At 41.5% G+C, this 288,358-nt stretch overlaps 2 protein-coding genes, 1 long non-coding RNA gene and 1 pseudogene across 4 annotated transcripts; all 4 read left to right on the top strand.

Annotated features, from left to right (window-relative positions):
* The first annotated feature begins 41,924 nt into the window (after positions 1-41,924).
* On the top strand, positions 41,925-45,249 carry LOC307103616. The gene is made up of 3 exons (XR_013813825.1): positions 41,925-43,156; positions 43,398-43,839; positions 44,068-45,249. It is a non-coding gene; the product is annotated as an uncharacterized lncRNA (long non-coding RNA).
* Positions 45,250-46,379: 1,130 nt separating this feature from the next.
* LOC307102750 (neurofilament light polypeptide-like) lies at positions 46,380-47,718 on the top strand (annotated as a pseudogene). Its single transcript has 2 exons — positions 46,380-46,507; positions 46,599-47,718. The product of its transcript is annotated as a neurofilament light polypeptide-like (transcript).
* A 117,614-nt stretch (positions 47,719-165,332) lies between these two features.
* Positions 165,333-195,209, top strand: EEF1E1 (eukaryotic translation elongation factor 1 epsilon 1). Its single transcript, XM_079778428.1, has 4 exons — positions 165,333-165,458; positions 176,067-176,267; positions 182,865-182,960; positions 192,475-195,209. The coding sequence occupies exons 1-4, from the start codon at positions 165,372-165,374 to the stop codon at positions 192,613-192,615; spliced, it is 525 nt and encodes a 174-aa protein (XP_079634554.1). The 5' UTR covers positions 165,333-165,371; the 3' UTR covers positions 192,616-195,209.
* An 11,154-nt stretch (positions 195,210-206,363) lies between these two features.
* BLOC1S5 (biogenesis of lysosomal organelles complex 1 subunit 5) lies at positions 206,364-266,438 on the top strand. The gene is made up of 5 exons (XM_079776847.1): positions 206,364-206,492; positions 214,695-214,777; positions 231,088-231,217; positions 245,828-245,886; positions 261,188-266,438. Exons 1-5 carry the CDS (start codon positions 206,378-206,380, stop codon positions 261,365-261,367), a joined length of 567 nt encoding a protein of 188 aa, XP_079632973.1. The 5' UTR covers positions 206,364-206,377; the 3' UTR covers positions 261,368-266,438.
* Positions 266,439-288,358: the final 21,920 nt, after the last annotated feature.

The raw sequence follows: 288,358 nt of genomic DNA, 5'->3' as shown, positions 1-288,358 counted from the left end.
AGGGATAACCTGATGAAGCAAAAGTTTCAAGAAGAAAGAAATGGCTATTTATTTTTAACTATGAGTTAGATCTGAGCTAATGATGTGGGCAATATATTCTTCTGTGGTTGAAATGAAATAATATCTCTTAATGAAATAAAATAAGTATCTTAGTTTTGGCCAAAATAGTGTTCTGCTACATATTTGACCTCTCTAAATGTCTAGATTCTGTTATATTGTTCAGATTATTTAATTTTAAAAACAGTATGCCTTATAAATTGAAGAAAAGTTAAATAAATATTAAAAACTTAGCTATACCTTTTGAAAAAAGGTAGCACAGATCTTGTCTTATCATGGTAGGAATAATCCTATCTAATAAAAGGGTAATATGCAAATTGACCACCACTCCAACACACAAGATGGCCGCCCCCATGTGGTCAAAGATGGTCGCCCCCATGCGGACAAAAGATGGCAGCCACAAGATGACCAGCAGGGGAGGGCGGTTGGGAGGGACCAGGCCTGCAGGGGAGGGCAGTTGGGAGGGACCAGGCCTGCAGGGGAGGGGAGTTGGGAAGGACCCAGGCCTGCAGGGGAGGAAAGTTGGGAGGGACCAGGCCTGCAGGGGAGGGGAGTTGGGAGAGACCCAGGCCTGCAGGGGAGGACAGTTGGGAGGGACCAGGTCTGCAGGGGAGGGCAGTTGGGAGGGACCAGGCCTGCAGGTGAGGGCAGTTGGGGGGGACCAGGCTGGCAGGGGAGGGCAGTTAGGGGTTACCAGGCCAGCAGGGGAGGGCAGTTAGGGGCAATCGGGCCAGCAGGGGAGCAGTTAGGCGTCAATCACGCTGGCAGGGGAGTGGTTAGGGGGTGACCAGGCTGGCAGGCAGAAGTGGTTAGGGGCAATCAGGCAGGCAGGCAGGCATGCGGTTGAGAGCCAGCAGTCCTGGATTGTGAGAGGGAACCCAGATTGGAGAGGGTGCAGTCTGGGCTGAGGGACACCCTCCCCCCTCCCCCATGCACGAATTTTGTGCACCAGGCCTCTAATATGCCAATAAAATGCACTATCAACTGGTTCCTAGTCAAATGAGAAGGAAAAAAAAGAAAGAGAAAATAGAGGGGCAAGGGAAGGGGTGCATAGGTGCAGGGAGAGATTGATTGATTCATCAATGTAAATAAATTTTACTGAAACTAATAAAATCTGTGAAGCTATTTCAGCATGAGAACAGAAGTTGAGAATATAGCCCTGACCGGTTTGGCTCGGTGGATAGAGCGCCGGCCTGTGGACTGAAGGGTCCCAGGTTCGATTCTGGTCAAGGGCATGTACCTTGGTTGTGGGCACATCCCCAGTAGGGAGTGTGCAGGAGCAGCTGACCGATGTTTCTAACTCTCTAGCCCTCTCCCTTCCTCTTTGTAAAAAATCAGTAAAATATATATATTTTTTAAATTGAGAGTACATCCATTTAGATACAAAATCATGAATCACACTTTTCTGTCCTTTCTAAAGATGACAAGAAAGCCAAAATGTTTTCAAAATTACATTTTCCACATCACCTGAGCTGATATACCAGAGTAATATGAAATATTATAAATTTGACTTTCAAAGGTGGTATTTCAACTTGCATTTTCCAGTGTGGAAAATTAAGGCAATCCTACTGAATTGATTAACTGCAGAAAACAAACCTGTAGGGGAATAGGATATATTTTCTGATCCCCAGGCTACTCTTCAGGGGAATATATTTTTGATGTTCTCTTGGGGAGCAATGATATAGGGTTGTCATTAAAAAAATCAAGCATCCCATTTAGTTACATAGGATATCCCATTTAGTTACATAGGACAGTTGCCAGACTGTATACCTCATTTTAACTGCAGCATCAGTGCAGCTTCTTTGTGGCTCTTCTAAAGGTGGGTGTGTGTTCCTTTTTTGTTTATTCGTTTTATATTCGTTAGCTGCAGTAATGATGCCATGAGCTGGAGTGCCCTGCACAAGGCATGGCATAAAGGGGACATGGAATAAATACATGTTAAAGAAAAGGAAGGAGAAGAAGGTTTAGAGTAAGGTTAAGTCAAGAATCACCACTTTAGTGTTTTTAAAATATCTTTTTATTGATTGTGGAGAGGAAGGGAGAGAGAAAGATAGAAATATCAATGATGAGAGAGAATCATTGATCGGCTGCCTCCTACATGCCTCACATTGGGGACTGAGCCCGCAACCCAGGCATGTGCCCTAACTGGGAATCAAACTGTGACCTTCTAGTTCATTAGGTAAACCCTCAACCACTGAGCAACACTGGCCGGGCTTTGTTTATATTTTCATTGAGCTCCTCCAGAGCTTCATCCCATGGCTATCCTCTGGATGTCTGGCCATCAGGAATCCTGTTTTTATCCATCAGCATTTTAAACAAATGCCTGCAAACAGTGTTTTAAGCGGGGCAGGGGGAAGGAACAATAAGTGAATGCCCTTATGAGAGATGATAATACGGATGATTTTATGAGAAGCAAGACTGTTTAATGTGCTTTTTAACAGGAACAGAGAGTAAATGGCCCCAGTGCCCATTGCCTCACCCTTTCGCAGATTCCAGCCTGTCTTCCTACAGACCTGATGCCTCAAATGGGAAATGGGCGGACTGGCCATTTGGCCCTTCCTCCCATCCCCCATTCATTACCCTTCCCATTGCTCCCACCAGCCATGGACCATCCTTTTAATCACCTTCAAAGAGGTTGTTGGCAAGAGGAGTGAGAGGGAGCGGAGGGGACAATGCACCAATTGTCCTTAGACAAAGACAGAGAAGGAAGGGTAACAGAGAAGGCAGAACACAGAGCCTCATCTGTAACGCAGGGCCCACCGTCCCCAGATGGTACCAAGCATCAGCATCTCTCCCTGCAAGAAAAATTGGATTAGTCTCCGCCTTGTCTCCTAATGGACACACTCTATGATCTTTAGAGCTTCATTTACTGGGTTAATAGTGCTTTGCTTGAGTTCCTTTGCTATGGGGGAAAAAAAAGGGAAGAAAAAAAAACCTGTAAGAAGAAATATTCTGGGTGCCGTCCGCAACCACTGACACGAGTAATATCGTATTCATCACAGACAGCCCTCGTATCTCATTACCGCTGAAGAGTTGCCCTGGAGGCATCTGAGCTTGGCCAGGCCAGGCCTCTCATGTGGAACCGTTCAGGTATATTGTGAAATGATTTAATGCGATAATAATGTCCACTTTGTGAGATAGATTATGTTTTTCATAGTGGCTGATGGTTAATGAATGATACATTAGCAAACATCACTAAAACATTATTGGGAAATTCAGATGAAGAGATGGAGTTCTTTTTCCTGCTTCTTCTTGGCTTTCTCCCCAAGCGGTCCTACCCTCGCCCTTCCCCCATTTCGATGCATAAAGATGGAAAGCAGAAGAACTTCCAAGAATCAGAAAACTTAATTTATTTAAAGGGGGAAAAAAAATCCCAGCTGTGTGCTCCTGCCTCTCAGCCTCTCCCTACCGGAAGGGGGTATGAATACTAAAAACGTTCAAACATGAGCTGAAATATCTCTTCTTAAATCAAATGAGAATCAATGAAAGCGCGAACCTGAACAAATACATTATATGTTGGCCCAGTTTATTAGATGAAGCCGTTTACCCTGATTTGATTTATCTGGCAATACACAGTCAGCTGTGAAATGAGATAAGCCGAGCCCATTCACCTTATTTACTACATTATCGCAGCTCTCGCTAGCACTGCCATGGTTAAGGGTCTGTCAGCAGTTCCATTACAAATCCCTATTTTCGACAGCTGCAAAGATGCACTCCCAGCTGCTCCGTGGCACGGTCAACCCAGTCCAGCAGCACAGCCTCTGAAAAGGTGGATGTAGCTCCGTCTTGTTACTCAACATCTCTGTGCTGAGTAACCAGGAGGAATGTGACTGTCCCGGGTCCACGAGGCTTGTTCTCACTGGCTGGAGAGGTCAGGCATGCTCCCACTTATATCTTACTTTGATTCTTCTTTCATTGACCTTTCCTATATAGATATTTCCAACATGTTCTTTTTTCATTTCCATCCATTTTGGAATGCAAAAGCCTCCACATTTCCCAGGGCCCATCTCCACCATCAGTAGGTCTTCCTCCAGACAGCAATGAGGGGCTGAGATAACAGAAGACAGACGTGCAGTACCATTAATGGGTGGGCCTGCCCAGGAGGCAGGAGGCAGACCTTGTTATTTTGAGTTTTTCCATAAACATCCACAATCCAGATGCCCAGATTCAATTAAGTTGTACATAGGGAGAAAGAGAGGCGGGGGAGGGATATTTCTGTCACTAAAGTTTTGTTTAAGAGGTAATTTAAAAAAAAAAAAAAGGATTCTTATAATCTTTCAGCCTCACTTTGTTCCAGCTCCACAGAGCATGCAACCCCATGACACCATGTACAGGTAAGAACCTTCTACTTGCTCCTTCTTGACACATCTCCAGGCTCTGGCATGGGGCACATTCATGCCCAGCAGAAAGCAGGGGAACTGGTGTCTAGCACGTGCCAGGTCCCTGCTGGTCTCAGGTCTGAATCGGGGCATGGCCGCTGGGCTGAGAGAAAAACCAAAACAAAAGCACAGGGGACGTCTGGGTAGCATGGCAGGCCAGCCCCGTGCGCTGTCCCTGCTCTCTCCTGAAATGCAGGAGGCAGGGACCTAGTCTCTGAATTAATTCACCTGGAGAGGCCCCAGCCGCCAGGCACGATGGAGTGGATGAGGCCATCCTAAAACAGGGAGATAATGGAAAGTCTATGCAGTGAGTACCGGCCCCTGCCCCCTCCCCTCACTCTGCTCCCCAGATGCTGGTGGCCACACATGTGCTCTCAGTGCTGGAGTATTGTTGTTGTTGTTGTTGTTGTTGTTGGGGGCTTTTTTTTTCAGATTTGATGGGGAAATATTAGGGATAGAGTAAGCAAAGCCAATGGCCAAATGAGGCAAAGTATTAATTCAGGGAAAGCCAAAAACTGTGTGTGTGTGTGTGGGGGGGGGGGGGGGGGGGGGCGGGGGGTTAAGAGACCAGAGTCACCGTGTACAGTAGGCTCAACAGTGAACAATATCTATAAAGTTCATGATAATAAACAATGTAAAAATAGTGATTATGACCATGTTATGGAGATAGGTAGAGTAGGTGTGAAAGACAGTGTAAGGAAGCTAAAATCGTCATCTACATAAACCGGGCTTAATGAATGAGTAAAATTGGCAGATGAATAAATAAAAAGTAAGCATATTTAGAAATGTGAAAATAAAAAACAAAGACACCGGGGAAAGAATTAAATGCAGGTAATGGCTCAGAAATGAAATCCCACTCGATGGGTAGACTCTGCTTTCTACTTTACATCTGGATTTATCTATGAACCTAAAAATGGCTTGACTGTAGGGAACATGAAGGGTAGGGACTTGGAGATGCTACTCCTCTCTCCAAGGTCTCCCTCCTTCTCTGCTCTCTGCCCATCTGGCCTTCTTTCATTCCTTCAACACTTGAGCCCTCTTTCCATCATATGCCTCCTATCATGGAGGGTTTGCACAAACTGTTTTGTCTCCTCAATATATTCTCTCATCTCCCTTTCTTCTCTTTGCTTCCCACTCTTCTTCAGCTCTCAGCTCATAATATCTTCCTCATGGAACCCTGTGCTGCCCACCCTCAGTTAAAAGCCATGCTCCCAACTCCCATGTTACCCTAGTAAATACCAGTTCCCTTGAATTTCTTGCCCACCTGTTTTCTGTTGTGCATTACTGTGCCACACACTGAAGTTTGGAAATGTCTTCAAGAAGGATCACATAGAAGGTTCTTACCCTTGAACTTCTCTTCTGAAGCCAACTCCACAGTAGCTTTGATCCTTTGAATCCTGTCTCTCTCCTCCACTTAGGCCCGTGGTCGGCAAACTGCGGCTCGCGAGCCATATGCGGCTCTTTGTCCCCTTGAGTGTGGCTCTTCCACAAAATACCACGGCCTGGGTGAGTCTATTTGGAAGAAGTGGCGTTAGAAGAAGTTTAAGTTTAAAAAATTTGGCTCTCAAAAGAAATTTCAATCGTTGTACTGTTGATATTTGGCTCTGTTGACTAATGAGTTTACTGACCACTGACTTAGGCTATAAGCTACAGGGTGTCTATATATTTTCTCTCTCCTCATGATCCTAATGACTAGTATAGTAATTGCCCAAATAAAGCACTCAAAAAGGTGCTAAGTGAATGAATAAATGAATAAGTGAACAAAAAGAAAACACAAAACAAGGAATGAATGAAGCTGACCCTCCTTTGATGAAAAAGCTTGATACCCAAACTTGTGTAAATCCAGAAAGAACTCTCCTGTGAAAGATTATGCTTATCTAGCCTTGAAGCTCACATGCAAAAATGTTTAGAGGGAAAAGAGAAACTATTTCCTTGACTCTGTGATTAAAAAATTCCCCCTATGAGCGCTTTTACACTACTGGTGGGAATGTGAACTGGTGCAACCACTATGCAGAACATACACCTCAAAATATTAAAAAATAGAACTGCCATATGATCCAGCAATTTCATTTCCGGGTATACCCAAAGGAAGCAAAACCACTATCCTGAAGAGACATTTGCAGTGTCATGTTTATTGCCGTGTCATTCAATGTAGCTGAGATATGAGAACACCCTAAGTGTCGGCTGACAGATGAATGGAAAAAGTAAATGGGGAATACCTTTAAAAAGGAAATCCTTCCATTTGAGACAACATGGATAAACCTGGAGGATATTATGCTAAGTGAAATAAGCAAGACACAGAGAGACAAATACTGTATAATCTCATCTATATGTGGAATCTAAAAAAAATGGAACTCAAAGAAGCAGAGAGTACAATAATGCTTACCAGGGGAAGGGTGAGGGGGAGTAATGAAGAGATGGTGGTCAAAGGGACAAACTTTTGTTATAAGGTGAAGAAATTCTGGAAACTTAATTACAGCATGCTTACTGTGATGGTTAATTTCATGTATCAACTTGACAGTCCTGAGGGATGCCCAGATAATGGTAAAACATTATTTCTGAGTGTGCCTGTTTGGGCATTTCTGAAATAGATTAGCATTTGATTCAATAGACTGAGTGAAGAGATCCGCCCTCACCCATGTGGGTGGATATTATCCAATCCATTGGGGACCCAAATGGAACAAAAAGGCAAATCACGGGAGAATTTACGCTTTCTCTTCTTGAAGTAAGACACCCATCATCTCCAGTCCTTGGACATTGGAGCACCTGGTTCTTAAACCTTTAGACTCCCTGGTTCTCGGGCCTTTGACCTGGGGCTGGGAGTTACACCACTAGCTCCCCTGAGTCTGAAGGTTCTCAGGCCTTCATACTTGGACTAAATTATATCCCCTCATTTCCTAGTTTTCCAGCTTGCAGATGGCATATTGTGGGAGTTCTTAGCCTCCATAACTACATGAGCCAATTCCTATAATAAATCTCCTTTTTATCTATATAAATATCCTATTGGTTCTGTTTCTCTGGAGAACCCTGAGTTATAGTTACTATAGTTAATAATAATGTATTGAATACTTGACATTTGCTAAGAAAGTACCATACAAAAAAAGACACACACACAAAACAAGATAACTATGTGAGGTTCTGGATTTGTTATTTAGCATGATTGTGGTAATCATTTCACAAGGTGTATCGTTTTATATGTTAAATATATATAATTTTTACTTGTCGATCAAATCATACATCAATAAAGCTGAGGGGATAGGGGGAGAAATGCCCCTTATATACTCAGTATCCATCCTCAATGGCAAATCATCAACAGCATTCCATAATAGCTCAAGAAACAGAAAATAAGCAGCAATAAATACTTAATGATTCCTTGACTGATAGTAGTTTGGGAACCGGTATTCAAATGGCATTTTAAATTCTCAAATATACCTCCAGGGGAAAAAATCATCTTGCCTGTTTTAAAGGTAAATGTCATCATATGCAGGGCATATATTTTATATCTCCTGTGATTGAACCCCAGATAAATCCCAAAGTGCTAATGAGAACAAGTCACTGATTTGGGGACAGATGATTTCTTTAGGACCTTATGAGATTCAGAGGCCCATTTTGCTCAGTGTCCCAGTTTCAATGGTTTACCAGTTTCCAAAAATACACCTGCATCCAAGCGACTTCCTTCTCCCCTGGGGACTGACTCTTCTGCTCAAAGCATGAAGTTCAGGATCTTGATCTTTGAAATCACACCACTGTTTTCACCTCAGACTGGACCCTTTTTGAAGCCTCAACTATGTGAACAGAGCTGCTGTAGGCCAGAGAGGGAGTCAGACAACCTAGCTGCCTGGGAGCAGAGGGTCCACCAAATTGCATTAAAGCCATATAGCTTCCTGCAAATTTTCTTCCATATTGCTAGGTCATACATGGAAGTAACTGTGGGGAAACCTCTGGCCTTATAACAGTAAATGTGTATATTTCTGTCATGACAATATGCTCAAATCTACTCAAGATGAAATCTGGAAGCAAAATGCTGATAGGCATCCCCTGAATTGAAGGCTTAACCCTTTGCATACCTGATCAAATTAGAATGCTAACAGAGGCTAGCACTTGTTTTCTAGGAGTCATTTTGATTCCAACACTGAACGTAAGCATCTTCATCCAATAACATTTTGTTATTCAATTTTTTCAAGTATAATTAAAAAAAAAAAATACATTCTCCTAACACCAAACCAGGCTGTTTTTCAGTTTGGGGATTTTCCCCCTTCCATTTGCGACAGATATAAATGGGCCCAGTTTATTTTTCACATCTGTTCTGCATTCAAGAATATGCCACAATATTGGGACGCACGAAAAACCTGTCTGGATTGTTTACATCAGCTGCCTGCCAGCTGTAACACAAATACAGGTGGGACCTACTGTGTAGCTGTTGTGAAAGCAACGAAATGCTGCAGGACAGGGCCCAGGAGGCCTGGGGACTACCCCTTTAAGGCTACACAGAATTTCCTGACCAGGACAGACTGGGCCCCTATTAAATTGCAATTTCCCTCAGCCTTAAATGACCTCTGCCTCCCACCAATCAATGTCCTGGTATAGGGGAAACTGGGAAACTGGGAAGAGTCCCTGTCATCAAGGTTATTTCTTGCCTGAAGTCCAAAGGTTTTGGTGCATTGTGAGGAAGTCTAAAATATTTTGCAGTGGTGATACATTTGGAATTCAAACATGGCTCTGGGCTCGAACAAGCTACCTAACTCTTATGAGCCAAGAGGATACTATCTACTTCATGGGTTTGAGATATTTACCATCTTCACTTGAATATATAATACTTCCCAATTTTACCAGAAAAAGATTTTAGGGAAAAGTAGACATGCATTAAAAACACACACACACAAACAAAGAGGATATCTAATACTCTCAACAATAAAGATACATTTAAAAGTATCTAGACTAATAAAAGGGTAATATGCTAATTAGACCAGATAGACCGGATGTCTTCCGGATGTCCTTCCGGACAAAGCTGCAGCAGCTGCGAGGGCTGAGGAGGGCCAGCAGCCGCGGTGGGCTGGCAGTGGCAGCAGCAGCAGCAGCAGCAGGGTGATGGGGGAGGTGCCTTCCCCTGATTGGGCCGGTCGCCTCCCGCAGAGGGAGGCCAGACTGCGGCTTAGGCCCGCTCCCTGCAGACATCATCTGGGGGGTCCCAGACTGTGAGAGGAGGCAGGCTGGGCTGAGAGACACCCCCCTCCCAGTGCACAAATTTTCATGCACCAGGCCTCTAGTATATATATATAATAAATTTGATTTTAATGTGGTTTTTGAAAGATGGGCATGACTTGTTAATGTTAATGTGTTTTTATCAGATACTTAAATCCAGATAGACATCAGCTCATTCTTTTTTCTGATCCCTGGGTTTTTATATCTTCTTATAGATGTGCCTCAATGGCCAATGTCTTATCCACTGCTGGTTTTCCCTGTCTTCATTAGTAACAGAAACTCTGATTTGTAGCTAGGCACATGTTCACCTTTAGTGCTTTTTCCAGACATAAAACTAGCAGTATGTGTAACAGCTTCCAAGAAGCCCCTCAAAAGAGAGCTGGTTCGTGTCCTTACCTGCTTTTGTCATTTTTCCTTATCCTTCCAGCTAGACAAAATGCAGCTGCATTGGCTGGAGGTCAGGAAGCCTTCCTAGACCAGGGACATCAGACCAAGGACAGTGGACCAATGAGAGCATTTGAGCTGGATCCCTGACAATTATGGAGGTACCATACAAGGCTCTACCACAGGCCTCCTTCTGAGGAGAGAAAAACTAAACAACTACCTTGAATAAGATTTAAAATGCTACAAATATTTTCGGTTTTCTGTCACATGCATCTGAAGCAAATCCTACTTGATGCATGGCCTTTTCCTATTCCATTCTGGGGGTAGTGTTTACTATACCTAGTAGCTTTCAATATTTCTTCTTTTCCATTTTCTTGGTTTGTGGCAAGACCAGAATACCACTCTTCAGCCTATTTACCATGTTTTGTTTTGTTTTATTAAAGTCTATAACACTGAAGTTGCTTTTGAATCTTAAGCTATAGTTATAAATTGATTCTAAAATGTTACGAGAATAACTCAAGCTCCACCTCATTTTTATAGAATGTCTCTCATTATTTTGTCATCAGTGCTCAGGAGCCTTCTGTAAGTGGGCCACTAGACACAGGAGAATTTTGAGATACTTTCCTTGAAATGGGTATTGAAAGAAACATCTCTCTTAAACCAAAAGAAAAACTATTTTAAAAGAAGGACCGAGTACAGAGCCAGCTCTTAGTGAAAAGTACACGTGGATGGTGATGGTACCAACGAACCAGGACCCTTGGGAACACTTCCCACCACAAAGTGATCTCGAACTCAGCTGAGAGTCCTGGATGTCTAGTCATCGTTTTCATGTGAGAAAAGTAGTCTCACGAATTTATGACCACAAAATAATCCCTTACCTCAGAGATCTCCAGTTGTTGCGTGAGGAGTTTCACCTTTCCTATTGCTCATATTGCTATTATGATTTCTTAAAAGGCTCAAGGTCTCACAGAGAGGCACTAATTGTAGCACTTTTCATGGGCTGCTGTGTACACTCAGACATACCTTAGAGCAGTGGGAAGGCAACTGAGTTCTACCAATGTAGGGAGTCCAGCCAAAGTACAGACCCTTATTGTCCTGACTGAATGATTTTTCACTGCAGCAGAAAATGCAAAAGTTTCATCTAAAGAGCCTCAAGACTTCAGCCGGGGTGCACTGCACAGAGCTGATGACAAAAAGCCCATCTCAGTTCTGTCTCTATTCCAGATGTTCAAACACTTGAACATCTGTCAAGTCAGCCAGTTGTGTGAAATCAGCATGCTTTTGCAGTGACAAGGAAATGCCATAAGAAATGTGTGGGGAACCCACCTCCCTGGGCACTTTCATCCTGTGTCCATCCCCAGGAACCTTCTCTCAGCTGCAAGAAAGAGGAAGGCCAGTCTTGGCTCAATCATTTACTTAGCTAGGTAATTTTTCTCAGACTCAGTTTCCTGTTATTAGAAATAATAATCTAAGAGATAGGATCTTATAAGGATCAAAAGAAATAATGTATGGGAAAGCGCCTGAAGCACCCTGAACATCCATCCGTGTAATGGCTGGGGTCAGAAGTGGAGGTGACAGTAGGACTTGCTGAGAAGTTGCAGTATATTCTGCATATACTCCTTCGCAGTCGTTATGCTCAGACCAAACAGGAGAGACATCTAAGCTCCCCACTTTGAAATTAGTTTTTCAATGATGATTTGTCAGTTTTGCCACAGAGCTTTCTGCATTACTAGGTCACACTTGTTGATTCAATGTTTGTCTTCTAGAAAATTACGCAGAAATATTATGAATGAATGAATGAATGAATGAATGTGAACAGTTCACTAATTTTTTTTATCTCTTTCAGAATGACAAGCCAATGTGACTTTGAATTCTACAAGGAATACAAAAGACTCTCTAGTACTCTCTTTTTTTCAATTTTTTCTATGTTTTTACTGATTTCAGAGAGAGGAAGGAAGAGGGAAAGTGAGACAGAAACATCAATGATGAGAGAATCATTGATTGGCTGCCTCCTGCACCCCTCTCCCCTACTGGAGAACAAGCCTGCAACCTGGCATGTGCCCTGATTGGGAATCCAACTTCAATCTCCTAATTTATGGGCCAACACTCAACCACTGAGCAACACTGGCTGGCTCTATTGCTCTCTTTTATTTACGTCAAACTGATCAAAGATTTTATCCACCACAGAACTAGGTTTTTGATGGTCAGCAGATTGAATAAGCTTACAAACAGGATGTTGTTGATCCACAATCATTAGGACATGAGTCTTAAAAAAATCATTCTTTCCTGAATCCGGGCAGGCTCTGTGATAGTTCTGCCCAAGCCTTTAAAAACTGGGAGCTTCCACTGCTGTCTTGGGATAGTTTCGTCTGAGATCCCTGAGCTGCCAGGTAAGTTCCGTGGCAGCTCCCCCACTGCAGAGGCCACCGCGCTGCTCTGTTCAATAGTCTCAGTTTAGTCCAGTCCTCCACCCACCCCAGCTGCATCAGTTTCCTATGGCTGCTGTACCAGACTTGAAAGTTTAAAGCAACACACATTTATTTTCTTATCATTCTGGAGGTCAGAAGTCCAAAATCAGTCTCACGGGGCCAAAATCAAGGTGTCATGATGAAACCGGACACAATGGGTCTGAGGCTGCCTGACACTACTTGAGCCAAATTAAGCAGAGACAGGGTTGAATCATACATGAGCATTTATCCCAATAATGCCAGCAGTATGGGAGAGCAGTCGGTCACCCTAAAAATTTCTGCTCTGACCCCCCTCGCCAGTTGGCTGACTATGTATGGATGAGGCTATGGGCAGCTGTGAGCTTCAAGTGTAACATGGAAAGGGGATATAGGGTCTGAGTCCAGCCTTCAGGACCTCAAAGTTCGATCACAAGGTGGCTAATCTTCTATGATGTTACACACAGCTCAGCGCATTCCTGGGATTGGAGAATGCTCAGCGTTCCTGAGAAAATTCCCAGCGGGGGTCAGGGTCCCAGCACAGCAACCAAATCAACGCGCGTGTTGTCCTTGGTCTGTTCTCAAAATGTATTTCTTTTCTGAATAATGGACCCATGGAGGCATCTTATCTTTTTACGGCCTTGTTCCATCCTCCAGTTTCCCATGGTCTGTAAGAAAACTGCTTATCTTTAGTTAGTGAGGTGAATACTTATCAGACAGCTGTGGCTCTACTCTGATGACATGCCCTTCCCCACTATCAATCAGAACCTCACTCCCTCCAGAGGCTCTAGAGGAGAATCCATTTCCTTGCCTTACCCAGCTTCTAGAGCCACAGATATAATAAAATGGTCATTGTTTGAAGTAACTGACATCTTAGGGTAATTTGTCACACAGCAGCAGGTAAACTAGAACAAGTACTGATAGACTTGGGTTGATTGATTCCACTTTCCACCGAGAGAGTCATTGTGTGCAGAAGCACATATCTTTGAGATAGCTTTTATGGTCAAGAACACTTCAAAAATTACTTCAGTTTCCTCCATCCTCACTGTTTGATGAGGGAAGTAAAGGGAATGGTAATATTGTTTTATTAAAGGAACTAGAGGCCCGGTGCACAAAATTTGTGCATGGCAGGGGGAGGGGTGTCCCTCAGCCCGGCCTGCACCCTCTCGCAATCCAGGACCGCTGGCTCCTAACTGCTTGCCTGCCTGCCTGCCTGATTGCCCCTAACCACTCTGATTCTGATCGCCTGCCTGATCGCCCCCTAACCACTCACCTACCTGCCTGATTGCCCCTAACCACTCTGCCTGCCGGTCTGATCATCCCTAACTGTTTGCCTGCCTGCCTGATCACCCCTAACTGCCTCTGCCTCAGCCCCCGCCACAACAGCTTCATCCGGAATGACATCTGGAAGGTTGTTTGGCTGTCCCGTCTAATTAGCATATTGCACTTTTATTATTATAGATTGGTGCTGAGCAGGTACAGCAAGCACTCCTGAGCATCTTCCCCCGTTTTTTCTCCAGACTCTCTTCACTTTCTTCTTTTCTCCACCTTTCCCCTCAAAGCCTAAAGTAGAGATATGCCTTGAGAGTAAAGTAGAAATCAAGGGTCTGAGAAGAAGCATTTTCATTTCCTTTGTCCTTCCTTTTATGAGCAGTAACAAGTTCACCACATACCTGTCTGAGGGCTGCTGCTCCATATCTGTTCTTCACTCCAGACTCCAGTGGGTCCCCCTTCTTCTGAGCTGGAAAAGCTTGTCGGGGTGTTTTTAATGTTCTAGAAGATGAGTTGTCCAATAGCCTTTGCCCTTACTCTGTCTCAGTGGGAACAAGACATGCTTTCTAATGTTCTTTTTTGGAAGACTGAAATCCTTGGTACTGGCTCTTAAACGCACTATGTTAATAAATACTCCTTAACAGTTCAAAGCATTGGAGAGTCTGTTTAAATTGCAAAAGACTTTAGGGTGAATTACTGAGTTTGTTTACTCAAGTGTGACTCAGTATATTTTGTTCCTTGTAATCCACTTCATTTCTTCCAGGGCACAGATCATACATTTATTTAGAGAGACATTCGTGTCCCCAGGGATGCAGGTACGTGTGCCCATCACAGTGCTAGATCTGGGGGTATGGCTAGGATGATCAACCATGCTGGTTTGCCTGAGGCTGAGATTGTGGGGCTTAGAGCTGTAAAACCTGGTAAGTTCCAGAACAACCTGGATTAGTGGTCACCCCCTCTGCCCTTCTAGAAAATATAAAACTGATAGGAAACAAAAGTACAATTGTGAGACAAGTTGTTAAAGGGGAGGACAAATGTACTCTAGTTTGATGATTAGAAAAGCTTTCCCCAAAAGAGCCCCTTAAGTTGATATTAGAATAATCAATAGGACTTAGCTTATAAAGCAAGAGAAAAACATTCTAAGCAAGCCCAAGGGCATGTGTGAAGGCCTCAATGCTATAGAAAGCATGGTGCATGCAAGGAAATAGGACACATCCTTTGTGGCAAAAGTCTACAGAAGGAGGGAAAGATTGCTTATAGAAAAGATGTTCCAAGGACAGATTGTGAAAAGCCTTGTAAAAATCCCTATATGATTCTAGAAAAAGGTTTTAAGAAAAACTATAAATAAATTTTTCATACTATCAGGTTTTGCTAAAGACCTCTGCTGCCAAACTATTAATTCTTTTTGAGGGGCCCCCCTTCCTTCCTTCCTTCCTTCCTTCCTTCCTTCCTTCCTTCCTTCCTTCCTTCTTTCTTTCCATCTTCCTTCCCTTCCCTTTCCTTTCCTTTCCTTCCTCCCCTTCCCTCCCCTTCCCTTCCCTTCCCTTCCCTTCCCTTCCCTTCCCTTCCCTTCCCTTTCCTTTCCTTCCCTTCCCTTTCCTTTCCTTCCCTTTCCTTTCCTTTCCTTCCCTTCCCTTCCCTTCCCTTCCCTTCCCTTTCCTTTCCTTTCCTTTCCTTTCCTTCCTTCCTTCCACCCTCCCTCCATCTGTTTCTTCTTTTTACATCTCAGTTGGCTCCCTTTTGAAGTAGTCCTACAGCTCCTTCAACTTCAAGCACCCAAAACATTTTATGAGAGTCTGGATGAATCCTTCCAATACCCAGGAGTGCTCCAGCAGTTCACTTCTCACAGTGAGGTCTACAGACTATCTGCTCAGAATCACCTAAAAAGTTAGCTAAAGATGCAACTTCCTACTCCAACCCAGTGTAAGTCTAATTCCTCTTCAAAATACTCCTGTAAATATTTGAGATAATCATCACATTCTCTCCAAGACTCTGCTTCACCAAGTCCATTATTTCAGTCACTTTTCTATGCATATTAGATATCTCAGGCCTTATGTAACCCTTGTCATTCTCCTTAATAGTTCCTGGCTTTTCATTCCCCCTTTTACAATGTGCTGACCAAAATCATCGCAAGGTTAATATTTAAATTTCCTTTTGGCTTTCCTTGCGTAAAGTGTTAACCTAGGTCAGTGGTTGGCAAACTCATTAGTCAACAGAGCCAAATATCAACAGTACAATGATTGAAATTTCTTTTGAGAGCCACATTTTTTTAAACTTAAACTTCTTCTAACGCCACTTCTTCAAAATAGACTCACCCAAGCCATGGTATTTTGTGGAAGAGCCACACTCAAGGGGCCAAAGAGCCGCATGTGGCTCGCGAGCCGCAGTTTGCCAACCACGGACCTAGGTAAAGGGCCTTATTTTTCTAGATTCTATCACATTTTGGAAATGTATCAATTTCTTGATTAGATATAGTTACCAAATACAACCAATCACCCATAGTTGAATATTTCTTGCCAATCCCCTCTAACCTACAGAGTTTCTATTGAGAAATTAGCTGACACTCTTATGGGAGCTCCCTTGTAGGTAATTAACTTCTTTTTTCTTGCTGCTATTAAGATTCCCTCTTTGTCTTTAACTTTTTGCATTTTCATTATAATGTGTCTTCATGTGGGCCTCTTTGGGTTCATCTTGTTTGGAACTCTCTGTCCTTCTTAGACTTGTATGCCTATTTCCTTCACCAGGTTAGGGAAGTTTTCTGTCATTATGTTTTCAAATGGATTTTCAATTTCGTGCTCTCTCTCTTCTCCTTCTGGTATCATTGAAATTGTTCCAAAGGCTCCTTAAACTATCCTCATTTTATAAAAAATATTTTTTATTGATTTCAGAAATGAAGGGAGAGGGAGAGAAAGATAGAAACATCAATGATGACAAAGAATCATTGATTGGCTGCCTCCTGTAAGCCCCACACTGGGAATTGAGCTCACAACCTGGGCATGTGCCTCAACTGGGAATCAAACTGTGACCTCCTAGTTCATAGGTCAATGCTCAACCATTGAACCACACTGACTGGGCTATTCTCTTTTTTTTATTATTCTTTTATCTTTTTGCTGTTCTGATTAGTGGTTTTTGCTTCCTTATATTCCAAATCACTGATTTGATTCTTGGCTTCATTTACTCTACTGTTGATTTCCTGTAAATTATTCTTCATGAAAGTTAGTTTATACTTCATTTCTGACTTTTTTTTTAATATATTTTCAATGTCCTTTTTTATGCTATTGATTTTTTCACTAAGTTCATTTACTCTTCCCCTAAGTTCATTGAGCATCCTTATAACCAGTGTTTTCAACTCTGTATATAGTATAGTGTTGTCTCTATTTTGTTTAGGTGTTTTTATTTTTCGGGAGTTTTGGTCTGTTCTTTCATTTGGGACATGTTTCTTTGTCTCCTCATTTTGTCAGCCTCCCTGTGTTTGTGTCTATGTATTAGATAGAGCTGCTCTATCTCCCGGACTTGGACTTGGTAGAGTGGCCTCATGTAGTAGTAGATATCCCATAGGGTCCAATGGTAGAGCCCCCCCCCATTCACCCAAGCTGGGCACTCCAGGTGCACCCCTGTGTGGGTTGTGTACACCCTCCTGTTGTCATTGAGCCTTGATTGCTGTTGGCATGTCACTAGGAAGAATTTAGCCCAGGACAATCCGCTGCAAGGACCGGCTGCAACCACCATGGAGGATCAGCTGTGCAGGGGCCCACCTCACAGAGCAGGACTTACCTCAATGGGGTTCTGTTGTCTGCTGAATCTGCTCCTTGAGTGTAACTTGTGGAGGTGGTTTGTGGTGCTTCAGACATGGTCAGATGTGGTCTGGGGCTGTCCACCACACCAAGTGCTCTTTCTCCGGGGGCTTCCTGGGAGTTACAGGCCAAGACCAGCTGCCACCTGTGTTCTGCTTGGAGCCACCAGCATGAACTAAAAAGTGATCTACACCAGTTTTAACACATTCTGACTGATATTCCTACATGGGCTAAGCCATACCCCAACTGTGTGCATTTGTTTACTCGTGGTCACTGGTGAATGCATACATTTACTAGACCTACTCAGTATAAATTAAAAATTACTGTAATACATGTAGAAAAATTTTCTGCGAAATTATACTTTTCATATATACTTAATTTTAATTACACAATCTCAAAAATTCTATATACTTTTTTTTGTTGTTTTACTAAGAGTCATCATCATTCATTCCCCTACCACCTCAACAAGACACATTAGAACTAACTGTGTTAGAGGATAGTTTCTTGTTATATGGACTTTTCTAAATCATTTCTCCAAAAAATACCTGCTGCCCTGGCCCAGTGGCTCAGTTGGTTGAAGCATCATCCTATACACCAAAAGGTTGCTGGTTCAATTCCCAGTCAGGGCAAGTACAGGAGGCAACTGGTCTGCTTCTCTCACACATCAATGTTTCTCTCTCTCTCTCTCTCTGTCTCTCTCTCTGTCTCTCTCTCTTTGTCTCTCTCTCTCTCTCTGTCTCTCTCTCTCTTTCTCTCTCCCTTCCTTCCTCTATCCCTCCCCTACTCCCTCTCTCTCACAAATCAATAAAAACATATCCCTGAGTGAGGATTTAAAAAAATAGGTGCTGCTGAAACCGGTTTGGCTCAGTGGATAGAGCGTCGGCCTGCGGACTCAAGGGTCCCAGGTTCGATTCCGGTCAAGGGCATGTACCTTGGTTGCGGGCACATCCCCAGGAGGGGGTGTGCAAGAGGCAGCTGATCGATGTTTCTCTCTCATCGATGTTTCTAACTCTCTATCCCTCTCTCTTCCTCTCTGTAAAAAATCAATAAAATATATATTTTTTAAAAAAATAGGTGCTAATATAGCAGAAACCTAATAACATGGTCACATGGTTGTATTATATTGCAGTATTACCAGGTGATTGAAAATCATATTTCACAACACATAAAAGAAATTATTTGCTATAGCTCTCCAGTGAAATCCCTCTCCAAATTTAATCATAAGCCCCACATTTTAAAAACTTAAAGAATTTATGACTAATTGTGGAAGATGTTGACAAAATATTAGACAAGAATAGTTATTCATGCAAGTTGCTTGGGGGATAATGTAGTTCTTGGGCTGGGCCTAGATCTTGTCCTAAACGATGTTTGACTTTCTGGAAGACCTTACCTCACATCCTCAACACCACAAACTCAAAGAGTTCTCCATTAATATAACTCATTCTCATTTTCATTCATGAGTTTTAGTAACATAGGTAAGTACAGAAGTGCTACAGAACCATATTATGGACCCAAAATAGAATCTATCAAATCCTTCTAATTTTTTCGCTTTACAAATTGCCCTTTCCTTTCAAAAAAGGAAGTGGGGGAGGGGGGGCTGCAGGTGAAAAGCTCTTTTCCTGCATTGCAGTGTCTGATAGAAGGACGATCGGAAATAGCATGTTCCCGAACTTGATCAGGCTTGTTTTGTCTGGCAAATGAATTATGTAAACCTTATCCACCAGAAACTGTTTCAAGTCAATTAATTGTTGTAATTACTTAAGATTTCTTTTTAATGACTATGGCTCTCCAGGGATTTGATGATATCCTGTCATCTGTAGGGCCTGATAAATGAAATGTGATTTGTGGCTCACTGCAAACTGAACCCTTGTACTTGAGCAATGTCTGCTTCCCCCGTGCTTGTGAAATGGAAGAAATGCCCTTGATGGAGGCAGGGACATTCATCAGAAACTGAAAGTGAGGGCTGAATGGCTGCACCACCCTTCTCACTCTCCTTCTTCCTTCCATCCCTTTGAAAGGGAATTAACCAAGCGCATGACCTGTACATCTAAATCATTATCAGTCAAGATTCTGTCTCTCATCTCCATCAGGTTCAGTAAATTGAGGTCTCAAATTGCTATTTGGAGATAATATTAGAAGTGAATATAGAAGGTACGAGATTATTTTCCCAGCCCCTTCTCTCTCTCTCTCTCTCTCTCTCTCTCTCTCTCTCTCTCTCTCTCTCCTCCCCTCTCCCCCCCTCTTTCCCCCACTCCCACCCCCACTATTATTCTTTTCATTTTTAAGTATTAAGCTCTCTAAGATTTGGTGAAGTAAGGTGCTTCTCTCTTATGTGGATAGCCCATTTCCAAGTGATTTGTATTCAATGAGATTTGCTACAGATGAGAAAATCTAAAATTGCACAATGGAGTACTGACAACCAGTTCCAATTTTCTGAAATATGGATATCATCTATACTAGTAAACAAAACTCTGTAAGAAAACACAATTTTTGAACACGTCTGTTGTCTTCAGCAGTTTTATTTTTCCCCAGCAAATAATTTAGTCTACCCCAATAAAATAATGTCTTTCCGAGATATTTATATTTGATAAACATTGAATCATAAAGCAGTTTTTAGCCAAATTTTTCAAAGAAGATTAAAACAATTGAACAGTAACGAACCACAAAACTTTTATAAAGTAGCATTGCTATATTTATTGTCCTAATTCAAACATTTGATTCCCAATTGAAAACAGTCATATTAAAAGTACTACAAGTAAAATATATGTTTGCTTTGAAATCCATCATTTTTGTTGAAATTTACAATTTCACTGGATTGTGTGAAACTGGTTACAATGAATATTTTGTAATGAAACACATGAACCAGAACTTTGGAAAATAAGCAGTTACTATTCCTTAACAGTCAAGCAATGTTTGTTGATTCAAAGTTTCAGGCTGTTCGCCTTCCCTTATAAACGCATTAGTTCTAAACCAAATTTAAATAGGAAAGATGGTATCATAGACAAACCCTGATTTATGACTACAAGCCTTTTCACTGTGGTGTATCTTTCACTATCTTAAAATCATAACTCTAGGAAAACCCAGTAATATCAAAAACATGTGAAAATAAAGGATTTTATTAAAGCATTCATTCAATCAACAAACATTTACCAAGCAGCTGATAAAAAGTTAGGCAATCTGCTGGACCTATTACTACACAGATCACCTCATCATTGCATGTGTACCATATACCAGACACTGTCTTAAGTGCTTTGCAAACACACTAACCTCAAGGATGCAATGAGCCTTTAAAATACCCTTTGTTTAAATAAAGCTCATACAACCAAACAGATCAGCTAGAACGTAATGTCCAACTTCTATTTCCTGCCTCTGTAATGTGACCGCCCATATTTCTCTATCCTAATCCAGATGTGACAGTTGCTTATTTCGTACCTATTTTTACACAAATAGTGGTACCCTGAGGATGAAGAGCTGCCTAAGTGCTGATCCATTAAATGGCTGTGTGACTTTTGGCAAGTTATAAAAATATTTTTATCTCTGTTTCCTCATCTGCAAAATACAAATAGCCATGATGATGATAATGATGATATGTGCCTCTTAAGAATCCAATGATTTAATATATCATAAATATCTCGTGCCTAGGACAGATTAAATAATCAATAATTTATTATTGTCATGCTGTCATCATCATCATCTGAATATTATTGATAAGAAAATAAAGGCACAGTGAAATTAAGTAACATACCCAATATTGCCTCATTAGAAATAGAATTAAAACTTAGGACAGCTATCTTGCCCCAAACTGACAACCATTTCTTAGCCAAACTGCCGTGTGGCATTCTGCAGCACATCAAGATAAAGTCGTGTCAGGTTGTCAATTCTCCTGTTCCTCAGCAGCAGCAGCAGTAACCAGAGGCACCACGTGTTGCAATCCTAGGTGCCTCTACTAGGGTCATTGGATTTAACTAACATCGTTTTAGTTACATGAAATCTTTTACTCCAAGAGTTTATGGAAAAATAAAGAAATAGTACAAAACAAATTCTGATTCTTTGAAAATTTTATAATGTAGTCTTGATGGCTTTTACATTTTAATTTTTTGCTCTATAGTATTACTGTTTTAGGTTCATTACATAGTGCACAATTTTATCATGAGATGAAGTACCAATAAAAATTTTAGTTAACACTTTAGGAACACTTTTTGTCCAGTACAATTAATTTTTCTAGAATATTCGCTTGTTTCAACTAGCCAATTTAAATTTGCCTGAAAACTTGACTACTATTTTACTGTCAGATTTGTTGCTCTAACAACGATCTTATTTTACCCTGTATATATTAGTTGAAGGGATTAATTTTTACTCTTGATTATGGCAATTAACTAACACAGATGGCCACCAAAAAGGTGACTTACCAAAGGGTGTTTAGCAAACGGTGCTGTTAAGTCCTCTTCTGTGAAAACGTGCATGTTGTGCATTGTATCTGCCTGGGTACATGAAAGAGTGAAGTTTCCATCTGTCTTTGCAATTATATGAGCGAATTGTCTGAGACCCGGCCCAGTCTGGTTTGGTGCTCACAGAATAATAGAGCTCTTTTGTTTTTTCTTTGCTCCATTGGTGGAGATTTCCTAGAAGTTGCAGGATATCTTCTTTTTAATTTTTTCTCTAAACTCTGACTTTACTTATGTCTCTCACCTTTGCTTTCCCTCCATCCCCCACCCGCAACAGTAACTTGCTCCAGGCTCACTTTGCTCCAGTGTCTAGGAGATCACACAACGCATTTGCCACCAGAACTACAATTCCCAGCATTCTTGGTGCTCCCCGCGCTCTGGACTTCAGCTTCAGGTCCAGGGGCTGCCACCAGAACTATGATTCCCAGAATTCGTGGTGCTCCCCACACTCTTGGTTTACGCTTCTGGTCCAGGGGCTGCAGAAACCAAAAGGACTGGGAACTCCAGCCTGCTCTCCTGCTCTGCTCTCCGGCCAGGCTTGGCATCCTGGGTCACCCCAGCAACCCAGGACACCAAACCTTCCCGCCCACTCTCTGGCCGGCTCCATGGCTCCAGCTGGCGGCATGGCCATCTTTTTTGCATCAATTTGCATATTCCCTCCTTATTGGCTGTGGGCACCACCATCTTTATTGCAAAGTGACAGTTAATTTGCATATTACTCTTTTATTAGATAGGATATTTTTCTGGGTATTCTCTCAGAAATTTTTATGTATATTTGTGTGTCATCCTACATTTCAGAAACATCTTGTCAAACACACAATGAATCTTGTTAGAATCTTTATTAGTATTGCATTAAACCTATCAATTAATTTCAGAAAATTGGCACGCATATTTTTAAAATTCAGTCTTTTCACCTAGCACTTTTTTGTGTTTCTTTAAATTGTCAAAATTTACTTTCTTTAATATAATATATATATTTATATATGTAACATATATATCCTATATAATAAAGAGGTAATATGTAAATTAAACCTCACACCATCACAAGATGGCTGCACCTACAGCGGAGGCCGGGTTCCCATAACACAAGATTGCTGCACCCACAGCAGAGGCAGGGTTCCCGTAATGAGCAATCAGCAGGGACTTGAGACTGCGTGGTGCTGGGCCAGGGCGGGGGACCTGACGCTGCGCCCCCTGCCCAGCGGGGCTTGACTGGGGACCTCAGGCTGAACACCCCACCTGGTCCCAAGCCTGGCAGGGCTTGACAGGGGACCTCAAGGTGCACCACCTGCCCCGGTGCCCATACAGGGAACCTCAGGCCGCACCCCCTGCCCAGCAGGTCTTGATGGGGGACCTCAGTCTGTGTCCCCTGCCCTGGCACTGGGCCAGGGGACCTGAGGGTGCACCAGGGACCTGAGGCTGTGCCCCCCACCCAGCGGGGCTTGACAGGGGACCTGAGGCTGCGCCGCCCGCCTGGCAGGGCTTCACAGGGGTGGGGCTGGCCGGGTCTGGGTCTTGCCCAATGGGGGCAGAGGCTGGACGGGTCTGGGTCTCACATGATTTCGAGGTGTGCACGGATGGGCAGGACTTGACTCTGGGTCCCACGGCGCACCCGAGACTCTGACAGGAGGGAGATTTTCATATACATTTTACTAATTTTCTTTCATCTCTGACACTTCTATTATAGAGAAAGGGCAAATAGCAATATTAAAATATTTCCTCTAGCCGAAACCGGTTTGGCTCAGTGGATAGAGCGTCGGCCTGAGGACTGAAAGGTCCCAGGTTCGATTCCAGTCAAGGGCATGTACCTTGATTGCGGGCACATCCCCGGTAGGGGGTGTGCAGGAGGCAGCTTGTTGATGTTTCTCTCTCATCGATGTTTCTAGCTCTCTATCCCTCTCCCTTCCTCTCTGTAAGAAATCAATTTAAAAAAATATTATATATATATATATATATATATATATATATATATATATATATATATATTTCCTCTAATTAATTCCCTTTTAATGTGCATGAATTTTGTGCACCAGGCCACTAATATATATATATATATTTCTCTTTGGGTAGATTCTGAACATTTCTGGTTCAAAATTTTCTAGGTGTCTATTAAAAACATTTTGTTATTGAAAAAAAATTTTCCATTATATTTTCTAATTGGCAATTGCTGATATTCAGGAAACTTGTGGGTTTTTTTAAATTCTTATTTTAACCAGTAAATTTATACGTGTCCCATCCAAGTATAGTCCTCCCTTTCTCTTGGTTACATGGCTACATAGATTTCCCAACCTCCCTTGTAGTTGCTGTAGGTAGATAACTATGTTTGGCCAGTGAAATGTGAATGGAAGTGGTATGTGCAATTTCAAGGTCATCTCCAAAATCTTTGTATTTTTATTCTGGAGAACCCACTTGAGAAGAATCATCTTTAACCATGAAAAAGGCAATAAGTTATAAAGCAGGAGTTAGAAAACTATGGCCTGTGGACCAACTCTGACCTGTGGCCTGATTTTTGTATGGCCCATGAGCTAAAAATGGTTTAATATTAATATTTCTTTTTTTATTTAATTTTATTTTTAAAAATATTACAAATAGTAGTACATATGTCTCCTTTCCCCCCCCCATTGAACTTCCCCCTGCCTCCCCTACCCCCCAGCACATGCCCTCACCACACATCCCCCCCAGTGTCTTGCATCCATTGGTTATGCTTATATGCATGCATACAAGTCCTTTGGTTGATCTCTTACCTCTCCGCACCAACCCTCCCAGCATTCCTGTGATTGTTTGAAAAAAGGAAGGAAGGAAGGAAGGAAGGAAGGAAGGAAGGAAGGAAGGAAGGAAGGAAGGAAGGAAGGAAGGAAGGGAGAAAGAAAAATGTGACAGAGATTGTATGTTCCTTCAAAACCTAAAATTTTTACTTTCTGGCCCATTACAGAAAGATTTGCTAATCCCTGTTCCAGAGGACTATTGGACAACAAGAGAGAAGGAACTTGGGTCTCTTAATCACCACATGGAGCAAAGTAGATCTATTCTTGACCACTGGGATGAAAAGAAATTTCTATCTTATTTAATCTATTGTCTTTGAGTTCTCTTTGTTAAAATATCCACTAACCTAATTAATCAACTAACTAACCTTATTGTTGTTAACAGTTTTTAAATTCATCTCTTATAATTTCTAAAAAGACAATGTCATCTATAAACAATAGTTGTCCTGGTTGGTTTTTCTGTTTTGTTTTGTTTGTTTTATTTTGTTTTGTTTTGTTTTGCTTTGCTTTGTTTTTGGCCCTGGCCAGTTAGCTCAGTTGGTTAGAGCATCATCCCCACATGCCAAGGTTGCAGATTTGATCCCCGGTCAGGGCACACACAAGAAGCAACCAATGAATGCATAAACAAGTGAAATAACAAATCTCTCTCTCTCTCTCTCTCTCTCTCTCTCTTTAAGAAAAATCAATCAATAAAGAAGTTTGTTTTTTTCTCAATAGCAAACACATTACTTCTTGTATAATTTTTTTTCTCTTCTATTTTAATAGCTGGAACTTTCAGGACACCATAACTTGATAGTGACAATATCATATAGCCATGTTTTGTTCTTAATTTTTTAAATTTTTGTTATTGATTTCAGAGAGTAAGAGAAAGAGGGAAACATCAATGATGAGAGAGAATCATCAGCTGCCTCCTGCACACCCCCCACTGGAGATCCAGCCTGCAACCCTGGGCATGTGCCCTGACCGAGAATCAAACCATGACCTCCTGATTCCTAAGTCAATGCTCAACCACTGAGCCACACCAGCCGAGCTGTTCTTAATTTTAATGGCAATGCCTTTAGCTCTTTACTGCCTAGTAAACTATTGCTTTTTGATTGTAGATATTTTTAATTATCTTAAGCATATTCAGAAGAAAATTTGTTCAGTAATTTTTCTCCTTTTTTATTTTTTTTTAAGTTTTGGCATCAATTTACACTATTTTATGAAATAAATTGGGATGCTTCCCATCTATGCTGAGAAGTGTCTTGTGTACCATAAAAATGGGCTATGCCTTAAAAGTCTGGAAAACGTTATTTCAAAATAATCCAGCCCTAGAACATTTTAAAAGAAATTCTTCAAAAACATTTTTAATTTCTTTCTTGATTATATTCAGCTACCAATCTATTGGATTAATTATGATCATTCATATTTTCCTTAAAATCATTCATTTTGCCAAGGTTTTCAAATTATTAACATAAACATGCCTAACATTTTCTTTAACTTATTTTATCTCTCAATATCTAATATTACAATCACTTTCTTACTAGTACTTTGTTTCTTTGTGTTTTCTCATTTTTGTTTTGTTGATACAGTCATATGCCACATAACATTTTGGTCAACAACATTCTGCATATACGATAGTGGTCCCATAAGATTATAATGGTGCTGATAATTTTCTATCTCCTAGTGATGATGTAGCCATCCTACAGTCATAGTGCAACATGTTACTCATGTGTGTGGGATGCTGATGTAAACATGCCTCCTGCACTGCCAGTTGTATAAAAGTATAACAAATATAATTATATACAGTACATGATACTGAATAATGATAATAAATGACTATGTTACTAATTTATGTATTTATTATATTATACTATTTATTTTTAAAATTGTACTGTTTCCACTTATTAAAAAAAAGTTTGCTGTAAAACAATATACCATATCACCCCAGCAGTAGCCTCATACATCTCCCATTTACCCATCTCTTGACTATATTATTTTTTCTTGTGCTTGATTTAATCTTGTGTTGTCTTGTAACCCAGGTTTGTGAAGTACACTCTATGATGTTTGCACATTGACAAAATTATCTAAGGCCACATTTCTAAGATTTTATCCTGTCCTTATGTGACACATGACTGTATGATTTACCAGAATTTTCAGACATTTGCTAGTTTTTATTTTTTCCAAAGAACACACTCTTGAACTTATTAACTATTTTAATTTTTTATTTGCTTTCTAACATACTGATTTTGCATGTGTGTTTATCTGTATAATTTTCTAATTTCCACTATTCTTAGGTATATGTATTAGTTTTATAACTTTTTAAATGCATTACTTCTTATATTATTCTTTCATTTTTAATAATTAAATTTTATAGTGCTACAAATTTTATTCAGAGTGTATTAGTCACACCTATAAGTTTTGAGACATAGTGGTCTTCTTTATAGTAAGAATAGTGGCCCGGTGCACAAAATTCGTGCACATTAAAAGGAAATTAACTAGAGGAAATATTTTAATATTTCTATTTGCCCTTTCTCTATAATAGAAGTGTCAGAGATTAAAGAAAATTAGTAAAATGTATATGAAAATCTCCCTCCTGTCAGAGTCTCGGGCATGCCGTGGGACCCAGAGTCAAGTCCCCGCCTACCCACACGTGCCTCAAAATCGCATGAGACCCAGACCCGGCTGGTCCACCCCCACTGGAAGAGACCCAGACCTGGCTGTCCCCACCCCTGTCAAGCCCTGCCGGGCGGGGGACAAGGCCTCCTGCTGATCGCACGTAATAACCATTTGCATATTAGCCTTTTAATATTAAGATATACATTACCTATGGACACAGGCAATAGGGTGGTGAAGGCCTGGGGCAGGACAGGAACAGGGTGGAGGGGGCAAGGGAGGGAAAAAAGGAGACATTGTAATATTCTCAACAATAAAGATTTTTTAAAAAACCCAAATGGGTATAGCTGTGTTCTAATAAAACTTTATTTTAAAAAGCAGGTGGAGCTGGATTTGGCCTGTAGGCTGTAGTTTGCTGACCCATTTTATTTTATTTTATTTTATTTTATTATTTTAAAGAATAGTTTATTAATTTTTAGAGAGAGAGAGAGAGAAAGGGAATGGGAGAGATAGAGAGAGAAACATCAATAGGCCCACAACTGGGGCATGTGCCCTGACAGGGAATCCGGCAACCTCCTGGTGCAGGGTACGATGCCTAACCAACTGAGCCACACCAGTCAGGGCTGCTGACCCCTTTTAAGTAAGTTTGCATTTCTGCTAGGATATTATCTAAGTCTAAGAACTTTTTTGTTTTGTTTTGTTCATTCTCAGAGTGTTTTTCAAAAAAAAAAAAAAAAAAACAACAGCATCTAATTTTTATTTCACATGTGTCATATATTTTCCTAAGTCAATATAATAATAATAGTTTTGTTTTTAAGTTTTTCCCCCCTGCATATTGTTTCCCCAAAATTCTGTTTGTTTTTGTTATATTAGCGATTTTTCTCAAATATTGATGACTGCTGGTTATCTGCTCCTGTCTAAGAGATTGAATAGCATAGTGGTTGCCTCTGTGGTGGGAGAGGTGTTAACTGGGGCATGACAAAACTTTCTGGGGAGATGGAAATGTGCTCTATCTTGAGTGAGTTATGGGTTGCGCAGTGTATACAACTGTCAAGAGCCATTATACTGACCACTTAAGACCTTTGCAATTTTCACAGAACTAGAACAAATTATCCTAAAATTTATATGGAATCACAAGAGACCTCAAATAGCCAATGCAATTCAAGAAATAAGAACAAAGTTGGCGGTATCATGCTCCTGGATTTCAAAATATACTATGAAGCTATTCTAATCAAAACACTATGGTACCATTCACATCTATCAATGAAACGTACAGAGAGCCCAGAAATAAACTTACACTTATATGGTCAATTAATCAATGACAAAAGAGGCAAGAATATACAAGAGAAAAAGAAGTATCTTCAGTAAATGGTGTTGGGAAAACTGGACAGATAAATACAGGCAAAAAAAAATTGAAACTGGGCCGCTTTTTTATACCATATATAAAAATAAACTCAAAATGGGTTAAAAACTTAAGTGGAAGACCTGGAACCATAATCCTAAAAGAAAATATAAGCCATAAACTCTTTGACATCAGTCTCAGCAATGTCATTTTGGATATGTCTCCCCAGGCAATAGCAACAAAAGCAAAAATAAACAAATGGAATTATGTCAAACTAAAAAGCTTTTGTATAGCAAAGAAATTCACCAACAAACAAAAAGACAACCTACTGAATGGGAGAAGATATTTGCAAATGATATATTTAATATGTAGTTAATATCTAAAATATATAAAGAACTCATATAATTTAACATAAAAAAATAAACAATCTAATTTAAAAATGGGCAAGGGCCTCAATAAATATTTATCCAAAGAAGACATACAGATGGCCAACAGAGAGATGAAAATATGCTCAACATCACTAATCATCAGGGAAATGCAAATCAAAACCACAATGAAATATCATCTCACATCAGTCAGAATAGCTGTGATCAACAAAGTCAACTTTCCCTGGCTGGTATGGTTCAGTTGATTGGGCGTTGTCCCATGCACTGAAAGGTTGCTGATTTGATTACCCATCAGGGTCAGGGCACAGGCCCAGGTTGTAGGCAAGAGGCAACTGAATGGATGTTCCACTCTCACATTGAGATGTTTCTCTCTCTTTCCCCCTCCCTTACTCTCTCACTGTAAAAAAATCAATAAAAATATATTTTTTTAAAAAGTCAACAAACAAGTGTTGGCAAGGATTTAGAGAAAATGAAATTTTCACAGAATGTTGGTGGGATTGTAAATTGGTGTAACCATTACAGAAAACAGTAAGGAGGTTTCTCAAAAAATGAAAATAAAACTACTATATGGCCCAGCAATTCCACTTATGAATATTTAAAAAAAAAAAACACAAAAAAACAACACACTGATTTGAAAAAATATATGCACCCTTATGGCCATTGCAGCATTATTTACAACTAGAGGCCTGGTGCATGAAATTCATGCATGGGGGTAGGGTGGAGGTACCCTCAGCCCAGCCTGCACCCTATCCAATCTGGGAACCCTAGGGGGATGTTTGACTGCCAGGGATCGGGCCTAAACCAGCAGTCGGACATCACTCTCAAAATCCTGGACCACTGGCTCCTACTTGCTCACCTGCCTGCCTGCCTGGTCGCCCCTCACTGCGCCCCCTGCCAGCCTAATCACCCCCAACTGCCCCCTCTGCTGGCCTGGTCACCCCCAACTGCATCCCCCACTGGCCTGGTTGCCCCTAACTGCACCCCCCGCTGGCCTGGTCATCTCTTACTGCCCCCCCCCACACCTGCCTGGTCACCCCACGCAGCCTGCTGTTCAGTCATTTGGTTGTCCCTCACTAACCCCCCTACTGGCCTGGTTGTAGCAGCCATCTTATGAGGGCATGAGGGTCAATTTGCATATTACCTCTTTATTATATAGGATTGTCAAGATACGGAAGCAACCTAGGTGTCTATCAACAGATGAATGGATAAAGAAGATGTAGTACATATATGCAATGAAATATTAGCAATAAAGAAACGAAATCTTGCCATTTGCAACAACACAGATGGGACTAAAGAGTATTATGCTAAGAGAAATAAGTCAGAGAAAGACAAATACGTATAATTTTATTTATATATGGAATCTAAAAAATAAACAAGCAAACAATACAAAACAGAAACAGTCATAAGTACAGAGAAGGAACTGATGGCTGCCAGGGGAGGGGATGGGTAAAAAAAGGTGAAAGGGAATAGAGGTACAAACTTCCAGTTATAAAATAAATAAGTCAAGGGAACATGATGTACAGTACAAGTAATGCAGTAAATAATATCATAATAAACCTGTGCGGTGACAGATGGTTGCTAGATGGCCCATTATGATCATATTGTAAGTGTGGGAACCCTGACCTAAGTACACCGGATGATAAAGGCCCAATTGCCATAGGCAATGACACAGCAGTTTTACTGTACGCACTGCGCAGGCGTACCTTTCTATAACCCAAATACTGATGTCACTATTTGGCAAGAACCCTCTTTTGTCTGAGTTGGTATAAAACTCTGTTGCTGACCAGCCAGTATGAGGCTGCTTTTTGGGGGCTATTTTGAAGAACTGCTTTGTCTGATGGCTCCTATGTTAACAATGGCTACTTGTTCTGCAATAAAGTCTCTCCTGTATGCCCACGGCTACTCATGTTTTCTTCCAACTCCAGGCATCCATGGAGGTCCAGTTCCTGGCAGGAGAACTATGACCCGATAGTAAGATATAAATGTTGAATCACTATGTTGTACACCTGAAACTAATATAATATTTTATGTCAACTATACTTTACTTAAAAATAAATAAGTAATAAACATGCAAAGTAGACTGAGAAAAAAAGACCATACTGACATATAGTATACCCTCGATGAATACTCAAGTGAATGAACCAATCTTTACCATCATTATGTTTCCATAAATTTTATTTTTTTCAGCCATCACTTCAGCCATAAAATTCCTTTGCTAAGAGATAAAATTGCTTCTTTAAATATTCTGCATTGCCTTGAGTCTAAATCTCAAAACCCAAATTAAGTTTCTTCAGCTTTCCTCTTAGCAAATATTTAAATCCTAAGTATGTTTGATAACAAACTAAAAACAAAGAGGTGCAGAGCTTCTGCAGCGGGGATTTATTGTCCCTCCCTCTATTATCCCACAGTTTTTGGCTCACTTAGTGTCAGTCCAGGAAGGCTCACAAATGGGTGACAGAAGGTCTAACCAGCTTCCCAGGCAAGTGGGCAGATGAGCAGATAGTGGACATGCTCCTCAAGAAAATCAGAGGTGAAAGATGTCTGAGATCTGCTCCAACTTGGGCTGTGTTTTGAACCCCTCATAGAGAAAGTCCATTCCATTATATACAACTAGGGGCCCAGTGCACGGATTCGTGTACCTTGAAAGGAACTGTGGGCCACAAGGCTGTGGTGGGCACAGGGGCGGGGCTCGGCCCATCCTCCACTCCCCCACCCAGACCCTCCCGCCATGGCCCCCGGTCCCCTCTCTGCCTGCAGCCCTGCTCCTGCTTCCACTGCTTCCATGTGCTGATGGTGCTAGCCCCACTCTCACCCACTGATGGTGTGGAGTGATTGGGGCTGGTGCCAGCAACGGGTGCAAGTGGGGCTGGCACCATCAGCAGGTGCGAGCGGTGACTGCTGGCCCCAATCGCCCCTCAGGAGCAGGGGGAGATGGAGAAGCCCTGAGGGGTGATCAGGGCCAGCAGCTGCCACTCACACCCGCTGATGGCACTGAGTGATCAGGGCCAGCGCTGGACGCCGGCAGCGGGTGCAAGCAGGGCCAGTGCCAGCAGCAGCAACAAGCGCCAGGTGGGACCGCAGTGCATGGGAGCAAAGAATTTTCAGTAACGACCAGAGGCTGACCCCAATGACACCGCCTTGGTCTGGTACCCCGCTCACCTGGTCCACCATCCCTCCGCAGCCAATGCCCACCATATTCCATGCTCTCCCACCTGCTGCCGATGTCCACCATGTTCTGTGCCCCCTGGTAGTCAGTGCACATCATAGCGACCAGTTGTTCGGTTGTTCAGTTGTTCTGCCGTTCGGTCTATTTGCATATTAGGGTTTTATATAGAGAGCTGATAGAACAGGAAGTGATCATTTTCTAATAATCTGTTCTTTGGTATCAGTTGCTGAATTATTTGCAGCAAGTGGAGGTTCCTTTCTTCTCATCTGCCTGTGAGGCACCCCACCTAGACAGATGTCCTCCAATAGCCAGAGCCAATAACCAAGGCTTCTGCCTCTTATTTATTTGCACCCTGCTTTGATGCGTACATTTACATTTTTATATGATTCATTTTTCTGTAGTTACTATCTCATTTCCCATTTACTAATTAATGGTTTTTGGTAACCATCCTATATGCCATATTTAGGTCATTTACAGTGTTAAATTATAGGTATACTAGATAGATAGATGATAGAGATAGAAGATAGATAGATAGATAGATAGATAGATAGATAGATAGATAGATAGATAGATACACATCTATATACTTCAGGAAATATTTTTATTGTTTACCTCATAATCACCTTACAATATTTCTATAACACTCTGAACAGGAAATGAAATTGATACCAAGAATTATGAGATGTAAAGCTTGCTTATAGAAAGGGGGCTCCTGCCTCCAAAGGCCATCTTATACGCCATCTCTCCAACATTCATTAAATTCAAGTTTCTCTGCTCAGCCTCTGCTCCAAGGCTTTCTGAGGCCAGACAGCTCTCCAAACCACATTTCCTCCAATTGCTCCTAATGCCACACAACTTCTCACCGCTCTTGCTCTCCAAAGGTTTGAATTCATGAATCCTTACACCACACATTTTTCTTTTTCAAATTTTTTTAGAATCCATTGCCTCCTCTTTCAAAACTGTTCCTGCAGTCTCCCTTTTTCATTTGTGTGCTTTGTCCATATTGTTTCACAAAATCCTCTTAATTTTTGGGCCTTTTTTGTCTGTCCGTCATATGTATTGAAACAATCACAAAATAACCAGCCGATTCAGGAAATCCTAAGATAAAGCACACAGCAATGTATGACAATGACAGATAAAAGAGGCAAATTGGATTTTTCCCTTTACGCTTATTACTTGTAGATGTAAATCCTAATTCTCTATTCACATATGAAGTCTTTGTTTATTTCGTTGAGGTTTCACAGCCAAGTCTGTTAAAATGTGTATAGTGCCATATTTTATTATGATGATCATTGTAAAATAGATTGCTAATACTTTCCCCAAAAAAAAAACAAATCTGTCACAGATATATTAGGTATCACTGCAACACTAACTCAAGCTGTTATATGGAATAAGAATAATCAGAGTTGAGAGGAAAACTAGAAAAGAATGTAAGAACCATTTTCCAAAAGTGCAGAAGCACATGAACACTTGTCTAAGCTAATCATCAGGAGTGTAAAACTTTTATTTCTCAGTTAATAAGCACCACCTGTGTTTATAAGAAGTCCCTAATGACTTGTTTTGTCTCTTGCAAAGAATATAAAGTGTTCTTAGAATAGATTCCATAGAGTACATACATATTATTAATATACTCTAAAATCCTTCCATATGACTGATGTTACCTTCATTATCCTCTTCCCACTCCCTACTACACACTTTCTTCTTTAATTTTTTTATTGAAATGATATAATATAAAAAAACATTGACTACATATAAATCAATTGTCTCTGACATCTTACAGGGAAAAAGAAAACATCAAGATTGCCAATAACAGGCACTCAGTCTCATAAAACTTGTAATCAATTTCCAAGCCAAGGCGTAAACTGTAATATATTGCTAAAACGTGTAACAATAATAAACTATTTGAATTGCACCTTCACATTCTCTGTCGTTAATAACAAATAAGCATGAAAAAAATTTGACAGTCATTCATTTTCATGGGTGTCTGCTGGTTTATCAGATGTCATCTGGCATTATAGTCTGCAACCTTATTCTTAGAAGGGTATGAGGAGAGAGTGCCTCAGCTTTGGATTCTCACTACAGACAATGAGAATTCCACCCACAGGAAAACTCTAAGACTAACTTATTTTTTACCTTAGCTCCAACAAAGTTTCCTTGGCCCTAAGTTAATATTTAAAAAAAAAAAAGCAAGTCCCTCATCTGATTAATTTTTATTATTCAGACTCTTCTAGACATCTATTGCTGCATAAAAAGCACTCCAAAACAGTACCTTGAAACAATAACAATCATTTATTTTGCTTATAAATCAGGGAACTAACTGGGCTCAGCTAGGCAGTTCTCATTTGAGGTTTTTCATACAGTTACTTGAGCAGAGGTCTGACTGAGGTCATCTTGGAAGCTTCTGACTCAGGTTCAGTGCCTGTGCTGGGGAGATTCAAACAGTTGGGTGCTGGACTAGCTGGGGATTCCTTCAGCATCTCTCTTTCCTTCCTCCCCCGCTCCCTGTCCCTGTCCCTCTCCCTCTCATCTCTCCATGTGGTCTCTGGGCAGGGTAACCGGACTTGCCACATGGTGACTAAAGTCTCAAAGCAAGTATCCTGAGAGAGAGCAGGTGGAAACCGCATTGCCTTCCAGGACCTCACAATCACACTCTTCTGTGCTCTGCCCATGGAGACTTCACCAGGCACAGGTTTGAAGCAAGGAAACAGACTCCATCTTGTGATGACTCATCGACATAGTTCTGTGAGGTTCCTGTACAGGACGTGGTAGCTATCTGTGCAAACAGCAGCCTGCCATACAGACTTATGTGACACACTTACGCGCTCCAGTGCACACGGGCATGCAAAATAAATCGAATTCCTGATTGACAATGCAGCGAACTACCGGGAGGCTAACAGTGCCATGTTTCCTCAGCTACATCCCAAAAGCTCTCATTGCTGTCCTGCAGCTAGACGGTGCTGCAAATGTTCGTGTTAGACAAGCCTGGGTGGATTAGTGGAGGATATCTTAGTGCCTTTAGAGACTAAGATGCAGAAAGAAACCCCTAAGATTTGTTAATCAAAATAGTGTTGGTGGACCAGCAGCATCGCATCACCTGGGCACTGGTTAGTACTGAATCCGCATCTGCATTTTAATGGGATCCCCAGTGGATTTGTGCGTAAAGAAACTTTGAGAAGCATTGCGTTAATGGGTTTTGTAGTGCGCAGTGTTTTACAAGCAAATTTGCTCAGGGAGCCCTATTTTTACCCTGAGCACTTCTTGGGATTACTGGGGAATCACTTGGAGTTTGCCATAATATGAGTGTCCTTGGGGAAATGCAGCCACACACACACACACACACACACGCACACGCACCACCTAAAGGAGGCGGTCACTTGGCCCAACTTCCTCAAACTCCCCCAAGAGAACTGGATGGTCCTGTGGGGCCCCAATCTCAGGCCAGAGAGCAGTGAGAAGGGCCCTGGCCTCCACCTCGTACACTGTCCTTCAGGCGCTCTCTTCTCCACTCCCCACAGCCTTGGAAAGGTGGGCTTTTCTCCAAGCTCCCGTCCCAGCTGGTAAGACTTTCCCTACGTCATCATCTAATCCATGCCTTTGCTTCATTCTCAGCTACAGCCCAGTGCCCACAACAGTGCCATTCACATAGAGGGGAGTCCACCAAAACCCTCGGAGTGAGAGCACAAATGAGTGAACGTTAGCAGAAAGGGAGCAGAGAAGGAAATCGCTTGTGAGTTCTGGGCACACAGTCAGGAGGAGGAGCCACTGCTCTGCTCTTTTTTCATGTGTGTCTGTGCTGTCCACCGGAGAGACTGAGGCTTCCTGACCACAAGCCCTTGTCTTACTCCAATGGCAGTTCCTTCCCCTTGGTGGCCAGACCAGTAGGCGATCAGTAGTCCCTTGTTCATCAGCATAGTCAAGGTTCTGTAAACTTAGGCAGTTTTTTAAAATCTCTATACCCTTCCTCCTCCTCTTCTTAGCCCACAGCAATCAAGGTTTCTTGTTTATTGTGAAGAAGCAAGAGAGGGAGGGAGAAAAGGAGGAGGAGGAGGAGGAAGGTGGGAAGGAGGAGGAAGAGGTCAAGGGTTGAGGAATTTGGAGTTGATAGAGGAGATGGATATGACCACACACTTTATGTAGTGGCACTTGCTGGGAGGGTTGCAGGTGGGGGAAGTCCTCATAGCATGGGGGTCGCTATTCAGACGGAAAGGAAAACAAGGGAATTCCTGGGAGAAGAGGGGCTCGCAGGACCAGGGGTGGCGCTCAGCAGCACAGTGGGGACTCTGTGGACAGGCAGCTCAGAAGGGCACAGCAGCTTGAGATCTTACCATTGCAGAGCTCTATTCCAGCAATAGGTGACAGCTGTTGGGTGAGATTTCCCTGGATAGGCAAAGCAGGAAGTCTATAAATGGCTAAGTATGTCCTTGTTTGGGCTATTTTTTAAATAATTGGTCTGTAAAAATTTGAGTTTGGCCTGGGTGGACTTTTGAGCTAAAGATAAAGAAATAAACAGCCTAGGGGCCACACACAGAGGCCATCTAGGGGTCATTCACGTACCGGGGAAGAGGATGTCTCACTGCAGAGGACTCCACCGCAACATGGAGAAAACATAGAAGAGGCCGAGGCTTTTTCTTAGAAGCCAGGATTAGCTAATTAGGCATCAAGTAACCCAGTTTGGCCCAATCCATATTATCCTGCAGTGGCGATTCAAGAGTCATTAAAATTGATCAAACCATCAAGAAACACAAATTGCTCTCATTTTTAAATTCTTTGAAAATGGTTATAACATGCCAAATTCTATCAAAATACCTATGCTGGTTGAGAAGATCTGATTATTCTGCTTTTGTGTTATCCTTGACTATAAAATCTGAAATGTCAACCAGAATCTTTCGTGCTTATGAAAATAGTGTATGCATGGAAATGTGTGTGGTTATGATGACACTATTGACTGGATTTCGGTTATGCATTTTTTCAATAAAGAAATCATTTTAGTGGAGTTTGTGTTTTCTTTTTTTAAGAAGGCAGTATCATTAGTCAAGCACTCAGACTGCATAACCCTTCTCACAACAGGCTCAGTCACCAGGAACCATATAGATTGGAAAAAAGAAACACATTACTGCACACCCATGAAAGGTGCCTTTGTAAAGGCAAGGGGGGTGGGGGGCAGTGAATCCAGATCAATCAGCTTCAAACACAGGATTAGATACTATCAAAACAGATTTCACTCAAGCTCACAGTGACCAGCTCTCAAGTTCAACGGTTTTCTAAATACGTTGACCTTTTCATTAAAAGGTAATGTTTGGCAGCATGGGGGGCGGGGTGCAGATTATGTAAATTAATAATTTTAGAAAGTTCATGTCTCCCTTCATGGAGCAGAAGGAATGGTTTTTCATACCCTAGTAATGCATGCACTTTGAGAAAAATGAAGCCTTTCGTGTTGGAAGAAAATAAACCAATTTTTATGCTTGAAAATGCAATAGCTGCTTCCGTTTTCAACCTGGTGGTTTGTTTAAACTGTAGGGATCATTAGAGATCTCCTGCAAGGCAGATGAAGTGGATTTTAGTTTTGCTTTTATGATCCATAATAGCTGTACAAGAAATAGCAATTCCCCTCCTACATCAAGGTCTGCTAAGCGAGGAGATAACATGAGGAATTTACATGAATATGGAATGAGTATATAAATGAATTGTTTAGGCAAAAACCACTCCTAAATTAAGCTACCTATTTTTCAATTCACAAGGGTTGAGTGACAAACTCGCTTACAGATGCCAGGCAATTTATCCAAGGTGACCTCTTACCGTCTCTGCTCAGAAATATGTATTTGTTGCAAAGACATTCTCCTGACTTTGAGAACAATTAATCCTACCTACTAACTCACAAAATCTACCAGTGGGGGTGGACAATGTAGATTTCTTTTCTTTTGGGGAAAATAAGTCATAAATTGGAAAGAAAAATGAGGAATGTTAAGGCTAGTGGTTAAGAAATGACAGTACCATCAGTCCAGTCCTGACAGGTCCCTCATGTTACCAAGCTCTCCAAGAAGCCACTTAGCTGCTCTCATCCCAGGATGCCGCCAATGCCCATAGATACACAAACCAGGATCATTTCTTCAAGGTGAAAATTTTTATCTCTGGAGCCAAGTGACTTTGCAAACGCTTATATCAAAGGTCAGAAATCTCTTCTTCCTTATGTCCCCATAAGCTATATAATTACACCACTAAAGACTCGGGAACTTCTCGTTTTACATAAATATGTGCAATGATACAAAAAAAAATGCTTGACGGTTTAAAAACACCATCATTTAATATCCTCGTGAAACGTTCTCTGAAGAGCAAGAAGAAAGTGGAAGAGGGAAGTCGGATGTCCCACCGCTGCAGCCCCTGCTGACTCTGCAGCCCTGAGTTCCTACTCATCACTCTGAGCCCCGCCTCTCGCCTCTCGGTGCAAATCTCTGAGCGTGTGAAAGTTTGTCATGCAGGTGTGTGTCCCATACCTGCCACAGTGTGAAGCCACCCCAGTTCTGGCCTCGAGGAGAAGTTCTCTTTCCTTGCAGCAAGATAATGTTTTAAAAAGCTGACTTTTAAACCTCTTACTGAATTTTTTAATGGATTAAATTCATCATGTCACCAGCTGCTGTGCAGCTAATAGAGCCATAAAACACTGTATTAAAGGATTACCCATGCAAAATTTCCTCTTGTGCTAATGTGAATTTTAATACTTTTAACATTTAGTTGAGATGGGAATGTCCAAGAACAGCTTGTTCAATAGGTTGTTCTATAAAATTAAGTTCCTCGTCTCATCAGAAATGCCAGGACTCCATTAAGCTAAAATTTTACAGAGAGGCTAAGATGATTCACTGTGCAGCATTTGTGAGGAGGAGACAACATCTGCTTCTACGTTAATGCTTTTTAGAAAAAAAAGAAAAAGAAGAGAAAAGCAAAACAGTCATGAATCCCATAGGTTCACGCAGACTGGGCTGAGCAGAGGAAAGTGCTAGCTTTAGGTTTGTGGGAGGTCAGTTTATACAGCCACAAAATGCTCCTAATAGTCAGGAACCTAAATTTATGTCCTTCTGAAGGTCATTTGTCAGAAGGTCAAAAAGTCTTAAAATGCACAAAGTGGCTATTATGCAAAATCACAAATAAGTCATACTTTGCATAAAAATGTCATTATGTGTATCTAGATGGCAGAATAGAGAACAGAGAAAAATGTAGCTGATAGAGGATAAAAGAATCACAGGAAAGGACACTAGCAATTATGTAGTTCAGCTTCTTCGTCTCATAGGTTGGGAATCAATGCTGAGACCCTAAGAGTTGCCGCTTGCCCGAGGTCACATGCTAATCAGTGCAGAGTGAAGAGCGAAACCCAGGTCTCCTGACATGCAGACCAAGAGACCACATGCGTAGCTCAGATATCTATAAATACGTACATGACAATTTTATATTTATGGAATGACTTATGTGTTAAACAACAATAAAAAGCAATAAGTAGCCCGGCCAGTGTTGCTCAGTGGTTGAGCATTGACCCAGGAACCAAGAGGTCACCTGTTCAATTCCCGGTCAGGGTACATGCCTGGGTTGTGGGCTTGATCCCCAGTAGGGGCCATACAGGAGGCAGCGAATCAATTATGTTTCTTATCAATTCTTCTATCTCTTTATCCCTCTCTCTCTCTTAAAAAAATTTAATAAAAACATATTTTTAAAGTAATAAGTAAACAGTGGTAAGATCACCTTTCCTCCCTTTATAAATAAGGGAACAAAGCTATATGTATTGCATATCATTTCCAAAATATTTCCAAATCAGACCACCCTCTGAATAGTTAACTTGAAATGTTTTAGTTCTGTTGCCTTAGCCTGTATTCATGAATAACCCTTCCAAAGTCTGATTGTAACTATTACCTATATATCATAAATGTTACAGCATTTCATCATTTACTAAAGAAATTGTATCTTCAATGAGGTTACTAAAAAACAACACAGACTTTCTTTAATGTTGTTCAATAATTGATCTAAATTTAATCATCGACAGAGGCTCCAAATTCACATCACGATTAAAGTGACATTAGAATGCGACTTGCCTGATTTGAAAATACGACCCAGGGATGACCGGTTTTAATGGAAATTCTCCAGAGTCAGTGCTCGCTATCCCAGCTGAATTTTGTCCACAGCTCCATATTTTGTACTCTGTATGTATTACTGTTCTGAGAGCCTGTCATTTCTTATCAGAATGAGAAAGGCTAAAGAGATAATATTTCAATAACATACTGGCCTGATCATAAAATAACTCAATGGAAATGTGTAACTGCCTCAGGCAGCCCGGCAGGGTACTCAGCACTCAGATGATTTCTATTCTGGGTGTTTTTTTATGGTTACATTTTCTGTTATATCAGACATCCCCTCAAGTCTTAGTTATGCTTTTATTCAAAAGGGAGAACCATAGTATAAAGACCTACAAAACTTATTATGATATATTGCTATAAAGAAATAAAAGTAGCTGCCACGGTAGCATATTGATAAGGACAGGCCTGCCACATTAATTGACCTTCTTTCGTCTCCCCCACTAGGGCTGAGGCCTGAGTTTCCCCGTTGCTAGGCAACGGGGGTCACAGTTTGCAGGTCTTAAATGCACAACCTCATCTAAAAGAAGATGATGTGATCTTCAGAGGAAAGCAGATGTTGGGCAGTAGTAAGAATTTCAATAGGTACAGAGGTTTGGGTTGTTTTTGGTTTTGTTTTGTTTTGTTTTATCATGCTAAAGGCTGAAAAGGAGAAACTTTAACTTGTCAGAAGATTGAGGGAACAGGTTTTTAAGTTGTGGTGATTAGAGTCTGATGCTGAAACAATATGAAGAGAACAGAGCCAAGCTTCTCTTTGATAAACACACTGACATATAGCTTAGGATTTTAGCTGCTGGTAGAACAATGATCAAGCTCTCACTGGAAACACACGTGCACATGTAGACACGTCAAAAACACAGAGTGATTGTGGGGGATGAATTTGGGGCTGGTTGGGAGGTGAGGGGTTTTCTGTTTCTGATTTTTTTTAACTTTTATTTATTTATTTTATTTTTTTGCAAACATTACTATATCCGGTCATGCTTAATGACAGTGCTGCAGGCAGCACACCAGTCCTTAAAGATCAGCTGCAAGAAAGCTCATTCCCTGCCCCTCTCTCTCCTGTCAAGTCAACACTTTCTTTAAACTTTAATAAAGGGCATTAGAGAGAACCTATTTCTCAACAGGAAGGAAGCACTCCATCCCTATGTAATTGCACTTGTGAATATATCCCATTTATATGTATTTAATTTGTGTTATATTACCCTAATAACATGTCAATAATGGCAACTTTTTAAACAAGAAATTTGGTAGATTTAAATAAGTTTCAAGATTATGTAAGAGAAGCACTTTGAACTTCCCATTTCAAAATTTATTTGAATATCTTACCCTAAGCAAAGAGCAGCTATTTTTACTTTATTTCTGTACCCACTCTGTATGTATAGTAATATCTTGTAGAAGTGACATGATAATTAATTCTTAAATGTTTACTTTGCTCAAAGTAATGTTTTGGGGGAAAGAGGAATAAAAATATTAAAGTGTGTGTGTCTGTAAGAGTGTGTGTGTGTGTGTGTGTGTGTGTGTGTGTGTGTGTGTTTGGGGAAAAGAGTAACTAATTATAAACAATGGGTGGATAATTTGAAACCCAGAATTTTAAAAGACAGATGTAAGAGTTGCTGGTTTCTTTCTCCTGGGCCATGTGGAAGTTCCTGTAGATGCCCCCAGTTTCCACCCTGGCTGCTGGACAGCTGTCCTGGCTCATATAAATAGCAATGAGACAGCCGGGAGGCAGGTCCGGTGCCTGGAGACTGAGGCTGTCAGGTAGCTCTAATGATTTCTTTAGCCCTTCAGGGTGAAAAATTTACTTCATACTTTTTTGTCTAATATTTGCCATTTTCCTTTCCCTGAAGATAGCTGTCATTTGTAGATATGTCCGCCGCCTTCTCCAAGTTGTCAGCATTGAGAGGACATAAAACGACGCAGCGGGAAAGGACAGAGACCCCCTTCCACAAGTCAGATGCACACACACGTCCTGAAAGCAGAATGGGTGAGTCTTCCCAGCTACTGCTCAGAGCTCGGTGGCACATTGTTCTTCTGATTCACAGATCCTGCTTTTTGTTAAATCTTGGTCAAGACTTCCAGGCAGGCGTGGGAAAAACAAGCTTCCTGTAGAGCAGCCTCCTGAGATCAGAAGGACAGCCTCAGCGAAGGTTCTGAGTAAGTGTGGGCCCTGAGTAAGTGTAGAAACGGTGTGGTCTACAAAGAGTGCCGAGCAGCGAGGAGGCACGCAGTCATGTCAGGCCGATTGAAACCAATGCAAAGTATTTGAACTGGGGCTTTGTATGTCTTTTTCTATTAAGCTTTTAAAAATCTATTATACTTTACAAAAATGCAGGTCCGCCATGCATTGGCAGGGGGAAACACTGGTTCTTGAGAAGTACTGTCCTCAGCTGAGGTCATTGTACCCAACCTGACATGGTCCTGGTAAAAGTGGGGCAAATCAAACCTCTAGGCAGAGCTCCTGACAGAGGGGAGGCCGGAGCCCAGAGGATCCTGTAGAAACTTTTCACCAAAACCCTGCTTGTTTTTGCCACAATGCTTGCAATTTATTACTTTGAGCTAAGCATTTCTTCTCTGAGAGGCCCGTTGATGTGGACACATTGATCATCTGTCTGGATTCACGTTTGGCTGATTTCCTCTGAGAGCAGAAGGCAGATATTGAGCTCTACAGCAAGACAAAAAAAGTTTTAAAATTTTGAAGTGACACTGGGGCTTAGTAGAGAGTCCAAGAACCCTGGTTCTGGTTCCGAAAGAGGTCTGGATGGAACGGTGCCTCTGCCCTGCGTGGACCCCCATATCTCAGCTGCTCTCCAGGAGGTGCATCGCTTCATGGTCCGCACACGTGCGCACGTACACACAAATACACACACACGCAGGGAGCGATCCTGGCCTTCTCGGCAACTTCCTTACTCTGAACCAACAGATGGTTCATTCCTTTGGGGGGCAGCTGAGTTTGCCCCTTTGGGCTGTTTGGTTTCATTCTCCCCTTTTCCCTGCTCTACTCGCATCACAGCAACGGTGGTTTCCAGACTCCCTTCTCCCCTTGGCTTCTCCTTAGGGTTGTTCAGTGGGAGGCGCTGGCAGAAGACTGAGTGGACTGCGAGGTGCTACTCCCGGTTTGCAGACCATCCCTCTGCACAGCTCTCGGCAGGACCGCAGTCATCACCTCCCCAGTCAGTTCGTCGTCACCCCAAGTGGCCTGGAGAAGCGCCGTGGTCAGCGTTCCTCAACCAGACTCCACGCACCAGAAAAAGAGGCAAGTGTGCAGCTGGAAAAAAGCCCATGACATATCTGAAGAGCTACATCGTATCACGAACATGCACATCTGCTGCAGGCACGGCAGGGAGAGGCAGGGGCCGCCTGACGAGGGTGGGGCCCATGAGGGAACCACTGAAGAGACTGAAAGGACCCCCTGGCCTCTGGAGAGCCACCCACAGAGCCTGTCAGCAAAAAAAAAAAAAAAGAGCAAATATTGGAAAAGACATTTCTAAAAGGATTAGGCAAGTAGTTATGTTCTAATAAATGACTTTCTGTTGCATTATCCTAAAAAAAGGGCACTTCTTCCAACCTTTATTCAAAGCCACAGCTAATATTTGGATATTACATCTCCCTACATTATCTCTTGTGTGCTTGTCCCCAGCCCCTTCCAGTCAGAGGAGCTAACATGAACTTTTCAGCATGTAACCCAAGGGAAACTAAAGATGCTCCTTCTTGCTCTACTTTGACAGGCATCTCTAGCAGCAGCTGCATCTGTCCAGGATTCCAGGTCCCACTGGGAGAGCCCACTGTGGTCCTAACCCCCCACCCAAAGGAACCAGCTTCTGAGTCTGTTTTCTCTGACTCCCTCCAGCCGTTCCCTGTGTTGCTCAGCTCCAAGTGCCTCGCTGTCCTGTCTCCTTAGCTATTCTATCGCCTATGCAAACAATCTCCTATCTTCAGTCCCTCTTTTAACATGTCTCCAAAGATCGTTATTCTCTTGAGATATATGCTTGATATGCTTATGGGTAAGTCTGTATGGGCAACTATGTAACTAATATCCAGGCATACATTGGGCAGAAAAATCTCTAATGGAGAATATAGTCCATACACATAGTACATACATGTTAATTATGACTAGAAGTTCCTTGGGCATCAAAATCCTGTCTTATTCGTCACTGTATCCCCAAGACCTAATACACATGAGTGGTATACAAAGTGAGTGGTATACAAAGAATACTACTTGAATATTTTTAAGTGAAGAGTAAGGAATATTGTACTTAAATATTTTAAATGTAGGAAACATTAGCATGTTCATTTTATTCTGTGCAAAAGTAAGATTAGAGGCCTTCATTTAGTGGAATCTCTGGTCACATTGTTTTGTTGACCAATAATTGGCCCATTCTTTTAGTGATGTAATGAGCCCAATGGAACTTAGTTTTCCAATTATAAAATTAAAAGTCAATTAGATTTGCCTTTAAAAAAAAAGCAAGAGAGACTGTTTCCCCCTCCCCACGTGGGAGTCTGTACTTGTTCTTCAATAAATTTCCACCTTTGCTATACCATCTTCTGTCCGTGGATTTATTCTTTGACTCTAGCAGACAAAGAATCTGGGATCCAGTCCAAAAACTTCCATAGCATGTTGGTGCTTCGGCCGAGAAAATTTGTCAACTCTCTTCACGTCAAACTATCCCAATAGGAGGACAAAATGGTGGTGGAATAGACGGACGTGTCCAGAGCTGTGTCCCGGAGCAGATAGAATGAGCAGCTGGAACGAATAACATCCACCCCGAATTGGTGAAGGAGACTCAGCTGGTGAGATAATTTGCAGCCAGAAAGGGCAGAGGACCCCTGGAGAAAGGTAAAATCAAGGATCTGGGCAGGAGAGTGTGCCAGACCTCTGAGCCCAGAGGGTCAGAGGGAAACCGCATGGCACCGAGCCATGTTCCTTGGGACATGCACAGTGTCTGACTGTGGAAAGGAGGTCCACAGGACTGCTGGTGGCAGGGGATTCTAGACCTGGGTCCACAGTCACGAAAGACTGAGCCCAGAGGGGGCAGCCTGAAGGGATGACCAGACCACACAGCACCGGCAGGAGAGGAGCTCGCAGAGGCTCAGTCTTTCCCCTCTCTGTGGCCTGTGCTTTTCTTCACTGAACCTAGTTCATAGGACCTTTCGGATACAGACACTCACCCGTGGCTGAGGTGCGGGAGAAGGTGCAGACTTGTGGAGGCTGGGGAGAGCCTGGGGAGAGGAGAGGGTCCAGGAGAAGTGGCAGCAAGTCTGGGCAGCCATTTTCTCCTGAAGAGATAGCCCCTCCCACCAGTCTCCAGGCAAATGATACAGTCACACCCAGAATACACCCTCAATGATACAAAGGATTTTAAAAAAAAAAATCTGAATACTCCCTGAGAGTCCACAGGGACTGGCCTAAAGAGAGGCCTTCAGTCCCAGCAACAGGAAACTGGGGAACCGCAGACAGTACAGAAGACTGGGATCTTAAGCCAGCCAAAGGAACGACACTTCACTTTTTCATTTTTATTTTTATTTTATTTTATTATTATTTTGTTATCCCTTTTTTCTTCTTTTTTCTTTATTTTCCTTCTTTTGTTTGTTGCTTTATTTTCTATTTCTTTTCGAATTATTTTTCCATCATTCTATTTTATTTTATTTACTATTTTTTTATTTTTTATACCATTTTTTAAATCAATTTTTTGTAAATTTATTATTATTATTTTCTTCTCATTCTCTTTTTTCTTATCCACTCATCCCCTTTCTACTTCCTCTATACTGAACTGAGGTCCTTCCCATATCATCCAATTCTTAACCTTATTTTCTGTATATAAGCTCAGCTTCTACAGATTCTTCCCCCAACCTCTTTGCTGGGTGTTTGGTGTTTACATTATTTTGGTTTATCTGTTTGTTCTGTGGTGTTTTCTCCCCATATTTACACTAATAAAAGAGAAAGATGCTAACTGACCATATCTCCGCTACACCCACCAGCCAATCAGGCGTGATATGCAAATTAACCCAACAAAGATGGTGGGTAAATTTGCATACACAGATGGGGTGGGCAGTGCCAGACACCGTCTGTGGGGTCCAGGCTGAGATCGGGGACCACGCAGACCAGGCGGGCAGCATCTCCGGGATCACTGTCTGCCCCCAGGCAACCTGCGGACACCGGTGGAACAGGCCCGGGTTGAACATTTTAATGAAAATGGGATGCCTGTGCCCCGCCCCACCGCACCCTATCCCTGGCGAGGAGAGGGCAGTGGGCATTTAGGAGGCACTGGGGCTTGGAAGGGACTGGGAGCAGACTGCAGGCGCGCTACCAGGAAGAGGTGCTGAACCATGAGGACGCCAAGGGCTGGCTGATGGAGGCACGCAAAGGTCCTGACAAGGCGGCTTTTGCCGGCGCTGAGCTCGAAAAGCACATCGACAGCCTAATGGACGAAATCGCCTTTCTGAAGAAGGTGCACGAAGAGATCGCCGAGCTGCAGGCGCAGATCCAGTACGCTCAGATCTCTATGGAGATGGACGTGTTCTCCAAGTCTGACCTCTCCACCACGCTCAAGGACATCCGTGCACAGTACAAGAAGCTGGCTGCCAAGAACATGCAGAATGCCGAAGAATGGTACAAGAGCCGCTTCACTGTGCTGACCGAGAGCACTGCCAAGAACACCTTCTGGGAAAGCAACTGCAAGACCTGGAGGATAAGAAGAATGCTGACATTAGTGCTATGCAGGACACAATCAACAAATTAGAAAATGAGTTAGGAACTACAAAGAGTGAAATGGCATGATATTTAAAAGAATACCAGGACCTCCTCAATTTGAAGATGGCTTTGGACATTGACATTGCAGCTTACAGGAAACTCTTAGAAGGTGAGGAGACCTGGCTCAGTTTCACCAGCGTGGGAAGCATAGCCAGCGGCTACTCCCAGAGTTCCCAGGTCTTTGGTCGATCTGCCTACAGTGGTTTACAGACTAGCTCCTACTTGATGTCCGCTCACTCCTTTCCTTCTTAATACGCCAGCCACGTCCAGGAGGAGCAGATCGAGGTGAAGGAGACCATTGAGGCTGCAAAAGCCAAGGAAGCTAAGGATGAACCCCCCTCTGAAGGAGAAGCTGAAGAGGAGGGGGAGAAGGAAGTGGCTGAGGAAGAGGAAGAAGAGGAAGAGGAAGAAGGTGCCAAGGAAGAATTTGAGGATGCAAAGGAGGAAGAAGGAGGTGAAGGTGAAGGAGAAGATGCCCAAGAAGCTGAGGACGAGAAGAAAGATGAAGGTGCTGGGGAGGAGCAAGCAACCAAGAAGAAAGGTTGAGCCCCCCTTTCCTTCATTATTTCAGGAATAATCCTCCTGAAACCAGGTCAACCCAGTCACCAGCCAAGCAGTTGAGTTCCTGATACTATATGAATTAACCTTTTGCACTCGGATGTCGAGTGTGACTCGACACAGTTAGCATCGGTAGCAGCTCTTTTTATACTCTTTGAATGTATCAATAATTTGAAATATAAAAAAATCCAAATAAATAAGTTTGTATGAAAAGAAACTCCAGTTTTTTATTCTACTGCCGTGCTTTGTAAAATCTGGGGTATTTAAAAAATTAAATCCCGTGTATAATAAAGGAATCGAGAAAAAAGCAAGCGAGTGAAAAAGGGTTAAGAAGTCAATATATATAACATTCTGAGGTGACTAGGTTGGACATTAAATATTGTACTATGACTTTTCTCCTTATGCAGAGTATCTGTTAGCTTGCAGAGTGGCTTTCTGGCTTGCTGCAAGCCTGTGCATGGTCCACGCTTATGAGTTCAGGATCTATGACAATGTGAATAATTCAGATGTTTACAATAAAAACACATGAATACATGAATTCACTAATGTTAATGTTAAACTTCATGGAAAAAATAGTCCTTTGAATCTTTGGTGGTTAGAAATTAAAGACCTCAAATCATGTGCAATAAACAGTAAATAAAGTTACACTGAATGACAAAAAAAAAAAAAAATTACATTAGGGGCCAGGAAATGTTCAAAGAACTGGGGAATCATTCCCAAATCAGGAAGGGAAGTCACAGGGTGTATATTATTGCTGTGAATACAGTATTTCCTACTACTTACAACATATACAATGTAATGTATTAGATGCCTTCCTATCTCATGAAGTACATATTCTCATAGAGTAATACTGGTAGACATATTATAGTTATGGCAGTATGTCATATCCTATCTATATTAATAAAAGGGTAATATGCTAATTAGACCATGAGACCTTTGAGACGTCCTTCCAGACAAAGCCATGGTGGCGGGGCCAAGGCAGAGGCAGTTAGGGGTGAGCAGGCCAGGAGGGGAGGGCAGTTGGGGGTAATCAGGCTGGCAAGGGGGGGGCAGTTGGGGGCGAGCAGGCTTGGAAGGGGGGTGCAGTTGGGCGTAAGCGGGCCAGCAGGCAGAGTGGTTAGGGGAGATCAAGCAGGCAGGCAGGTGAGCAGTTAAGAGCCAGCAGTACTGGATTAAAAGGGGGTTGTCCGACTGCTGGTTTAGGCCAGATCCCACAGGGGTCCCAGATTGGAGAGGATGCAGGCCGGGCTGAGAAACAACCCCCCCCTGTGCACGAATTTTGTGCACCAGGCCACTAGCATGTATATATACCGTATTTTCCGGCATATAAGACGACTGGGCGTATAAGATTTTCCTGGGTTAAAAAGTCGTCTTATATGCCAAAAAATAAGGTAATAGTAAATAGACTTTTCGCCCAAGACTCTCTCATGAATAGAGTGTCAGGTACCATATTTTCTGGCATATAAGATGACTTTTTAACCCAGGAAAATCTTATACGCCCAGTTGTCTTATACTCCGGAAAATACAGCATATATATATATATATATATATATATATATATATATATATATATCCTATCTAATAAAAGAGTAATATGCAAATTGACCCTAACTCTGCTATACCCACAAGCCATGCCCACCAGCCAATCAGGAGCAAATATGCAAATAAACCCAACCAAGATGGCTACAGCCACAGAGAGCAGGAGGGAGGCTTGGGTTTCCCTGGTAACAAAGGAAGCCAAGCTTTCCGTCTGCCATTGCTGGCCTAAGCCTACACTCAAGGCTACAAAGTTTCAATTGTAGAAGGTAAACAAATCCAAACAGAAATGGCGACAGCCACTGAGCTGGAAAGAGCAGGAGGCAAGGGTTGCCCCTGGCAATGAAGGAAGCAAAGCTTCTGCAGCCCTGGCTGGCCTAGGCCTCCACTCCAGGCTACAAAGTTTTAATTATAGAAGATACATCAATCCCAAGAGAAATGGCTGCTGGCCACGGAGCGAGCAGGAGGCTTGGCTCCGCTCCAGGCTACAAAGTTTCAATTGTAGAAGGTAAATAAATCCCAGATACCAGGACCTCTGCTTGGGTCTCCAGGGGGCGTGGCCAGCCTGAAAACCACCACAGGCCCTTCACCCAAGCCACCCCACACCCCAAGGGAACCCCCACCCTGATCTGGGATACACTTCAGGGCAAACCAGCTGGCCCCCACCCATGCACCAGGCCTCTATCCTATCTAATAAAAGAGTAATATGCAGATTGACCATCACTCCAACACACAAGATGGCTGCCCCCATGTGGTCAAAGATCCTGCCCCCATATGGACACAAGATGGCCGGCACAAGATTGCCAGCAGAGGAGGGAAGTTGGGGGTGACCGGGCCTGCAGGGAAGGGCAGTTGGGTGGGACCCAGGCCTGCAGGGAAGAGCAGTTAGGGGGGACCAGGCCTGCAGGGGAGGGCAGTTAGGGGCAAACACGCTGGCAAGGGAGCAGTTAGGCATCAATCAGGCTGGCAGGGGAGTGGTTAGGGGGTGATCAGGCTGGCAGGCAGAAGCAGTTAGGGGCAATCAGGAAGGCAGGCAGGCGAGCAGTTGGGAGCCAGCAGTCCTGGATTGTGAGAGGGATGTCCACCGGGATCAGGCCTAAACGGGCAGTTGGACATCCCTCTAGGGGTCCCAGATTGGAGAGGGTGCAGGCTGGCCTGAGGGACACCCCCTCCCCCATGCACAAATTTCGTGCACTGGGCCTCTAGTGTGTGTGTGTGTGTGTGTGTGTGTGTGTGTGTGTGTGTGTATTATCCTTTTCCTTCCTTTTTCTTTTCTCTCTTATCTTTTTTCTCTCTTTGATATCATTTGTGTTCTCTTTTCTCTCCCCTAATTCTCTTTTCTCAGGTGGTCACTTATATTGGGGTTATCGGTGTCATGAGTACATTCATGTTTTGTTCCCTTTGTATCGTGTCTTGTCGAGGTGAATTTTATCCTATCCAGCCAATGTGCTAGAGAGCGAGCCAATAACCGGACACATGGAGAGGAAACTCCATCCAAGAATGGGTCAATAATACCCCAGACCTAACTACAGAGGCAGGAAGAAGGCAGCAGTGAGGGAGAGAGCATAAGTGAGTGAGGAAGCAAAAGAGGAATGTGTGGTCATGTGTGGGGTCTGTGTGTGTGCGTGTGTGTGTGTGTGTGTGTGTGTGTGTGTGAGTGTGTGTGAGTGTGAGGCACAGTTAGATTCCACAAGACCTTTAGGGGCAGGCTAACTGGGCTCGCCTAACAAGGCAGCCTCTGCTACCATTGCAAACAGTACCGGGAGGCCAGCTCTTCCTCAGAGGCCTCACCTTTTTGAAGGGGAGAGCTGCTGTAACTAGGAGCCCAGCCTCACCTCCACCCAGGATGCCCTCAGATAACACCCGGGACTCTACAGCCACCCCTTCCAGGGACCTGCTACCTTGGCTGTGGTCCAATAGTCACTGAGTCTCCAGCCACCCCGGGCACAGGCTCCTGTGAGTTCCGAAGTATGCTCCCCTCTGACCGGCCCAATGCTTTAGCCCAGGGCACTGTGATCATGCAAGCAGCAGACACATGAGCAGCCCACTCCTATCCAAGGAGCAGTAGCCCCATGAGCAGCCCGCCCCAAGCAGAAGAGCAGCAGCCTCACGTGGCCTGACCCTGTAAAAGGAGCAGCAGCTGTGTGAGTGGCCCACCCCACCCAAGGAGCAGCAGCCTCGTGATCAGCCCACCCCTATCTGAGGAGCAGCAGCTGTGCGAGCAGCATCACCCCACCATCCAGAGGAGCCACCGCTGCTGTGAACAGCACCCACCAGAGGAGCCTCTGCCACCCAAGGAGCAGGCCCTGCACAACTTGACATCTAGATCCATTGGTGAGATCAAAAATAGGTAGACAGAGAGGAACCAAGATGGCGGCATAGGTGAACACCTGAACTTGCTGCCTCGCACAACCACTTCAAAACTACAACTAAAAGACAAAACGGATATCATCCAGAACCACAGGAAGGCTGGCTGAGTGGAATTTATACAACTAGAAGGAAAGAGAAAAGCACACTGAGACTGGGAGGAGGTGTAGAGGTGCAGAAGTGAAGTGCAGAGGTATGGAGGCACATGCGGAAAGGGATGGCAACTGAGTACGCTGTTGTCTTTTTTAATCGGGAGGGAGATACAAGCTCCCGACTGCTCTGAACTCCAGTTCCGGGAGAGACTCTGGGGACCCAGACTCATATGGGGAGAAACTGGACTGTCTGGCATTGGGCCAGAACACAAGGGCGGCTTTCTCTCAGAAGTGCTTGCAGTGATCATTGTTCCTGCATGGTGCCACAGGACACAGAGACCTGGGGACCTCTTCGGGGCAGGGCTGACAGTCAGCCATTGCTGTTTTCTCTGCCCTGGTGATTCCCTGAGGCCCCACCCCACCCAATTTACAACCCCACCCAAGCTGTGCACAGAGGCTTTTGCATCTGAATGGCCTGGCCTTTTCCAATCTAAAACCTAATATACTGCAACTGAGAAAGAGAGCCCCAGAGCCTCCAAAAGAAGGCCCAAAGCTGGGTAGCAGCTTGCATTTACAGCGGGGCCTCATCTGGGCACCTCCAAACCCCAAACAAAGAGGAGGAATCTATAGATCTCTCTGTAGCTCCTGCTGGGTGGCTTCAGGCAGTAGCTGACTTTGCACCTCCTTGGAGATCCAAGAGCCAGTGTACCCAGTGGTCAGAGTGAGCCCATCCAGATTACAACTCTTCACATGCATAAGAGACACACTCTGGGGGGCAGACTTAGTGAGCGCCAAAGCCCCACTGAAGCAAGTCTTGCCCCATAAGGGTGTCTCCAGCACAGAAGTTCTCCCATTGTAGACACAACTGATCCTCACAGCCAGTTGGCCTGGAGGTCAATTTCTCCCAGTGATACCAACAGCAATCAAGGCTTAACTACAACAAGACTTTGCACACAGCCCACAAAGGGATGCACCAAGAGTGTCCATCTCAGGTAACTGGGGAGGCTGAGCCACTGGGCCCTATAGGACACCTAGCACACAAAGCCACTCTGTCAACTCAGGGAAGCAGTCAAAATGCAGAGACAAAGAAACAGGTCACAAATGAAAGAAATGGAGGAAAGCAAACGACTGAATAGAGTTCAAAACCACGGTTATAAGGTTTTTCAAGAATTTTCTAGAAAAGTCCGATAAATTTAGTGAGAACCTCAAGGATATGAAAAAGGACCAACTAGAAATTAAGCATACACTGACTGAAATTAAAAATAATATACAGAGATCCACTAGGAGACAAGAGGATCGCAAGAAACAAGTCAAAGATTTGGAATACCAAGAAGCAAAAAACACCCAACCGGAAAAGCAAAAAGAAAAAAAAATCCAAAAATATGAAGATAGTGTAAGGAGCCTCTGGGACAACTTCAAGCATACCAACATCTGAATTATGGGGATGCTAGAAGAAGAGAGAGAGCAAGATACTGAAAACCTATTTGAAGAAATAATGACCGAAAACTTCCCCACCTGGTGAAAGAAATAGACTAACAAGTCCAGGAAGTGCAGAGAACCCCAAACAAAAGGAATCCAAAGAGGACCACACCAAGACACATCATAATTAAAAAGCCAACAGCAAAAAAAAAGAGATAATATTAAAAGCAGCAAGAGAAAAATAGTTAGTTACCTACAAGAGAGCACCCATACGATTTCCAGCTGATTTCTCAACAGAAACTATGCAGGCCAGACAGGAATGGCAAGAAATATTCAAAGTGAGGAACAGCAAGAACCTACAACCAAGATTACTCTACCCAGCAAAGCTATCATTTAGAATTGAAGGTCAGATAAAGAGCTTCACAGATAAGAAAAAGCTAAAGGAGTTCATCACCGCCAAACCAGTATTATATGAAATGCTGAAAGGTATTCTTTAAGAAGAGGAAGAAGAAGAAAAAGGTAAAGATAAAAATTATGAACAAAAAAGTGACAACAAATACATATCTATTAACAAGTGAATCTAAAAATCAAGTGAATAAAAAATCTGATGAACAGAATAAACTGGTGAATATAATAGAATCAGGGGCATAGAAAGGGAGTGGACTGACAATTCTTGGGGAGAAGGGGGTGTGGAGGATGTGGGAAGAGACTGGACACAAATCGTACACCTATGGATGAGGAAAGTGGGAGGGGGGAGGTAAGGGCAGAGGGTGGGATGGGAATCGGGTGGAAGGGAGCTATGGCGGGGGGAAAAAGAGGAACAATTGTAATAATCTGAACAATAAAAATTTATTTTAAAAAATGGATAGACAAAGAAACCCCACAAGGAAAAAAAATGAGGAGTCGCCAGAAAAGCAGCTATGTGATACAGAGGCATGCAATATGTCAGAAAAAGAATTAAGAATAAGGGTCCTACAGTTCATAAACCAGATGGAGGAAAAAATCAATAACTTATATAAGAATCAAGAAGAAATGAAAAGTGATATAGCTGCAGTAAAAAACACCATGGAAAGTTTCATCAGTAGGCTAGAAGAAGCGGAGGATCAAATTAGTGAATTAGAAGACAGGGAAGCAAAACACACCCAAACTGAACTGCAATTGGAGGATAAAATTAAAAGACAGGAGGAGAGCCTAAGGGAGCTATGGGACAACATGAAACGAAGTTACATACAAATAACAGGGGTGCCAGAACAACAGGAAGAGGAACAAGGGTTAGAAAATCTATTTGAAGAAATAATGTCAGAAAACTTCCCTGATGTGGGGAAGAAAAAAGTCACACAAGCACAGAGAGTCCCAAACAAGATGAACCTGAAAAGACCCACACCAAGACACATCATAAGTATGATGGCAAATGTTCAGGACAAAGAGAATCTTAAAGGCTGCAAGAGAAAGACAGAAAGTTACATACAAGGAATCTCCCATTAGATTATCAAATGATTTCTCAGAAACACATCAGGCCAGAAAAGAATGGAAGGAAATTTACAAAGTGATGCAAAGCAAGGGACTGAATCCAAGAATACTCTATCCAGCAAGGCTATAATTCAAGATTGAAGGGGAAATAAGGAGCTTCACAGACAAAAAAAAAAAAAAGGCTAAGGGAGTTTATCACTACCAAGCCAGCAATGCAAGAAATGCTAAAGGGACTGGTGTAAAAGAAGAAATAAAAAGATAAGAAAGAACAAAATATAAAAATGGCTACAAACAAGTACATATCAATAATAACTTTAAACGTAAACTGACTAAATGCTCCAATCAAGACATCAAGTCGCTGAATGGATAAAAAAAAACATGACCCATATATATGCTGTCTACAAGAGACCCACCTCAGAACATGGGACTCACACAGACTGAAAGTAAAGGGATGGAAAAATATCTTTCAGGCAAATGGAAATGAAAAGAAAAAGCTGGGGTAGCGATACTTATATCTGACAAAATAGACCTCAAAGTGAAGGCCATAATAAGAGATAAGGAAGGCCACTTCATAATACTAAAGGGATTGATACAACAAGAGGATATAACCCTGATAAACATATATGCACCCAATGCAGAAACACCCAAATACATTAAAAAAAAAACCTCCTGGAAGATATCAAGGGAGAGATCGACAACAATACAATCATAGTAGGGAACTTTAATACACCATTGACATCACTGGATAAATCCTCTAGACAAAAAATCAACAAGGAAACAGCAATCCTAAATGACTCACTAGCTCAGATGGACTTAATTGACATCTTCAGAACATTTCACCCCAAAGCCACAGAATACACATTCTTCTCAAGTGCATAAGGGAGGACATTTTCAAAAATAGACCACATATTGGGTCATAAGCAAAGTCTCCCAAAATTCGAGAAGACTGAAATAATATCAAGCATCTTCTCAGACCACAATGGCATAATATTATAAATAAATTACAATAAAAACAATCCAAAAATTCAAACACTTGGAAGCTGAATAGCATGCTGTTAAACAATAACTGGGTTACCAAAGAGATCAAAGAAAAAATTAAAAACATCCTGGAAACTAATGACAATAAAAACACAACAATCCAAAATCTATGGGACACAATAAAAGCAGTCCTGAGAGGGAAGTTTACAGCTCTACAAGCCTACCTCAAAAAACAAGAAAAAATGGCAGTAAATCATTTAACTCTACAACTTAAAGAATTAGAAAGAGAGCAACAAGAAAAGCCCAGAGTGAGCAGAAGGAAGGAGATAATAAAGATCAGAGCAGAAATAAATGACATAGAGACAAAAATAATAAAAATAATAATAATAATACAAAAGATCAAGGAAACCAAGAGCTGGTTCTTTGAAAGGATAAACAAGATTGATGAACCTCTAGCCAGGCTCACCAAGAAGCAAAGAGAGAGGATCCAAATAAACAAAATCAGAAATGAAAGAGGTGAAATAACAACAGACCCCACAGAAATACAAAGGATTGTTTAAAAATACTATGAACAACTCTATTCCAACAAACTAGACAACATGGAGGAAATGGACATATTCCTAGAAAAATACAATCTCCCAAAACTCAATCAGGAAGAATCTAAACATCTCAATAGGCCAATAACTATGAAAGAAACTGAAGCAATCATCAAAAAGCTTCCAGCAAACAAAGCTCTGGGCCAGATGGCTTCACAGAGGACTTTTACCAAACATTCAAGGAAGAACTAAAACCTATCCTCCTGCCGAAACCGGTTTGGCTCAGTGGATAGAGCGTCGGCCTGCGGACTCAAGGGTCCCAGGTTCGATTCCGGTCAAGGGCATGTACCTTGGTTCCGGGCACATCCCCAGTAGGGGGTGTGCAAGAGGCAGCTGATTGATGTTTCTCTCTCATCGATGTTTCTAACTCTCTATCCCTCTCTCTTCCTCTCTGTAAAAAATCAATAAAATATATTTAAAAAAATAAAAATAAAACCTATCCTCCTCAGACTATTCCAAAAAATTCAAGAGGAAGGAACACTTCCAAGCTCATTCTATGAAGCCAGCATCACCCTAATACCAAAAACAGATAAAGACAACACAATGAAAGAGAATTACAGGCAATATCCCTCATGAACATAGATGCCAAAATCCTCAACAAAATTCTAGCAAATCGGATCCAGCAGTACATCAGAAAGATCATACACCATGACCAAGTAGGATTTATCCTGGGGATGCAAGGATGGTACAATATCCGCAAATCAATAAATGTGATACATCACATAAACAAATTGAGAGATAAAAACCACATAGTCAATCAATTGATGCAGAAAAAGCATTTGACAAAACCCAACACCCTTTCTTGATTAAAAACTCTCAGCAAGGTGGGAATAGAAGGATCATACCTCAACATAATAAAAGCCATATATGACAAACCCACAGCCAACATCATACTCAATGGGCAAAAACAAAAACCATTTCCCCTAAGAACAGGAACAAGACAGGGATGCCCACTCTCACCACTCCTATTCAACATAGTACTGGAAGTACTAGTCATTGCAATCAGACAAGAAGAAGAAATAAAAGGCATCCAAATTGGAAAAGAAGAAGTAAAACTGTCCTTGTTCGCAGATGACATGATACTGTACATAGAAAACCCTAAAGACTCCATCAAAAATGAATTTGGAAATGTAGCAAGATACAAAATTATCGCCAAGAAATCTATGGCATTTCTATACACCAATAGTGAACTTACAGAAAGATAGACTAAAAAAGCAATCCCATTTACCATTGCACCAAAAAAAATTAAGATACATAGAAATAAACTTAACTAAGGAGGTAAAAGACCTCTACTCAGAAAACTACAGGACACTGAAAAAAGAGATAGAGGAAGACAAAAACAGATGGAAGTTTATACTGTGTTCATGGATTGGTAGAATCAACATCATTAAAATGTCCATACTACCCAAAGCAATCTATAGATTCAATGCACTCCCCATTAAAATACCAATGGCATATTTTACAGACCTAGGACGAACTTTCCAAAAATTCATGTGAAATAAAAAAAAGACCCTGAATAGATGCAGCAATCCTGAGAAAGAAGAACAAAGTAGGTGGGATCTCAATACCAGATATCAAGCTGTATTACAAAGCCACTGTTCTCAAAACAGCCTGGTACTGGCACAAGAACAGACATATAGATCAATGGAATAGAATAGAGAACCCAGAAATTGACCCAAACCACTATGCTCAATTAATATTTGACAAAGGAGGCATGAACATACAATGGAGTCAAGACAGTCTCTTCAATAAATGGTGTTGGGAAAATTGGACAGATACATGCAAAAAAATGAAACTACACCACCAACTTACACCATACACAAAAATAAACTCAAAATGGATCAAGGACTTAAACGTAAGACAGGAAACCATAAAAATACTAGAGGAATCCACAGGCAGAGAAATCTCAGACATATACCGAAGCAATTTCTTCACCGATACCACTCCTAGGGCAATGGAAGCTAAAGAGAAAATAAACAAATGGGACTACATCAAAATAAAAAGCTTTTGCACAGCAAAAGAAACCATCAACAAAACAAGAAAGCCCACTGCATGGGAGAACGTATTTGCCAATGTTATCGCTGATAAGGGTTTAATCTCCAACATTTACAGGGAACTCATACAACTTAACAAAAGGAAGATAAACAACCCAATCAAAAAATGGACAACAGACCTAAATAGATACTTTTCTAAAGAAGACAGAAGGAAGGCCAAGAGACATATGAAAACATGCTCAAAGTCACTAATTATCCGAGAGATGCAAATCAAAACGACAATGAGGTATCATCTCACACCTGTCAGAATGGCTATCATCAACACATCAACAAATGACAAGTGCTGGTGAGGATGCAGAGAAAAAGGAACCCTCGTGCACTGCTGGTGGGAATGCAGACTGGTGCAGCCACTGTGGAGAACAGTATGGAGTTTCCTCAAAAAACTGAAAATGTAACTCCCATTTGACCCAGTGATCCCACTTCTAGGAATATATCCCAAGAAACTAGAAACACAAATCAGAAAGGATATATGCACCCCTATGTTCATAGCAGCACAATTCACCATAGCTAAGATTTGGAAACAGCCTAAGTGCCCATCAGCAGATGAGTGGATTAAAAAACTTTTACATCTACACAATGGAAGACTACGCTGCTATAAAAAAGAAAGAACTTTTACCATTTGCAACAGCATGGATGGAGCTGGAGAGCATTATGCTAAGTGAAATAAGTCAGTCAGAGAAAGATAAATATCACATGATCTCACTCATTTGTGGAATATAATGAACAACATAAACTGATGAACAAAAACAGATCCAGAGACAGAGAAGCATCGATAAGACGGTCAAACCTCAGAGGGAAGGTAGGGGAGGGTGGGGGTAAGGGAGATAGATCAACCAAAGGACTTGTATGCATCCATATAAGCCTAACCAATGGACACAGACAACAGGGGGGTGAGTGCATGAGTGGGGGGATTGAGGGGGGGCAATGGGGGGATAAGGACACATATGTAATACCTTAATCAATAAAGAAAATTTTTTTTAAAGCAAGAGATGTCCTAGCTGGTTTGACTCAGTGGATAGAGTATCAGCCTTCAGACTGAAGGGCCCGGGTTAAATTCGATTCCGGTCAAGGACACATGCCCAGGTTGCAGACTCAATCTCCCAGTAGGGGATGTGCAGGGAGGCAGCCGATCAATGATTTTCTCTCATCCTTGATGTTTCTATCTCTCTTTCCCTCTCCTTTCCTCTCTGAAATCAATGAAAATGTATTTTTAGAAAAGCAAGAGAAATTGTTTCAGTAGAATTCCTTTCTGAAATTCAAATTCAGCTAGTTATATTCTACCTGGTCAAAGTGTACTTACTTATAAGAGGTAAATTATCACATCATAAAACTGTCTGTTGGGATTCTCCTGTTTGAGGTGTTAAGTACTTATGTCACCTTCAAAGAAAACTCCTTTTGACATTTACTTCAAAAGGAAGGCAAGAGCTAACACAGGCAGGGCTGGCCTGAGGCAAGATTGGGAAGTCACAGAGATTGTTCTTGGTGCACCTGCCGCCCTTCCTAACGCCAAGGACCCTTGCCCCTCCCTCCAGCACTTTTAAGCTACTGCTGACTGATAACATCTTAGAAACTCTCCCTATATATATAATCTCTGGAATATGTACATTTTTATAGTAATCAATGTGATCACTCAAATTTTAGCAAACTAGTTAAAGACACACACAGTAGCAAAAAACATGTTTTAAAAATACAAATTCCCCTTGATTTACTTCCAAAATTCTAATTTATTAGGGCTACGGTGTAACTGAAATCTGTATTTTTCCAAGTTCTTCATTTGATCCTGAGGTGCAGGCCTTGGGGAACCCCTCTCGTGGGCAGTCAGTGTTCCAGGGAAAAGAACTCAAGCAGACCTGAGTTCAATCCCAGTCCCACTTCTTACCACCAATAGAACGTTGGATAAATCACATAAGCTCTATAATTCTCAGTGTATTATTCATCAAATGTAATTTTCAGCAGCCGTGACTTGCCTCATGTTGTCTATCTCCTGCCCTGCCTTCTTGGGAAGCAGCTTCCAACTCTGGATTTTGTGTGAGAGAAGAAATAATAATGTACCTGTCAAAACTTTAAATTTGGGCTCTCCCACCAAAATGTCAGGAGTGAGAGAGGAGGGGATATACCTCTTGCTCATTTTAGTTGAAAAAAACAAAACAAAACAAAGCACTTTGCCAATGAATGAAGAGTTGGTTCCTTGAAGAGTGGTGGCCACTTGGACAATCAGCACTGGTGTTCCTGTAGACTCATCGCATGGAGTAAGAGTGATGCTTCCTCGTTACTTTTACTTATATAATTGCCCCCAACTGCTCGATAGTTTTTAATTGAGGGAAATTTATTATTAAAAACACTTTGAAAAAGGAATTAGATACATTATTTAAACTTGTCAGATTCATGACTAGATTTTGCCTCATACCATAAAAAAAACAGGTGACTTAGCAGTTCATTTAATTTGTTCAACAAATAGTTTTCAGGATACTAGGTGCAAGGACTATGAGGATGAATAAAACCAAACTCTCAAAACACTCATGGTCAATGACAGTAATGGTCACTGAAGCAAAAACCTTGAATAGAATGTGGTAGGTACCTGAATAGAAGCAGGTAGAGGGTTTGGTACCTGGATAAACAATGTGCACCGTTATAGCCCATGGAACATGATGCTAAGTGTGTTTCAAAAATCACTGGCTCATGGCAGCGTTATTTACAATAGCCAGGCTATAAAAACAGCCCAAGTGCCCATCAATAGATGAGTGGATAAAAAAAGCCGTGGTACATACTAGTATATACAATGGAATATTACTCAGCCATAAAAAAGTATGACATCCTACCATTTGCGACAGCGTGAATGGACCTGGAGGGCATTATGCTCAGTGAAATAAGCCAGTGAGAGACAAATACTGTATGATTTCACTTATATGTGGAATCTAAATAGCACCATAAATGAACAAGCAAAATTGAAACAGACTCATAGTTACAGAGAAAAAAACTGGTGGTTGCCAAAGGGGATGGGGGTGGGGGGGCAGGAGGGGTGTTTGGGGCACTGGGCGAAAGAGGTAAAGGACTAAGAAGCACAAATTGATAGTTACAGAATAGTCATGGGGAAGTAAGTAAAGCATAGGAAATGTCAATAATAATGCAATAACTATGTATGGTTCAAGTGGGTACTCAAAATATCGAGGGGAATACTATGTAAAGTATATGATCATCTAACCACTAAGCTGTACACCTGAAACCGATCATGGGAATGTACTTGAAATGCCATAGAACTGTACATTTAAAAATGGTTAAAAGGGTAAATTTTATATTATGCGTATTTTACCAAACAAAAATGTATGCCTGAATAATGCTCATTTTACAAAAATGAAACGGGGTGTCCAAAATAGAAGTTTGCAAGAGAATGAATTACACTGTCTAGAAATAGATAATAATATTTGGGGGCAATCCCTGCCGCTCTCTAAAGCGCAGATTGAATGGTTCATTCTTGACGGAAAGACCCCTGAAGCCGTCTTTCTGAGTTAGCGTGCATCAGAATCACCTAGAAAGTTCTATTAAAATCGCTTCCCGGTTCCTGAAATTTAGAACATCTAGGCGAGGCCCTAAGGACCTGCTTCTCCCTGAAGTGTCCAGGTGGTGCGGATGCTGCCGGGCCTGGACCCACACTTCGCATGATGAGCAGTTAGGAGGGTGTTGAGTGAGTGCGGACAAAAGGTGTTGAGGGAGGGTTGCAATCAGGTGATCAGAGCCTGGAAGGCAGAGTTACCTGTTGGAAAACAGATCACTCACAATGCAGGGCGCACTCAGCCGAACAAACACCGAAGCTCTGGCTTCTAAGCGGACACGAAGAATAGGGGCAGCAGAGCACAACGGAGAAGTGTGGAGTGTACACTCACTGGCCTGGGTTCAAGTTTCAGCTTTGCCACTTCCCGGCTGTGTGATTTTAAAAGCCGGTTACCCAATCTTTTGGACAATTTCTTTATCTATACGATGAGCAAAACCAAACCAAACCCCCAGAGTTTTTATAAGGTTAAAGGAGAGGATGTGTCTTGGACTGTGGCCGTGAATGACAGCAGTGAGCGGCACAGCCACTGCTCTCTAACTGCACACAGTCCCAGGGTAAAGGCTGACATTGACAAGTGAAACTGAATACGAGGATAATTGCAATAAATGCTATATTGATGGTTACAAAATAAATCTCAGTGGAAGAACGGAGTATTAACAACAGCCACCTCACAAAGATACTCTGAGGAGTCAATGAAATAATGCATCGAAAGTCCTCACATGCACCTGTTATCTACTAGGCACTTCGCAAGGGTTCCTTTCTTGCTCCCTTCCTCCCTCGGTTCTAACTGAAAAGATTTCTGAGAGTCTCATGAAGTGGGTGAGGTTTGAGCAAAGCTTAAATTCTCCTAAGCTGGCTATGGCTTTTGTGCTTTCCCCTCAACACTGTGAAGAGATAGTACCCTATCAAATGGCCACGTTCCCAAACGCTCACAGACCCTGGTAAGGTCAGCATCACAGATTGCCAAGCACTGTTATTCCCCCGCTGATAAACCCACCCTACCACCAAGGGTCATGTCGGTGTGATGAAAGGTCGAGGGGAAACCTGCTGAAGTGCAACATTCAGGATCAGAAACTTAAAAACGCTTTTTAAAATTCTATCGGAAAGATCATGAAAGCTGCTTTGGTCAGATTCACTGTGCATGTAAAGGCCTCTTTGAACTTTTTACCTTTTGGTGATGCTTTTGATCTGCAATGCACACGAACTCATTAAAAGCATACTCTTTAGCTTAAACTTCAAACACCTACCATTTTCCCCAGTAGCCTGGGGCTCTGGGCAGTGTAACACAGTTCATGGGAGCTTTATGTCATGGCAACATGTCATAAAGTATCTGCCAGGAAACTGCTGCAAAGGTATGCTGGGGAGGGGAGAGAGCTTTGCAAAGTGAGGTCAGTCTGTGTGCCAATGAAGTGACTCCTGATTACTCGGGAATGCTGGGTCTGGACCGCTGACAAACCGGGCAATGAATCTTAGTGGAAATACCAGATGCCTGGTTCTCAGATCATGACTTTCCTATGTCGGGTACAATCCATTGTCTTGTGTCTCAATCTTACACAGTCTTTAGAGTAAAAGTATAACCTAAATCATGGGACCAGCCATTGACTTGTGGCTTGGCTTCCCTTCATTGACTGAAGGTGAATGGGGTCTTACAGAGCAAAGTAGGTTGTGTTAATGTGACCACAGTGTAAATACATAATCACTCCCATTATTTATACCTAGAGGCCTGGTGCACGAAATTCGTGCACTCTGGAAGGGAGGGTCCCTCAGCCTAGGTTGTGAGAAGGTGCAGGCCAGGCCGAGGGACCCCACAGGTGCACAATTGGGGCCAGGGAGGGATGCAGGAGGTTGGCCAGCCAGGGAGGGACTGCGGGAGGGCTCCAGGGCATGTCCAGCCCATCTCGCTCAGTCCTGATCGGCCAGACCCCAGCAACTGGTCAGAGCGTCTGCCCCCTGGTGGTCAGTGTACGTCATAGCGAGTGGTTGAGCAGCCTTAGCATATCATTAGCATATTATGCTTTGATTGGTTGAATGGCCAGCTGGATGACCGGACACTTAGCATATTAAGCTTTTATTATATAGGATTATACTTGGTAGAGCTTACTGCATGTGATTCTTTATATACCCTCATGTGGTGGGTAGAAAATAAGAAAATATATAAATTCTTTATATACCCTCATGTGGTGGGAGCAGGACTGGAGCCATCAGCATGTGGGAATGGTGGTGGAAGGAGCAGGGCAGATGGGATGGGGGAGGGCCTCAGCAGGAGGGGCCAGGTGCGAAACCTGCAGGGCACAGACCTGCTCTACTCTGATCAAGAAACTTTAAGAAAAGGAAACAGAACACCAGGTAATGGTTTGTTTCCAGGGGTCATATTTTTTCCCCAGTTTACGTCACTTTCTCTCTGAATGTAAGACAGTCCCTTTCTGCTTCAATAATGGACTTCACTGGGGAAGAATAAATAGTTCCTCGCTTGATGCAGCCCAAAGTCAACAACTGAGCAGGACCTGATACAACAAATGTCCAGAGGGCGGAGGTTCAGAGTAACTCATGGGGCAATGAAGTGAAAGAAATGGTCTCCTTCCATCTTCCTTCCTGTCATCCTGCTGACTTCTCACCTCATGTAGCTTCAGACATTATACTCTGGATAGAAGCAGGAAGACTCAGGGAAGAGCAAAACAAGAAGGGGTGGTATCTGTTACTGACGTCTGCTTTTTCCAGGCGTCCCTACCATAGACTTCCTCTTGTCTTACTGGCCAGAATTAGGACACCTGGACACTTCTAGCTGCAAAGGAAGCTTGGAAAATGGAGAACAAGATCATTATAATTGCTTGGACCAATCACAAACCATCCCCACGAACTGGACACACTGTAGCCAGGATTGGAAATTGATATTAGGTAAGTAACTGAGTGTTCCCACACTCATTTTCAGATGGTGATTAAAACTTCTTTATAAAACCATATCTGAGACCGGACAAATTGCCTCACAGAGGGTTAACAGAACCTTCCAGATGTCTTTAGAAGGATTTGGGTTGGTTAGTAATTTGAGGTGTAATTCTTCAAGATGTGGTTCTTGGAAGAAGAGCTTTATCTCAGCCATGCCAACAGCCTCCCTGGCGCCCTCACAAAAGAGACTCAAGGCTGAGTGTCTTCCTTGAGCCCAAGTGCCAGGTCCTGGAGTGAACCCAGTGCTCTGTCAAGCTCTTTGTAAGAGCTAAGGGCTCCTCGAAGCTTTTTCATCAGGATTATTATCTTTCCTCCCCTTTATTCTTAATCTCAAATCCCTACCCAACCAACTTCCCAATGGCTCCCAGTATGAAATGCTCATTGGCACTTCAAAAACTATACCCACTGGATTTTTAGAACCATATTTGAGAAATAACCATCTGTTCTCTTTATAAAGAACCATTGGCAACACTGGCAGCTCCTAGGATTTTATAAGCTGATGGGTAAACTTTCCTACATGTCTTAAGAAGCAGTGTGGAGGGAAGATTCAGAACTGCTAGGCTAACTTCAGTGCACTCCCTCTAACAAATCACCTAAAAATAAATTCAGGATGCCTTCACTATTAAGGCGTATGCAATAGTCAACGAATAAAGGCTCCAAGTTCAATGTCTCGCCCACTAGCACTATTCCTCAGAGCAACAAGAGATGCTAAAACAAAACAAACAAAACAAAAAACTGCACAGTAAATGAAGTACAATTAGCAGGGCAAACATGATTCAACACCACCAGCCCAGTAAAAAAGTAATCATTCAGCTTTCATTCTCAGCCTCCATTAAGACTTGCACCATTTTTCAAATCAGTGATCTTTGTAAGTGATCATTATCATGAACACCCTCCTAAATTAGGGACTCCTCATTAAGGGGTACCATCATGATTAAACTTCAGCCTTTGCTAAGAAGTGGAGGTAATAAAGCTTTCCAAGAAGTGACAGCTTATATTTTTGATCCAACCCATAAAAATAGCTAAGTACTTTCTAACACTTTAATAAGCTTGGCTTTTTAAATTTTTCCTTAAGGAGCATTTTCTTGAATGGTAGACATTTAGGGACCTCTGAAAGCTTATAGTTCTGCTCCCTCATTAAACAAATGAGAAGATCAAGACTCAACTACGTCAAATGATTTACACAGTGTCTTACAGCTAGTTAGTTGCAGCACTGGCTTAGCATATATAAATATAATCAGAAATGAGCCTCATTGAGACAGAAACCTAAAAGCATTTGTACTTCTGTGCTTTTGCCCAAGTAGGCACCAGAGAATCTGCTCAGTCCGTGCAAATGAACACTACAGTGACAAAAGTACCCCAGAAAAACTGATCAGATTTAGCAAATAAAAATACAGAACAGCCAGTCAAATTTGAATTTCAAAGGAGAATGAGTAACGTTCTAGAATCAGTATGTCCCAAACAGGACATTTTGTTTTGTTTACCGAAATACTTGTTGTTATCTGAAATTGAATTTAACTGCGCATCCTGTCTCTTATCAGACAATCCTAACCCAAGCCCTCATGAAGATGATAAAAAGAAGACGTGAGGACTGGCAAGCTGAGGATGTTGTATTAGCGGTGTGTGAGGGCTGTCGTAACTCAGGACCTCAGACTGGGGGCTGGAACGACAAAAATGCGCTGTCTCGCAGCCCTGGAGGCTGGAAGGCTGAGATCAAGGTGTCCGCAGGCTGGTTCCTTCTGAAGGTTGAGAGGAAGCCTCTGTTCCTGGCCTCTTCTTTCAGCAGGAAGTGGAATTCTGGTGTTTACTTTCAATTCTGGTGTTTACTGGCAATCTGGCATCCCTTGGCTGGCAGACTCCCTCAGCCCAGTGGTCGGCAAACTGCGGCTCGCAAGCCACATGTGGCTCTTTGGCCCCTTGAATGTGGCTCTTCCACAAAATACCACGGCCTGGGCGAGTCTATTTTGAAGAAGTGGCGTTAGAAGAAGTTTAAGTTTAAAAAATCTGGCTCTCAAAATAAATTTCAATCATTGTACTGTTGATATTTGGCTCTGATGACTAATGAGTTTGCCGACCACTGCCTCAGCCCAGTCTCTGCCCCAGGTCTACAGGGTGTTTTCCCTCTGTGCATGACCCTGTCCAAATGTTCCCTTTAAAAAAGGACACCAGCCATATTGAATGAGGGCCCACCCCAATGACCTCAGTTTTACTTAACTGCAGTTAACCCTTGAACAACATGAGTTTGAACTGCACGGATCATGTATGTGGAATTTTTTTTTTTAAATAAAGACAGTAAATGTACTTTTTCTTCCTTTGATTTCCTTAATAATATTTTCTTTTCTCTGGCTTACTTTATTGTAAGAATACAATACATATAACATGAAAAATAGATGTTAATTAACTGTTTGTGTTGTTGGTAAGGCTCCTGGTCAACAATAGGCTATTAGTAGTTAAGTTTTGAGGAAGTCAAGAGTTACACATGGATTTTTAATTATGCGAAGGTCTAACTCCTGTGTTGTTCCAGGGTCTGTAATTATGTCTGTAATGACCCTATCTCCAAATAAGGTCTCATTCTGAAGTACTGGAGTTAAGGAATTCAACATATTTGGGAATACTATGTGATCCATAACAAATATTACTGAGAATTACATATGGCTTGTAACAAACCTTTCAGTACTGTTAACCTTGAACAACACAGGTCTGAACTGCATGGTTCCACTCATACACGGATTTTTTTCAATAAATATACAGTCAGCCCTCTGTATCTCCACGTTTTGCATCCACAAATGCAACCAACCATGGGTAGAAAACAGTTTTTGATCTGCAGGTGGAAATCTGTGGATGTGGGGGGCCAACTGTATGCATTATTCTGTACCTTTTTATATAAGGGAATTGAGCATTTGCGGATTTGAGTATCCATGGGGATCCTGGAGCCAATTCCCTGAGAATACCGAGGGACTACTGTAGTTAAGTTTTGGGGGAGTCAAAAGTTATATGTAAATCTTTTACTGCGTCGGGGGGGGGGGGGGAGGTCTGTGCCCATAGCTTCCCGTTATTCAAGGGTCAACAGCACCTCGTCTATAAGGTACACAAGAGGCTCTGATAGCAATCGCTGTTTCCTCCTCGCGCATCACACGTGATCATTCCATCTATTTTGGTGAAATATATATTTTCTCTGAAGGCGGCCTTCTTGCTACTTACTGCCAAGTGCAGAATTGTTCTTCAACTTTGCTCTTAGGCACTGTCCTTAGGGTCAGAATGTGGTTTCTGAAGAGGAGTTTGAGTCCCTCCGAAGGCTGGCTGCTGGCTTTGCTTCTGGGAGAGAAGGCTGCTGCCTTCCACTCCTCCGGCCTGAGCCTCCTGCTGGTCTGTGTGGCCTTGTTCCCTCCAGCCCACCAGCTGCGGAGGAGCATGGTGATGCGAGGGGTGTGTGAACGCCTTTTTGTCAAGAAGACTCACTTCCTGCTTAACATTTGAACTGAAAGTGAACCACAGGATCTGGTAGTTGTAATTACTGTTTAATTGTTTTATGCCCCAATTTACCTTATGCTCCATACGAGGCCCAGGTATGTCAAATGATTTGCTCAGTGTCTTACAGAAGTAACTTAATATTTACAAAATCTAGTCAGAAATAAACCTCTTTGAAACCAAGTGTAACAGCATGTCTACCAACCGAACAAGACTGCAGGCTAAATGTTCTTTTCTCTGCACCATGTGACCTCCTACTGTTTCCTGGAAAGTCAACAAAAGATGCCAAACTTATTTGACTGTGCCTAATAAAGATGGTTCCTCTGATTAGTAATGACTTTGGACAGTGACTTCCATGCCCTTGCTTGAGTTTTAATATTTGCTTCAAAGATTGCACCAAAAACTGTGGGTGTCACTCACTAGCAATGTTTAATCATCTGGCTTTGTACCAAAAAAAGATGGAAGGACTTATGTTGGGGACAGAGGGCGGTGGAGGGATTGAGAAAAAAATAGAGAAAGAGAGAACTCATGGACAACAGTGTGGTGATTGTGGGGGGAGTTGGGGATGAGGGGAGGTAGAAGAGGGCATAGAAGGGATACATGGTGATGGGAAAAATCAAATAAAAATACTAAAAAGAATGAAATTATGCTCTTAATATGACATTTCACTAATACCATTATGTTAGAAATGGAGATAGATTAACAAGATATTGTCTCTTTGAGATGATAAAGTGACCTCAGAATAAAGAACATCAAAGTTTCAAAACCAGAAGTGAATCCTATTTTCTATTTTACATTACTACCCAAAAGTGAATCATTGCCCACAATTAGTATGTTTAAGCAATCAGATAAATTATTTTACTTTTTATCTCACAGTGGATTTGCTTCTGCTGAAATAGAATATAAATGTAGGCTGTAACTTCTGTGGTTACAGCCTATTGAAAAGCCTTCATAACCTCAAGGATCCTAAAGGGTAAGACAGGTTAAATAAGAGTGTTATTGTTTTTAGCCAAAAGCCTGTGTAAAGCTAGAGGAGGGGAAAAGGTGCAATTTGACCTTTAAAGAAAAGTCTAAAAGTTTCCAACAGAACAAAATTAGAATTTGATCAGGAGTAGGAGAATATGTGATTTCAAGTTCAATTTCATAAAGTGAATCTCAGAACACTAACTACATCATGAGGCTGGTTTAGCTGCACTGTCTAAAATCTTTCAGCTCTGATTTTAAAGGCAGTCTTTGAATAAAAGACAAAAGACCTAAGGATACACCCAGGTCTGTGACAGTAAATAAATAACCATTTCTGAAATTATTTTTCAGCGATGCTGATTAGGATAACCCCTCATTCACACTCAATGAAATTGCAACCAAGGTTTCAGATGTATGTGCCACAGCACAAAGTGGAATGAAAATCTTAAAATCTTATACTGAGCTCAAGGACAATATAACAGTATAGACCTTGGGCTAGAGTTCTATAACAAATCTACCATACACATATGATGGCCGTAATCAAGGTCTAGAATATAAAAACTTACCCATACTTGAGAAGGCTAATCTATATATATAAAAGGCTAAGCAACTGGCCGACTAGTAGGAATGACATTCACTGACCACTAGGGAGCAGACGCTCAACACAGGAGTGACAGCAAGTTTGCAGAGGGCCCTCTCGCACTCTGGGACCCCTCAGGGGATGTCAGACTGCTGGTTTCGGCCGATCCCCGCAAGCCAGACCAAGGGACCCCCACCTGCCAGAAGGACCCCACTCACTCTGCAGATACCCATTGAGCCCCGGCGACACCCCAGGTGTGGCCTGCAGGGGAGGGACTGCAGGAGGTTGGCTCCAGGGCATGTCCGGCCTGTCTTGCCCAGTCCCGCCCCGCCAGCCACCTTCTTTTTTTTTTTTTTTTCAAAAGCAGCTTTATTAACAAGGCAATAGAACACTCTACAGCAGGGGTGGGGAACTTCCAGCTTGTGGGCTGTATAAGGCCCAAGAAATCATTTGGTCTGGTCCTGCCAAGGAAACCACAGGTGGGACTTAAAATTCAATAAATCTAGGAGCTTTTTTTATAGCAACATAAATTTATATTAAGTAAATTATATTAAGTGAATGATGTTATAAATATCCAAATGGCCATTGGCAGAAAAAAAAGTCCTCCCCGCCCCCTGCTCTACACTATGTCTCTCCATTATCCATCAATACACTGGTAGCAACTTTGAAATAAAATAAAATAAAATAAAATAAAATAAAATAAAATAAAAAGGAAAAGAAAAAAAGGAGCTGTAACGCCTTCTATTTTCTATTTAAAATCAAACAGAAAACAGACATCAATTCTGTTATACACTAACATTTTCAAAGTACATCATGTGTACAAGAGAAAGACTAAGAACAGAAATATGTTACAGAGATCCAAAGGTAAGTGTAGCTAAGTGCCTCACACAGCTTTCCGGTGGTACTCAGGAGGAGCCACTTCATAGTCCCTGGCACTAAACAAAGTTGCAGAGTTCTTTGCCAGGTATTTTAGGAAATCATGAAGATAATTCAGAAATAAAGCAAGGCTCTTCTCATTCAGAGGTGTATAGGCCAGCATCACTCCAATGTGTAAAAATAATCTCAGTAGATACAGTGCTCCATACACCTGGGACATGGGTGCCTCAGGGTGATCTGCAATGAATTCAGCATACTGCAGTCTCTCAAATTTGTAAAGTATCTGAGTACCCAAAATTACATTGAAGTATTCCTTTATCCCTGTCACAACTTCATTAACAGCATACTCCTTATTATCTGTTTCCTTGAGATTTCTTTTTTTTAATAAATCTTTATTGTTCACATTATTACAATTATTCCACTTTTTTCCCCCCCATAGATCCCCTCCACCTGGTTTCCACCCCACCCTCTGCCCTTACCTCCCCCTCCACTGTCCTCATCCATAGGTGTACGATTTTTGTCCAGTCTCTTCCCGCAACCCCACACCCATTTCCCCCAGAGAATTGTCAGTCCACTCCCTTTCTATGCCCCTGATTCTATTATATTCACCAGTTTATTCTGTTCATCAGATTTTTTATTCACTTGATTTTTAGATTCACTTGTTGATAGATATGTATTTGTTGTTCATAATTTTTATCTTTACCTTTTTCTTCTTAAAGAATACCTTTCAGCATTTCATAAAATGCTGGTTTGGCAGTGATGAACTCCTTTAGCTTTTTCTTATCTGTGAAGCTCTTTATCTGACCTTCAATTCTAAATGATAGCTTTGCTGGATAGAGTAATCTTGGTTGTAAGTTCTTGCTATTCATCACTTTGAATATTTCTTGCCACTCCCATCTGGCCTGCATAGTTTCTGTTGAGAAATCAGCTGACAATCGTATGGGTGCTCCCTTGTAGGTAACTAACTGTTTTTCTCTTGCTGCTTTTAATATTCTTTCTTTGTCTTTTGCCCTTGGCATTTTAATTATGATGTGTCTTGGTGTGGTCCTCTTTGGATTCCTTTTGTTTGGGGTTCTCTGTGCTTCCTGGACTTGTAAGTCTATTTCTTTCACCAGGTGGGGAAGTTTTCGGTCATTATTTCTTCAAATAGGTTTTCAGTATCTTACTCTCTCTCTTCTCCTGGCACCCCCATAATTCAGATGGTGGTATGCTTGAAGTTGTCCCAGAGGCTCCTTACACTATCTTCATATTTTTGAATTATTTTTTCTTTTTGCTTTTCCGGTTGGGTGTTTTTGCTTCTTTGTATTTCAAATCTTTGACTTGATTCTTGTGATCCTCTAGTCTGCTGTTGGATCTCTGTATATTATTTTTTATTTCAGTCAGTGTATGCTTAATTTCTAGTTGGTCCTTTTTCATATCCTCGAGGGACTCACTAAATTTATCGGCCTTTTCTAGAAAATTCTTGAAAAACCTTATAACCGTGGTTTTGAACTCTATATCCAGTCGTTTGCTTTCCTCCATTTCTTTCATTTGTGACCTGTTTCTTTGTCTCCACATTTTGGCTGCTTCCCTGAGTTGATAGAGTGGCTTTGTGTGCTAGGTGTCCTATAGGGCCCAGTGGCTCAGCTTCCCCAGTTACCTGAGATGGGCACTCTTGGTGCACCTCTTTGTGGGCTGTGTGCATAGTCTTCTTTTAGTTAAGCCTTGATTGTTGTTGGTATCACTGGGAGGAATTGACCTGCAGGCCAATTGGCTGTGAGGATCAGCTGTGTCTAGGCTGGGAGAACTTCTGTGCTGGAGACACCCTTATGAGACAAGACTTGCAAATGCCTCTGTGCTCAGCTTGGATGGGGTGGAGTCTCAGGGTGGAGCAAACAGCAATGGCTTCCCATCAGCCCTGCCCTAAGAGGCCCCTAGGTCTCAGTGTCCTGCGGTAATTGCTGCAAGCATCTCTGAGAGAAAGCCGCCCTTTAGTTTTGCCCGCTGCCAGACAGTCCAGTTTCTCCCCGAATGAGTCTGGGTCCCCAGAGTCTCGCCCAGAACTGGAGTTCAGAACAGTCAGGAGCTTTTGTCTCCCTCCCGATTGAGAAAGCCAGCCGCATACTCAGTTGCCAGCCCTATTCGCACGCGCGCCTCTGTACCTCTGCCTTCCACAGCTCCTGTGAGTCTCAGTGTGCTTTTCTCTTTCCTTCTAGTTGTAGAATTTCCACTCAGCCTATCTTCCTGTGGTTCTGGATGATGTCCGTTTTGTCTTTTAGTTGTAGTTTTGAAATTGTTGTGTGAGGCAGCAATTTAGGTGTTTACCTATGCCACCATCTTGGTTTCTCCCAGCCACCTTCTAATTAATTTCCTTTCAATGTGCACGAATCTGGGCACTGGGCCTCTAGTGTTAAATATAAAAAGTAATAGTTTGTGGTCACTGTTGATTGTACTCTACCAAAAAGATAGAATACATACTGAAGAGGCTGAGCATTTGATTAAATGTCAAGTTATAGAAATCAATGTTTGCTTGAAAAATGAACTGTTAGTCCACAGAGATGAAATAACTGCTAGTATCATAATATACAGCCCCCTCACAATTAAGTAGCTTAGGATGGCACTACTTTTAATATATAGTTCTTAGACGTAACTGAATTTAATTAAGTACCATTTATTGAATATAACTCAATGGCAAACGTCCATGCACATTAGAGGTAATTACTTATTTAAAATCAGTTTAAAATAATTTATGATCTTCACACAGAATAATAGTACCTGATGATGACTCTCTAGACTAAGAAAAATAAGTCTGTCTGAGAAGGAAAGATTAGTGTATAAGGACATGTTGATACATGTTAAGTTCTATAAAATAGGATTTGGGGAGTCTACCATGCCAATCCATGTTCAACCACTAGGTGGCACACTATTGCCTTCTTTCTACCATTCCACAACAGAAAAAGAAAATACCATTGGAATATTTTGGGTTTAGTTTATTGTTTGTTTTTTATGCCAAGTACTCACCAAAATGAATTTAGCATCATAAAAATATGGATCTACAAGTGGTTATTCTCAGCTTTAAGAGTAATTACCATTGGAAATTATTTTGTTTTGCTTTTTCATTAAGTATAGAGTCAACAAGATATAAACACAACAATGAGCAGAAATACTAATAAGATAAGCCCACTGATTAGTCTACATAGAAACAGAAACAACTGGAAAAATAATTTTACCTTTCAGGACACTCAAGCAAAGATTACTGGCATTTAATATACTTCTGTACTTGCTTTTTATATTTGCAAGTATATAACTATAAATTTATAATCACAAAAAATAAATATGATAAAATAAGAGAAATATCATATAAAGTCTAGTTAGAATTCTGAAAATTGTAAAGATTTGGGTAGATTTTCCCAAATTTATTAAGTAACTATATTGCCAAAATCACTCATCAATATAACCCTAATTTTTTAAAGTTTTAAACAGATTCTCCACTTATACTTATTCAGATTCAGGGATAGAGATTGTCATAATGCTTTCAAAATAGTCCTTTCTGCCTAAAAGTAAATATGTCTTTAACTTCAACTTACTGAAAAAGATGCCCTTTTGTTTACTGGGGTATGTCAAACACATTTTGAGTTTACCCCAATTGACTAAGAACTAGCAAGCATAAGTTAAGTAGCATTTTACACAGCACGTTTAATGCCATTGATCAAATGGACTGCACAAATCAGTATTGTGCCTCCTTCCATTCTAGAATGGTCACAGGACAGAATTTGGTGAATTCCAGTCCCAGTTTTGCTAGCTGTGCTGCATTGAGCAAATCTTTCTACTTTTTCTCAAATGAAAAAACTAAGTAGAATATTTCTAAGCCTCTATTTCACTTATAAATGTATGATGTTAATATCTAAGACCAACCCTAATGAAGATGATAGTGTACAGATTGCCTCCCATCTTCTCCATCTTCTCTGAGGAGTAGAACCAAGAGCTCAAAATACCCAAAAGCAGGAGAAACCTTTGGTTGAGAATTTGTTTATTACTCTGGTCTAATAGATATTTAGCCACCCGGAATGAATTCATGTGCCCTTTCTCTGGCTGCCTTGCACAGAATCATCAATAATGTAGAGCATCTTCACAGATTCCACTTCCTGGTACACACAATTTGGGTGTCCAGTGAGAATGATGGCTTTAGAACTATGTATTATGCTCATTTAAGATTATCCTATAAAGACTAAGCTCCTTTTCTTATAATGTGTTCCTGAATTACTCAAACTTAGAGCTCCATTATGTCTTTATATTGAGTTTAAAAAAGTAAAAATCTCTGAATTCCTCAAATTTGAGAATGATTCTATTGTGTGCATGTGCTAGATTCAAAATCTATGCTGAACAAACAGCTGATCCATATTTTTACTCTCAGACTTACATTTCTCTCTCTTCCATAATAAGCTAATTACTGTGTGAATTTACAAATTTGTCCAAGAAATACATTTCATGGGCTAACCATGAGAGAACATGTTTCTTTCTTTAGCATAGAAGGGCTTCTTTCCCTCTTTATTGTGCATCTCTGATGGTATTTTTTTAAAAAGAATTTCATGAAGGACGGGTCCTTAATTAAGTCTTTAAAATGAGGGCAATAAATATATTTTATTGGTTATAGTACCTTTTTCTTTATTAGAAGGATAACAGACTGCTGGTTAACTGGTCATGAAATATTAATTAAAAGAAAAATATATGATGGAAGCAATCTCAGTTGGTGCTAATTCATTTCTTTCACTGGGAATTTTTCTGCATCAAGTTAAAGGCATATGGATCTAGTCGTATCATCCATAGAGAAATACCAACTGGTCTTGCAGTTCTTACACCTGCAGCTCACCCAGCGAGCGAGCTTCTCTGCACCAACAGCCAGGGCCCACAGAGAGCGTCTCCTTTGGACCTTAGCAGTCAGGAGTCATGCTCAGGACAACGCATGTGTAACAGACTTCCCACAACAGTGCGTATGAACACAGCATAGAACAAGGCTGTCCCCACCGAGCAATGGGAGACGACAGGGAATTCTGTCTGCCCCCTCCCCCGCCCCCCTGCTCGCCCTCCCCCGTGCTTACCTGCGCTAACTAGCAACTTCCAGTTAAATGCCACATTTCTCAGATTCTACCCACTCCCATCAGCCTCCTCCCTCAACCTGGCTCAGGAGGTGATATAAAACTTAAATTTAAGAGAAAAAGCCGATGTTTGAGACAGCAAGGAAAAGAAATCCTCAAATACTGCCTGTGATATTAAAAATGTAATTAAGATAAGCCTCTTTGGGCAATTCCAATATAGTGATTTCATTTTGCTGGAAGAAATGCTGGGACTACGCCCTCACTCTCCACTGCAGGGCCTGGGGAGGTGTGTGTGCTGGAGTCAGCCTCCTCCGCTGAAGGATTTACTTGAGGCCTCAGTAGCCATCTCCAAGGCAACCAGCTACCTCCAACCAGTGATTCTCAAACTTTAATGTGAATCTAAAAGGCAACTTTGACTCAGCAGCTTCTGGGGCAGCAGGAAGGACCCTGCCCTGCCCTCCATGAAACTTGGGGCCAGGTAGCCACTGTCCAGTAAAGGGAAGGAAGAACAGAGCCTGACTGAAGCCTAGAGGGTTTTTTTAAATACAAATAGGTGTCATAGCATAGTTAGAAGGTTCTTGGCAACTTTTAAAAATCTCCGTCTTTACAATACCATTTCTATAATAAGCATCTTTTAAAACTTTTGAAAAACAACTTTCAAAATAATTGATGATTTCCAAGTGCTCTTTCCCTTTCGCTTCCAGAATTTTTCATATTCATTCATTGGCTTCTTTACTCTCAACCTTCAACAGGACTGTTAGATTTTTCTCCTGATTAACAATTTATTTTATTTTTTAAATTATAACACAGTAAAATTGACTTTTTTTCTTTTGGTGTATAGGTCTATGAATTTTAATACATGCATAGATTCATTTAAACACCACCACAACCAGTCCATTCTCCCTCCACCCCCCCCCCAAAAAAAAAAAGACAGGATTTTTTCTACAGCTTTCTTTTTCTTCCCCCTTCCTCTAGTTCCTCTCTTTGTTCCCAGACTTTCAGACAACATTATGTGTTTGGTTTTTTAATAAAAGTAAAGTGAATTAAGTATCATTTTGATAAAATGTCCAGAAAATTTACATTCTCCTTGAACTAACAGGAGGCACCAGCGATTTGAAACTCTGGGGTTCGGAACCACTGTGATAAAATTATGAAGGTCTGGGAATCCCGTTTGGAAGCAAATAGATCCTCCTGGCTTGAGCTCCCAGACAGGGACCAGTTGGTCTCCAATGTGGACTTCCCTGAGGATGGGTGATTCTCAACAACGTTGTCTTTATTTTACTGCCAGATCCAGCCCAGAAGAGAGTCCAGGTTGTCTCAGAGCCCACAGTCCTCAAGGCTGGAGAGTGAAGCACCTTGCTACATGGGAACTGCATCTGAGAGCCCCAAAACAGGTCACTGGCGGAAGGAGGAAACCAGTTGGGTAATTAATTCTGTTTCAGCTTGCAGGGTACTGGAAACTGTTGAATCTGTACCCAAAAAAGTTTTAAATTACAGAAAAGATCTGGTTCTTCAATGATTCATATTAATAACTACAGGTAAAAGAATAAACCTTCAGAAGATGACAAATGCTTTAATTTGGGGGCTATTTCCAGCCCCTGTATACTTATAGCTCCAGTCATACCACAAAACTAAAGGTCTTGTAATTCTGCCTTTGATTTACGGAAGGGAAAAAAGACGACATTACTGAAAAGACCCATTACTCCTGTGCCTTCTCATGTAGTTCAGTGTTAAGTACTCTACAAATCTGAATCCTTGGTGGAATGCAATTCTGTAATTCAATCGAGAGATCTTGCTAATGTCCCAGTCTGCAAGAACATAGCTTAAGGGTTTAGGTTTAGCAGGAAACCTTGCAAACCAGGGATGGAATTACAACCTGCCTCTTCAATCAGGGATGAGTAAGGCTTTTTGGCAATGCAATATTAGACAATTATTAAGATTTTCAAAGAAAAAGCAAAAATTATAAGGTTAAGTTTGTCTCAGTTAGAGACTAGGAATTGGAAGGTAAAGGATGAAGACAAGACACCAGATGAACAAAATGTTGATAATTGTTGAAGTCGGAGCATTAGTAAATGGGAACCAAGTAGACTATTTTATCTATTTTTTCATATCAAAATGTCCTTAATAAAAACACATGGAACCTATATGTTCATGTTGACCAATGTAACCCAATAAAACTTAATTTAAAAAAATAATTTTTAAAAAAAGAAAAAAATGCCATCAAAAGTATGATGGGAGAATAAGGTTTCTTGAAACTCATGGAATTTGTAGCTATTTTTCGTTTTACATGTTAAAGGTAAATATGAATCAATACTATGTGATAACTTCTGTAAGATTATGGGTCAATTAATCGGTGTAAATGGAAACTTCCTGTACATGCAGGAATAAAGCACCTTCTTGGTGCACTAAGGGAGCTCTCTTATGTAATGTAGTCTGTGGAGTTGTGTTATTCATATGTTATTCATATACACACGCGCACACACACATACACATACATACAATATTACCTAGTAGTCAGACTTCTAAATGGAAAATCAGGATGTGGGAACACTGAATATCTGTGTCACAAATGGGTCATTACAGTACTTCTTTGAACAGTGCATATCAATAATATGGCACAAGGATTTCTGTCTATATAACAAACTGTTTGTAAACTCTAATTATAATCATTTAGGGAGTATTTGAAAAATACTACCTGGCCCTAATTCAGATCAATTCATCAAGTTATCCAGATTTTTAAATGCATCTAGATTTGAGGGCTTACTAGCCTACTGCTCTCAGGAGCACGGGTAAGACAAAGTGAGAAAATGTCTTCAAAATTTGTCAGGATGACCATATTGCTTGGATAACCTCAAACATCCATGCTAAGTAAGGAAGTGTCTGCTGTGGAGAAATTAAATTACGATGGAAGTCATGTTATGCTTAAAGTCAAAGAGAATAAAATGAAGTAAACAGGGAAAAAAAATGTCCCCAACCATGGAGGTTGGCCAATGTTGGGTCAATGATGGATTGGGGACCCACCAGTAAAACATGCAACATGAGGGAAATTAAGACACAGTAAAAAGGTCTAGGACCAGACTACCCTAATAAACATTGGAAAATTCACCCAGAGCTCAGCAAACTACATTTCCAACCACACTCTCGCCATCATACTTTGTTACCAACAACTCCAAGAAACTCCTTACCCAGAGTTTTTCTAACTTTCTTCCAAGGAATCACATGCCCTATAGACCTGAGTTTGCTGGGGTTTGCATAGCTTGTTAGTTTTATACGTTTAATCTCAGGATAGTCTTTCTGATTCTCTGTCTTCTGCATAAACTATTTGAATTAAGGAGCTTCTTAAACTCAAGGCTGTCTGTTCTTGAACGAGTAGTCTCACATTTCACATAACATCTAAAGGGAAGACAAGGCATCCTGGCTTTGGACAAGCCTGATTCCAGTTGCAACCAAACTTAAAAAAAAAAAAAAAAAAAAAACACAATAGTATCAGCTCATGTTTATTCCATTAAGACTTTCAAGGATCAGTTCTTTCCTTAGAATGGAATGCCTCAATTTCAGAAATGACCATGTAGGTATACTACCATCACAGCTAAATTCAAGTAATTGCTAGAACACCTTAAATTAAATACAAACAGTAATTTACTTGATCCTCACAAACCCAATTTATTTTATCTTGTTATACAAGTAAGACATTAATTAATATCCATATTTTACATATGATCAAACAGAAGCTCAAAAAGATTATGGCTTTCCCACAACTCTCACCCTACCTGTCAGAGCACGGACAAACCTGACTTTCTGATTCCTAATCTAGTGCCCATTCTACCAGCTCACAGGTGCCCTCAACTATCACACATTAACATGTAAATGGATTGAGCAAAGCATTATGCTGGATGCAGTAGGAGAGACAAGAGAAAGGTCCCTGTCCTGCAACAGCTTGAAATCTAATTGGGAGAATAACACATTTCATTTTATGAACAAAACTAGAGGCCTGGCACACGAAATTCGTACACAGGTAAGGTCCCTAGGCCTGGCCTGCGATCAGGGCTGATCTTCCCTGGCTGCCGGCAGCTGGCCCCGCCCTTCGCCCCCTGCCGCCACTGGTTGCCCTCTGTGTGGGGGGCCATCGGCAGGGCGATCGGGCCCCGGCACCACCTTTGTCCACTGCCACCCACCCCTGGTTCTCGATTCCCCATTGGGCAATCGGGGCCTGCGGGCTGGGGGCAGCTCCTGCACTGAGCGTCTGCCCCCTGGTGGTCAGTTCACATCATAGCCGACCGGTCAATTTGCATATCATGCTTTTATTTATTTATTTATATATATATATGTGTGTATATATATATATATATATATATATATATATATATGAAAAAAGAAAAAACCCTAATACCTGTATTAAATGTTGGAAAATAGATAATGAAAGACAGTACAGGCAATAAAGCAACAGGACCTGATAATTCAAACTGAACAAAAGGGAAGATTCAACAAATATTTCTTCATAAATATTTACTGAGCACTCATATGTGTCGGCACTTTTCTCAAAGGGCAAAAAGACCTTGTACGTTTCCTACCCAGGCTCTCACCGAATCTGGAGAAACCCAGGTGGGAGAGATACTGAAGGGCAGCCCAGGTGACTTTTCAGGGCCCTGGAGTGCAGAGCTGGCATGGCCCCCACACACACTGAACAGTGCGGGGCTGGGAACCAGGACGTCTTGCTAAGTTACACATGGCCAGGTGGCTCTCTCCTGCCCTTACCCCGTCCCTGACTGGTTGAGCAGTTCGTACCTTGATAAAACCATTGACAAAACACTCCTGGAACCAGGTAAGGTTTTAAAATCTACTCACCGTGCCGTGAAATGTGTGGTGTTGTCTCCAGCAATCAAAGAGGCCATGTAAACCCATTCTGCTTTAGCCATGCGACCCGTCAGTCTCTGGAACCATATCCTTCTGGCTTTTATCACTTCATGTCACTGGGAGGAAAGAAATCTCTGTGCAGCTCCTTCTAGCTCAGCTGTCATACCGGTTCACCTGCACAGACCCCCTGTGTTTTCTGTTTTGCTGTGGCAGTTTCTTCTACATCCATTCGAAGCCTACTCCCAACCATGAAAGCTACGGGGGCAATTCCAGGGGGGGAAAAAATGGGCGATATTATTTTAAGAGGAATTGTGTTTACTTCAATAAAATATGTTTATTTCATTACGTAGTGATAATACTTGCTAAGGAGAAAGTCGCATGCTTATCACTGTGCTCTGAGCTGACCTTAGTGGGTTTCAATTTAATTTAATTTAAGTGAATTAAATTAGCTAATTCATTTACAAAGCAAATGCTGTCTGCCCAGCTAGGTGTCAGGAATGGCATCGAGAAAAAAGAACTGATTTCTTTTTCCACAATAACTTTTCAAGGCAGTACTTAGATGCATTTATCGATGACAAAGATTGAAAGAGGTGATATTTGCCTTGGGCGTCATTACCCCATTTTTCTTCTACCTCCCACCACCCGTTAGAGACCCTCCTCACACGTGCCCCTCGACCCCATCGCCCTGGCTTGAAATGTCCTCACCAATGTTATTCACACCCCACATATCCTGTTTGGCCACGTCAGTTCCAGAATCCTATTAAAGTTTCCTTGGCCACTCAGTCCTCAGGGCTCTCTCCCCTCTGAGCAGCTGTAGGTTTCAAATGAACAATGTGCTCTGGAGCCACAGGCTGTCTGTCGGGTCCTACCCTCTATGGCGCCTGCGAGGACCGCAGCGAATACTTGACCAGCGACTGAGCGACGTTTGTAAACCGACAGGTCTCCTGTGCTCTGACAGCCTAGGAAGAAAAAGTGACTCCTAGAGATCTTTATTTCTCAACAAATCTATTGTAACATTTTATGTTAGAAGACAGTAATTTAAACTATCTTTTTTTTTTTTTTTTTTTGCATTCTATCTTTTGTCACGCTTTCCAAAAAAAAAAAGTCTTAATTATCGATTATAGTCTTCTCGGTCATTCTTTTTACCCTGTGAGTAAAAAATGTAACTATTTGCATTTCTTGGACCAAATGCAAAACTTAAACTTGGTAATTCCCATTAGTTATAAGATGTTCGTATTAACCAAACCGGGGTTTCTCTATCAGGGAACAAAAAGCTGGTAAAAGTCTTAAAATCAACCAAATGGATCTGCAGCTTCTTGCTGCCCAATTCCCAGTCCTATCTCAGCTGTAATCAGAACGGAGTTGTCTTTGTTCCCTCGGGAACTGCCGGCCGACACCCACCAGCTCCGTCAGCCTGTGCGCTGGGTTGGGGAGGCCCGGGCCTGGAGGATTTGTGCGCGCCGCTCTTTGTGTAGCATAACCATACATGATTTTAAAGATCTTAGCACACCTCGCCTTCTCCCTGCCCCCAGAACTAATCTATATGCTAATTTGCACTTGATAATGCCGCCCCACAATATGGTAATTCCTGTAATGTTACCCAGGGAGGGGGAAAAAAAAGCAGAAATTGAGCCCTGGCTCCATCTCGGAATGCTGCGCCTTCCTGAGAACCGCGCGAAGAGCAGGTTACAAGCCTGAGCCCACGTCGCTGTTTGCCACATTGAGGTCAAAGTGAAATCATTCTGGAAAACCTGCAAATATTCTCTTGGCTACACTGATCCCAGAAGCACGAGTTGTATAGGGAGGCAGTGAGCCGTAGCCTATTGCGGGGGGGAGTTAAAAAACAACTGCTTCCCCCACCTGAGAAGGCTCCTAGATTTACAAGAAATCTGAAACCCCTGACTTAACAGCTCATCCTCGTAAGAATGGCCAAGACTTCTGGCTCCTGCACAGAACCCTGTCTGCACAAGGGCCTTCACTTCTTGCCCCGCTTCCCTACATTGCCCTGCAATGATATTAAGATATCAAATGCAGGAATGACAACAAGAAAGCCCTAATTAAACAGCAGCAGCGAAGGTCCTCTCGAAGGAACAGCTTGAACCCAAATAAGAGGAGCTGGGGACTAGAAAGGGGGAAAAGACAATGGGGGCTTTGAAATCAGCAGGGTTTGAAGCAATGAGTTTGTTGTGTGTATTTAAAGGGCCAGATGACACAAAGCGCTCCCAATGCTGTCAGGCCAGAGACCAAGCTCTGGATTCACCAAGACAGAAGGGGTAATACTCCCTGAGTCCTGTGACCAGAATCGAATTGTAATTGGCCTCAGAGATCACTTATGGCAATCAGGGAAGTAATATGCTTCTGAATAATTATGAATAATTAGGCACATTTATGAATAATTACACTGATAATAACTATCTAACTCATTCCATTTTAAAATTGTAATTCAGTCATTATGCATTGAGTAGTCATTCCCTTCCTCCTGCTTTCTGCATATTCATAGCCTGGTCCACCTGCGTCTCACAGCCTCTCTCCAGGTCAGGACTGTCCCAGCAGCAGCCAGGTGTGTATGCAGGTGAACTGAACTCCCCCTAGGGACAAGGGAGCAGACTGGTGCGCAGGGTGGTAACTTCATATCCTCCTCAATTGACTTGGGAGGACTGGACAGAACAAAGCAACACAAAGGACATGAGGAAATATTTTCCTAAAACACTGGAGCTTTGCCCTCTGTGACTCATTTATCAATTCTCAGATGGCTTCAAAGTAATGTCCAGGAGCTCATTGCTGTTCTTAATACTGGTGGCAAATAGAAGCTGTTGTTTCTATGTATCATTGTAAAGAATACCAGTGAATTGTGAAGAAGAAGAAGAAGAAGAAGAAGAAGAAGAAGAAGAAGAAGAAGAAGAAGAAGAAGAAAAAGAAGAAGAAGAAGAAGAAGACTGTCTTTTTATAGTGTTTTCTGATCAGAGTACTAGGCTGTTTAGAGCATCAGAAGTTCCCATTTGAAGATGGAGTCTTAAAATAAAGTATTCTTCCTCAAGGCTTTAAAACAAAACATGCCCTTGTCTATTGGCCATGCTCCCTCACATCTTACCTCTCTTTCTCCTTCTTCCTCTCTCTCTCTCTCTCTCTCTCTCTCTCTCTCTCTCTCTCTCTCTTTCTCTCCCTCTCTCTCTTTCTTACTTTCTCTCTCTCCCACTTTTGCCAACTTCTCTCTCACCTTCATGTCTCTTACTGCTCCAGTCCCAACGATGACAATCATAACAGTAAGCTTATCTTTTCCTGATTCCAAAAATAATATCTGTTAACTCAGAAATTTGAAAGTATCAGGGGGGAGGGGAAGAAAAGTAGTTTTAAAAAATCAATAATATCAGCACCTGAGAGATCCAATATTAACTTCATATTATAAAGTTTCTTTTTCTATACAGATTTCACACCACAGAGATAATATTACAAAAGCAATTTTGCATCCTAACATTTTCCTTAACATTTTCCATATGGTTGCATTTTCTGTATTATTAAATAATTAGTATTTGCCATATCATTAAAAGCTTCATGTTTGATATGTCCAAATGATATATGAACATGGACGTGATAATTAATTTCTGAAGATTTGGATACCCGTGTTTCACATTTTTTCTATTTTGCCATATTATTGTGTGAGCTAGTCTTCTTTTGTTCTTATTTCTCACCCTATTATTTCCATGTTCCCCTCTCTTCCTGTTAAATGAAGACTTGACATGGGCATCAGGAGGGGTGTGCTGCTCCAGAAACAAGACAGGAAAATAATAACTTAACTGGCTTAATGCCCAGGCAGGTTTACAACATACAAATATTTTAGGTATGAGCAACATTAATACCCTTCAGTTTAACTCTAAGCAAAACCTTCTATGCAGAATCTATAATAATAAAAGTGTAATATGCTAATTAGACCGGACAGCCAAATGACCTTCCGGATGTCACTCCGATGTCCTTCCAGACGATGCCACGGCAGTGGGGGCTAAGGCAGAGGTGGTTAGGAGTGATCAGGCAGGCAGGCGAGCAGTTAGGGGCGATCAGGCAGGCAGGCAGGCAAGCGATTAGGAGCCAGCAGTCCCAGATTGCAAGAGGGTGCAGGTCAGGCTGAGGGACCCCTCTTCCTTTCACAGGGAAGCCAACAATGAGGGGAGTCTCATAATGCAGATATTTGCAGCACCTGCTTACTCTGTGATCTGGAGAGCAGAATTCAAATAATCATGTGACTTGTCTCCCCAGGTGACCTGGGGACAGAAAATGCCACACATCTAATTCAATTGTACCCCCATCGCAGGTCTTTGCAAGTTCTCTCCCCTGCATGGTAGGACATCTATAGATTTTGCATTAGGCAGCTTACAGAGATCCGATGTCCTCGTCTTTGTGTCCCAGCAGGATTTCCTGTAGGCATTGAGCAGAGGTGACATCCAAAAAAAGAATTTACTGGCAATCCTGGGAACAATCCAGCTCAAGGACTGCTCGTTGGACTATATTAATCTAAAAGTTGGAAGAATCAAATGTTTTACTTCAAGTATGTGGCCACACAAACTTTTTAAAAGAATCAACCAGTTTTTTGGGTTTTGTTTGTTTGTTGTTGTTTATTTGGGCATTTTAGTTCCAAGTCACTGGGTTCGTTTCCTATTCTAAAAAAAAAAATATTTCAAAAGGCAATTATTAACAGAAGGAAGTCCAGGGAGAAATTTTCAGTAGAAACACTGTATCTCAACTCCAGTGTATTTTCTAGGTGGAATAAATGGGAGGGATTGAGAAATATATCTTGAATATCTTGATAATATAAAGCTGTTAAAATATGTCTTAATATTGTTGAGCCATTAAAAATCATGGTTATAAAGGTATTTTAGCAACACAGGAAAATGCAAAAAATCAAGCTACAATATTGAATTTTCACTATGATTGCAACTATATTTTTAAAGTGTAAAAGACAAAAATGGGAAGAAATGCAGCAAAATACCAACAAGGATTCTGCTACATTCATGATAATACACCTTTTTCTTTAGTCTATTGTACAATTTTTAAATAATATAGTCATGTCAATTAACAAAACAACAGCAACAACTTAATAGTTTTTTTAAAAAAATTGTGCTCTGGCCAGATGAGGATAAAGCAGAAGAAGCGGGGGGGGGGGGGGGGGGGAAGAGGGGGTCACCAGATGGGTTAAGGGTCATTCTACAAATCAGTTGACAGAGCTGAAAATAGAGCATATACTTAATGATGAGAATTACACCATTCCTTTATACAGCAATGAGAAAAACGCAGCCTAATGGGCCAGAATCAACTCAGCTACCACCTTGGATGGAGGCCCTGCTTGGAAAAGCTGCAGAGACAGGCCCTCAGTGTGTGGAGGTCCAGCCCAGAGAACAGAGGCCGCTCCTCAGCTAAGGAGCCAGCACCCCGTGGGCTGTCAGTAAACACCATCAACATCTTGAAAGCAGCTTGAGTCTGATGTCTCAACCAGCCCCCATCCTCCCTTCTCCCTCAGCACAAAAAGGCCATTATCTTTTGGTTTTTTGAAGGAGGTATTCGGATAATAATTCTCCTCCCCCCACTTCCCTGCTGCCAGCTAAATTCCAATGATTAATGGTGGCAATACTTTGAAATTTTGAGATGTGGGGGACTCGAGGGGAGAGGGCAGAGGAACACAGTGGACAACAAAGAGGCAGGAGGGGGTGCTGCCGAAGCGCTAGGGACATTAGAACGTGTCAGGGCTGGTAAATGATTCATTGAGGTAATGATGATAAACATTTGTCTCTGAGCATATATGTGCGTTTTACCTAACGATCTCAAGCGTCCATAGTGAAGAAAGGCTGGGAATCAATCATACAAACAGGCCCTAAATGGAAATCCCTTAGGAATGGGATCTGAATTGTAAATGCCAGCCAGAATTTTGCACATCAAATTACAATAAACGGAATGATATTTTAAGCAGCTCGGTACTTAAAGGCTACTGTGTGGAGTCCTGGAGATTCTCTCCAACTTTAAGATTCCTCTCTGCTGCTGGTTGGAGCTTTGCATATCCCTCACTCACCCCTGCACTTCCCTTGTGGATTCTGAAGCTGAACTTAAAGAAAAGTCTGTCACCACAAACTCACTTATATGTGGCTCAGTCCTCCTGTTGCCCTGGCTCATTTTCCCTTATGTCAAGTACCTTTGCTACCCAAGGATAAAGTCCAATACATTACCCCCGGAAATGAGAAACAGTCAATCAAAACAGTCTTTGAGGAACTGGAGGGCATACTGTGGGCTTCAATGTTTAACTCTAAAGGCTTATTGGAATCAGAACATGGCCTATGATGACCACTTTTGTGTTTTACTTCTGCATTTTTCACCTTGTGCATTATCTGAACCTTGGGAAAATGTACACATAGAGAGAGACAAACTCAGGGCAGTGGCTTCATAATGTTACCTGAATTATTAATTGAAATGAGCCCGGGCTGGCTCAACCAACACCATAAAATAATTGGATTCTTAGCTATAGTTCAGCTCAAATCTATTGTTCAGTATCTAATTTCCTTCATCAGCATAAGCACATTAAAGAGAATGCTGGTATAGAGAATAATTATACTGACCTTACACACTGATTTTTAAGGAACTAGCATAGTTACTTTGAGCCCCAAATTACCTAATTAGAGATACATTTCTTTGGGTAAAGCACTCTTTGGGGTCTATACAGTCAGTAGAATGGCAGCACACCACAACATCTTGGAAAGCGTTCATAAATGATTGCTTTTCAATCCTACCCTAGACCTATTTTCTCTCCCAGGATGTGGTCTGAGAAACTGTACTTTATGAATTCCCAAAGTTCCAATGTATTAGTAGGTTTGGTAACTAGACTTGACGCACCTCCAAGGCATGGGTATATATATTTTTATGTTAGGATTCCCTATGGCTAGCTAAAGTGCCTAGCACATAGTGGGTTTTCAATAAATGTTTTTAATTTATCCCAGAGAGAAAATATCAGTCAATAATATTTTCCTGTTAAATAACATCATACAATTTCTTCCCTATGCAACAGAGGGAGCAGGGAGCAGTGTGAGTATCCTGGGAGACAAGGAGAAACTGGAAAGAGCAGGGAGAGTCAGAGTAGAGAGAATCAAAAACCAACACCGCTTCACATGAAAATTTTGTCCAGAGTCTCAGGAGGTTTTATGGTGACTATCACTTGTAATCTAAAATTTAAGATTGAAAATAGAGGATTAACCATTTTTATGTCCACAAAGACAATGAATAAGCATCCTGTTATTCATAAACATTTTCAAACATAATGGTCATAGCAAGGTGGCCCCAGGCACAATTAGATTATAAGCAAATGTATTTCATTGGGTTCCCCAACAGTTGACTTTAAGAGTGAGTGGTTTATTTGGAAGATTATTCTAGGAAATAATAGGAGAGGAGGGAGGAGAAGAAAGAGCTAGAAAGAAAAAAATCAATAAAAAGTATGCTATGGAACAGGTTACCCATGGGGCATCTGAGGTTCAATCCCACTGGGAAAATCGGGAAGACAGAAGAGAGCCAGTGGTACTCAAAGTGCCATCCCTGACCAGCTGCATCAGCACCAACTGGTGTGGTGCTTTATTCATGTGCCAACTTGACTGGGCCACACAGTGCCCAGATATGTTGTCAAACATCATTCCAGATGTGTCTATGAGGGTGTTTCTGGATGAGATTTGAGTCAGTAGACTGAGTAAAGTAGATTGCCCTCCCTAACAAGATAGACTCATCCCATCAGATGAAAGCTGAACAGAATACAAAGGCTGAGTAAAAGGCAATTCTCTCTCTGCCTGACTGTCTTTGAGCTTGGGACATTGGTCTTGTCCTGCCTTCAGAAATGCACCTGTTACTGCCAAATCAGATTATATATGTAGCATGAGCAAGATATAAACTTTTGTGTATTAAGCCACTGAAATTTAGACTCATAGTGGCCTAACCTCACTGGTATAATAAACACTTTCCGTCTAACCCCAAAATAGCCTGTTCATAAGGAAACAATTTTGTCAGATTAATAATATAGTACTTCATAAAGCCAGCTCTCTCTTAAAGATCAAAAATTATTATAGACAAAAGAAAATTTAGGAATAGCCAGTCTGACCTTATCATAACTATTACCAATATTTATTAAAGATCATTTATGTTATTACTAGAGACCCAGTGCACAAAATTCATGCATGGGTAGGGTCCCTAGAGGCTGCCGGCTGCCAGCTAGAGGGGCCTCTCTTCCCCCAGCCACCTGCCACCACCGCTACCAGCCCCATCCCCTGATTGAACTCCTGGTCGAACTCCTGGTCGAGGGGACAATTTGCATATTAGGCTTTTATTATATAGGATTGGTAGGTTTTACTTACTACTCATAATTGAATCACAACTTCTCTCCATTGTCTATTTGACTGATGATACACAGAGTATAAGAAACAAAATTATTCAGCCTAGTCAGCTGTTTCATTAAATATTCCAGTAGACCAAGGGTTATTATATATAGCATATAAGTAAATATTTATTAAGAATTAGAATATACTATAATATACATATTACTCAAGCTATACTGCCCAAAATGTAACTTTCTTTATAATTCAAGATACATAAGTCAGAATTTTCCAGTGCCTTGTGATCATTATTTTGAACATCATTTATTTCAGGGATATTCATCATCTTTCTGAGATAAAGATTTACAGGTGAGAAATGTTAAATAACAGAGAGCTTCTATGCAGAGGTAATAATGATAATGTACATGGCAACATTACATAGTAGTATGAGCACTGACTACATACCAAGCATATGTCTTGTTCTCCTCACAATCATCCTAAGAGACTTCCATGATTTCCTTTTACACCTGGAGATTTCAAGAGACAAGGAAGCCTGCCCAGGTCATGCAGCCAGTAAAAGGCAGAGATAGGAATTTGAACCCTGACCTATCTACCCCAAAGCTCTTTTTCTAAAAGCTCATGAGTTTCCACAACAACTTTCAACATGCAAAGAACTCAAAAAAGAAACAAAAAAACATTGTATTGATAAGCAAGCAAAAAAAGAGCCCATTTTACAAAAGGAAAATCACAATGCTAAAATTTTATAAAAACATTTTTTCAAAGAAAAAATAGCTAATAGAAAACCAGGTTATAAATAAAATGATGTGTGTGTTCTTTTTAAAAAGGGTGTTTTGTTATCTCATATAAGACCTTAATAAACATAACTTATTATACAGTCTATTTAAACTGACATGGAATTTATAACCTTACTTTTGTTATAAAATTGGAGCTGAAATAGTGGTGAGAACTCTTTAAGTCTTTATTTCTAATAGCTAAATTTTATTTTACTATGGCTTTAATCTTCCTAAATCGAGAGGCTGGTGGAAAAAGATGAATTAAATGTGATAGGATCAGTAGAACTTCGAGTGATGGCAAATAAAATGCCTTATGTGTTGTTTCTGTTTTAATTGTATAGCATCTTATAGACTTCAGTCTCTACCAGAATGATCAATCTGTCACTTGAGTTATTTAACTATTGATTAATTTCAGAAATGTGTTGACATAAGTCTTACTGTAAAAAGAAAATCAGTTCCCCTGTTTCCTACCACCAGGATTCTGAGTCTCATGTCTTTGCCTTTTTGCATGATTAATGTTGTTCTGAAAAACCTAAAGAATCAATAAACATTTTCTAAAGCAGAGATATCTACATCCCTAAAGAGGGTTGCCTATTTAGTTTCCCACTCAATCTACAAAATGCATTACCCTTTGGAATGGAAGGGTCAGGCTTGGCTGGTTGACGAGAATCAGAAATTCTGTTCAGATTTGTTTATCCTTTCAATGTGAAAGTCCTATGGCTAGGAGTACACCAGAGTCTCCCTGGTGGCTTAAAGGAATAATTACACTCACCCAGGTTTACACACATCTCTGAATGACCCAAGTTAATGCTGCTGACATTGTCTTCTTAAGAAAACAAAACAGAGAAATTTCTCTCTCTCTCTTTCTCTCTCTCTCTCTCTCTCTCTCTCTCTCTCTCTCTCTCTCTTTCAGACAGGATCATCTCTGAGTGCTTAGAGACCCACATTGTTCCAGCAAACATCATTCACTTAGATTGAGAAAAACCCTCTTTTCTACTGAGCCCATAGCGTTTGACTCTTCTGCCTATTCAGTGGGGGAAGATGTGGCCTCGCTGTACATAAACAACTATGTCCAATAGGCAAGGACCCAGGAAAGAACAGAGCTAATAAAGCAGTAGATGTAGAAGTGAGAGAAGAGGTGATTAGGAATCCTCTCTTCTCCATTCCATTACATGGAATTGTCATCAAGGATAAAGCCATGACTTGAATTCTTTTCAAGGTTAGGGCTCCTTTCTAAGTAAAATGAATGAAATAATTTGGGGGCAAGGTTCAAAGGTATAAAAGAAGAAAAGAGAATTCACCACAAGTGCCAAGTACTCTTGGCTCCCCTGCCCCTTAGCCCTACACCTGCTCAATCATATTCCCTGTGCCAGGGAGCATGACTAGAAGGTCCAGCCTTCAGTAATATTGAACACAAAACCCCTGTCTTGCTCCGTGTTATTCCAGACCCAGGAAAGAATAAAGAAAAATGGGTGACTGAATGCATGGCTGAGCCCTTTGTCTAGTGGAAATGAGATCAATGTTGTGACTCTGGTCTCCTGAGTTGGAACTGATTTGAAAAAATAAAGCAAGACAAGGAAACCATGATCTGATAAGGCGTGAAATGACTCTGCCAATTCACTGAGCCTGAATGAAGTCCCTACCAGGACCTTGTCAACACATTAGATCTAAGCACAAACCTTGCAAGAATAGGCTTTTCCTGTGCGCTTCTCCTGAGTCACCAGCTCAGAGAGGAAGAATGGTAAGGCTCAGTTTTCTTAATGATGCATGGCTCTGCCCTTTGCAGTGATTCCAAACTCAGCCAGCTTCTGAGGCTGTTTGTGGCACAGATCTTCAGAGAGAATTCTCTCTGGGCCTGGAAAATATAAAAATTAGCAGTCCAACCATGTCATGGAATCAACCTGGGACGTTATTTAATACTAGTGTCCTGGTGCATGGATTCATGCACATTGAGAGGAAATTAATTAGAAGAAATATTTTAATATCGCTACTTGCCCTTTCTCTATAATAGAAGTATCAACCAAATTCATGATCAACAATGACAGATCGAAACACACGCATGCAATTGGCACCAGCAAGAGCTTTATATGTATCACGCATGCACGAGTCAACTTAGCCTTTTATATATATATAGATAAACTTGCTTAATTAGACCTGCTTTCTGATTTAGCTAAACTTTTTCCAGCCCAGTGAAGCACCCCAACTTCTCTTTCAGGTAATTGTCAGCAACACAGCAATAAATATCAACACAAAGCAGATTATTATTGTAGATCACACAGGGAGAACAAAGGGTAAAATATTTAACTTCGTCAGTGTTTGATTATATTCTGCACAGTGAGAAAACCTAAAGTCATTTTCAAGGTCCACCATTTCTTACTTCTTTTCAGTAGGGTCAAGTTTCTAAACTTTCTAAATCTCAATTTTCTGGCTAACAAAAAGAAAATGGGATTCTACCGAGTCTCCTATCTACCTACTCCAGGAATTCTGTGAGAATCAAATGAGATGAGGCACGGGAAAACGCTTCACAAACATTTGGTTAAAGTGTAAATGTTTCCACCTGGCTCTAAAGCAAGTCGTGTTCCTGGGCTGAAGAAACTCCAAAGAGGCTAGTCCCTAGGGAGAGGAAGCCAGGTTTGCTACATGATGTCATTACCCAGTGCCCACAGCGACTGTTTCCAAGCTGCACTGGGCTGTGGGCTGCATTTTGCGCCATGGAGTCTTGGCAGCATTGGCTGCAATTTGGTGGGGTGTCACTCCAGGGTGGTGGCAGGGCCTGTGTCCCACTTGGGGGAAGCCAAGTGTTGGTTTGTCCCCACCAGGTCCATAGTGCCGTTTATTTTTAAATTGCCAGTGCACGTCACGGCAGCTCCTGCATTGAGCATCTGCCCCCTGGTGGTCAGTGTGCACCATAGCTACCAGTTGGACAGTCAGATAGACACTTAGCCTTTTATATATATAGGTACCTACTTACTTGAGAATAATTTCATTAGCCCCAGCTTTCATTTGAATATGCTACAAATAGTCAAAAAGTTTCTATTTCCTTACTGGAACATATCCATAATAAGATTTTGTGGCTGAATATTTATTCCATATGATAATTACAAGGCACCAAACTTGAGCTAAATAAACACATTAAATAACAGGCAGTATTTCTTGGGTTCCTTTAATTATCATTATTTACAAAGTATTCTTGTAGCCACCAGACAAATGTCATTGAAGTCACATGTGCAATGTGAGAGAGAGGATCTAAGTGACAGACCAGGGATCACTGGGTTTCTGGTTTCGTATTAAACACCCATCTCTCCCGAGGTGGAAATGAGGATGAGGATGCAGGAGCGCTGCATGTGTCCCCTTGGCCACCTCACAGGGCCGAGGAGACACCTCACAGGGCCGAGGAGACACCTCACAGGGCCGAGGAGACACCTCACAGGGCCGAGGAGACACCTCACAGGGCTGAGGAGCCACTTACTCTCTCTTATCAGGAGCAGTGACCTGGGGTGCCTGCTCTGGAAACGTCACAGATGAAATGTGAACAAAGGTGGAAATGAGGCTTTCCTTCTTTCCTTCCTTCCCTCCCCTCTCTCTCCCTCCTTCCTTCCTGTCTCCTTTCTTTTCTCCCCCTCTTCCTCCCTCAGAGATTTCTCTCTCTTACTTTCCCTCCCTCCCCCACTCCCTCTCCCTCTCCTTTCTTCATTCCTGTCCTTCCTTCTTTTCTTCCTCTGTCTCTCTCTTCCTTTTCCCCTCACTTATGCCATCCCTATTATGTTCTCCACTCTCAGCATACCAAAAAGTAAACATTCAATAATGAATCTTCCTACCTAATAATGAAAGCACTCCGATGTTTATTTTAGCCCAGCCCAGAGGCTCAGGATATTTAGCTAAGTGTTCATTATAGAGAATTAGATCATTTCATGACACCTTAAAGACTAACCAACAAATATGTAAAAATTCAGTTTATAAAGTACCAGATTGCTAGCCTGGAAGTTGTCATTAACATCATTTTTCATTAACTTTCTGTGACTCAACCAAACTGCCATCTGCCTCTTCAGACCCCTTCAATTAGCAGTGTCCCTCTGCATTTTACTTTCCTCTGCACCAACTTGAGGCACGCATCTCTGTAAATTGCCACCAATTCCCTAATTACTTAGCCGTGTCCGGTATGCAGTAGCACTGAAATGCCATTCCCTTGGAATCAGCGGGAGGGGGACCGCTGTTACAGATGAAAGCAGCCACCAATAAAACCTCATTAATACCTGCAGCTTTAGAGAAAGAATGTGAGCAATGGCCACGTTTCTGAGACGTGAAGAACACAAGACGACAAAGGAAGCCTCCCCCATAAACAGATGTTTTATTGAGATTGAGTGAGAGAGAAAAGGCATCCCCCCACCCCACCCCCCACCCCACCAAAAAAAAACATGTCTTCTGCCATTATAAGCTTTTTGTTCCGAGAGAATCTCTAGTAGGGCAAAAGAAAGACAGCTTCAGGTGAAAGGTTACCTACAACAACAACGCCAGGCACTGGGCCTGCCCAGGTAAAAGGTAGATGGTAATTTTGTCATTAGCATGCCTGACCCCTTGGCCGCACCATATCTCACAGGATGCGTTAAGACCAGCTCAATTGTCAAGACACAGGCGCTTAAAGGTCAATGTGCACAGAAACCTCCCGGAGCCTACAACTGAATTGCTGACTTCTTTTATTATTGCCACTTAAATAAATGATTCCAGGGGCAAGACAAGGAAAGACTGGCTTAATGTCAGGATTTACATGAAGGATTTTGGGGGGTTTTGTTTCAAAACTATAAAAAAATACCTTTGCTGTGTTTGGGTATCAAAGAGCAAGCAAGGCTTTGAAAATCCATAAATATTCCTGGACTTGGAGGACTTCCAGTATTCCTTGAAAGGACATTATCAGTTTTAATGTCATTTCGCAAGGAATTTCCCTTTATGTTTTGCTTTTTATTCTACGAAAAGAGAATTTCAACATTCCTTCTCCTTTTTATTGGGAGCAGAAGGGCAGATAATAAGAAAGCTTTTTATAGCATTGCGTGGACATTACTCACTTTGAAAAGCAAGAAGAATGAAAGCTTTAAAAGATTATTCCACTGTCTATTGTTTTTCACAATTAAAATTATAGATAAAAGCTTGTTGCTTAAAAGTAAGCAGGGCAGTTCCTCAAATGGTTGGACAAGGAGTTACCAGGTGACCCCACTACGGGTGCTGCTTCTGGGTATTCACCCAAGAAAACTGAAGGAAGAGGCTCAAACAGATACTTGCACACCCATGTTTATAGCAGCTTCATGCACAAACAAAATGTGGTATGCACGTACAATGGAGTATTATTCAGCCTTAAAAAGGAAGGAAATTCTGACACAGGCTACAACATGGATGACCCTTGAAAACATTATGCTCAGTGGAAGAAGTCAGACACAAAAAGGGCAAATAGTATATGATCCCACTTATATGAAATGTCCAGAATAGAAAGATCTATATAGACAAGAAGTAGATTAGTGGCTACCGAAAACCAGGGGTGGAAAATTTGGGAAGTCATAGCTCAAGAGTGTTGAGTACCTTCTTGGGTTCGTGAAAATGTTCTAAAAATGATTGTGGCAACAGATGCACAACCCTTTCAATGTAATAAAGGCCATTAAATTGTGCACTTAAAATGGGCAAATTGTAAGATATGGAAATCATATGGAATAAAGGTAGAATTGCCAGATAAAATACTGGTCTTTAAAAAAAAATCTTGAAATTATTATTCATGCTATGCTTGTTTGATTCATTCTCAGATTTTTTTTTCTCTGAACTTTAGAATTGCTCTATTTGTTGTCTTTAGAATCCCTCTGAATTTGTGTCTGTATAACAATCGTCAGGCAAATGGACCTTGGCGATCAAAGGCCACAGAAGCAAGGTCAGAACAACCGACATTCCCAGCTCTCCATCAGCGAGTTGCAGGCTGAACTTCCAAGAAAACTTTTCCTTGCACATAGAGTAAGGAGTCAGGTTGTCCCCTTCAATGAACCATTCATTCAGGGCTAATGCACTAACTCAATATAAATAAGAAAAGTAATCCTCGTAACCATACTTCACAGTTGTTTTCAAAACAACTTCTGTCAAATTGTAATCATCTCTCAATATTGGTTGTGGGAGTCTATTTAATGAGAACTATTTGTAATTTTCTAGCACATTGTTAATTCATAAGAATTTATATCACTAAGGTCATTAAACTATGTTATTTGCTCTGGGGTGTTAAAGAGAATGCTAATAATTTAAACTTACTTCCTGATCCTGCAAAAAAAGTTGATGTGTTCCATTTCATTATATCTTCATGTGGCCTTTTAAAAACTAGACATTCTTATATTTAATTAACTCTTTTTCAATTTTTTAGTTGTTAAATTGTTCTGTGTAAAAAGATACCATTTGATTAGAAGAAAAAAACCTTCAATTTAGATTTTAAAAAAGCTTCTCCAAACATTAGTGATATTGTTTTATTTCACTCCACTAATCATTCAGAAGGTGATATTCACACTCAATATCTTCCCTCTGTCAGGAAGTGAACACGGCCTCATGGACATAGTTCACAGAAGCAAATAGGTTTAGCTGTCAAATTCCATTGGTTTCCAGAGAACTTCAGACAAGGAACATAAAAAAGGCCAAGTCAGAGAAGCCCTAAAATTTTATACTTGGCTTTGTGACTTAGGCTTAACGCATTTTAGCAAAACTGTAAGACATGCTGGCAGTCCAGCTGCGCACCTGTCACAGCCTCACAACTCCCAACGTGCTGGCCTTCCTCATAAACAGTAAGTATGTTGTAAAACCGTTTATAGCTGCTATAAAAATATTTTGACTATTTTACCCAACTACCAGAGTAGGACACGTGATACTAGTTAAGGGAAAAGAACACAGATTCCCCTTTGCAGACAGCCTTCCCGAATTCGGGGGGCGGGAGGAGAAGAGGAAAACCCCCTTTCTGTTGCAGGGAGCCTTAAAAAGGTGTCGCTCCCTCGAGTGGACGCAGCCCCGGGAGCAGCAGCCTGAGTTCAGCCCCACTCCAGCCCCTACAGCCCCGCACCCTGTGAGCACCTGACACTCCCTGGCCTTGCCCACTTCCACTGTGTATGCGCTCCTCCCACACCTTTCTATCCCACGTGCTTGTGTGTCTACCAAACAGACTCTACCATTAGTGCCAACCCGAAATCCAGAAGCCAGTCCGCATTCATGGATAAGGACTGAGCCTGTGTATACTAATGGACAATGGCCTGACCACATATAAAATAGAACTCGTACCCACAGCCTGCAGCAACCAGCCCAGGAAACTACAGCATTATCTAGAGTAAGCAACCCAGGACACCAGCCTGCTAATTTTCAGGCCACTATCTCTAGGAAGCTAAAAAACAGCCCCTGTAGCAATCATCTCCAATTGATCCAGACTTAATTAATAATTGACAGCTTCCTTAATTTTCTACCCCACTTCCAACTTAGAACCAATCAGGAAAGTTAAAATACCAGGGGTGTGGAAAGGTAGGTTAAATGACCAGTCATCGTTACCAAAAAGAGTAAGGATATAAATGAAGAAGGAGGAGGAGAAGGAGAGGAAGAAGATGAAGAAGAGGAAGAAGAAGAAGAAGAAGAAGAAGAAGAAGAAGAAGAAGAAGAAGAAGAAGAAGAAGAAGAAGAAGAAGAAGAAGAAGAAGAGTAACACAAATAAGTAATACAATAATTAATAAATAATAATACAAGAATAAACTATGGGTTTTGCATACTCACAACTGTAAAACTACGTTTGCTCACCCCTGTATGTTGCCCTAATCAATCGCATAGGACACCTCATTTCTATTTAGCCTGCCTACAGCTTCTTCAGGCTAACAGCTTTCAATCAGGGCACACCTGAAGCTTTCACATGCCTCCTCCCCGCCCCCCTCCCCCCCCCCCCCCACACACACATATACAAAGCTTCCCCACTCCTCTGCATGGCTTTCAGTCTCTGTCAGACACAGAGATGGTAGCTGACTCCTTTGCTGCTACAGCAAGGTCAGAATAATAAATAGCCTTTGCTTATTCTCCTTTGTCTTCATTTATTTCTGCAGAACAAAAGACATTCTTTCCCAATGACTTTAGGCATTTCTTCAAGAGCAATTCTCTTAAGTGGGTGGACTCAGCTTTATGGAATCCACTGCAAGTAGAAACCGATTACTCACAAGTTTCATCACCATTTTCCCAGGAGTCTATGTGAGGTGAGTGACTTGCTCCTATGGGCCAAGATAGGAGAATGAAAGTGTAGATTTTACACCCCTGACAACCAGGTGTGACTGTTGGCCTGGTGTGACCATTCAAACTTCTACCCAGACTCCAGAACTCATGACAAGCTCTATTTTTTTCCAAAAAATATCCCCAAGCTCTTCTAGAAGAGAAATTTGAATGCCAAGACTACCCTCTCAGCCTCAGCTCTCAAATCACTCTTTAAATCTGGCCATCCTGGGCCTACTATTCCCCAAATATAAAGGGCCCATTCATCTCTCCCAACTGGGAGTAAATGTTCACCCACCATTCAGAGCCAGATGAAATGTCGCTTCCTCTTTTTATCTACTCCTACTTTCCCTAAGCAAGTTTACTTGCTCCCCCATCTGTGTTTGCAGACTGCAGGTAAACCCCTTTAACAGAACCTGACAAGAGGGCATCATAGCCATTTGCTTACATGGCCACCTCCTCGGACTGAAACTGCTCAAGGGCGGGAAGTGTATCACTGTCCATCATCTCTAAATGGAATGAAATACCTAAAGGAAGGAGGGAGGGAGGAAAAAAAGATAAAAAGAAAGGAATAGAAGAGAAAAAAAGAAGGAAGAGATGGAGGGAGAGAGAGGGGAGGGAGGAAGGAGAGAGGAAGATAAACTTTAAGAACTTCTTAGCACATCCCAATTTTTTCATGTGCTTCAGTTTTCTATATAAAGCCTTCTCTCTTTGCAGGTGCCATTTCTGTTCATGCATACCAGTAACAATGCAGTCCGATTACAGTGTTATAAATTGCTCATATTAGAATAAAATGCACACCTCCCCAATGTCAGTAAGACACCAACCCTTCTCTCAGCACAGTAGCCAGTCAGGTGGATTTGGTCTGAATCAGGACTCTGCCCTTCACTGAACCCTCGCATCGGTATCTGTAACATGAGAAAAATAATACTGACTCACAAGGCCATTATTGTACAATTAAATACAAGTAGGTAAAATTTGGGGCACATAAAAGGTAGTCAATCTATGTTAATTTCCTCCTCTATTTTGATTTTTCTCATTTTTATTCGAGCATCCAAGATCAGTAGCCCTGGTTGCTTAAGTCTTGGAGTGCTTCAGGCACCCAGTCAGACAAGTTAATAATAATTTTTCCTCTAGAGGAGCCAAAATTTTTAAAGTTTTGATAATTTTTTGATCAACACCTTCAAAACAGGAAGGTACATTTTCAAGCAAATCCATCTCCAGGGATGAAATGGGGTCACCGATGACACAGATGAAAGCAAGCTCAGTGCTATTGTCTTAGAAAACCACTTCTTCCTTTGCACTCACTTGATCCGCCCTTCTTCCCACCCCTGCTCCTCTCTGCATGTCAGGAGAGAAGCTATCCAGATAGGGGTGGACAGATGCGAGCCCCTGAAAGAGCTTCGCATTCCAAGGAGCTGCACAACAGTAAAAACAAAAATATTGCCCGAGGTGAGGATAACAGCAAAGGGATGTCAGGGCATGAAATAGGCTGTTTGACTTCAAGAGAGCCCAGCGGTGCTCTCAGAGGGCAGCACTGTGACCTCAGCCCTCCCCTGGAATCCCGGCTGCCGCTCTGGTTTTATTTATAGTGCTTGCCTTCAAAGAAAGGGTGAAAAATGGTTCAGGCAGTTTGAGGGGAAGAGGGGTGGGGAGAGTGGGAGGAAGAGTAGCAGTCCAGAGAAAAGGAGTTAAATTTGCATTAAATAAGGGAGGGGGCAATTCTACTAGGAAACAATTTAAGTGAGGGCAACGAAGGGCCCCCAAGAGTAGCTTGAAGTGAGTCTGAGCAGGTTCATCCTGGTGCCCTTTCCAAGCTCTCTGTTTGGGGTTATTGTCCATGGAATTTAGCTCGGCAAGGCAAAGAGATGAAGGGCACTAAGGATGGGGTAATCACAGGTCACTGATGCTGGCATCAGTTTCTCCGGCATTTGCACACCTGTGAGCAGAACTGTAGGCCTCTTTAAACCCTGAGAAATTGCAGTGTGAAATCTATTGGCTCCCATCCTAACAATTGCCTTTCTGCCCCAAACTAGAAATGGGGAGCAGACTCAAGCTCAGAGCCCATATGGTTCATGTGAAGTGACTTCATTTTATGTGGGAAGCCCAGCAGGCAGGGAAGCAATGAGCCATTTGACTTTAGTTCTGAGAGGTGCTTGTCTCTTGAGTAGACCCTGCAGGTAAAGGGTGGAGTGGCCCTGATGTTGTCAGTACAACAGAGGAAAGTCTGGAGACTCACTGACATCCAGAAAAAAACTGAGGCAGGACCCTGTGGCACCTTCTGAAATCTGTCTTGACCTCGGGAGAGCTGAATTTCCTCTTCTGTGTTCCCACACAGTGTAATGGATTACATACCCAGATTGTATCACAGATCACATTTATTAGGATCTATAGACCTGCCTATCTGTCTGTCCAATAGACTGTGAGACTCTCAAAGGCAAGGAATATGCCTCACCCAACTTTTTACTTCTAGCGCTTAGCACAAGGCCTGGCATATTACAGATACTCAGTTAATGTTTGTTGCATGAATGGATTCAATCAAACAAATTCTAAAATAGAGAGCCTAATCCTCAATCAGTCCCCACTGACATCGAAAGCAGTAGTGCAGTGGAGTCAATAATTAATGCACTTTTTTATTTCTACCTTACAAGTTTTGTTACACTTATTAAGGACTGCCAACAAAATTTTTACAAGTAAACTATAAATATCAACAAATATCAGCAAAAGATGTAGTAAATATTTTCACTTAAATTTATTTGAGCTGCTCCCTAAAGCAACTAAGATTCCTAGACTTTAATGAAGAATTCTTGGTAATTTTCAAATACAGTAGTCTCTGCTAATTCTCTAAGGCCAATCTTCAAAGTACAGACTCCTGGGCCCTCCCCCAGCTTCACTGTGTTAGAATTAAAAAGAGAAAGATTTAGTACCCATAGGTTTTTAACAACTTCTCTGAGTATTAAAATCCTACAAGTTTAGGCAGTGCTGTCTCAGAGAGAAGCACTCAGTCATACACTGCATAAGGACCTGTCAGTCATCAGACCGCATATATGACAGTGATCCCACAGGATTATGAAGGAGCTGAAATATTCCTATTGCTTAGTGACATCGTAGTTTCCTACATTGAAGTGCAACACGTTATTCATGTTTGTGGTGATGCTGGTGTAAACAAACCTACACACTGCCAATCATATAAAAGTATAGCACCTACAATTATGTATGGCACCTAATATTTGATAATGATAATAAATGACTATGTTACTAGTTTATATGTTTACTATACTACACCTTTTCATTATTTTAGAGTATACTGTTTCTACTTATTTTAAGAAAGTTTGCTGTAAAACAGTATGCTGTGTTACTTCAGCAGCATCCTCATACATCTCGTGTTTACTGTGTCTCTTTATTGCATCATTTTCTCTTGTGCTTGACTTAATCTCATGTTGTTTTGTGCAGTAACATGCTGTACAGGCTTGTAGACCAGGAGCAATAGGCTATACCACATAACCTAGTTGTGTAGTAGGTTGTACTATCTCTGCCTGTGTAAGTCCCCACTATAATGTTCACACAACAATGAAATGGCCTAATGATGCATTTCTTAGAAGGCCACCCATCGTTAAGTGAAGCATGACTGTACTAGAAGCAACACTAAACCAAGAATCAAGATCAGAGTACTGATACTTGCCATTTATTAGATGTATAACTTTATGCAGTCATTCAACCTTACTGAGTTTATTATCTTAGCTTCAAAGTAAGGAAAATAATGCCTGCCCTACCTACATGGAAGGGTGTTGTTGGGTTCAAATGTGATGCTATAAGAAAATGACAATGAGCTGGAAAATTGCCATTAGTATAATGGACTCTGCCTCATACTTATCCAACCTATTCATAAGTGCACCTTCCTCTGCCTCCAAAGTAGCCACCATCTCATAGTTGAGAATCAATGGACATTCAGTGCTTAGGAATGCAGTCAGGAATCCCACAAAACTTGCAAATGGAATCGCTTCCCAGTAGTGTGAGTGACACCTCAAAAGAAAACTATTAATGTACAGAGTTCTAAATCTCACTAACACAGAACAAGGACAGCATAAGCAGGCAAATGAGAGGTCCTACCCTTTCAGAACCTTCCAAGGGAGTCAAGAGCAACACCTGCTAAGCTGAAAGGTAAAGGACCAGCTATGCAGTGTTGGTGGAAAATGAAGCATCTCTACACCTACAGACATGAGAGGAAAGGGAATGATTGTCATCTATTTTAACAAACTGGTCATCTTTGACAGTTCTAACCATGAATCACCCAAATTAATTAAGTCGTTTCACTTAGTCTGGTTAGATTTAATTGCAGCCTGTATAAATAGTTGACATTGTAAAATTAATTTCTCAATCATTACTTTTCCCATGCAATTCTCCAAAGAATGTTTTAGTTGTTCCTAGATTAGCCTGTTTCAATCTGACACCTATTAAAGCTGAGTGGGCTTTTTGTAAAGGCACCAGTTCGGAGGATGCTGTTTTATGGAGCCATCGTTGCCACACAAGCAGCTAGCAGGACAAAGAGAAATCAGCACCAGAAGCATTACACAGGACCAGGGTATCATGGAGAAAGATATATATCATCTGAAGATAGCGATTCTAACAAGGTTAGCTTGTGAGGAATAATTTATAGTAACTAGAGTTGCCAAATTCCACAAATAAAAATATAGGGCACCCAGGTAAATTTGAATTTCAGATAATATATAATTATTAGCATAAGTATGCTCCATGCAATATTTTAGATGGGCTTATACTAGAAAATTATTTGTTGGCTACATGAAATGTCTATTTAACTGGGAATCCTCTATTTTATCAGGCAACCATGACAGTAACACTGTACTCTCACTATTTCTTTTCTGGTGGTTCTCAGCCTTGGCTGTTCATTAGAATCTTCTGGAGAGGTTTGAAAAATCTTAATGCCAGACTTCATCCCAGACCAATTAAATAGAATCCTTGGGGGTAACATCCAGGCTTCTGCAATTTTAAAACTTCTCTTGCAATCCCAAACCTCAGCTAAAGTTTAGCTAAAGAAACTGTATGAGGTATAGACAGATCATTGAAAGTTGTTTTTCCCAAGTTACCTTTAATTAGGATAAAAATTGAGCCTCTCATTTAACTCTGTCTTACCAGGAAAATGTGAGCTATGAACTCTTCAGTAACTAAACATTGATTGAGCATCGTGCTGGGCACTGGAGAAACAGAAATGGACAAGCCGCATTCCTACTCTCAGAGCCCATGTTCTAGTGCACTTTCATCAAAAAGTCTTTCAGGCAAAGCTCATTTTTTCCAATGAAGAACCCAGTGAGCAAGTTTAGAATAGAATCTGGAGAATGATGTCTCATATTTGATTTATGATAGAGATGAAGAGCAGGGAGGAAGGGGAAAGAAAGGGAAGGAGGGAGAGAGGGAGGGAGGAAGGGAGGGGAAATGAAAAGGAACTGTCTCTGCCTCATAAAATACATAATCCAGGAGTATTGTAGATTAAATATGAAAGGCAAAATATAAGATAATATAGAAGGTATGGAAAAAAATTTTAAGGACCAAAAGCACAAACCATAAAGCAAATCTTTGATAAATATGACCACACTAAAATTAAGAACATCCAATCTTCAAAATACATCAATAAGAGAATGAAATGATAAGCTAGAGAGTGAGACAAAATTTGAAATTTATATCATGTGCATATCTTATATATTTTTTTCAAAACTCCTACAAATCAATGAGAAAAAGATAGACCATCTAACAAGAAAATGATCTGGAGACTTGAACAAAGACTTCACAAAAGGATCTACATACAAATGGTGAATAAACATAAGAAAAGGTGTTCAACTCATTTGTAACAAAGGAAATACAAAGTAAACCCTTTTGAGATATCACTATGTACCCACCAGAATAGCTAAAATTAAAAAGATCAACATGGAGAAAGGGAAGATGGCAGCATAGGTAAATGCTGGTACTTACTGCCTCCCATAGTCACATCAAAATTACTCAACTTAAATAAAGAACAACCATCATTCAGAACCACCTGAAATCTGGATGAATGGAAGTCCTACAATTAGAGATGTAAAGAGGAAATCACAATGAGACTGGGGGTAAGGGGAGGAGAGCAGAGGCATAGAAGGGGCTGATCTGACATCCACATGTGGCGTTTTTTTAATCAGGAGGGATATCTAGGCTGTAGAGGCCTGCCATGAGGAACAAAGGGTCCCAGATTCATACCAGACCCCTAGCCAGAGCTAGGAAGAGAAGTTCCTCATAACTTTGGGCTGTAAAAAAACAGCAGGGATTGTGCCTGAGTGACACATAGGCTATTGGAGACCCAGGCAGTTACTCTTAAAAGGCCTACACATGAACTTACAAAGACTTGCTCCCTCTGAACTCCAGCACTGGGACAACAGCTTAGGGGGATCCAGGGACATACAAGGAGGAACTGTATTGTCTGGCATCAGGAGTGCTTCCAGGGGTCATTGTTCCTATGCTGAGACCTCCCCTGTTGCAGAGCTGACTGGCAGCCATATCTGAGTTTCCATCAGCCTGGCTCACACTGTTCAGTCCACCCTGAGACCCTGCCCCCACCCAATTTGCAGCCCCAGCCAAATTGTTGGCAGTGGCTTTTCCACATAATTGGCCTGCTCTGGCTCAGGCTTCAGACTTTTCTAAAATTTCTTAAACAAACAGCAGCTGGCATCAGCATACCCCATACCTATCAATAAGAGGCCTAAGACAGCTTGGCCTAGCCTGAGCACTTCCAAGCCCAATACAAGTAGCAGCCATCTGCAGATCGCTCTGTAGCTCCTCCTGGGTGGCCCAGTAATGGCTGACTTTGTACCACCTGGAAAGCCTCAGAGCCAGTGCACCCAGCGGACAGCTTCAGAAAAAGAATACCTGGATTAATCATACCAGATTACAACTTTACACATCCAGGAGTGACACATTCAAGGGGAAGACTCAGTAAACACCAAAGCAAATCCTACTCCATAGGGGTGTCTCCTGCACAGCAGCTCTTCCACTGTAGTCGCAGCTGGTCCTCACAGCCAATTGGCCTGGAGGTCAATTCCTCCCAGTGATGCCAACAGCAATCAAGGCTCAACTACAACCAAACTGTGCACATAGCCACACAGGGGTGCACCTAGTGTGTCCAGGTGACCTCCCAAGTCACCTGAGCTACTGGGCCATACAGGACACCACTACACAAAGCCACTCTACCAATTTCAGGAAACATAGTAGCTCTACCTAATACATAGAAACATACACATGGAAGCAGCCAAAATGCAGAGACAAAGAAACATGTCACTAATGGAAAAACAGGAGAAATCATCAAGAAAAAAAAACACAACTAAGTGAAATGAAAGCAAGCAAACTACTGGATACAGAGTACAAAACAATGGTTATAAGTTGCTCATGGATCTTAATGAAAACTTCAAGGTACTAAGTCAGAATTTCAGGATCTTAATGAGAGCACCAAAGGCATGAAAAACACCAGTCAGAAATTAAGCATACACTAACTGTAATAAAGAATAATTTATAGGGATTCAACAGTAGAGGATTCTCAAAATCAAACCAATGATTTGGAATATGAGGAAGCAAAAAACACCCAATCAGAAGAGAAAGAAAAAAAAAGAATCCACAAATATGATGATAGAGTAAGGAGCCTCTTGGACAACTTCAAGCATACCAACATTCACATTATGGGGGTGCCAGAAGGAAAAGAGAAAGAGAAAGATATTGAAATTTTATTTGAAGAAATAATGACCAAAACTTCCCCTACCTGGTGAAAAAAAACAAAAAATAGACTTACAAATCCAAGAAGCACCGAGAGTCCCAAACAAGAGAAACCCAAAAAGGCCCACACCAAGATACATCATACTTAAAATGCCATTAGTTAAAAATAAAGAGAGAATTTAAAAGCAGCAAGAGAAAAGCAGTTAGGAAGAAGAAGAAGAAGAAGAAGAAGAAGAAGAAGAAGAAGAAGAAGAAGAAGAAGAAGAAGAAGAAGAAGAAGAAGAAGAAGGAGAAGAAGAAGAAGAAGGAGACGGAGGAGGAGGAGGAGGAGGAGGAGGAGGAGGAGGAGGAGGAGGAGGAAGAGGGGGAAAAGAAGAAGAAATCAAAAATATGAACAATAAAATGGCAATAAATACATATCTACCAACAATTGAACCTAAAAATCAAAATAAATGAACAAGGAATCTAATGAACAAAATAAATTGATGAATAAAATAGAACCAGAGGCATGGAAACATGGAACTGACTGACAAATATCAGAGGGGAGGGAGGAGGTGAGGCAGGAAGAGATTAACCCAGTGATGGGCAATCTTTTGAGCTTGGTGTGTCAAACTTCGCCAAAAAACTGGGCATAACTCGGGTAGTGTGTCACTTTGAGGAAAAAACATTATTTCTCAAATGTTTCATCCTTGGCATGTGGCTGCCTCAGCAGCAATGTGTCATCAAAATGGCTACGCGTGTCAGTGCTGACACGCGTGTCATAGGTTAGCCATCACTGGATTAACCAAAGAATGTATATGCATACTAGAGGCCCAATGCATGAATTCGTGCACGGGTGGGGTCCCTAGGCCTGGCCGGCAATCAGGGCTGATCAGGGCCATCTCACCTAGTCCCATTCAGGGCTGGACTGATCAGGGCTGGGCCGATCGGGGCCTGCTGACCAGGAGGAGGAACCACAGAAGGTTGGCTAGCGGGGGGGGGGGGGGGGGGGAGGGGGAGGGACCACAGGAGGTTGGCCAGCTGGCCTGGGGGAGGGACCGGCCACGGGGAGGGACCGTGGGAGGCTGGCCAGCCACAGGGAGGGAGTGAGGGAGGTTGGCCAGCCCTGGGAGGTTGGCTGTGGGAGCACACTGACCACCAGGGAACAGCTCCTGCATTGAGCATCTGCCCCCTGGTGGTCAGTGTGCATCATAGCGACTAGTTGACAGGTCGTTCTGGTTTTTCTGGTCATTTGGTCATAACAGTCACTTAGGCTTTTATATATATATATAGAGAGAGAGAGAGAATATGCACTGAGGAGGCAGAGAGAGGTCTGAACTCACACTCACAGCTCTCCAGGTCCTTCTCACCACATTAAGTACTCCCTGGTTTATGTTTGTGTGATGGCTCTAAGCAACGTGCACAGTTCATATCACTTAGAAAAGAGTTCCATCTCCTACACAACACATCCAGCTTTTACTCGGATGGTTTACGTAGTATTTTCCAGAGAGCTATACTCCATAAGTGCATATATGGTATTTCATGTCAGTTTATGACAGGCAATCCTAAGCAACCAGTTACATCCTGCTTAGAATGTTCCATAGATAAGGATTCTCCTGCTAGCAAATACCATTAGGTTGTTTGCTAGAAAGTCTGGCATTACCAGGTATACAAGAAAATTAGAATGAGTTATCTTTCTTTTCTTTTTTCTGGGGACATTCCTTTATACATTCCTCATAACAACCATAGTAAAAGGAAAGAATGGATTGGAGACTGCTGCTTAATTATTTTCTTCCAAGATATAAAGGGAATACAGAATCAGAATTGCTATGAAGCCATTTCCAGATTGTTTGAAGTGAGAAAAAATGGTAGGAAAAAAAGGATACCTAGAACAACCTAATTATGTCACATGGGCTTTGGTCTATTCTGGATTAAGCTAAATGTCCTATTTCCCATCCCTCGTTCCTGCTTGTTAGCTCTAATGGCCTCACTGTTAGAGTATGAGTGATCAAGAGACATTGTTCCAAATAGCTATGTCAAAGGAATGACTAAATTTCTGATTTAAACCTTAGGCCATAGAGCCACCTTGAATTCTTAGGATGTGAGTTTAGGGTAGATTAGTTGTACCATATGCATTCATGCTACACTACAGAGAACTTCAAATAACTCTCTATTTTAGGAGGGCCTCTCCAAGGGCCCAAATAGAAAAATTGGTTAGTAGGTCATCTAGTCAAGAGTCCAGGCCAGAGCAGGTAACAGTCACACCTGAGCACATTCCTCCTGCAAAGCTCTGAATGCACCCACTTGGTGATGAAAGCCTTTTTCTTCCCTTTAAAACTTTGTGGGATCTGAGCAAGACCTCCCAGCATTTTTCCTCTCAATCTGGTCTGGAATGGCCTCAAAGGAAAAAGAAGTAGGGATTTGGTGTCAAGGAGGAGGAGGAGGGGGAGGAGGAGGAGGAGGAGGAGGAGGAGGAGGAGGAGGAGGAGGAGGAGGAAGAAAAGAAATGCCTTTTTCTGTCTCTATGTTCAAAGAGGCACATGCAGCTAGTCCCTGTGCATGCCAAAAAGAAATGAAAAGAAACACTCCTGGAGTAAGTTAGTTCTGAGCCATGTAGCAGCCCCTTCTGGAAATGACCCAGCTCTTTCAGCTGCTGGAGTAGCCCTTCATGAGTGATTGCGTCTCTGCAGGAATGCTGCCCTGGTGGCCTGCAAAAGGCAGCTTCTGAAAAGCTCTTCTCTAACCATGGGCTCTATGTGAAATTTACCCCAACTCAAGTTGCATTAAGAGACATTTAGGGCCAGTCTTGACATAATACAATCTCGAAACTTCTGATCAAACAAGCACAGAACCCCCAATACATCCCTGAGTCCAAATGAGCAGATGTTCCAAATGAGGTTTCATTTCTACAGCACAGGGCTTCATCAGTTCTGCTCAAGTTTAAAGCCATGTCCTAGGGTAATACTTTTAGCCTAACCTTTTAGCCTACAATTAGCCTGTCTTTTTCACTTTCATCATGGAGATTAAAATGTTCCTAGAAATCACACTCCCTAGTTCAACCCTCTTGTTTATAAATGTTGATGTTGAGGCCCAAAGAGGTGACATGGTTTACCTAACAACTGCCCCAGAACAAATTGGTAGCCAAGCCAGTACCAGGCCTGTGGCTCCTTATTCCCTCCCCAATGTTCTTTCTACTGTGAATGTCTTCTTGGCTTTGATGTAAATAAATGTAATGAGTTATTTCCTAAGAGCAAAGTGAGGGAGATGGCAATTGGATTCCTGAAGTAGGCAGAGAGAAAATGAGTAGACCCAATTCACAAATTTTGCCTAGGGCTAGACCTTTATACATTTAATATATGATAATAACAATAATAGATCCACTCAGTCATTCTTTTCTTCTGAGGGACTAAATTCACCAGTTCTTTTTGATGGTCAGATAGGAATGATGTTTGAGGGCAATGACATTCCATATACATTATGCCCTTGATGTCCCAGGGTGCATCTTCCTTGAGGGTTATAATTCTTTAGCTGACTTCGAGTCTACGCCTGGTTCTCACACCAAAGACTTACACCCAAGAGTGTATATCTATTATAATTGCTACCTAAAGAGAATAAGAATTACGGATAAGTAATTTTCTTTTTCTAATCTAACCCCCTGGAGGCATTTTAACAGCTAATATGGGGTGATGACAGGCATTTCTGCAATAATTTATACAATTTCATTTTTCTTAATCATGAATTTTAGTCCTCTTACGTCACCTGCTTGAAATGGCAGCAAAATTTTTTGTCACTGCTTTTCATTTGTAGTCTCCCTTGTGAAGTGCTTAAAATGTCCATACTGATGAGAAATTAAGATTTGCATCTTCTCTGAAATAGCTTCCCTCTAATTGCTTGCAAATCCTCTTAAAACAATGTATGAAGCATAAATTGAGGTTCTTTGGAGAGAACACTATATTTTGAGTATTGAAAAATACATGTGAAAAGTTACTAAATGGACTTAAAAGTCCACTTATAAATAGCTATTTGCCTTGGCCAAGAAATTGGTGATTAAGAATTTATAGTTAAAACAATTTTCTATGGTACTACATAGAAGAGAATTTAGGGAATGCCTAAGAGTGGATTTGTATATTTCATTTTTGTGGTGCTCATAAATAACAAAATGCCTGGTGCAAATATCGATAATTTGCATTTAATACAATTGATAGGTCATCAAATAATACAGTATTCTGATCATACCTTCCCATCAACTCCTTCAAAGGTAATTCAGTTCAGCCAGTGCTAAGGAATCTAAGACAAACTAATGTTCTCCAATAAAGAGAATAGAGACATTCCGATAGAGCCAGGATCATCTGAGATCTAGAACTGTGGGTGGCAACACAATAAATGAGTCATGAGATCAGTCTAGCAGATCAGCAAACAGGACTTTGCTGGAATGAAATGCAATGGTGTAGAATGGAATAGACCATAGTGCATCTCGCAAGGCAATAAAAAAACTCTATTTCCCTGTTTACAATGGGGTAAGGTTATATTGTAAATGTACTTCTTCGAACAAGTTTGAAAGCCGCTATAACAGATTGAATGGAGTCTCTCAAAAAGTGTGTCCACATCCTGATCCCTAGAATCTGTGAATTGTACTTTATTTGAGAAAAAAGTATCTGCAGATGTAATTAAGGTAAGGATCTCAAGATGAGGAGACCTTTCTGAATTGCACAGGCAGGCCCAAAATCCAATGAATAGTGTCTATAAGAGCAAGGTAAAGGTAGATTTGAGACAGAAGGAAGAGGAGGAGGCATGTGACCACAGAGGCAAAGATTGAAGTGATTTGGCCACAAGCCAATGGACATCGGGAGCCACCAGAGAGGAAGGAATGAGTCTCCTCAGAGCCTCTGAAGGAACATGGCCCTGATGAAACATTGATTTCAGACTTCTGGCCTCCAAAACTGTGACAGAATAAATCCCTGTTGTTCAAGCTAGTGGTGGTCATGAGTTACAGCAGACACAAGAAATGAATACAGCCACTGATCCCAGGTGTTTCAACAACTTTAGAACCAGCCTTCTCCCACCCCAGTCTACACTGAAACCCCAACGTTACCCAACAAATTAAGGTCATTCTTTGGTTACCCAGAGTTCACCAATATTTTTTAAAAGGCTTTTATGGAAAACATAAATATCCAAGGCCCCACAATTAATATAGCCCTAGGGAAAGAAAAACAAACAAACAAACAAACGAAAGCACTTCATATACTCAGTCACTAACACCAAATAAAGAATCCTCAATCTATTCCTTTCTAACAAGGAAATTTTATTGAGCTTAGTTTTCTGTGAGGTAGGTATTTTGTTTAATTTTCCTAATATAAATTTGTAATAACAGCTCTGCTTTTTCAAGTTTAAAGATGCATCAGAGAATCACTATTTTCGACTCCTCTCTAGTCACTAGAACCAGCCAAAAAAGAAACTTGGCAAGATTGAGGAAACATGGCTCATTTAATAACAATGCAATTCTCAATCCCCCCTCTATTCCTTCCAGGACTGGCCAAAAGAAGTGTCTCTAGAAATGTCCTCGTATCAATTACCATATGCTACCCATTGCTCGTCTCACCCATGAGCCTTTAGCAACTGTAAGGTTCCAAGCTGTATGGCATATACTTTAGTTGGAACATAATAAAATGAAATTATAAGGGCTTATAGCTAATCCACTGTACCATTTGTATCAGCAGTAATTAGTACTATGAATTGCCAAGAACCTACCATAGGTTTAAGCTACTGGCTTTCTTTGGCTCCTCTCCCGTTTTACATGAGGGCTGTAGTGTATGTTATTGCACATAAACAACACTTATGTGGAAAACACAAAAGGCAAGACAGTCTAAATATCATTCACTCACCTAGTCATCATTATCTTTCCATCTTAATTAGAGAACACCTAGCATTATGCTTTGCACATAGTTGTCACTCAATGAATACATCAAGCCTTATTGGATTATGTACAGGGTGGGGCACAAGTAGGTTTACACTTGTGAGTATAAGAAACAAAAATTGTGTTCTTGTGTTATTTCTTAATTAGTGTAATACTTTCCATATGAACAACTGCAAATCTACTTTTGCCCCACTATGTATTTTGAGAAGATAGTAAAAACTAGATGTTTGGGATAATTATCAAGTGGGGAGAAAAATAAAAAGAGATATAAGATTGATTTTGGCAAAAAAACCTTCAACTAGTTCATTGCATTTCTGACCAGTGTGCCCTTTTCCCCTTACATGTGAAAAAAAAAAATTTAAGACAAATAAGATTTTTCAAGATGGCATAGGCCTCCCCTAATAATATGTTGGTTGAAGTTCAAAGCCTCTCAGCAACCATAATCCCTTTAATCCCCAGCAAGACACAGCAAATTGAAATTCACTAGAGACTCTCCGGCCTTGGAAAGACAAACCACCTTTCATCAGGGAGATGGCGGCACTGATGAATTTCTCTCTTCATACTCACAACACTGTCTGTAAAAGTGACTTGTGTCTATTAGGATGGCTATAAAAGATGACACAAGAAGCCCTTCAGAGTGAACTAAGGCAGAGGAGGAGAGATGGCTGGTAACAGCCAAGGAGCTGGTAGAGTTGGGGGGACGAATGCTCACTGTGGTCCGGGAAGAGCTCACCTTCACAGGTGGCAGGATTAAATGAAGCCATTTTTCCAAAAATAATTTGGATTTTTAGGAAAATAGCATGAGTTAGAACAGTGAGAAGTTATAGAAATAGACAGTCCTAGATTTTGGAGATTGACTGCCCTTATTTAACTCTAACCTTGAACAGGTGAATTAACTTCTCTAAGCCTCAGTTATCTTTTTTTGTGAATTTAAGATTACACACGCTTCAGGTTGTTACAATTATTTATCGGGATGATGTCTGTAACATGCTTAGCAGAGTAATTAACACTACACTCAGTAAAGTTTTACATGTTTTAAATGTAACCCAGTTCAGAGCTCCCCTGGTTCACTGTAGCCTAGCAGCACCTAGGGAAAGGTGTATTATTACGTTGTCATCAGACACAAAGGAGCACCTTTCCTTGATGGGGATAAAACTGATAAACCATATTCTCCAGCCCAACCTACACACTGCCAGCAGCTTCCAGAACAAAGAGCTCTGATGCTGCCTCATTCTGCTCAAAACATCCTCTGAGGATCCTTACCTGCCATGTCGTTAGAATTTAGAATTTAATTCCAGACAACATAGCAACGTGGACAAAGTGCCCTGGAGAGTCCATGGGACCTGAGCCACTTCTAGTGCTGCCACTTACTAAGTGGTTACCTCTGGCAAGTTCTGTAATTTCTCTATGCTTCAGTTCCCATCTCCAGAAAAGGAACAATAACACTTTACAATAGGGAAAATAACACTTATTTGGGGACAGTAGTTTTAGGGATTAAACACCATAGTATCTTCAAAAGGAATTATCGATGCCTGCTAGAAAGTAGACACCAAATAAATTTTAATATTTTCATTCTTTTCCAGCTTTCTTCCACATCTCCCATTCTTCCATCCCATATTCCACTCAAACTGAGACCCACCCCCTTCAATGCCTAATCACCTCTTCCTGGCTTTGCTTGTGCAGTGCATTCTGCCTGGAGTGGGTACCCCATCCCTAAATATCCAAATCCTGCCCATCCTTCAAAACTCAACACCATCTTTCCCGCAAAGAAGAAATGACTGCCTCCTCTCTGAGCTTGCCTTCCTCTCTGAACTAATAAATGGGGATTTTTTAAGTTGTGAATGGAAGGCAAACTCTTTCTTTGGGACACCCAAAGATCAAGAAACTCAGCCCATAGTTACTTTCGATCATCAACCATAGAATGGCATGTCCAACCATCATTTTATGTAATTGGAACCAAATTCATCCAGCCGTGAAAATCACAAAATCACTAAGGATGAAAAGTAAATTCCCCACTAAGGACAAGGGTAGTACTACCTCATATTTTTTACTACCCCGGCCTTATACACACGGTGGGGCAAAAGTAGGTTTACAGTTGTTCATGTGGAAAATAATACAATAGTTAATAAATAGCCCTAGCCGGTTTGGCTCAGTGAGTAGAGCATCGGCCTGTGGACTGAAGGGTCCTGGGTTCGATTGCAGCCAAGGGCACATGCTTGGGTTGCGGGCTCGATCCCCAGTGGGGGTCATGCAGGAGGCAGCCAATCAATGATTCTCTCTCATCATTGATGTTTCTATCTCTCTCTCCCTCTCCCTTCCTCTCTGAAATCAATAAAAATATATTAAATAAATAAATAAATAAATAATAAACTGTGTTTCACATACAACTGTAAACCTACTTTTGCCCCACCCAGTCTTTTATCTTTGGTATGCTGTGAGGCTTTTGTACACAGAAACTAATCCTAGGCTGCCACTTCGTTCAAAATTTAGACACTACCCATTAATACAAAAATCACAAAATCACAAGGTTCTTGACACATGTTTTGATTCGTATATCCTACTTCTAGGAAGGCTGTCACATTCTCATGCTGGAGATACTACCAGCCTGATACCATACCACACCTTGTTCTACAACCACTAACAAATTCTTGTGCCTGGTAGTGCCTTCTTTTTAAAATGCAGAGCATGGTCCCAGCTGGGTGGCTCAGGGGGTTGGAGCATTGTCGCATTCACCAGAAAGGTTGTGGGTTCGATTCTCAGTCAGGGCACATACCTAGGTTGTGGCACCATCCCCAATTGGGGCATGTATGGGGTAACTGATCAATATTTCTTTCTCCTCTCTCTCTCTGTCTCCCTCCCTCTCTTCCTTCCTCTCCCTCTCAAGTCAATAGAAAAATATCATAAGGTGAGGATTTAAAAAAACACAGAGCTTGGTATTTTCTCCATTTTATAAGAGCATTGCAAAAGCTGACTCTTTAATATACAGCATTCTGAAAGAATGTGGGTTTTTAATTGATAAACATCTGAGAGAGCTAATGACCAATATCCGTTTATCATTATTTTTCTCCAGAATGTTAGAATGTACCCAAATCTCCTTTACTGATTAATGTATTTAATGGCAATGTAGCAGATTACCTTACTTTACTACATGATTGGACTATACACCTATATTGACTTCAGTCTTATCACCTGGACCTTATCATTCACTGTCATTAAATTATGAAAGAAGAGAGTGACATCAGCAGACAAGGACACTCCAGGCCCTTGTTCACCCATAAAAAATATTAAAGAAAAAAAAAAACAACCCTAGAGACTGATTAAAATAACTTTATAGGAAACCAGTCAAAGATCCATAGCAACTAAGCAAATGCTCAATCAAGATAAGGTCACATTCAAATGGTAAACTATTTAGTGGTATTTTTATTGTCCCTTGTCCACCCCTTCCCCATCATGGTGCAATCAGAAAGAAGCTGCCCAATTCTTAGCTCCACCCTCTAGGCTGGCAGGAGCAGAATAGAACTTATTAGCAGCACTCTAACTTGTGGGCTACCCGAGGGCTTGGTTTCTGTCAGGGCTGAATCAAGGCATAAACAGAGAATAGTAGCATAGCTCGGATCTCAGCCAAGCAGAAGCAACAAAAGGCAGTAACAGGTCCTTCAATGTGTGAAAATTGCAGGAAGATGGCAGACCTGAAGGTACCTGGAAGAATAATACTTGGGCAGAGGGATACATTAGAATATCTAAGTCCCTGAGGAAAAGCTAGAGTGAGACTCTGGGAAATTAATACATTTAAAAGTAGCCATGCATATGGGGAAATTAAAGCATGCGCGCGTACACACACACACACACACACACACACACACACCTTGGCAGTATGCAGGCCCAGAAAAAACCTGAGAAGACTTTGAGCCTTCATCCCTGTCTGATCCCAAGGCTCAGAAAATGACATGCTAATTAGTGAAAGTTTTCCATTCCAGTCTATAAAGGATAAAAGAGATGGCAGTTTTTTACAAATATCCCACTTTCAACAAAATAAACACACACACACACACACACACACACACACACACACACACACTTCTAAATTTGAAAAATACAACAAATGAATTGAAAAAAATCACTAGATGAGTTCAAGAGCAGACTCTCAGATTCAGAAGAAAGAATCAACAAATTTGAAGACAGGCCATTTGAAATTATTGAGGTTGAAGAAGAGAAATAAAAGGGAATTTTTAAAAAAGTGAAGAGAGCTCAAGAAATTTATGGGATAGTACCACATGGCCTGATATACATATTATGGTAGTTACAGAAGGAGAAGAACAAGAGAAAGATAAGGAAGTTATTTTAAGAAGTAATGATTGAAAAATTCTCAAATTTTAGGAAAGCACGGATATACAAATCCAATAAGCTCAACAAATTTCAAGTAGGATACACCACGACACATTATAATCAAACTACTGACACTAAAAGATAGAGGACTTTGAAAGCAGCAAGAGAAAATCAAATCTTTGTGTATATGGAATCTGCAGTAGGAATCTCTGAGGATTTTTCAGCAGAAACTTGGAGACCAGAAAGCAGTGAGATGATATATTTAAAGTGCTGAAAGAAAAATCTGTCAACCAAGAATTCTGTATCTGAAAAATGTCCTTCAAAAAGGAGGGGGAAATTAAAGCATTCCCCATGAAGCAAAAGCAGAGGGAGTTCTTTATCACAACATTTGCCCAACAAGAAAAACTAAAAGGAGCCCTTCTAGTTTAAGTAAAAGAACACTGGGCAGTAGAGATCAAGAAAATAGAGGTTATAAAAACAATAAAGATAATCAAATAAACTAAGACTTGAGTCTTCAAAAAAAAATCAATAAAATTGACTAACTTTTAGCTATACTGATTAAAGAGAGGGAGAGAGAGCACAAATAACTAAAGGAATGATTTAAAAAGGAGACATTTCACCCTGCCTGGGTGGCTCAGTTGGTTGAAGCATTGTCCCATGCATGAAAAGGTTGCAAGTTTGATTTCTGATCAGGGCACATATCTAGGTTGCGGGTTCAATTCCTTGTTACAGAACATATGGGATATGTCCTATTGATGTTTCTCTCTCACACATTGATGTTTATCTCTCTCCTTTCCTCTTTCTATAAAATCAAAAATATATCCCTTGGGTGAGGATTAAAAAAGAAAAGGAGAGGAGGGGAGGGGAGGGGAGGAGAGGAGGAGGAGAGGAGGAGGAGGAGGGGGAGGGGAGGAAAGGAGAGGAGAGGAGAGGAGAGGAGAGGAGAGGAGAGGAGAGGAGAGGAGAGGAGAGGAGAGGAAAGGAGAGGAGAGGAAAGGAAAGGAAAGGAAAGGAAGGGAAGGGAAGGGAAGGGAAGGGAAGGGAAGGGAAGGGAAGGGAAGGGAAGGGAAGGGAAGGGAAGGGAAGGGAAGGGAAGGGAAGGAAAGGGAAGGGAAGGAAAGGAAAGGAAAGGAAAGGAAAGGAAAGGAAAGGAAAGGAAAGGAAAGGAAAGGAAAGGAAAGGGGAGACATTTCTATTCATTTTACAGAAATAAAAAGGACTAGTATTCAAAATCTTAACCACACCAATTAGTCAAGAGGGGGGGAAAGGGCATCCAAATTGGAAAGAAGTAACAATATCTTTGTTCAAAGACAACAATGTTCTTGTATGTAAAAAAAAAAAAAAAAAAAAAAAAAAGAACTAAAAATTTCATTAGAACCAATAAATGAACTCAGCAAAATTGCAAGGTCCAAAATCAACAACAAAAATCAGTTGTTTCTATACACTAACAATAAAGAATCCCAAAAGGAAATTAAGAAAACAATTCATAATAGCACTGGAAAGGATAAAATGTTTAGGAATAAACTTAACCTAGGAGGCCAAACACTTGTACACTGAAAACTACAAAATGTTGCTAAAAGAAATTCAAGAATCCTATCTAATAATAGACAAATATGCAAATTGACCATACCTCCGCTACACCTAAGCCACGCCCACCAGCCCAAGCCATGCCCACCAGCCAATCAGGGCGAGTATGCAAATAAACCGAACCAAGATGGCTACAGCCACCGAGAGCAAGGTTTCCCAGGCAACAGAGGGAAACAAGCTTTCCGCCTGCCCTTGACAGGCCTAAGCCTCCACTCAAGCTACAAAGTTTCAATTATAGAAGGTAAACAAATTCAAACAGAATGGCGGCAGCCACGGAGCTGGAGAGACCAGGCCAGGGTTGCCCGCGGTAACGGAGAAAGCAAAGCTTTCCGCACACCGTGGCCGGGCTCAGGCCTCTGCTTAAGGCTACAAAGTTTCAATTATAGAAGGTGAATTAACTCAAACAGAAATGGCTGCCGGTGGAGCATGCAGGAGGCTTGGCTCTGCTCCAGGCTACAAAGTTTCAATTGTAGAAGGTAAATAAATTCCAGATACCAGTGCCTCCGCTTGGGTTGCCAGGGGGCGTGGCTGGCTTGCAAACCACCACAGGCCCCTTGCTCAGGCTGCCCCATGCCCCAAGGGAACCCCCACCCTTATCTGGGACACCCTTCAGGGCAAACCAGCTGGCCCCCACTCCTGCACCAGGCCTCTATCCTATCTAATAAAAGAGTAATATGCAGATTGACCACCACTCCAACACACAATATGTCTGCCCCCATGTGGTCAAAGATCCTGCCCCCATGTGGACACAAGATGGCCACCACAAGATGGCCAGCAGGGGAGGGCAGTTGGGAGGCACCCGGCCTGCAAGGGAGGGAAGTTGGAGGCGATCAACCCTGCAGGGGAGGGCAGTTAGGGGTGACCGGGCCGGCAGAGGAGGGAAGTTGGGGGCAAACAGGCTGGCAGGGGAGCAATTAGGCATCAATCAGGCTGGCAGCGGAGTGGTTAGGGGGTGATCAGGCTGGCAGGCAGAAGCGGTTAGGGGCAATCAGGAAGGCAGGCAGGCAAGCAGTTGGGAGCCAGCAGTCCTGGATTGTGAGAGGGATAACCAACTGCCCATTTAGGCCCGATCCCACTAGGATCGGGCAAAATGGGCAGTCGGACATCCCTCGAGGGGTCCCAGATTGGAGAGGGTACAGGCTGGGCTGAGGGACACCGCCCCCCCTCCGTGCACAAATTTCATGCACCGGGCCTCTAGTTCACAAATAAATGAAAAACAGTCTGTGTTCATAGACTGGAAATCTTAATATTGTTAAGATGTTATACTACAACCCAACATGATCTACAGAACCAATGTAATTCCTATCAAAATCCCAATGATGTTTTTTGCAGACATAGAACATTTTATCCTAAAATTCATGTGGAGTCACTTTCTGATTTCAAAACTTACTACAAAAATTATACTTATCAAAAATGTGTGGTATCAGTATAAAAACAGATATATAGACCAGTGGAATAAAATAATAAAATAGAGAGCCCAGAAATAAACCCTCATTTACATGGCTAAATAATTTTCAACAAGGAAGCCAAGATGATTCAATGGGAAAAGGGCAGTTTTTTTTTCAACAAATGGTACTGGGAAAACTATATATCCACATCCAAAGGCATGAAGTTGAATTCTTACCTTATACCATATAAAAAACTAAGTCAAAATGTAACAAAGACCTAAACATAAGAGCTAAAGCTATACAACTCTTAGAAGAAAACAGGGGGAAATCTTCATGACATTGGCTATGGTAATGATTACTTGGATATGACACGCCAGGTAATAGAAGTAAAAACAGATAAATTGGGCTTTTTCAAAATGTAAAACCTTTGTAGATCAAAGGATATAATCAACAGAGTGAAAAGGCACTCCATAGATGGGAGAAAATATATGCAAATCATATATCTGATAAGGGATTAATATCCAAAATATAGGGTGAGGCAAAAGTAGTTTTAAGTTGTTCATATGGAAAAATAATACAATAATTAATACATAATAATACAAGAATAAACTCTGTGTTTTCCATACACACAATTGTAAACCTAGCAAATAGAATTCAAGAGCACATTAAAAGAAATTATATACCCACTACTCCCACAACTCAACAACAAAACAACTCAATTGAAAAAAAGGGCAAAGGTTTAAATGGACATATATCTAGGGAATATATACAATTGACCAATAAGGACATGAAAAGATGATCAACATCACTAATCACTAAATCAAAATCACAGAGATACCATTTAAAATTTATTAGGATGGATTTTAAAATAAGTTTTGCTGAGAATGTGGGGAAAAATGGAACCTTTGAACATTGCTGGTGGGAATGTAAATTGGTGCAACTGATGTGAAAAATAGTATAGTGGCTCCTCAAAAAGTTAAGCATAGGATTACCATATGATCCAGCAATTCTATTTCTGGGTATATACACAATAGAATTGAAAGCAAGTACTCAAACATCTGTACAATTATGTTCATAGGATTATTTACAGTAGCCAAAAGTTTGACACAACCCAAATGCCTATTTAGAGATGAATGGATAAACCAAGTGTGGTATACACTGAGTGGCCAGATTATTATGATCTCTGACCGCATAATAATCTGGTCACTCAGTGTATATCCTATATAATAAAAGGCTAATATGCAAATTGTCCCCTCAACCAGCAGTTCGACCAGCAGGCAGGCCGGCCAAACGCTGATGTTCCCTCCCCCTGGCCAGGCTGGCCGGACCCCACCCATGCATGAATTCATGCACCAGGCCTTTAATATATATATATTAGAAGCCCGATGCACGAAGATTCGTGCTAGAATGGGCTTTCCTTTTCCTGTCTGCTGGCACCGCCTTTCCACTCCGGCCCAGCCCCTTTCCACTCAGGCCACAAAGCCATCTGTTTCCGCTCCGGGAGCTGCCTCTTTCCACTCCTGCCCCGCCTTCCCACGCTGCCCAGAGGCCCTGAGAGACTGGGGGTGGGGCAGAACGCCTGCATCGTAGCCATGGCGACAACGCAAGTGTCCCTCCCCTGTCACTCGGCGCCTGTGTATGCAAATTAACCGCCATCTTTGTTGGGTTAATTTGCATATCACTCCTGATTGGCTGGTGGTGTAGTGGTACAGTCAATTTACATGTTTGTCTATTATTAGGTAAGATATATACACTGAGTGGCCAGATTATTATGCGTTCAGAGATCATAATAATCTGGCCACTCAGTGTATATGTACAATGGAATATTATTCAGCCCTAAAAAGGAAGGAAATTTTGACACATGCTACAACATAGATGGCCTTGAAGACACTATGCTAAGTGAAACAAACCAATCACAAAATGACAAACACTGTTTGAGGAACCAAGAGTAGAGACAGAAAGTAGAAGGATGGTTGCTGGAGGTTGGGGGCAAGGGGTTGAGGAGTTATTATGCAATGAGTTTCAGTTTGGAAAGATTAAAACATTCTGTGGATGGATGGTGGTGATGGTAGCACAAGAGTGTGAATGCACTTAAGGCCACTAAACTGTACACTTTAAAATGGTTCAAGTGAAAAAATTATGAAAGAAAAAAGGATCTGAATCCTTCTTTCAGTATCAAAAATACTAAATGTAAATAGTACTGCTAAAAGCAACCCTATATAATAAAACCCTAATATGCAAAGCAACCGAACAGCGGAATGACTGGCAGAATGACCAGTCGCTATGATGCACATTGATCACCAAGGGGCAAACGCTCAACACAGGAGCTGCCCCAAGTCAGGGGCAGCTCCTGCATTGAGCATCTGCCCCTCCCACCCCCCAAGGGAGGCAACAGGTGGCAGCAATCAGGGGGCGGGGCTGGCCAGCAGGCGGCACCAGGCCACCAGCCAAGGTGAGTGCCAACGGGGGCCCCCCTGATTGCCCCGCCCACCGGTCACCCCACAGATCATCCCTGATCACCAGCCAGGCCTAGGGACCCTACCCTATATATTGGGAACAGTCTCTTAGATTTCAAAATTAAAACCTGGCAAGGCTACTCTAACACTGAAAAAACAGGATGATGCAGCAATGGCATGCATGGACTCTGGCTTGCACATTTTGTGGTCAGCCCTGATTCTGACACTTAAAACTGTGTGACAAAGCCAATTACTTAACTTTTCTCTGCTTCAGTTTTTCCACCATAAGATGGAGGAAATGGTACTATTGCCTCAGAAGGATCATGTTATGCACTACTTTTTATAATCAGGGCAAAAAAAATGTAGCTGCCCATACAACAGTAAGATGCCTTTACCTGTATGAAAAGTATGGTCACTGGTGCATGCAGCATCCCTGATTGCAAGAGGGATGTCCAACTGCCGGTTTAGGCCCAATCCCCGCAGACATCTCAAGAGGGTGCAGACCAGGCTGAGGGACACCCCACCCCTGTGCACGAATTTCATGCACCAGACCTCTAGTGTGTGTTATAAACATTAAGATTCCTTAAAAGATGAATGAATGTACCATCTCTCACACACAATGGTTTATACTGTTCCTTGCTGACTGAGACTCTGTATTCCGTTCTGCTCAACCAATGGTCATACCTCCACTTTTCATATCTCCACACTTTCCTCCTTTTCCAAACATCTTTTATAAAACCATTATTCTGGAGTAAAAGACCCTAAAATTTAAGTGCTACATAGCTCTGAATTATTAAAATCAGAATGAATTTACAGAATTTTTCATAAGTGCAATCATGGGAATTTAGGAAAGTAAGTCCTAAAACGAAGTTATCAGACGACTGTGCAGAGAAACGGCAGAATCAAGTTTCAAGGACCGTGACTATAAAGGGGCAGCACGTGGGAGTTGGGATGGTTACGAAATGTTTCTCATGTGTCTGTGGTGGTGGTTACATGAATCTATACTGTGTTAAAATTCATAGGACTATACACCAAAGGAGTCAGTAAAACAATTTTTTCAGCAGCACAGATGTCCACATTTCACTTAATTATTTCTGTCTTTGTTCATTTCCTCTGTCCTAGAACCCACATACACCCTAGGCCTCTCCATTGGCCACTAGAGTGATATTTATACATTTAGAGGATGAGAGAGAATAGCTAGTAACCATCTTTAATTGTTAAAGACGCATCAATATCTTTAAGCAATTGAAAGAAAGTTCATCTACATTTAGCATGTGATATGACATTCCACGCTTGGTCTTCCCTAGCTGGAGGAGAAGTGTGCACCCAAATAAATATTTACCAGCAGACATAGGCCAGCATCACCCTGTTGCAGAACGCGCTCTTATCAGCTCTCCCTAACGTACAATCAGACCTACATTTCATATACTTGTAACAATAGCAAATTGCCTCGGGAATATGATGTGAAAACTGTAAGTCAGAAATCACTTTTGTTTTATTTATTATGCTGTCATTTACTGTCATGTGGTAAAGGCCAAAGGATCTAATTCCCTTCACTGCTGGGATTATAGCTGCTTGTCTTCTTTTATGCAGATTTCATATTTGAAAGATGCTTAACTGGGCCCACATTGTTACCTGCTCGCTGACCTGGTCTTTCTTCTGCTGTCTGAGTTCTCACATAGAGAAAAGAGAATTCAATCCAAGTCATCTTGCCGCTGTTTCGTCCTCTCTTTTGTTGTCTGCCAGAGATAAAAGTAAAATATAGTGCTTTTGATATGGGGATATGTTTACATCTGTGTCCTTCATTATCTGCATTTCTAAACTTAACTTGTGTTATTCCGATATTGACAGCAGTGCCGTGCCAGGCCATACTGAGGCAAAAGAAAAAATCAATACTACTGATTGTGTATTTAAATTTTTGATATTTTGTTAAACATGGTATTTTTCTTTCATTTCAGTCTTTTACAACATTGCCTCGGGATGTATTTTCCTCAATTCCTGAGGTTTGGGGCCTCTTAAATTTTGCAGCAGAGGAGACGGTCTCACTCACCTCATCCTGGCCCCAGATGAGCGCACAAGAAAACTAAATGGAAAGTCATGAAAGTTCCTTAAGAAAAATTTCAAAACACTGAGAAATATAACATTGACTCTACCATTCAGAATTATGTTGGTTTTTTAAATATATTTTATTGGTTTTTTACAGAGAGGAAGGGAGAGGGATAGAGAGTCAGAAACATCGATGAGAGAGAAACATCAATCAGCTGCCTCCTGCACAACTCCTACTGGGGATGTGCCCGCAACCAAGGTACATGCCCTTGACCGGAATCGAACGTGGGACCCTTCAGTCCGCAGGCAGACGCTCTATACTGAGCCAAACCGGTTAGGGCCAGAATTATGTTTTACAACTGCATTCGTTTCCTAGGGCTGCCATTACAAAGTACCGCAAACAGGGGCGCTTAAAACAACAGAAATGTACTGTCCCACAGTTCTGGAGGCTGAAGTCTGAGACCCAGGTGTCAGCAGGGCCCTGTTTCTCTAAGGATTTATAGGGAGGGTCCTTCCTGGTCTCCTCCTGGCATTTCTTGACTTGCAGCTGCACCACTCCACTCTCTGTCTCCATGGTCACCTCATCTTCTTATAAGGACACCAGATGTATTAGATAGGGCTCTACCCCACTCCTCTATGACTCCTTCTTAACTAATTACATCGCCAATTACCTTATTTCCAAATAAGCTCACATTCTGAGGTTCTGGAGTTAGGACTTCAAGGGATGTTTTTGGAGGACACAATTCAGACCATAACACTCACCAAAACAGTCGATAGTTCTTATTTTAATTTTTGGCCTGTCAGCACAGCAAGTTGCTTATGTGGATTTGTGTGGGATGTGGCAGTGTGTTGGTGACAAACGAAGGTCTCCCTGGCCACTCGATGGCCCCATTCTGCTGTCTCAATTACCAAATTACTTCCCATCACACCCACTTGTACTCTGTTCCTCTTCTTCTCTGTTCCTACTAGTACTTACTGCCTATTACCACCATCCTCTTTCACTCTGTTCTTGCCCACAGTACAGTTGTCTAATCTCCCATCTCTTCCCAGGTCCACTCCATATCCAAATGCCCAGGGGTGAGGGCCTGTGGTCTAAACAGTTCCTCATTAATTGACCAGCTCCTCCCTGTTCTCTTGCAATTGATCTGAGTCTCCTACTCAACTCATCTGCCTAATCTTTGCTAAAGTGGAGTGTGGGAGACCTCAAGAAGTGACTCTCAGGCATCATAGCCACTTTCTAATTTTTTTCCCCCGCATTGCATGAGGAATGTCTCTAAACCTCCTAAGGTGAGCTACCATCACACTCAAGGTATCATGGGGGTTGCGGGGGGACAAGATGAGAGAGAGGGCTAAGACTCAGAAATGCAGCATTTGTCATACAACCCCACACACTGGATTTTTATTCTTCTTGGGCAGCCACCACCTTAGAGCAGTAAACCATTTGTTTAATCACTTTGCTTTTCCCTGACTGCTAGTAATGAAATGCTGCACTCTCTAAAATAATTTCCTGACTATTTGCTAAGATTCATCTCTGACATTTCATTAAATATGATCATTTAACTGTACAAGTACAAATGCATTTTTAATTTAGCTTACTGCCGATATTACAGATGTGGGGAAATGAATTCGTATTGCTCTGGGACAAATATATTATTCACATATGCATGCGACAAAAGAACAAATTATTAAAAATTACTGAAACTTCCATGAAGATTTATATTTAACTTTTGCATTTTCAATCTCCATGTCATTGTGAAAATGTATAGCATGTCACTTTGTCAGCCATGATTCTATGAAGAATGTGTGAGCAATTCCTGAAGGATCTTGATCAATAGTCTTCGTCTTTGTCATTGACACACTGTGGTACTTAAAAGAGATGGAGACTGAGTTTCAAGTATGCAGTTATGAGGTTAGCAGTCTTAGTACTAAAGCAGTAGGTTATTTGCCTTCCTCTTTAAAAGAAAACAGCAATAGGAAGTGTGTTTGCTATCCTTTGTACTATAAATCCAACCATAATACATGCTAAAGTTTTCTTTATAGGAAAGTAACCAAAATGTCAATTGACATTCTTGAATGTATTCTTGGTGTCTATTGTAATTGGATTCAAAACTGACCATTGAGAAAACAGGCTTGGTTTTAGGCATTGAGCCAGGAAACCTAGAACTTACAAGTCATGAACTAACAATTATTGTCTCATAGGGTGTCAAGTGTTCCATAGAATGTACTTTATAGTTGTGGAAAGAAATAAGCTTATTTAAAAAATCTTTGTAATATAGTTTAGACAAGGACAACAGCAAAATAACAGAGGTTTGAAGCAATTGTGTAGAAGAAAACTCATTCCAAAAGTGGAAGTTAGAAGCTTGTTATTTCCAGATATCAAAAAGCTAAAAGAGCTCAAATATCCTTCACACTTAATACACCAATAAAATTAAAATAGTAGTTTCCAGTCATCTATTAATTAGTTCCCATGTCAGTTACTAATTATGAGATTTGAGGTTTGGAAGGGATCTTTGAGATCATAGGAATTACACCTAACTTGATTATTTTACAAATAAGAAAAATGAGGTTCAAGTAATTTGTATGAACACACAATAAGTTTGATAGACAAACTCAAACTAAAAGCCAGGACCCAATTCCTGGTCAGCACGTGATCCTAAAGCCACAGAGTCAGAGAATGTAAGCCTCACTTTGCATATGAGAGGATATTGAACTTCACAACAAAAGCACAAGTATGCAGCTGAGCAACTAGCATCAACTGAGTGGCCTATGGCTCACCTGTTCACCCTGGACAGGGATAAGGAGGATTAAATGATAACAGGGCATTAGAGGAATTTGTCTCATCAGCCTTGTGAAGAACAACTAATCTCACAGACCTTACTGCTAGTTTAGTACTTTGTTAGTTGATGCCTGTGATGGATGATTTTATGTGTCATTTCTACTGGGCCTCGAGATGCCCAGATATTTGGTCAAATATTATTCTGGGTGTGTCTGTGTGGTTGTTTCTGAATGAAATTAACATTTAAATCAGTAGACTGAGTAAAGCAGATTGCTCTCCCTAATGTGGGTGGGCCTCATCCAATCAGTTGAAGGCATGAATAGTCCAAGATAGCCTACCCTCCACTGATTTTCGGGGAATTTCTCCTGCCTGGCTGCCTTCAAACTAGGACATTGGCTTTTTCCTGCCCTCAGACTCAAACTGAAACAACAGCTCTTCCTTCAGTCTCAGCCCTGGAACTAAACTATAGGGTTCTCTCTCTCTCTCTCTCTCTCTCTCTCTCTCTCTCTCTCTCTCTCTCTCTCTCAATATATATTGGTTCTGTTTCTCTGTAGGACATAATACAATGTCCCTGGCATATTTAAATTTAACATCAATTATAATTGCTTTGTTAAATTGTTAACTCTCTGTTCATAAGGCAAACATTGTAGAAACCCAGAGCTCAAACGTGTGTTTGCAGAAATACAAAAACCTGCATGCTAGAGCTATTGGATTATATTTCTAAAGTTAATGCACGTAAAAATCATGTGTTACAGTAAAAAGGCTGTCATTCTCCAGGCCTCAGTTAAGTGTGAAACTGACCAACCCAATCCTCATCTTTTCCCAACAGAGAAGGTTTGAAAACATCACACTGAGTGATCACACCACTTGCAAGGTCACTGCCACTGCTTCCTCACTCACATTTGATTTGGGTTTTTCTCTCTTCTAATGAACAACATGTCTTTCTCCCTTGCCAAGCTGTGAAAGGGGATGTTTCCAGGCACAGTGGGTTAAAATAGAATTGTAGAGACACAATTGCCCCAAAGTTTCCTTCCTTTGGAGTGGTAGCATAGGATCACCTTGCTACGGTGAAGCAATTAGGCCAGCCAGTAAGAGCTTTAATTCATGCGCTCCAGGCTGTACAATGCCACCATCTACAAATGTTATTGTTCTGCTTCTGTCACAAGTGATAGCATTGAATGAAGCTGTGTGCCTGTGAGGACTTTAACGGTTCATCAGCAATGAGGGGGAACAAGGGGTGTGCAAGCATCCCAGAGTAATAAGGTTGAAGTGAGATCACCATTCACAAAGATTTTTTTTAAAAAACCACAGGAGCAAATATGTCCTTTTTCAAAAGCTGAACCACAATCTTCTAATTCAAACAGATTTTTTAATGCAATGTGTCAAAACATTACGAGAATAAGTCTGTCTCTTCCAGGCTGAGAAAACAGCTGGAGCCAGGACAGACGTGAACAGCTCTCCTACCAGAAGTGTTTGTTTTCAAATGTTTCCCTATGCAGGTCTGCCATTGCGCCCAGCATTTGAAACATATGATGATGTTTTGCATCACACCTTTACTTTAAGAAGACTGGTGGCAGTCTCTTTTGTCTTTTGTGAGAACAACAGTTTTGGTTACTTTTAGTGTACAGAAGGAAACTGAACCCTCCTCTTGTGCAAGCAAATATTTTCCTTTGGGTGGTAAAGAAGGAGTGGCTGCATTCTGACCACGGTATGAATAATAGAGATGATACACTCACTAGAAATGAGACATAGGGTTAGCATCCTCAAACAATCATCTAGGGAGGCATACTGCATTTCCCTTCTCTCCTCTTCGGACTTTTGAGTGCCAAGCAGCCCTTTATATGGGATGTCCAGCTTGACCGCTTCACCAACCCAGCTCAGCAACATACAAGCCTTGTGTAAAAGGAAGGACTGCAGTTTCTCAATCTTCATGCACAATGGTCCACAACTGTCACATCTACTTAGTTCCATCCCATTCCATATCCTGACTGTTACAAATCTCCACTCATTTGTCAATCACCCTTCTGGTGCTTGTCCCTCTGTCCCAAGGTTGGTGTTCAAAATGGCCACCAACCATCCCCACCCAAGCCCTTCGAATTCTGATCTCCTCTTTCTCCATCCATGAACTAAGACTGATAGAAACCTCACTGTTTAGAATCAACTTCCCCACCTGAGTACTAGGCTTGCAGGTAGCTCCTGTTAGAAATGAGTCACCCTTTGAACTATGGACGTGAGTGGTTGCACAGTGGAAGTCAGTGGACTATTGGAGGGAGGTAAATGAGCTTCTCATCCAAGCATAAATCCACATAGGTTGCCAAACACATTTAAGCTAGCCATGCAACCCAGAAAATGTACAGCACCAGCAAAGTTCATCTCCACAGGCCCTGCCTCCCTCTTCTGTGCTCCTATTCATCCTCCAAAGCTCTCCCCATTCCTCTTGCAGGCACCAAGACTCTCATTGCCTTTCTGCTGATCCTTCAACTTTATATGAGCTTCCACTTTCATTAAAGAATGTACTATCAGTTCTTCACACCCCAGTTGTATTATCTCTAATGAGCAAACAAGTATTCAGTGCCCAGTAAGGGCATGGTTCTACCTAATGAGAGCAGCAGCAGGGTGGAGAACAGAGAGCGCCTTGCTCAGAGTCCAGAAACCTGAGCACAGGATCAGCCACATTAACCACTCTGTGACTTCCCCTTCAAGGACTTCAGCTTCCTTACCTCTAAAACAATAGCACTGGACTAGGTGATGTTGAAGAGCTCTGTCATTTTATGGACCTGTGGACTTAAGGTTGCACAGTATTTTATACTTTCAACATATTGTCATGCATTTATTCAACATACATTCTATCTTAGTTTCAAAACAGCCCATATGGTGCATTGGGATGATGTTACTATCTCCCGTATTAGAGGTGGGGACTATAAGGTTCAGTGATATTAAATTACTCCCACCAGGTCATATCGCTCTGAGGAGACTTAATATGTGGCCAGATAGAAAGAATTCATGCAAAAAAAGAAAAAGGATAATAAAAGGTAACATCTGTTTTGTAAAGCAGTAAATATGGGAATTCAGAAGGACCACCCCACACTTCCAACCCCCAAATATCACTTGGGACAACTCTATTTGGAAAAAAAAATACCTCCAAGTGAAGGGGAACTTGGGTTGGACCAGAATGTGAAAGCAGGTTTAGTAAATTATGGTGATTGAAAAAGGCATTTATGGCAAGGGAAACAGCATGATCAAAGGTCTAGCCAGTAATATCATTTTCCTACACTTGGCAGAGGATCTTGCTTTCAAATCTACTAGGAAACACTGATTTCAGGAAGTAAGAAGTAACTACTGAATGCTATTTCTGAGCCATAACTAGGAGAATGTGCATTGTAGATGAGGTGGAACTTATGATAAATAGAAATAAGGAGGAGAAAAAATTTTCACTGATTCAGATCAAGTCAAATACCTTATCATGTATCCAGGTTTACTCTAATCACCAAAAATGTCTATCTCAATCTTATCTTTACTATTATCCACGATCAGACAAAGAAAATAATCCTACTTTTAGTAAAATTACAAAACTAATTTCAATAAAGGTGTTAATACACTTGAAATACTCTATCAAGCAAGACATCTATTTTCCTTTTCTTAAGTAATCCTATATCATAAAAGTGTAATATGCTAAGTGTTTTATCGTTGGGTCGGCCATTCAACCAATCAAAGTGTAATATGCTAAGGCCAATTAACTGCTTGCTATGATGTGCACTGACCACTAGGGGGCAGACGCTCCAACTGGTAGGTTAGCTTGCTGCTGGGGTCCGGCTGATTGGGACTGAGCCAGACAGGCCGGACTCGCCCTGGAGCCCTCCTGTGGTCCCTTCCCGGCTGGCCAGCCTCCCGTGTCCCTCCCCGGCCCTGTTCGTGCACCTGTGGGGTCCCTCAGCCTGGCCTGTGCCCTCTTTCAATCTGGGACCCCTCAGGGGATGTCGGAGAGCCAGTTTCAGCCCAACGGTGGAATGACCAGTCACTATGTCACACACTGACAATCAGAGGACAGACGGTCAATGCAGGAGCTGTCTCCTGGTGGTCAGTGCCCTCCCACAGGGGGAGTGCCGCTCAGCCAGAAGCCGGGCTCACGGGTGGCAAGTGCAGCAGCAGCAGCAGGAGCCTCTCCCACCTCTGCGGCAGCGCTAAAGATGTCCAACTGTCGACTTAGGCCCGCTCCCCATGGACATCTCCTGAGAGCTCACGGACTGCGAGAGGGTACAGGCCAGGCTGAGGGACACCCAACCCCGCACTAAGTGCATGAATTTTGTGCACTGGGCCTCTAGTTCTTAAAATAATGTCCCACCTCTGCCCTAATTCTCTCTCTGACAAATTAGAAGAGGTCGTAAAAACATTCTCCTAACCTTGCTCTAGATAAAGTACACAGCATTTGTAGTTTTCCTTTATGTTTCATACTTTAAAAAAAACAACCCTGTAAGGGCAATATTTCAATTATTTTTGTTGTCTAAGCTCTTGTTTATATTTTACTCAAAATTTAACATTCTATTTATTGTTAGTGTATGTTGAATCTTACTTGCCTTAAATTGCATGACTTAGAGAGGCAGGACTATGTATATTTAATTCCATTTTAAGGAATTCTAATGCTACTTCTCATACACACAAATATCTGATAGTAGTGAAAACAAGGATAATGGAGGTGAGGATGATGATTGATTAAGATGATGATGATGATAATGATGTGGATGATGACAATGATGGCAAGAATCATAGTAATTAATGATTAATTCTCCTTCAATAACTTCTGCATCAAATGTAATAAGCCATTTTCTTATGGCTTTCAAATTTCTTTCCTCCTCAGTGATACCAGCTTTCACTAAAAGGCTTTCAACTGCTCTTCAAGATGATTTGGTGGGAAGAAAGAAAATGAGAGGAACTCTTGCTTTATCACAAGGAACTCAGCAATAACGCATGTCAAGTGGGATAAAGGGGAAACAGGAAAAACAGGAAATCATAATAAGCCTCAGATGACCTTCTCTGAGTAGGAAAATTATTAAAATAGAACAGAAAATAAATGCAAGAAAGTTAAGTTTTGCCAACAAATGTTTGAAATGTGAGCATGTCTAAGGAGATGCTGGAGGCAAAAATGCCATCTGGTAACAGTGATTGGTCTGAGAAGGCAGGGCTAGGCCACCTCTATCCTTCAGGTGGACCAGAGCTGATTAGCTATGACAGGTAACTGAATAATTGCTCTAATCACTTCACTGAGCCCTCTACCTTGTCCCAGCAAAAGAGTGATGCCTTAGCCAGCTTTAGAGACCAGACCACCCCTAAATCTGACATCTCTAACCAACATGCATGTGTTATAATGGAAGCATTATTTCTACTATTGTTCATCAGAAAAAGAAATGAGGGAGCGTTCGATAGAGACCTCAAAGTTGGCATAGATAAGGACCTCATTAAATGGCTCAGGAGTTTGCCTTTATAGGATAAATTGATGTGATGACCAGTTAGTGGACACTGAGAAATAGCAAGAAGGGCAAAAATATGTCACCCAGAATACGGTTGTGGATTCAGCTCTTCCAAGGAGTAGGGGATAATTAGAGCAGTGTGTCATCAAAACTTTTCATGTGAACTATGGAACACACTCTCTAAATCGGAAACTGTTAAGTCTGCTTAAAGCTATGAGCGACTGGGACTTCTTTCCAGCCTACACCTACTCATTGAAGATGCCAACTTACTTTAGAGGTGCTTTATTTTAGTCTTATCTCTTGTGCATGTGTTTGTTATGCTACAAAATAAAACATAAATAATAAAACTTTATAACCCTCGAGGAAATAGATTTTCCATGACTTTCTCTAATACTCAATTTTTGCCTCACTACTCAGAATTTTTAAGGAAGCCACAATAGCTTATTCTGCGTCTGAGCAACCAGTTACCCTAACTCTCCACCCACTGGCAAGGAATTTTCATGGCAGAGAAGCATTGCATAAAAATCTCCGTAATGTGCTAGGGACTATAGGAGCTCATGGAGCCGAATCTAAGTAATCCTTTTAGTGTAACATCACCGTCCATTCACCAATGTGCAGACTTTTATTTACTACAGAACTTAGCATGTCTTATTAGAGATCATTATTGTTTGTGTCTGTTTCCCCACATGAACCTGAGCTACTAGAGGGACAGAAACCAGTGTGCTCACCTTTTAATCTTTAGTGCCTATCCCAGTACTAGGCAATTAGTAGGTGCTGAATATGTGTTGCACAATCAATTTTTCTTTAAGCCTGAATAATTATTAGGTTAGCACCGTGGTCGGCAAACTGCGGCTCGCGAGCCACATGCGGCTCTTTGGCCCCTTGAGTGTGGCTCTTCCACAAAATACCACAGCCTGGGCGAGTCTACTTTGAAGAAGTCGTGTTAGAAGAAGTTTAAGTTTAAAAAATTTGGCTCTCAAAAGAAATTTCAATCGTTGTACTGTTGATATTTGGCTCTGTTGACTAATGAGTTTGCCGACCACTAGGTTAGCACAATCCCAGAAAACATTTTTAACTAAAATTGTGTTTCTGAACTAATTTTCATGTTATATTGATACCATTCCTTTTCTCTTTTTCTTCTCTTTTTGTTCTTTCTTTCTCCCTTCTTTTTCCATCTTTCATTCATTCTATATCATTCACTATGAGGCTTATGTAATATTTTCCTTAAGGAAAGAGTATATCAGAGAAGAAAGTGAAAAGAAATAGATATTTATTGAGTGACTACCATGTGTGTTATGGGATGCTAATTTTTTAAACATTATCTCATTATACCCTCACAAACATATGGAGAGGCAGCTAATATCTCAATTAAGAAACTGGAGCTCAAAAAGGTAGCAAAGTTGCCCTTTGTCTATTGTAACTCCAAACTGCATGACCTTTTCCCTGCACCAAACTGCAAGGGAAAAAAAATAGAAAAGTTTATAACTAATGTCAGGTAAGTCACATTCTTAAAAATACTCAGCGTTCCAGTGGATTTCCTAATTATTCAAGTAATAGAACCAGCCAAATGTTCTGTACCTCTCTTCTAAGTGCTATCAGAGGGGGAAAGCCAGAAGAGGTCAATGGGGGAGGGGGAGAACATATGTAATACTTTCAACAATAAAGACTTTTTTTTAAAGTAATGCATGTTCAAGTTAAAAACAATCAGGAAAACTACTCTTTTGTTTTACACAGCTCCATCATAGTGTATCGAATTTGACCCTAGTTTATCAATTGACAAATTATCACCCCAATACCTCTGACTAAATTATTGTGTATGAACATTACAGGTGTGTAAGATTAATTAAATAACACTTTTAAGAAATACTCATCATCCTTAACAGGAAATTCCTTCATTGTGATCAATTCATGTTATATATTAAGAACTAGAGGCCCGATGCATGAAATTCGTGCATGGGTAGGGTCCCTAGGCCTGGTTGGTGGTCAGGGCCGATCTGTGGGGTGACCGGCAGGGTGATCAGAGGAGGGGGCAGCCTGCTGGCATCCACCTTGGCCAACCTGGCACAGCCTGCTCGCCGGCTCTGTCCTCCGCTGCTGCCACCTCTAGGGGAGGCGACCAGCAGGGCGATCAGGGGTGGCACTGGCCGGCCTGCTCGCCAGCCAGCCCCATCCCCTGCCACCGCAGGTCGCCTCCCTCTGCAGAGCGATCAGGGCCCCCCCCCCCCCCCCCCCCCCCCCCCGCTGGCACCCGCCTTGGCTGGCCTGGGGCCTGTGGGCTGGGGGCAGCTCCTGCATTGAGTGTCTGTCCCCTGGTGGTCAGTGCGCAGCATAGCGACTGGTTGTTCCGCTGGTTGTTCCACCAGTCATTCTGCCGTTCTATTGATTTGCATATTAGCCTTTTATTATATAGGATTATACAAAGGGTAACATGTACCTAGAGCCTGGTATTTCTCAGTACATGCGCTTTCATGTTATATGAAGAACTTGAGATGGGGGAGGGATAAGTTCTTTGTAAAGAGCACACAACAGCGTATGGACTTTAAGCCCAGTTATGTCCAACTACAAAGCCTATGCATGTCTACTTTTCAAAAGTTTGTAACAGGAGTTTCTGTCTTTAAGGCATATAGCAAAAAATAATTTTTAAGCCCTTTAATAGAAGATTTTGATTTTAGGAATCAAAAGCTTAACTCTTGTATGTGATGCCTTGAAGAAGTGATTTAACCATTTTGAGCTCAGTGCTTCCTCTGTGGTAAGATGAGAGGAATAATACTGACATCAAAGGAAGTGCTGGAGGTACAGCGATCATTAACTAAATCTGCCATTTGACTCTCCCTTTCCTTCGGGGAGTAAAGAGGAAAAAGACGTTTCCTTGAAGAGGATGGAGGTGGACCGTGATCTGTGAAGGGCTTCTTCCATCCCTTCGCACTGCTCTGCAGGTTGTTGAAATGGTTGGTGTTTCCACGCGAAGGGCCCTTCTCTCCGGCCCCTCTTCAGTTGAACGCTTATAGTAAGTATGAGGCTGTTTCTTCCCACCATAGAGCAAGCGAAGAACTTGGCTACCTGTCCCTGGGGTCAGAACGACAAAAGAAGCCCTGGTACCTGTGCCTCTAGGTCTTCCCAAGCAGGAAAGCTGCTCCTGGCGCAGCCTCTGTTCCGTGAGCAGCAGAAGGCGGGCTGGGAAAAACAGGCGCGTGCAGCAAATGCAGCTCTGATGTCTCCGGTGATGAAACCTCGGTTAACACTGAAGTGATTCTATTTGGTCGTTGTTCACTGCTGAGAACATAGTTTCCCAAAACCTTGCATTGAGTTAGGCTGCCCTGACAATAACAATGAGGAAACGTCCTCATAAGGAGAACTGACCTTCCTGGAAAGTGAAGTAAATGATTGTAACTGTGATGACGTGTTTTCCTACTTGGCCTCTGGGTTGGGAGGAGGGTGGTGCTGGAGACCAAGTTTTTATTTCATGATTGTGACCTAAAATCCATTGTAAAAATGTCACTATTACCACAAAGCACTGATCCCACGTAAAATACAAAGCATTTTTTGCATTTTACAAAAGTTTGTATTTTACAAAGTAAGGGTTGTATTTTAGGCTTTTACCAGTCATGTACCACTTAGTACAAGTTATTTCCTAAAAACAAGTTGGAAAGCATGAATGTGGGGGGAGGAGGAGTGCAGGCAGAAAGATGGAGTAGGGGCGAAGAGGCACCTGGTCCTTAGAAGGTGATGCAACTGCAAAACCATCTCAAACTGGCTGTATCCTGTTTCTTATAAGATACTGGGTTGTTTCTCAGAGACAACAGAGCAAAACCGCAAGTCATACAGCCAAAGCAATCGCAGAGGAGAAAATGATGCAAATGACACCTAGAACCCAAGTTTCTCCATCCCCACTTCCCCATAGAACCCAAGGACCAGGAGAAGACCCGAACCTGAACACTGGACCCTTTCAGAAGCAAAGCGTCCATTGTCCAGGAAGACCCGGTGCTGTAGTCCCTTCAATCTCTCCCCGGAACCCTGGATCAAAGAGGCAGATTTGAGCCTTGCCTCCTGTCTCCTTGCCCTCAACCTCGCAATAAACCTTTTTCTTATCTCAAAAAAACCAGTGCCATAGTATTGGCTTCTATGTGCCTCAAGCAGCGAGCCCTGACTCCATACAATGCTATCTAGAACACCAACCGAAAAGAAATTTGGTGTCTGACTTCCCAAAGGCCAATTCTCTTGTTTGACATTTTTGCCAAGGCCCAATCCAAATGTTGAAGGAGCTAAATCATTCTCAAGTAACTAGCAAGAAGCATCAAAAATCCACCTAATCGTGTCCATTTATTTCTTCCAAGCATGGCTTGAACAAATCAGGAAAGTTGTCACACCCTTTCTGACACACTATGCACTACTTTTTATTAGTTGGGAAGAGAAAGCAGAAGGAACTGGGAGAGGTCCCCCTGGATGGTGGGAGAAAATTGGATGAGTACTCCATCAACTATTACCCTCTGAAGGAGGGTACCACCTTGGCCTTCTTCAATGCTACACCCCAAGATCTGTGCCTGGTCCTCAGTGACCATTGTTAAATGACTGTCCATATGAATCAATATCATAAGACTATCATCAAACCCCTACGAAATATGCAGGACAGGTATCATTTGGCCAATGAGGAAACTGAGGCTGGGAAAGTTAAGACATTTCCCCAAAGTCAAACAGGAGAAAAATACAGGTGCTCCTATTTCTTCCTGAAAATCAGCTTATCCAACCAGGTGCCACTCTTAATGAGCCGAATGTTTGTATTCTCCCCCAAATTCATGTGCCAAAGCTCTGACCCTCAATGTGATGGTATTTGGAGGTAGGGTCTTTGGAAAAAAATTTAATTTAAGTAAAGTCATAAGAGTAGGGCTCCCATGATGGAATTATTAACCAAAATTCTTTCACTCTTCCTCCCTCTCTCTCTCCCTCCCTCCCTCTCCAAGTCACAGCAAATAGGGAGGCTTTTATAAGCCAGGAAGAGGGTTGTCCTTACCAGTAAATAACCAATTTTACAGGCATCTTCATCTGGACTTTAGCCTCCAGAACTGAGAAATAAATGTCTGTGATTTAAGCCACCCAGTCTGTGGTATTTTGTTTTAACAGCCTGAGCAGACTAACACAGCCTCCACGTTTACCCTCAATTTATTTGAGTCACTTGTCACCACCTGATATGGCACCATATTTCAAAGAATCTAAAATACTGTCTATTGAGGCACACACCAGTATTTTATGAATACCACTAAGAGGAGAATTAGCTCCAATTACACAAGAACACAACGCTTCCTTATCACATAGAAAATCATTTTATACTCATTAAGAGAGCTTTTTAAAGATCTAATTAGGCATAGATTTTCTCATGTATCCTCCTGCACATCCATTTTTTAAAAGTGAGATAAATTGGTTAAAATGCTTCTAAAACTTTTTCATGGAGTCCAATTCTTTGGAATCATTTTTTTGAGCCGGAGCCATCTTACGCTTGTTTTGCCACACAACGTCACCTTTGGTGCCTTAAAATCATTGATCATGCAGCATTTCTTAAAATAAATCCATAAGAAACCTTAAACCCACCAGGCGTGGGCTCCTGCCCAGCTTTGCATCATGTGGTGTGGGCCGATTTGTACTCAACCTTCCAGGAGGCGACTACACTCCTCTGACTCACCGCTGCCCCACCCCGTGGTCATGTGTTCACAGAGGCTGAGAGAGTGATGTACTCTGCCTCTAGAATTCTCTTCCAAGTTCCTGACACCCATTGTGAAGTCTTTGATATCACGTTTCAGGAAGTGGCCCCTTCAGATCAGTGGCTGTAAGATGCATCTCAATATCAGAGATATTTTAAGAATTATCTGCATGTGGAATCAATAAAATGCAGATTTTAATGGATTTGCTATTTGCTCCACTAGAATGTGAAATCAGGGATTGTGTCTAATTGCTTACAGCTATCTCTCCAGCCCTAGAACAATGCTGGCATGTGCTCAATAAACATTTATTGAAGACATGGTTGAATTAATTCATTCATGAATACCATACCATTACATTAACAATTTAAGAGAGGTTTATTCTTTTTAGTTAAACTTGTTATTTTTGTAGAAAAGCAGTATTTATAACATGATCTTTTCAGAGAGAAATAAAGAAAAAAATAAATAACCCTATGTTAAGAGTTATAGTTAATTGAGGGTTCTTCCCTTTATTTGTGTATACTTTCTACATTTTCTAACATGACATTATTATGTTATTAATTTTATAATGGAGTGTAATATCTACACATTATTTTAATTCATGTTGCTTTATTTTAATGTAGTAAAAGGTTAAAGCCATCCGTACTGCATAACAACAGCACAGTCTCAATTCAATTATTTTTGTATTAACTCCATTTTCAATACTTTAACTTTTAGAGCATCTTGGTATAGGGTTTCTTAAAAATGCGTATCTAAGCCTGAGGATAAATAGAAGGAGACCAAGTCACTTCTCCTCAGGAACCCAGGCTTGGACCCTGGCTCCTGTGGGCTTGAGCAGATCCCTCTGTCCTCCCAGGTTCTGTGGGCTTCAGGGCGGCTCCCTGGACACGCAGAAGTTCTCTATGATCTCAAGGTTCTGAAGAAAATTGCAGGCTATTGGCAAGCTTATAAAGCATGCTACTACTCAAAGAGGCATCAAGAAGCTAAGAAAATTGGGGGAAATATTTCAGTCAAATAATCAGCCTCCCAGACTAGTCAACTTCAATCTAGATGGAGAGGGGGAGGAGAGGGTGCTATGGGATGAAGTGTACCCCCCACACCCAATTCATATGTTGAAGCTCCAGAATATGACTGTATTTGGAGATAGGTCCTTTACCGAAGTGATTGCATTAAAATGAGGCCCTTAGGGTGAGTCCGAATTCAATCTGACTCGTGTCCTCATAAGAAGAGGAGATCTGAGCACACACGAGAGACACCAGGAAGGCACATTTGCAGAAGGGTGGCCTTGTGAGGACATAAGAAGACAGCCATCTGCAAGCTGAGCCGGGAAACCTCAGAAGGAACCCATCCTACCTGACTCCTTGATCTTGAATTTCCAGCCTCCAGGACTGTGAGAAAATGCATTTCTGTTGCTTAAGCCACCCAGTCGGTGACATTTTGTTATGGCAGCCCCAGCAAACGAATGTGGGGGCAGGGACCCTGAGTCAGCAGGACTCTTCTTTTGGCACAACTTTAACTCATGCAGTGTTTTCTGTTCCCTGTGTCCTCTGAGAGTGTGTACATGATTTGTGGCGGTGAAGAGAAGTGATGACATAAATGCCTTATACCTATAGGTGATTCCAAAATTCTTATTAGCTCTTACCCTCAGCCCTCCCCCACACCAACCTCCACGATTTGCTAACACTTTGTGATCGAGAGACTGATTTGAAATTCCAAGTCCAGCTGGGACTCTGTGATGATTCTGACAGATCGAGGACAGGCACAGAAAAAGACACAGGAAATAAATCTAGAAAATACATCGCCCAGTTAATCAGCCCCTTTGTAGACAGTTCTAAGTTACTTGTACCTAACAAGATGGAAGTGAAAGCTTATAGCGTAGGGAAAAGAAACTGACGAATTATTGTCCTGACACTCTCCAGTTGCTAAACCTAGATAATAGATTCATTATCTCACCACCACCACCTCATTCCCCTCCTCAGCAGTATGGGTTTGATTGCCCTCTTGCCTACAGGTAATTCTCCATCAAAATTAAATCCGTCAGCCAGTTCTCGATGTTATAAACTATGAAGGCAGGAGAAGAAAGGAGGCTGGCGAAGGCGCTGGGTGGGAGGGAGGCTATCTTTCCCTGGGCTGCTAAACCGCCAATCCAAAATTTCTCCTAACAAGGGCCTTGAAATATGCCTGCATTCACGGTGCCATAGTGACATCAGCTGGTCAGTTCCCAAACAACACCCAAGCTAAGGAGGAACCGGCTCAGGAAAACATTTAAAAGTCGATGATGGCCAAGAACCACTAGGTAAGTGTATTTTTTTAGTTCCTGCACGTAAGCTAGATTTTCAAAGTGTCTTTTATAGTGCTTCTTCCAAATAGGCAATATTAACAGCTGGTTAAGTAAGCTTTTAGAAATGGGAATTTAAAACTTTCCAGTGGCAACAAGTATGATAATAAGTATGATAAACCCAAATAAAGTACATAAATTTTATAGATTGTGAATAGATTTTAATTTTTAAAATATAGGATGGGAACTAAGCACAGTGTGAAATGGCTTCTCATACAATATTAAGACATAAAGTGACGCCCAGCCGGCGTGGCTCAGTGGTTGAGCACAGACCTATGGTCATGGTTCCCTTCCCGGACAGGGCACGTGCCCAGATTGCAGGCTGGATCCCCAGTGGGGCTCATGCAGGAGGCAGCCGATCAATGATTCTCTCTCATCATTGATGTTTCTATCTCTCTCTCCCTCTCCCTTCCTCTCTGAAATCAATAAAAATATATTTTACAAAAAAAGACATAAAGTGATTTCTTTCTGAGAGTTACACAGCTATGCCACTTAGTCCAGAATGAATGTGAAATACGAGAAAATTAACAATGTGAGGGTGTGAGCATAAGAAAATATAGTTGAGTCCATCTTAGACCTCTTAAAAAAACACTCATGTTTTTATTAATTTTAGGGAGAGAAGAAGAAAGAGAGAGAAACATCAATGTGAGAAAGAAACATTGATAGGCTGCCTCACAAACTCCCCCTATTGGAGGTCAAACCCGAAACCCAGGCATGTGCCTCAACCAGGAATCAAATCAGTGACCCTTTGGTGCGTGGGATGATGCTCAACCAACTGAGCCACACCAGCCAGGGCAATAGTTAGACCTCTTTTATTGGGTTACCAGATGAAGGACTTTCAGTAGGAATTTTGGCACTGTGCTGGTAGTTTCTTAACCCTGTGGTTTGCACTTATTTTTAACAGTACAGGAGAGCCTGTGGTTGAAGCAGAACAAGACTACAGGTTTAGAGGGTTGAGAGGGAGATGGAAGAAGAATCTAGAGCACCATGTCTATAATTCGTGGTGGGGATATCAAGAAACATTCCTAGCCCTAGCTGGTTTGGCTCAGTGGATAGAGCATCAGCCTGTGGACTGAAGGGTCCCAAGTTTGATTCTGGTCAAGGGCACATGCCTGGGTTGTGGGCTCGATCCCCAGTGGGGGTCATGCAGGAGGCAGCCAATCAATGATTCTCTCTCATCATTGATGTTTCAATCTCTCTCTCCCTCTTCCTTCCTCTCTGAAATCAATAAAAATATATTTTTTTAAAAAAAGAAAAGAAAAGAAACATTCCTAGCATCCACAAAGCACAGTTTGAAAACAACTGTCTAAAACCTAATAGTATTCTGAGAGGAAGAAATCAGATGACCAAATTTTAAATAAGATAATCTAGGAACTCAGGAAATGAGTTATTTCATAATTCAAGGTAAATTCTTTTTAAAGAAAAAAGAAATATATTAGTAAAGAAAGAATAAGTAGATTAAAACTAAAAATACCTGTAAATGTAGATACTGGAATGTTGTATTAGCCTAGAAACAACCAGTTCTTCAATCATTTGAGTTGATTTGCTCATGTATAGAGGAACTAAGCTCTTATTTGTAACTGCTACCCACAATAACTAAGATTTCTTGTTCACTGTGCATACCAGCCACAGGCCAGCAGTTGCTCTGTTCTGTGACCTCTTCATTCAGATTCAGGCTGAAGAAGTACCCTGTCCAGTGACAGAGAAAAGAGCTAAGGCCAAACCACTAATGGCTCTTCAAGCTTCTGCTCACATTTCATTGACCAAAATAAGTCCAGTGTCCACCCCTGACATGGGAAGGGCAGGAATTCCAGGTGGGACAAAAGTAGGTTTACTGTTGTTCATATGAAAAATAATACAATAATCCTATATAATAAAAGCCTAATATGCTAAGTGTCTGGTCAACTGGTCGGCCGTTCAACCAATCAGAGTGTAATATGCTAATTATATGCTAAGGCTGCTCAACCACTCACTATGATGTGCACTGACCACCAGGGGGCACACGCTTTGACCAGTAGGTTAGCTTGCTGCTGGGGTCTGGCCAATCAGGACTGAGTGAGGCAGACGGACTTGCCCTGGAGCCCTCCCGCCTCCCTGGCTGGCCAACCTCTTGCATCTCTCCCCGGCCCCAATCGTGCACTCATGGGGTCCTTCAGCCTGTCCTACACCCTCTCGCAATCCAGGACACCTCAGGGGATGTCAGAGAGCAAGTTTCAGCCCTATCCTGCAGGCCAGGCCGAGGGACCCCACTGGTGCATGAATTAGTGCACCAAGCCTCTAGTTAATAAATAAGAATACAAGAATAAACTCTGTACTCCCCATACTCACAACTGCCAACCTACTTTCCCCCTACCCTGTATAATCCTTGCATAGGGACACTCTACAAACCACATAGCTATGGACAGGGATGTATAATGCTCTTATAGAGAGGTCAGAAAATAGGAAGAATAATACAATCTACCACCCCACTAAATGCCCAAAGCCTTGTACAAAGTAGATGCTCAATAAATGCTTTGAATTAGTATGTGAATGACTTAATGTTAACATGTCCTCACACTAAATATACATTGATTCATCTTTTCTGGTACAGAGTTTATATCCTGGAGTGTTACACAGTAACTTCCCCTTTTCTACCATAAATGTCCTACTAGGAATGAACCACACAAACGTAATGTTGAGCACAAGAAGCCAGATGCCAAAAAGTACTTACTATGAGGTGAATGGATAAAGAACTTGTGATGTACTCATACAAAGAAATACTACTCAGCAGTAAAAAGGAATGACCCATTGATACACACAACAGCATAAATGAATCTCAAAATAACTCTGGGGAATAAAGACAAAAAAAGAGTACATTATGTAGGATGCCATTTATATAAAATTCTGAAAATGCAAACATATCTGTGATAGCAGAAAGTGGTGACCTGAGGTGAGGAGAGGTAGAAGTGGGAGAGAGGGTAGGTAAGGAATCTTTGGGAAGAGATAGGTATGTTCATTATCTTGATTGTGGGTGTATTCATATGTCAAAACTCATCAAATTGTACACTCCAAATATATGCAATTTATTGTATGACAGCTATGCCTCAATAAAACTTAAAAAATGCTTTTGAAAGAACACTTCCCATGTGATTGTTTAGATATTGTTAACAACATGAAAAACTGATCTATGGCGGTAAGGATAGGTCATGCCCAGCAGGACTACAGAGGGTGCAGGAAATGCTGCTTCTTGGTCTGGGTGTAAGTTAAGAGTCCGTTGGTCAAACTTCATTGATCTGTATATGTATGATTAGCATACTTTTCTGTAGGCAGGTTAGGCTACAATAAAAAAATTGAAATGTGCTGCTATTTTTAGAACAAATATCAACCATTTAAAAAAAATATCAAAGAAAGCCATTTTCATGAATTTACTTATGACAGAAAATAATCCTACCTAATAATAGACAGATATGCAAATTGACCATACCTCCAACACGCCCACAAGCCACACCCACCATCCAATCAGAGCGAGTATGCAAATTAACCCAACCAAGATGGCTACAGCCACAGAGAGCAAGGTTTCCTAGGTAACAGAGGAAGCCAAGCTTTCCACCTGCCCTTGCCAGGCCTAAGCCTCCACTCAAGCTACAAAGTTTCAATTATAGAAGGTAAACAAATTCAAACAGAAATGGCGGCAGAACAGAGCTTGAGAGAGCAGGCCAGGGTTGCCAGCGGCAACAGGGGAAGCAAAGCTTTCCACACACCCTGGCCGGGCCCACCCACTTAAACTACAAAGTTTCAATTATAACCCCAACAGAAATGGCTACCAGCCACGGAGGGAGCCCCAGGCTTGGCTCCGCTCTGGGCTACAAAATTTCAATTGTAGAAGGAAAATAAATTCCAGATACCAGGGCCTCTGCTTGGGTTGCCAGGGGGCGTGGCTGGCCTGCAAACCACCACAGGCCCCTCGCTCAGACCGCCCCACGCCCCAAGGGAACCCCACCCTGATCAGGGACACCCTTCAGGGCAAACCAGCTGGGCCCCACCCCTGTACCAGGCCTCTATCCTATCTAATAAAAGAGTAATATACAGATTGATCATCACTGCAACACACAATATAGCTGCCCCCATGTGGTCAAAGATCCTGCCCCCATGCGGACACAAGATGGCCACCACAAGATGGCCAGCAGGAGAGGGCAGTTGGGAGGCACCCAGCCTGCAAGGGAGGGCAGTTGGAGGTGATCAACCCTGCAGGAGAGGGCAGTTAGGGGTGACCAGGCCAGCAGAGGAGGGAAGTTGGGAGCAAACAGGCTGGCAGCAGAGTGGTTAGGGGGTGATCAGACTGGCAGGCAGAAGTGGTTAGGGGCAATCAGGAAGGCAGGCAGGCAAGCAGTTGGGAGCCAGCAGTCCTGCATTGTGAGAGGGATGTCCCAGATTGGAGAGGGTACAGGCTGGGCTGAGGGACAACCCCCCTCCGTGCACGAATTTCGTGCACCGGGCCTCTAGTAGTTATGATAATTATGTGATTGCATTCATTTTTCATCTACTTTTGAAATTTGAGAGCTATCAGTTGATTTTCTTTCCTGCAAGTCTCCCTGACTGAGGACAGACCACAGAGCCTTGTAGGCGAGACCCTGGGAGTGAGCAGTCCTGGTGCTAGTGGAGAAATGCATCCACACGCTGCCAAGATCTGTCCCCCAAATGTGCAAATGCCAATGCTTCTGTTCTCTTTGTGTCTCTAATCTGTATTACTGTTGCCTGCATTCTCTCTTTTTCAGGGACACCCAGACAACTCAAAAAGCATGCAGCTATGTCCAACTCTACAGATGGGATAATACTATTATTGCAAAGAGCTGAGATAAGGTAAGAAATGAAAACCCCTAGACATCTTTATGAACCCATCATTTTTATCATTTAATATATTTTAAATATTTATTCCTATTGAAGGATTACTTTAATAAATAAATATAATATATAGTCAATGATTTGATGGTTGATGTGGATTAAATTTCCCTTACTGGCACAAATTGTCTTAAATTAAAATGAATTGAAGGTTTATCATTTTCATCAACTCCCAAACCCCCAAAATAGAAAATCAGCCTGAATTTCAAATGACTTTGATCTTTGTGTTTGTTTTATAAACTATTACCTGGTCCCCATTAATGCCTCTATGGAGGAAAAATAAATTACAGGGTCTCAAACACTGTACTTAAGTAATTTTAAAAGAAAACTTTTCAAAATGCCATTGATCCATTGTAGAAACTAATACTCTCTTCTCATGCATAAAACTTTAAAATTCCCCACTAGTTCCCATCTAATAAAAGAAAAATGGAAACCATTACCACATAGGCTCATCATTTAAAATACAGAAAAGACAAAAATAACTGAAAATCCAATTTCACATCAAATGTGCACTACTTACCAGGCGCTGTGCTATGGACTGCCTGGATAAATGGAAACCAGATCTTGGTGCCTGGAAAGTGGGGTGATGCCCTAACAAAATCCTAGAACATGTGCCAGTTTTCAGGGTCAAGTGGCTGGTAGGAGTCCTGAGGGCCTTCAGAAGACTGTTAGGATGCCGATGATGGCCCCAAAAGAAGTTGAAGAAAATGCCATGGGAAGCTAGAGAACAGGGGATTCCTGAGACAAAGCAGAAGATTTAGTAACACTGTTGCTGTGGGAACATGGAGAAAGAAGATGCACTTCTGAAATGAAAAGCCTAGCCAAAGCGACGTCCAAACTGTGCACGCAGAGTGCTGCCTGCCTCTATTTGTTGCTTATGTGTGAGTAGAGAACTAAAGAAAACTAAAGAAGTGCTAAATAGAAGGGAACCAGGACTTACTAGGTTCACAAATGAAACCTTTTCTCATTCCCAGCCTTTGCAGATAGAAAACAATGTTAACATTAGGAAACACCACCTGGACAAAAGGCTTGATCAGGGAAACTTGTCTAAAGACCAAACCAAGAGTGTGACGGTAAAACCTTCTGTTAAGATCTCAGAAGGCAGCACCCTTTCCAAATAGGAAAGAGTCTCTCTATGGATCTTAAAGTTACTGTCCTGCCGCTGCTTTACAGGGAACCTAAGCTGCAGAAGGGTTTATTCAAGAGATTTCAGGTGCAGGGGTGGGGAACCATTTTTCCTGCCAAGGGCCATTTGGTTATTTATATCATTTGTGGGCCATTCAAAATTACCAACTTAAAAATTAGCCTGCTATATTTGGTCAAACTTAATTAACTCACCCCTACTGCCTGATTTCAGGGGCCACAGGCCCGGGGGCTGGATGTTCCCACCCCTGGTATCATAAATGACTGGATTACAAAATAATGCACAATAAAACCTATGAACTTTTAAAAGAATTATATTAGTTTGAATTGAGAAGGATAGACAGTACAAAATGAAACAGTACCTTTGAATGCCATAATTTCTATGGTTAGAAAGTAGACTGAGAAATTACTCAGCTTCGAACAAGAGCCACATTTTATACAGAAGGAAGTCTATTTCAGAAGATGGAGCCAAGAGCCATGGTGACTCATTCCCAGGCATCAGTCCTGAGCCCTAATCATGGACCAGGCAACACATGCCCATGGATTTCAGAATTGTTACGAACCATACGTGCTGTGTGCCTTCATCTTCTTTGAACAAGAATGTCTATAATGGTTATCCCATGCCTATAATGGTTACCCATCATCGTATGTTGGGTAAGTGGGGTCCAAATAACTTATCACTTAGTTCACAGGTCTTTCAGTCTAAAGGACCAGTTTTCAAGGAGTTGTTTCAGAAAAATAATGTTCAAAAAGCCTCATGCTCACCTTGACCCTTCAGTAAAGTTACGTGCTGTGCAAGGAAACAAAGGAAATCAGCAGACATGGATGTGGAGCCTGCCCATCTTCACTTCTCCACAGACACCTAGGGAGGGAGCCGTATTTGTGAAGGAATTGTATCCAGCAGGGAAATGAGTAGCTGCCCACAGCAAAGCTGAGAGCAGAGATGAAGAGGACCAGCGGCCAAGAAACGGGTCAGGACGAGCACCAATTAAAGCCTTCTCTTTCACTGTATACCAAGAATATGGCCCTTCAAGACAGGAAAGCTTATGTTGCCTATAAAATGGAATCATGGGGACTTTAGACATCATCCAATCAAACAGTTTCTAAAAAAAAAAATTTTAAAGAAATTTTATAATTGTTGAAACTGGGTGATCAGTAATAGGGACTCATTATGTTATTCTTTCCAGTTGTCTGTATGTTTGAAATTTTTCACAATAAATATTTTAAAATGACTATTGCATTGAAATTTAATATGTGACACAGATTAAATGCATGCAGTTTAAATACTGCCAAAGTATTCTTTCAATATTCTGCATATTTGCTAAGAATCCTTCCCAAGGAATTCTTGGGAAGGATTCTGCCATTGCTTAAAAACTTATAATGACAAGGAAGTACTAATTTTGAGGCAGTCAGAGTTGGATGGCTCCTCTAGGGAGAAAATAATGTCGATATTCATCCAAAATATGACCCCTTCTAACTTCAAGGGGGAATCAGACAATTCCTCCACCAAGAAAGTATATTTGTCCTTTTTATTTTCCTCAGTGCATTTTCCCAAATAACTGGCAAAGTTTGGTGTTTTGTATCACAACTAATATATGCTATAAAATCTGCTAGAAAGATGCTAAGGGCTATGTTTCCATCCTCTGAGTTAAAAAGATGTGAACAAAATATTTAAGTTAAATTAAGACACCTACAGGCAAAAGTGTTACACATTGTGCTACATAACAGATTGAGATTTTTTTTAATATCATGGTACTCTCCATTTTCACCTACCTGTCAGCTCCACATCATTTGTCATTAATTTACCACCAGAGAGCCTGGAAAGAGCTGCAAGCTAGTGAGAGCTCACAAATCAGGAGAAAAGACAGCCAAACCTCCTTGGAGATTCTTGTTCACAAACTAAGGGGATTTGCAAAAATGTCCCTCAATTTGGAGGATGCTTAATATAAAAATAAAATAAAGTATGGAATGCAAGTTTCAGGTGCCTAATTTAAATGCAGAAATCAAGATTAAGATGTGGGCAGCCAGGTCACCTGTGGAATTCCAAGCAACTCCTTCCTTAATTACGTGGAACCATTGCCAACATGAGCTGATGCTAAGATGGGGACATCTGAGTGCACCTCAGCGGAGTGTGTGCAGGGAAAGTGTTTCGTTTGCAGACTAAATTTTGCAGTACTGCTCCCTCACTGGTGATCACGTTTGGCTTTACACTGAAGAATTATATGAAACATACTTGTCCCATATTAGCCAAAATCCAGTCCCAAGTGAGTGGTTTTTATCTCAATACATGTCCAGATGCCACCCTACTCTCAAAAATGTTTTAAAGCAAAATGACACTTTAATGTCAGCTACATGAAAAAGACTGTCCTCTACTACACTTCTTATTCAGATTCCACTTACTGAGGTAGGAACTCACATATATTCTTATCTGTTGAAAACCAATGATAAAATCTAAAGTTTGGCACAGACCACAATATAAAAGCAACCGACTAAATGCTCACCAAACTTGTTTCTACCTCTTCTGTTATCGATCAGGATTCTTGCAGAAAATAGAATCCAACTCTGATGACTCAAGAAACTTTAATGAAAGGACTTTTTCCAGAGTCATGGAAAGGATTAAGAAAATTAATAAGAGATGCTGAGGCACCCAGGGACTAGCAAGAAGAGAAAGTCATTACCACCCCTAGGTTTTCAACTATTCTCAGATAACATTGCCCGTTTAGGTCATCCCAAGCATGCGAGGTGGACTCTTCTCAATTAATAGGTTGGATGTATTGGCTGATGACATATCTTCATGCATCAAGAGGGCTTAAAAGAAAGTTTATTACTTACACCCAAGGGAGCAAGGCTGTATGGAATAGCAGGGCAAAGAGCAGAGAGTGTGTTTGGCCTTCATCATGCCAGGGGGGTCAGACTGGAGAAGGGTTCCCATGCCCGGGCTAGGACTGAGAGGTTCAAACCTCCTGTTGGTGTCAAGAACTCAGAAGTGTAAGGGGTTTCCTTATGTAAAGTAGCATAAGTGATGCAGTAGAAAAAGGGGTGTTGGAAGCCTAAATATTATCAACTATCTAACATCAAAAAGAGAGTCCGACTCTTACACAGTGAAATGCAGGAAGGTAGGGGAATAAAACCCCCAAACTCTAGTTCTCCAATCTCCTGCCTATGCTTCCCACGCTGAACCTATCCAGAAGTAAGAGATCCTGGGTGATGTCATCCATAGAGTAATGTCAGTCTTCTAGAGCAAGGTCAAAGAGAGCGGAGAATTAAACTTGGGGACAAAGGCAGAATAACCAGCAGATAGACAGATTCCGTGACTCAGCCTCCGTTCATTCAGGTGTGGCTTCAAGGGTGAGTTCTAGCCACTGGTACGGGACAGAAGTGAGGTCCAACATTTTCAGACCAGTCTATAGCGCGTGGCATGACCCTCAATGCTCTTCCTCTTCCTTCATCTGCAGTTCAGATTTAAGGGGTCCAGAGGAGGACTTTGAGGCCTTACAGGATGATGGAGCCGCTAAGTTGTGGCCTGGGCTTCTAAATGACTGTGTCTACCAGAGACCCACATTGACCAGTGACATGAATGAGAAATCAATGATTATATTCTAAACTTCCAAGGTTGTAGAATTACTTGTTATATAAACAACTGTAACGAATATACACATGAATATTGTTGGGAAAGGACAAGTCTAAACTGAGCTGAAGTTAGCAAAAGATTCTAAGAATAATTTTTTAAAGCTAATAAAAACAACTTATTAGCAGAGAAGGAGCAAAGTTACCAGAACTTTGTTTCACAGGTTTCCCCCTGTGTTCTCTGGCTGTATTATGGAAGGTGTTCCCTGTGGCATGGAAGAAAGGGGATGAAATAGCTTTGGGGTGAGAATTCGGCAGTGTCTGTGATAGATGGGGACAGGTGCAGCCCTTCAACACCAGCGTGTGGATTGTTAGTCCTTGTGTGTGTGTATAGTTTGGACCTTTGAAGAGCCTGTCCTCTTTCTTCAATGCTATTCTCCCTCCTTAAGATTTCACTCCTATAATTATTATCCACTTAATCTTCACTCACTCATTCTAGAAATATTTATTGAAGGGCTGTTTTGTGCCAGTCACCTGTCAAGTGACTTTCAGTCTACTGGGAAGAGTCCCAAATGTGAAGAAACAAGTACTTTGTTCAAAGTATATATGGGTTCAGTGGGACCCAAAAGGGAGGGTGGCCATCTCTCCTGGATTGAGGGTAGGGGTAGAAATGGATTAGGAAGTCTTCAGAGAGAAAGTGATCCCGAGCAGGGTCTGAAAGGAAGTGGCTACAAGAGCACATGTCCTGCTCACAGCCTGTACTCCTCTCGAACAGAAAGAATTGACCTGTCCTGAGGGATGGTTCTGTAAGTGAGTGCTGGCTGCAAGTCAACCTTTCACTTTAAGGACATGCTTCACCTTTGGGCGAGGTTGAGAAGATAGTCTGCTGCTAAAAATCCTGTGATTGACAGCCATCACCGCCCCCAGGGCTGCGTTAAAAGCTGTGCCAACAGCTCTTCCTAACACATCCTCAGCTCAGCAGCAACCTTGGGCCAGCACTGCTCCTCCACAGTGCAGCACTGTCCCAGGTGGCTCTCAGGCCAAGCTCTCCTCAAGCTCTGGTGAACTGGTGCCCTGTGAAGAGCCAGAGCTTCCACCTGAGCTGCCCCCGAGTCTGAGAGTTATGAGGCGGCAGAGAACAGGTCAGCCAGGGGCACGTCTCCAAACCTGGGGGAAAGCGGATCAGTTCATTCTTCCAAGGTACTTGGCTTTCTGAAATGCTCTGGAAAGTCATGTTCTTGCCCTTCTTTGAGCCCCAGTTTCCTCATCTCTAAAGTGGGAAGAATAATAGCATTTGCTTCAAAGGCTGCAAGGATCCATGAGTTAATACCAGTAAGGAGCTTAGGACAGAGTCTGGCACACAGCAATGATCCATAAATGTCTGACAGTCCAGTGATGAAGATGAGGATGAAGATGAGGATGAGGATGAGGATGGTGATGAGATGATAAATAGCCGCCTCCTGAGCCTGAAGAACTTGGTTCAGGAGATCAATGAGTGAGTGGTCGGGGGACTGGCGAAAGGAACTGGTTTTTCTTTTAGTAAACTGGTTGCCAACCCTGAGTCATTTTCATTTGCACTGGCCTCCCCACCCCTGCTTTGGGGGTTTTAATATTTACTTAAAGGCAAATTACAATATCCTCACACTTTGCATGTTAGTTTTTTTGCACTGGCCTAGCTTTCAACCTCATTCTATATCTTTGCATGTTCATTTATTTATTCAGTGAATAAATTATTCAGTGCCCCCTCTCTTCTGACCCTCCCTCATGCCAGATCTATGTCCTCAGCAAGCCTGCCAGTGGGCGGTAGAGAGGCAAGAAGACAGTTTGAATAGAGTGGGGTACGTCTTGTGCAGGCAGCATTATCATGGCTGCCAAGAGAGCTCGGAGTCTCAGGCCTAAGAGAGGATGGGTAGGTGGGTGGAGACATTCCTGTGAAGAGAACCACAAATGCAAAGGGCTGAAGGCAAGAGAGCACATGGGGCTTTCAGCAGTTTGAGGAGACAGGCAGGAGTGGAGCACAGAACACCAGGCAAGAGGTGTCAAAGGTGAGTCTGAAGAAGTCAGCAGAGGTCAGATTATAAAGGACCTTAGTTGCCGGGCTAAGGAGTCTGGACTGAATTCTAAGTTCTATGAGAAACTATGAGTATGTTTTCAGCAGGGGTGTGACAAGATAACTTGGCAGTTTAGAGAGCTCTTTAGAGCTGCAGGATGGAGAACAGATGGGAGGAGGTAAAATGGGTATCTGGATTCTAGCCAGAAGACCAGACCACTAAAGAATTTCAGATGGTCGCCCTAGCATTGGCCTGTGGACTGAAGGGTCTCAGGTTCGATTCTGGTCAAGGGCACATGCCTGGGTTGTGGGCTCGATCCCCAGTAGGGGACATGCAGGAGGCAGCCTATCAATGATTCTCTCTCATCGTTGATGTTTCCATCTCTCTCTCCCTCTCCCTTCGTCTCTGAAATCAATAAAAATATATATTTTTTAAAAGAATTTCAGATGGTCTATGATGGTGTTTGTGCTCAGGCATGAGCAATGAGGATAAAGGGCAGATTTCGAGGAGTAGACAGTCTGAGCCCAAATACAAATCCAGTGTAAAGACTTTCAGCCGGTCTTCCCACGGGGCTTGAATCAACTCTCTGTTGCCTGCATATGGGATGTGAAAGAGGGAAGAGTCCCGGAGGGCACCTGGACTTGTGACTGGGGCTAGTGTTTGAATGTGATTCACTGAGATGGGGAGGAGGAGAGAAAGGACAGATCTGGGGAAAAGGCATAAGAGAAAATAGAGTTCAGCTCAGACATGCTGAGTTTGAGGTGTCTGAGGGACTTTGGAGTAAAGACCTTTTGAAGCAGGTTACAGGCCCTTCTGATCCAGAATCTGCTTACCTGTCCAGCCTCTCACCTTTTCACCCTGAGCAGATCCCACAAGGAATCATACTCTCCTCACCTCATAGCCTTTGCACGTGCAATTCTCACAACTCGGACACCTCCCACCCCCTCTAACACCACTCCATTTTACCTCACACCTAACCAACTCCTTTTCAGCCTTCAAATCTCAGCCTGGACACCATGACCTCATAGTAACCGTCCCTGACCTCCCTAGTTCCAGATTAAGTGCCCCTCTGTGCATTCTTACCTTTCTCTCTATTTCCTGCTCATTGCCTATCACACAATTCTACTTGTCTGTTTTTAAGTCTCTTCCCTCAAGACACTGTAAACTGGATGGGAGTGTTGCTCATCAATGTGTTCAGCTCAGTGCCTGGCACGCGGTGATGGCTTGATGCACACCATAAATGCAGGACACATGTAGATGTGAGGAGTGCCTGTGACATAGAAAAAAAAGTGCACGTAGCACCTACATCACCTTATTTACTGCACAGTTGATGTCGCTTAAACATGTTCTGAAAGAGAAAGTTAAGCTCTCCTAAAATTGAAAATTTTCAAATAGGCCCCGCTAAGAGCAATCTGATACAGTAACAGTTCCTGGCATGTGTAGCTCATTTTAGCAGATGCCCACATGACATACAGAAAGCTGTCAGGCCTGCCGCAAAGAGGAAAGTCAGTCAGTGCCTGTTCCATTTGCCAAATTAATTTAATCTGACATTTAATTTGTATCCTACAGTACTGTGGTTTTCAACTTGACTATGATAACAGCAGATTAGTGTTCTGTTTGATAAAATCAAATCATCAAGTTATTTTTATTATAAGTAAGGCTGTCTTGTTAAGACGCTCAGTGGTTGAACATCGACCTATGATCAAAGGAGGTCATGGTTTGATTTCGGGTCAGGGCACATGTCTGGGTTGTGGGCTTGATCCCCAGTGTGGAACATGCAGGAGGCAGCCGATCAATGATTCTCTCTCATCATTGGTGTTTCTATCTCTCTCTCTCCCTCTCTCTTCCTCTCTGAAATCAATAAAAATATATTTCTTTAAATTACATTTATTGATTATTTTGATTAAAATACCTTTCCCCTCTTTCTTATGCCTACTATAGAGTGAAGAAGAACATGCATCCACTCAGCATGACAGCAGACAAAGGAGACAGTACGAAGTTAGAAGTGTGTGGGCTTGAGAACCAGAAAGCTGAGTTGAAATCTCAGATCCGCCATCTATAAAAGGGGGTCTCAACCCCAGCTGCACATTAGAATCACCTGGGAATTTTTTAAAATACCAATGCCTGGTCCCACCCCAGACAAAATAAATCAGAATATCCAGGAGTATTGCATGACATCTGCATTTTTAAAACTCACAGGTGATTCATGCATATATCTATTAGCTTTGTGAATTTGGGCAAGTAATTTAATATCCCTGATACACAAAATGAAGTATGGTACATAGCTGCCACTGTCATGGCTGACCAGCAACCTTGCAATTGCTTGATTGCAACCTCACAATTGTCCTTATAACTCTTTAAATGTATAAGTTCCACTTTACCCCTCTCTTTCTTTTTTCTTTGCAATTTATTTATTGAAATAGATTATTTGTCCTATGGAGTTTTCTGTGGTCTAGAATTTGTTGATTGGTTCTTCATGGTGTCACTTAACATGTTCCTGGTTCTCACTTGTATGTGTTGTAAATTGGTTCTTAGATCAAAAGGCTTGATCAGATTCAGGTTCAATGGCAAGATTTATTCAACCAGTCTCCTCAGCGGTGGTGATGTGTACCTCTTTCAGAAGCACATTATGTATATTGGTCTCTACTTTTGTGATGTGAACAATCCTATCTAATAAAATAGTAATATGCAAATTGACCAAACCTCCACTACACCCACAAGCCATGCCCACCAGCAAATCAGGAGCTAGTATGCAAATTAACCCAACCAAAATGGCTGCGGCCACGGAGAGAGCAGGAGGCTTGGGTTTCCCCGGCAATGGAGGAAGCCAAGCTTTCCTCACACCCTGGCCAGCCCAGGCCTCTGCTTAAGGCTACAAAGTTTCAATTATAGAAGACAAATCCGAACACAAATGGCGGCAGTCACGGAGCTGGAGAGAGCAGGAGGCTTGAGTTGCCCCCGGCGATGGAGGAAGCCAAGTTTCCGCAGCCCTGGCCTGCCTTGGCCTCCACTTAAGGCTACAAAGTTTCAATTATAGAAGATAAATAAATCCCAACAAAAATGGCTGCGGCCACAGAGCAAGAAGGAGGCTTGGCTCCGCTCAAGGCTGCAAAGTTTCAATTATAGAAGATAAATAAATCCTAAAGATAAATAAATCTTAAAGGGTTCTCCCAACCCACACCTTCCATTGCTTTTTTAACCTAAAGAATTTTTATAGCATTTCTTGCTTGTCTGTTCTTCCAAATGAACCTCTTATTGTCTCCAGTCTCCATACACACACACACACACACACACACACACACACACACGTGACTTTTTATTAAAATTTGCTAATTTATAAATTAATTTAGAGAGGATTGACAGCAATATGGCATGCTCAAATATACTTTGCAGCCTTTTGTTTTTTATATATTTATTCATGTAACTAACACCTCTTATTATATTTACATCTGGTTTTTTAAATATTTAATATAAATGGGGTCTTCTCTAATTATAACTTCTAACTTTATTTTTTAATGTTAATATTATAATCTGATGCTTTGATAAATTCTCTTATTGTTTTTAGTTTTTCCATTAATTCTTTTGAATTTTCAAGATATGAAGTCATATTATCTACAAACAGAGATAACTGATCTCTCATTTCCATTTGCATGCCTCTAATTACTTTCTCTCATCTAAGTGTGTTGGCTAAAACCTTTGAACACAATGTTACAAAGTAGGGGAGATGGTGAGCATTCTTACCTTATCCCTCACTTTAACAGGAAAGCCTCTAATGTTTTCTCATTAAATAAAAAATAAACCACTACCTTTCAGACTTTGGAATTTACATACATATATTTATATTGCTATTTTATTGAGTGTTCTATACTAGTATGTGAATGAGTATTAAGTAATGTCAAATGACTTTTCTGAGCCTGTGGATATGATTATAGAATTTATTCTCCTTAGCTGTATTAATATGATGGATTTTATAACAGATTTCTGAATGTTGAACCACCCTAGCATTATTAAAATAAATTAACTTACTCATTACCTATTATTTTTAATGTGCTATTAGGGTCTATCCTATCTAATAAAAGAGAAACATGCAAATTGACAGTACCTCTGCTATGCCATCAAGCCATGCCCACCAGCCAATCAGGAGCTAGTATGCAAATTAACCCAACAAATATGGCAGCGGCCACAGAGCTGGAGCAGCAGGAGGCTTGGGTTGCCCTCAGCAATGAAGGAAGCCAAGCTTCCCACCCACCCTGGCCTGCCCTGGCCTCCGCTCAAGGCTAAAAGGTTTCAATTATAGAAGATAAATAAATCCCAGATACCTGCTTCCAGCAGGCCCTGGACTATCCTTGGGTCACCGGGGGGTGTGGCCAGCCTGCAAACCACCACAGGCCCCTCGCCCAGGCCACCCCATGCCCCAAGGGAACCCCCACCCTGATCCGGGACACACTTCAGGGAAAACCAGCTGGCCTCCATCCCCATCTGTGCACCAGGCCTCTATCCTATCTAATAAAAGAGTAATATGCAAATTGACCATCACTCCAACACACAAGATGGCTGCCCCCATGTGGTCAAAGATGGCTGCCCCCATGTGGACACAAGATGGCCAGTAGGGGAGGGCAATTGGGGGGAACCCAGGCCTGCAGGAGAGGGCAGTTGGGGGCAATCAGGCTGGCAGGGGAGTGGTTAGGGGGTGATCAGGCTGGCAGGCAGAAGCGGTTAGGGGGCAATCAGGAAGGCAGGCAGGTGAGCAGTTGGGAGCCAGCAGTCCTGGATTGGAAAGGGTGCAGGCTGGGCTGAGGGACACACACCCCGTGCACGAATTTAGTGCACTGGGCCTCTAGTTTACTAATATTTTATTTATGATTTTTACATTTATATTTAGAATTGAGATTGTTCTGTAGTTTCCTTATTTGGAGAAATTGTTGACAGGGTTAGGGATCAATGTTTTACTCTCTGTAAAACAAATTTCCAAGTTTTAAACCTCACTCTTCCTGCTGGGATAGTAAAGCAAGCTTCTTCCTGTTGAGGTCTGTGAACTAGGAGGAGGAGGAGGAGTGCATGAGAGCTCCCTTCAGGTCTTCCCAACTCCATTTTTTTCGCATTAAGTTGCATTTTTAAAAAATGTATCATTATTGTTGAAAGTATTACATGTGTCCCGTTTTTTTCCTCTTTGACCCCCCTCTACCCAGCATCTGAGCCCCCCATTCCCCCCTCTAGGCCTACCGCACTATTGTCTGTGTCCATGGGTTACACACATCTATATATATAAAAGGCTAAGTGACCAACCGACCGGCCAACCAGCTGACCAGCCAGTATGACGCACACTGACCACCAGGGAGCAGACACTCAACACAGGAGCTGCTGGGCAACAGCAACTTTGCAGAGTGCCCTCTCGCACTCCAGGACCCCTCAGGGGATATCAGACTGCCGGTTTCAGCCGATCCCCGCAGGCCAGGCCGAGGGACCCCACCTACCAGAGGGACCCTGCTACTCTGCAGACACCCACCCTTCAAGCCTCAGGTGTGGCCAGCTGGGGAGGGACCACAGGAGGTTGGCTCCAGGGTGTGTCTGGCCCATCTCGCCCAGTCCTGCCCCGCCAGCCACCTTCTAATTAATTTCCTTTCAATGTGCATGAATCCCTGCACGGGGCCTCTAGTATGCATAAAATTCTTTGGTTAATCTCTTTCGCTCCTCCTTCCCCCCTTCCCTCTGAGATTGTTTCATGCTTCCATGTCTCTGGATCTATTTTGTTTATCAGTTTATTTTGTTCATTATATTCCACAAATAAGTGAAGTCATGTGATACTTGTCTTGCTCGGACTAGCTTATTTCACTTAAGAAAAAAAAATCAGAAAATTTTTTCTGGAAAACTTCACTTAAGTTTACACATTCACAGAATCTTGTACAAAATAAAATTCTCTTCACTATGGTAGATTTTTCCCTCTTGCCACTTTCAATTTTTGTGTTTATGTTTTCTCACTACATATAGTAGTTTGTGGTTTATTTAGCTAATTTTTCAATTTTTGTAATTTGAATGTAAATATAGTTCTATTCTTTTGTTGTTGTTGTTTTCTTACACATTGCTTTTATCCTTATTACTTCTTTCCTTCTGCTTTCTTTTACTTATTTTTAACTTCTTTATGTAGATTATAGTTTTATTTTAAGTTATTTTTCATTTTTGTTAATACTATAAGAATATCACAGTATGAATCGTCCTCTGATAACTGTCTCTCAGATTTAAGTTATTCTGCAGTTTCAGCCTGTGTTTCCTCTTTGATCCAAGAGTTGTTTATGAGACTATTGTTACATTTCTAAAAAAACCTTTTCAAATTTTTACTTTATTATTAGTTACTGATTTTATTTCATTGTGATCAAAGAGTCATGTTTTAGTTCTTTTTATTCTTTAGAATTTATTTACTTTTAAAATGTTTGGGGGAGTTTTTTTGTTGTTTTGTTTTTTTTTGTTTTTTGTTTTTTGTAACCTAAGCTACAATTTTCATGAAATCATGTGCACTCAAAATGAAGGTATGGTAGGCTGACAATGGTCCCAAATGCATCAGGTGCTAATCCCTAGAATCTGGAAATATCACTTCATAAGGAAAAAGGGTCTTCTCAGATATGATTAAGTTAAGAATTTGTAGATGGGACATTACTCAGTTGGGCCCTAAATGCAATCACAGTGTCTTTCTAAGAGAGAGCTGAGGGAGCTTTGGCACACAAAGGAGAAGGCTGTGCAAAGACAGAACAGAGATTTGAAGGTGCTGCCCTTGAGCACTGGAAAGATGCAGCTCTGCTGTTCTTTGCTTTTGGTCCAATGAAACTGATTTGGGACTTCTAGCCTCCGGGACATGAAAGAATAAATTTCTGTTGTTTTAAGCCACCAAGATTGTGGGAAGTTGTCACAACAACCTTAGGAAAGTAATACAGAAGGTAGAGAAATCTATTTATTAAGTTTCAGACATCCGTATGTAAGAACATGTTCTATACTATTGATTATCCTGTCTAGATTTTCTATATTCTTCCTATTTGTTTGTTATTTGTTCATTGGCTTTAAGATTGAGAGAGATATATGAAAGGCTCCTATTATTACTGGGTTTCTATTTCTCCTAGCATCTCCCTGTTGTATCTGCTTTAGTGAAAATTTTGTAATGTTATTGACAAATATTAATCACTATTTTATCTTCACCCCATATTGTAGCCTTTAGCATTATAAAAGGCCCTTTGTATTGTTTTGGGTGTGCTCCTCTAAACAACATAATATGAATTTTGCTTTGTTAGCTAATTCAAAATTATTTTATTTTTATAAGTCATTTAAACCTATATATATTTATTCATATAATCTGTAAAGTGTACTTCAATTCTTTCATATTGATTCATGCAATATAAATTATATATACTCATACAGACAAACATATAGTCATCCACTTATGTGGTCTGTTTTGTTTGCAATCTCTCTTTTGATGTTTAGGAAAGTTCATATTTTTATTCTAAGGTTACCTTTAGAATAATGTTTTATGTAATAACCTTAATCCCCTCTTCTTTTGGTTACTGCCTACCAGTTACCTATTATAAACAATATTGGAATTAGCTAGAATTCTTTTTTAATCCTTCCCTCCTGCTCCTTCAGCATCTAATTTGAAATAATAGCTTTTTTCCTAATTAAAACCATCAGCAAGCTGTTTTCATTTCCATATGCTCACCCTGATATTTGATAGTTATACAAATAATGATAGTTTTTGATAGTTATACATTTTTGTTATTGTTTCTACAATGCAGCGCAGACAAGCACTGCATAATGTGCAGCTCCTTTATTGCAATCATTAGTCCTGGTACTAGAGGTAAATACATAAACAAGGTCCTGCAAATATAGAAGTCAAAACTCAATTTCCCAGGTTACCTTACAAGCGACTAAAAGTTTGCCCAGTCACACATTTTGATTCAGAGTTGAGCAATGTTGAGAAGCACACTGCATGGAGCTGCCATGTGTACTGGAATAGCTAGTACTCCAGGGCATCCAGCTTCCAAAGGCAACAGTGGGAGAGGAGCAGTTTCCCAATGAGTTAAAGGTCAAGTTCCTGCCCTGGCCGGTGGCTTGGTTTGTTGGAACCTAATCCTGCGCACCAAAAGGTTGTGGGTTCGATTTCAGGTCAGGGAACATACCTAGATAGTGGGTTCTAGCTCTGGTCAGGGATCATGCGGGAAGCAGCCAATCAACGTTTCTCTCTCATATCGATGTTTCTCTCTTTTTCTCTCTCTCTCTTCCTCCCTCCCTGTCTCTATCTGTTTCTCTCCCTTCCTCTCTCTCTCTAAAAACCAATAAAAACATATCCTCAAATGGGGATTAAAAACATAATAATAAAGATCATGTTTCTGATGCCGAAATGGTATTCGTCATAGTAAAATGGTATTCGTCGGAGTGGCAGTAAAATCTAATTTCTAATGTTTGTACTTTGTAGCCATGACATCAGTGGTAGCAGTTTCCTAAGTAAATCAATTCTCCAGCTTGGTTTGGGAACCCTAGCATTGAGATTGTTTCGCCAGTCTTCCTAACATTATTGTGAACTTACTAAAATTCTTTAATACTGAATATTCCTAATCTACTTAAATTAATCAAAGTAGATATTGTTGTTTGCATCCAAAGCCCTGAATGATACCTGGAGGCCATGCATCTCCCATTACTGCTATGAAGACAGAATGATACAACTTATGCTAAAAAAATTTTTTTTAAATTGAATTTCTTAGGGTGGCATTGCTTAATAAAAGTATATGTTTCAGGTGTACAAATCTGTAATACATCATCTATATACTGTATTCTGTGTCCATCACCCAAAGTCAAGTCTCCTTCTGTCACCAATTACCCTCTTCGAACACACCCTACCCTCCTCTACCTCTTGAATTCACCATACTGTTATCTGTATTTATGAGGGTTTTGGGTTTTAGGATGTGTGTTTTTTCTTTATCCCTTCACTTTTTTCATTTGTCCCCCCCCCAACCCCTCCCCTCTGACAGCTATCAGTTTGTTCTCTGTATCTATGAGAATATGTTTCTATTTTATTTATTTTGTTCATTAGATTCCACATGTAAGTGAAATCATATAGTATTTGTCTTTTGCTGACTGGCTTATTTCACTTAGCATAATGCTCTCCAGGTCCATCCATGCTGTCACAAAAGGTAAGATTTCCTTCTTCTTACGGCTTAGTAGTATTGCATTGGGTAAATGCACCATGGCTTTTTGATCCACTCATCTACTGATGGGCACTTAGGCTGTTTCCAGGTTTTGGCTATTGTAAATAACGCAGCAATGAACATAGGGGTAAATATATTCTTTCAAATTGGGGTTTTGAGTTTCTTCAGATATATTCCCAGAAGTGGAATCACTGGATCTTGAGGCAATTCCATTTTTAATTTTTTTAAGAATCTCTATACTGCTTTCCATAGTGGCTGCACCAGTCTGTATTTCCACCAACAGTGCATGAGGGCTCCCTTTTCTCCACATCCTCACCACCACTTGTTCATTGATTTATTGATGATACCCATTCTGACAGGTGTGAGATGATATATTATTGTGATTTTAATCTGCATTTCTCTGATAATTAGTGATGTTGAGCATCTTTTCATATCTATTGGTCATCTGTATATACACCATGGAGAAGTGTCTATCCAGGTCTTTTGCCCATTTTTAAATTGGATTGCTTGTTTTTTTTAGTGTTGAGGTTGTATAAGTTCTTTATAAATTTTAGATATTAACCCCTCATCAGATATATCATTGGTGAACATGTTCTCCCATTCAGTGAATTGTCTTTTCATTTTGTTGATCATTTCCTTTGCCATGCAAAACCTTTTTATTTTGATGTAGTCCCATTTGTTTGTTTTTTCTTTTGTTTCCTTTGCCTGAGATGATTTTATATATATATATATATATATATATATATATATATATATATATATATATTGCAACAAGAAATGTCTGAGATTTTACTGACTATGTTTTCTTCTAGGATTTTTGTGGTTTCAAGTCTAACATTTAAGTCTTTGATCCATTTTGCGTTTATTCTTGTGTATGCTGTAAGAAGGTGGTCTATATTTTTGCAGATATCTGTCCAATTTTCTCAACACCATTTATTGAATAGACTATGTTTACCACATTGTATGCTCTTGCCTATTTTGTCAAATATTAGCTGACCATGAAGGAGTCGGTTTATTTCTGGGCTTGCTATTCTGTTCCATTGATCTATATGTCTGTTTTTATGCCAATGCCATGTTGTTTTATTACTGTGACCTTTTATTATAATTTGATAACAGGTAACATGATTCCTTGAATATTGTTCTTCTTTCTAAAGATTGCAGAGGCTATTCAGGGTCTTTTATGGTTCCATATAAATTTTTTGAATATTTGTTCCAGTTCTATAAAATATGCTATTGGTATCTTGATAGGAATTGCGTTTTATCTATAGATTGCATTGGGTAGTGTGGACATTTTAACGATGTTAATTCTTCCTATCCATAAAGTATATGCTTCCACTGATTTGTATCTTCTTCAATTTCTTTCTTCAGTGTCTTATAGTTTTCTATAAGTACAGGTCTTTTAAATCCTAGGTTACATTTATTCTGAGGGAGTTATTTATGCAATTGTAAATGGGATTGTTTTCTTAGTTTCCTTTTATTATTGGTGTAAAAAATACAACTGATTTCTGGGTATTTATTTTGTATCCTGCTACTTTATTGAATTCATTTATCAGTTCTAGTAGTTTTTAGGTGGAATCTTTAGGGTTCTCTATATATAGTATCATGTCATCTGCAAATAATGACAGTTTTATTTATTCTTTTCCATTTTGAGTGTCATTTATATCTTCTTCTTGTCTGATTGCCTTAGCTAGGACTTCTAGTACTATGTTGAATTAGAGTGATGAACGTAGGCATCCTGTCTTGTTCCCGATCTTAAAAGAAACACTTTTAGTTATTGCCCATTGAGTATGATGTTGGTGGTGGTTTTGTCATATATGGCCATATGAGGTATATTCTCTCTATCCCACTTTGCTGAGGGTTTTTATTATAAACTAGAGGCCTGGTGCATGAAATTCATGCATGAGGCGGGGTGTCCCTCAGCCCAGCCTGCACCCTCTCCAATCTGGGACATCCCTCTCACAATCCAGGACTGCTGGCTCCCAACCGCTCACCTGCCTGATTGCCCCTAACTACTTCTGCCTGCCAGCCTGATCACCCCCTAACCACTCCCCTGCCAGCCTGATCGACCCTAACTGCTCCCCTGCCAGCCTGATTGCCCTTAACTGTCCTCCCCTGCTGGCCTGGTAACCCCCAACTGTCCTCCCCTGCAGGCCTGATCACCCCCAACTGCCCTCCCTTGCAGGCCTAGTCCCTCCCAGCTGCCCTCCCCTGCTGACCTGATCGCCCACAACTGCCCTCCTCTGCCGGCCATCTTGTGGCAGCCATCTTGTGTGTTGGAGTGATAGTCAATTTGCATATTACCTCTTTATTATATAGGATTAGTGCTAGATTTTATCAAATGCTTTTTTTGCTTCTATTGATATAATAATGTAATTTTTATCCTTCATTTTGTCTATGTGGTATATCACATTTATTGATTTGTAGATAATATCACCTTGCATCCCTGAAATAAAATTCACTTGAGCATGGTGTATGATCTTTTTAATGTATCATCAGATCTTGTTTGCTAATATTTTGTTGAGGATTTTACCATTTATTTTCATCAGGGATATTGCCTATACTTTTCTTTCTTTGAAGTGTCCTTATCTGGTTTTGGAATTAGGATAATGCTGGCCTCATAAAATGAGCATGGGAGTCTTTCCTCCTCTTGAATTTTTTGGAATAGTTTGAGGATAGATGCTGGTTCTTCTTTGAATGTTTGGGAAAATTCACCTGAAAAGCTATCTGGTCCAGGACTTTTGTTTACTGTCAGTTTTCTTATTACTGCTTCAATTTCATTAGTTTTAATTAGTTTATTCAGATTTTCTGATTCTTCCTGATTCAGTTTTGGAAGGTTGTATGTTTCTAGAAATGTATACATTTTGTCCAGATTGTCTAATTTATTGGCATATAGTTATTTGTAATACTTTTTTACAATCCCATGTATTCCTATGGAGTCAGTTGTTACTTCTCTTTTTCCATTTCTGATTATATTTATTTGGGTCCTCTCCTTCTTTTTTTCCTTCATGAGTTTGGCTAAAGGTTTGTCAATCATGTTTATCTTTTCAAAGAACCAGCCCTTGGTTTCATTGATCTTTTGTATTGTTATTTTAGAATCAATTGCATTTATACTCTGATCTTTATGATTCCCTTTCTTCTCATGAGGTCTAGTGCAAAATGAAAATGCAGGCCCCATTTTTAAAACACTGTTAAGAATTTTAAGATGGCAAAAGCAGAGCATTAAAACAACTATAGGGCCCTTCTAAGCATCTGTACATGAAGCTCTTCTGATCCTCTTTCTCGTCTATTGGTATTAGTATAGAGAGTATGACAGAGACACCTAGACACCTCTCTCTATGGCCATCCATAAATTCTGTTTAAAGCAGGCAAGCCACTATATATATATATATATATATATATATATATATATATATATACCACAGTTGTCCACAACAAAAAGCCCTTCTAGCCAACTATACAAAATTGAATTAGTAGTACAGTTACATTACAAGATTATAATTACAAAATTACATCAATAGTACAAAAATGTATGTCCACTTGAAGGCAAAAGTATACGAAAATACATGTTCACTTTAAATATTAAAAGACAGAATCTCAACACTAAAAGGAAAAAGAGAGAACACCAAATCAAAGCCCACTGGGTGATTTGGGGGAAACTGAGTCCCAATGGGGTTAACTGCCTACCTAGAGTGACAAAATTAGCTACTGTTGAATAATCTCTGGCTCCTGAAACCCAGTTTAAATTTGCCTCTTTTCATGTGGTATCACCTCCGTTCCTTTTCATCTCAGAAGTGTTGGAGTGGTCAACCAATTTTATTTTCCTAGTCATAAACATCCAAAACAAACGTATGAATACCAGAGAAGAAAAGGAAATTCCGGGCTAAAAAACTTCAGGACTTGTAGGGAAGAAAGAAGCTTGAAAATACATTAAATCAAACAAAGTTTCTTTTTAATTACAAAATCTATTTTCAATAACCCAAAAAACATAAATTAAAAGTGATATTCCACCCATTTACTCAATATTAATCCAAAAAAGTTATCACTTTTAGGTAGTTCATTACTAAATGAGAAATACAGAAGCTTACAGGGGAATATTGTACTGTGTGACATCTTTCCTAACCCAGAATACTGGCAGCAGGAGAAATATAATGAAAAGGGAATTTCAATTTTTCTCGAACTAATACACATTTTGTTTATTCATTCTGCGATGTAGAATTTTTTTTCCCAGAAATCTTTTGTAAATATTCAAGCCTTCAACATATACTGCCCATTTTCTATTTTGAAATACAAAAATATAGCAACTTAAGGGGGAAATGTCATGTGCACTGCTTACTTACATAACAAAAGCTACATAAATCATATCACTGTCTTTCTGGTATTGCTAATAAAGACCCTTAAAACTACTAATGGCTGATTTTTTTGGGGGGGGGAGCGGCTATAGGAATCACTTGATACTAACTACCCAGTGCTCTATAAATTATCTTTAAATTTATATTCTACTGCTACTATTGAGCTGTAGATTTACCTAAGAAAAATTAAAATAATTTAATTTAAACCATTAAAATCCCCATAATTAACGCTTTACGTTGGAAACCCCTAACAGACTGTGAACTCTTTGCTCTTCAACTTGATCCTTTAAATTCAGATTCCTGAGCCAGACTAAGGTAAATTTCGGTTTCAACTATGTATAACAAGTGTCAGTTAACCAGTTAACTCTGCAGTCAAACAGCCTGCCATTTGGAAGGTGGCAGATGCAGCCTCCTGGCAACCAAAGGCTGGCTCCCGTTCTCCCCGCGGAGCTCCCGGGCCCGGAGACTCCGCCCCGCTCCACCTGTCTCACACCACGCCCACTCCCCCTCTCTTGGCCCCGCCTCCCGCGCGCAGGCGCGCCTTCCGCCCCCGGCGTTCAGCCAATAGCCGGAGAGTTTGGTGCAGCGCCGTCCCGCCCCGCCGACGCCGGCGATCTTGCTGCCCCGCCCCTGCCGGGAGCTCAGACTGAAAGATGGCGGCGGCCGCGGAGTTGACGCTGCTGGAGAAGTCCCTGGGGCTGAGGAAAGGGAACAAGTACAGCGCTCAGGGCGAGCGCCAGGTGAGAAGCCGAGGTGGCGCGGAAGGGAAGGGCTGGCCGGGAGCGGGGCCTGCGGAGCCAGGGAGGACAGGCCGGCCGGCGGAGGCGGCGGAGGGAGGAGGCGGCCCTCAGCTCCCACGTGTCCGCGCGCGGGGCTGGTGGCGCCTCGGGGTCTCTTCCTGCCGCCCGAGCTCCCGGAACGGGCGAGGGACCCGCCCCCTGTGGGCTCGGCCCGAACTCTTCCTTCTGGCCGATTGTTGTGACCCGGTTGTGGCCCAGCGAAGAGAACCCCCCGAGCCCATAGGTACACCAGCCTGGAGGCTCAGCGTGTGCGCTCAGTGACCGCAGTTGCTGGGAGAGTAGCTTTCATTCATCGTTAGGCAGCCGCTGCGGAGAGCTGACCGCGTGCCCGGCGCCGAGCCCTGTGCGGGGCCTGGGGGGTGCAGCGTGGTCGGTGAAGCTGACACCCCCTCCCAGAAAGCTGGCTTTGTCAGCTGAGCGCCAGCGTTGCCGCTGTTTTCCTCGCGGTACTGAATAGTGCTACGTTGAAGCGGATACAGTGGGTCTTGGTTCAATCTGGTTTCCTTCTTTCTTTTAGCAGAAGACAGCTATTGGAAGTTTCTCTTTATGTGTTTGGGGAAGGGATGAGGGTTTGTGATAAGATTCAGTCTGGGGTTTGTTTTTAAGACAATCGGCAGCGTAAGCCAACAAGTCGTTCTCTGAAACATAATCATAATGATCAGTAATAATTAAAAACTGAATTAACAATAATAATTGAATACTGAAAACAATTCAGAGCTCCAGCTCTAGGGGAATAGTTCATCATATTACTTAGGTAGCCGTTAAAAGTGATTAATCGAAGACCATTCAGATGAATGTGAAAATGGTAGGTGTGCCTTGATTGCAAGTAAGATTTCTGTACTAAAGAGAATGGACTTTGGAGCCAATTGTATTTTATTCAAACCCTGACTCTGACATTACAAACCTGGTGACCTTGGTTTTTAATCTGTAAAATGAGGACAAGATTACATACCTGTCTTGGAAGATGATGATTAGATGACAAGCTAACTGGGATTTTTTTGTTAGTATGCTGGGGTTCTGCATAATTTATTTTTACTAATAATTCTCTCTAAAATTGTCATCTGCCCCCCCTCCCGCCCCCACCACACACACACTCAACATTTGCACGTTCTTTGGTTTCTTCCCTCTCCTCCCCTCCCCTGCTCAACATCCTATCTAATAATAGAGTAATATGCAAATTAACCATCACTCCGTGACAAAATGGCGGCCCCAATAGCCACAAGATAGCGGCGCCCAGTCCGCTCAGCTCCGCTGCTGGAGTGTCCAGCCTGTCGGCAGGAGCAGCGAAGCTGGATCCGCCTCCGGAGGGGTTTTTGATTCACCCCCAGACACGGCAGTCAGAGCCGGGACAGCAGGGCATGGAGGCTTTGGCAGCAGCGGGGAAGCCCCAGGCCCTGCAAACAGAGCCGGGCCGGGACAGCAGGGCATGGAGGCTTCGGTGGCAGCGGGGAAGCCCCAGGCCCTGCAAACAGAGCCAGGCCAGGACTGCAGGGCATGGAGGCTTCGGCAGCAGCGGGGAAGCCCCAGGCCCTGCAAACAGCCCGGACAGCAGGTCCTGGAGGCTTCGGTGGCAGCGGGGAAGCCCCAGGCCCTGCAGACAGTGCCCAGACAGCAGGGCATGGCAGCTTCTGTGGCAGCGGGGAAGCCCCAGGCCCTGCAAACAGAGCCTGGACAGCAGGGCATGGGGGCTTCCTTAGTGTGTCGGTGTCCTCAAAGCCCCCAGGCCTGGCAGACAGAGCACACTGCAGGGCATTGGGGCTTCCTTCACATGGCGCATGGGGAGGCCGGCAGAAAGCGGAGAGCAGGGCATGCGGGCTTCATCTCCATGGCTGCAGCGAAACCTCCAGGCCCGCAGAGAGCAGAGAACCACGGGGAGTGGGCCTAAGCCATCAGTAGGACATCCCCTGAGAGCTCCTGGATTGTAGAGGGTGCAGGTTGGGCTGAGAGACCCCCGTGCACGAATTTCATGCACCGGGCCTCTAGTATATTCAGAAAAAGTATACAATTCTCAGTGAGTTACCACACAGTGAACATACCCAAGTAACCACATAGTCAAATAATGGAACATTACCAGCACCTTCAGAGGATTCCATATTTTCTTTTAATACATTTTTAAGGGACGTATGGGTTATCTTCGAGGTAGTAGTTTTATTTGAGTGTGAAGGCAAAAGTGAGAATTCAAGAAGTAAGTAGTGAATGGGAAATACAGTTGACCTTTGAACAATATGGAGGTTTAGGGCACCAACCCCTCATGGAGTTGAAAATCCATGTATAACTTTTGATTCCCCAAAAACTTAACTAGTAGTGGGTGAGGAAGTGGAAAGTGGAGAGTTACTTCCTTTAACTTTCAGGGGTAACCTTTGACTCTAGCTATGAAATGCTAATCTCCCCTTATACTTCACAGAGTCCTGTTGACTTAATGTAAGTATCAGAGTTCCCTGAAAAGTGTAAATCACTAGATGAGTATAAGATACTATTTCATGGCTGAAAAGAGCAGCAGTCTTCCCAAGAATGTATTCATTTTTGGTTTGCATAGGTCATTTAGATTGCATTCTTGTTATTTATAATAGTCTTCCCCTTGGGTGAAATGTTCCATTTTAAGTTTTTTGTAATGCTTTACTTAGTTGGGCATCAAGAACATTTACACTAATTAGCAATTTCTTACGATCTGACCCTTAGTATTGCTGTTACAGGGGAAAAATGAAAAGTAGGATTATTTTTCAGATGATTATCTGAAGCTGACTTTATTTTCAGTAGCCCCAATTATATTTTGCAATATTTTTTAAAAATATGAAATGCGGACCAACACTTAAGAGTGACCTCACTTGAAATGACTCCAGAATTGATGAATATGCTATCCATGAAAACCAAGTCACCATCACACTCCGCACCTAGTTAATGAGATAGGTAAGTGTATTAGATCACATATCACTAAAACCAGCCTAGATCCATGTGGTGGTTCTAATTATAGCAACATGAACTCAGTGTTACTATAACTTTCTTGTTTTTGTTATTACGGAAGTCAGGTTTATTTAAGCATGTTCACCTTGCTAAAATAAAATAGGGTATAGGTAAACATAATCAAAATTAATGCAGTGTTATTAGGATTTTCACTTTCTTTTTTGTATATACACAGTTATAAACATTTTGTACATATATAGTTATTACCAGTATCATTATCAAACATCTCTTATCAAATGTAAATTACATAACTGCTATTTTCCTGACTTTAATTTACATAATTTAGTACATAGTTTAGTATTTTAAAGTAAAACCTTTTTTAAAAAATTTATTGTTGGCAGTATTACAATTGTCCCCCATTTTCTCCTCCTTTGCCCCCTTCCACCCAGCCCCAATCCCACCCCAGGCCTTCCCCACACTATTGCCTGTGTCCATGGGCTATGCCTATATGCATATATATTCTTTGGTTAACCTTTTCCCATCGCTTCTACCACACTCCTCTCTGTGACCTGTCATTGTATTCCACACATCTCAACCTATTTTGTCAGTTTATTTTGTACATTAGATGCCACATATGAGTGAGATCATGTGATACTCGTCTTTCTCTGACTGACTTATTTCGCTTAGCATAATAATCTCCAGGTCCATGCTGTCTCAAAGAGTAAGAGATCCTTCTTTTTTAAAGCTGCATAGTATTCCATTGTGTAAATGTACCACAGCTTTTTAATCCACTCATCTACTGGTGGGCACTTGGACTGTTTCCAGATCTTAATTATTGTAAATTGTGCTGCTATAAACATAGGAGCATATATATTCTTTCTGATTGGTGTTTTGGGATTCTTAAGATATACTCCCAGCCTTAGCCAATTTGGCTCAGTGGATAGAACGACGGCCTGTGAACCGAAGGGTCCCAGGTTCGATTCTGGTCAAGGGCATATGCCTGGGTTGCGGGCTCAGTCCAACGTTGCAGGAGACAGCCAATCAATGATTCCCTCTCATCCTTGATGTTTCTATACCTCTCTTCCTCTCTGAAATCAATAAAAATATATTAAAATAGGATATACTCCCAGAAGTAGGATCACTGGGTCAAATGGCAGTTCCATTTTTAACTTTTTTATGAAATCCCATACTTTTCCACAGTGGCTGCACCAGTCTGCATTCCTACCAGCAGTGCACTAGGGTTTCCTTTTCCTCACATCCTTGCCAGCACTTGTTTGTTGATTTATTGATGGTAGCCATCCTGGCAGGTGTGAGGTGATACTTTATTGTAGTTTTAATTTGCATTTCTCTGATGACTAGTGCCTTTGAGCATTTTTTCATGTATATTGGCCATTTGTATGTCCTCTTTGTAGAAGTGTCTATTCTGCTCCTTTGCACATTTTTTAATTGGTTTGTTTGTCCTCCTTTTGTTGAGTTGTATGAATTCTTAATATATTTTGGAAATTAACCCATTATCAGATGTATAATTGGCAGATATGTTCTCCCATAGAGTGGGTTCCCTCTGCATTTTGAGGATGGTTTCCTTTGCCATGCAGAAGCTTTTTAGTTTGACATAGTCACATTTGTTTATTTTTTCTTTGTTTCTCTTGCCCTAGATGTATCAGTGAAAATTCTGCTATGTGAAATGTCTGAGATTTTACTGCCTATGATTTCTTCTAGGATTTTTATGGTTTTGCAACTTATATTTAAGTCTTATCTATTTTGAGTTTATTCTTGTGCATGGTATAAGTTGGTAGTCTAATTTCATTTTTTTGCATGTACCTGTCCAATTTTCCCAAACCATTTATTGAATACACTGTCTTTACTCTATTGTATGCGCTTGCCTCCTTTGTCAAATGTTGATTGACCATAAAGGCATGAGTCAATTTCTGGGGTCTCTGTTTTGTTCTGTTGATCTGTATGCCTGTTCTTGTGCCAGTATCAGGCTGTTTTGATTACATTGGCTTCATAGTATAGTTTGATGTCCAGTATTGTGATTCCTCCAACTTTGTTCTTTTAAGATTGTTGTGGCTGTTTGGGGTTGTTTTCGGTTCCATATAAATTTGGTTCCATATAATATTTGTTCTAGATCTGTGAAATATGCCATTAGCATTTTAATAAGGATTGTGTTGACACTATAGATTGCGTTTAGGGTTTTCTATGTGTAATATCATGTCATCTGCAAATAATGACAGTTTTACTTCCTCCTTTCCAACTTGGATGTCTTTTATTTTTTCTTCTCATCTGATCACTGTGGCTAAGACTTCCAATACAGTGTTGAATAAGAGTGGTGAAAGTGACACCCTTGTCTTGTTTCTGATCTTAAGGGAAACACTTTTAATTTTTGTCCATTGAACATGATATTGGCTCTCGGTTTGTCATATATGGCCTTTATTATGTTGTGGTATGATCCCTCTAGCACCACTTTGCTGAGTTTTTCTCAAAAATGGGTGCTGGATTTTGTTGAATGCTTTTCTATATCTATTACTATGATCATGTGATTTTTTAAACTTCATTTTGTTTATGTGATACATCACATTTATTGGTTTGCGAATATTGTACCAGCCTTGCATCCCTGGGATAAATCCCACTTTGTAATGGTGTATGATCTTTTTAATGTACTGCTGGATCCAATTTTGTTGAGGATTTTAGCATCTATGTTCATCAAGGACATTGGCCCATAATGTAATTTTCTTTCCTTGTAGTATCTTTATCTAGTTTGAAATTAGGATAATGGTGACTTTGTAAAAAGAGCTTAAATTTTTTGGAATAGTTTGAGAAGGTAGGTGTTAGTTCTTCTTTGCAAGTTTGGTAGAACTCTCCTGTAAAGCTGTCTGGTCCAGGACTTTTGTTTGCTGGGAGTTTTTTTTATTACTGTTTTAATTTCATTATATTTTATTGGTCTATTCAGGTTTTCTGATTCTTCTTGATTGAATTTTGGAAGATTGTATGATTCTAGGAATTTGTCCATTTCTCTTAGGTTGTTCAGTTTGTTGACATATAGTTCATAGTATTTTCTTAAAATCCTTTTTATTTCTGAGATGTCAGTTGTTACTTCATCATTTTTGTTTCTGATTTGATTTATTTGGGTCCTCTTTGTTTCTTGATGAGTCTGGCTAATGGTTCATCAACCTTATTTATCTTTTCAAAGAACCAGCTCTTGGTTTCATTGATCTTTTGTATTACTATTTTTAGTCTCTATTTCATTTATTTCCTCTCTGATCTTTATTATTTCTTTTCTTCTTATTGTGGGCTTTTCTTCTTGCTCTGTATTTCTTTTACTTGTTGGGTTATATTGTTCATTTCTTGTTTCTCGAGGTAGGCCTGTAATGCTGTGAACTTCCCTCTAAGAACTGTTTCCACTATTTCCCATAGATTTTTGGTTCTTGTGTGTTTATTTTTGTTTGTTTCCAGGGAGTTTTTGATTTCTTCCTTTATCTCATTAGTAACCAATTCATTGTTTAATAACATGCTATTTAGCCTGCATGTGTTTGAATAATTTTGTTTTTTTTACTGTAGTTGATTTCTAGTTTCATGCCATTGTGATCCAAGAAGATGCTTGATATGATTTCAGTCTTCTTGAATTTGTTAAGACTTGTTTCTTGTCCTAACTGGTGGTCTGTCTTTGAGTATTCTCTGTGCACTTGAGAAGAATGTATACCCTGCAGCTTTGGGATGAAATGTCCATTCCATCTAGTGTGTCATTTAAGGTTACTGTTTCCTTGTTGATTTTTTTGCCTGGAAGATCTATCCATTGATGTCAGTGGGTTGTTAAAGTACCCTATTATGACTGCATTGCTGTCGATTTTCCATTGAAGTAGTTTACCAAGAGTGGTGTGTGTGTGTATACGGTTTAATGTACTGCTGGATCCAATTTTGTTGAGGATTATATAATGCTCCTATAGTGGGTGCATATATCTTTACAAGGGTTATATTTTCTTGTTGGATCAATCCTTTTAATAATTCTTTATCTTTTTATGCCCTTTGTTTTGAAGTTTATTTTGTCAGATATAGGTATTGCTACCCAGCATTTTTTGTTTCCATTTCATGGAGAATTTTTTTCCATCCCTTCACTTTCATCATGTGTGAGTCTTGTTCTGAGGCGGGTCTCTTGTAGAGAGCAATTGCAACAGAGAACCCAAATAACCCACACAAGGGACATCCCTAGTGGGTTATATCTGTGTTGTGTTTTCTTATCCATCCAGCTACCTATGTCTTTGGGGCATTTAATCCATTTACATTTAAGGTTATTGATAGATACTTATTTATTGCCATTGTTTTCTTTATACCCATGTTCCTCTCTCTCTTGGTTTTTTTCTTCTTACAGCACTTCCTTTAATGTTTCTTGCAATGCTGGTTTGGTGGTAATGTACTCCTTTAGCCCTTTATTTGTCTGGGAAAGTCGTTATTTCGCCTTCAATTTTAAATGATAGGTTTCATTCATATAGTCTTTGATTCAGTCCTTGCTTCTCATTGCTTTGAATACTTCATGCCAATCCCTTCTGGCTTGAAATGTTTCTGTTGAGAAATCAGGACAGTCTAATGGGAACTCCCTTGTAGTTAACTTTTGTTCATGCTTGCTATCTTTAAGATTCTCTCTTTATCTTTAACCTTTGCCATTTTAATTATGTTGTGTCTTAGTGTGGGTCTCTTTTAATTATGTTGTGTCTTAGTGTAGATTCATATTGATTGGGACTCTGTGCTTCCTGAACTTGTGTGATTTTTTTCCTTCACCCAGTTAGGGAAGTTTTCTGTCATTATTTCTTCCAGCAGATTCTCTGTTCCTTGCTCACATTCTTCTCCTTCTGGGACCTCTGTGATGGTGATTTCATGTTGTCCCAAAGTTCCCTTAAATTATTCTCTTTTTTAAAATTATTTTTTATTTTTGCTGCTCTAAATGGGTGTTTTTTTGTACCTTATCTTTCTTTTTTTTAAATTTCTTTATTAAGGTATTACATATGTGTCCTTATCCCCCATTATCCCCCAACTCCCCCACACATGCCCTCACTCCCCTCTTGTCTGTGTCCATTGGTTAGGCTTATATGCTCTACCTTGTCTTTCAAATTGATGATATAGTCCTCTGCTGCATTCAGTCTACTATTAATTCCTCCCAGTATAATCTTGATGTCAGATATGGTCTTCTTCAATTCCTGACTGGTTCTTGTTCATGGTTTCTATTTCCTTTTTCGTGCTGTTGTATTTCACACTAAGTTCCTTGTAATTCTCACTTAAGTTCCTTGAGCATCTTTATAACCATTATTTTGAACAGTAGTTCTGATCATTGCTTACCTCCATTTCATTTAGCTCTTTATCTGGAGATTTCTCCTTTTCTTTCATATGTAGCTGTCTTTCATATGGAGACCATTTTAACTGTCTTTTTGTGTTTGTTTCTATGTATTGGATAGAACTGCCATGACTCCCAGTCTTTGTGGGGTTTCTTTATGTAGTAAGTGTCCTGTGGGACCCAGCAGTGCAGTTTCTTTGATCTCCTGAGCTGGATGCTCTAGGGATGTCCCTTGTGTGGGTTATTATTTGGGTTCTCCTGTTGCAATTGGTTCTTGATTATATCTGTCCCATTCATGGGTGGGATCTTCCCTCAGGCTGGCTGACTGTGAGGCTCAACTCTCCCGCCTCACCATATTGTGTGAGCTGTTATGCAGGTGTTGATAGAACAAACGAAATAAAACTAGAAAGTAAACAAAATATACAAAAGATCCCCACAACAACAAAAGCAACTTCAAAACAAAGGAGAATTAGAAAAGAGAGAAGAGAGCAAGAATTATAAAAGAAAGGGGAAAAAATTACAAAAGATGAAAAAAATGGGAAGAAAAGAGAATATGAAAGGAAAGAAGGGAGAGCAATTACAAAAATAAAGAATAGGAAAAGGAAAACAGTATAAGTGAAAGAAGGTAAAAAATTATGAAAAGGAAAAAAATAAAGGGGGTAAGAAGAGAAAGAAGGAGAAAGAGAAAAATAGAATAAGAAAAGGAAAGAGAAAAGAGATATGGAAGAAAAAAGAGTCAAAAATAATTAAAATGCAATAAAAAATGCAAAAAAAAATTGAAGCGGATTTTGTCTCAGCAGAGTTAAATGCATTATGGGAGCTCCCTTTGGATCCTGCTTTATGTTGACTGAAGCTGACTGTTTTGTATGCCATTTACGGGGCTCTTGGGAGGTAATTTGGTGCTAATTGCTGTCCAAAGCCAACCATGTTTTGCTCTTCTGCAACCTTTTCAAAGCTTCAAGCAATCCACAGTTTATGGCTGCCTCCACAGAGCTTGGCTGTGCTAGGGAGAGGCCAAGCTGTGCTCTAGGGCCGGCTTGTTAGCTTGACAGGGCCATGTCAGCAAATGTCCACAGGCACCTTGGGCTCTGCCGCTGCTTGCTTCTGCCTGCCGGCCATCTGTCAGACTTAGTCACTAAAAAGGCTTTTTCTGAAAGGGCTTTTGGCAGAATTGGGAGGATGAGACCTCTGAGTCTCTTGTGAGGGGGAGGTGCCATTCTGATTTCAGGGAAGATGGTGGGTGTGTTCCCCCATCCCAGAGCCACTCATTTGAGTCTATCCGGAATATTCCCCTGATCTCAGCAGAGTGGATCTCCTCATATTTAGTCTGGTGGGGTCTGCTGGAAATTGGTAGTTTTTATCAGTTCTCCTGCAAGGGAGAAGTATCAGTCACGTTACAGTGTGGGGGATCGCCCCATCTCAAAGTCAATCACTCATGTTCCCTGAGACTACACAACTTGTAGGCTTGGCCTCTGCTGCAGACTCCTCAGCAGGGGTTGAGATGCAGGGTGGGGCAAGCAGGCTTCCTGAAGGTGGGGTGAGGTGTATCCTCGGGGGCAGGTTATTTGCCTTTCCCCAGGTTGCTGATGCTGGGAAAGGCTTGTCACTCTCAGGAAAAATGGCTACTGCAATATGGGGTGACTGAGCTCAGGTCTCCCGCCTGCAGTTCCACCACTTCTTCCTCCCAATACCTCCCACCCCAGAATCTCCTCAGGCGACTGCCGTTCACACTGCCCTCCCTCCACCAAAGCCTCAGGTGAGTGGCTACAAACAAAAATCCTGTGCATTGTTTTTTTTATGTTATTTTTTTCTTAAGTGATTTTATCTCTGACAGGCTGCCTCTCTCTTTGGCTTTCACGGGCCACAGTTCTCCGACCTTGGGGAGCCCTGGGCCTTACTCCTCTTAGGGGCCTCCCCCCCCCCCCCCCCCCCCCCCCCGCCACCCAACCCCTGCAGCCAAGATATATCTCCTCACCTTCAGCCTGGTGCCTGTAGGAGCTGGGCCAGCTGCTCTCGTGACCCTGCCCTTCCTACAAGTCTCTAGATGGTTTCTGCCCTTCCTTGTTAAAAGTCTCCTCATTGGCTAGTTTTTATTTGGTAATTCAGGGTGAATGTTCCCCAATTTAGTTTTATTTTCAGTTTGGTTTTGGGAGGAGGTGTAAGAAGAATCCACTTACTCTGCTGCCATCTTGAAAAAAACCCTTAAAGTGAAATCTTAGAGCATTTGAAAAATAGTTGAGGGATTTAACAATTACTTAGAATTGCAGTCCTGTTAGTATTTGTTTTAAAAATTTACATGAAGAACTCTTTTTTTTCTTTTTAAGATTCCAGTTCTTCAGACAAACAGTGGTCCATGTCTAACAGGATTGGCTACTATAGCAGCTCATCTAGTCAAGGAAGCCAACAAAGAATATTTGCTTGGGAGCACTGCAGAAGAAAAAGCAATAGTTCAACAATGGTTAGAATACAGAGTAACTCGAGTAGATGGAAACTCCAATAAAGATGATGTCCGCATTCTGTTGAAGGTATTGTGACTTCTCTTTATAGGCTGAAATGAACGACCTATTAATAGCAGGAATCTTTCTTCCCTGACTGTCAGTAGCTGAAACTTTGTCCTTCTTATTTCCTTCTGCCTCAGGGTTTGTACCTGGTATTACTTTTACCTGAACTGGCTCTGCCAGCCTTCCCTGTTCAGATCTCAGCTTAGCTACCCCTTCCTCAGAAACATCCTTGCGTACTTCTCTCTCAAACAGATGCCATTCCTTGTCCTATATGCTTTTCCTTCATAATACCACACCCTGTACTTTTCCTCCATATCACTTATCATAGTTAGTAATTATAACTTTGTAAGATTTCTTTTTTTAATGTGATGGCTTAATGTTTATTTTTCCACTAGGAAATCCTGATTCCTTAATCAGTAAAGTAACTTTTTCAAAGACAAAGATAATTAGAATCTTTGGGGATTGTAGTTTAAAAAAAATTGTCAGATTGATATGAGAAAGCTCATATTTTCTGTTTTCTTTCTGAAGAAGTCACATTAGAATAAAAGTATCTATTGAGATAAAATATAAACTAAATATGGCTCCAGAGTCACCAAGAATGAAAAACATTCCAGCTGAAATTATTTTTCTTAATTATGTTTATAAAAATAAAGCAAATTGCTCAGCTTATATGTCTCGGCAGTTGAGCATCGACCCATGAACCAGGAGGTCAGGATTCTATTCTCAGTCAGGACACATGCCTGGGTTGTGGGCTCGATCCCCAGTAGGGAGCATGCAGGAGGCAGCTGATAAATGATTCTCATCGATGTTTCTATCTCTCCCTCTCCCTTCCGCTCTCTGAAATCAATAAAAACATATTTAAGTAAATAAATAAAAATAAAGCAAATTTTTAAAAAATTGTGAAAGCTTAAAAGTTAAAGGAACCTAGAGATCATCCAGACAAGCGGTTGCCAATCGGTGGTCCACAGACGCTGGTGGTCCGTGAGGTCCGAAAGGTTGGCGACTGCTGATCCAGACAATCATATATCATTGCAGGGACTCCTTCCTAATTTTGTTTCCATTATCATATAAATCAATCATATACTAGTAAGTTGTGCAAGAAGATGTTATGGTACTGAAAGTTTTTCATTTATCATTCTGAGGAAAATGGCTTAAACTGTTTTTTGTTTGTTTGGTTGGTTGTTTTGTTGTTGTTGTTGTTGTTGTTGTTAATCCTCACCTGAGGATATTTTCCCATTGAATTTTAGAGAGAGTGGAAGGGAGGGGGAGAGACAGAGAGAGAGAGAAACTTTGATATGAGACAGTCACATTGATTGGTTGCCTGCTGCATACACCCTGACCAGGGTTGGGGATCAAGCCTGCACAAGGTTTGTGCCTTTGACCATGATCAAACCAGCTAGTGCTAAGCTAGTTCTTGATAGATACCGTCAATAGAACTGATAGAAAATAAATTTCAGGCCTTGTTCCTTTGTAGGCCTGTCCTGGTGATCTTTTCATTCTTAATACCACACTGACCCTTTCCTCTGCCCCCTGCCATGCTCGGCAGCATTTCCAGATGGGAGCAAGCCTATCTTCCCTAAGTGAATGTGATATTTCAGGCAAGTAAAAAAATAAAAAATATAACTATCTCTTATAGTTTTCCAGAAAAGGGACAGTAACAAAGTACTTGATTCTGAAAGATAAGAGCAGGATTTCATTGAATTGGCTTTTTAAGTTCAAAAAATAGATTTGCTATTAGGAGCATAAAAAGTAATTCCACCAAAATGTTGTATCTGAGATATGTAAGTTTCAATTGGGACAATCTGACTGCCATTTTCAAAATATATGAGGATCTGGGTGATTTGGGTTATGGTCCTTGCTCTGCCACAGTGTCTGTACCTAACAGATATGGCAGTGACCTATCAGACACAGTCCCTGCCCTCACAGAAGTTGGACCAGTGGGAGACAAATCCTATATAATAATAGAGTAACATGTAAATTACCATCACTCCGCTACGCCCACGATTGGGCGGCGGGAGGCTGGGGGGCGGGACTCGGGGTGGCCTATCCGGCCATTGAGAGGCACGGATCCGCTGCCACTGAGGGGGGCTACCCTGCTGTTGAGAGGCGCAGGGGGCGGGACTCCCGCTCCCTGTGCCTCTCAACGGCCTGCCGCGGACACCCAGCTGCGCCTCTCAACGGCAGGGTAGCCAGGTGTCCGCGGCAGCCCCCCTCAGTGGCCGCGGACCATCAAAAGTGGGGGAGCTGGGTGCCTGTCTGCTCCGGCACCAGACCTTTCAGAAGCCTCCGTTGAGCCGGAGGCTTCTGAAAGGCCTGGTGCACCAGCGGACAGGCACCCAGCTCCACCGCGAAAAGCGAAAGCATGTAGGGGACCCTACACGTGCATGATTCAATCATGCACTGGGCCTCTAGTATATAGATAATGGACTGCAATGTGGATTTGGCCATATGAGCACAGATGAGAAGTTTTGCTTTGCTTTTTGCTGTTTTACGACATTGTTTTTATTTTAAAGGTAATAGATATGTATTATAGAAATTAGGAAATATAAATAAGCAAATAAAGAAATTTCAAACATTTGTAGTTCCATGAAGAGAGAATTGTTAATAACATTTATGTTCAGTCATCAGATATTTATTGAACCCTTTTTGTGTTCCTTCCAAGCTTTTTAAGGCCGTGTAGCTCATTTGACCTCCAGAAAAGTGTATTATTGCCGTTTTGGTGGTATGTAAGAGTAACCTCTTCCACAAAACCCTTGCTGACATGGATATTACCTTTTTTTCCTTCACCACCCCAATTTCATTACCAAAACAAGTAAACCAAAAAGTGATTTCTTTGTTTACTTTGTTTTTCTTCTTAAAATTATTAATGATATGGCATTTTTTTCCATAATGTTTATGAGCATTTTTATTATTTTTTAAAATGTGCTTATATGTATTTTTTGCCCATCTAGACTAGATATTTATCTTTTTACTAGAAGCCCGATGCACGAAGATTTGTGCTAGAATGGGCCTTCCTTTCCCTGGCTGCCGGCACCACCTTTCCACTCCAGCCCAGCCCTAGAGCCGCCTCTTTCCGCTCCGGTCCCGCCTTCCCACGAGACATTTCTTTAGAGAAGATACATAAAACTAATAAGCATATGAAAAGATGCTTAACAATAATAATCACTAGTGAAATGTAAATCAAAACCACAAGATAATATCCTCTCACCTTCATTAGGTTGGCTACTACCAAAGAAACAGAAAATAACAAGGTTATTGAGTGTGTATAGAAATTAGAAACATTGTACATTGTTGGGAATGTAAAATAGTACAAGTATAGTGATTCCTCAAACTATTAAAAATAGAATTACCCTATGATCCAGTAATTCCACTTATAGATATATACCCAAACTGGGTCTCAGATATAGATACACCCATGTCATAGCAATATTATTCACAATAGCTGAGCAGTGGAACAACCCATGTCCATTGATAGATGAATAGATAAACAAAGTCTTACACACACACACACACACACACACACTGGAATATTCAACCTTTACAAGTAAGGGAATTCTGACGTATGCTACAACCTTGAATACATTATGCCAAATGAAATAATCTGGTTGCATATGACAAAAATTATATGATTCCACATATATGCAGTATCTAAAGTAGTCAAATTCATAGAAACAGCTTAATGGTAGTTGTCACGGCCTGGAGTGAGAGGGAAATGGGGAGTTGTTTAGTAGAGTTTTAGTTTGGCAAGATGAAAAAATTCTGAAGATTGGTTGCACAATAGTGTGAATACCCTTAACACTTACTGAATTATACAGCTAAAAATGGTTAAGATGGCAAATATTTTTTTAAATAAATCTTTATTATTCAGATTATTACAATTGTTCCTCTTTTTTCACCCCATAGCTCCCCTCCACTCGGTTCCCACCCACTCTCTGCCCTTACCCCCCCCCCCACTGTCCTCATCCATAGGTGTACGATTTTTGTCCAATCTCTTCCCACACCCCCCACAACCCTTTCCCCCCAAGAATTGTCAGTCCACTCCCTTTCTATGCCCCTGGTTCTATTATATTCACCAGTTTATTCTGTTCATCAGATTTTTTATTCACTTGATTTTTAGATTCACTTGTTGATAGATAATGTATTTGTTGTACATTATTTTTATCTTTACCTTTTTCTTCTTCCTCTTCTTAAAGAATACCTTTCAGCATATCATATAATACTGATTTGGTGGTGATGAACTCCTTTAGCTTTTTCTTACCTGTGAAGCTCTTTATCCGCCCTTCAATTCTGAATGATAGCTTTGCTGGATAGAGTAATCTTGGTTATAGGTTCTTGCTATTCATCACTTTGAATATTTCTTGCCACTTTCTTCTGGCCTGCATAGTTTCTGTTGAGAAATCAGCTGACAATTGTATGGGTGCTCCCTTGTAGGTAACTAACTGTTTTTCTCTTGCTGCTTTTAAGAGTCTCTCTTTGTCTTTTGCTCTTGGCATTTTAATTATGATGTGTCTTGGTGTGGTCCTCTTTGGATTCCTTTTGTTTGGGGTTCTTTGCGCTTCCTGGGCTTGTAAGTCTATTTCTTTCACCAGGTGGGGGAAGTTTTCAGTCATTATTTCTTCAAATAGGTTTTCAATATCTTGCTCTCTCTCTTCTTCTGGCACCCTCATAATTCAGATGTTGGTACGCTTGAAGTTGTCCCAGAGGCTCCTTATACTATCTTTATATTTTTGGATTCTTTTTTCTTTCTGCTTTTCTGGTTGGGTGTTTTTTGCTTCTTTATATTTCAAATCTTTGACTTGATTCTTGCAATCCTCTAGTCTGCTTTACAGCATACACTTTATTTCATTCAGTGTATGCTTAATTTCTAGTTGGTCCTTTTTTTATATCCTCGAGGGTCTCACTAAATTTATCGGTCTTTTTTAGAAAATTCTTGAAAAATCTTATAACCGTGGTTTTGAACTCTATATCCAGTCGTTTGCTTTCCTCCATTTCTTTCATTTGTGACCTGTTTCTTTGTCTCTGCATTTTGACTGCTTCCCTGAGTTGATAGAGTGGCTTTGTGTGCTAGGTGTCCTAGCAGGGCCCAGTGGCTCAGCCTCCCCAGTTACCTGAGGTGGACACCCTTGGTGCACCCTTTTGTGGGCTGTGTGCACAGTCTTGTTGTAGTTAAGCCTTAATTGTTGTTGATATCACTGGAAGGAATTGACCTCCAGGCCAATTGGCTGTGAGGATCAGCTGTGTACGATGGGAGAACTTCTGTGCTGGAGACACCTTATGGGGCAAGACTTGCTTCAGTGGGGCTTTGGTGCTCATTGAGTCTGCCCCCTGAGTGTGTCCCTTATGGATCTGAGGAGTTGTAATCTGCATGGTTCCACTCTGACCCCAGGGTACACTGGCTCTTGGATCTCCAAGGAGGTGCTAATTTAGCCTCTGCCTGGGGCCACCCAGCAGGAGCTATGGGGAGATCTGCAAATTCCTCTTCTTTGTTTGGGTTTTGGAGGTGCCCAAATGAGGCCCAGCTGTGAAGCAATGCAAGCTGCTGTGGGGCCTTGGGCCTTCTTTTGGATGTTCTGGGTCTCTCTGACTTAGCTGCAGTTTGTTAGGTAAGTTTAGAATTCAAAGGACCAGGCCATTCGTATGCAAAAGCCTCTGCGCTCAGCTTGGATGGGGCGGAGTCTCAGGGCGGAACAAGCAGCAATGGCTTCCTGTCAGCTCTGCCCTATGAGGCCCCTGGGCCCCTGGGTCTCTCGTGGTAATTGCTGCAAGCACCTCTGAGAGAAAGCCGCCCTCGAGTTTCGCCCGCTGCCAGACAGTCCAGTTTCTCCCCATATGAGTCTGGGTCTCCAGAGTCTCGCCTGGAACTGTAGTTCAGAGCAGTCGGGAGCTTTTGTCTTTCTCCCGATTGAGAAAGCCAGCTGCGTACTCAGTTGACAGCCCTCTCCGCGCGCGCCTCTGTACCTCTGCCTTCCACAGCTCCTGTGCGTTTCAGTGTGCTTTTCTCTTTCCTTCTAGTTGTAGAATTTCCACTCAGCCAGCCTTCCTGTGGTTCTGGATGATGTCCATTTTGTCTTTTAGTTGTAGTTTTGAAATTGTTGTGCAAGGCAGCAATTCAGGTGTTTACCTATGCCGCCATCTTGGTTTCTCCAAGATGGCAAATCTTATGTTACATGTATTCTACCACATTTAAAATTTTTTAAATATATAAAAACGCAACACACCAACAAATTATAATTCTCTAAAGAGTTAGAAATTGAAGAGCTTTTTCTATTTTAATGAAAAAAATATATCTAACATGAGCATGATTTACAAAATGTTCCTCTCCATATCCACCCCCCAAAAAAATTTAGGCATCTGATAAGATCAGTTTAAATATCATTTTTTTAATGTTTTCTTATTTCTTTAAAATAAGACTAACAATATTTGTCCTATTTTTTTTTAATGAGGTGATTATGATTTGTGATTTTGAATAAATTTGACTCTGTTAATATCAAAGATAATTTATTAAACTAAAATGTCATTACTGTGTTTTCTAATAGCCTTCTAAATGTTTTAAAATCAAATGATACAGTAGTTAACTTTAGTATTACTGTTTTTTAAATAAACATTTTGTTTTCTTTCTAGGATCTTAATTCATATCTTGAAGATAAAGTCTATCTTACAGGATATAACTTTACCTTAGCAGATATTGTTTTATACTATGGACTGCATCGCTTCATAGTGAGTATTTGAATAGTTATTTGCTTTTTTCCTATAATGTTGAGATGATTATATTTATTTGTCTTGAATTGAATCATTTCAATTTTCAGTTTATCAAATAAAAATGAAAGGAATAGCCCTGGCCGGTTTGGCTCAGTGGATAGAGTGTCGGCCTGCGGACAGAAGGGTCCCAAGTTCGATTCCAGTCAAGGGCACATGCCTAGGTTTCAGGCTTGATCCCCAGTAGGGGGCGTGCAGGAGGCAGCTGATCAATGATTCTTTCTCATTGATGTTTCTATCTCTCCCTCTCTATTCCTGTCTGAAATTAATAAAAATATTTTTTTTAAAAAATGAAAAGAATAATTTTTATACAAGGTACCTTATGCAAATACTCCTTCCATGCATCCATCAAACAATTGTTTCCTGTTTCTTGATCTGCTTGTTTCTTGTACTTGCCTCTGCTCCTCTTTGCAACTACTTCTCTTGCCACCCTTTGGACTTGATCATCATCATCACCTGGACCCCACCTCTCCGTCTTAATTCCAGTACCCCATGTTCTGTGCAACCTCCTATACTTAGCTCTTAATCTCTTACTCCCTAAATTCCATCATCAGAAGTCACCCCTTTCCTTTTTCTAACCTATATACTTTCTTCCCCATCCAAACTAGAGCCCCTTTTGTGTAACTTCCAACTACATCCATCCTTTTATTACAATATCTTCAGCTTCTTTGTTCCACTGTACACTCACCACCCTTTCCCTGTCGATCCCCAACTCTTGGTTAATCTAAATAGATGCCTTCAGTACTATATCCAGGCCGAGTTATGTTGGAGAAATTACACTAAGATTGGTACCACTATAAATTTATACTATTCAATTTCAGCCAGGCTGTAATACTGATCAGCTCTGTTATTCCTCCCAGGCACAATTTCAGACCTTTATTTTTGCCTCCCCCGTTTATCTTCAGTCATTATCACAGAGCCTTCCTCCCTTACTCAGATAGAAAATAGAGGCTAGCCTTTGACTATACTCACCTTTCAGCCTTTTCTATGTGTACATCCTTATTCATCTTGTCTCCTCTTTCTGGACTAAGAAAGAATCACCTTGCTATTTTCCTAGGCTAATCCATTCATCTGGCCTCTTACCTCAATTCCCTCTCTACCTTCTGCCCCTTTTCTGGATCTTGTCCCAAATTTTATATCCTTTCTTTCTCATATCTTCAATTTTTTTCTCTATCTGGTCAATCTCTTTACTTTAAATTGTTTCCCATCTTAAATTGTTTCCCATTTACAAACAATTATATGTCATTAACTATATAGGGACTGTTTTGTATGCTTTATAGATGTTAACTCATTTAATCCATATAACAGCCCTGTGAGATAGGTACTATTATCATTCCCATTTTACAGATGAAGTAACTGAGGCATAGAGAGGTCTGGTGTCTTCTTTGAGATCACCCAAGTGAATGGCAAAACCAGATGTGGAAACCAGGCAGTTAGGTTCAGAGTTTGTACTTTCTTACATCTCTGTCTAAGACCTCCTCCCAACATCCATCTTTCCCCTGTGGAAAAAGAACTCATATGTTTTTCTGTATTCTTTATCTCATGCATTCAATCAGTGAGGTCTTGTTTCTACCTCACGGATGCCTCTGCCATGTGTCTATTTCTGTAATTCTAGATGACATTGCCCTAGTTCTAGAATTCATTATGTTCTGTCTGAGCTATTGAAATGGCCTCCTACAACCAATCACATCTTTTACAGTCCATCTTTATTGCTACTGAGGCATTTTTTTTTTTACGAACATACCTTTTTCTTTCTTTCTTTCTTTCTTTCTTTCTTTCTTTCTTTCTTTCTTTCTTTCTTTCTTTTTTTTTTTACATATATTGATTTCAGAGAGGAAGGGAGAGGGAGAGAGAGATAGAAACATCAATGATGAGAGAGAATCATTGATTGGCTGTCTCCTGCATGCCCCCTACTGGGGATCAAGCCCACAACCCAGGCATGTGCCCTTGACCAGAATCGAACCTGGGACCTTTCAGCCCATAGGCAGATGCTCTATCCACTGAGCCAAACCGGCTGGGGCCCTTTTTCTTTCTTTCACTCCCTAGGACAGGAGACCCTTCTTCATGTGGCCCTGCCTCCCTTGCTAACCTCATTGTCATCATTCTCCCCACACGCCTCTCTGAGCCATAACGTACTCCCTGAAGTCTCCTCAGTCTTTGCTCTTTCTGCTCAGTGTCCTTGCACTGCTCCTCTCTTTTGCTACTTGGCCTAGCCTTTATCTTCCTCCCAAACTGATTTGTATTTCATCAAGAATCACTCAGTTCTAGCACTAATTTCCTGATGAAGTCTTCTTGGGCTCCTAAAGCATATTCAAGTACTCTTTCCTCTGTTTCTTTTTGTACTTCGAAGGCTATCTCAGTTCTGGCTTGTTTTATTTTTTACTGTTAACTCTTCTTGGAAAATTTCTCTGTCTTTTATATTATAAACTGCTTGAGTTAGAGATTGTAGCAATTCATATTTGTAACACCACTATTTGACATAACTCCTGATATGTGTATGTAGTCTGTCCTCTCCTCCATAAACATTGAAAAACATAATTCACATATCTCATGTTTTTCAGAGTTTTATATATATTTTCTCATTGTATCTCATAGCTCTGAAAGAGAGAAGACTAGTTGAATTGTCCTCCTGTTACAGAGAAGGAAACGAATGCTTAGGAATATCGAGTACTTTATACAAAGACATAGCTCAGGTTTTGGAAGGGCCAAGGAAAACTCCGTATTCTGGCAGAGCTGTAATTCCTCCATTTGGGTTTACATGACTTATGAAGCACTATTTCGCTAAGATACCTAAGTGATTGTGTTAAGTTCTATAACAATATTATTGTAATGGCCTGGTCTGATCCTTATTTCAGCATAGTACTCTTAATTATTATAAGTTTACTTAATAAGAGCTTACTATGTGTGCCCATTATTCTATACTGGAGGGACATAAAAGAAGTGTAAAACTATTTTCAAGCAATTTTTAATCTCATTGAAGAGATAAGACTTTTTTTTATAGATTTTTAGAGAGGAATATAGACATGGATCAGAGAGAAACATTGATGGGCTTCCTCCTGCGCACTCCTTACCCCTTACTGGGGATTGAGCCCACAACTGGGCTTGTGCCCTGACTAGGAATTGAACCAATGACCTCTTGGTGCATGGGTTGATGACCAGCTACTGAGTCACACCAGCTGGGCAAGACTCTTTTACTTGAAAACAATTAGTGAATAAGAGAAAATGGAATCTAGTGCTAATTTCTGATCAGAATATTAAGTGACCAATTAAAGAGACATTTAGAGAAAAGTAGAATGTAGAATCATGAAAGTATCAGAAAAATATGTTGACTTTGAATAGCTTTGGCTCTCCGAGGAAATATTTATTGTTTTAGAAAGCTTACGATAAGTTTGACTAAATATTGCTTGTAAGTAGGATGACCATATAATCCAAACCAACACTTTTGTCAGTGACATTGGGGCTATTAGTAATTATACTGGTACAACATGAATAAGTGGATGGAATGTTTCCCACACTTAAAAGGAGTAAGATTCATTTTAAAGCAACATGAGATTGAAGAGAATCGTGTCATATTTCTCTTAGACCTCTTCAGCTCTTAGCACAATGCCTTGTGTAGCTAAATGCTAGTTGAGATTAGCAGTATTTAGCAATCTCTTTATATTTCCTGTTTTAGGTTGCATAACTTTATAGTGAAAGTATAAGCTTTAATTGTATCTATATATATAAAAGCCTAAGTGACTGAATGACCGACCAGACAACTGAATGACCGGTCGACTGGTCGCTATGATGTGCACTGATCACCAGGGGCCACCCCACTCAATGAAGGAGCTGCCCCCTGGTGGTCAGTGTGCTCCCACCGCCAACCGCCCAAGGCCTGCCAACCTCCTGTGGTCCTTCCCCCCAGCCCGCCAACCCCAATCGGCCCCAATTGCCGGCCAGGCCGAGAGACCCCACCCATGCACGAATTCGTGCACCGGGCCTCTAGTACTTCAATATAATTAAATCTAAAGTATTTAAATGTGAAGGCAGTTTAAGTAGAGATGAAATACTTTGATCATACCAGCCTCTTTCTATTCCATTCTGATTCAAAATATGTTAGTAGTTTTTGTTTTGTTTTTTATCTCATTTTGAAGTGTAAAAAGCCTCCAGGTAAAGAGAGCTTACTATTAAGGTATCTATCTCCTGGTGTAAACCCAGGAGTCTTTCAACCTGGGGAAGTGCATAACTTGATTTGAATTAGACTATGCTGCTGTGAGCAAAGCTACCTTATAGAAAGGACCAAGAATGATTTATATAAAACAATAACAACATACTGTCATTTTAAATACACATTTAAATGTGGCATTACTTAATTTTAAAGTTAATATTATAGAGGTGCCATCTCTAATTCTATGTGATGCTTCTCAACAGGCTAACAAAGGCCTGTCAGGACCCTCGTGAGATCTGGCTTTGTTAGCATCAAGCTTTTGTTAAGAAGGACAGTGTTTCTTCCATGTAATTTAAAAAAAAAAAAAGATAATGAAGTATAACTCTTGCAAACCAAGTGTATATTTACATTTTTCTCTCTTCTGGCTTACGCAGGTCATGCAATAGGGAAAGGAATACTCTGAGAAGGAGGGAGCTTGTGTGGAATTTCTTTGCCAGCAGAGTGAACAAGGTCATAATTTCATAATGCAAAATATTCATAGCACCAGCTGCAGAATTATTTAATTATGGATCTAGGTGCCTTCCAGAGCATTTGGTTTTTAAGCAGAGTAGTGTTTCATTCAATGCTGCATGTTATAACTAGGGTTACATTGACAATACTTAATGACCTGGACCTATTTATAGTTCCTATTTGAAACGTATATCCTCTTTATATGTAGTGATTAGCTTATTGCAATTAAGGATATTATGCTTATCTTTTTAAAAACATAATTGAGTGGAATAATATATAAGTTAACCATCCTTTTGTGTTCATAAAATGAGTTCATAACCAAACCATCTCTCCCACCCTGGTCCAAGTACAGACAAACTACATGGGAGAAATAAATACTTTCTCAAGCAACAGGCCTCACAGACTAAAACCTGTACTGTGACAGAATTGCACTGTTGTGTTAACTGACATCTTGTTGAGTTAGGTGTAAATATACCCACATGAGGAAAAAAATAATTACTAGATATTAAATTCAGGCAGAGTAGATGTAAAGTTCAGATTGGCTACCTGCTCAAATTCATCAGACAGTTTCCCGTGCTCTGTTTTGGCAGTATACTTAGTTTTTCCCTCATTCTTTCATTTGTTTGTTCATGTTATTGAATACTTAAAATATAATCAGTGCTGTGTACAAAACAGCAGTCAGAAAACCTTCAAGTCTTCAAATAATCTTACTGTATTTTGTTTCATTGTGAGCCCAATTTTAGTTGTGGCCGACTTACTCTAATTCTAAGATCTGATCTATCTAAATTCTCTTTGAGGAATAATACGTTGTTCTTCCTTTGTTAAACTGCCAGTTAGTGTGGCTGTTTATTATCACATCAGTGACTCATTGCTTTCTTAAACTGATTTCACTAGTAGATAGCAGTCCCTATGAGCAGACTGTTTCTCAAGATTATTATAATCCTTTGTAACATTATGTGCTGCTTGAGTATAAGATTATTATCTACTAAAATCCATTTGTTTTGAAGTTCGGAACACCGATGGAGATATGCTGTTCTTTTAGAAAGAAAGGAAAAGTAAAAGAAATAGCTGCAAAGCAGTCCAGGACTGCTGGCCATAAAGCATGTCTCAAAGGCAGCAGGGTGCCAGTTGGAAAGGTAGCAAACCAGCATTTCTCCCTGATCTGGAATGAGTCCCTTCAAGTGTTTCTCACATGTCTTCATGGAAAATTAATGACTAAGAATATTATCTGTTTGGCTTTAAAGTTAAAACTAGTTATAGAGTGCCAATAGAAATAAAAAAGGAATGGCTAAGAAGGGAGAGCCAAGCATCACTGTAGACACACTGGCATGTAGACCAATAAGAGGCAGGAAGTAGTAACTAGAACAATTGCATTGTGTTTCCTGTTGTACAAAGTGGGGGTGGGGACCCAAACTAGTCCACTAGGAAGGGATGAGGGAAAATCAGTGTTATAAGTAAAATAGTTGATGGGGATCCCATCCAAAATGTTCTAAGAAAAGTTTCGTGCAGAGAATCTGTTTATTTACTGTAAGTTCAAAAGTAGATAGGCCACTGAAAAGGTAGCAAAGGTAGCACATTGAGGTCAGTCATAATTTTCTCAGACTCAAGGGACAAGCTCCAAAGTTTAAACCAAAAGGAGGTTAAGTGGTGACTTGATCATTTTAGGAAAGCTCTATGTATTTCTAGCAAAGTTTTCTGAGGGAAAATGAACTCATTTGCATTCTCTAAAATAGATCATCTGGTTTAAAATCATTAGAATAAAATGTTAGACAAAGTTTAAGGTCTTGGAATAAAAACAATTTTATACTGTGGGTCTGTTATAATCCTTACACTAGAGACTCTAAATATGAAAGTTTTAAGTTGAAGAATATTGATTTGCTGTGTTATGGCTTGTTATTGTTTTAAATAATGAGCCTGGTAGCAGCATATGCTAGTCCTCTGAGAGCAGACGCTGCTGTTCTGAAATGTAAATAGTGAAAATACATTGCCCTCTTTACCGTTTCAAAGTCTGCAAGAGCAACTTGAATATAGATCAACAAGCAGTTGTACATAATTGTTTGGAATTGCTTTCTTCTTAGTGCAGTTTAATTCATTCTGAAAAATAACATCTCACAAAATGGACGAGTGGAGATTTTTTAAAAGAAAGAGTTCTGGAGAGACTAAATTGCAAGAAAGTGGTCAGATTTGAATGATCATGAAACCAACCCGGAGTAAAACTTGTTTTTCTGTTTACTTTAACTATCGGTAAAGAGGTTTGCTGGAGTTGATTTTGAATTTTATTTATTTATTTAAGAAAATTCACCCCTGTTTCCTATTAGATTTGCAGCTATGTTTACTAGTGATTGAGCTTCTAAAAAAAAATCTCATATTTTCTTTCTAAATCAGTGGTGAAGTTCACATATGGTAAAGAGTTAGAAAAAAGCCCTAGCCTGTTTGGCTCAGTGGATAGAGCATCGGCCTACGGACTCAAGGGTCCCGGGTTCTATTCCAGTCAAGGGCATGCACCTTGGTTGCGGGCACATACCCAGTGGGGAGTGTGCAGGAGGCAGCTTATTGATGTTTCTGATTCTCTATCCCTCTCCCTTTCTCTCTGTAAAAAAATCATTAAAATATATTTTTTAAAAAAGAGTTAGAAAAAGAACCAAAAAGTTCTTTTATAAAATGCTTTACCTTTTAAAATATAGATGGATATTTAGTTTATTCCACAATGTGTGTTTAAGCGCCTCCTGTGCACAGCACACCAGACAAGAATAACATAATTCCTACATGTGAAACCATGACATCTCGTTTAACAAAAAGTACCTTTTGCATAAAAAAGACATTCTTGACCAATTTTTTTGACACGTGTTAATTTTTTTTAATCTCTGTGCCATGGATTAACTAAATTGTAGGTGAAACAGTTATAGTAGCATATGTCTGATAACTAGATGCAACCTTACACCCCCTGAAACAAGATGAGTATCCTATATAATAAAAGGCTAATATGCAAATCAACCGAATGGCAGAACGACCGGTCACTATGACGCACACTGACCACCAGGGGGCAGACACCCAACGCAGGAGCTGCTCCCTGGTGGTCAGTGCACTCCCACAGGGGGAGCGCCGCTCAGCCAGAAGCCAGGCTCTTGGCTGGCAAGTGCAGCAGCGGTGGTGGGAAGCCGGCAGTCAGACATCCCCCTAGGGCTCCCGGACTGCGTGAGGGCACAGGCCCCCAGTGCACGAATTTCATGATTGGGCCTCTAATATTTTTATAATTTGCTATAGCAGCTTGTATGTGGGACTTAAACCCAAACTTAAATTCTTATGTAACAGAAGCAGTGAGACTCTCACTGCTAATAATTTAAGTAAACTGGGCCAACAGAGATAGTTGAGACCACCAAAGATAATGTTACAATAGTATCCTGATGTCATAATGGCAAAAAGGAAGGCAGGATAACTTGCATCAGTTTTTCTTATTAAATTGCCTTGTAGTAAACATAAAATGGAAATAGGATTTCACTGAAACACTTATTGAGAAAATACTGTGTGTCTATCCTTTTATTGCTAATATTATTTTGTGTTCTGTATTAATAATTGCATACTAGAGTGATTTATCCTTCAGTTATTTTGACCCAGTAACTTAACAGAATATTTTCCTGTAAGCACAAGTATGTATATGCTAAATTCTGAGCAGACATGGGACGTCCATCTCACTTAAAGTACCTTCCAATAAGCACACTGCTAATGGGTTTGAACCCAGAAGGGTGACTGAGGTGTTTTTCTTTGTTTAAGCATGCATGTCAGTTTTACAGAGACGTACAATATCTGTTAACTGAATGCTGAATTTACAACAGCAGATGGAACTGCACTACTTTTACATGGGTCATGGCTGTGAGTTATTGCCCTATTGACTTTCTTTTTACCTGACAACTCTTCATGATTCCAATCTAAGATTTGTCTTAGAGAAAAGTCTGTAAGTCCCCTACTTTGGATTTTGAGCCCAGTGAAATGATTGTCATGAACCGTTATTATTGCATCTTTCTCCAGCCAAATCTCTGGGCATTCTTATAGCTTGAAAGTAAATTCAGTGAACTGTTGTGTTACATCCACTGAAGATAGAGTTTAGTTTTATTGCAAACAGAATTTAGAAGGTCTATTGTCCATCTGAGGCACTTGCCACTGGAAATAGCTCTTCCTTCTTTGTAGTAAGCAGTGATCACTTAAAATTAAATGGGTCATTGTCTTCTTTAGTGAATTTTTTCCCCCAGAGTTCAATAAAAAGAACCAGTAGTCCACATATGTAAACACCAACCATCTATAGCCAGCTATCTATCTATCTATCTATCTATCTATCTATCTATCTATCTATCTATCTCTATTATCTATCATCTATCTATCTAATGAGTTTACTTAGTATTCCCTTGTTAAGTTGTTAAATACCAATAAACCTTTTTTTTTTTTTTGAGTGGTGTGCTGAAAAATATTAGAGAAAGAGAACCATATCTTAGTCTCTTGGAAGCTATTCTCGTTTTTCTCCTGTTTTCCTTTCTAATAAAGTAAAAAACAAACTCTTTGGGCTTCCAGATCCTGAGTTAATGTAAAATTGGCATTTGTTGAAAACTCCAGATCTCCTTAGAAAGCATATCTAGTTTTGAATTGAACATAAAAGCATTAAACAAATGGATAATTCTTCCAAGTGGCTAAAAGTTTTCACTCCTATCTGGACACGTTGGTTTGAGAACTGGGTTTCCCCCCAGTTTCTATCTCCTATTCAGATGATATTAATAGTTGTGCTTATGTAATGCCTGTGTTGTGTATGTGTTTTTAATCTCTACTTAGGTTGACCTGACAGTTCAAGAAAAGGAGAAATATCTTAATGTGTCTCGCTGGTTTTGTCACATTCAGCATTATCCAGGCATCAGGCAACATCTGTCTAGTGTTGTCTTCATCAAGAACAGACTGTATACAAATTCCCACTAGAAGCTACCCATGCTGTGCAGAAGAGATATTAAAAATATTTTAAATGGAAAGTGTATTCTGGACCAGAGGGCTAATGTAAATTGATATGCAGTCATTTTTTATTTGCTGAAGTTGATAGAATTTTTAAAGTATAAACATGTCTGAATGTATTCTTTTTTTCTTTAGTTGAAATTTTGCAATTTTTAATGTAAAAATTCAACTGCTATCAAAACTTGAGTTAAGATCAAGTTATAAATCAATTTGTTTATATAGATGATATTTATTTTAATAAAAGTTGCAAATCAGTGGCTTAATTTAAAAAAAAAAAAACATTAGTCCTTTTAATGATTGACCTATTTGGCTACTTATTGACCTATCATATTTTAAAATGCATTTTCACCTTATGAATATTTATCCTTTGTTTGTTTATTAAGGTCTATAATAAATTGTGCCAAGGATAGAGAAAGGGAAGACAGATGTGTTTGTTTTCAAATATTTATGTGAACCAGTAAATGTGGTTGAAAAAGTCTTTTTTTGTTTGCTTATTTCTTTTCTGTAGTCATTATTCATTGAAGTGAAACTAACTACTGAACTGCCCTAGAGGGAACTAGAATAAGATTCATTCTCTTGAGTTAATGGTTCTTTTGTTGTTGTTGAACTTAGTGGAATATGCAGTAGATAAAAAGAGATGGGAAATTCCTGCTATCCCACTAATTTGGGGCTAGATAACTACTAGATTAAAATTAAAAGCCAGCTTTCATAGAAAGGCTGCTGATGATGAAGCAATATGTAAAGAACAAAGAGACACTTTAACAAATCTATACAATGTATAACTCTTATTGGCTGATTAAATAATCATTTATTGAGAACTAAAGAACTTCTATTTCCAAATAAGAAAAATGAAGTCTTCTAGCACTTGACTGTTTAATGCTAGTTAATATTTTGGTTTTGATGCTGAATCTAAGTACTAGTATACGAATCAAAGGTCAGGTAGAAAGAGTAGGATAGGAAATAGACAGCATTCACATTATGCCTCACTGCTACGAATTATTCCTCTCCTCACACTGCTCTTCTCCCCCTGGCCTGCAGGTCAGCAGGACAGACAGGGTAGACAAGAGATGGGCTACCCAGCCTTCCCATCCCAACCATTTCATTTTTTTCCCCTTCAGTTTAGGTCTGCTGTGAGGAAAGGGTAGAAGACACCTAATTTCTTTGCCAACTGTCCCTTCTTCCCACTTCTACCTTGTGAGTCTTAACCCTCTGAATCCTTACATCTGTTAACCAGTTCTTTATTGAAGTGCACAGCATTGTTTCATATTTTAAAGAGCTACACAGTGTTACTATGGGCCAAGACTTCCCTCTAGCAACTTAGATCTTAATGAATAAGGGGATGGCATAAATATGAAGGCCTGGCTCCTGCAAAGGTTAGATATTGCTCTCAGTGTCTAAATCGAAACAATTCATTTCTCATAGAAATGCTGCTGTGCATCATGGTCATTTCTGTCATGTACCTCTCTGCCTGAAATGCCCTTTGCCCTTCACTTGAAGGCCTCATCAGTATTTAGCTTGCTCATGTTTTCCTGAAAGTCAAGAGTGTTAAGACCCATCGACCCATATTTCCCTGCCCTTGTTTCTGGCACCAATGGCATTGTACTATTTTTTATTATATGTCTCTTCCACCAAACTGTTAATTCCCTGAAAGCAGGGATCCCTTTTTTCTTTGCATATCCAGCCCTCAAAACAGTGACTGGCACACAACAGCAGATGCTCAATGCATGCTTGTTGAAAGAATGTAGTATTCTTTAAAGTCCATTTTGAGCTGACCAAGAAAAGTGAAAGTGTGAATTGAAATTAGAGACAGCTGTGTAGAGCACAAAAACCAAATAACTTTAAAGCAGGTTGTTTTTCTCTCATGTAAATGAGCATAAGACAGTCCACAGTTGGCATTCCACCTCCAGCTCCCATCTTTCTTCATACTGAGCAAGTAGTGTTCTTTCTTTCTCAAGTTTAACTTATGGTCCAAGATGGCTATCAGAGCTCCAGACAAGTCCATAATCAAGACCCAGAGAAAGAGGAAGAGAAGTAGGACAAAAAGACTCCTTTCGAAACTAAGTCCTGGAAGTCCTATTCAGCAATATCTATTTAATCTCTGGCATCTCTGCTGGGACAGAGTCTAGAAATACAGTCCTTTACCCCCCACACGGCCATCCAGATCAAGCCTATGCCCTGCCAATAAGGAAGAACGGAAAAAGGGACACTGAGTAGGCGACTAGCTGGCTCTGTCCCAGTAAATAGTGTTTGGGAAAATGCCTCTGAATGCCAAATCAACTTGTAAAATAATTTTTATTAGTACATTGTTAACATTCCATGGATTACTAATTTGCAAAGAATTAGAATACAATAAAATAAATACTTTTCACTGACTACAATTTTCATGATTCAGAAGTTATTTCAGGATCCCACAATATTCAGTTACCAGGAACATCTGTTAATGTGCACTTTTAGTAACAACAACAATAATAGCTAACTTATTGGCATGTAGTATGTATCAGGCAGCATTTTAAGTGAATTCACTAATTTTATCCCCTTTTTGCAGATAATGAAAATTGCCTAAGGTCACACAACCAGTGTCAAGGGGCTGGGATCCAGACAAGTGTCTGGCTCAAACTTAACCTGTAATCCACTTTATTGGTGTACCAGTAAAGTTCTGCTTAATCAATTTGTGAAGGTAGTTTTTAACCAACTTTAGAAAAAAGCTGCCTAGACATTGAATAAAATGTGTGTGTGTGTGTGTGTGTGTGTGTGTGTGTGTGTGTATCTTCAGGAATAAATGAGATGGTTACACAACTCTGAATGTACTAAAACCTACTGACTTGTACACTTTAAATGGGTAAATGTTTATAATATGGGAATTATAGCACAAAAACAGTGTTTTTAAAAAGGAGTGGAGTCAAATACTTCAACCACACCAAGTATTATGAGACGTTGGATGAAGTCAGTGCACATGAAATTCCTCTTAAGAAAAAGAAATAAAGATGACTGATTTTATGGTTTTTTTAAATTTGCAATGGCCGTATAAGCATTACCTAGCGCCATGCCTAGCACACAGAAAGTGATCGATAAAAGATCGATTTTTTAAGGTCAAATTCTTAAACTAATTCTCTAGTTTTTTCCCCACCTATCATCCCTGAGGCACCTGCTCAGTGTAAGCCTATCTGAGATAAGATAACTTGGCCGAGTATCTTGCGAATTTTACTAAAGCATTAATGGGTCAATTTGCTTACCAGTTTTAAAGTCTCTGGTCCTCACATCTTTCAAGCTGTTGAAAAATGGACCATATTGTTTTTCGTCTTTTCTAAAATATCAATGACACTCCTCTGAAACAAAGTGGGGCCATCTTTGTCCATGTTATCCTTCTACAAAGTAAATGCCCTTTTCTAAGCATGTTCTTTCTATAATTCCCAAAAGCCTGTGGCACTGGTCATTCAGTAATACCTCAGATATTTATTTAGCACCTACTATGTATCAGACACTGCTAGGCCCTGGGAATAACACTATTACATCTTTGCCTTCAGAGAGTTTACAATCCAGTGGTCTGTGAGCAGATTTCTGAAATGTGAAGCATTCTTTGCAAGATTACCAGCCACTCAACATTCTTTGAAAGTAAATAAATATAACCAGGTGCCATTTACTGAGTGTGTTCTATGTTAGGGGCTCTATACCAGACACTTGACAACAATCTTATCTCATGTTAGTTTAGGAAATTGGGGGGCGGGTGGGTACTAACCCACATGCTAACTAACATCTCAGGCCATGGCTGGAGTGAATGAGAATCATGCAATTTCAGAGTTCGAGCTCATAATCTGCCACCATGTTATGCCCTGGAGTTGATTTGACTCCCCTGACTAGACACTTGGCCTTACCTCCCTCTTCCACAGACAAAAGATCCCAAATAAGAAAAGATCATAATTTTTCTTACTTAAATACTGGTTGTAAAACAAATAGAAATAATAGAACTGCAAGCAATATCAAAAGGCCATTTGTCTTTAGGCACAGTTATATCCAAAGCATCTAAGATGTCATGAAGTATTTTGTGGAATTCTGTGGTTGTAAATCTCAAGTAGCTGCTGCCACAATACAGTAAAAAAAGTGACATAACTTCAAAAATGACATAATCATCCCTCCATGACCTGATTTCCCAGTTTAAACTGCCCTATCTCCATGCAGATTCAGCCCTAAGGCCATGGCACTGAGATTTTTAATAGTCATGTGACCATTCTCACTTTTACTTCCTGTTAAATATAGGTCCTCCATTGGCTCCACCCAGTCATACCTGAAGCTAGTAAAGAGGCGTGTTAGGTCTCTTACAGGGAAGCAGTAACAGAATAAATGGGAAGAACACCATGGCTGGCGCATCATCAAGAGCCCTGCTGAAAGGCCTTCCAGAATAGCTTCAAGTTGTGTTGTTAGGAAAGAATAAAACTCTTATAATCAGGTACATCTGTACATGTACATCACACCAAAGGTTAATTACACAAGTAATTTGTTTATTGACAAGTAGACAATTTAGAATTGTAAATTGTGTTAAAATTGTAATTGTATAAGTGGTAAGTAGGCAAATTAGAGTTATTGTTAAGTACAGCTTTTTCATTTAGGTAGTTTGCTAACATTTTACATTATGTCTTTGAAAAAAAATAGATGTTACATGAACTTTAATATTAATCTAGTTTTGGGAGAGATGTAGTGGTTTAATGGATTAAAGCATTTAGCTTTTTACCCCAGAGAGCAGTATTTCTTCTTTCTCTCCCTAATTAGGTAATCTGCTCCTACCCATTACCAGGCCACTAAATTTCAAATTCTCCATACACCCGAGCAGGCTGCTACATATCTGGCCATCTTAGTTTTAGTCTTGATTTATGGGAGCTGAATTACATTCCCAACTCTTCCTGGAGCTCCAGGTGAAGTTTATTGCAAAAGCAATGGGGAGAAAGTTGCCATCATATATCTCTCTTGCCTGGGCAGAGCTTTTAGATACACAAGGGGCTCTATATCCCACTGCTCCATGCCTTGTATGTTGGATTTATAACACTGTGAAGCCCAGCTCTAGGGTTACATACGGGCATATCAGAGATGAGATGGGGAATTTGATTTTGCAATAATGATTACTTGTTGCTGGAGTCCACATTCCTGCAGGCTCTGCCTTTATTCCCCATACTGCTGGTGAATAAAACTCATTCCAACTGCTACCTAATCTAGTGAAACTCATCTTTCACTTCTGAGGCAAAAAAAAAAAAAAAAAGGTAGACAGGAAGTCAGGAGATTTTGAGATGTTGGCAGTTTTTACTATTGTGTCTCAAGGATATCTATGTTCCTATTAGCACAGTTCTTTTAGGAATGTTTTAATCTTTTAAACTTTCATTTCTTTGTGGGAAGAAGAAAAGCTTTGCATCTTTTCCAACTTGGTGAGTTGATTTGATGGCTTATTCATGCTGTCGCTTCCGCTTCAAAGAGGCCGGGCCCCTAGGGCTAGCCAATTGTATTATGGATTCTGCAGATTTGGCTTTCCATTCCTGCTGGGTGTCATCTGTCCTCACAGTCTTGCAGCGGATAATTTTTGTCCTCTCTAACATCATCTGAGAAATGTGTGCCTGGCAGGCCTGTCTGTCCAAGTTAAGCTTGAAATAAAGTAGCCACACAACTAATTGGACAAGACATAGCTCTAAACAATAAGGCCACAGGCTTGCTTTGACCAATACCACAAACCTCCAGCCATTTAATTACAAATTCCAAAGTTTCTTTGGTGCAGTCCATGAACTAGCGTCTTTGGGTAATTTAAGTTATCCTTCCTCCACTGCCTCATTTTCCTGACCTGCAAAATACACACAAACACACACACCTTCATCCTTATTTTAATGGGCCTTAGAGGTTTTTAACCCTCTGGTTGGCTTCACCAGCCTTGCAGTTCCTGCCTGTTTTCAGCATTTGACGCAAGCCCTGTTGCTTGGATGAAAGAACTCTGGAGTTAACTATCATTGTCAGAAGTTTGGGGAGCAGGTAACAGGCATTGCACTAATGAATGCAGCACTTCTCAGACGTTAGCACGCATGGTAATCATGCACGGGGCTTCTCAAAACACAGGTTGCTGGGCCCAGTTTGAGTTCCTGATTGAAGAGATCTGGTGCAGAGACCACACCATGAGAACCGCTGTACTACATCTGTCTGAATCTTAGGTGCCATTCATCAAAGAACTCGTGTTTTTGTCTTTTTGCGCAGTTGAGTCAGATTTTCTGAAGGAATGACCCGTGTGGTGGAGCACTCTGCATTCTGTTGGTTGGCCCTGTCTGTCTCCACGGTAGCAGTTTGTCTCCACGGTAGCTCCCTCAGTAAAACACCACCTGTTCTCCAAGTGATGTAGCTGCACCTGAAGCACCTCTAGGGGGACCAGCAGAATTCAGTGCAGGAAGGTTTCGCACAGGACTTTGAAGTTGCTTTGGCCTAGAAAATCACTGATGAGATGCACAGCCTCCACTGCACACCAAACAACCTCTCAAGCCTAGAGTGCCAGATGCATTTCCAAAACTTCATGGGATTAATATGCAGTAATATTGACTATTTTACCCCCAAAGACCCTCTAATCTTTCCCCTCCTTTCGCTTTCATCAGTTTCTTCCATTTATAATTTTTAACCCACTTCAAAAATATGTTACAAAAAAAGGACAAACAGCAATACAGAAAATGTTCTAGAAAAAAATCTCATGAAATGCATTTAATAAAAATAAATAAATTTAGGAGTCCACTCCCTCAATTATGCTTATCCTTGATGGGCTTATACTATAATGAATTCAAATTTAGTTCTCAATATGCATGTAATTGAATACTCATTTTTATTTTCTAATTTTCATAAGGTTTAATAGAGAATTAGCAAATAATTTAACCCTGAAGTCAGAACTACTAAATTCACATTATTTCCATGACTTAGGTGTCTCAATTCTCACAAGTGTAATAATTGAAAAAAAATCCCTTTACAATTTCATGGTTTAAAGGATCTGGTATTGAGAATCTCTGTAAAATGATGTTGTATAGAGTGCTATGAAGATGAGAACAGCAAATCTTAAAACCATAGAAGTATTTAGTGTGTGATTACATTTATGTAATATCTTTGAAATGACAAAATTTTGGAAATGGAGGATACAATATAGGTTGCCAGGGTTTGGGAGGGGGCAGAGAGGAAGTTAGGTGTGGTTACAAAAAGGCACTATGGGGATCCTTGAAACTGTTCAATATCTTGACTGTGATGATGAACACATAAACCTACATGTGTGATTACATTGTTCGGCACTAAATACACACACACAACGAACACAAGTAAAACCGAAAATCTGAATAAGATTGGTAGATTGTATCAATATCAATATCCTGGTTGTCATATTGACATTTGCAAAATGTTACAATTGGAGGGAAACTAGGCAAAATGTACAAGAAATCTCTCTGTATACAATTATGTGATCTCAAAGTTTTATTTAAAAAATGCAAAAAAGTCTCATCAATCCAGAAACAATAAGAGATAACATACAAGACCTTTTTAGCCTCGGAAACCAAGGACACACTCAGAGCTGCCCCCACCCCAACCGAAGGTGCAAGCAGAACAGTGCTACCAAAGTGGCCCTTCTCTGACTCTCCTCGCTATCTGAGCTACAGTTGAAAGATTTCTGGGAAGGGAGGGAACGAAATAGGCATACACTGGACCTGATCACCCCAGAAAACAACACAACCCAACAGTGTACAGAGCAATGCAAACGGCTAAAACATGTATCTACAGGCTATCAGCAATAGAATTGCAGAAAAGTAATTGGGTAGTGAGTGATTTCATATTATCCCCTCCGGTGGACTGTACACTCCACCAGGAAGTAGAGGCATGAGCAGTCATGCTCACTGTTATATTTCAGCCCCTAGCACTGCATTTGACACATAGAAAATGCTCAATACATGTTCACTGTGTTTGGATGAAAAAATTGAAAAGCCCATATGGCCTGTTATATAGTAACTAGAGGCCTGGTGCACGAAATTCGTGCATGGGGGGGGGGGTGTGTATCCCTCAGCCCAGCCTGCACCCTCCAATATGGGACCCCTCGAGGGATGTTGATTGCCCATTTAGGCCCGATCCAAGTAGGATCGGGCCTAAACGGACAGTCAGACATCCCTCTCACAATCCAGGACTGCTGGCTCCCAACTGCTCGCCTGCCTGCCATCCTGATTTCCCCTAACCACTTCTGCCTGCCAGCCTGATCACCCCCTAACCACTCCCCTGCCAGCCTGATTGATACCTAACTGCTCCCCTGCCAGCCTGTTTGCCCCTAACTGCCCTCCCCTGCAGGCCTGGTCACCCCTAACTGCCCTCCCCTGCAGGCTTGGTCACCCCTAACTGCCCTCCCCTGCAGGCCTGGTCCCCCCCAACTGCTCTCCCCTGCAGGTTTGGTCACCCCTAACTGCCCTCCCCTGCAGGCTTGGGTCCCCCGCAACCCCCCAACTGCCCTTCCTTGCAGGCCCAGTCACCCCCAACTTCCCTCCTCTGCCGACCTGGTCACCCCTAACTGCCCTCCCCTGCAGGCTTGATCGCCCCCAACTGCCCATCCTTGCAGGCCTGGTCCCTCCCAACTGCCCTCCCCTGCTGTCCATCTTGTGGTGGCCATCTTGTGTCCACATGGGGTCAGTCATCTTTGACCACATGGGAGCACCATCTTGTGTGTTGGAGTGATGATCAATTTGCATATTACTCTTTAATTAGATAGGATAGGCCCGGTGCACGAAATTTGTGCACGGGAGGGGGGTGTCCCTCAGCCCAGTCTGCACCCTCTCCAATCTGGGACTCCTCAGGGGATGTCCAAAATTGGCAGTCGGACATCCCTCTCACAACCCGGGACCACTGGCTCCTAACCACTCGCCTGCCTGCCTGCCTGATCACCGCCTAACTGCCCTCCCCTGCCAACCTGATCGCCCCCAACTGCCCTCCCCTGCTGGCCTGATAGCCCCCTAACTGCTTGCTCCCCCACGGTGGCCTGATCACCCCTAACTGCCTCGGCCTCGGCCTCTGCCACCTTGGCTTTGTCTGGAAGGAATTCGGACATCTGGAAGATATCAGGTCACTCCAGTCTAATTAGCATATTACCCTTTTATTAGTATAGACTAGAGGCCCGATGCATGAAATTCATGCAAGAGTTAAGCCTTCTTTCCCCTGGCTGCCAGCACTGGCTTCCCTCTGGCACCCAGGACCCGGGCTTCCCTCGCAGCCCCGGCTTCGTCTGGAAGGTCATCTGGTCTAATTAACATATTACGCTTTTATTATTATAGATGGCTTTTCCTTCCCTACATATCTCCTTCATTTTCTCCTCACCCACCACCTACACTTAAACTCATACACAGGGATCGAGGCTGGACAGTCCTTTAACCTGTCTGTGCCTCCGCCCTGCTCACCTGTGAGACGAGGATAACACACCTACTGTGTGCTTCAGAGGACTGCCATAAGAATTTAAAAAATTAATGTGTGCCAGCACTTACCACAGTATTTGGCAGATTGTAAGTGCCATGTTGGTGTTTGTTCAACTGCCACCTAATTCTGACACAGATTAGGAGTTAGCTCAGACCTGGCAGGTGAAGGGCACCATCCTCCTCCACAAGCTCTGGGGTTCCCAGGCCACCTATGCTACCGACATACTGTCTACAAGTTTGGGGGGTTCCCACTTCCCCTTGGATTCAGTTAGTCCCTAGGTTGACTCATTGACCTTGGGAAAGTGATGTACTTAGGATTACAGATTTATTGTAAAGGATACAAATCAGAACCAGGTAAATGACTAGATGCACAGGGCGAGGTCTGGGAGGGCCCCAAACACGAAGCTTCTTTGTCCTCAGTACTCCTTACCTGGCAGCATATCAATATATGAGTCCCAACCAGGAAGCTTCCTGCAGCTTCAGTGTCCAGGAGGTTTTTATCAGGGTTTCAGTACACAGACATGGATGATTGAATCATTGGCTCCGGCCTCCCTCTCTTTCCTACTTGGGAAATTTCAAGGATTTAGAGGTTATCTCTCAGAAACCAGGGACAAAGATCAGCCAAATTCTTTATTATACAACCTATGGAAATTAGTAAATTGAGTAGGCAGAAGGGGGGACAAAAAAGGCATTTCAGGAAGGGGGGTGTCTAAAAATAAAGAGGCATAAATAAGTGTGATATAGTCATGGCACAGTAGAAAGACCTCTTAGCTGATTAGCTGTGCTATATTGGAATGTGCCAGCCTTGAAGTTGAAAGACCAGGGCTTTGTCCATGGGTCTGCTATTCGATAACTATGGTGCCATCTTGTGGGAGTATAGGGATCATTGTAAGCCAACTTAAATCCTTTCTCTGAGAGGGGGACATAATTTAAATAGGTACACACACAACTTAGTCGATTAAAACAACAAAAATATATTATCTCTCACAATACTGTGGGTTGATTGGGCAGTTTTCTGGCTTCATTGCAATTCATGTGTCTGTATCAGCTGGCTGATGGCTGGACTGAAACTCCAAGAAGTCCTCCTTCACACATGCGGTGCCTGGGTGCTAACAGCTAGGGTGCCTACAGAATGTCTCTCTACAGGCAATGTCTCAACTTCTAGTGCTTCTCTACACAATGGCCTCACTACAGCAGGACAGTCTGACTTCCTGACAGGAGAGCAAAAGCAGAAACTGCCAGTTGTGTTAAGGCACACCACTTTTTCCACCATGTTCTTTTGGTCATAGCAAGTCACAAGACCAGTCCAAATTCAAGGGGAGGGGGAACAAATTCCATATTCTGATGGGAGGAGCAGCATGTTGCATGTGTGTACAGTGAGGGAAGGAATCATCACAGCTGTCTTCAGAGACTCTACCATATTCTCTGATTCCCAGCTTACTCATCTGAAAATGTGTATTATCTACTTCAACTAGCTTAATGAGATTAAGACACATGATATATAAGTGACAGCATTTTATAAATTGTAAAGTGCTAAATAAGTACAATATATTATAGTGGTGGGTGATAAAGGCAGATTGGAAGAACGAGAGCAGATTATAAAAGGAGATAGATTGTAATATTGAGTATATACTATATGTTAGGCATTGTACTGTGTCTTACAAGTATCTTCTTTAAATCACCACAGCAAACCTTAAAAGAACGGTATTTCATTTTATTTTACAGGAAAGGAATTGCAAGTGAGGGGCAGAGCCAGAATTGGAACCCAATTCTGTTTGATTCCAAAGTCTTAACTACTGTACCCAGAGTTCTTTGATCACTTTTATCTAATCAATCTGCAATTGGGTAAGGGGAGGTAGCAGCTACCCAGAACCACTGAAACCAATTTTTTGGAGACAGAACCCATAATCTGCATTTTTAACAGCTAATGTGGGAGAAACATTCAACCTCACTGTACACTAAGAAGACCAGCTCAGAGGAAATGTAGGATTGCAGGTGCAGAAGAAAACAAATAAGAAAAGTGTCAGCTATTGAGAGAATAATTATGTTTTCTAGAGGTTGATGCTAAAGCTGGTAAATGAAAGTAAGACTAGAAAAGTTAAAAGTCAGACCCAACAACTTGCAAATAACCAAATTTTATATTTATTTATTAATTCATCATTTTTTTTTTGCCTTTGGGCTTATTATTTCCTGTGCTAGAAAACCCCAAGTTCTTTTACCCCACCCAACTTGGCTAACATTTATTCATTTGGGGTCTGATGAGAGATGTGTGCCTTCCCTGGGAAGTTCTCTCTGGCCATCTCTCACCCCCAGAGGTCCCACATGTGTGCTGTGCCTTCCTCCATCCTATCATGTAGGCCCTAAATGTTGGTTTGTGTGCCTTCTTCAGCACTAAACAGGAGAACCTTGTGTAGGAAGAGAGGGGGGAGAAAAGGAGAGATTACTAGGTGTACTGGTTAATAATGCGGATTTTGTGATCAAAGAAAACACGATAATTTCAAGAGAAATATCAAAAGTGCTTTATTCAAAGTAATGTCCATTGCTAGCTACACACTTCCCCCATCTTTCAGGTAATTTGTGGATACCGTCCCAATAGAACTTTTCTTTGTTTTGAGGCAAACCATTCAGAGACCCAATTTTCCACTTCTTCGTACGTTTTGAAGTGCTGCTCAGAAAGTGCATGTGCCATAGATCAGAACAAGTGGTAATCTGAAGGAGCATCGATCAGAACAAGTGGTAATCTGAAGGAGCAAGGTCTGGTGAATACGGCAGGTGGGTTGATGCTTCCCAGGCAAGATCTTTTAACGTGTCTTTAACTGGTTTTGAAGTGTGTGATGTTGCGTTATCATGAAGCAAAATTACTTTGCCGTGTCTTCTGGCACATTCTGGTAATTTCACGATCAAAGCGTGATTATTTGTTGTTAGTACCGATCAGTAGTAACGGTTTCACCTGGTTTTAGAAGGTCATAATACACCACACCTTCCTGATCCCACCAAACGCAGAGCATTGTCTTTCCGAAGTGATTTGGCCTTGCAGTCGATGTTGATGGTTGACCTGGATCAACCCGTGATTCTCAAAATAAATCCACTTTTCATCACCAGTCACAGTTCGATGCAAAAAAGACTTTCTTTTGTGCCATTGAAGCAACATTTTACTGATGACTTTTCGGTTTTCTATTTGTCTTTCGTTCAGTTGATATGGCACCCATTTTCCTTCCTTTAAAATCTTTCCCATTGCTTGTAAACGATCGGAAATTGGTTGCTGAGCAACGTTTAATCTTTCTGCAAGTTGTTTTTGAGTTTGACACGCATCTTCATCCAATAATGCTTGTAATTGTTTCTCTTCAAACTTTTTTGGTTGACCTGGATGTTCTTTGTCTTTTACATCGAAATCATCATTTTTAAAGCATTTAAACCAGCGTTCACAAGTATCTTGAGATGGAGCATGTTCACCATAAGCTTCCCGAAGTATACGATAACTTTCAGCACCATTTTTCTTCAAAATAATTAATTAAAACTTCCCGCAAATGCTCTTTTTTTTTTGGCACAAATTTCAACATTTTTAAGCGTAAAAATATCTATGATGTTAACACCTTCAGCAAATTTGACATATGAAGTTTTGAAGCTTGCTGCCAATACAACAAAATAGCACACATATCAAATTGCATATATATCAACATATGTGTAACTCCATCTATTGAAAAAATCTGCATTATTAACTGGTACACCTAGTAAGAGCTGGTTCTTAGAAAGGACCACTGGATGAACAGGAGGTGAAAAAGCCACTGCAAAGTTGCACAGTGTTTGTACTTTGAACAGGCGTGAAGACTTGCTGAGACTAGAAGATGAACTTTATGAAGTTTACCAAACGGCAGCAGTCAGATACAGGGCAGCCCCACTGATGTCTCTTCATGACCAGGGCAACTAAAAGCAGCCTAGAAAACGCGTCTCTTCAATAATTAACTTAGCCCATAGAACAGCTGGTTGAAATTTTGTAAACACAAGACAAGAACAGATTTTTTTTTTTTTCTCCTTCACGTGGGCACGAATGAGCCTGATAAGTGATTTGAACAAATTACTTAGGGCACCTTCCTATCGGGGCAGCACCTGCCCCAATCCAGCATGGCGGCACCGGCTTCTCCCAGGGCACATCCCGTTACACGGCCGGGCCTGAAAGGAGCTGGGGCTGGTGGACGCCGCTGCCCGTCGCGCTTTGATGACGGCGCACCCGCGCCTGGGAAGCGGGCAGAGCAAGTCTGCGCAGGCGCAGCGCGGCCGCGGTGGGCGGAGCTGGCGGGATGAGTGGCGGCGGCCCGGAGGCCGCTGTGGGTTGTGAGGCCCCCGCGGCGGGCGGCAGCAAAAAGAAGGAGTCCCTGGGAACCGCGGGCTCGCCCGCGCACCTCATCATCAAGGGTACGGAGTGAAGGGGATATCGCCCCGGTGTAAGCCAGGGCAGCCTCCCCTCCCAGGCGGCGCCCTCTGACCCGGGGGGTGGCGAGGCGAGCGGGGTCGTGGCCGCGCCCCCTCGTTCTCTGCTCCGCTAGTAAGGACCAGCCCAATCTCTCTCACCTCCTCAAGGGAGAAACCTAGACGTGGGCCTCCTCCCCTCCCCGAGCCCGGGACCCCCGGGCGCAGGGCCTCCGTGGACGCGGCCGCGCGGCGCACCTGCGATGCAGGGGACACGGAGGCGGAGTGGGCAGGGCTGCGGAGCGGTGGGGCGACGAGGTTGTTGGCTTTACCCACGCTAGCTCTGTCTGCTCCTCTGTCTGCTCCTGGTCAGGCAGGAGTTAATGGGGTCACCGGTGAAAGCGTCTTCAAACGGGAAAGCTCCAGACACGTGTGCAGAGGTCCGTTTGGTCCCGTGTGCTCCGAGCTGGGAGCTGACCGCCTAGTATCAACCTGGATTCTCACAGAACCTGGACTTAGAGTCCAAAGCTCACCGCCCTGTTTCCTGCAACAAGATCTTTGCCAGTTTCTCATCGCCCGTCTTTCTCCACCCCGTCCCTACCCTGCCAGCCCCACCACCTTGCAATGCTGAAGAAGCCCTCCTGGGATCCCCGAGCGCTTCAGCACCGCCGAGGGCAGCCCCTCGGATGCCGCCTGTTTCAATTTTAACCTTAGCTGTTACGATTGTAGAGTGCAGGAGTGGGGCATAGGTGTTAGGGCTACATTATAATTGTTTGTATGTGTCATCTTAGTGAACTACCACTTAATATTTCTTTCGTGGTAGTAAAATACATCGTAACAAATTTTCTTAACCATTTTTAAGTGTACAGTTCAGTGGCGTTAGTACATTCACATTGTGCCGCTGTCACTGCCATCCATCTCCATCACATATCTTCCCGAAGTCTGTACTCGTTCAACACTAACTCCCTGCAGCTTCTAGCAACCACCATTCTATTCTGTCTCTGAGGACTACTGTTTGTCCTTTTGTGACTGGCTTATTTGACTTACCATCCTCAAGTTTCACCCATACTGTAGCATGTGTCAGAATTTCCTTTTTAAAGCTAAGTAATATTCTGTTGTATGTATGTATGTATGTATGCATACACACCACATTTTGTGTATCCATTTATCTGTGGGTGAACACTCCAGTTGCTTCCACCTTTTGGTTATTGTGAATATGGGTATGCACATTATGTGTTTTTTTTAAAATATATTTTATTGATTTTTTACAGAGAGGAAGAGAGAGGGATAGAGAGTTAGAAACATCGATGAGAGAGAATCACCGATCAGCTGCCTCCTGCACACCCCCTACTGGGGATGTGCCCGCAACCAAGGTACATGCCCCTGACCGGAATCGAACCCGGGACCTTTCAGTCCACAGGCCGACGCTCTATTCACTGAGCCAAACCGGTCCTGGCTGCACATTATGTTTGAGTCCCTGCTTTCACATTTTTTTGAGTATATACCCAAAACTGGAATTGCTGGGTCAACGATAATTCTGTTTTTTAATTTTTTGAACAATCACCATGTTTTTTTCCATAGAGGTTGTATGATATTACAGTCTCACTAACTGCACAAGCATTCCAGTTTCTTCACATCCTCACCAAGACTTGTCATTTTCTGTTTCCTTGCTAGTCCCTCCTAATGTGTATGAGGTAGTATCTTGTAGTTCTGGTTTTCATTTCCCTAATATATAGTGATGTTCATCATCTTTATGTTCTTAGTGGCTATTTGTATAGCTTCTTTGGAGAAATGTCCATTTGAGTCCTTTGCCCATTTTTAAATCAAATAATTTGGGGTTTTTTTTTTGTTGTTGTTGTTTTAGTTGTAGGAGTTCTTTATTCTGGATATTAACCCCTTTTCAGATACATTATTTGCGTATATTTTCTCCTATTCCAGGGGTTGCCTTTTCACTCTGTTGATTACATCCTTTGATGTATAGAACTTTTTTATTTTAATTTACTTTTAAAAAAAAGATAATTCAAGGGAAGTTTTTTAGGTTAATCCAGAATTGAGTTGCAATTGAAAATATGTCTGAATAGCCTTGGCTTTTTCAATGGAACCATTCATTCTTTTCATTCTAAAAAATCTATTTTTAGTTCATCTTATTTGAAGGCTGTCAATTGTGAACAGATACTTAATTTTGTTGCTAGAGTCTAGTGAAAGGGAAGCATATAAATAAATGATTTCAATACTTATGCCCTGGGTCTTTGAGGGTTTCTGGCCCATGGGTGGGTGTTAGGGGTGGGGACTGGGAGACAGGAGCATCTTCCTGGAGGATGGAGTGTCTGATCTGAGTCTTGAAGAATAAAGTATTGGCAGTTAACAAAAGAGGGCAAGGTATTTTGGACTTTCGAACACCATGAGCAAAGGCATGCGGCCTACAGCAGCAGGAGTGTCTGGGAAATGAGGTGGAGTTCCGTGGAAATCAGACCATAGAAGACTTTCTCTTCAATGGCAGGAAACTGTCCAATAATAAGTATGAGAATCATGTGATTAGATTTGTATTTTAAGTAAAGCACTTGGGCAGATAGTAGTTGGTCCTCATCTTACGGATTGCATATTTGTGAGTTTGCCTGTTTGCTAAGATAAATTCATAACTCCAAAATCAATGTTGGTGGTGCTTTCATAGTCATTCCCACATAGGCAGAGTAGAGAAAAAAATTTAGCTGCCATGGCTGAGTTTGAACAACACGCCACTGCTTTTTCTTTCAGCTCTCATACAATAAACAAGTGTCCTTATTGCTCTATTTAGTGCCATGTTTTTCACCTTTATGTAACTTTTGTTGTTGGTTTTGCTGTTTAAAGTGGTTTCCAGGTATAGTGCAGAAGTGGCCCTAAACACAAGAAGGCTGTGGTGTGCCTTAGAGAGACGATACATGTATTGGAGAAGTTTCAGGTATGAGCTGCAGTGCTGTTTGCTGTGAGTTCTCTGTTAATCCGCCATCTAGACAAAAAGGAGAAAATTCATCAGTCTGTATCTGAGGCCACTTCAGAAAGTGCCAAGGTAATATTTATGGTAGTGTGATGAAGCAATGGAAAAGCAGCTAAATTTGTGGATTGATGAGATGATGACCCATAGAGAAAGTGTAGTGGACAGCACTGTGTAAAGTTGAAAGCCAAAGAAATCTATAGTTTAGTTACCAAGGGTCAGGGAAATGTTAAACCCTTCTGGGCTAGTGCTGGCTGGCATTCTCAGAGGTGGTACAGTGTGAAAAAATGTTAGACTTGCTGATGAAGCAGGTTCTGCAGATCAGGAGGCTGTAGAACTTTAAAAACACCTGCTAAGTGTTATACAGGAAAAAGTGTTATTGGAAGAGCAGATCTTCAACACCAAGGCTGGTGTGTTTTACAAGGATCTTGGCAAACAAACCTATATGACACAGATAGCATTTTGGTTAACAAAAATATGACAAGAGGTTTGCAGGAACATAACCTCACATTTCTTTTAAAAGCAATAGTTCAATATTCTATAGTTCAGTATTCATGGCAACTTTACAAACATAACTACTGCAAATAATGAGAATTGACTCTGTATGGAGTGGGTTATAGAGAGGTGCGACCAACTGTTGATGTAGTCTAAGTGAGACAAGGAGGGATGGAAAAGGGGATGATTTGGTAAGTTGTGAGGAAGAATAACATCTAAATGTTGACACCAAAGGTATAAACAGGAAAAATTGCAATGCAGTAAATTGTTCCTTAGCATATACAAAGCTTCATATATTACATTGAAGGCCTCCGAATTTAAGGCCAGAGTAAAAAACTTATTTAATGAGAGATCTGCAGTTTACTATATTCCTCCTTGTTCCGTAATCCCATAGCATACTGATCTTCCATTAAAGTGATTATCCTATCTTTTGTTTGAAGGGATATTTGTCTAACTCCCACAGTAGAGTATGAACTTTTGGAGAACAGAAGATGGTATATTTTATCTTGTACTAGAGGCCTGGTGCACAAAATTTGTGCATGGGTGGGGTCCCTAGGCCTGGCCAGTGATCAGGGCAGATTGGGGCCAGGCCGATTGGGGCCCTGAGGCCCTGGCAGGGTCGGGAGAGGAGGCAATAGTCGCTGGGCCAGGCACAGAAGGAATGGACGCTGCCATCGTTAGTGCCCCGCCACCACGCGGTTCCCCGCCTCCCCCCTTCCTCCTTGCCTCGCAGCTGTGCCGCCACTGCGGCAGGTGGGTGGCGGGCTGATTGGTGTCTGTTGGCCAGGGGGAGGGACAGGGCATGGGAGGTTGGCCGCCAGCCCCAAGGAGGGAGCCGGCCCTTGGTCCACTTGGGAAAGGGGCCATGTCCGCCGCCACCCATCCCCAGTTCCCCATCCCAGCCTGGGGCCTGGCCCCGATCGGGTGATGGGGGGGAAACACAGGAGGTTGGCCGGCCTCGGGGGAGGAACCATTGGAGGTTGGCCGGCCAGGGGAGGTTGGCTGTGGGAGTGCACTGACGACCAGGGGGCAGCTCCTGCATTGAGCATCTGCCCCTGGTGGTCAGTGTGCATCATAGTGACCGGTCATTCCAGTTGTTCGGTCGTAACGGTAGCTTAGGCTTTTATATATATAGATATCAAGCAGCAAAAGAATGCTTCCCACGTAGCTGTGTGAAAATCTGTAGCTTACATTTGTTTACATTATTTTTAGAGACTCTACGTATTTGTAATCCTTGGGACTCCAGCAAACTCTGAATTATTATAATGTGCTTGTTTTATTTTCCTATCCTATATAATAAAAGCCTAATATGCTAAGTGTCCAGTTGTCGGTTCAGCCAATCAAAACGTAATATGCTAATGATATGCTAAGGCTGCTCAATTGCTCGCTATGACATACATTTGACCACCAGGGGGCAGGCAGTTGACCGGTTGACCAGTCTCTATGACATGCACTGACCACCAGGGGGCAGACGCTACAACCAGTAGGTTAGCTTGCTGCTGGGGTCCGGCTGATCAGGACTGAGCGAGACTGGCCGGACACGCCCTGGAGCCCTCCTGTGGTCCCTTCCCTGCTGGCCAACCTCCCACATCCCTCCCCAGCCCCGATTGTGCACTGGTGGGGTCCCTCGGCCTGGCCAGCGCCCTCTCACAATCTGGGACCCCTCGGGGGATGTTGGAGAGCCGGTTTTGGCCATATCCCGCACAATGCAGGAGCTGCCCCCTGGTGGTCAGTGCATTCCCACAGGGGGAGCGCTGCTCAGCCAGAAGCTGGGCTCATAGCTGGCGAGTGCAGTGGCAGTGGCGGGAGCCTCTCCCACCTCCACAGCAGTGCTAAGGATGTCTGACTGTGGGCTTAGGCCCGCTCCCCACAGGGAGCCGTCAGTCGGACATCCCCCGAGGGCTTCCGGATTGTGAGAGGGCGCAGGCCAGGCTGTGGGACTACCCACCCCTCTGGGTGGCACTGGGCCTCTAGTAATGTTATAACAAAACTAGTTAGTGGCTTAATTTCTATAGTAATGTGTGTTTCAGAATCTCCTCCCTCTACTCCCCCCTAAATCTTTACTATCTTAAATTCATGGTTTTAGAAGTGATCATTAGCTGCTTCCAAACAATTTAATTATCTCACCAAAAGGTTAAGTAAATTCCCATTATATCAGGCCACAGAAATAGATCTCCCAAAATCAACAAAGCTTAATGACTTCTTAGTCACATAGAAAAATGTTAATTCATTTATGCACTCTGGACACGTAAATAATTTGGTCTCGAAGATGCTTGCTGGAGGAGAGAGATAATTTTAGTAAGTGATATGATGGAAATATATGCACTGGGTGCTTTGGTAACATACAATAGGGACATTCCTTGAAACTTAAAGGAAGGTAGATAGAATTAGTGAAAATTTTAAAGAAGTTCGATGTTGGAGCAGTTTTGAAGGAAGAGCACAGGGATTAGGGAATTGGGGAATGGTTCCAGGTGATGACAATAGTATGAACTGTGGCAAGGATGCATGAGGCAGCATGGTGTGTTTGGAAAACTACAGGTAGTTCAGAATTGCTGACAGGTGAGGTGATGAGGCTGGAGCCAGACCATGGAGGCCTTCTAAGGAGCTTGGAAGCTTATTGAGATGTGAATAAGTTCAATTGTCAAATAGGGTCCATAAATTTCTGCATAGCATAGTCCTCACTTGGGCATTCACAGTTCATGTCTGTATGCTATAGACTCCCAGAAGATTGAAGGTAAAGGAATCTGTCTAATTTGATTTTCTCTGTTTCTCAAACTTAACTAAGTAGAATTTTTAAAAAAATTAATTCCTAGTATCTTCCCAGAGAACTGTTTTAGGTAATGAACTATTGAATGATTTAAGTAAAAGTAGTACTTTTATTTATTTATTTTTACTTAGCATACTTCCCACAATGTATCCCAATAAAACTCATTAAAATAGAGAATTGAAATTTACCGTTGCATGTCTGTAAAATAAGAAACTTGAGGAACAGATTATACCAATGAGTGAATATGAATGGTACATGTTCTTATTTGGAGATTTAACTCCTCCAGGAATTTTGAGGTTTACCCTTTAAACTATGTAGTTGTTACTAAGTAGAATGAATAGAATGACTCACCCAAGACAGTTAAAATTCAGAACTTTTTTCTTTAATTATGTCTTTTTCAGACCCATTAAAAAGTTCAGAGACTTATAATGAACACTGACCCACCATCTTACTAAGTAAACATTAAAAGACCACTGTGTGGGATGAATAGAGCACAGAGGTTTTTTAGAGCATGAAACTATTCTATATACCAGTGTTGAATACGTGTCATTATACATTTTTCAACACCGAGAGTGAATCCTAATGTAAACTATTTACTTTGAGTGATAATAATGTGTCAATATAGGTTAATTGATTGTAACTAATGTACCACTGTGGTGCAGGTATGTTGATAGAGGGGGGATTGTGGGTATGTGGGGACGAGAGGTATAATGGAACTCTGTGATTTCTGCTTAATTTTGCTACGAGCCCAAAGCTGCTATAAAAAAAAAATTAAGTTTATTGATTAAATTTTTAAAAAGGGGGACCACTGTGTATCTTACTCAAATTGCATTCTTCTCCCTCCTCTAAAGGTAACCACTGCCTTGAATTTGGTATTTATTGTTCTCATACATTTCTTTGTAATTTTATTTCTTCTGTATGTATCCCAAAAGGAAGTATCAGTTTGCATATTTTTTAAGTTTATATAAATAGCTTTATCCTACTGACCTTTTTTGTGTACAACATTATATTTGTAGAATTTATCCATGTTCATAAATGTAACTCTAGTGTATTCATTTTACTTGCTGATGTATACTATCCTACCTAATAATAGACAAATATGCAAATTGACCATACCTTCGCTATGCCCACGATTGGCCAGGAGGCGTGGAGGGGCGGGACTCGAGGTGGCCGGGGTGGCCGATTGGGCCGGCGGGACGCTGAGCCATGGCTGTTCTGCGGCACAGAAGGGGCCTCTGGGGCAGCGAGCCCACGTCTCGCCGCGGACCATCAAAAGCGGGGGAGCTGGGTGCCTGTCCGCTCCGGCATCAGGCCTTTCAGAAGCCTCCGCCACGCCGGAGGCTTCTGAAAGGCCTGGTGTACCAGCGGACAGGCACCCAGCTCCCCCGCGATCGAAAGCGAAAGCGTGGGAGCTGGGTGCCTGTCCGCTCCAGCGCCAGGCCTTTCAGAAGCCTCCGCTGCGCCAGGGAGCTGTGTTTCCACACCAGCGGACCCCCTGCCATCAAAAGCGGGGAGCAGGCTGCTAGCAGTGTCCGCAGAGCGTGCTAGGCTTTGTGGGGCAGTGGATATGGCCTGGATGGCAGGTTAGGCCTAGGGGACCCTACATGTGCATGATTTAATCATGCACTGGGCCTCTAGTTTTGTCATGAATATGTTTAGGTTGTTCCCTTTTTTCTTTTGACATCACACTCATTTATAAGAGTCTCTTTCATTTGGGTAAGAGTTTTTCTAGAGCACATAGGTAGGCATGAAATTGCTAGGTATACATGTCTTCAGCTTTATTAGACACTGCAAAATTGCTCTCAAAAGTACTTGTATCAATTTACTGGCAGTGGATACGATTTCCTCTTAATCCATTGTCTAAACTAGATTTTAACCTTCATATATTTATGGGAAATAGAAAGAGTAAAAACAAGCTACTAGAGATTATGCCACTTAACATGGATTAACCTTGAATTTTATTTTGTCTTTATAGATCTTGGAGAAATTCATTCAAGGCTGTTAGATCACAGACCAGTTATTCAGGGTGAAACCCGTTATTTTGTGAAAGAATTTGAAGTGAGTATTTAAAATTTATTTTGTAAAAATACTGCCCTAATTATTAGTGATTTTCATATATAGAAGGGACATTCTCTAGTTTTAAAATTTCTGATTTCTGTTCATGGTTCATAAAACCTACAAAGCTTTAATAATAATAGTAATAACTCCTAAGGAGCACAAGACTAGGCGGTAGGTGACTTGGGCTCAAGTTCTGTGTCCTACTCTGGCATATTTAATGTCTGCTAACCTCAGTGTTTTTCACCTATGCAGTGACATATAGTGAAAAAAAAGGTGGTTTTTGTTGTTGTTGTTTTAATATATTTTATTGATTTCTTACAGAGAGGAAGGGAGGGAGATAGACGATGAGAGAGAAACATCGATCAGCTGCCTCCTGCACACTCCCTACTGGGTTTGTGCCCGCAACCAAGGTACATGCCCTTGACCGGAATCAAACCTGGGACCCTTCAGTCCGCAGGCCGACGCTCTATCCACTGAGCCAAATCGGTTAGGGCAAAAAAAAAGGTTTTAAAGACTGATTGGTCTAGGTTTTCCAGACCCATTTTTTATATTTTTTTCTCAGTTGGGGCATCAGCACCCACCCAAAGCACGCAAGTTAAAACATGAGAATTATGCTTAGCTATTCTCTCACCTTTAGGGCCCATATTTAGTGACCATGTCTTCTGGATGCTACCTCATAAATCTCTAATCCTTCTGACTTGTGTGCCTGCTTTATCAACCCAGTAAAATCCAATCTTTACCCCCTTACCAGAGTGCTCTGACATAACCCTTTTATAATGTTTGTCATCTATAGGATAAAGTCCAAGCATCATTCTGTGACCTGTTCCCTACTTTTCTGGCTTAACCATCTGCCACCCCACCTTGTGTGCTAGGTTCCAGCAATACTGATACACCAACCCGCCATCCTATTTCATATTACTGTTGGTTTGTACATATATAATTGGTTCATTGTGCATTAAACTAACATCTCAAGCTACTTTTGGATAGATGATAAATGATGTTACACAAACAATTTTGTGATTCTGGGTAAGTTGGGGTTTATTTTCAAATGAGACTCCAAACAAGTAGGAAGTCTAAACCTGCCAAAGGACAAAACCTTTTCATAAACCACTTATCACTACAAAAAAGCCTGTGGTACAGAGCAATAACAATTGAGAGACAGCACTGCAGCATTAGATACCATTTCTGAGTTCAACAGACTCTGTTACTCAAAATCTGCATTTATCTACCTCCAAGAGTTGTGAAGATTAAAGGGGTGTGTATGTGCAAGCATGCACATGTCTGTATGTGTGTGTTTTGGAATACTATCTGGTACCTAGGAATAGCTGTTAGCTATCTTCATCATTATTATTGTTGTGGGATAACAATAATGTGGAAAACTCAGAAAATTACCCAGAGACTATTCCCTAATCATACTATATAAAGATTATTACCAATTCTTTAGTGAGATTAAAGTAGAATAAAGTAGTGAGAGTAAACCCGGGCTGTGTTCTCTGCTCAGTCTCTCAAAGCTGTGATCAAGGTGTTGGCCAGACTTTGTTCTTATTTGGGGCTCTGGGTTCTCTTCCTAATTCACGTGATTGTGGCAGGACTCACTTCTCTGCTATGGTGGAATAAGGTTTCCCTGCTTGCTGTCAGCCAGGGGCCCCTCTGAGCTACTAGAAGCCACTCACATTCCTTGCCACATGGCCCCCTCCATCTTCAACGCTGTCAATGGAGTCTTCGTCACATGGAATCCCTGTCGTGCTTGCCAAGAGGAGTCCAGTCCTTATTAAAGACTCGCCTGATTTAAGTCAGGCCCATTGAGGATAACTTCCCTTTTTTAAAGTCAACTGATTTGGGACCTAAAATATATCTGCAGAGTATCTTCAGAGCAGCACCTAGACTAGGGCTTGATTGCCTAACAGAGAATGTGTGTGTACACTAGGGGTGGGGTCTCAGGGGCCATCTTAGAATTCTGCCTACCATAAGCTCATAAATACCTGATAGTTTTCTTGTTATCTACTTGCTTATTACCTGACTTCCTTCATTAGAATATAGGCACCATGAGAATAAGGACCTATTGTTTTTATTTTCTGTTGTATTCAAAATGCCTAAAATAATGCTTGCTGCATTGTAGATGCTTACTATGATTCAAAAGAATAAGTAGCAGAATTTGGACTAAAACTTGGATTTTCAACATTCAGTGATATCATAAATCATCTTTTTCATAAGTCATCCTTTTTTGCCAGTATGGTTAAATACTAAATAGTTATTATTTTAAAAATTTTAGATATACCTTTAAAGATCTACTTTATATATATATTTTTTAATATTATTTGTTGATTTTAGAGAGAGGAAGGGAGAGAGAAATATCTATTTGTTGTTCCACTTATTTATGCATTCATTGGTTGCTTCTTGTATGTTCCCTCACTGGTGATCGAACCTGACACCTTAGTGTATCGGTAACTGACTGAGCTATCCAGCCAGGGAGATCTACTTTATACTAAAAGAAGCATAGAGTTTTGGCATAATGGTGAGTTCTCTAATTCAATTCCCTCACTGGCTGAATTATCCCTAGAATACAGGTGTCATACTTTAAATAATATAGATGTTTTCTATGAAATGAGTCTTGAATGGAGATGAAAGAAGTGTTACATTTATGCTGCTGAGTATGCTCTATTCAAGAGCTCACTTCCTGTTGAAGCGAATACCTCTTTTAACTAGGATGGAACATAGTTGCTAGGAGCATGTTTGAAAGGAGAGGAATTATAGTCAGTCCTCTGTATCCATGGGTTCTACATCTGCACATTGAAAATATTCAGTAAAAAAGTTAAGTTGTTGGTGTGTATTATATAGTTAGGCCTATGATGGTTGTGTCTATATTGAACATGTACAGACTTTTTTTCTTGTCATTATTCCCTAAACAATGCAATATAACAACTGTTTATAAAACACTTACATTGTGTTATGTATTTATTGTAAGTAATCTAGAGATGGTATAAAGTTTACGGGAGGATGTGCTTAGGTTATCAGGTTACATGCAAATACTATGCCATTTCATGGAAGGGACTTGAGTGTTCTTGGATTTGGGTATCTGCAGGGGTTTCTGGAACCAGTCCTTCACTATACCAAGGCACAGCTGTATCTACACTCTGCATTGTTAAGCCCTCTAAGATCTTTTTGGAGAAGAATCTGTGTTAAAGAGTAGGAAAAACATGGGCCTTGGAGCTTGACATAGCTAAGATGTGGAAACAGCCCAAGTGCTCATCAGTAGATGAGTAGATAAAAAAGCTGTGGTACATGTACACCATGGAATACTTCATTACCTAAGGAATATGTTTACTAAAAAATAAAATTTCACCCTGGGTATGATAGATACAAGGCTATAGAAATGTCTTAAAGCCCTTATTTTGTGAGAGACAGAATGTCAGAAACTAATACTATATTGGTAAATGAGACAGACACAGACCCATCCTTCATGAAGCAAGGCATTCTTTTTTTCTTTTTAAAATATTTTTGTTGAATTTTAGAGAGAGAGGAAGGGAGAAGGAGAAGGAGAAGGAGAAAGAGAAACATCGACATGAGAGCAAAATATCAGTCAGCTGCCTCCTGCATGCACCCTACACCAGGGATTGAGCCTGCAACGCAGGCATGTGCCCTGACCGAGGAATCAAACCAGCAACCTTTCAGTGCATGGGTTGATACCCAACCAACTGAGCCACACTGGCTAGGGAGCAAGGCATTCATATATTGTCCTTGAAGAATGGTCTCTGGAGGGCTCAAAAATATTTTGTCAGCTAAGTTTGAGCCATTATCTTCAGCTAAATATATTTTCTTGAAGTGTACCTGATCCAATCTTTTCGCACAGTGACCTCCCCAGTTGGTCTTCCTGAGGTGTAGTGTAGTATGGAAACTTTACATATCAGGCTCTGCTACCTTTTATGTATATTATATTCCTAGCATTTTCCTCAAATTAGAAAAGAAAAGCTAAAAACACTGTAAAGACTTTAGAGTTAAAAGGATATCTGCATTGTTTACAGTTCTCTTCTATCTTGGTTCAAACAATAACATCCTCTAATTAGTCCATGTGGTCTTCACCCAGATTGCATGGCTCAACAGAGGAAAGGTAAGGCAGAGCTAGCTGTCAGTACTTCCTAGAAGTTTCATCTGCTTTTATACCATTTAAATGTACTTCACTTTAAGAAAAACTGCCTAGCCCGGCCGGTGTGGCCCAGCAGTTGAGCCGTGACCCAGGAACCATGAGGCTACCGGTTCGATTCCCGGTCAGGGCACATGCCCGGGGTTGCGGGCTCGATCCCCCGTAGGGGCATGCAGGAGGCAGCCAATCCATGATGTTTCTATCTCTCTATCCCTCTCCCTTCCTCTCTCTCTAAAAAGCAATAAAATACATATATTTTTAAAAAAGAAAAACTGCCTAGTATTTAAAACTGAAGTTGTTTATAGTTTATATATTTAAAGAAGTTAATGCACATGTCAACAATCATCTTTTTCTTTATAAAATTTTATTTCTAAAAGAAGGGAATAAGTGCCACATGGTGGCAGCATTACTTAAATTATTGAAGTTCTATTATAATATTTTATGCTTTCTTTTTGTGTTTGCTAGTATTTCTGGGCAATTGACTCTCTTTCTCCCAACTTTATACAAATCTTTTCTTCCCTTGATTCCAGTGAGCATTTGAACAGAGATCCCAGTGGGGCCCTCTCAGTGAGCATCATTTTGATAGTGTCTGTGGATAGAGACATTATCATCTGCACCTTTGTCTTTCTAGCCACAAGGAGATGTCATGGCCTCTCTCACATAGAACAGAGGAGAGATCCATGTTAGTCAATACTTATGAAGTGCTTGCTATGGGGTGTGTAGTCCTGTACAAGTTTCTTATTTTTAGCAAACTTCATTTTTTGAATGGTTTATTGGATAGTTATTGAATACCTAGGTATAGCGGTAAGAGATGTATTTAGTTACTAGTAACAGGCACCTGAAAAATAGTAGCTTAAAGAAGTGCTTATTTTTCTCTCACACTACCCAGAACCTAGGGCTGTTATGGTGGCTCTATGATGTCAGCTCTCTTTCTGATTTTTTTCCTTCTATCTCCCTGAGGTGTTGCTCTTATGCTTATGTTTACAAGGTGGCTGTGGAGCTCCAACCTTGACATCTGCATTTCATGTAGCAAAAAGGAAGGCAGGTGGGAAACATCTAGCAGTCTCTGTTATAGGCACATTTGCCACTCCAAATAATATTCGATGTTGCTAGAATGAAAGGAGAGGAGAATGGACCCAGGACTATCTGTCACACTGGATATGTAAAAATAAGAAACAGTCTCTACCTGCAGAAGTTTACAGTATAGGGACAAGAAAGACATATAAACAAAGAGATTTAATGGTGGAAGTATGATGATAAAATAGGCACAAAGTACTTGGGATCACCAAGGAGGAAACAACTCCCAAGAGAGCTGGGAGGAAACTTTTCATAAAGGGGGTGATGTTTGAGCTGAGAAAGAAAAACAGATATTATCCTGATAGGAAAAAAATGGATGATTAAAATTAGAGGCAAAAAATAATTTTAAATAAGTATAGTTATTATGGATTTGGGAGGGATTGTGTTGATGAGTTTGAATATGGATTGAATTGATCAAGAGAAAATCCCTTAAAAGGCAGCACAGGCTAGAATTTCACTTGACATCCTAAGCTCTCATTTTTAGTTAGATTATTAGAGTAACTGTCATATTATGAAATATCAGTATGCAGTCTGTCCCATATACCATGTAATAAGTATATGTGTACACAATATGGTTTTGAATCTTAAAGACTAACCAATTTTGTAATTGAAAGAAAATTTTAAATTATTGGTTTCTCATTTCCTCTATAGTATTATCAAATTAAGTTGTTAATATATATATATTACTAGAGGCCCGGTGCATGAAATTCGTGCACAGGGGTGGGGGGTGTTCCTCAGCCCAGCCTGCACCCTCTCCAATTTGGGAACCCTTGAGGGATGTCAACTTCCCATTTAGGCCACCGGGATCGGGCTTAAACGGGCAATCGGACATCCCTCTCACAATCCAGGACTACTGGCTCCCAACTGCTCACCTGCCTGCCTGCCTGATTGCCCCTAACTGCTTCTGCCTGCCAGCCTGATCACCCCCTAACCACTCCACGGCCAGCCTGATCAATGCCTAACTGCTCCCTTGCCGACCCGATTGCCCCTAACTGCCCTCCCCTGCAGGCCTGGTTCCCCCCAACTGCCCTCCCCTGCAGGCCTGGTCCCCCCCCAGTTTCCCTCCCCTGCAGGCCTGGCCCCCCCAACTGTCCTCCCCTGCAGGCCTGGGTCCCCCCCAACTGTCCTCCCCTGCTGGCCTGATCACCCCCAACTGCCCTCCCCTGCAGGGCTGGTTCCTCCCAACTGCCCTCTCCTGCTGGCCTGATCACCCACAACTGCCCTCCCCTGCCGGCCATCTTGTGGCGGCCATCTTGTGTCCACATCGGGGCGGCCATCTTGTGTGTTGGAGTGAGTCAGTTTGCATATTATACTTTTATTTCGCTAGGATAGTAACTGTACTAATCCTATCTAATAAAGAGAGAATATGCTAATTGACCCTCATGCCATTGAAAAGATGGCGGCGCCCACAGCCAATAAGGAGGGAATATGCTAATTGACTGCCCTGCCTTCAAAGATGGCGGCGCCCACAGCCAATAAGGAGGGAATATGCTAATTGACTGCCATGCCCTCAAAGATGGCGGCACCCACAGGCACAAGATGGCGGCGCCCATTCCCCTCAGCCCCGCCACACACCTGCCTCCAGAGTCCCCCAGTCCCCTCAGCCCCCCAGCTGCCCAGGCCTGGCCTGAGGCACAGGCAAGCCTTGGATGGCGGCTGCCCAGCCGCCCAGGGCCACCTGAGGCTCAGGAAACCAGAGCCAGCTGAGGTTTGCACTGCCGGCAGTGGCAGCAGCAGAGGTGTGATGGGGCATTGCCTTCTCCTGATCTCCAGGTCGCCTTCCACTCCTGAGGGCTCCCGGACTGTGAGATGGGGCAGGCTGGACTGAGGGACCCCCCGCCCTCCAGTACACGAATTTTCATGCACCGGGCCTCTAGTCTATATATATATATAAAAGCCTAAGTGACCGAATGACCGGACAGTCGCTATGACACGCACTGACCACCAGGGGGCAGTCAACTTGGACCGATGAAAAGAGAAACAGGCGATTGAGTCTCTGAAAGATTGCAAGCAGGTGGGGCTGAGCTGCAGTTCGCATTGGGAGGCTGGGCCATTGCTCCAAATTCCGCTGTTCCCCAGGCACCACTCTAGAGGTGTGGCTCCCCTGACCCCTGTCATACCTCTCCGGCTGGCCGTGTCCTCCCCAGGCAGCTGGGACTGTGGGACGGAGGGAGGGAAAAAAGAGACCACAAACCCCATCCCTAGCACCCGCCTCCTCCTATCAGACCAGAGCCAACCCAGGACTTGCAGAAGGGTGCATGAAGTGGGCGGCCTTGCCATGCAGCTATGGTGACTCCCCAGTCCGCCCTGGGTACCCCTCAGGCACTCACCCCACTTCTCCGAGCCTCAGTCTGAACCCCTAGCAAGGCCGTGGGAGCTCTTCCCTAGGGACCCACTTCTCCATAGCTGGGTGTAGCAGACCAGGGAATGCGAAGGGCGGTGGTGGAAGACGGGGGCAGATGCCCAGCTGACTGAGATGAGTGGGGCCAGGATGAGTGGGAGCGGCCGCCTGTTGCTACTTGCACTACTACATCCCTTAGGGCAGTGGTTGGCAAACTCATTAGTCAACAGAGCCAAATATCAACAGTACAACGATTGAAATTTCTTTTGAGAGTCAAATTTTTTAAACTTAAACTTCTTCTAACGCCACTTCTTCAAAATAGACTCGCCCAAGCCATGGTATTTTGTGGAAGAGCCACACTCAAGGGGCCAAAGAGCCGCATGTGGCTCGTGAGCCTCAGTTTGCCGACCACGGCCTTAGGGGATGTTAGATTCCCATTTCAGCTCGATCCCCGCAGGCCACACCAAGGGACCACACCGGTGCACGAATCCGTGTGCCAGGCATTGTTTGAAGCACATTACATGAGCACTTACTATTACTTTCAACATAAGAAAAATTAACTGTACAGTAGGTCCTCGGGTTACATCGGAGATCTGTTCCTATGTGCGATGTAACGCGATTTTCTCCATAAGTCGCAACCCACCTACATAAGCACCTACGTCACTCACATGGAGCACATACACAGCAGTAATGAAGCGAAACAGTAAAAAAAATTTAAAAGATAATTCCTGACCTTCACTTGTGGTAAATAAATAATAAAAAACCGAAAGCACATATGTACATACGTCGAAATGATGGAACTTTTTTTAAAAATATGTATTTTATTGTTTTTTTACAGATAGGAAGGGAGAGGGATAGAGATTTAGAAACATTGATGAGAGAGAAACATCGATCAGCTGCCTCCTGCACACTCCCCACTGGGGATGTGCCCGTAACCAAGGTACATGCCCTTGACCGGAATCGAACCTGGGACCCTTGATTCTGCAGGCTGACGCTCTATCCACTGAGCCAAACCGGTCAGGGCATGATGGGACTTTTAAAATAAATACTGTAATGGGAGATGGCGACGTAACCATGAAACGACGTACGTTGAGTCCGACCTAACCCGAGGACTTGCCTGTATATGAAAATTTTCAGGGTATTTTACATTGGAAACCAGGTGCTGAACTTTGTTTTGAGAATTTTGCCCCAGAAATAAAATGAATATATAAATAAAATGATGTTATAGTTTTCCTTTTGTAATAGGTGTCAGTAGTATCAATATAAAAAAGCACATACCAGATGGTAAGTTTAAGGGCAGAGACTATTTCTGACACCCCGTTTCGTGTAACATTATCATTGGGTCTATTTGTTGTATAATTTAATTATTGTCATTAATAGGCTATTAGAGAGGTGAGACTACAAATTCACTTGCTACAGTGTGTGACTGCCAGGTTACCTGCTACCAGAAATAACTCTTTTATTTATTTATTTTTTTAATTTAATAAATCTTTATTGTTCATATTATTATAATTGTTTCTCTTTTTTCCCCCCATATCTTTCCATAACCCGGTTCCCTTCCCCCCTCTGCCCTTACCTCCCCCCCTGCTGTCCTTATCCATAGGTGTATGATTTTTGTCCAGTCTCTTCCCGTACCCCCCACACAGACACCCCTTTCCCCCTGAGAATTATCAAACCACTCCCATTTTATGCCTCTGATTCTATTATGTTCACCAGTTTATTCTGTTCCTCAGATTTTTAATTCACTTGACTTTTAGATTCACTTGTTGATAGATATGTATTTGTTGTTCATAATTTTTATCTTTACCTTTTTCTTCTTCTTCCTCTTCTTAAAGAATACCTTTCAGCATTTCATATAATACTGGTTTGGTGGTGATGAACTCCTTTAGCTTTTTCTTATCTGTGAAGCTCTTTATCTGCCCTTCAGTTCTGAATGATAACTTTGCTGGGTAGAGTAGTCTTGGTTGTAGGTTCTTGCTATTCATCACTTTGAATATTTCTTGTCAATCCCGTCTGGCCTGCAGTTTCTGTTGAGAAATCAGCTGACAATCGTATGGGTGCTCCCTTGTAGGTAACTAACTGTTTTTCTCTTGCTGCTTGTAATATTCTCTCTTTGTCTTTTGCCCTGGGCATTTTAATTATGATGTGTCTTGATGTGGTCCTCTTTGGATTCCTTTTGTTTGGGGTTCTGTGTGCTTCCTGGACTTGTAAGTCTATTTATTTCATCAGGTGGGGGAAGTTTTCGGTCATTATTTCTTCAAATAGGTTTTCAGCGTCTTGCTCTCTCTCTTCTGGCACCTCCATAATTCAGATGTTGGTTCGCTTGAAGTTGTCCCAGAGGCTTCTTACACTATCTTCAACTTTCTGAATTATCTTCTCTTCTTGCTTTTCTGGAGGAGTGTCCTTTGCCTCTTTGTATTCCAAATCATTGACTTGATTCTTGCGTTCCTCTAGTCTGCTGTTGGGTCTCTGTATAATATTTTTTATTTCAGTCAGTGTATGTTTCATTTCTAGTTGGTCATTTTTCATATCCTCGAGGGTCTCATTAAATTTATCAGCCTTTTCCATGAAATTCTTGAAAAACCTTATAACCATGGTTTTGAACTCTATGTCCAGTTGTTTGTTCTCCTCCATTTCTTTTGTTTGGGATCTGTTTCCTTGCCTCCTCATTTTCATTTTCGCTGCTTCCCTGAGTTGGTTGGGTAGCTTTGTGTACTAGGTGTCCTATTGGTTCAACGGGTCAGCCTCCCAGTTACCTGAGGAGGACACTCTTGGTGCACCCCTTTGTGGACTGTGTGTACAGCCTTGTTGTAGTTAAGTCTTGATTTTTGTTGGTGTCACTGGGAGGAATTGACCTCCGGGCCAATTGGCTGTGAGGACCCGCTGTGTCTATAAAGGAAGAATTGCTGTGCTGGAGACACGTTTATGGGGCAGGACTTGTTCCAGTAGGGCTTTGGTGCTCACTGAGTCTGCCTCTTGAATGTGTCCCTTATGAGAGTGGTTGAAATCTGGTGTCGTCTCACACCTACCACTAGATACACTAGTGTCTGGATCTTCAATGGGGTGCAGGTCAGCTACTGTCTGAGGCCCCCCAGCAGGAGCTACAGCAAGAGCTACAGTTTTCTCCTCTTTGCTTGGGCGGTTTTGGAGCAGTCTGACTGGAGCTGCAGTTACTTTGGTTAAGCTGCCACAGAACAGGCCATTTATATGCAAAAGCCTCTGTGTGGAGCCTGGGCGGGTTTGTAGAGTGTGCGGGGTGGGGTCTCAGGGCAGGGCGGGGCGGGGTCTCAGGGTGTCACTAGGCTAGGGCGTGGCAAACGGCGATGGCTGCTGTCAGCCGTCTCTGCCTTTCTGCGTTTCCAAGTCCCCGCGTCCCGCGCTCCAGTGCAGTAAACACTGATTGCTGGGCGCACCTCTGCAAAAAAGTTACTCTCACTTTCCGACCCGATGGCCGAGAGTCCAGCTTCTCCCCGTAGGCGTCTGGGTCCCCGCGTGTCCCCAGAAACTGGATTTCAGAGCGATTGGGATCTTGTCTCCCTTCGGGTTGAAGAAAAGCCGCGCGCCCAGTCGCCCGCCACCAGCCCGATTCGCGCGCTTCCGTACCTCAGCTTTTCAGCATTTGTGCTCCTTTCTCTTCTTAGTTGTAAATTTTCCACTCAGCCAGCTTTCCTGTGGTTCTGGGTGGTAGATGTTTTGTCTTTTAGTTGTATTTTTGAAATTGTTGTGCGAGGCGGCAGTTTAATTGTTTAACTTTGCCGCCATCTTGGTTCCTCCAGAGATAACTCTTTAAATAAAGTGGTTCTTAACTATAGGAGGTCATGGACTCCTTGGAGAATTTTCCCTTCCAGAAGAATACAAAGAGGACATATACATTCAATTTGAGTGCAATTTCAAGGGGGTTCTAGAACCCCAATCCCAACTGTGAACCCCAGGATAAGACTTATACTCTGAATGGAGCTGAAGAGTTCCCCTCTCTGTTCATTGTTGCCTTTCTGTTTGAATTGAGATACCATTCTTTTCTATAAACAAAATCATGAGAACAAAAATGCCAGCTTTTCTAAACACTAAAACAAATAGACCACATAAAGATTATATATATTATGTGTGTGTTTATGAATGACTCATAAAATGAGATGAGAAAATTCCGTTATTCATTCTGTTTAGGAAGGAAAGAATTTAAAATATACATATGTACACATATATATGTTTATATACATTTTATATATGCATGTGTGTATACACACACATATACAGTATATGTTGATGGATGTGTGTGGATGTATATCCTTATACTTAAAACAATGGTGGAATAAAAAAATTTAAAGAATTACCTAAAGAGAGAGTGATAGAGGGAATAGAATATAAAGGATAGGGATAGAAGCTAGACTTTTTTGAAGAGAGAATTTTGAAGCCATATAAATATTTTACATAATTAAAAGAAAGTTAAATTTTAATGAGCAGTTCTCTCCAAATCAAGTAAAAAATGTAAAAAAGCAAACCTATGTTTGTAGATGTTGGTATTGCCATGCAGAGAGAAATTATCCCAAGTAACTTTAAAACACAGTAATGTGACTACATTCCTAGAGGAATATCCCCTTCAGAACAACAACAAAAATAACCCCAAAACGAAAAAATAGTTTTCAGTAATCATTTTATTGAAGCTAGTATTGGTATTATTTGTTTAAATTGGTAGTAAAGTAAATGAGCAATTATATTGGTGGTTTGAGAACTGGAAAGAGATGAGGCAGAGAAGGGTAATTAAAAACCCTGTAGTCCTGAATTTAAGTTTGACTAATGAGTGAGAACTTAAAAAGTATCCTTTCTTTTTAAAAATAGTTATCTCCTAGCCTTGTCTACTGAAAGTTCTAGAAATAATGACCAAGCCAGTAGAGTGAACACCCCTAGTGCTCAGTCTCCAAATACTATTTGTAAATCTAGTGGTATTTAGAGACCTACTGATTCCAAGTCTGAGTCGGGAAATGTACAGATGAGCCTGGAGCATCAGGCCATACCAGAAGAAAAGAAACTACTAAAGAACATTCGAGTTTTGTCTAAAGCAGGGTTGGGGCCTGTCCAGCCCATGGGCTGTGTAAGACCCGTGAAATCATTTGGTCCAGCCCTGCCAAGGCATTAGGGGTGAGTTAATTAAATGTTTGATCAAATATAGCATGATAATTTTTAAGTTGATAACTTTGTATGGCCCATGAATGATGTTCTAAATATCCAAATAGCCCTTGGCAGAAAAAAGGTTCCCCACCCCTGGTCTAAAGCATTCCAGAACCAACTTGAATAGGCTCCCACTGGACAAAGGACAATTTAACCACCAAGAAGGAGAAATACTATAATGGATGAAAAACTTCAAACATTTTTAAATTTTTGAGTTGCAGGAATATGTAAAAACAAACAAACAAAAACCTTTAGAGAATACTAGGGAACCAAATAATTGTTTTAGGGAAATGATCAGGTGTTTTATTTTGCCTTTCATATAATGAGCAATCTTCAGAGTAGCCAAATAGTTGATGAGGGGAAATTTTTCATTTTGGAGTTATTCCTGCTGATAAATGAAGACAGAATGCTAGCAATGTCCTCTCGAAAGTACACAACCAACCTTTGAAATGTTCTTTATAAACAAAATATAAAACCCTGAATCTGATCAAGCCTCTAGTTCTAACAACTAATTTACAGGAAAGAGAAGAGACAAAGGAACATGTTAAATTACACCATGGGGATTCATTCAGCAGAAAAACAGACTGTGGGAAATTGCAGAATAAATGACTCACTTTTTTTCCCAACAAATTGCAAAGGGAAAAAAATGATGGAGGACAAATCTATAGATTAAAAAAGATTTAAGAACATATTAACCAATTGCAATGTAAGAATCTTACTTCAATTTCGTTTTAAACAAACTGGAGGATAAAAAGAACATTTATGGGTTATTTGAGGGAACGCTACCTTGATTTGTTTGGCACTACAGACTGATTCATTTGCCTGTCAGCATAACTATTATTGCTCGTCGCACATTCAATGCTTATAAGTATATCTCTAGTGACACATGATTTCGCTCATCTAGGGGAAATGATGAACAACATAGACTGATGAACAAGAACAGAACCAGAAACAAGGAGGCATCGATCGGACTATCGGGCCTCAGAGGGAGGATAGGGGAGGGTGGGGGGAGGGGGGAGAGATCAACCAAAGGTCTTGTGTGCATGCATATGAGCCTAATCAATGGTTAAGTTCAAAGGGGGGTTGGGGCATCCATGGGGAGGGGTGTGGGATGGGAATGGGGGGATGAGGACAAATATGTGACACCTTAATCAATAAAGAAATTAAAATATATATATATATATATATTTATTGATTTCAGAGAGAGAGGGAGGAAGAGAGAGAGAAACATCAATGGTGAGAGAGAATCATTGATCAGCTGCCTCCTGCACACCCCCTACTGGGGATTGAGCCCCCAACCCCGGGCATATGCCCTGACCGAGAATCGAACCGTGACCTCCTGATTCATAGGTTGATGCTCAACCACTGACACATGCCGGCTGGGCACTACCTTGATTTTTAATAATATTAAAGATTTGTTGAGTGTGAGAGAGGTGGTCTTATTGTATCTGTTTTTTAAGATGAGTTTTTGTCTTTTAAAGGTAGATGTTGAAATATTTATAGTTGAAATGATACATTGTCTGGGATATGCTTCAAAAGAATACAGGATTGTGTAGGGAGATGTATGGAGTGCTATAGAAGGAACAAACTCAGCCATGAGTTGAGAATTTTTGAAGCTTGTTCATAGGAATATGAGAATTCATTGTTTTATCTTCCCAACTTTTGTATAAGTTTTAAATTTTTTACTATGGGAAAATTAAGAACAATAAATATCTGACCACAGCTGCTCCATAATAATGACTCAAAACAAAACAAAAACCCGGGGTAACATAACTTTTTATTTCCTTATGATCAAGTTTACCACCTTTCTTTTTAAAAATAAATGTTTATTTTGTATTGATTTTAGATTTAGAGTAAAATTGTTAAGATAGTACAGAGAGTTCTTGTTTACTTTTTCCCCATTTTCTCTCTATTGATGTCTTATATCAACATGCTACATTGGTAAAACCTAAGAAACCAATATTGGTACGTTACTATTAACTAAGCACCAGATAGATTTCACCAGTTTTTCCATTACAGTCCTCTTTCTGTCCAGGATCTAATCCCGGGTACCACATTAGCATTTAATTGTCGTGTCTCTAATCTTCTTTGGTTTGTGACAGTTACTTAGTCTTTCCTTGTTTTTCATAATCTTGATAGTCTTGAGTACTGGCTAGTATCCTGTAAAATGTCCCCCAATCTGGGTTTGTCTGATTATTTTTTTTAAGATTAGACTAGGGTTGTGAATTTTGGGAAGAGTACCACAGAAGTAAATAGCTCTTGTCATCACATTACATCAGGGGATGCTATCACCATGACATCACTGATGATATCAACTGTCATTGTTTCCACTGTCAAGTTACTATTTTTCGCTTTCCCTGCTCTATTCTTTAGAAGCAGGTCACTAAGTCTAGCCCAACCTCAAGTGGGGGATATTAAGACCATCCCCACAGTGCAGTGACTCACTAGAACTCAAGGACATAGCATATGGTTGTTCTGGTAGCTCAGTGTTATTATGGCAAAGGAATACAGAGCAAAGTCATCAAAGTGAACAAGTGCACGGGGAGGAGTCTGGGTGAAACTAGGCAGAAGCTTCCAAGAGTCCCCTTCTAGTGGTCACACGGTATGTTCTTCATTCCTTAGTGAGCTGTGACAACACATGTGGAATGTTACCCGTCAGGAAAACTTGCCTTAGCCTAGGAGTCCAGGGTTTTTATTGGGGACTGGTCAGGTAGGCAATCTCTGCCTAGCATGTATCCAAATTCCAGATTCCTGGAACAAAAGTGGTGTCTTATCATTTATAGAAAGTTTTATACCAGTGAAAGGAACTATTTACTGGTCAAGTTCCCAGCCCACAGCCAAAGGCCAATCTTGCAAGCAGGCCTTTCTAAGGATAGTAATCTTAGGCCTTCAGTGTTAGCTCTTTTCTGCACAGGGAAGTATCCTCATATTACCTTTACTTCATACTTTTTACTTAAGAAAAATGGAATCAGGTAAAAAATATAGAGTATAAATAAGATGGTAAGAATGAAAAAAAATTTTAGTCAAATCAAGGGCATCTAATATCTTCTTTTGCTATACAGGATGAAATATGTCATAATTTAGGCCTCTTTTTTTGTTCTTTAAGTATTTCTCATGCCAATTTAAAAAAATATATGTCTTTATTGATTTCAGAGAGGGAGAAGAAGATAGAAACTTCAATGATGAGAGAGAATCATTGATTAGCTGCCTCCTGAACACCCTACACTGGGGATCAAGCCCACAACTCAGGCATATGCCCTGATCTAGAATCAAACCGTGACCTCCTGGTTCATAGGTCGATGCTCAACCACTGAGCTATGCCAGCTAGCCTCTCATGTCCATTTTAAAATATTGTTATAAAAATTATTACTCATAACTTTTCAACTTTTGAATCATTTCATAATAATTAAAAAAAAAGTCTCCAGATTGTGTGTCATCTCATTTATTGCCAATAATTAGAAGAAGGCCTTGTAAATTTTAGTAATAAATAATAACATAACAACCAAAACCTGGGTGGAAATCCCAGAAAGTAATTACTAAGATTTAAGACACAATATGTACTAGTCACTTATTTTCTTTTAATAGGAAAAACGTGGTCTTCGAGAAATGCGAGTTCTTGAGAATTTGAAGAATATGATCCATGAAACAAATGAACATGCTCTTCCCAAATGTCGAGAAACAATGCACGACAACTTAAACCAAGTTCTCCAGAGATGTAAGCCAGCTATTTTTTTATATTGCTTTATTTCACATGAGTTCTATGCCAAAATGTATCTTGAGTATTTGGTGGGAGTAAGAGAGGATAGAGATGGATGCCCTGTCTCAGAGGAAGTGCTTATCTAGTGATTAATGTGTATTGCCATTGATGTTGAGAGCCTTAATATCCAAAGTGAGATGTGTGCATCTGCAATGCACAAGATTATTTATCCTTTTAGGATCTGAGAAAATTGAAACCTTTTTTACCTTAAAAAATTTATCCATTAGAAAAAGTTTGATAACCAAGATTTAGGATCTGAAATAAAATGTCTTCAGATAGATAGGATATTAGAGTGTTTTTTTAACTTTTTTAAAAAAAATCCTGTTATAATATTAGTATTTTATTACTTATTTTCATTAAGCAAAATATTTTACTTTGAAGACATAGTTAATCAAAAAGAATATTAAATATGTCAAATCATAGCATAAAAGGAGTTTTATTAATAATTGATTTTAAAATTAGAAGTATATAAAAAATACAAGGCTGCTCCTTGCATCTATATTGACACTATTCAGCTTGTCCAAGGATAATGCTGGTAAATAATGATGGATTACTGAAGTGCAAAATAAAAAAATGTCTTTTGGGCAGGGAGGAGTGAGAGAAAATTGGCCAGTGAAGGAAAGCAGCTGAGAGACCTTGGCTAGTAATTGAGTTAAGTCTTTATGTACAAGTCCAAGTTAGTCTTGTGTACTCTGATGTTAAAAGGAGTTTGGAGAGGAAAAATCTCCTAAGGTTACCTTTGGTTTCTTTGAGTGGAGCAACAAGAAGTCTAAAATTAACCTCAGGCTTTTGCATTTTACTACAAACTTGCCCTTGTTTGTTCACACTGTCACTTCCTTAACCTTGACACACATTCTAGACATTATGCTAAAAATAAAACTAAAATTATCTATACTAATAAAAGAGAAATATGTAAATTGACCATGACTGTGCAACACCCACCAGCCAATCAGGAGTGAGTATGCAAATTAGTGGGACAAAGATGGTGGTAGCCATGGAGCCAACCAGAGAGGGCGGGAGGCTTGGGTCGCCCCGGCGATGGAGGAAGCTAAGCTTCCCACCTGCCTGGGCCGGCCACCGAAGGAGGAGCCTGTGGGCGCTGGCCACGGAGCCAGCCTGGGCACGTGGGAGGCTTGGGTCACCAGGGGCGACCCAAGCTTCAGCCCACCCTGGCCAGCCGCAGAAGGAGGGGCCTGTGGGCAGTGGCCATGGGGCAAGCCTGAGTGTGGAAGGCTTGGGTCCCCCGGGCCGGCCACTGAGGGAGGGGCCTGCAAACGGCCCTCAGCCCCTTACCCAGGCTGGCCACGTCCCCATGGGGTGAGGATGCCCACTGGGGGGCATGGCCAGTCTGCAAACAGCCGTCAGCCCCTCACCCAGGCTGGCCACGCCCCCCGAGCAGGGACCCTCACCCCATGGGGGTGTGGCTGGCCTGCATACTGCCCCAGCCCCTCGACCAGGCCAGCACCGTCCCCAGTGGGGACCCCCATCCCAATGGGGGTGTGGCCGGCCTGCAAACCACCACAGGCCCCTCGCTCAGGCAGCCCTGCCCCCCAAGGGAACCCCCACCCTGATCTGGGACACCTTTGAGGGCAAACCAGCTGGCACCCACCCGTGCATCACGTCTCTATCTATGCTAATAAAAGGGTAATATGCTAATTAGATTGGGAGACCTTCCAGGAGACCTTCCAGATGTTCTTCTGGACAAAGCCATGGTGGCGGGGCCAAGATAGAGGCGGTTAGGGGCTAAGAGGGGAGCGCAGTTGTGGGTGATCAGGCCAGAATGGGATGGCAGTTGTGGGTGATCAGGATGGATAGTGGGATGACTGCTGAATGAACAGATGGGCAAGTATGAGGCGGGGAGAGAACTTCTGATAAGAATGCGATCATATAATCCTATATAATAAAAGGGTAATATGCAAATAGACCGAACAGCAGAACATTCGAACAACCAATCAAAGAGTAATATGCTAATGATATGCTAAGGCTACTCAACCGCTCACTATGACATGCACTGACCACCAGGGGGCAGATGCTCCGACCGATAGGTTAGCTTGCTGCTGGGATCCGGCCGATCCGGACTGAGCGAGACGGGCCGGACACACCCTGGAGCCCTTACCCGGTCCCTCCCCGGCCCAGTCGTACACTGGTGGGATCCCTCAGCCTGGCCTGCACCCTCTTGCAATCTAGGACCCCTGGGGGATGTTGGAGAGCTGGTTTCAGCCCGATCCCACAGGCCACTCCCCTTGGGAGGGTGCCAGACGCAGGGCTCATGGCTGGCGAGTGCTGCTGTGGCAGTGCGAGCCTCTCCCAATCGGGACTGGTTGGGCGCAAGCCTGCAACAGGCACAGTGGGGCCGGGATGAGTGGGAGCGGGATGAGCGGGAGCAGCAGGTAGGAGCTGCAGGCTGCGTTGGACTGTGGGTTTCGGCCTGATCCCTGCAGGCCACCCAGAGGGACCCCACCTGTGCACGAATTCATGCACCGGGCCTCTAGTTTTTTTAATATAAAATTTTTATTTACACTAGTGCAGATGTCCTTCATTTTCACCACCCTTGCCCACCTCCACCCAGTCCCACCTGCCACCACCACCACCACCTCCCGTCTTCACCACACTATTGTCTTTTTAAATTAAAGAGTTAATTTTATTTGAATTTAACAGAACAAAAACTTAAAGCTGAAAGAAATACCTTAAAATATGTGTTTCTTTACTATAAAAGGTAGTAGTTACTAAAAGATCACTCAAAGAAAAGTAATAAAAGAAATTCTGAAGTTAGCACAGGGGTGGGGGGTGTTCCTCAGCCCAGCCTGCACCCTCTCCAATTTGGGACCCCTCTAGGGATGTCCAACTGCCCGTTTAGGCCACCGAAATCGGGCCTAAACGGGCGGTCGGACATCCCTCTCACAATCCAGGACTGCTGGCTCCCAACCACTCGCCTGCCTCTGCCTGATTGCCCCTAACCACTTCTGCCTGCCAGCCTGATCACCCCCTAACCACTCCCCTGCCAGCCTGATCGACGCCTAATTGCTCCCCGGCCAGCCCAATTGCCCCTAACTGCCCTCCCCTGCCCGCCTGGTCACCCCTATCTGCCCTCCTCTGCAGGCCTGATTGCCCACAACTGTCCTCCCCTGCAGACCTGGTCTCCCCCAACTTCCCTCCTCTGCTGACCCTTCACAGAAAATTTTACTAACCCTGCTTTACAATAAGGGCTTGACGATTGAATCATTGGGACCAGACACCAAGATTTCCTTTCTTTGAATAGTGGAGGGAATACTTATCTTGACTTTAAGTTGCCCTGAAATTAAAATGAGATAATGACTTAGAAAAGTATAAAAGCACCATATAAAGACAACTGTCTTTTTCATGAACTGAAAAGACAATAAAGTGGTAAAATGAAAAACACTATTTTTGTTCTCCCCCTTCCTTCCTTTACAGCCTTTATTTAAACTTTGAAATTTATAAAAATTTTATTCCAATTTTCATTTCTTTACATTCAATATTATTTTGTATTGGTTTTGGGTTTTATATCAGTTACAGAATAGTGGTTAGACAATCATATACTTTACAAAGTGTTCCCCGATATTTCCAGTACCCACCTGGCATCATACCATCATTACAACACTATTGACTATATTCCCTATTTAAGTGACAATGGGTTTACAGGTTCCTTCCAGTCTTTCTTTTGTGTTGTTCGCCTTTCCTTTTCTTTCTCACTTCTTTCCTCATTTTCCTTATATAGCATCTCAATTGGCCATCAAAGCTCAGTGAAGGCACTGGGACACGCCGGTTAGCACTGGGAGCTTCTCTGAATCACGTCAGTCAGTCTTGTACCCTGCAGTGCGGCACCCCTCCACTGAGGTGGCACCGCCCCTCAACCCCTGCCTCAGGGCTGCGGGTCCTTGCCCCTCCTCCCCGGTGTCCTTTCATGCCCCTTGATCCCTGGCCAGGCCCACCCGCGTCTTGGGGCCACTGCAGAACCTCTCTCTCTGCAGGCGAGGCATATCACTGCCCTCCGGACCCCTGCCACAGCCCGAGCCCCCTCTGGTGCACCCCGCCTCGCCAGGTTTTTGCCTTTGATCTATGGCATTGGTGACAGCACACTCCTAGCAAGCCTGGTACCCAGAGGGGCACAGGGTCAGTTCTTTGCCCAGAATGTTAGAGGTTGCAGTAGCATTTGCAGATGTTGCCCAGAGCCTGCTGGCGAAGGCAGCGCCTGTGTGGGGTGTCCTCATAGAGGGATGGCGAGGCATTACAAGGTGCCCCTTGGAACACCTGCCTCCTGGCCAGCCGCTTTGCCAAAGCTGTGGCACTCGCCCTGGAGCCGTCCCTCAGGCAGTCCCGCAGTCGGGCCTCGCGCCTCTTCTTCCACATTCGGCCTTCATCCATCCCTCTCTCCTGCAGTGCTTGGGCTCCAGGCCCGAAAGAAAAGAACCAAGACCAAGAAGGACAAAGCCCAAAGGAAGTGAGTCTTGAACCCCCACATCCCATTCTCTGGATTTCCTCCCGCACCTCCTCTCTGGGTCACATCTTGAACAGCCACCGGGTGGCCTGGTAGAGTTAGTCTCCACGAAGCTGTGAATCTGTGGCCAGAGGCCCTGTCTGGGTCTCAGCAACCCCATGCCTGCGATGTTCACGGGCCCCACGGGAGTGGTTAAGCAGGCCCAGCTGCTCCTCCCCGGGGTGGCGATGTTACAAGGGCCGCGCAGGCGTGGCTAGGCAGGCTGCTGCCCCTCCCGGGGCCTGCGATGGACCCGGACCCCACGGGTGGTGTCTGGCACTGCCCAACCCACCTCTCAGGACCCTGATGGACTGGTACTTTGCCATCTGTGTCTGGTGCTGCCCGCCAGGCCTCCCTGGCCCCCGATGGACCTGGACCCCCAGGGGCGGGCCATGGTACTGCCCGCCCCGCCTGCATTTGCAAATTTACCCGCCATCTTTGATGGGTTAATTTGCATACTCAATCTGATTGGCTGGTGGGCGTGGCTTGGCATAGTGGAGTGATGGTTAATTTGCATGTTTCTCTTTTATTAGTGTAGATTAGTTAATGCCTTGAGAAGTGGAGGGGTTAAGACTTTTAACCTTTTCTCTTGCATCTCTTCCCCAACCTCTCACTTGTGAATTTTAGTTTTGGTAGGGTTTATAGTATTTGTTTCTGTTCTGCAGTTATAATGCTGCCAGTTGCTTATTTAGTTGTACACAATTCAACTTCTTTCTGTTTCTGGTTTGTTTATTAGATTTGTAATGATGTTGTTATAGTTCTCAGTTTGTTTCCTTGGCTTTACAGTCACATTTTCATTTCATGCTGTATGTTTGAGCGCTTTTAACCCTTTGCACTCGCTTGCTTTTTTCTTGATTCCTTTATTCTAATGCTAACCGTGTCGAGTCACACTCGACATCCGAGTGCAAAAGGTTAATAGGTTGAATTGAGGTGGGTTTTGTTTGTTTGTTTTGTATTACAAAGTACCAGTGGAGAATTTTATTAGGTTTTCTTTCAGAATGGATACTTTGTCTGTCTTATCTGCCTCTCACATATTATGTTCCTTCTCCCTCCCCCACCCATATCTGTTTCTCTATAAATGATAAATGAAAGCATATCAGAGTTCTCAGAGTTTTGTCTACTCGTTTTCTTTCTCTGACTTTTGGGGGAGGAATAGTTATGGTGAGGTTAGGAGTCTCAGTTCTTTATTAGAATCTGTGTTCCTATTCTTGGCCACCACTTTTCAAAGTTTATAGTATGCAATTATAATATTTCCTTTTTCAGTAAAGAATGGAGGTTTTTTCCCCCCTCTTACTCTTTTATAGTTTTTTATGTATTTTATGAGGTACTTAAGGGGCTAACTTTGTCTGTTTTTGCTACACTCTGCCTCTTTACCTAGAAATTATTAAGAACTCATGATTTAAAATACTATTTTTATAGCACTTTATTAGTTAGAATTTTTACCTGTATTTTCTTCATTAACTATCATAACTCTGTAAAATAAATATTTATTTTCCTCCCCACTTTATAGAAACGGAACTTTATAGTGGTTTAACATCCATGGTTCTCCAATAATAATCAGAGGAATTACCATGCAAACCTAGTTCTGCTTCAAAGCTCAAGTTCTTTCAACTTCAGAATATTGCTTCTGTGCATCTTTGAGAAGGTAATAAGCAAAGTCCACCTTTTCTTCTGAGACATCACTTTCTCTTGGATTTTCTCATACAACACAGACTCCTCCTTCCATTCTACTTTGTTAGTTCACAGCTTTTCTTCACTTTTAACATTGGAATGTCCTAAGGCTTGGGTCTGGGATATCTTTTCTGTCTATACTACCTTGCTTGGTGGTCTCATGTAGAATCACAGTTTTAAATATTATCTGTGTGCCATTCATCAATTCTACATTAATGTTTTAACCCTAGGTTCCTCTCTGGATTGCTAGACTTTTTACATCCACCTGCTTAGTCTACTTAGATGTCTAATAAGCATCTCAGTATAACATATCCAGAACCAGACTTGAATTCTTTCCTCAGTTCTGCTTTTACCTCATTTTATACCATTTCATGAATGACATTACCATTCCCTAGATCAGTGGTTCTCAACCTTTCTAATGCCGTGACCCTTTAATACAGTTCCTCATGTTGTGGTGACCCCCAACCATAAAATTATTTTCGTTGCTACTTCATAACTGTAATTTTGCTACTGTTATTAATCGTAATGTAAATATCTGTGTTTTCTGATGGTCTTAGGCTCTACAGCAGCCGCTAGCAGGGTCGCCTAAGACCATCGGAAAACACAGATATTTACATTACGATTCATTAACAGTAGCAAAATTACAGTTATGAAGTAGCAACGAAAATAAGAAGCAGTTGCCCCTGTTGTATCAGTGTTTTAGGAGACTATACTGACTTTAAAAAGTCAAGAATTTATCAAATTATTTTCTCTCAACTGAAAGATTATTCAAGGAAATTAGTATCACATACAGTAATTGTACTGCATATAGTAGTTAACAATGTCCCAACTGTCTTCACATAAAAGAAACAAATTCATCCTGTCATGGTAGGTATGTGTAAACCTCAAATACTTACATAAGAAAATAATTCTGGTTTGGTATGAGGAGATGTTGGCTGAATTCTCATTCATTCATTCATTCATTCATTTCAATAAACAAATAATTAGTGGCTATAATGTGCCAGCCACTGCTGTTCTAGGTGCCAGGGATACTGCGGAAAACAGAGTCCCTGAGTTCATGAAACTTATTATAGTTGGGGAGACAGAGCATATAGATAAATATTTAGCATATCAGGAAGTGATGGAGAAAAACAAAGCAAGATAGGGAGGCCAGAGAATGCCAAAGTGAGGGGAGATGAATGTTAGAGTGCTGAATTAGGTCTCACTGCTGACATCTGAGCAGAGACAAATAGGAAATGAGAATGTACAGAAAGCTGAGAAAAGAGTATTCCAGAGGGAGTAGCAAGTGCAAAGGAATACTTATTGCACTTGCTATAATACTTACTTATTGACCAGTAAGTCCTGTGGAAATGATAGGAAGGTTTGGATAAATGGACCTTTTCCTCTTTGAGTCTCTAATCGTGAAGAAAGGGAATGTTTGTTGTAGTCAGGTGATTTTCCTAGACTTTAGAAAAGCAGATTTTATTATACTCAGAATGTAAACCTTTTTTTATTATGTGGCTAAAGAATTAAAAAGTAAATTACTTCAAAGGAATTTTCTAGAAATGTATATTTTGTCTAAGCACCAAGACAGTTCTAGTAAGAAACAAAAGTATAACTTTGTCGATCTGTTCTAATTAAATTTTAAAGGATATAACAAATGACAAAATAAATGTCATGTTCTATAACTCTTGTCAGATTAAACCAAGAAAGACCTGAAAATAATGAAACAAAGACCACAAAATGGATAATTTTAAGTTACGTTTATAGCCTTCCTTTTATCACCCCCCTCCAAAAAAAAAAAAAGAAAGAAAGAAAGAAAGAAAACCAACCAGGAAATGATAAAAACCACTGCTCAGGAAAGATGATGTAATATTAATATACCACAGAAAGAAGGCAGATTTAATCAGCTCCTATTTTGGTTTATTTTCATCTTTTCTGTTAGAACAAACAATGATAGGGAACCTAATTTTCAGTACTAAAATACTATCTTTGATATGACTAAAGCGAATGGTTACTGATGAAAACCTGACTTTTAAAAGCAGAATCCTCCTCTTAACCATATTTTCACAGGGTGGGTCCTAAAATTCTTCTGAAAGAGAATCACAGTCCCTGCCCTGTTGTGGAACTTGTGACCTAGTTGGGCCAGATTGAGGTGATATAGGAAGGCATAATTGTAAAACAGCTAGGCAAACCTCAGTTTAAGCAAATGCAAACTAAAGTGGTAGGGTGTTACATACCAAATAAGGGGAAATTCTTATAGGGAAAGGATTAATCTGGGGGGATTTTATGAAGGCAGTAAACCTTGAACTGAGCTTTTGAAACAAGTAAAACATTTTAATTATAGGAAAGGAATAAGGAAAGCACTTTCAGTAGGGATAGTACAGTAAATAGAATAATCCTAATATATGAAAACCCAAGGGTCGTCATATCCTAAACGACCGGAACAGACGACCAAACAGGAAGCTGCGTGGGGCAACCAGGCCGACAGGGGAGGCAGTGAGGGACGACCAAACGACTGGGCCCTAGGCCCTGGCCGGGGCTGGCGGCTGAAGGGAGTTCTGGGCCCTGGCCAGGACTCTGCGGAACTATGATGGGGGCATGGCCAGCCTTCAAACCCAGGGCCCAGAGCTCCCTGTCGCCACCCCCAGCTGGGGCTCAGAATTCCCTCCCACCAGGGTGCAGCAGCAGAAGGGAAGTCTGGGTCTCCTGAGATGGGGGGCGTGGCCAGCCTTCATACCCAGGGCCCAGAGCTCCCTCTTGGCCACCCCCAGTCGAGGCCCAGCGGACAAAGAGAGGTCTGGGCCCCAGCCGGGACATAGTGGAACTCTGGGTCTCCCTTGATCGGGGCGTGGCCGGCCTTCAATCCCGGGGCCCAGAGCTCTCTGTCGCTGCCCCCAGCTGGGGCTCAGAATTCCCTCCCACCAGCCGAAGGGTGCTCTGGGCCCTGGCCAGGACTCTGCAGAACTGTGAGCCGGGGCTCAGAATTCCCTCTGGCTGGGGCATGGCGGCCGAAGGGAGGTCTGGGCCCCGCGGAACTCTGGGTCTCCCGAGATGGGGGTGTGGTCGGCCTTCAAACCTGGGGCCCAGAGCTCCCTGCAGAAAGTGCTTCTGTTTGTTTTTTTATTTATTTTTATTTTTTAATAAATCTTTATTGTTCATATTATTATAATTGTTTCTCCTCCCCCCCATATCTCCCCTCCTCCCCGTTCCCACCTTTCCCTCTGCCCTTACCTCCCCCCATCGCTATCCTTATCCATAGGTATATGATATTGTCCAGTCTCTTCCCGTACCCCCCACACAGACACCCCCTCCCCCTGAGAATTATCAATCCACTCCCATTCTATGCCCCTGATTCTATTATGTTCATCAGTCTATTCTGTTCTTCAGATTTTTAATTCACTTGACTTTTAGATTCACTTGTTGATAGGTATGTATTTGTTGTTCATAATTTTTATCTTTACTTTTTTCTTCTTTTTCCTTCTTTTAAATAATACTTTTCAGCATTTCATGTAATACTGGTTTGGTGGTGATGAATTCCTTTAGCTTTTTCTTATCTGTGAAGCTCTTTATCTGCCCTTCAATTCTGAATGATAACTTTGCTGGGTAGAGTAGTCTTGGTTGTAGGTTCTTGCTATTCATCACTTTGAATATTTCTTGTCACTCCCGTCTGGCCTGCATAGTTTCTGTTGAGAAATCAGCTGATAATTGTATGGGTGTTCTCTTGTAAGTAACTAACTGTTTTTCTCTTGCTGCTTGTAAGATTCTCTCTTTGTCTTTTGCCCTTGGCATTTTAATTATGATGTGTCTTGGTGTGGTCCTCTTTGGATTCCTTTTGTTTGGGGTTCTGTGTGCTTCCTGGACTTGTAAGTCTATTTCTTTTACCAGGTGGGGGAAGTTTTCAGTCATTATTTTTTCAAATAGTTTTTCAATATCTTGCTTTCTCTCTTCTCCTGGCACCCCAAAAATTCAGATGCTGGTACGCTTGAAGTTGTCCCAGAGGCTTCTTACACTATCTTCTACTTTCTGAATTCTCTTCTCTTCTTGCTTTTCTGGAGGCGTGCCCTTTGCCTCTTTGTATTCCAAATCATTGACTTGATTCTTGTGTTCCTCTAGTCTGCTGCTGGGTCTCTGTATAATATTTTTTATTTCAGTCAGTGTATGTTTCATTTCTATTTGGACCTTTTTCATATCCTCGAGGGTCTCATTAAATTTATCGGCTTTTTCCATAAAATTCTTGAAAAACCTTATAACCGTGGTTTTGAACTCTATGTCCAATCGTTTGTTCTCCTCCATTTCTTTTGTTTGGGATCTGTTTCCTTGCCTCCTCATTTTCATTTTCGCTGCTTCCCTGAGTTGGTTGGGTAGCTTTGTGTCCTATTGTGTCCTATTGGTTCAACGGGTCAGCCTCCCAGTTACCTGAGGTGGACGCTCTTGGTGCACCCCTTTTTAGACAGTGTGTACAGCCTTGTTGTAGTTAAGTCTTGATTTTTGTTGATGTCACTGGGAGGAATTGACCTCCGGGCCAATTGGCTGTGAGGACCCGCTGTGTCTATAAAGGAAGAATTGCTGTGCTGGAGATAAGTTTATGGGCCGGGACTTGTTGCAGTAGGGCTTTGGCGCTCACTGAGTCTGCCTCTTGAATGTGTCCCTTATGAGAGTGGTTGAAATCTGGTGTCATCTCACACCAACCACTAGATGCCCTCGTTTCTGGATCTCCAATGGGGTGCAGGTCAGCTACTGTCTGAGGCCACTCAGCAGGAGTTACAGCAAAAACTGCAGTTTTCTCCTCTTTGCTTGGGTGGTTTTGGAGCAGTCTGACTGGAGCTGCAGTTTATTTGGGTAAGCTGCCACAGGGCAGGCCATTTATATGCAAAAGCTGCTGTTTGGAGCCTGGGCAGGTTTGTAGAATGTGTGGGGCGGGTCTCAGGGCGGGGCGGGGTCTCAGGGCGTCACTAGGCTAGGGCGTGGCAAACAGCAATGGCTGCTAGTCTGCCTTTTCTGCCTTTCCCGTTTCCAAGTCCCTGTGTCCCGCGCTCCAGCGCAATAAACACTGATTGCTGGGCGCACCTCTGCAAGAAAGTCACTCTCACTTTCCGACACGATGGCCGAGAGTCCAGCTTCTCCCCGTAGGTGTCTGGGTCCCCCGCGTGTCCCCAGAAACTGGATTTCAGAGTGATCGGGAGCTTATCTCCCTTCGGGTTGAAAAAAAAGCTGCGCGTCCCTTCCCCCGCCACCAGCCCGATTCACGCGCCTCCGTACCTCAGCCCTTCCGCGTTTGTTCTTTCTTTTTCCTTCTTAGTTGTAAATCTACCATTCAGCCAGCTTTCCTGTGGTTCTGGGTGGTAGCCGCTTTGTATTTTAGTTGTATTTTTGAAATTGTTGTGCGCGGCGGCAGTTTAGTTGTTTAACTTTGCCGCCATCTTGGTTCCTTTTCAGAAAGTGCTTCTGTTTGTTTAGTCCATTGGTTTTAAATCAGATTACACTCCCACAAACGGGGTAGGAGAAAACCGTTCAATGTGCCTTCAGTGAATCGCAAACTCTTGCTGAACTTGAGCGACCCCTTCCCTGCATAGCGGTCTTCGCCCTTTTCAGGGCACTTTTGAAGGAATGAAAGGGATCTGGCACCCCTGTGGCTCTCCCGTGGGGACAGAGCTGGAAAAGCAAAGTTTCCCAAGGAGGTGGAAGCACAGTGGGGACCCTCCCAGCTTAGGGAGGGGTACGCCCAGATGCTCCCTGCACTCCAGGCTGAGGCAGGGCACACGGGGCGGGACATTAAGTGGTAAAGGTCCAGTAGACGCTCAGCCTACAGGCTGCCTGAGGAGGGGTGTCAGATGCATGAAGGAAAGGCTTAGCATCTCTGTCATCACTTTGGTTTTCAGAATTCCCTGCTCCCCATCTGTCGGCTCCCTCCCTCTGAGGGGCGCTGTCGTCCTCACATGGGTGCAACTGGAATATTGTATCTCAAGAGGATTTTCCCAATGTATGTATCCTTTTATCCGATGGTGAAAAAAAGTCCCAAAGAACAAGAATGGAGACAGACTACTGTCCTTTAGGCTTAAAAAAAAAAACACACCCAGAAGTGTCCTGCAAAGAGGTGAGACTTGGTTCTGTTTAAGCGCCTCAGAGAGATTGGATGAGGAAATGCCCTGGCGTGGCCATGACTTTACACACTTATGTTACTCTTGAAGGTGTCTTTGCCACAATGTGAATAAACTGCCACCTTTTGGAATAGGGGCTCATACGAAAGTCTGCATTCCCAACTTTTCTTGAAACAGATCTATGTTCTGCAGCTGTGGCCACCATCCTGAGATCAGGTCCTGTCAACCAGGTCCTGTTGCTGGGAATCAGGGGGCACTGGAGTGGAGCTACCCCCACTCCGTGCCCTTTTACATTCAGCGATTGAGCTGAACTCTCTTTGGGGCAGGCCTGGCAAGGGTGACAGGTGTCACAGATGGAAGGATGGAGAATGGAGAGGCAGACACCCTGCTCGGTCCCTCCCTGGGTGGGGTCAGGCAGATGAAGGCCAGCCAGCCCGCCCCAAAATTGGGTGAGATATCATCCTCTGTGTCCACCTCTCACCCTGTGTGCCCGGCCACTGCCCACAGCTCCAGGCAGCCCTCTGTGTTCCACGACAGCACGCTCTGCCCTCACATGCTGCTTGCCCTAAGTGAGAAGGAAGAGAGCAGTTGGCCCACAGACAACTACACAGAAAGATAGGGCTCACGGCTGGCGAGCACAGTGGTGGTGGCGGGAGCCTCTCCTGCCTCTGTAGCAGTGCTAAGGATCAGCGAGCTGAGTGGTAAGGAGCAGCGAGCAGGTGGGTGGTAAGGAGCGAGGCGTCCCGGACTGGGAGAGGGATTTCCAACTGTCAGCTTAGGCCCGCTCCCCACGGGGAACGGGCCTAAGCCGGCAGGCGGACATCCCCTGAGAGGTCCTGGACTGTGAGAGGGTGCAGGCTAGGCTGAGGGACCCCCCACCCCACCCCAGTGCACGAATTTTGTGCACTGGGCCTCTAGTAGTTCTAATAATAGAACAGTGGCATATCTTGATTGCTTACATCTGTCAGTATTACACATGCCATTAATTCTACACATACCTTATAGAGACAAATGAAAAAGTATTTACTTTGGTAAGAAGTAAATAACAGCAGTCAGAAGTAATTTTAAATAGAATATTATGTACTGATCTATTACTCTGCTTACTACGTGTGAAGAACTGCGCTAAGTGACTTTTATTAGTATTTCAATATGTGCTATCATAATTCTTGTGTCAATTCTGAAGTCCTCTTATTAGTAGTTTGTTTTACAAATGGGGAACTAAGATGCTACAAAATTAGCAACAGTAGCAATAACAGCACCTGGCAATAAATATTTGGCAAATGAATGAATAATAAGTAAACAAAGATGCCCAAGATCAGTGAGACAACTAATAAGTGCTCAGCTCTAGATTTAACAAAGTCTGAGTCTTAGCCTGCACACTAAACAGTGAAGTAAGTGATGACATTTATCTACGTAAATACAGTGGATCCAGTAAATGAAGAGGTTTAAATAACTGATGGATTAAAACCAGCTTCATTGATGAAATTGTAAGAGGAATGAAGTGTTGAGGATAAGAGTCAAGTCTTTAGAGTCAGAGATCTGATTTTAATCCTACTTTTTGTACTTATTAGTCAGATTACCTCCTTGAGTGACATTCACCTCTTTACCCCTGTTTTTTACAGATGCCAATACTCTGTAAAGTGTGACAGTGATCCTCTTCTAAATAGAAAAGTGGGATTAAAAGGAGTAATGCATGGAAAGTACTTAGTACAGGTCTTGGCACATAATAATAATAAGTAATTATAGTAATTATTACTAACAGTTTTGGTCCATTAGAAAGGAAAACAACTCAATGAAAACAAACTGGAGAAATCTGAATCTGGCAGTGGCAGCCAGGATGAATTTGAAGACAAGAGCAGAGGCGAGAAGAATAGTAGAAAGTTGTTGAAGCATTCCAGTAATGCCTGCAAGAGAGCAATAGCGTGCATGAGACGAAGGGAAAGGGGCCTAGTGAATGGGAAAGACACTGTAAAGGCACAATCAAAATGTAATGCTAAGTTTATATCTTTTTAGAGAATTCTAAGGTTATTGTTGACAATTTGTCATTGGAATTAGTACTTAAATGCCTTTGGCTTGCAACTCAAAGCTCAAGAATGATGGTAGTTCTGATTATGACATACTGAATATATTGGCAGAACTTCTCTCTCTCTCTCTCTCTCTTTTTTTTTTTTTTTTTTTTTGCTATCCCACCACAACCAAAATAATATCAGGTTTTTTTGCATAGTTTTTTGAGATCTAAAACAATCCAAGTATTTGTTTTCCCAGGTCATTCTTTTGTTGATCAAGGGCTGCTAATTGAAAACCCATTCTCTTTTATTTCAGTGCAAGCAGCTACTGACTCAGTCTGTAGACTCCAACAGAGGGAACAGGAACGAAAAAAGGTAAAAGTAGATCATTTGGGTATTGGAGCCTCTAACTTCAGGACTTTTATTATAATCATATTAATAGCTTTTGATGAAAAGAAATTATCTGCATTTGGTTTTTTATGCAATGATTTTAAAAGATTTTAAAATGGCTAATTCATTCATGATGTTTTGAAGAAGTATGGGTACATGGTTGCACCATCCATATGTTTATAATTTAAATTACAGACCTTGACCTTTTTTTCCCCACCTTTTCAACATTTCCATCTTTTCCTTGAAAGTGGTATTTGTCTATGGAGGAGAGAGAATAGGACTTTTACATGGAAAAAAAATACCCACCAGATTGGAAATATAAATCTTCCTTCGCGCCTGAAGCATTGAGTATAGTATGTATATTTCTTCTAGAAAAGGAAGCATTCATGCCTGTGGATGGGTTATTTAATGAATAGTCGTAAGTGTGTGTGAATCACTTGCCAGGTAGTGCTTTGCTTATTTTAATTATATCTTAACTAAATTCAGATGTGGAAAAATAGCTTAAGGACTTAAGTTCCTGTTATAATTTGGTGTTTTCACATATAGTTTTCATGAAGTATTTATATAGCTTATTTATTGCTTTAAACTAATAAAGATACACTTAAGAAATGTTGAAAATACTAAGTCATTCTGAAATACACACTTTTTTGTATGTGCGTGTATCAACAAGTGTTACTATCTCCATTTTTCTGGAAGGTGTTGTGCTTAATCTACAATAATGGTTCAGATTTGGCATTGTATAAAAATATAATGGAATGAACCTTGCCCCAGTTTGAATGTCTTCACCCTCTGCTCAACTTTAAATATTGATATAAAGTTTAAACATTGAACAGTTTGATGAATCAAGCCTACTGAAAGAACTTGACATTCAAGCCAGGTGGGAAGGCTGCCCAAGAAGAGTAGGATTGTTTCTAGCAGGCCAGGTCAGGAAACAGGGCCATTGCGGAGCACCTTGATAAAAGGGCAAGGCAAAACCATAGGCAGGAAAGTCTGGGTTGGGTGGAGTGTTTGCACTGTGTCTAAAGAGCACTGTATAGGCAGGAACAGTGGCTTCAATGGGCTTTTCCTGGCTGGACAGATTTTTTTTAATCCTCTACTTTGCTAGGGGAAAAATTTTACTTTGTTAAGTTTGAAGCAGTTTGTATACTCAGGAGGTAAAAGTCTAGGGGTCACAAACCACTAGTCTATAATAATAAGAGGATAATATGCTAATTAGACGGATGTCATTCGGATGAAGCCGGGGCCAGAGGGAAGCCTGGGTCACGGGTGCCAAAGGGAAGCCAGTGCCAGCAGCTGGGGAAAGGAAGGCCTACTCTTTTTTCTACTCTTGCACGAATTTCGTGCATCGAGCCTCTAGTCCTATATAATAAAAAGGTGATATGCAAATTGACTGTCACTCCAACACACAAGATGTCCGCCCCCATGTGGTCAAAATGGCCACCCCCATGTGGACACAAGATGGCTGCCACAAGATGGCCGGCAGGGGAGGGCAGTTGTGGGTGATCAGGCCAGCAGGGGGGGGGGGACCAGGCCAGCAGGGGAGGGCAGTTGGGGGGGACCAGGCCTGCAGGGGAGGGCAGTTGGGGGGACCAGGACTGCAGGGGAGGGCAGTTGGGGGGGGGGGGGACCAGGCCTGCAGGGGAGGGCAGTTGGGGGGTTATCAGGCCTGCAGGGGAGGGCAGTTTGGGGTGACCAGGCCTGCAGGGGTGAACAGTTGGGGGGGGACCAGGCATGCAGGGGAGGACAGTTGGGGTGGGACCAGGCCTGCAGGGGAGGGTAGTTGGGGGTGATCAGGCCTGCAGGGGAGGGTAGTTGGGGGTGATCAGGCCTGCAGGGGAGGGTAGTTGGGGGTGATCAGGCCTGCAGGGGAGGACTATTGGGGGGATCCAGGCCTTCAGTGGAGGGCAGTTGGGGGGGACCAGGCCTGCAGGGGAGGGTAGTTGGGGGTGATCAGCCCTGCAAGGGAGGACTGTTGGGGGGACCCAGGCCTTCAGGGAAGGGCAGTTGGGGGGGACCAGGCCTGCAGGGGAGGGCAGTTGGGGGAACCCAGGCCTGCAGGGGAGGGCCGTTGGGGGGACCAGGCCTGCAGGGGAGGGTAGTTGGGGGTGATCAGGCCTGCAGGGGAGGACTGTTGGGGGGACCCAGGCCTTCAGGAGAGGGCAGTTGGGGGGGACCAGGCCTGCAGGGGAGGGCATTTGGGGGGACCCAGGCCTACAGGGGAGGGCCATTGGGGGAACCAGCACTGCAGGGGAGGGAAGTTGGGGGGGGGGACCAGGCCTGCAGGGGAGGGCAGTTGGGGGTGACCAGGCCTGCAGGGGAGGACAGTTGGGGAGGGGGACCAGGCCTGCAGGGGAGGACAGTTGGGGGGACCCAGGCCTGCAGGGGAGGGCCATAGGGGGGACCAGGACTGCAGGGGAGGGCAGTTGGGAGGGACCAGACCTGCAAGGGAGGGCAGTTGCAGTTGATCAGGCCTGCAGGGGAGGGCAATTGGGGGTGACCAGGCCTGCAGGGGAGGACAGTTGGGGGGGGGACCAGGCCTGCAGGGGAGGACAGTTGGGGGGACCCAGGCCTGCAGAGGAGGGCCATTGGGGGGACCAGGACTGCAGGGGAGGGCAGTTGGGAGGGACCAGACCTGCAAGGGAGGGCAGTTGCAGTTGGTCAGGCCTGCAGGGGAGGGTAGTTGGGGGTGACCAGGCCTGCAGGGGAGGACAGTTGTGGGGGGGACCAGGCCTGCAGGGGAGGACAGTTGGGGGACCCAGGCCTGCAGGGGAGGGCCATTGGGGGGACCAGGACTGCAGGGGAGGGCAGTTGGGAGGGACCAGACCTGCAAGGGAGGGCATTTGGGGGCAACCAGGCCTGCAGGGGAGGGCAGTTGGAGGCAACCAAGCCTGTAGTTGGGGGCGACCGGACCAGCAGGGTAGGGCAGTTGGGAGGGACAAGGCCTGCAGGGGAGAGCAGTTGGGGGTGACTGGGCCTGCAGGGGAGGGCTGTTTGGAGGACTAGCCCTGCAGGGGAGGGCAGTTAGGGGTGACCAGGCCGGCAGGGGAGGGCAGTTAGGGGCAATCGGGCCGGCAGGGGAGCAGTTAGGCGTCAATCAGGTTGGCAAGGAAGTGGTTAGGGCGTGATCAGTCTGGCAGGCAGAAGCAGTTTGGGGCAATCAGGCAGGCAGGCAGGCGAGCAGTTGGGAGCCAACAGTCCTGTATTGTGAGAGGGATGTCCCAGATTGAAGAGGGTGCAGTCTTGGCTGTGGGACACACACACACACACACACACACACACACACACACACACACACACCGTGCACGAAATTTTCGTGCACCAGGCCTCTAGTACTAATATAATGTAGGATAAAGTAAAAGCTGTGGTCCAGTCACAAGGAACTTTGTAGGATCTGGCAAAAGAGTAATTTATTAGGAGGATGCTAGCATTCGTGCCAACCTTGCTCAATGAGTTGGGATTCATTTGACAGGAGATGGGAAGAAAAATATGATAAGGTGACAGATATCATGTGAGAAAAGACAAAAGATGTTAGAATTCAGTAGTCTGCGGAGCTGGGATGTGGACTATCTAAAGCGTGGTGGGGAACTTTTCTCTGCCAAGTGCCATTTGGATATTTATAACATAACTTGCGGACCATACAAAGTTATCAACTTAAAAATTAGCCTGCTTGCCCTAGCCGGTTTGGCTCAGTGGATAGAGTGTCGGCCTGCAGACTGAAAGGTCCCCAGTTCAATTCCTGTCAAGGGCACATGCCCAGGTTGCATGCTTGATCCCCAATGGGGGGTGTGCTGAAGGCAGCAGATCAATGATTCTCTCTCAGCATCGATGTTTCTCTCCCTCTCCCTTTCTCTCTGAAATCAATACAAATATATATTTTTAAAATTAGCCTACTATATTTGGTCAAACGTTGAATTAACTCACCCCTAATGCCTTGGCAGGGCCAGACCAAATGATTTTGCAGGTCTCATATGGCCTGTGGGCCGCACATTCCCCACCCTGATCTAAAGGGTTATATCTGAGGATGATTGTGGAGAACCTTGATTGCTCTACTAAACAAGTTGTTACTGAAGGCACCAGGAGCATTTCTGTGTTTGAGAAGCAAAAAGACTTTTTCTGGAAGAACACTGGCTATTCCTGGGTGTAACATGTGCAGTTCTCTTGGCTTTCACAATGAAAATTAAAAAAGGGTGTCCTATGCATGTTGAACATGTTGCTGCGTTATTTAAGCAGATTCATGTGAAAATGCTCTCATGCGTTATTGGTCTTTCTAAGATTTCGTCAGAGTAGTTATGATTCTGATAAAATGACGATTCTTTTCATCCTTGAGCAGAACTAACCTAAAATTAAATTGTAATTGGAATGGTTCTTCTTGGCACTTTGAACTTTTTTCACATTTGGTGTATTAACTATATGTAAGTAGGGAAATGACCAGATTTGGTTAAAAAAGAAAATATGGTGTCTTCTATTTCTAGCTGTTTTCTTTATTAGCTAGCTGTATGTTCTTGGACAATGCCTTGAGCTTCAAGCGCTTCATCTGCAAAATAAATACCTATTTTACTTAACTTGATGGATATTTTACTTACCTGATAGATTGTATTTTTTGTTTTATGTGAAATGGTTTTTCAAATTGTATATCACTGTTCATATGTAAGGTGGCACACTTTCCCTGCCAGTTCAATCATTTGTTTAAGATGCAGGCAATCACTTTGTGCATAAGAGCCCTGTTATGGCTTATTAGAGTTGGCAAAGCCCTTGAAAATCCTACCCATTCATGACTTTCTGAATTAAAAAATACTATCTAATGGTTGTTTTTTCTTAAAGTAGCCTCAAGAAATAATAAAACCCTTAGAATATTTTAGTCTTAAATGTATTTCGGTAGGTATTGTGTTAGAGAACGTTACTGAAATATCTATAGAGTACACATTAAAGTTACTATTTTAGAATGTACTGAAATGTTGTGTTTCACTAAGGACTGATATGGAGTCTGTGAAACCTACTTGAATAATCAGCCATCCTGAGTATTTTCTTTTCTCAAGATAACGTAATAAAATTAACCAGCTATAAGTCACACAAAGATGTGCTTTTCCTAGATGAATAAAAATTCTTTATACTCTTCCAAGGCAATGAACCTTAAGTCTTTATTTCTTTTTCAGTGTTTATGTAGTTAGCAAAACATTTGAAATATGTATCTTTAAGAATATATTTTTTCTATCATCTGGCTTTTGCCAAAACTTTGACATGACAGAGGTTTCAACACTACAAATATATAAAAGACATAGAGGTAAAGTTTAATTTCTCATCTAGCAAATATGTACAAAGCAAAATTGACGTCTAGCTGCATTTTGTAATCTAATGTTAATTGTTGCCCTTAGTTATACTGTTGGCTACATTTTGTGTATTTGAATGGCTCTCAGAACAAAGAAAGATGGGAGTAGTAATGGAATAAAATAGACTCTTGCCATTAATCATTAATTCTTTTATGTCAAGACAATTTGTGGAATTCTGTGGGAAGTAAATTATGATAAACGTCATTCATCCAAATCACATTTCCCACAATTGATATCTAAAAGTACATTTATAAGAACAATAAATGTCTTGAAAACGACTCACTAATACAAAGTTGCATTTTGGATGCTAGCAATAAGAGTAGTGCAATGAAAATACAAGTAGCAAAAAAATAAAGAAAATACAAGTAGCCTATAAAATTCACTGGCCCTTAAAAATATGCCATCAAGGGAAGTGAGCTTGTTAATATGTGTGAATAGTTTAAACTTGGTTTCCATATACAAGTATCAACTTTTGAAGCCACAGTCAACCAAACTAGAGATAGTAATGAAGTAAACATGAATCCTTTGATTCATCTTGTCCACAAATATTTATTAGATTTAGTTATATCCCAGTATGATTTTTATGAGATCAGTGAGATAGCATAGATTATACATTGTTCTTGATAGAGTGTGAAAATGCAGAGTTAATAGATCAATAAGTAATATTCTATTTAAAATCATTACTGACAGTTGTTATTCTGACACTTCTTACCAAAGTAAATACTTTTTCATTTGTTTGTGTCGGGCGTATGTAAAATTAATGGCATGTGTGTTACTGACAGATGTTCCATAGGGCCTTTTAGACTGAGTTTTCTCTGAGACCAGGGTTTCTCAACCTCTACACTATTGACATTTTGGACCAAATAATTCTTTGTTTGGGGCGGGGGGGGGGGGGGGGCCTGGCCTGTGCTTTGTAAGGTGTTTGCAGCATCCTTGGCCTTTACCCATTATATGCCAGGAACACCTCCCCCTAACCCATGCTATGATAACCAGAAATCTGGGATACAGAAGCATCAAAATCCATTCCCAGTTGAGAACCACTGACTTAGACTAAAGCATGCAGAAATGTATTATGTGTCCCAGAGTTCATTTCTAGACCTGGTCCTAGAATGGTTTGGCTTCAAGATTGGCTTCTCTTTAAATTTACGTCTATTGAAATATATATGTAAGACAGTTTATTATTACTATTTTTTACTTTGTTGTAGAAAGAGACAAAACCATTAAAGCTAATTACTCCTAGTACACAGTTGTAGCTCATTAACAAACTTTCTCTTCATTTTCTTTTTGGCATTTTCTAAATGTATCTTCAGAAAATCTGTTGCATCCACTTTATAAAGAATGTAGTTGGTTTCATTTATGAAGAATCCTCTGAAACCTGATTTGAATTTTTTTTATTGTGATAAAATATACCAAACATAAAATTTAACAGTTTAAGCATGCAGTTCTGTAGCATAAAATACATTCACGTTGTTCTGCAACAATCACCACCATCCATTTCCAGAACTTTTTCATCTTTCCCAGCTGAGACTCTGTACCCATTAAACACTAATGCCCCATTCTCCCCTCCTCACCCCTGGTAACCGCCGTTCCACTTTCTGTCTCCAAAATTTGACCACTCTAGGTTTCCTTCTAAATGGAATCATTTAGCATTTATCTTTTTGTGATTGGCTTCTGTTATATAGTGTCTTCATGGTTCATTTGTGTTGTGTCATGTATCAGGATTTCATTCCTTTTTAAAGATGAATATATTTTGTGTATCCATTCATCTATCCATGGGTACTGGGTTGCTTCTACCTTTTGACTATTGTGAATAATACTGCTATTAATTTGGGTGAACAGATATTAGTTCAAATTCCTCCTTTTCTTTCTTTAGGATATATAACCAGAAGTGGACTTACTGTATCATATGGTAATTCTATTTTTAATTTTCTGAGGAACCACAGAAGTTGCACCATTTTATCTCCTGACCAGCACAGTGTGCAAGGGTTCCATTTTCTCCACATCCTTGTTATTTTCTGGTGTGTTTTTTCGTAGTAGCCATTCTGATGGCTATCTCATTGTGGTTTTGATTTGCATTTCCCTGATGATTAGTGATGTTGAACATCTTTTCTTATGATTTTTGGACATTTGTATATCTTCTTTGTAGAAATGTCCTTTGGGATTTTGATGAGAATTGTATTAAATCTTTATATGCCAAGACCATTAAATAGCGAAAGGACAATCTTTTCAACAAGTAGTGCTGGGAAAACTATATATCCACATGCAAAAAAATGATACTGGACCCTTACCTTGTATCATATACAAAAATTATTTCAAAATGGAACAAAGACCTAAAACTATAAAATTCTTAGAAGAAAACAGGGAAACCTCATGACATTGGATTTGGCAATGATTCCTTGGCTGTGACACCAAAAGCACAGGCAACAAAAGTAAAAATAAATTTTTGTTTTTACTTCATCAAAATTAAAAACATTTGTGCATCAAACGACATTATGAACAGAGTGAAAAGGCAATCCCCAGAAAATGAGAAATATTTGCAAATCATGTATCTAATAAGGAGTTAATATTCAAAATATATTTTAAAAACTTCTATATAGCTCAATAACAACAACAATAATAAAACAATTTGATAAAAAAATGGACAAAGGGCTTTTCCATTGGTCTAAATGTCTATCTTTATGCTAGTACCACACTGATTACAGTAGCTTTGCAGTATGTTTTGAAATTAGGAAATGTGTTTTTTAATGTAGGTTTTATTATTTAGATTTGGTGAAGTCAACAGATTGGAGATGATTGCCATCTCCAATAAAGATAATTTGTTACTCATAGTTCTTAAAAGGAGGGGGCATGCTGTGCACACAGGACCATGTAGCAAAGCACTAGGGTTTGTCAGGCAGAATGAAAGGGGGGAAAACATGGGCAAGAGCTTTAATGTGGTTTCCAAAGGAAGTTACATGTGAAGCAGGCTAATCAGGCTTAGGATTGTCTAGTTTGAATAATTTTATCAAGCTTTGGGGCATAAGAGCATAGTTGTCTGGTACCTGGCCTAGGGTAGGTAGATAGTGGCCTAGAATGTGCGAGTCCAATAAAGAACATAGTTAGGGTATGGGCTTTGTATTGGTTGGCTTGCATATAAAAGGTATGCTCACAGGGTGGTTGTTTACTGTCTCTAGGAATAAGTTAGCTCTGGAAGGGACAGTCTCTCCAGGGTCAGCAAGACCCCAGATATAAAAACATCATGAACACATGGTTAACACAGTATGAGACATCAATTTTGTTCTTCTTTTCCAAGAATTGTTTTTGTTTTGACTATTTGGTGTCACTTCATATACATTTTAGAATGGATTTTTCTGTTTCTGTAAAAAACATCATTGGGATTTTAATAAGGATTTTATCAAATCTACTAGAAGCCCGGTGCACGAAATTCGTGCACGGCAGGGGGTTGTCCCTCAGCCTGTACCCTCTCCAATCTGGGACTGCTGGAGGGATGTCTGACGGCCCGTTTAGGCCCGATCCCACCAGGATCGGGCCTAAACGGGCAGTCGGACATCCCTCTCACAATCCAGGACTGCTGGCTCCCAACTGCTTGCCTGCCTGCCTTCCTGATTGCCCCTAACTGCTTCTGCCTGCCAGCCTGATCACCCCCTAACCACTCTGCTGCCAGCCTGGTTGATGCTTAACTACTCTCCTGCCAGCCTGTTTGCCCCCAACTTCCCTCCTCTGCCAGCCTGGTCACCCCTAACTGCCCTCTCCTGCAGGGTTGATCACCTCCAACTGCCCTCCCTTGCAAGCCTGGTCCCTCTCAACTGCCCTCCCTTGCAGGCCTGGTCCCTCACAACTGCCCTCCCTTGCAGGCCGGGTGCCTCCCAACTGCCCTCTCCTGCTGGCCATCTTGTGGTGGCCATCTTGTGTCCACATGGGGGCAGCTATATTGTGTGTTGCAGTGATGATCAATCTGTATATTACTCTTTTATGAGATAGGATAGAGGCCTGGTGCACAGGTGGGGGCCAGCTGGTTTGCCCTGAAGGGTGTCACAGATAAGGGTGGGGGTTCCCTTGGGGTGTGGGGCGGCCTGAGCAAGGGGCCTGTGGTGGTTTGCAGGCCGGCCACGCCCCCTGGCAACCCAAGGGGAGGCCCTGGTATTTGGAATTTATTTTCCTTCTACAATTGAAACTTTGTAGCCTGGAGCGGAGCCAAGCCTGGGGCTCCGGCAGCCATTTCTGTGGCAGTTAATTCACCTTCTACAATTGAAACTTTGTAGCCTTAAGCGGGTGAGCCCAGCCAGGGTGTGCGGAAAGCTTTGCTTCCCCTGTTGCCGCCGGCAACCCTGGCCTGCTCTCTCAAGCTCCATTCTGCCGCCATTTGTTTGAATTTGTTTACCTTCTATAATTGAAACTTTGTAGCTTGAGTGGAGGCTTAGGCCTGCAACGGCTATGGAAAGCTTGGCTTCCTCTGTTACCTGGGAAACCTTGCTCACTGTGGCTGTAGCCATCTTGGATTGGGGTTAATTTGCATACTCACCCTGATTGGCTGGTGGGCATGGCTTGGCTGGTGGGTGTGGCTTATGTAGCAGAGTGATGGTTAATTTGCATATTACCATTTTATTAGAGAGGATAGATCACTTTGGATAGTATTGACATCTTAACAAAATAAAATCTTCCAGCCCATGAGTATGAGTTGCCTTTCCATTGATTTGTGTCTTTAATTTCTTTCAACAATGTTTTGTAGTTTTTAGCATACAAGTCTTTTGCCTCCTTGATTGAATTTATTCTAAGTATTTTATTCTTTTTCAATGCTATTATAAATGGAATTGTTTTCTTAATTTTTTTGGATTGTTCTTTGTTAGGGTATAGAAATGCAACTAACTTTCCATGTTGATTTTGTATCCTGTAAATTTGCTCAATTTGTTTAGTATTTCTAGCAGTTTTTTGTGGAATCTTACAATTATTGACATATAAATCATGTTGTTTGTGAATACAGATAATTTTGTTTCTTCCTTTCCATTTTGGATGCCTTTTATTTTCTTGCCTAATAGCTCTGGTTAGGACTTCAAATACTATGTTGAATAGAAAAAGCAGAATACTTGTTCCTGATATTGGAGGGAAAGCTTTCAGTTTTTCACCATCAGATATGATGTTAGCTGTGAGTTTTTCACATATTGCCTTTATTATGTTGAGATAGTTTCCTACTATTACTAGATTGTGGGTTGTTTTTATCATGTCAGAGTATTGAATTTTGTCAAATGTGTTTTCAATATCAATTGAGATGATTATGTGTTTTTTCTTCATTCTGTTGATGTAGTGTTTTTTATCAGTTGATTCTCGTGTGTTGAACCATCCTTGAATTCCAGGAACAAATCCTACTTGATTATAACATCTGATCCTTTTGATATACTGTTGAATTTAGTTTGCTAGTTTTTTGTTGAGGTATATGTTGTATCAGTTAGTATTAGCACAGTGCTGGCCTCATAGAATGAGTTAAATCTTCTATCCTTTTTAATTTATTTGGGAATCGTTTGAAAAGGATTTGTGTTAATACTTGCAATGTTTGGTAGAATTCACTAATAAAGTCATCTACTCCTTGTGTGATTTGATTTTTAATACCACACGATTTTATATGATCACTTGCTAGAAGAAACAAAGAAAAACTAGACCAAAGTTAGTTCCACTTTTATTTTTACAGTCCCATATATATATATATATCTCTTAAGTGGTTCACATTGTGTTTTTTAAAATCTCTTAATTATTTTTGATATGGGAATGTGAAATACATATTCGTTTTTGCCATTTTAAAAACATAGCCAATCCTCAAGACTCATAATGTTTGGTTTGAACAGCATTATATAGCAAAAATGAGCAGAAAACTAGATTTTTACTATTGATTCTACCCCTTTCTCACTGTGTGACCTTGGAAAGATGTCCATAGGAGCATCCCTATCATATTTGACACTAGAATAGATCATCTTTAAGCCCCTCCCCGACAAATTATTTGTAATAATAATCCTATTCTAGTGTCAAATAATACCCTATCATATTTGACACTAGAATAGATCATCTTTAAGCCCCTCCCCGACAAATTATTTGTAATAATAATCCTGATGTTAAAGAATAATAAGAAAATAATGCAGATAGTATTTTTTAACTTAATGTACATAATTATACCATTAAAAAACCTAAACAATTTAAAAAGTGCTATAACAGCAAAAGGAAAAAGTAAGAGAGTAATCATTTTAAGTACATTAATATAGTTTTTGAAAAAAGGAGGAAAAAACATATCTACCTACATATTGGTCTGTTACAGTAATGATAATGTTATAGTTTGCTTTTGATTCTTAAGCAGATTTATTAATGACTTCATCAAATTTGATCTTTGCATATTCAATTTAAAATAGTATATCAGATTTATCAATCTGTCTTGACTGATAGTTGATTGAAAATACGTTTATTATAAATTTCAAAAAGTTTTTCATATGAAGTCTAGAAGAGATTCATAAAAATCACATTTTACAATAAATCCAGAAATTGCAATTCTGTCTTTGTTTCTTTGGAAATTATTCTAATGGCTCCCAATATCTGTGCATTATAAAAATTGTAAATACAAATAAAAACATATGCAAATTTAAGTACAAAAAATGGTATGGTAATGTAAGATGATAGATTTGAACTAAATCCGGGTTTTATTTCAGCAGTTGCTCTGCCATCATTGGTTAAATGCAAGAATATTTACTTGACCAGAGGTTGGAGGAGCTGAACATCCAGAGAAACTGAAATGACTCTTAGCTACTGGGAATTTACATTTGAAATGAACATGTATAGCTGATTTCACCTTTGTCCAGGACTGGCTATTTAAACTCGGAGTCCTCTAAATTAACTCCAGTGTAGATTACAACATTTATTAAAGATTAAACTATAAAAATGTGTTAATTTGTAACATATACTATTGTTAAAATTCAACAACCTCAGCAATTGTTTAGGACTGACCAAAGAAAGATTTTGGGTTTAGGAGTGGTATTTCATTACTGACATTGTTCAGTATTGCCAGTGCCTGATGGTAATAAAAGACAGTCTTTCAGCTCTTTGTGTAATTGATTTAAATTCTGTACAGACCTTGCACCCCCTGATTGCTTGCACCCAGGGCAGAGCTCACCCACCCTCCTGCTGTTGTTGGTCTGCCACCAGTACCGATTATATCATTACTGGGGAAAAAGGAAGCTGCAGACCGCCATATGTAATGTGACTTCATTTTGTTGTTAAAAAAAATATATGGTTGTATAAATATAGGAGAAAATCTTTTGAATACCCATCAAACTATTAATAATACTAGGGAAAAAAGATAATACTTGGAAACGATTTGGTGTGTATGTGTTGGGGGAGGGAGGACTATCAATTTCTATAAGACTTCATGTGAATTTGTTTGAATAGAACTATGGCAACATAGCAAAATAGTATATAGTGGAATCATCAAAGGGGATTGAAGTGAACATGGGAATGAAAGAGGAAACTTACTTTTATTTGAGTTACTTCTTTTGTTCGAATTATTACAAGAAAGTATTACTAAAATTAAATGACTACAGTTAAAGAGCAAAAAAAACTTAATTTGGAGAGGATAAAAAGTAGTGTGACATGCCTTCCAGATTCTATGCTTGTGAGTTTTTAAAAAATGTATTGAGTATTTAGAGAGAGAGAGGGGAAGGGAGAGGGAGAGAGAAAGAGAAACATTGATATGAGAGTGGAACATCTATTGGGCTGCCTCCTGCACACCCCCTACTGGGGAGTGAGCCTGCAACCCAGGCATGTGCCCTGACCTGGAATCAAACCAGCAACCTTTTGGTGCATGGGACAACATCCAGCCAACTGAATCACACTGGCCAGAGTGCTTGTGATTTTGTATAATAATAATATTGACCTTTTATTAAGCACCACAGGCACTGAGCTAGGAACTTGACATGTATTATAATCCTCTGATTTTTACAAATATTATTTATGAATATAAAGTGTTGTTTTCCTCATTTTAAAGTTAAAGAAACTTTTTAACTTGCTCAGCATCATAAAACTGGTAATAAGTGAACCAGAATTTGAAGCAAGGTTTATTGCCTCCCAAATCTTCATCTTTCTCCGTTGAGCTGCCTGGTGGGAAGTGGAACCAGGTCCAAATCACAGGGTCAGATGAGCCAATTATGGTGTTTCGATTAAAAATAAAATAATAAACTTTTAAATAACATCTGAGCTTGGATGTTGATGTTCTCTATATTTATTAAAAATTAATTTACAGCTAAAACAAGATACCATTTTGAGAAAATTTGTGTTTGTCTTTTCTTTTTAGTCTAATGGCTTTTCTCATTTAATAGTTTGTGCAAAAGTTCTATGAAAATAATTTATTTTATACATCTTTTGGACAATTACAATCCATGAGGCTAAAAAGTTAAAAAGTAATGTTTTGAATTTTGTTTAACCTGCTTCCCAACTTTATTGGATCTGTAAAACCCTCCTTAACCTTTTCTCCTCACCACTGTAATACCTATTTAAATTCCAAAAGTCTATGGGACATATTTTAGTCTAATGTTTTACTATAACTCAAACTTCAGGCCCTCACTCTCTTTTTACTTGAGAAGCCTCTGTGCTGAGGAACTTCACATAGGATTGGCAGAAAAAGCTCTTGCAATAGCCTTTTTCATTTGGTCTAGTGAAAGAGACTTTTAGCTACCTATGTAGAATTTCCTCTGGAAAGATCTGATTTGCATTTTGTGATAGAAAAGACATAGGTGTTAAAAAGACTTAAGTTAGACTCTGCAACTTCATAGCTGAGTGACCATGGAGAAGTAAATTTAGTGTCCTTAAGCCTTTATTTCTTCGTGTGTAAAATAAGAATAATGTAACCTTGTAAGAGAGGTTTATAGAAGTAGATAAGATACACAAAACAGCTAACAGAAATATGCATTTCATAAGTACTTAGAGCATGATGGCTTATCCAGCTCTTCTTCCTGCTTCTCATCATGTCCCAGATAAGAGAGAAAGTAAGGCAGCAAGGACTTTATGGGCCACATGAAAACCTGGTTTTATCTTTTCCCTTAGCTCTCTTCCAGCAGCTGAGCTACCAGTACGTAAGTACACCAGGTGTCTACATTAGCGTGCTGGAATTAGTAATGGCTTTAGGTGTTTTGTAGGTCTCTATGGTTTGCTTCATCACATTTTGCTTGTTTGTTGAATAGGACTTAGCTTGTCTCAAAACTTAACTGCTAAAGATGTGTGTAGAATATTTGAGGCAGAGATATAGTTATTTTTCATGCTCTCTTTTTCTCTTTAGCTCATTGTTGTCCATATTCAAAGATAATAATTTAAATTATACTAAATTTATGCCTTTTTTACTTATACATTGTTTTATCTCTATTGTTGTGGTACTCAAAAGCAAAAGTTTTATTCTCATATAGAAATATTAAGGAGCATCTCCAGATATTTGACAACAGATGCTTTTGGAGTTTGTTTGCTTTAAGGAATGGAACTGAACCAGAAGAGATTTCTTGAGTGGCTAACAATGCATAATTATTTTTAATGCATCTAAAATATATTTTGTGTAAGACATACATTTTAATTTCTTATAATAATCATTTTTGGCATATATTCTTTAAGCTTGATTTAGAAGTTATATGCAGTTAAATGGGATTTGAGGAGAAATAGAGGTATGAAAATTTACTTGAATTGTATTTGATTTTGTCATTTAACAATACTAGACATTTTTGAAATTTTGGCAATGTGGATACCCATGTTCAATCATAGTAAGTTTCTAATATGTCATGTTCTTGTTGGACATTAAAACTATAATGCAGTTTTATCATTGTGATTTTCAAGATGTAGTTGCTATAGTAACCACATATCAAGAGTTAAAGTTATGTTTGTCTCTTCTGCATAGAAAAATAATTGTCTGGAAAATGTCACAAGACTTTCAAATTTTCTTTCCTCAGATTTATAATGACCATTTAATAGCTAGTGAAAACCAGCATATAATCCAGTGGGAAGATTTCATGAAAGAACAACACAGCAAACAGGCTGAAGTGGATGAAGAGCACAGAAGAGCTGTGGAGAGGCTTAAAGAACAATATGCTGAGATGGAGAAGGACCTAGGAAAATTTTCAACCTTTTAAGAACCTGAACCACAACAGTGTGAAAGCATTGAATTCCCCCAAAGAACTAACTATTCTCATCAAACCATTTAGCCTCTGCTTCAAGCTTAGCAATATATTTAGTGGCACTCATATCAGGAGAAAGAAACTTGTACTGGAGTACTAATTAAATGTTTAGTGGAAGAAGAGTGCTATATCTTTCCTGTTTAAGTGCCTATATATGATTATTTGGGCAAGAGTAGGAAGAAAAATTGGATAAATTTACTTTTTGTTAATCAGAATTGGTCTTCTGTTTTATTGATTATCTCAGAGAACTGTAAGTATAGACCTCTTAGAAAAATAATTCATTCTTATACGGGGTTAACATTAGTTTATTATTGTGGCTTAGAAAGCAGATGTAATAGTTGCCTGCTTTAGCCTCCTTGGCTATTAGAAGAATGTGTAGAGTGTTATTCCATGAGTAATGTAGACAAAAACAATGGTCCTTGGAACAGAGATCACCTTTAAGAGAGGTGAGAGTAAAACACTCTCTACTGTAGCAAAGGTGGTCATGTTGGTCATTGAACTGCTGAAAGGTTACAGAGTCTGCAGTGCAGCATAATGCCATGTGTTTCACTGCTGACAAGACACACTTATTAAGTTTTGTGGCCTTCCAGCACTTCATACTTTCAGCTTTTAAAACATGCTTTGAAGGAAAAGCTTACCAAAAATATAGTTTGACTTTTAGCCTTTCCAAGAACCATAATCTTGCCCATAGTATTTACCTCATTTTTGTGTCTCTTTTGCTGTGGGTGAGCTTTGTAAGACAAATAATCTCTAAATATGTTTCAACTGTGTAATGAGTAATCAGCAAAATCTGTAAGGAGTTCCTCTGGAACCATACAATTATTCTGGCTCAGAATATGCCAGAAGTATTTGCCCTCATGGCAAATAATCCATGTTAAATGTAAATCCTTTTTAGTGTTTAGCGTCTGTTCTCATAAGCAGGTGTAATGTGATGAAACATGTACCAACTCAGTCATCACTGTGATCTTTAAAAATCTGCATTTAACAGTGTAATTGAGGAACTAAGTTATTTTTTATTTGCCATAAACAAAGCAAAATTAAATGCAATATTTCAAGAGGTTTATAGCAAATGAATTTGAGGTATGGATAAATCTTTCAAATGTTTTTTATTGCCCTTCAATAAAGAAAGGCACAGAAAGAACATATCCAACTCTCTCATGTATCTCAGTCTTACCAGTGCAGAAAGTGACAATGCTGGCTTGTGTAAATTTATGGCATACTGTCAAAGCTGCATTCTTGGCTGCATGTTGAAAATGTGATTAAAGTTAATAGAGGAGATGAAATAAGTATTTGAGATTTCTTTCAATAACACTGAACTTGTGCCAACTTTCTCTGTCTGCTACTGTAGGCTTGACAGGCTCATCAATCATCCTCTGGTACCTGGACTCAAAAGGGCTCTTGCTGACACAGAGGCATGTTGGAATTTTCTTAATTCTCTTTCAGTGGATGGAAAAAAACACATACTTTTCAAAAATATCCCACACATGAAAAGCGAGGGGAGCCTTAAATGAAAATTCCCTTTGTACTGTAGGCAGTTTTTGGAATGCTATTAATTGCCAGTGCACCATTGAACAGACGCTATAACCAAGAGATCAGGACTGTGTGTGAGCAGGAATGTACTCTTAACTGTGGTTACTCAACTGGTGCAATAAGGATTTCTGATAGTGTATGTCCATCTCATAGGAATAATAAATACTTTACCATATGAGTTTGTATATATTATATAAGGATCTAAGGGACTTCTTAAACCAAAATGAAATAATTGGCTTTTTGATCTTTAAACATTTAAGATACTAACTTCTTTCTTTAGCTATTCAGTATAACTTCTAAAAAAGATGGTTGGTTTGCCTCCCTTTTAATACTCTGGTAGTGAGCACTTTCATTTATATTTCTTGATCTCCAAATCACTTTTTATATGTATTATACATATATATTAACTTTTATATGGTAATTACATAATTTACAACATTTTTGCTGTCTATGCCGTTGAGCAGAGATAAGAGGGGTTCTGTATAGCTCACACGATGATTTTCTTTTGAATAATGCTTAAGTGCTATAGAAATACTTACTTTTTAAAGTTCTAAGTGTTTTCTATTTTTCATAATGATTCTTTTTTTACTTACATATGTGTTACTTTTGTTTCATTTTCTAACTTATAGATTTTTAAATTCTGTTCTCATTACTGATATCTGCTTTAATTGGATTGTGGTCAGAGATTGGTCTCTATAAAGTTGATATGGCAAAATTTGTTATTTTCCTTAGGACCTAAATCTGGTTAGTTTTGTAAATGTTTTCTTAGTGCTTGAAAGTCTGCCTATTTTCCAGTTGTTGGGTGTCTGTTAGACCAAACTTGTTAATTGTGTTGTTCAAATTGTCTTCATTTCACTGTTGTTTTTCCTCCTGTTTGATCACTCAGATTGTAAGATGTGTTGAAATTTTTTTTTATTTCTCCCTGTAATTTTGTCAGTTTTTGTTTTGTATATTTTGAAGCTTAGTTATTAAGTACATACAAATTTAGAATTATCTTCCAAGTTTAGAATCTAGTCTTATATTTATAGTCATGACCTCTATTCCTAATAATGTTTTTATTTCATTCTACATTGCTTTAAAAATCTGTGCTTTAACAAATATATAGGCCACACCAGCTGGTTAGTATTTGTATGGTATATATTTCTTTATCCTTCTATTGGACCTTTCTATTATGTTTTAGATGTGCCTCTTAAAAACTGTAATTTTTCTTTCTTTTTATCTGGTTATCTTTTACCTGGAGAGTTTAATCAATCTATATTTATTGAACTTACTACTATATTAGGGTTTACTTATATCATCTTATTATAATTTTTGTAACACTTTTTCTGTTACCTTACTGCCCTTGTGGGGTGCTTTGGGGTTTTTTGCCTTCTTTCAGGTTAAGTTGTGTTTTGTTTTTCCATTTACTTTTTCTCTACTATTTTAGAAGGTAAAAAAACTCAATTTTTATCTTTTAGTGCTTACCAATTTAATTTGCATAGTTAGCATAAAATCTTTTCTTTCTAAACATAAGAGATTTTTGAACAAAGTCTGATTCCCCCCACCCTCAACTTATAAATTAGCATCTAAAGTTTATTTTATCTCAATTTAACTCCAAAAATAATTATGCAGTCAATATTTATTTAGACTTACCTACAAGTTTATCATTTCATTATCCCTGAAAGTTAGCTGGGTTGACAGTCATTTTTTCTCAGTATTTAAGATTATCCTGTTCAGATTCATTGAGCTTCTTGAATCTACGAATTTGTATCTTTCATAAATTCTAGAAATTCTCAACCTTTATCTCTTTAACTATTGTACTTCCTTCATTCTGTCTATTCTCTCCTTTTGGGTATCAAATTAGACTTACGTTTTACTGTCTCACTCTGTTCTCTGTATCTCTGATTCATATTTTCTGTCTCTTTCTCTGTGTGGAATTTTGACCATGCATGTAAATTCTGGATAGTTTCTTTAACTCTGTTGCTCACTTCACTCATTCTGTCTTCTCACTGTTTCTAACCTACTTAACCTATCATTTTTTAAATTATGGTTGTGTGTTTTTTCTTTCATTTCCAGAGTGTTGTTTGGTTCTTTCTCAGACTTTCCTCGTCATTTGGGATAGTTCCACTATTCACTCTTTTTCTTTTCCTTAAACATATTAAATGTACTTTTTTTGTGGATCTGACTCTACAATTTGTCATTTGCTGTTTTTTCCGCAACAAGTTTATGGTGATTTGTTTTCTAATGTGATCAGTGATTTTGACTGTGAGTTCATATTCCTCTTTACTTGATTTTAGAGAATCTTTTGTTTAAAGTATGCTTCTTCAGAGAAGATTTCTCTTTCTAGAACCACTGGTTTGTTTCTTGTGACACTGCTAACCCTGAGCCACTTCAAAGTCAATGTTCACCTTGGGTTCCCGCCTCACCCTCCCCTGTTCTTTAGCACATGCACATGCACTCTCACACACACTTAGAAGTAGTGTGAATTTCATCCTTAAACATAGTGTTGGGCCGTGAATGGCATTCCTAGAGGAGACTGTTTCCCCCTTCAAAGCTCTACTTCAAGGAAAGAAGAGAAACTTTAGGTGGTTTCGTAGTTCACTCACTGAAAGTGGTTCCCTATGGAGATTCCCCAATCCTGTTGCTCATCCACCTCAGTCCCTGTTATGAACTGAATTCTGTCCCTCCAGATGTATATGTCAAAGCCCTAACCCCAATGTGACTACATTTGGAGATAGGGCCTTTAAGGAGGTAATTAGGTTAAATGAGGTAATAAGGGTGGGGCCCTAATCTGTTAGTACTGGTGTCCTTATGAGAGGAAGAGACAACAGAGCACTCTCTACACACACTCAGGGGAAAGGTTGCATGACACAGCAAAAAGGTGGCCATCTGCAAACCAGGAAGAGAGGCCTCACCAGAAATGGAATTTTCTGACAGCTTGATTGTTGGACTTCTTTCCTCCAGAACTAGAGAAAATAAATATTTGTTTATGCTATTCCATCTGTGATATTTTACTATGGCAGCCAGAGCAGACTAATACAGCCCCAGACCATGATTCTAGTCCCCCATACAGGCATAGCTCCTTAAGACTGGGGTCCTTCTGGCTGCAGGGAGACAGAGATGCCTTTAGGACAATTGCAAGTTCCGGAGCTAAATTACCCTATAGAATTTCACTTTTTCCTTATCTTTATTTGGTTTTAAATTTTATTCTAGCCTTTTTGGTATTCAGCAGCTAGTGAGATTTCTCTGTATAGAAATGGCATGTTAGACAAGTATATGTTGATTTTATTATATTAATATTTCTCCCAAGAATATGACCATATCCTACCTAATAATAGACAAATATGCAAATTGACCATACCTTCGCTATGCCCACAGCCAATCAGGGGTGCTATGCAAATTAGCACAGCAAAGATGGCGGGCGTGGGAGGAGGCAGCGCCTGCTGCCGCCAGCGGGACCCATGCCAAGGCCCGATCACGGACCGGGACTGGCAGGCGCTGACTCAAGCCAAGCTCCGTAGTGCCCACCGCCTCAGGCGGTACCCAAGCTACAGCCCATTCGCGGACCCGCTGACTCAAGCCAAGCTCCGCAGTGCCTGCCGCGGCAGGCGGGACCCAAGCCATGCCCCAATCATGGACCAGGGCAGGCGGCGTGGGTCAGCGCCCTAGCCACTGGCCTGATCCAAGCCATCACACTGCCTGCCTGTTCCAAGCTACAATGGGGGCCTGGGCAAGCAGCGGGGGGCAAAGCCCTAGGCCGGTGCTTGCCCGGATCGCGGACCCAGGCTGGCAGCGTGAGGCAGTGCCACACACTGCTGGTGAGGTCCAAGCCAATGGGACCTGGGCAACTTCTGCCAACGCCCGCCTGTGGGCTCGAGCAGAGGGAGAAAGCTGGCAGCTTAGAGGGCATTGCTCCCTCTGGAGCCCCAGCTTCCACATCCCAGCTGTGGAAACTGACAACCAGTAGGAGGAAGTCCCACCCCCACAGAAACGGCCAGAACCAGCTGTTGGTCACACAGCTCAAAGGCCTGACAGTTAAGACTCATTCACCTGTATCTCAGACCGTGGCAGTAGAGAGGTGGGACTATGTCCAAAGAAAAACTGTTGATACAACGTAGCTCTGCAGCAGAAAGATGCCGACGTTATCAACAGAAAATGTCTGAAGAGCAAAGGGCATCTGATCTTGAAAGAAGGTGACGCCTATGACAGAATGTATCTGAAGAGCAGCTATTGGAAAAACATCGCTCTGAAGCCAAAAAACACCGGCATCTTCGACAGAAAATGTCTCAAGACCAACGTTCCTATGAAGTTGAAAGAAGGTGGTGGCGAAGACAGAAGTCTAGAGAACAGTCATCAACAAGTACTAGCAATACTGTAGGAACTGCCTTCTCAGCAATAATGGAGTACATGAGGATGCAATTTTCGAACATAGTTGTGGTGGAATGACTGTTAGATGTGAATTTTGCCTATCACTAAATTTCTCTTGATGAAAAACCATCCGATGGGAAATTTACTCGATGTTGTAGCAAAGGGAAAGTCTGTCCAAATGATATACATTTTCCAGAACACCTGGCATATTTTAAAAGATTAATGACAAACGAAGATTCTGACAGTAAAAATTTCATGGAAAATATTCGATCCATAAATAGTTCTTTTGCTTTTGCTTCCTAGGGTGCAAATATTGCATCGCCATCAGGGTATGGGCCATACTGTTTTAGAATACACGGACAAGTTTATCACCATACTGGAACTTTACATCCTTCAGATGGTGTTTCTCGGAAGTTTGCTCAACTCTATATTTTGGATACAGCCGAAGCTACAAGTAAACTATTAGCAATGCCCGAGAACCAGGGCTGCTCAGAAAGACTCATGATCAACATCAATAACCTCATGCATGAAATAAATGAATTAACAAAATCGTACAAAATGCTACATGAGGTAGAAAAAGAAGCCCAATCTGAAGCAGCAGCAAAAGGTATAGCTCCCACAGAAGTAACTATGGCAATTAAATATGATCATAACAGTGACCCAGGTAGATATAATTCTCCCTGTGTAACTGAGGTTGCTGTCATATTCAGAAATGAAGATGGAGAACCTCCTTTTGAAAGGGACTTGCTCATTCATTGTAAACCGGATCCCAATAATCCAAGTGCCACTGAAATGAAATAAATCAGTATCCTGTTTCCTACATTAGATGCAATGACATATCCTATTCTTTTTCCACATGGTGAAAAAGGCTGGGGAACAGATATTGCATTAAGACTCAAAGACAACAGTGTACTCAACAATAATACTAGACAAAATGTAAGGACACGAGTCACACAAATGCAGTATTATGGATTTCATCTCTCTGTGAGGGACACGTTCAATCCTATTTTAAATGCAGGAAAATTAACTCAACAGTTTATTGTGGATTCATATTCAAAAATGGAGGCAAATCGGATAAATTTCATTAAAGCAAACCAATCTAAGTTGAGAGTTGAAAAATATAGTGGTTTGATGGATTATCTCAAATCTAGATCTGAAAATGACAATGTACCAATTGGTAAAATGATAATACTCCCATCATCTTTTGAGGGTAGTCCCAGAAATATGCAACAGCGATATCCGGATGCTATGGCAATTGTAACAAAGTATGGCAAGCCCGATTTATTTATAACCATGACATGCAACCCTAAATGGGCAGATATTACAAACAATCTACAACGCTGGCAAAAAGTTGAAAACAGACCTGACTTGTTAGCCAGAGTTTTTAATATTAAGCTGAACGCTCTTTTAAATGATTTATGCAGATTCCATTTATTTGGCAAAGTAATAGCTAAGATTCATGTCATTGAATTTCAGAAAAGAGGACTGCCTCACGCTCACATATTATTGATATTAGATAGTGAATCCAAATTACGTTCAAAAAATGACATTGACCGTATAGTTAAGGCAGAAATTCCAGATGAGGACCAGTGTCCTCGACTTTTTCAAATTGTAAAATCAAATATGGTACATGGACCATGTGGAATACAAAATCCAAATAGTCCATGTATGGAAAATGGAAAATGTTCAAAGGGATATCCAAAAGAATTTCAAAATGTGACCATTGGAAATATTGATGGATATCCCAAATACAAACGAAGATCTGGTAGTACCATTTCTATTGGAAATAAAATTGTCGATAATACTTGTATTGTCCCTTATAACCCGTATTTGTGCCTCAAATATAACTGTCATATAAATGTTGAAGTCTCTGCATCAATTAGAAGTGTCAAATATCTATTTAAATACATCTATAAAGGTCATGATTGTGCAAATATTCAAATTTCTGAAAAAAATATTATCAATCATGATGAAGTACAGGACTTCATTGACTCCAGGTATGTGAGCGCTCCTGAGGCTGTTTGGAGACTTTTTGGAATGCGAATGCATGACCAATCTCATGCAATCACAAGATTAGCTTTTCATTTGCCAAACGATCAGAATTTGTATTTTCATGCCGATGATTTTGCTGAAGTTTTAGATAGGGCTAAAAGACATAACTCAACTTTGATGTCTTGTTTCTTATTGAATAGAGAAGACTCTGATGCACGTAATTATTATTATTGGGAGATTCCATGGCATTATGTGTTTAATAATTCTTTGTGGACAAAACACCGAGAGGGTGGGAATAAAGTATTAGGTAGACTGTTCACTGTGAGCTTCAGAGAACCAGAACGATAATACCTTAGACTTTCGCTTCTGCATGTAAAAGGTGCGATAAGTTTTGAGGATCTGCAAACTGTAGAAGGTGTAACTTATGATACATTTCATGAAGCTGCTAATAAACCGAGGATTATTACTTGACGACACTATCTGGAAAGATACGATTGACGATGCAATCGTCCTTAATATGCCCAAACAACTACAGCAACTTTTTGCATACATATGTGTGTTTGGATGTCCTTCTGCTGCAGACAAATTATGGGATGAGAATAAATCTCATTTTATTGAAGATTTCTGTTGGAAATTGCACCGAAGAGAAGGTGCCTGTGTGAACTGTGAAATGCATGCCCTTAATGAAATTCAGGAGGTATTCACATTGCATGGAATGAAATGTTCACATTTCAAACTTCCGGACTATCCTTTATTAATGAATGCAAATACATGTGATGAATCGAACGAACGACAACAGGCAGAAGTTTTGATAAATTCTCTGAATGATGAACAGTTGGCAGCCTTTCAGACTATAACTTCAGCCATCGAAGATCAAACTGTACACCCCAAATGCTTTTTCTTGGATGGTAGTGGAAAAACATATCTGTATAAAGTTTTAATACATTATATTAGAGGTCGTGGTGGTACTGTTTTACCCACAGCCTCTACAGGAATTGCTGCAAATTTACTTCTCGGTGGAAGAACCTTTCATTCCCAATATAAATTACCAATTCCATTAAATGAAACTTTAATTTCTAGACTCGATATAAAGAGCGAAGTTGCTAAAACCATTAAAAAGGCCCAACTTCTTATTATTGATGAATGCACCATGGCATCCAGTCATGCTATAAACGCCATAGACAGATTACTAAGAGAAATTATGAATTTGAATGTTGCATTTGGTGGGAAAGTTCTCCTTCTTGGAGGAGATTTTCGGCAGTGTCTCAGTATTGTGCCGCATGCTATGCGATCAGCCATAGTACAAACAAGTTTAAAGTAATGTGATGTTTGGGGATGTTTCAGAAAGTTGTCTCTTACAACAAATATGAACTCAGAGGATTCTGCTTATAGTGAATGGTTAGTAAAACTTGGAGATGGCAAACTTGATAGCAGTTTCCATTTAGGAATGGATATTATTGAAATTCCCCATGAAATGATTTGTAATGGATCTATTATTAAGCCACCTTTGGAAATAGTATATCTATAGATAATATTAAAAATATATCTAAACGTGCAATTCTTTGTCCAAAAAATGAGCACGTTCAAAAATTAAGTGAAGAAATTTTGGATATACTTGATGGAGATTTTCACACATATTTGAGTGATGATTCCATTGACTCCACAGATGATGCTGAAAAGGAAAATTTTCTCATTGAATTTCTTAATAGTATTACTCCTTCAGTAATGCCGTGCCATAAATTAAAATTGAAAGTGGGTGCAATCATCATGCTATTGAGAAATCTTAATAGTAAATGGGGTCTTTGTAATGGTACCAGATTTATTATCAAAAGATTACGACCTAACATTATCAAAGCTGAAGTATTAACAGGATCTGCAGAGGGAGAGGTTGTTCTGATTCCAAGAATTGATTTTTTCCCATCTGACACTGGCCTCCCATTTAAATTGATTCGACGACAGTTTCCCGTGATGCCAGCATTTGCGATGACTATTAATAAATCACAAGGACAAACTCTAGACAGAGTAGGAATATTCCTACCTGAACCTGTTTTTGCACATGGTCAGTTATATGTTGCTTTCTCTCGAGTTCGAAGAGCATGTGACATTAAAGTTAAAGTTGTAAATACTTTATCTCAAGGGAAATTAGTCAAGCACTCTGAAAGTGTTTTCACTCTTAATGTGGTATACAGGGAGATATTAGAATAAGTTTAATCACTTTATCACTCATTATTTTCATCAATGTTGTTTTTATATTATGAGTTTGTTATTGTTATATCATTTTGTTATTTATTAATAAAATTATGTATTATTTTCATATACATTGTACTCATTTCCTTTTATCTCTCACACTTCTATTATAGAGAAAGGGCAAATAGCAATATTAAAATATTTCCTCTAATTCCCTTTTAATGTGCATGAATTTCGTGCACCGGGCCACTAGTTCTAGTATAAAAGATGATACCTTTTCTTTCAAATATTGTGCTATATATTTTCTATTTGGTTGTTTCTTATTACTACCTGTGAACTAATTTGATTGTTTCTATATCTTCTATGGATACTTTTTACTACTTGTGAGCTAATGAAAGCAAATAAGATTGCCCAAGCCCTAGCCAGTTTGGCACAGTGGTTGAAGTGTCGGCCCATGGACTGAAGGATCCTGGGTTCAATTCAGGTCAAGTGCACATACCTCAGTTGCAGGCTCAGATCCCCGCCCTGGTCGGGGCGTGTGCAGGAGGCAACCAATGGATGTGTTACCTTGATGTTTCTCACTCTGTCTCTCCCCCTCCTTTCCACTCTGTCTAAAAAAATCAACGGAAAAAATACCTTTGGGTGAGGATTAACAACAACAAAAACTGTTGTGGCTGGTGTGGCTCAGTAGTTGAGTGTTGACCCATGAACCAGGAGGTCACAGTTCAATTCCTGGTCAGGGCACGTGCATGGTTTGCGAGCTCAATCCCAAGTAGGGGTTCTGCAAGAGGCAGCCGATTAATGATTCTATCATTAATGTTTCTGTCCCTCTTCCCTTCCTCTCTCTGAAATCAATTAAAAAATATTTTTTAAAAGAAAGAAAGCAAATAAGATTACTGTAGTTTTCTAAACCTGCATAACTCTTATCTGAATAGTTCATTTTGGTTTCCTTTTGTTTTCTTCTTTTTAGAACATTATTGTGGTTTATGAAAATGCCCAGATATTTATTATTGATGTGTAGGTAGGAGTACTAGGTATTAAACCCAAAGTACATGAAAATACGGAGGAGTCACAAATGCCTCCCAGCCACATCAGGAATTCTCTACTTTGCTCCTTTAACACGTAAACTATCTATCTGAACACTTCCATTTACTTTTAAACAGTTTTCTAATATACAGGGTGGAGCAAAATTAGGTTTACAGTTGTAAGCATGCACAACACGGAGTTTATTTTTGTATTAATTGTCTTAATTATCAATATGAATAACTGTAAGTCTACTTTTGCCACATCCTGTATATGTGTTTTAATACATTGGACTCTGGTTGGCATTGCAAATTAAAAGGCAGAGGGCTTTATAGCTTTGGAATTTAGCATAATGACTGCTTTTCCTTAAATTTTACCCTAGGGGCTCTTTTTTGCCATGTGGAACTGTAAGTCTTTATCTCAGGGAAAAAAAAAATATCAGAAAAATATTTTAAACATTAATTCAGCCAAAATATTTGAAGTTACCAATATAGAAAATATATTTTATAATAGATTATTCTTAATATTCCCCAAAGGCTTTATAATTATTTCATTCATTTTTTTTATTTCTTTCTTTTTTTTTTATTGAGGTATTATATGTGTACATATCTTAGCATTACCCCCCCCCCACCCCACACCCATACATGCCCTCACCCCCCAGAGTTTTGCGTCCATTGTTTATGCTTATATGCATGCATACAAGTCCTTCGTTTGATTTCTTATCTCCCCCACCTCTCCCTAACTTTCCCCCTGTAATTTGAAAGTCTGTTTGTTGCTTTACTGTATCTGTATCTATCTTTTTGTTCATCAGTTTATAATGTTCTTTATTATCCATAAATGAGTGAGATCATGTGGTATTTTTCTTTCATTGACTGGCTTATTTCACTTAGTATAATATTCTCCAATTCCATCCAGGTTGCTGCAAATGATGAGAATTCCTTCTTTTTTATGGCAGCATAGTATTCCATTGTGTAGATGTACCACAGTTTTCTGATCCAGTCATCTGCTGACGGGCACCTAGGCTGTTTCCAAATCTTAGCTATTGTAAATTGTGCTGTATTTCATTCATTTTTAACTCCAATAAATGTGAATCTTAATATTATATTGACTAATGGTCATAAAATGAAAAGAGGATCAAAATTAGTTATCTCACTTGCACCCTGATCTTGTTATTTTCATTTTTTAATTTTAATTGCAGAAAATAGTACCTTTATGTGCCTTGATTGTGAACATTAGCAAAACAATATTTTCTCTGATATATTTATATTTTGTTCTATAAACAAGAAAAAAGTAATGTAGATTTTCAAATGTGATAAACTCCACAGAGCAATCCTATATAATAAAAGCCTAATATGCAAATTGTTCCCTGGGGCAGTTGTTCGGCCAGGATTTCTACCAGGAGACTGGGAGTTCGACCAGGAGTTTGACCGCTTGCTATGACATGTGCTGACCACCAGGGGGCGGTGTGGAACATGGAGGGCATCGGTGACATGGTGCTGGCAGTGGAGGCGCTGCTGGCCCCAATGGGCCCTGACGAGAGTGGGACCATGGCGGGATGGTGGAGCAGGTGAGCGGGCAGCGCCAGGCCAAGGCGGGTGCGATTGGGGGCCTGATTACCCCACAGATGGCGACCAGCGGTGGCAGCAGGTGGTGGGGCTGCCATCTTGCTCCATCCATCACTCCGCAGGCAGGATGGTGGAGCAGGTGAGGGGTTGGCACAAGGCCAAGGCAAGGTGCCAGATGGGGCTGCGAGGCTGGGGGCGCAAGCTGGAGCCCGATCTCCGCAGGCCACCCCGAGGTACCCCACCCGTGCACAAATTTGTGCACAGGACTTCTAGTAAATAAATACACTAACATTTGATCCTCACAAAAATTCAAGATTCAAATAATCTCTGAAGAAATAGTCAAAATCAATTTAAGGTAAGTAAACACAATACTTCTATTTGCATAACACAGCTTGCAGCTTGCAGTTTACAGTATAGTTTAAGAGCTTTATATATAACTAGAAGCCCGGTGCACGAAATTTGTGCACGACGGGGGGTTGTCCCTCAGCCCAGCCTGTACCCTCTCCAATCTGGGACTCCTGGAGGGATGTCCGACTGCCCGTTTAGGCCCGATCCCACCAGGATCGGGCCTAAACGGGCAGTCGGACATCCCTCTCACAATCCAGGACTGCTGGCTCCCAACTGCTTGCCTGCCTGCCTTCCTGATTGCCCCTAACCGCTTCTGCCTGCCAGCCTGATCACCCCCCTAACCACTCCACTGCCAGCCTGGTTGATGCTTAACTGCTCCCCTGCCAGCCTGTTTGCCCCCAACTTCCCTCCTCTGCCAGCCTGGTCACCCCTAACTGCCCTCTCCTGCAGGGTTGATCACCTCCAACTGCCCTCCCTTGCAAGCCTGGTCCCTCTCAACTGCCCTCCCTTGCAGGCCTGGTCCCTCACAACTGCCCTCCCTTGCAGGCCGGGTGCCTCCCAACTGCCCTCTCCTGCTGGCCATCTTGTAGTGGCCATCTTGTGTCCACATGGGGGCAGGATTTTTGACCACATGGGGGCAGCTATATTGTGTGTTGCAGTGATGATCAATCTGTATATTAACTCCTTTATTAGATAGGATAGAGATCTGGTGCACGGGTGGGGGCCAGCTGGTTTGCCCTGAAGGGTGTCACAGATAAGGGTGGGGGTTCCCTTGGGGTGTGGGGCGGCCTGAGCAAGGGGCCTGTGGTGGTTTGCAGGCCGGCCACGCCTCCTGGCAACCCAAGCAGAGGCCCTGGTATCTGGAATTTATTTTCCTTCTACAATTGAAACTTTGTAGCCTGGGGCGGCAGCCATTTCTGGGGCGGCAGCCATTTCTGTGGCAGTTAATTCACCTTCTACAATTGAAACTTTGTAGCCTTAACACAGGGAAGCAGCCAAAATGCGGAGACACAGAGGCATGTCATGAAAGGGGGCAATGGAGGAAAGCAAACTACGGGACGACATGGAGTTCAGGACCACATTTATAAGGTTACTCAAGAATCTTCTAAAAACTGCTGAGAAACTTGATGAGACCTACAAGGACCTTAATGAGATGCCAAAAAAAATAAAGGAAAAGGACCAGTCAGAAATTAAGCATACACTGTCTGAAATAAAGATATATAGAAACTCAACTGTAGATCAATGTATCCCAAGAATCAAACCAAAGAACTGAAATGTGAGGAAACAAAAAACACCCAACCAGAAAAACAAAAAGAAAAAAGGATCCAAAAATATGAAGATAATGTAAGGAGCCTCTGGGACAACTTTAAGCGTACCAACATCCGAATTTTTGGGGTGCCAGAAGAAGAGAGAGAGCAAAATATTGAAAACCCATTAGAAGAAATAATGACAGAAAACTTTCCCCACCTGGTGAAAGAAATAGACTTACAAGTTCAGGAAGCACACAGAACCCCAAACAAGAGGAATCCAAAGAGGACCACACCAAGACACATCATAATTAAAATGCCAAGGGCAAAGACAAAGAGATAATCTTGAAAGCAGCAAGAGAAAAACAGTTACCTACAAGGGAGTACCCATACGACTGTCAGCTGATTTCTCAACAGAAACTATGCAGGCCAGAAGGGAGTGGCAAGAAATATTTAAAGTGATGAACAGCAAGAACCTACAACCAAGATTGCTCTACCCAGCAAAGCTATCATTCAGAATGGAAGGTCAGATAAAGAGCTTCACAGACAAGAAAAGGCTAAAGGAGTTCATCACCACCAAACCAGGATTACATGAAATGCTGAAGGGTATTCTTTAAGAAGAGGAAGAAGAAGAAAAAGGTAAAGATAAAAATTATGAACAACAAAAAGACATCAAATACATACCTACCAACAAGTGAATCTAAAAATCAAGTGAATAAAAAGTCTGAAGAACAGAATGGACTGGTGAATATAATGGAATCAGGGACATAGAAAGGGAGTGGACTGACAATTCTCAGGGGGAAGGGGGTCTGAGGGGTGTGGGAAGAGATTGGACAAAAGTCTTAACCTATGGATGAAGACAGTAGTGGGGGGTAAGGGCATGGGGTGGGGTGGGGAATCGGGTGGAGGGGAGCTATGGGGGGGGAGGAAGAGAGGAACACCTGTAATAATCTGAACAATAAAGATTTATTAAAATATAAAAATAGCCGAAACCAGTTTGGCTCAGTGGATAGAGCGTCGGCCTGCGGACTCAAGGGTCCCAGGTTCGATACTGGTCAAGGGCATGTACCTTGGTTGCGGGCACATCCCCAGTAGGGGGTGTGCAAGAGGCAGCTGATCGATGTTTCTCTCTCATCGATGTTTCTGACTCTCTATCCCTCTCTCTTCCTCTCTGTAAAAAATCAATAAAATATATTTTAAAAATTTTTTTTAAATAAAAATAAAAAAATAAAATGTCCATACTATCTGAAGCAATCTAAGATTCAATGCAATCCCTATCAGGATTTCAGTGTTTTTTTAGAACAGTCCTAAAATTTGTACAGAACCACAAAAGACCCTGAGTAGCTAAAACATTCCTGTGAGAAAGAAGAACAAAGCTAGAAGCATCACACTTCCTGATTTCAAACAATATTACAAAGCTATAGTAATCAAAATACTGTGGTATTGGCATAGAAACACATATAGACCAATTGAACAGAGTCCAGAAATAAATCCACCCATATATGATTAATTAATTTACAACAAAGGAACCAAGAATATACAATGGAGAAAGGACAGTTTCTTCAATAAATTATGTTGGCAAAACTGGACCATCTTACACCATACACAAAAGCACCTCAAAATAGATTAAAGACTTGAGTGTGAGAATTGAAACCATAAACCACCCAGAGGAAAACTTAGGGGGAAAGCTCTTTGTCATTGTTCTTGACAATGATTTTTTGTTGTTGTTGCCAAGGCGACAAGAGCAAAAAACAAGTGGCACTACATCAAACTAAAAAGCTGTGCAGCAAAGGAAACCAACAAAATTGAAAAGGCAATTTATGGAATGAGAGAAAATATTTGCAAATCATATATCTAAGAAGGTGTTAGAATAAAAAATATGTGAAGAATCATATAATTCAATAAAAAAACCAATGTGATTAAAAAAATGGGCAAAGGAACTGAATAGACGTTTTTCCAAAGAAGGCATACAAAATGGGCAACAGGTACTGAATATCCTATATAATAAAGAGCTAATATGCTAATTAGACTGGACGGCAGACTGACTTTCCGGAATGACCTTCTGGAACGACCAGGGGGCGGGGCCGCGAGGTAGCCAGGGCCGCGAGGGCCGAGGCAGCTGGGGCTGCAAGGCAGCTGGGGCCCTGTGGGCTGAGGCAGCCAGGGCTATGTGGGATGAGCCCTTGCACGAATTTTGTGCATCAGGCCTCTAGTTACTAATAATCAGGGAAATGCAAATCAACACCACAGTGAGATATTTCTTTATACCTGTAAGAATGGCTATTATCAAAAAAGAGATACATGTTGGCAAGGATGTGAAGAAAAGGAAACCCTTGTGCACTGTTGGTGGGAATGCAAATTTGTATAACCACTATGGAAAATATGGAGATTTCTCAAAAAATTAAAATATTACTACCATATAATCCAGCAATTTTATTTCTGGGTATATATCCAAAAGGAAAAAATCACTATCTGGAGGAGTTATCTATACCACGTTCATTGCAGCATTATTTACAATAGCCAAGACATGGAAATAACTAAGTAACCATGGATAGATGAATAGATAAAGAAAATATGGAATGTGGTATGTAGGAATAAACTTAACAAAAGATATAAAGGACCTATACACTGAAAACTGCAAGGCATACTTAAAAGAAATTGAAGAAGACACAAATAAATGGAAAGATACTGTGTTCATCAATTAGAAGAATAATCTACTTAAAATGGCCATATTAGCTAAAGCCATATAAAGATTAAATACAATTCTCATCAAAATCCCAATGGCATTGTTCAAAGAAATAAAAAAAAAAGATCATCAAATTTTTATGGAATCACAAAAGACATTGAATAGCCAAAGCAATTCTGAGAAAAAAAACAAAACCAGAGGTATTACATTCTCTGACTTCAAATTATACTACAAAGTTACAATAATCAAAACAGTATGATTTGGGCAGAAAAACAGACACACAGACTAAAGGAACAGGAGAGTGAGAGCCCAGAAATAAACCCCATGTATATGGGCAACTAATTTTTTACAGAGGAGCCAAAAACATACAATGGAGAAAAGAAAGCCTCTTCAATAAATGGTGCTAGGAAAATTGGAAACCCACATGCAGAAGAATGAAACTAGACGGCTATTTGACACCATATACAAAAATTAACTCAAAATGGATTAAATATCTTACCTGATAATAGAGAAACATGTAAATTGACTGTACCTCCGCTACACCCACAGCCAATCAGAGTGTGTATGCAAATTAACCCAACAAAGATGGAGGTTAATTTGCATACATACCTGGGTCCTGGGAACCTCCTTGGCACCCAGCCGGCCATCGGAGGGGCGGGGGAAGGGGCCGAGCCTGTGATCGGAGGGAAGGGGAAAACATCAATGGAAACATATCCTCAGGTGAGGAGAAAAAGAAAAAGAAAGAAATATCATATCCTATGAAAGACACATCTTGAAAATACCTAAAGAAAGTTGGCATTTTTTCATGGTGAAGGGACTAGAGTCCGTGTTGATGAAAATACCTTGGTGGCTGCGGTGACTGGCAGTGGCTGCAGCAGCAGGGTGATGGGGCTGGGGCCTTCCCCTGATCAGCCCGGTCGCCTCCCGCAAAGGGAGGCGAGCCTGCGGCTTAGGTCCGCTCCCACTAGGGAGCGGGCCTAAGCCATCAGTAGGACATCCCCTGAGGGCTCCCAGTATGTGAGAGGGGGCAGGCTGGGCTGAGGGACCCCCTCCTCAGTGCACGAATTTTGTGTACCGGGACCCTAGTTTAAATATAAGACCTGAAATAATAAAATACAAGAAGAAAACACTAAACTTATGGACCTTGGTTTCAGAGGATTTTCTGAACTTGAACCTTGGGGAAGTCAAAGCAAAAATAAATGAATGGGACTACACCAAACAAAAAAGCTGCATAGCAAAAGAAACCATCAACAAACAAAAAGGCAACCAACCAAATGGAAGAAGATATTTGCAAACAATACATGTGATAAGGAGCTAATATCCAAAAACTATAAAGAACTCATAAAAAAAAACAATAAAACCATCAAATTAAAAAATGAGCACAGGACCTTTCCAAGAATATATACAAATGCCCAATAGATGTATGAAAAGATGTTCAACTTAACTAGCCATAAGGGAAAAGAAAATCAAAACCACAATTAGATACTACCTCATCCCTGTTGGGATGGCCATCCTATATAATAAAAGCCCAGTGACCATAACGGCAGAACGACCACGCGACCAGTTACTATGAGGTGCATTGACCACCTCTCGGTCCCTCCCCTCAAGCCGGCAGGCTCCGATCGCCGGATGGCAAATGGGGAACCGGGGTGGGTGGCGGCGGGGCGGGACTGGGGACTGGCGAGCAGGCAAAAGATGGCCCTGATTGCAGGCTAGGCCTAGGGATCCTACCCACGCACAATTTCATGTGCTGGGCCTCTAGTTGTTAATAAGACTGAGGCCCGGTGCACGAAATTTGTGCACTCTGTGGGGGTTCCCTCAACCCGGCCTGCACCCTCTTGCAGTCCAGGAGCCCTCAGGGGATGTCCAACTGACAGCTTAGGGGAGCGGGCCTAAGTCAGCAGTTGGGCATCCTTAGCGCTGCCGTGGAGGCAGAAGAAGCTCCCGCCACTGCCGCTGCACTGGACAGCCATGAGCCGGCTTCTGGCTGAGTGGTGCTCCCCATGTGGAAGCACACTGACCACCAGGGGGCAGCTCCTGCATTGAGTGTCTGCCCCCTGGTGGTCAGTGCGCATCATAGCTACCAGTTATTCTGCTGTTAGGGTCAATTTGCATATTACCCTTTTATTATATAGGATATAGACTCCTGTTTTCATTGCAGCATTATACATGCTGCCAAAACAACCTTGGTGTCCTTTGATGGATGATTGGATAAAGAACATGTGATAGATGTATACAGTGGAATACTACTTAACCATAAGAAAGGATAAAATAGAGAAAGAAATACTGCACAATCTCATATATAGAATCTTAAAACAGCAACAAAAATAACAAACTCATAGAAACAGCAAACAGATTGATGATTGCCAGAGATAGGGGGTGGGCGAAATGAGTGAAGGGAGTCAAAAGATACAAACTTCCACACTTAAAGATTAATAAATTCTGGAGTTGTAGTGACCATCATGGAGATTATCTATAACTAGAGGCCCGTTGCAGGAAGATTCCTGCAAGAATAGGGCTTCCTGTGGCCATCTCCGCCGCCCCGCCTGCTTCTCTCCTGTCTCAGCCACCCCACTTGCTTCTCCGCAGCTTCACTCCCTTCTGCAGCGCTTGGCTTCCTTCTACACTGTGTTCAGTCTTCGCTCTGCGCTTGGATATGCAAATTATCCACCATCTTTGTTGGTTAATTTGCATAAGTGCTCCTGATTGGCTGGTGGGCATGGCTTGTGAGTGTAGCAGTGGTACGGTCAATTTGCATGTTTCTCTTTTATTAGTGTAGATAATAAAAGGGTAATATACTAATTAGACCAGACGTTCTTCTGGACGTCCTTCCGGACTAAGCCGCAGCAGGCAGGGGCCAAGGCAGAGGTGACAGAGGCCCCCAGCCATGGCAGCGGCAGGCGGGGGCCGGGGCCTAGGCCCTCTAGTAGTTAATAATACTGTATTGTATATATGAATGTTGTTAAGACAGTAGATCTTGAAAGTCCTCATTACAAGAAAAATATAACTGTGAGGTGATTGATGCTAACTTATTGTGTGATCATTTCACTATATACATATATCAAACCATCATGCTGTATACCTGAAACTGATATAATGTTTATGTCAAATATATCTCAATAAAATGGGGAGAAAAAAGTGTATGAGGTCAGCTAGATTATGTTTAAAAGTTTCTCTATTACTACATATCTCATTCTTGACTTATATGGAATTACCCATATTGCTAAAATTACAAGTCTTCTTTTGGAAAATGTTTTTAAAATTTAATACAGTGCATTCCCTGAAAATAGAATTTGTAAAGAATTTTAAAAGAAAACCACAAGATAAAACATTTTTTTAAAAAAAAGATTCATGTACTCTGAAATGCTTAAGCAGCTTTTTTGGAAATTTTTTTTTTTTAAGAAAAAAATCACAAAATTACATTGAGATCATTGTCACCAAAAATGTTTTATGTGGTCAGTTGTGTATTAAATTTGTTTTAAAATTAATTATACATCAAATACATAATTTATTAAAATATTTTATAAATATTTAATTTTACTAAGAAAAACTTTGACACTAAATCTGTTTTTCACTTGGAATCTAAAATGTATAGTTAAAAACCAGCAGGTGTCACTGTGATAACAGATTTTTTTTTTCCCTCTAAGCAGTTCTGTATAGATGGCTACATAACATCTATGAACGAAGATGTATTAAGAGACAATGAACTTAAGTTGTATCACTGAACAAAAATACCAAAATGAAGGAAAGCACATATAGTATGCCTAGAGGTTTAGAAGTACTTAAGAGAATTGTATTTTTTTCTTAAATTTCTTCACATCTCAAAGTTTTATTAACAGTAAAAGTACAGTAAAATCCCCCTGCTGATGTTTTGGACTTTATACTGAAGTAGAGAATAGTGTACAATTCACTGGGTTACAACTGTATAGCCAAAATTAAATTAAAAAACAGCATTTTCAGTAAATTTTAAAATGGTTTTTTAAAAACTTTTGATCCTTTCCTCCAAATTAAGGTAGAGTTATAATTTCTAAATTACTCTTTAGAGACAAAAATACGGTAACTGGTAAAAAAATAATAATAGGAATTAAAGAGCTAGTTGTCAGATATGGAAACCAAAGTAAAACTTAATAAAACATTCATTCATTGGAACATTGTGCTATCTTTAGATTCTATTCTGAGAGAAACAATAGCACTCCACCTTAAAGAAATTTATAATTGAGTTATGCACATATAATAATAAAATAGAAAAACCAAGATTATGATATTAAATAAGATATTAAAAGCCATGATATACAAAGCAAGCAGATTATGATTAAGTGAATTCCAGTAGGAACTATCTTTGAATTATAATCAAAGAATTATCTATATAATAAAAGCCTAAGCTACCATAACAGTGGAACGACCAGAATGACCAGTCGCTATGATGCACACTGACCACCAGGGGGCAGACGCTCAACACGGGGAGTGCCGCTCAACCAGAAGCCGGGCTCACAGCTGGTGAGCACAGTGGCGGTGGCAGGACCCTCTCCCACCTCCACAGCAGCGCTAAGGAGCAGTGAGCCAAGCAGTAAGGATCAGCAAGCAGGCGGGCAGTAAGGAGAGAGGGGTCCCGGGCTACAAGAGGGCGCAGGCTGGGCTGGGGGACCCCCACCCCCTGTGCACAAATTTTGTGCACCGGGCCTCTAGTAATAAAAATAAAACTTTGCCGAAACCGGTTTGGCTCAGTGGATAGAGCGTCGGCCTGCGGACTCAAGGGTCCCAGGTTCAATTCCGGTCAAGGGCATGTACCTTGGTTGTGGGCACATCCCCAGTAGGGGGTGTGCAAGAGGCAGCTGATCGATGTTTCTCTCTCATTGATGTTTCTAACTCTCTATCCCTCTCTCTTCCTCTCTGTAAAAAATCAATAAAATATATTTTAAAAAATAAATAAATAAATAAAAATAAAAATAAAACTTTAATTGAGTAGGATTTAGAGAATGAAAAAGGATGGCAAAATGCTTGATTTAGTTTAGTTAAATCAGGGTCTGATCCACATTTAAAAATTTTTATTGATTGATTTTAAAGAGAGAGAAACATCAATATTTATTATTCCACCCATCCATGCACTCATTGGTTGATAATTTTATGTGCCCTGATGGGACTGAACCTACAACATCGGTGTATTGGTGTGATATTCTAACCAACTGAGCTACCCAGCCAGGGGTTCAGTTTAGTTCAATAAGCATTTATGGGGCAACTGTGTTCCCACTTTATATGCCTGGACAGATAGTAGGGATCCTAACAAACACAGATGGAAATACTGGTAAAATCAAATAATAGACTTCTTTGATGTTGAAAATAGAGGTAGATAAGACTGGATATTGTATCGTGCATTGGTTTGAGAGTCAGAAGTCCTGGGTTTTAATCATGCTTCTGTCACTAAGTTGTTTTTTTCCTTGTGTGGATTATGTGTGCCCTCCTGTTGTAGTTCAGCCTTGATTTCTCTTGGCATGTTCATGGGTGGGGTTGACCCTCAGCCTGGTTGACTATGAAGATCTCCCCACCACGGTTTAAGAGCTGATCTCAGGCACCTGCTGATATCTCCCTTTGTGTTGTGTCACCTGTGGAACTAATTGGGTGGTACTCTGGTGGTCTGAAGACAGCCTCTGGATGTGTTGGCTCTATGACTTTGAGGAGGGAATCTGGTGCAGGACAATGTCAGATGCTGCCTATGACTGGCCTCAGGCTACCTGTTAGAAGCCACAAAGGGATCCACAGTTAGTAGCTGCCTCTGCTGGGCATCATTGTCCATGGGAGGGGCCAAGTTCTGAACTGTGTCCAGCTGCCACCAGTACTGAGTCTGAAGCAGGTCAGCAAATGGTCCAAGGTATGCTGAGATCTGCCGCTGCCAGAGCAAACCCTCTTCCTTCCTCAGGTTAAACCAGAGCTGTTCTGAAACACACCTACTATTGCCCGTATACAAGAAGTTGTGCAGATATTTCATTAGCAAAGAAGGTATTTTTTCTTGGGGATGGAGGGCATTGCAGTCTGCTAATTGCAGTTATGGTGGGTCATACAGGAGTCCTGAGAGCAAAAAGAAGGAAGTTCCAGCCCTGGCCGGGTAGCTCAGTTAGTTGGAGCATCGTCCCGATATGTCAAGGTTGCAAGTTTGATCCCTAGTCAACAAATCTCTCTCCCTCTCTTTCCCTTTCTGTCTCTCTCTAAAATTAATCCTAATATATATATACTAGAAGCCCGGTGCACGAAATTCGTGCACGGCAGGGGGTTGTCCCTCAGCCCAGCCTGTACCCTCTCCAATCTGGGACATCCCTCTCACAATCCAGGACTGCTGGCTCCCAACTGCTTGCCTGCCTGCCTTCCTGATTGCCCCTAACCGCTTCTGCCTGCCAGCCTGATCACCCCCTAACCACTCTGCTGCCAGCCTGGTTGATGCTTAACTGCTCCCCTGCCAGCCTGTTTGCCCCCAACTTCCCTCCTCTGCCAGCCTGGTCACCCCTAACTGCCCTCTCCTGCAGGGTTGATCACCTCCAACTGCCCTCCCTTGCAAGCCTGGTTCCTCTCAACTGTCCTCCCTTGCAGGCCGAGTGCCTCCCAACTGCCCTCTCCTGCTGGCCATTTTGTAGTGGCCATCTTGTGTCCACATGGGGGCAGGATCTTTGACCACATGGGGGCAGCTATATTGTGTATTGCAGTGATGATCAATCTGTATATTAACTCCTTTATTAGATAGGATAGAGGCCTGGTGCACAGGTGGGGGCCAGCTGGTTTGCCCTGAAGGGTGTCACAGATAAGGGTGGGGGTTCCCTTGGGGTGTGGGGTGGCCTGAGCGAGGGGCCTGTGGTGGTTTGCAGGCCGGCCACGCCCCCTGGCAACCCAAGAGGAGGCCCTGGTATGTGGAATTTATTTTCCTTCTACAATTGAAACTTTGTAGCCTGGGGCGGCAGCCATTTCTGGGGCGGCAGCCATTTCTGTGGCAGTTAATTCACCTTCTACAATTGAAACTTTGTTGCCTTAAGCAGGTGGGCCCAGCCAGGGTGTACGGAAAGCTTTGCTTCCCCTGTTGCCGCCAGCAACCCTGGCCTGCTCTCTCAAGATCCATTCTGTCGCCATTTGTTTCAATTTGTTTGCCTTCTATAATTGAAACTTTGTAGCTTGAGTGGAGGCTTAGGCCTGCAACGGCTATGGAAAGCTTGGCTTGCTCTGTTACCTGGGAAACCTTGCTCTCTGTGGCTGTAGCCATCTTGGATTGGGGTTAATTTGCATACTCGCCCTGATTGGCTGGTGGGCGTGGCTTGGCTGGTGGGTGTGGCTTATGTAGCGGAGTGATGGTTAATTTGCATATTACCATTTTATTATAGAGGATAAAAACCCAGGGTCTGTAATGACCAAAGGCTCGATTGAACACCAGAAGTCAGTCCTGCAGTCAGTGCTGGGTTGCCGTGGTGACCCAGCACTGACTGCTGCCGCTGCAGGAGCAGCGACCCAGCACTGACTGCCAAGGGTGCTGCGGATCAGGCCTGGAGAGAGGCCCAGAGAGAGAGGCAGGGTCTGATCCACAGCCTCCGTGGCAGCTGTTGATCAGCCCTTGCCTCTCTCTTTCTCTCTGGGCTTCGCCAGCAGCTGCGCCTCTCTTTCTCTCCGGGCCTCCATGGAGGCTGCTGATCAGCCCCGCCTCTCTGATCAGGCCCCATTGATAGGCCCAGAGACGCTGACTGGCATAGAAACTGACCAATCAGAACCAAATCTGGGTGAACTGCGAGGAGCCAATGGCTGCCTAGGAGGTGGAGTTTTTGACGCTGACTGGCATAAAAACCAACCAATCAGAACCAAATCAGGGTGAACTGTGAGGAGCCAATGGCTGCCTAGGAGGTGGAGCTTCTGATGCTGACTGGCATAAAAACCAACCAATCAGAACTTAATCTGGGTGAACTGCGAAGGCAGAACCTAAGGTGGGGGTTGAGGAGAAGTTTTAAGGGCAACAGCTGTTTGGTGTAAGGTGTAAGAAAGCGGTTCAATTTTTTAATGACCAGTTTGGCAGTATAGTGCATATGGCTGGCTATCAGTCCAGATATAGGGATTATGTATTTTTGTCTGCTAAGAGCATCTCCTCCTGCTGAAAAAGGCTCCCCACCGCATTTAAGCAATCCTATCCTATATAATCTATGTATACTAATAAAAGGGTAATATGCTAATTAGACTGGATCTACCAGCCATCTTCTGGACGTCCGACTTCCTTCCGGAGAAAGCCATGGTGGTGGGGGCCGAGGCAGAGGCAGTTTGGGGCAATCAGGCCAGCAGGGGAGGGCAGTTGGGGGCGAGATCAGGCCAGCAGGGGAGGGCAGTTGGAGGCAAGATCAGGTTGGCAGGGGAAGGCAGTTGGGGGCAAGATCAGGCCGGCAGGGGAGAGCAGTTGAGAGCAAGATCAGGCCAGCAGGGGAGGGCAGTTGGGAGCAAGAACAGGCCGGCAGGGGAGGGCCATTGGGGGCGAGATCAGGCCAGCAGGGGAGGGAAGTTGGGGGTAATCATGCCGGCAGGGGAGGGCAGTTGGGGGTGATCACGCAGGCAGAGGCAGTTGGGGGCGAGATCAGGCTGGCAGGGGAGGGCAGTTAGGGGCGATCAGGCAGGCAGGCAGAGGCAGTTAAGGGCGATCAGGCAGGTGGGCAGAGAGTTTAGGGGCGATCAGGCAGGCAGGCAGAGGGGTTAGGGGCATTCAGGCAGGCAGGAAGAGGTAGTTAGGGGTCATCAGGCAGGCAGGTGAGTTGTTAGGAGCCAGCAGTTCCAGATTGCGAGAGGGATGTCCGACTGCCGGTAAACCGGCAGTTGGTCATCCCCCAAGTGGTCCCCGATTGGAGAGGGTGCAGGCTGGGCTGAGGGAACGTCCCTTCCTCCCCGCCCCCCCCCCCCCGCCCCCCCCCCCCCCCCCCCCCCCGTGCATGAATTTCGTGACTGGGCCACTAGTAAATAAATAATTGTATAAAAGGAAAAAAAGAAGCAAGTTCCTTTTTAGATGGGAAAAGGAAGTGTATGGGAGGGGCTGTTATAACCACAGAGCTGTTTTAAACAGAGTTATTTCTATAGGGCTTTCTCATGACATACCATATGAGAGCTCCTCCCATGGCCCTCCTGATTCTTGTCTTGTTAAAGTCTCTATCATACATGTTGACAGTACTAACTCTTCTTGCTTGATTTAAGATTCTCATTTCAAATGCAAGTAATTATATTTATCATACATATCCTTTGACCTGGTCAACAGTTATTCACTGTTTCAAAGACTTTACACATATTGTCTCATTACATCTTCACAACAGTTCTATGAAGCTGATATCGTTATCATCTCCATTTTGCAGTGAGAAACCTGTGACACACAGAGGCTGAACCAAAATCACACAGAATGTAGTAGAGCAGAAGAGTCCAACAGAACTTGACTCCAAAGCCAAACTTCTAACCAGCCCCATGTACTGGTCTAGTTTCCATCTGGTATGAAAACAGGTCTGGAGAGGTAGAGCAAGGGCTTGGCTGGTGTGCCTCCATGGTTGAGCATAGACCTATGAACCAGGAAGTCACGGTTTGATTCCCAGTCAGGGCATATGTCCGAGTTGTGGGCTCAATCCCCAGTAGGGCCTTGTATGAGGCAGCCAATTGATGATTCTCTCTCATCATTGATGTTTCCATGGAGGTAGAGGAAGGAGTTTTGGCTCTTCTTTGAGAACCTTGGGGCCAGTGCGTCTGAGTGCCCAGCAGCTACTGTGTGCTGTAACAGACTGCTGTTCCTGTCACTAAATGTATACAGGAATTTAAACATATCACTTAGACAATTTTCTCAGCATTTCCAGCTTTAATAAGTTGTCATTTTTCTGTAGGTAATAGACTATTAGAGTAAGTGGCATGATGGAAATGTTACAGGAAAGTTACTCTATAGATTCAGATGTGTGATTGATAGAGGAAATCACTACCCTACACATGGATTTGTTAGAATGTGGCTGAAAATAGCAATTCCTAGTCTAGACAGAGTAGGGCTAGA

This window comes from Cnephaeus nilssonii, assembly GCF_951640355.1.
Source record: "Cnephaeus nilssonii genome assembly, chromosome: 7".
Classification (NCBI taxonomy): domain Eukaryota; kingdom Metazoa; phylum Chordata; class Mammalia; order Chiroptera; family Vespertilionidae; genus Cnephaeus; species Cnephaeus nilssonii.
This window is presented reverse-complemented; position numbering and strand designations above follow the sequence as displayed.

Coding starts and splice junctions, on each gene's coding strand:
- EEF1E1 (XM_079778428.1), top strand. CDS start 165,372: ATGGCGGCGGCCGCGGAGTTGACGCTGCTGGAGAAGTCCCTGGGGCTG. Junction 176,268..182,864: donor ATGTCCGCATTCTGTTGAAG/GTATTGTGACTT, acceptor TTTTCTTTCTAG/GATCTTAATTCATATCTTGA. Junction 182,961..192,474: donor ATGGACTGCATCGCTTCATA/GTGAGTATTTGA, acceptor ATCTCTACTTAG/GTTGACCTGACAGTTCAAGA.
- BLOC1S5 (XM_079776847.1), top strand. CDS start 206,378: ATGAGTGGCGGCGGCCCGGAGGCCGCTGTGGGTTGTGAGGCCCCCGCG. Junction 206,493..214,694: donor CGCGCACCTCATCATCAAGG/GTACGGAGTGAA, acceptor TTGTCTTTATAG/ATCTTGGAGAAATTCATTCA. Junction 231,218..245,827: donor AAACCAAGTTCTCCAGAGAT/GTAAGCCAGCTA, acceptor CTTTTATTTCAG/TGCAAGCAGCTACTGACTCA.